This window comes from Typopeltis vanoorti, chromosome 12 (assembly GCF_054136105.1).
Source record: "Typopeltis vanoorti isolate ZY-2024b chromosome 12, IOZ_Tvanoo_1.0, whole genome shotgun sequence".
NCBI classification, from domain to species: domain Eukaryota; kingdom Metazoa; phylum Arthropoda; class Arachnida; order Uropygi; family Thelyphonidae; genus Typopeltis; species Typopeltis vanoorti.
Genome location: NC_143560.1, coordinates 98,934,886 through 99,184,718, shown reverse-complemented (window position 1 = coordinate 99,184,718; position 249,833 = coordinate 98,934,886). Strand labels below are relative to the sequence as shown.

The 249,833-nt window shown below is 35.2% G+C and overlaps 2 protein-coding genes across 2 annotated transcripts in view; one reads left to right on the top strand and one right to left on the bottom strand.

The window, feature by feature from the left end:
• Positions 1–38,960: 38,960 nt before the first annotated feature.
• On the bottom strand, positions 38,961–198,703 carry LOC150101050 (uncharacterized). Its single transcript, XM_090401536.1, has 4 exons — positions 198,053–198,703; positions 164,085–164,192; positions 75,974–76,150; positions 38,961–40,056 (listed from the first exon to the last, which is right to left on the bottom strand). The coding sequence occupies exons 1-4, from the start codon at positions 198,259–198,261 to the stop codon at positions 39,645–39,647; spliced, it is 906 nt and encodes a 301-aa protein (XP_090257662.1). The 5' UTR covers positions 198,262–198,703; the 3' UTR covers positions 38,961–39,644.
• Positions 198,704–243,760: 45,057 nt separating this feature from the next.
• Positions 243,761–249,833, top strand: part of LOC150101049 (phosphatase and actin regulator 2-like) — a 305,287-nt gene continuing 299,214 nt past the window's right edge. The window contains exon 1 of the mRNA XM_090401166.1: positions 243,761–243,776. The gene's annotated coding sequence lies outside the window, so the exon portion shown is untranslated. The remainder of the gene's footprint in view (positions 243,777–249,833) is intronic.

The following is a 249,833-nucleotide window of genomic DNA, read 5'->3' as shown; positions in this document are numbered from 1 at the left end:
AATTTAAATTTTCTAGTAATGAATGCAATTTAAATGTTCATTTTTTCAATAATTATACTGCATCTAACACTGCAGAAGGATCCATCAATTTTCTAAAAGAAACACTTAAAAAAATGCTCTTATTGAAGTGTAAAACTTCAATAAATAATATATAAAATACCTAAAAGAGACTTACAGAGAAAATTGAAAGTATCAAACTTATACTTTGACAAGTTTGATACTTTCAATTTTCTCTGTAAGTCTCTTTTAAGTATTTTATATATTATTTATTGAAGTTGTACAATTCAATAAAAGCATTTTTTTAAGTGTTTCTTTTACAAAGTTGGTGGATCCTTCTGCAGTGTTAGATGCAGTATTTTTTACATTGATGCAGTAGGAGATAAGAAAATGTTTTGTCTTTGAAATTAGAGTGACATTCTTTTTACAGTACTAAGCACCATGCAAACGTTTTGATACCATTCTTAAGTCAAGCAATTACTTCAATGACTTTTGACAGTATTTGCAAAACATTTTAAAGAATGGAATCAATATCATTTTTTACTCCACTCCACACATTCATCTGTGTGCATTACAGTGGACATAAATTGTATGATGCATATTATGGTTGGTTTTCCATACTAACCCATTTTCAATCCCAATTACCAGCAGCTCCATCAGTTTCAATACCAGTTAGTTTACTAGAATAAAGCTAGTGTAGCCCTTGGTAACAGCATTCTTAAACAAAATACTTCTTCTTCTTTAGTATTCAGCAATTGAGTGGGTTCTTCTTTTAGTAGCAGAAACTTTCCTTCCACTCTCTTCTGTTCTGAGCCTTCTCTTTCAAGGTTGTGTACCTGTAGCCATTGAGCATGTCATCTAGCATTGTTTTCCTTACTCTTCCTCTAGGTCTTTTTCCGTCTATTTTTCCTTCAGTGGCATCTCTGATAATTCCATTCCCTCTCAGAATATGTCCAATCCAGTTTCCCTTACTTCTTTTTATCCTCCTTAACAAACGTCTTTCTTCTTCTACTCTTTTTAAGACCTCTTCATTAGTTATTTTATCTGTCCATTTGATTTTTTCTATCCTTCTCCAAATCCACATCTCAAAGCTTTCCAAAATCTTAATTTCTTCTTTCTTCAATGTCCAAGTTTCAGATGCATAGAGGGCAACACTCCACACATAAATTTTATTAGTCTTTTCTTTAGGTTTCTATCCATTTTACTTCTGAATAAATTCCATTTTCTATTAAAGGCATCTCTTCCCATCGCTGTTCTTGCTTTTATGTCACTCTTACATCTTACATCACTGCTAATAACGCTTCCTAGATATTTAAATGTCTTTACTTGATTCAATTTTTCCCCATTTTTTCTGATATCCATATTTTCATCACCTTTGTTTTTCTGATGTTAATTTTCATTCCATAATTGATACAGGATTCCAGTAATCTGTTACTGGATTCCTGTAACAGATTACTATTACTATCCTGTAATAGTAATCCTGTAACAGATTACATTACTATTAAACACTGAAACAGGGCTACAACAGATGTTGTAGTCCTGTTTCAGTGTTTGATAGTAATGCCTTGTCATCTGCGTATCTTATTGCAAATATCTGTCTACTCCAATCTTTATTTTCCTTCTTCCGAATTCTCCAGTGCTTCTTTTAGCATTGCTTCGGAATACATGTTGAACAAAATTGGTGACAGAGAACAGCCTTGTCTTACTCCTCGTCCAATGATACAACATTATGGTACAACAGAACAGGACCTGGTTCTATCGTACCATATATGGTACAGTTTTTTTATAAAGTATATTTTGGCAATTTGCCCCATATATAGTGAGATAATTAGCCTTCTGTCTTTCCAATCTTTTCCATTACTTCCACCATCTTATCCCATTTTACATAGTCAAAAGCTTTCTCAAAATCTATATAACAGATGTTAACTTCTTTATTCACTTCTAGACTTCTTTCATTCTTAACAGTCCAATTGCATCTCTTGTTCCCCTACCCTTCCTGAAACCAAACTGATCTTCTCTAAAAAATTCTTCCACTTTAGACGCAATTCTTCTTGTTAAGATTCTCATAAGTATTTTTGATGTATGGGAAATGAGACTTATTGTTCTAAAATCCTTGCAGTTCACTGCATTACTTTTCTTTGGTATAGGTATAAATATTAAGGTCATAAAATCTTTTGGTAGTTCTCCTTTGTTATAAATTAAATTTATTATTTTGGTTATTTCTTCAGTTCCTTTCTTCTGAAGTTGTTTCAGGAATTCTGCAGGTATTTCCACGTTTTAGTTCTTTAATGGCCATTTCTACTTCTGTCTTCAAAATCTCTGGACCTAGATCATCTTCATTTACCTTCTTTATATCTTCTAATGGCAACTCATTTGGTCTGTTTTCCTTGTCATATAGATCTTCAATGTATTCCTTCCATCTCATTAGGATTTTATCTTCTTCAGTTATGATTTCTCCATTCTTATTTTCTATGCCTCTAGCTTGAATTCCATTTCTCTTGTGATTCATGCTTCTTGCTTTTTCATATATAAAAGATCATACCTTTCCACTCTCTCATAATTTTACTAAAATAAAGCCAGTGTAGCCCTTGGTAACAGCATTCTCAAAAAAAATTCTCTCTCTCTCTCTATATATATATATATACATACATACATACATACCCACACACACGTGGGTGGTTTGAAAAGGTCTCAACCATAGATGCCAACACTATCAGCAAGATTTTTTTTTTTTTTTTTTTTTTTTCAAAGTTGGTACATCTGTCATAAGCATCCATATGAAATTGCAAGTCATTCTATCGAGTAGTTTGTTTTATACAAATGTGTTGTACAAAAGTGTTGTCTGTATCCCTTGAAATGGATAAAATTGAGTATTGTGCAGTTATAAAATTCTTTGTAAAAGAAGTTTAACGTCAAAAGAAATTCATTCGAAGTTCATAAAAGTTTATGGGCACTCTTCTCCTTCATTTTCGACAATTAAGAAATGGGCTGCCAAGTTTAAACATGGCCATACCAGCCTACCAAGATGATCCATGTGAAGGAAGTCCAAAAAGCGTAACAACACCAGAAATCATTGATCAAGTGCATGATATGATATTGAATGACCGGCAAGTCAAAGTGCATGAAATTGCTGAGACTATAGGCATTTCAAAAGAACATGTAGGATATATTTTGCATGAAGAATTGCAAATGAAAAAGCTTTGCGCAAGATGTGTGCTGCACTTGCTCACAGAAAACTGATTTTGTGCGTCGATTTATTACTATGGATGAGACTTGGATTCACCATTACACGCCAGAATCCAAACAGCAGTCGAAACAGTGAACAGAAGCCGGTTGTTGAGTGCCAAAGAAGTCGAAGTCTGTTCCATCAGCAGGAAAGGTCATGACATCAGTTTTTTGGGATGCTAAAGGCATTTTGTTTAATATTATCTTGAAAATGGTAAAATGATAACCGAGGAATATTATTCCAATCTTTTAACTAGACTAGAGGGGAAAAAATTTGTGAGAAAAGACCTGGTTTGCAGAAGAAAAAAATAGTCTTTCATCAGGACAATGCACCAGCCCACAAAGGTGTCTTGGCAGTGGAACATCTACCTTGTTCCTTAGATTTGGCTCCCTTTGACTTCTATCTTTTCCCAAAACTACAACTGATTGCAGCTGTAGAGGGGTATTTTGCAGATCTTACTGAGGACCACTACAGGGACAGGATAATGGCACTGGAGCATCACTGGAAAAAATGTATTAGTCTTAAGGGAGATTATGTTGAAAAATAAAAATAATTTTGAAATTATAAATTCGTTTTTTCATTGTTAGGCTGAGAACTTTTCAGACCACCCTTGTATATATAAAAGACATCTTTCACCTCATTTCAGTTTGTATTATACAAGTTTGATTTTAAAGCAAATATCATTATAACAAACTACTAGAAAGTCCAAACTAAAACCTCACAGATACCATTATTATTATTATGTGACACCTCCAAGGAGTCCAAAGACTCATTGAGGGAGAGCACCTACTCTATAACTCTGTCTCCACCAACTACAGCAAACCATCACTACCATCATCACCTACACCTGTGCCATCTACTGCCCACCACCACTAGTTATTTTTTGTCTAAATTGCATGTATTCTCAAGGCTGATCTGTCTGTATGTGGGATGAAAAACCCTGATACCTCCATATGAGATCAGCTAACTCACCTTCAATTGAAAAAAACCCATATAAAGATTCCTCTTGTCATGATGAGAATCTAACTTAGGCCTTTTTCAATCGAAGGGGGTGCAATGTACCGTTGTTCTTCCAATTATGTTACAGAGGCAATTACCATACCATACTGTTCTAAAGGAAATTCATTATTTCAAACTATCAACTATAAGAAACTATTTCTGAGGTCCTTAAAAGTTTGATTAGTGAGAGTTGACTATAGTTCCTGACTAATCTATGTAATCTCTTGTAGCACATAACTGAGGTCTCTTTCTTCCAGTTACTTCTACCTCTCTCCCATCCAACCATCTTTCTCTTGTTTTGCCAAGTTTTGGTCTTCCTCTTTTCCTTCCAAAAGTCAAGTCAAAACAATTCTGGAATTTTTCCTGTGTCTATTATCAGCACATATCCAATCCATTTCCATCTGTTTTTTTTTCACTGGCTATACCTTTTTTGCTGTTTGTTTGTTTATATATAACTCATCATTTGTATACCAGTGGGTAAAACATTTTATATCAGAACATGTCCAATCCACTTCCATCTGTTTTTATTTCACTTTTAATTATTTTATATAAACACTTTTTGGAATCTTTAATTTCGTTTCCTGCAATTTTTTTTTTTAAATTTCCACATTATCCTTTATAATTCATATAATAATAATGTCTTCACACTAGTCCCCATCTCTAACCATTTTGATGTTGTATGCTGTGCAATAAGATGGTTTTTGCTTTTTTATGCCTTTCTTTTATTAATCTTTTATTATTCAAAATACTCATTGAGCATTTCTACTATATCTTTAGTTGTGACTTGTGTGCCATCACAAGCAACTAAAGTCAGTCTTTTATATTCACCCCTTCTTCTACTAGCCACACAACTATAGAATTAATTCTCTGGGATTATGCCTTGCTGCATTAGCCTTTCTTCTTCTTTTTTTCATATACCAAAACATTGGCTTGTAAATAATTTGTCGGTAAATTATTTATTTGCATTCCAGTGTCTACGTAGATTCCTGTTCCAGAAATTTTGACATGAATCATAGCTATAGAAATTTGAACAAAAATCTTCAGTCTATCCTCATTAGGAGTAATCCATAGACCCGTCACCATCTTAGTTATTTGCCACTGGATCTTCTCATGTTTTCCATATTCCTAAGAAATCTAGATGATTAAATATGTGCACAGTAGTCCAGATAAATTGGTATATAATATAAAAAGCTTAAAGTATAATGACCCCCCTCTTTCTCTCAGCTTGTCAATGCATTTTTAATAACCAAGTATCCTATGAGTTATTTCAACCTCTTTTGCAATATGACCTCTGAACCCACAGATATTCAATAGGGTTGAGATCGGAACTCTGTGGAGGCTAATCAAATGTGATGATGTTCATGTCCATAAACTTGAGTGGTCTCCACAGTTACAGCAGCAGCCTTATGACAGTGAATTGTCTTACTGAAAGAGATAGTCTGATGGTCAGTTCTGTAGAAATGCCACAAAATAGGAAGCATTGTATTGTCCAGACACTTCTTGGAATTCAAATGGTTGTGGCACCACAGAGGTCCAAGGAAAACAGGGCCATACCATCACACTGTCACCTTTGAATTTCATAGTTGGGGTTATGCACTCTGATAAGCGATGCTCAACCAGGTATCTGCCACCCCCCCCCACTCATCCATCATCTGCTCAAGTAGAGGGTGTAGCGTGATTCATTGCTCCATAAGACAGCTTTCCAAGCTTCCATGTCCCACTGTACATGATCCTTGCACCACTGAAGACGATGCTACTTGTTGGTTCGGGTAATGTGGGGCTTGCATCTTACAGTCCTACCATGCTGTTCTGAATGTTTTTGTGAAGATTTATATTAATGTTGATGTTCAGAATGCCACATTAAGTGTGTTGGCTGACGAATGACGATTTTTACATATTATCCTTTGTAGCATCTTATGGTCATGTTCAGTGGGTGTGGTGTGTTGCCCACTGTGGGTAGCACTTGCAGTTGACTCTCTGCACTCCCATCTCAGCATAGTATCGCTGATTGTCAATCTGGGATGGTCCAACTTAACAGTTTACGGTGACATAGCATCCTATCACAATGCCTCTTTCAAATGCTGTTAGTTCCCTTCTCACAGCCATTTCACTTGGGAGCATCATATTCTTCTAATTTATACTGGCTACAAACATGTGACTCGTTACATCGTGGGATGCCCATTGACTTATTTCCAGACAGTGTATAAGTCTCACGAAAAGCATCTTATCAAAAGGTGAGCCAGCATTTTCATTTTTTTTTTTTTTAAATATCAAATCCACCCTCCTGAACAAAGAAATTTTTATTATTTTTATTAAAGACTCATCGAGGGAGCGCACCTACTCTACAACTCTTCATCTTCACCAACTGTAACTACCTTCATCATCTACACCAACACCATCTACCTCTGACCACCACCACTAGTATCATAGGCAATCACAAACATTCATGCCCGTGGTGGGATTTGAACCCGCAGCCTTTTGGTTGGAGAGCTGATACGCTAACCAGGTTTATGAAACATATTTGTGATATGTTTCATAAACAGCTGAGAAAAACTAGTACTTTATCATTGTTTAAAATGATTATTTTAAATTTCCTTCTATAGCCTCTGTAGATTATTCAGTATCAACAATGCCCTTTGGCATTGTTGATACTGTTTAACCACCTAACCGGTTAGGTTGTTTAACCACCTAACCGGCCATTATGGATCAAATACGCATCCTCATACGCTTCGTATCCATCATATTTTTCAATGTAATATCAATGGTATTACAATTTTAATATGCACTTCACATCCATGATAACCTTGGCATCTATATATGTCTTGGCCGGTAGCGTGGTTAATCTTAACAAATTTGGTGCATCCGTATTTGCTAAGCTTATTAAAGAACAAAATGAAATTGTAAATCCTGCTACCAACATAAAAATCACAGGAGTAGAGATCCAAACTTCAAATGCAGGTCTCCTGAACATATGCTCCATATATATAACTCTCCAAACAGTTACTGGAAGCAGACTTGATTGAAATTCTAGATGCAAACAAATCAGTGCTAGTAGCAAGAGACCTGAATGCTAAGCACACAGCCTGGAACAGCAGAACTACAAATCAAAAATTAGTGTAGAACCTTCAATGACTTTCCTGTTGCCAGAAACAGTAATCATAGGACCTCCATGTACCACAATGTGGCAGGACTTCCTGATGTCCTTGACACAGTGATAATACAAGATATTGTGTATCAATACCAAATAAGTGCGATATACAACCTTAGCTCTGACCACAATCAAGTTTTATTTCAACCGGGCTTACAACAGGAAAATATCCCAGAAAACACACTACAAAATAATCTGTTGGCTCGGTTTCAGCCATCAACTCAATTTCAAGCTTAGAAAAGCAGATAACTGCCACCATTAATGTGGCATGCACAAACTGACCAATTTCCATATGCGATTAAAAGCATATCAATGAAAAGAAGCCAGGTACCAATACCACAGAATGCTGGCATTAGAATACAAGCACTCAATAGGACCACAAAGGAAGTTTGATATGTGCTTCGAAACTATTGAAATCAACAGTGGGAGATAAAACTTTAGTCCTTAATGCAGAGGACCAGACACTATGGAAAATGACCAAAGCTCTAGCACAAATTTGGCCCAGATTTGGTCACCTAGGTTTCTTCTTGATGGGGAGGAGGTTGAGAGGATCCAGAGGCGAGTGACCAAGATGATTGCAGGTCTGTGGAATGAACCTTATGAGAACAGGTTGAGGATTTGTGGGTTGCAATAATTGGTTGATAAGCAGAGGAGGGGAGATATGATTGAGACATTGAAATTACTGAAGGGTTTCTATAAAATTAATTCAGAAGACATTTTTGAGAACAGGGCTGGTTGTGGGAGGACTAGGGGACATCCATGGAAACTGGGCAAAAGTGTGGTTAGTAAGGGTGTTAGAGCTGGGTTCTTTACTTTTAGAGTGGTGAATGAGTGGAATGGGCTGCCAGAGTCTGTGGTGGATGCTGTGACAGTGAATGAGTTTAAGGCAAGGTATAATAGATACTGTATGAATGTCGAATAGTTGTGATGAACATGATTTGGGGCCTCCCTCGATGAGTCTAAGGACTCCCTGGAGTGCCTGTAATAATAATAACAAACCATAAACCTCTCCCAGCAATCCATGGTGAATGTGGTCTGGTTAACCCTGACGTAGACCAATTTGAAGTCTTTGTCAAAGCAGTAGAGTACAAACTACACCCAACTGATATCACCTGCTGAGGTACATAAAATCATCACCAAAGTTAAGAGGAAAGCACTTGACCCAGATGGGATTTCTAACAAAATCATTAAAGCCATAATGCACTATGCTGCTATACTAATGGCAGCATAGTGCAGCATAATGCACTATGCTGCCATTAGTATTAATGCAATATTAAGATATCACTGCTTCCCTGCACAATGGAAAATAGCAGATGTAATCTTAATTCCAAACCCATCATCCAATCAGCATACTTTCCTGCTTAGGAAAAATAACTGACAGGACAATAGTAATAAGACTGCAGATAGTCACTAAAGAATTAAATGTCATTCCCCAATAAGCAATTTGGAATCCGTGAGAACCACACCATAGTTTTTATTAAATTGTTTAATAAAAAAAATTTTAAACAGTAGTTCAAAAAATGGTGAATTGATGTTAATGCAGACAAGAGTACCTCAGTGCTATTTGCAAGAAGGTGAGTGTCCTGGGTGGATAAAGTCATGTTTGGCACCTCATTCCATGATGCCATGGAATGAGGTGTCAAATCATGTCTTCTGACATGATTTGAGTTGTAAAGCAAAGCACTTGATCATGTCTTCTCAAAAGCAAATAGGGCAGCTACACCCATAAGTCATCGTAGCCAGTAAGCACACAGCCTGGAACAGCAGAACTACAAATCACAACTGTAGAACCCTCAGTGACTTTCCTGTTGCCACAAAAAAGTAATCATATGACCTCCACGTACTATATTGTGGCAGGACTTTCTGATGTCCTTGAGATAGTGATAAAAAAAATATTGCTCAATACCAAATAAGTGCGATAGACAACCTTAACTCTGGCCACAACCAGGTTTTACTTCAACTGGGCTTACAACAGGAAAATATTCCAGAAAACACTCAACACAATAATCTGTTGACCCAGTTCCAGCCATCAACTAATTTTCAAGCTTAGAAAAGCAGTATGGTTCACCCACATGGAGTCACACAGTGGATGCAAATGTTAGCAAACTACAGACAATTGAAAACAAATGTTTACAAATAGTGTAATACACCATGGTCATAAGAAAGATATGTTTCACTGAGAAGCCAATATCCATGAAGATTAAAACTTTCCTATGCAAAACAAAAGCTGCAAAATTCTTTGCAAATGCTGCTAGCCCACTAATCCACAAGCAGTAGACTACAGTGAACATGATCCTGCAAAACACAAACATCCCAAAAACCGTACTGAACATTTTTTTTTTAACCCACTGCCACAAATGAACAAGCTAAAGACTCAATATTACAAGCTTGTCACAGTCTATTACCTAGCTATAGATTTAAACAAATATCTCATGATAAACATCCCAACCAAAAAACCATATCAAACTTTTTTTTTTTTATATACAGAACAGTTAATCTTGGTATCTCTTGTTGGTCTGGCTTTCCACAGATATAGGTTCTGTTAAAGTGGTCTCGATCACATTAGACGCTTGTGTATAGTGTAATTTCTACTGGCATGGCCTTTACTAGCCCTTGGCAGATGCCTTGCTCTGGGAGATAAGCAGTTCTTGCTGGCAGGAACTGCTTATCTCTTGCTTGTGGAAAGCAATGCTTGGCTTGGTGGTGGGATTTTGCCTAATACTGGGTGGAGCTGAGGCTTCTGCATATTGTCTGGCAGAACTACCACTGAGCTTAATGGAGTATAGAGAGTTATAAGATCCTTCAGGTTAGAATGATCTGAGGGATCGCCTAGTTTTGTCACCAGACAACATGTAAAATACATGACCTTTGTATAAGGGTCAAAACTAATCTGGGTAGTGGTCCTTCCCATAATGCGAAACATTATACATGTCCAAAAGGGGGTGCTTTGCATTATGGGATACTAAGGCAATTGATGTGAAGCAATTAGCCTCTACATTCAAGTGGCCCAGTCGTGAAAATACTTCGCACACAAATGTTTGCTTACACTTGGATAAAGGATATGAATTAAAGAGGCCAATTTCTTGGCCTCTTTCATTTGTAGCAGTGCTTTTCCTACCATGTTAAGCTGATTAGAATGTTTTGTAGACATTTTTGTTTGAAATCATAAATATCAAATAGAAATTGCAACTTTTGTAAGTGGAATTAATATAATATACATTATATCTGTTTTTTTTCATGTTAATTGAAGAAACCTCTCATGGCATAAGTATCTGTTAAACAACACATTATATGGAGAAAACTACAGTTGGTTACAAATTAAATTAAACTTGCCATTGTGGGATAAGGTGACTGATGTGAAGTCATTCATCCTCTCTATATATACAAGTAGCCTAGATGTGAGGATACTTCACATGCAGGAAGTATCTTGACTATATATTTTGTTTGCTTACGCTTGGATAAAGGATTCAACAAGAATATATAGTTTCTTGGCAAGTTTAGTTTAATTTAATTTGTAATCTAGTGAAAAAACTTTCCACAATTATCTTTAATTCAGATTATTTTAAAAATAAGGTGATATGCTACACTTTTTTTTACTACTCGTATATGTCAAATATATGATATGACTTCTGCATTAATTCAATCTAGGTATTGCTTCTGGGTCTGGCTCCCACTGATGTCATTTAATGTTTGTCTTTGGGCCTTGCTTCCTTCCTGGGGAGTAGAACAGTTCTGTTTGGTGGGTGTTTGCCTATTCTGGAGTGGCACCATTGCTGAATTTCCTGTTTTGTAATGATTCCGGTCAGTAGTGATGAGATTAGTAGCAATCCTTTAGACTACTCAGTGAGATTTAGAGTTATCTTGTAGATCACCCGTTTTTGGAGAGGTCCCCCCCCCCTGCACTTTAATACTTCAATAAATGTTGAAACTGGTCTGGTGCATCTTACCATAGTGTGTGTGTGTGTGTGTGTTAGTATTATATTATACATGTCTGAAAGAATGTGTGCTTTGAATTATGATGGGATACTGAAGCAACCAAATGAACTCTAACCAGCCTAAAGATACATGCCAACTCGACTATCACCTGGTCAAACAAGGGTCATGCCTACTATTAGGAACTAAGATAGTGAAGGCAAAAAATATGCTATTGGAACAAAACATCACCTAGTAGACAGGAAAAACATAACAAGCATAGGAACAAGGAATGTAAGAACTCTTCACCAGGAAGAAGCATTGGAAATACCACTGCATGAATTAGACAACTACCGATGGGAAGTGATTGGACTTTGCAAAACCAGATGGACTGGAAAAGGAGAATTTCACCAAGGACAGTACAAAATCTTACTTCAGGCAGGGAGGACAACAAACACCAAGAAGGAGTAGCACTTATATTAAAACCATAGGCTGAAAACTCTCTATTGTCTTACAATCCTATCTCACCTAGGATAATTAAAGCAAGATTTAAAACATCAATCGGATCACTGACTATTATTCAAGTATACTCACCAGTGGCAGCCGGTGAAAATTTTAAGTGGGGGTGCTGCATATTATATATGCAGCACCGTAATCTAAAGCATTAATCTAACAATTCCAATTATTAACTATTCAATCAATGTCAAAACATAAGCTGTAACCTTTAACATGTTGTATTGCATTTATATAATGTTGTAAGCATTGTTATTATTTATAAACACGAAATTTTTTTTAAAATTTTTTCCTTGGGGGTGCTGCAGTGTCGGAGTGCTTATGTACAGGCCGCCACTGATACTCACCAACTTCGACATCATCAAAAGAAGACGTTGAGGAGTTCTATATAGATTTGCAAAAAGCAGTACAGCAGACATCAAGTCAAGATCTCCTAATTGTAATGGGAGACTTAAACGCAAAAGTAAGCAAAGACTGGAATACCTGGCCAAGAGTAATCGGAAAGTTCGGGTATGGAGAAAGATGAACGTGGTGAAAAACTGCTCAACTTCTGCTCAAATAATAGACTAACAATAACCAACACTCTCTTTAAACATCCAAAACCCCAAAGAAAATGGACATGGATATCACCAGACAGACAAACCAAGAATATGATAGATTATATTATCATCATCATCAAATTCCTGCCATGTACCCTCAAGGGGTGTACAGGATATAATAGTACTACATGAAAAAAAATAACATCATTACCAACTTCCTATCTACAATTTTCCTCCAAATCAGTCTGTTACTTGTCAAGACTCCAACATTATCAGATCTTATATTTCTATCGTCTAAGGCACTTTGTACCGTATCAATCCACCTATATCTTGGTCTTCCTCTGGGTCGTTTTGCTGCCAACCTGGCAGAGAACACTTGTTTTGCTAATCTTTCTTCGTCCATTCTGTTTAAGTGACCATACTGAGATACTGAGATTAGCTCTGCTAACGCATTCCTGGATGCTGACAATGTCAAGTTCTTTTCTAATATCCTTGTTTTTAATATGATATTGCCATTGATACCATCTGTTCACACCTATAATCTTTCTCAGGACTCTCATATCTGTGGTCTCTAGTCTTTGGTCAAGTGTTTTACTTCTGACTATATATATGTGTATATATAGATTATATTATATTATTGTAAACCAAAGATGGAAATCAAGTATCCTAAATTGCAGATTTGTGGATCAGACCATAAGCTAGTATTAGCAAACCTAAGAATAAAGTTCAAATCTGAAAGCACTTTTAGAGTCAAAAGGAGACTGAATGTAAAAAAAACTACAAGACAACAATATTCTAAGAAAATATCAACTAGAACTAGATAAATAAAAACCTGAAGGAACTACCAAAACAGAATATAAACATCAAAGAACATTGGTGCAAATTAAAGGAAATAATATTAAAATCGGCAGAAAATTGCTGTCGCGATATAATATATTTTGGTTACCTTCGGAATCGAATGCATAACAGTGGAAGACAAAACGAAGCTAAGTTTTCATTACTGTATTTAGTTATATTTCATTTTATTTAGTGTACTTAAATGTTTTGTTTTGCTTGTAATTGTTTGTACTTTTTTTCTATTTATTTAATGGAATTTATTAATTGAATAATTAACGATTACGCTACTCGGCAATAAGGAATGATGACGGATTCGGCAGCAGTCGCAAGTGGCGTATCACCAAGTCCTCCGTCATTTAAGAAATGTATTAGCAACATCATAAGGGACTTTGTGGCATGTATGCGTCTCGGGAATTAGATATGTGGCTTGTGAAAGAGAGTGGAGAGCGTATATGCGCAAAATGCAGGCAGTTGGAGGAAATAAGTGCATTAGAAATATCGATATCCGACTTAGTTGCTCCAGGAATGGGGAACGAATGTAGGAAGACAAGTAGTGTGATAGGAGAGAATAAAAAAAAGATATAGTTGATAGTGTGGAAGGTGTGAGTGACTGTGAAAGTTTAGGAGATGGTTTTGTTTGGGAGAGTCAATTTAGATTAAGAGTGACTGACCTGCAGAGGGAGATAGATGAGTTGAAAGAGGAGGTGGAATGTCTTGTGAATGAGAGCAGAAGTATGAAAAATAAGATTAGGAGAATGGAAGAGATAAATGCAAGGAGAATTAGAGTAGGAGAGAGAGAATTTAGTGAGAGGTATGAGGGTGCTAGAAGAGGAGGGAATGAGAGAGAGAGAGGTATGGGAATCCTAGCAGACAAGAGGATGGAAACAGTAGGAGAGATGGAATGAGAGAGAGATATGGAAGTGCTAGAAGAGGAAAGAATGGAAACAGTAGGAGAGATGGAATGAGAGCGAGGTATGGGAATGCTAGAAGATGAGAGGATGGAAACAGTAGGAGAGACAGAATGAGAGAGAGAGAGAGAGAGATATGGAAGTGTTAGAAGAGGAGAGAATGGAAACAGTAGGAGAGAGAGGTATGGGAATGCTAAAAGAGAGAATAGCAGTAGAGGAGAGGGAATGAGAGAGACCTATGGGAATGAAAGAAGAGGAGAGAATGGAAACAATAGGAGAGAGGGAATGGTAAGAGGTATAATGTATGGCGACTCAATGATCCGTGGTGTTCAAGATAGGATGTGTGAGGAGTGTTTGCCAGGAGGAACAATAGAAAGGGTGGCTATGGCAATTAAAAGAGGTGAAAGGGTGGATGAGATGATTGTGATGGTAGAACGAATGACTTGAGTGGTAATGTAAATCGGGCAGCAAGAGATATGAGGTTTTTGCTTGAGACTGTACCGAAGAAGACAGAGAGAGGAAAAATAGTGTGTGTGTTGCCTAGGTATGATAATGATGAGCTGAGCAGAAGAGCGGTGATGTTGAATGGCATAATAGCAAGAATGTGTGACAAGAGAGGACTGGTATATGTGGATACTTGGAGTGCATTTGAAGAAAGAGAGGAATTGTATGTGAGAGACCGTTTACATTTGAATGAGGAAGGACGTAGGCATCTGGAGAGATTGTTGTTCTGAATGAGTCAGTGTGTCCCAGGGAGGATGATAGCAGGGGTGGCCTCTTGTGGGAATGGATACTTGGGAGAAGGGAGACGATGTCATGTAACACTGAGCCCAGTGGAGTCTAGAAGGGATAATGCTGGGTATAGAAACAATGGCATTTATGTGCTTTATACTAATGCCAGGAGTATCCGGAATAAGGGAGAGGAATTGGTGGCGCAGATAGCATCAGCCTGGCCAAAAATTATTGGGATCACTGAGACGTGGTCAACAGAAGGGGATATAATAACAGGAATAGAAGTCGCTGGGTATAGCATTTTTCATCAGGATAGGAGGGGAAAGCGTGGTGGTGGGGTACTGCTTATGATAAGTGATGACCTATGTCCTCTAAGAGTGGAGGCTTTGGAAGGAAGTGAGACAAATGATTTTGAGAGCATATGGTGTGAGGTAGAGGTAGACAAGACAGGATATTTAGTGGGGTGTTGCTACGGGACCAGGAGATGTTTAGACAGCTAAGTTTGGCAAGTGTAAGAAGAATGATTGTTATGTGAGATTTTAACTACAGGAGTATAGATTGGGGAAAGGAAGATGCATGTAGCAATAGTGGAATGGAATTTCTAGAATTCTTGAGGGACAAATGTCTTAGGCAACATGTAACAGAGGAAACAAGAGGTTCAAGAGTTTTAGATTTGGTTATAGCATCAGAATAGTTGATAATAACTGAGATGACATCTCTCCCACCAGTTGGAGAGAGTGACCATATGGTTTTGACTTGGAAAATGAATAGACATGCAGGAGTATCAAAGAGACGGGAACTTATGTGGAATTATAATGAAGTTTCATGGAGGGAGGAATTGGAAGGCCGGGATATCGTTAGTGCGTGGGAAATTGTGAAAGAATATATGTTAGCAGCAATGGTAAGTTGTATACCACGAGTGAAGAAGAGGACACAATTTGGAGTAAAACATGGATGACAAACAATATTAAACAGGAATTGCATGTGAAAAAGAGGCTATGGAAGAGATATAAGGAGACAGGTGAAGAGAGGATGCATGAAGAATATAAGACACAGGCCAGAAGAGTGACTAGTGTGGTAAGGTAAGGAAAGCGAAACTGGAATATGAGAGGAGATTGGCCCTAAGATCCAAAGAAAATCCTAGGGAATTTTTTAGCTATGTGGCCAGTAGGAGGAGAAATGACTGTGGAAGAATGATATTGTGGGATAAAAATGGGAATAGAGTGACTGATGCAGAGGACATAGTGGAATTGTTCAATGACCACTTTATTGGAGTATTTCATCCTGGAGAAGTCAGTTTTAATGCTAGAGAGACAGGGCAGGTTCAAGGTTTAGAGGTACAGGAGGAGAGTGTGTTTCAGATACTGAGAACTCTGGATGTCAATAAAGCTTTGGGACTGGATGGTATTTCACCACGAGTTTTGAGAGAATGTGCTAGGGAACTGACAGTGCCTTTAACCTTGCTTTTCAATGAAAGTCTTGCTTTGGCAAAGGTGCCCAGGGAATGGAAGGAAGGTAAGATAGTGCCATTGCATAAGGGTGGTAACAGACTGGAAGTGTCTAATTATAGACCAGTCTGTGTGTCATCAGTAGTTAAGATCTTGGAGAAAGTAGTGAGGGACCGTATACAGCACTGGGTAATGTTAAGTTCTGAGGGTAATGTTATCTGTGAGAGTCAACATGGATTTGTGAAAGGGTGCTCTTGTTTTAGCAATATGCTAGCCTTTTATAATAAAGTTACAAAAACATTAGATGAGGGAAAGGCATATACTGCAATTTTCTTAGACTTAGCAAAGGCATTTGACAGGGTGCCACATGATAAGCTTATATTTAAGTTGCAATACATGGGTTTGAATGTTAGATTGGTCAACTGGATTCAGGATTGACTGTCTGATAGGTATCAGAGAGTTGTGTATGGTGGAGCAGTTACAAGTGGGGTCCCACAGGTACTAGGACCTATATTGTTTAACCTTTATATCAATGACATTGCAAGGGGATATTCAGTTGTTTGCGGATGAAGCGAAGCTGGGAAGGATTATTAGTAATAGTGCAGATGTGATAGCCCTGCAAGAGGATTTGAATAAACTAGATAGATGGGCAAATGAATGGGGGTGTCAGTTTAATGATTTATACAGAGTTAAGCAGACAGATGAAAATGTCTCGAGTGAAAAAGGATGCCAGGTTTTTTGGATGATGCAATTAGGAGTAAGTGTCAAAATCTAAAAAAGCACACTATGTGGTCTTAACTATTAAGTTGAGCATTATGAAAGGTAAGGAAGCTGGAACTGCAAAAAAAAGAATTGTGGTGGGAATTGAAGAAAGGTGATCTGTAAGTACATGAACAGTACAAGGCACAGGCCAGAAGGGTAACTAGTGTGGTAAGAAAGGCAAAAGTAGATTATGAAAGGAAGTTAGAAATGCAGTCTAAAGAGAATCCCAAACAGTTCTTTCGATATGAGGTGGGAGCATGGTTTTGTGAAGGAGAGGTCGTGCTTCAGTAACTTGCTCATGTTTTATAATATAATACAGTGACCAAGAGTTGAATAAAGGTAATGGATTTACAGTGATACTGCTGGACTTTGGAAAGGCGTGTTTGACAGGATACCACATGGAATTCTAATCAATAAACTGGAGCACGTGAGGATGGATATAGGGTTGGTGAGATAGATAGGAGGATGGTTGATGGAGAGATATCAGATAGTAGTTTATGCAGGGGTAGAGTCCAAAGGAAGGCCTGTGACTAGTGGCATGCCACATGGTTCTGTTCTTGGACTGCTACTGCTTAATTTATTCATTAACAATATAGGAAGGGATCTGAGAGGAACTGTTATTTGCTGATGCGAAGTTGGGTAAAGCAATAGTTAATACAGATGATATCAAAATTTTGCAGGATAGATTGGCAGACTGGGCAAAGGAGAATGGATGTCAGTTTAATGTGGCAGAGTGTAAGGTTATGCATTTTGGAGTGAAAAGATTACCACATTGGCAGAACTGTACTCCAGGAAGTTGAGTGTTAGTGGATAAGGAGTTAAAGTTTAGGGGGCACATAGCAAAAGTGGCTAAAGCAGCTTATCAGATCACTTGTTTATTGAAGAATACTTTGACGAGCAGAGACAAGCAAGTTATTGTTCCTCTCTATTGCACCTTGATAAGACCCCATCTTGACTACGGTGTGCAGATCTGGGCACCAGCACTTCTTGATGATGAAGAGGATCCAGAAGCAAGTGACAAAGATGGTAGCAGGTCTATGGAATGAATCTTACAAGAACAGGCTGAAGATTTGTGGGTTACAGAAACTGGTTGATAGGCAGCAAAGGAGTGATATGACTGAAACATACAAATTACTGAGGGGTTTTTACGAGATTAATTCAGAGGAAATGTTTCTGAACAGGTGTGGTGGTGAGAGAACTAGGGGCCATTCATGGAAACTTAGAGTATAGCTAGCAAGGGTGTTGAACCAGGTTCTTTTGCTTGGAGAGTAGTGAATGAGTGGTATAGCTTTCCAGAGTCTGTTGTGGGTACTGTGAACGAGTTCAAAGCAAAGTATGATAGATACTGCATAAATGTTGGATAGTTCTTGACATGTTTAGGGCCTCCCTGGAGTTGCCCATAATAATAAGATAGCAATTTGCTGAGACGTCTTCAATGTCAACCCTATTAATTTTCTTGGAAATTGTGCAATAGTACAGGTTTCTCCAAAACTTTCCATGGCACCTGGCCAGAGGTAGGTGACGTAAGTGAGGAGATCTGCTGTTGTATTGGAAAAATCTATATTGGTAGGCAATGATTAGATGACAGTTTGCCAGCTATTGATAACTTTCTCCATTACTTTAGAGAATACTGAAGTGAAAGCAGAAGGTCTGATTGTTGATGTCATTTTTGTTTTTATTTTTTATATAGAATTAGCTGTATATGGGCTTGCTGAATATAAGATAGCATGTAGATGATAAAGAACAGGTATAGGAGTGCATCTCTTGAGTACACTTGATGGGATTCCATCAGGACCAGAAGCCTTTTTTTGCAATTCAGGTTGTTCAAGATTCTTATGTATTTCTGGCAAAAGACCACAGGAGGCAGCATGTGATCACCCTCCTTTAATGCAAAGACATTAAAGAAGTGACGATTTTGCCTTGGTCATTTATAGAAGTTGGAACAAGAAGAATGATGACAGGTCAGCTGTATCTTTAGATAATGTTGCAGTACTACCATTTGGATGAGAGAGAGACAAAAGTTGCATCCAACAGGTTTTGCAGAGGACCAGAAAGCACTACAATTTCAAAATCGGACTCAGCTCTGTCAATGATGGTTTTACAAGTGTTAAGGACTTCGGTGTAAGCTGTGAATGAAGTTTCACTTTTTGGAAGACCATGACTTGGATATAGGATGGGAATTTTGAACAGAGTGGGAAATGACCATTTTTATTCCATCATAGATCATTTCTCTACTACGATCAGAAGTATCTGGAGAACATAAACAGTAGTCTGAGTCTCAGATCTTCCTAGTCAGTACTGTTTTAGCCAAAGCAAATGAGGTTGGATGGAGGACATTCCACCTAGCGATAAAACTTGCATGGGATTGTGATGGAATTATGAAGAGGAGCAGTCATCTCAGGGTTTTCAATCTATCTATCTAGCTTAGTGGCCGCCAAAGTGGTCGATATAACATTGTTAGGGGGTCGATCGAAAAATATAAGACATCATTGTACGGGTAATATTTAATTCGGTTAACTTGGATTACCTCCATTCTGAATGACAATGCAATTAAGAGTGAATCATGGGAACAGTGACATGAATAGGACCTGTAAGATGGAGCAAGGTCATGAAAATAGTTACGGAGGCCAAAATGACGTATTTACCAATAAACGGATGTCTGTGGTTCCTGCCCGACTGGCGAGATTGCAACACGTGCGTGGTTGCTTATTTACTTATACTTACACGTATTTGATACCAGTCTTATTTTTTGCGCATCGACATACAAGTGAGCGTTAATGTTTGAAAATTCATCAACATACATATTATAATTCAATTGTTATTCATTCACGAACTAAACTTCTCTATCTTGAAGAGTTGAGCAGGGCTGGTAGTTTTGTACATCCTATAGAAATACGTGAGTAGGTATGTTATCTAGACTTATTACTTTTGCTTACTGACTTCAATTGTAATTATTTTGTTACAACTCCAGTAACCACAATGGCAGATTCTAAAACGAAATGCAGAGAATATTCGTTACAGTATTGTCTGCATGCAAGCCAATATAATAATATTATACAGTACTATATTATACATACAGTAAACACTGCAACTATAAAATAAACAATCTAAAAACTCACATAAGTGTCTTTTTTGCTTGTCCTATTATAATTACATAATAGTAAAATAGAGGGGGTCGATAAAAAGGTCAAGAAACTCTTGAAGGAGTCAGCGGTCAAAGAAGTTTGGCGACCCCCTGATCTAGCTGCTTCAGATTTTTTTTTTTTTTTTCACTCCCTCATATTCCTCTTTATTTCTACCCCATTCTGTCACTATTTCTTTTACTTTCATGTAAGTTCTTTCAGCTATCCAAAGAATATCCTTATTTTCAGTAATGGTCACTTTTATCATCTGATTTCTTTTATAGTACTGTTTCCTCTATTTCTAAACTTTTTTTTTTTTTGAGCCAAGATGCATAGAATTTACTGAGGTTCAGATTTTTCTATTCTTGCAAAGAGTATTCTTTCTTGGCTGAATCAATCTATTGTTTTGTTCTAATTGTGATAGTGAATCTCTGATTTGGTTCTTGTTTTCAAACTGTTTTTTTTTTTTGCTGATAATATTTGTACAATCACCACAGAGCTTTCACAAATAATCTTCATTTGTGCGCTGGCTCATGTATTCATCATGGACTGAATTTTTGCGCAATTTCTGTTTTTAAAAAGCTTAAATGAGATGGTGATTTTACATTGAGAATGGATGTTACTTTTATTTTATATATATATATATACAGTGCATGTGCCTTTGAAAAACATGATTAACATTTTTTCAATTTGTCACTATTTTTAGAAATAGCATTTGATTTACAAATTGGAGATGCAAGTATAAGTGTTACAATTGATTCTGTTTTGTATTCTAGGCAAATACCAAATTGTAAATTGTTTGCAAAATGTGGAGACTTTCACAGAGATGACTTTTGTGAAGCAGAAGTGACTGCTTCACAAAAGTAACCTCTGTGAATATTGTTAAACTGATAGAGAGATTAATATATTTCATTTCATCTCTAAAAGACATGAAATTAAAAGTTAGCAGACTTCACTAATTTAGATTCTCTAACCTTATGATTCAAGGGCTTTTATTTTTGGATGATGAGTAACAAAATACAAAAGCTAGACAATCCTCTGGCCAAAATTTCAAATATAATATTAGATGAACGCCAACCCACATGCAGTTTTCTGACATCAAAAATGCACATCAAGTTTCATTAGTTGAAAATAGATGTCATAGCATTGAAAATTAAAGCAGTATACTTTATAATTGATTTACCTCTTCTAAGCTTTAATGTTTTGAATTTAAAAGTTTAGTAAGTTATGTAAAAAAAGATAAACCAGCAGTAGAGTAATGTATTAAATAAAACTTTATTATTGGCTGTATAACTAGAATATTTCTCTTATAAGATAGCAAGTACAGATTTAATTTTTTTCAAAAGCTGTATCTGAACCATTTACTATGTACAAATATTTTTTCTTCCTTCCCATGCCTTTCAACCTTATTGAAAACATACACTGCATAACAATCAAGTTTATAGGACATTTCTGTAGTATATTTAATAGTAGAAACTTAAATTCAAAAATAAAGGTTCACAGGACAAACTACTTGATAAACTGAACTGTAACATAAAAGTTACTGTAAGCTATTCCTGTTAAAGGTTTATGTATTCCAGTGTAAACCGAAACAGAGATGCAAAGTAAATTTCAAATAAAAGTACTAAGCATGTAGCAGTCAGTATGCCTAGATGAATACACATTCACTGTCAACCACCACTTATATATGTTTTTGTGCAAGGAAAAACTCGAAGTTGTTACTACAGATCAATACTTTTGTTTCCATTAATACCACATAGCAGCTTTCATATTTTTGCAATGCAGTTTTCCTACTTTTGATTAAAAAACTTAAAAATTAATGGTTTGCATTATGTAATTGAAACTTGTTGTAAATAACACTGTTTGTTGAAACCTTTTGGCTGGAGAGCAGATACGCTGACCACTCAGCCAACCAGGCCGAGTATGTTAAATTAAATAGCAGGAAAAAGTAAGTAGATGCTCACTTCTGAGGAATGAAAAAAATTTGCTATATATACATTTGTCAGGTAATGCAACAATAGCTAATTAACTTGTTTTTCTCTTTACACAAAGCAATGAATCCATCAATCTTTTGCAGCAAAGCCATCTTGTTAGTTGATTCTAATAAAGGAAAGGAAGCGATTTTTCTGGGGGTGGCTCAGTGTGAACTATCATTCTTGATAGTATATTTGAACTATGCTATTACTGTTTAGTACATGCACATAAAAATGGGGAAGAAGCTGTCAAGCAAGTACGCTGATACCAGTGAGGCCGTTGAGTAAGAATATGCATAAAATGCCTAAGTTAGTACCACCAGTAACACATCAGAACAGGATAGTTGATATATAAAGCATAAGGACAGCAGTGGGCCTAAGGGACTGTTGCATTTTATGTACACTAATGCCAGGAGGAGTTTTGGGTACTGGTTAGTTCATCCTGGCCAAAGGTTAGTAAGACATGACTGACAAAAGATATAGTTAATGGGGTAGAATGTGAAAGAGATAACATGTTCAGGAAGGACAGAGAGAAAAGAATGGGAAGAGAAGTAGTGATGATGATAGCCAATGAACTACAACCAAAGAGAGTAGGAGTCTAACTGCAGGCCTGTGTAAACAACACATTTGAGGTCTGGTGTGAGAAAGTAGCCAGCAGAACAAAATATACAATACTTGCTTCTATAGACCAGGTGATGTAAAGAATGACATGGATAGTATGCATAGCCAGATAAGCTCAATGAACGGAGGGCTGGTAATTATTATGGGGGCCTTCAACTATGGGGAACATAGTTGAATTCCCCCCATACGGGGGAATTCAACTTCAATTATGGGGGAACATACTGAAGGAGGAAAAGAAACATGGGAGAAAGGAAGAAAATGGAATTTATGCTGTTATTAAGGGATAATTACCTGAGGCAGCATGATGAAGTGTACTATGGATTTGAGCGTGCTAGATCTAGTAATTGAATCAGAGAATTTGTCCATAACCAATATGACCTCATTAGTAAGAGTGATCACATGGTCTTGAAGTGGGAGGTGACTAAATGCTTCAGTAATTTGAGACAAATTACTGAAGGGTTTTTACATTAATACAGAGGAAATTTTTCAGAACAAGTGTGGTGGTGGTGGGAGAACTACATCCATCCTTGGAAACTGAGGAAGAGTGTAGTAAGCAAAGATGTGAGGACTAGATATTTTGCTTAGAGAGTAGTGAATGAGTGGAATAGGTTGCCATGATTGAATGAGTTCAAAGCAAAAGTATGATAGATACTGCACAAATGATGGATGTTGCCTGGCATAATGTTTAGGACCTCCCTTGATATGCCTAAGGGCTTCATGGAGTAGCCCATAATAACAACAATAGTCTTACCCTTCTTGATACATGCTGAAAAATACTCTTCCAGGAATGTCATTATCTGATGCGATGCCTAGGTGATTCATAATTCTGCTTAATTATGTCGGTAAATCTTGTATGATACCAAAATCATAAAACCCATCAAACATGAAATTCGAGAAATTTCGCATTCCTAATTCATCTAAAAATCATTGTCACATTTTAATAAATTAATGTGGTAATAATACCATTAAATAGGAGCTAGTAAAGTGTTTGAATAATGACTGTTCCATGTAAAAACATCTTATTGTACTAACAAATTCTGTATACTTTACTATTAATTACATGCCAATATATTTGGCATTCCATTTTGGTCACGGTCTAAAAAATTGCAGATTAGATCACGTGTATCCAAGAGATACATTTATTACTAGTATGTGCTAAAATGCGATAAAAAAAAAACCAACTGCAAATATAATACATGGTTTATTTATTTTCAGTTACAATCTAGAAATTATTGAACAAAGAAAAAATAACTAAACCAATACTATACTGACATTGGAGTTCGCAGTATCTCTCAGATACAATTTACTACCTAATATCACTTTCAACTATCATTCTCATCATCGGACTCGAGTAAAAAAAAATCGCTGAGTAATATAATCATTTGCCATCTAAAGCCATTCATCAACATGTGATGGGTTATCCAATCGATATATTTTTCCAGCCATTTTCAACAGTAAATGATTAAAAAAAACTCAACCAATACTATGCAGACATCAGAGGTCGCAGTATCTCTCAGATACAATTTGTATGAAATATCACGCACCTTTACATAACGTGTTAAACCAAAACTGACGCATAAACAGTGTGGAATATCACTCTTAATATATGTATGCATGCACAGCTACTCATGACCTCCAAGCTATACACTGGAATTTGTATCTGTCAGATCAGCCACAACCTCTGCAGGGTTAAATGAATGTTTACTGACATTAAAATGTATGTCCTGTCTTCCTTGTTCATATTAGACCCAGTGACTTAGCTTCTTATGAACCTGTTTGGGTAATAACAAGAGACTGTTTATTAGTTTCATTTGTCTGTCAGTGTCTGTGGCTGCCTGTTTATATATGCATATAGTTGCATGTAAATACAGATGTCCTGTAAATGCATTCATTTATACTGTTCATTTTCAAACTTATTTTCATATGACTGAAAATATTATTTCAAGACCAGAAGGAAAATTTGTTGTTTATTAATTCCACTCTCAGGTAGTACACCTATAAGTAGATTAGTACTATGGGTGAGCTAAGGGTTAGATCTGCAGGTTATCATACCAAAAATACATTTGATATTTCTGACAAGATGGAGAAACTAGCAGTTTTTTCTGGTTACTACTTTAACTTCCTGCATTTCTTCAGTAACCATATGGAGGCTGAATTATGAAAATGCATAAAAGCAAATCTTAGATTATATTTAAGAATGTTGCTAAAATATTTAAATATATTTTTAAATAAACATGTGGATGAGATTCAAACCTACAACCTGTTGACTGAAGAGTGACAACACTATTCACTTAGCCAATCAGGCTAGTAAATAGTACTTGAGTTTTATTTTTGAAAAAACAGTTTGAATGTAAATCTGTGTTATCATGCCAAAAATACATTTGATATTTCTGACAAGATGGAGAAACCAGCAGTTTTCTGGTTACTACTTTAACTTCCTACATTTCTTCAGTAACTATATATGGAGGCTGAATTATGAAAATTCATAAAAGCAAATCTTAGATCATATTTTGATAATGTTGCCTTAAAATATTTAAATATATTTTTAAATAAACATATTAAACAGGTCATCTTAAATTGTTCAAAAAAATTTATGCTCCCTTTAAAAAAAAAAAAAAAAAAAAAATACGAGCTACAAGACTAATAACTGCAGAAGGACACTACATTATATTGCCTAGGAAAAATTCATTCTGCTTTTTTTTAATTTTTTTTTCTCTAAATTAGCAACATTTAACTTGGCATCTGGAAACTTGCTAACTTTCGATAATTAACCTTTCTGAAAAAGGTTCATCTCGTCTATCTTGAGAAGGTCATGCTAGTGATAAAATTTAACAGTTGCCATATTTCTAAAGTCATATTGTTTAAAAAGTAGATGAAAACTTTTTAACAAAATAAATCCTGGAATGAAATTTAAAAAAATACTAAAATAAAACAAATTACTTTCAGAACTTGGGGGGAAAGAGAATAAAAAGTTATTTTTTAACATTTAAAAACTAATAAAAAGACTTTCCAGGTCTTTATCAAGCTCCTATTTGAAATAAACCTAAATTATTTTGCTGTTTTTTTTTTTTTTTTTTTTTATTTACTTATTTGAAAGTTCAAGAAAAAAACAGCACAAAATATTCATGGAATGTTAAATTGCTATATTTCATAATGCGCATCAGTATTTATGCTAAAATATACTAACGAATACCTTGTAATTCTATAATAAAGCCTTTATATAAAATAACTTGTCTATTGTAATTGCTTGATCTGTGGGACTCGAGGAAAAACAACAAAACTTTAGTTTTACTAAAAGGAGGAGGGTGCACATCTGTTCCAAACATAATACACCTAAAATGTCTTAATAATAAGCAAGATCATGAACAAAATATACAACACACATTCTATATTAATAAGCTCTCATTCATAAAGTTAATATTCACAATCAGAGAATTTATTACAAACATTTAGTGTGACAATACAAAGAAGTTTGTAAGTACAAAAATCAATCTGCAAAATATCCATATAAAAGGAGCCATCATACATATTTTTATCTTAACTATAACAGGCTAATAGGCCAGAGACTGAAGGCACAAAGTCCAAGTCAAGGGAAAGTCCCTTAAGCAGCGCCAGAATACTTAAAAACTCAGCTACAAATTACATAGGAAATGCTGAAGAAACAGTCTCAATGAAACTACTAAGTCTCTTACATTTACAGAATTCTTAAAGTTTTGCACATTTTAAATCTACAGTAAAAATTAATGTATATATTCTCATGTTTAATATCAGAATAAATCATTCCATTCAGTTGATTTTTGTAATTATGTATTTCACAACTGATTTTCTCATTCTAATCACAGATACTCATTGTAATGACATTGAGAAACAAATACAACATCACTCAAATACTGTATATTTGCATATTCTTACATAAGACAAGCTTACCATTTTGGGTCAGCAATAATTTTTCTATACATTAATTAAACAAAGGATGCATACCTAACAAAGTATAAAAAGGAGAAAAAATTACAAGCAACATTGACTAGCATATGCTCTCTGTGTTCCAACATTATATGCAATGGCAAAATATGGATTTTTTTTTTCATAGAAGCGTGAACTAAAGATACAGAAAATTTGGAATTTGATATATAGTTTTTGCATCAAGCAACTAGTGACAAAACAGATTGGTCTCAGTAAATGCCTATTATGAAGATACTTAACATTCAAACTTTTGTTTGCTTACACAAAAACAATGATTTCTTATCAGAAAAAAAAAAAACTCAATATAATATTTAGCTCTTAAATTAACTGCCAGTTCTTTAACAACAATGTGAATAACAGGATGCCAATTTGTATCCATGCAGGAATATTTTAATCAGATTACAAAACAGTCAATTCAAGCACTTATAAGAAATAACATTTTTCACTCTTAGCATGAAATTATTATAATTGCCTGTCAGAATATAAACAGTTTCCAATCAATAAATACTGATTACCTGTTTCTGAACAGATACTTTTCATTTCAGTAATCTCACACTGATTCTAATTCATATTTCCTAATAACTACATGCTAAAGATCCATATTAGAATAAGCACTTCCATATCAAAAGCAAAGAGCTTCTTTATACTAGTTCACATATCAGCAACAATGCTATGTAGTTGCAAATATCTTTGCAACTGACTAACGCTTACAGCAGTACCAACAATTTGGCCATATAAATACATTAACGAAACTTATCTGTGCTGAAGATAAAACTTGTCACATAATTATACATTATATATTCTTCTAATATTGAATCCAACACCAAATTTCTCTAAGATAATAATACTCCCAGTATGTAAAATGGCTGCTACGAAGCAATCCAAAAGTTTGTGAATTTTTCATAGTGGTCTCCAATATTGGTTGTCCTAATAAATAGTTATCTGTTCTGTATACCAAATTAAAAGGATCATTTTCTTGTGCAAAACAGGTGTATTATTTAGAATGCATGGCCAAAATCATCTAACTTTGAGAACTTTTACTTTACAAATTTCAAACTTGGACAAAGTGCAGCTAACTGCAAGGCTGGTGATATCACTCTGGAAGACCAATTATGTTCTGGATAACCACTTTCATTTAATTCCAAAAGTATTTTAAGCCATGAATCTGATCTGGCAATGAGTACTTGCATTGTTGACTAAATTCAGTACTTAAAATGGAAACTGTGATGTCATCTTCAACTACTTCGCAAGATCAAGAAACTGTCAAAATATTTGGCATTAACTGACACCATAACAACTATAACATTGTGCCAGTGTTTTTCCTTTCCTTGAAAATATTTTTGTCAAATAAAATTATAGCTTGTAATGCAAAGATTTATCATTCCAAAAACACAAGTGAAGCAGAATCTCTAGTCCTCTTAGTAAGATGTCAGTTTGAGAATAAGGTTACGTATTTGGTGGAATTTTAAGGATAGATGGTCCACTTTGAGCTGATTCCAAAAGGACAACACTAACCATCAACAACAAACCACAATTCTGAAAGGGAGAATGCATGCTGCTCTGCACTTTTGACTACCCTGCTTGCTCCCTCATTCAACATAGACCAACAGGAAACTTTTCTCATCAATGCTCCCATTGATGCTTTCTATCTGCATAACTATTTTGCTAATGTTGAAACAGACTGAGCAGTTTTTGCTTCTAAAGACCAGGTTAGTATCACAGAAGGATCAAACTGTTTGTGGAGAGATGCGTCCACACCATGCACAGATAGCTTATCTTGCTGAATGAAGTTTTTGTAACCAATTTTTATTAAGTGTTAAAATAAAAATGTCAAAATTAGTCTTGTATAAAAGATGCTCCAATTAAAAGATCGAGTACTTAAACAAATTTGAATTTCACAAATATTTTCTAAGAGAAACTTTGAAAATGCTGACATGAATCTCCTTCAGTAACACCACATGACATTGTAATCCAACTTTTTTTTTTCAAATGGTATTTTTTTTTTAGTCCTACTTATAGAAGGCTGTAAACATAGCCAACAGTTCTATTAATGTGCTAAGGTATAAACAGTCTGGAAACTCTTTGCTCTAGAGATCAAATGTGGAGCTTTTACAAAAACCACATCAGACTTCCATTAAACAGTTGGTGGTCTGTATCACACAGTGAAAATCTACCGCTTAAAGACATTCACAAACATCCATGGTACGGGATTTAAACCCACACTAGGTTAGAGAGCAGAGTTGCCATCCACTCAGCCAAAATTTAAATAATCTTGTAATATTTGAATTTTAAAGGGTTTGTAAATAAAAATATTAAAAAAAAATGTTACATTAAGTATACATGGGTATATTTTTAATTACACCTGTGCAGGACTTGACAAATATTACAAACCTTACTTGCCATGCAAAAAAAAAATTTACTAGCCCAAGACCATAACCCCATTTTTTTTTTTTTTTAATAAAATGTTCCAATAAGTCAGTTTTTTTTTTTATATGATTAATAATGTTATACTATGGTTGGAAAAGTGTTTTTTTTATTAAGTAAAAAAATATTCTGCTTTGTCCAATCTGCAGCTGCTCCTCAGTTAGCACAATCTTCTCACCATTGGTGAGTGGGCAAGCGTATCTGTTGAGCCCTGCACCTGTGTCTATTTAATAATACAGCAATCCCTCGATTAATGCACTCCCGATTAGTGAGTCATCTTTTTTCAATACCCAAATTCAATTAGTGCGCCTATATACATCTTAAAAATAAATGTTACAGATTTTAAAATTTTTCGATCTATACATTTTTATAGCTAACTACTTTAAAAAAATCACTCACCAGGATGAAATAATTTAGTTACCAATTTGAAATATTTTACAAAGTTATTTTTTAATGGCATACTCTATTCCAAATTTAATGCCAAAATTTATGTCATCTGCTTTACATAGCATTTTGCTGATCATATCTCATGCAATTGTTTTCCTTATTTATTTTAAATTATTTTCCTAACCTCTAGTCATGAGTAAAAGAATTAGTGAGCAAAAAACAGAAGTGTGAAAATGATTTGAAAAGTATTTTTAATATGGAAAGAAAGGGCTATCAATGATGGAAAAGAAGAATTCCACATTAGTGCTGGGTGATTTGAGCATTTCAAAAAGAGAAATAGCATAAGAAGGGAACTATTGTGATCAACAAATATTTAATGTCGATGAAAACTGCCTTTTTTTTTTTTGGAAGTGAATGCCTTCCAAGACTTTTCTAACCAAATCAGAGAAATCTCAGCCTGTTTATATAGTCGCAAAGTCTAATGAAGTTACTGCTAGCAATATGCGTGCCTTTTGGAGGCACATTCTTCCATATTGTGCAAATGATTTTAGAGGCTTTTCAAATGAATCTAAGTTAATTAAATCTCATTCTGAGAAGTTGAGTGATTTCGACCTGCTAAATTTAGATGCACAGTGGGAAGATCCTGAAGAATATGAAGAAAATTTAATCACTGACAAGCCCCAAGAGGTTTCACAGAAATAATTTCAAAATAGTTTTCGTACAATCGAAGTTTTTAAGCAGCAATGCTTAGAGACCGACCCTGGTGAAGAGAGAATCAGTAAAATTTTCAGAAGAGGCAATTGGGCCATACCGTCAGTTGTATGAAAAAAGAAACAGAATGCCCACCAAACCACGTTAGCTCAATTCTCTGTTAAGAAGCAGAATAATAAATTTATATTCTGCTTATGTTTTATTGTCTTTCAGCTTCGTGGTTTCCCTTTAACTAGGCCCTAAGATATATCCTAATTCTTTTATAAAAAAAATTAAGGGTCAAAAAAGAAATCTGAGGAATGAATTATACATTTTCCCATAGGTTACTATATTCGATAAGTGCGTTTTCGATTAATGCACCTCTTTTAAAGAACACATTAATCGAGGGATTGCTGTATAAGACACGATAAAAAAAAACATTTTCAGATATTTACAATAACATTACTGTCGAGTAGTAGTTGTTGTTTTTTTCCCTCTCCTTCAATTGCCTCAAATTAGTGAATTTTCAAAATGTGCCACATTGGCTTGCAAGCCACATTTTGTGCAGTCATGAATCATGACTGCACAGTCATGAATCATCATAGCTGATTGGACTGTTTATTGTCCCCTTTGTTTTACATAACCAAACACAAACAGGATGATCAAGAGAGAAATCTGCATGTTAGAACATGTTAAAAGGAAGAGAAGACAAATCCAGATTAGCCTATCGTACAATCAATGAAAGTCCATGCACATTAACTCCCTGCAGTAAAAACCAAGGTATCAACAATATGTCTAGTTACTGTTCAAACATCCCATGCCCACTGACTTTTGATATGATGCACATTATGTTTTGAAAAGCAGTATTTCCACTAAAGCATGTATGCCATCACACTCCTATTGTTAAACAGGTTTTAAACCATGAATTCAATTCCTGTTAACTGGGATAAAGATGGCATCATTTAACTGATATTTAAAAAACCTCCAAAAGAAATGTACAAAAACATACACAAAACTCGAAGCGAGGTAGTAATAGAAATACATGTACTAATAAACTTCATTCTCTGAGAATTATTTCAACTTTAATATAAATGTATTTTTGTTAAAATTAAAGTGACATTGTTACTTAAGGTTCAATCTTTGAAAAAGATCCTGTGAACATCAAGTGGGTTCCAATTCATTTCGGCAAATTAAATAAGGAGGCACGGGCAGTCCCAGTTTCTAGAAAAATCTGTTTTTCTCACTTTTTATCTTCAAAATGAAATATAGCAATTAGTCACTGAAATAAATTTTTACCAGTTTGGTTTTGAAAGATTTTAAAAATTGAAACACATTTGTACTTATTAGCCGCAGAAGAAACAATATAAATCATGCCACTGCCATTCTGACTTACTTCTTGAAGGTCTAAAAATCATATATACATCCCATATAAGTATGCTTTTTTACTTTGGTGTTAAGTATGCATTGATTTTCTTCTTAGAAATGAATACACAATTTTATTTCATATTTAATCATGCAAATTGAAATAATGCATTTATTTCCAACACTGATCTTATCCCAAAAATAGTTATATTCCTACCAAGGTGGAATTCAAGTCCAGAGCTTATCATTGGTATAGTGAGTCAGTTTGGCCATTGAAGTCTGTTCTGAAGAATAAACTTATATATAAATCTAGTTTTTAATCCTGACATCAGAAACATATTTCCAGATTAATGAATATCAGGTTAAAAACTGCACTTTATATTAAAATTAGAAATTAATCATTCTGAAATAAAACTAAACTATCCAGTTGACATGAAAACAGGATTAAAAGCTACTTCAAATTATCCACACTGAAGTAATTTGTATCCTTTATTATCATTTTTTTAACAGCAGCCAAAACTGCCAAACAAAAGACCTATAGCTAGTTTGTAGACTTGCCAAAATGTTTTATATAATACCTACAAGAGGCTAACTAACGTTTATCTGCAATTCAAAGAAAGTTCCAAAAAAGTTGGACCAAAATTTTAATTCATTTCTTTTGACATTATGGGAAGGAAATCTATAGCTCTCCTATAGCGAAGTGGAAATACATGCTGGAAATTTGTTGAATCCAGACAATCATGACAAAATTCCATAACCGTTGGATCAAATGATGCAATGGATAATTGTGTGGTAAAAATGTAAACAGACTAAGGGTGTAGAAATCCAAATTACTCCTGTGCCATAATGATTAAAAAAAAATAAAGATAAACATTTAAAAAATGACAGCCTCCCCCCCCCCCCCCCCATTTGTTCTAGATAAATAGAGAAGTAGTTTTGCTGAACCTTGGCTTTACATCAGTTGCAGAGGCAGAATTTTCTTGGAGAGGAAAGATTAATTTTAAAAGAATTTTTTTTATTATAAAAACAAAATGTTACATTCAGTAACAGATATATTCAGATAATTGATTAACAATTTTAAATTGCTATTAACTAAAATTGTTATTTTAAGTCAACAAATATTAGCAAAAAATTAAATGCAATATTGACAACTGACAATCTATCAATATGTATAAGGTAGTAACAAAAATTCAATACAAAAATGCTGCAGTGTAACATAATTTTGGTTATATAAATATCAGTTCAACATATCAGAAGAAGAGAGTGCAGATCCCATTGAACAACTTCCAAATATATGCTACTGGCAATAAACAATGTATGTATATAATACATACATAGATATGACTATGATGCTTTTAAGTATCAAAACATTCAGTGGTATAACTACTACACCACACATCCTGCAATGCAGGAGAACCTTGAGAGCTTTGCAAGCCTATTTAACTGTTGGAGGATGAGCTAAAAGTTTAAGGAGACTACCAAAAGCCTGTTGTGAAGAGAGAAAAATTCAGCTGTTCCACTGAAAGCATTCATAAAAATTCTCAAAATAATTAACAGTGTAATAAGAATGTAATATTTTCAGGTGTTTTGAAAATATACAAAGAAATATATATTAATGACTTTTCATGTGCATTTTAAATTATAATTGTTTGAATACAATAATTTCTTCATATATTAACGATTATAACATTTAATACAAGCAATGTTTTCTCATTTTTCCTTAAGGTTGGATTAATGCTGTTTCAGTATTGATCAGTTATTTGTATTAAGATCATCTGCAAATTAAAAAGTCACTGATGTTATTTCTGTAGATATATATGTAGCCCTTGGAAAAATAATTGCAGCTGAATGTGTCCTCATACACAAATACATGATAATGACTTGCATATTAAAATTTTTTTTTTTTTTTGGAATTGAAGAATTGAAATATAAATAACCTGTCTTATTTTCATCTATAATAATTAAGTGATTTAGTCAAATGCAACTACGATCAGTGAATCCACACATTCTTCAGCCAAACTGCCCCCCCCCCAAATTCAAGTTGTTTTGTAGAACCATGAAGATGAGATTTTTAACAAGTTATTTATTCATTGTATATATATATATATATATATATCTGTATTAATCAACAAAAGGAAGAAAAGCCAAGAGTTGTTTGTTGAGGGATATTAATGACAATATTGTTATTAGAACCATGACGTCTCAATATTTCTTGTTCTTCTTGTTCGTTGATTAAACAAAACAAATGTCCATGACAGCATATAATAATTCCTTCAGAAAACAAATGGTTAAAATAGGATACATCCATTCTCATGCGCAATTTAACCAATCATTTTGCAGATAAAGTGTAAACTTTGATAATAACTGTCTATCACTAGATTTTTTTTCTTTTATTTGCATCACTTTACATATACAATTACAATATAAGGTGAGTAGATAAAATTCAGTGTATGACTAGTATTAAAAATTAAAATATTAGTAAGTATTAATTAAGCAAAAGGAGTTCTTGAAGTTACTGAATGCCTGATGCTTCACTGATTATTAGAGTGAATGACAGGTATTTCCAACAGGTATAGGCAAGTGAAGCTTAATGTTTAAAATGTATTGTTGGAAATTAATCTTTACAGAGAGCAGCCCATCTCTTTGGTTTTTAAGTTTGGAGATTCCAGAATAGCAAAGCATAATAATGCTAATGTAAGATATGAATTATCTTGACTAGAACATTGTCTGATTTGATAATTGTAGCCCATATCCTGAATAAGACTGAATCAAAACTCATTAAAAAAAGATATCTCTTCCCTTTCTTACACCTCCACAAACCATATAAAGTTACTGCAACTATGAAATGGCTAAGAGTGGATAAACAAGTAGAATCATGCATCAAAGAGTATCTGTATACTGCATTCAAAATTCAACTGCTACATATTATAATATGTCAACTACATCACTTCATTCAATTTCTAGAGATTCATTCCACAGACCAATTCAGCTCTTCATTCCATTGTTGTAAATGAAACAGAAGCTAAACTATCTGAATAACGGGAATAATCTGCATGAACATTATCATATTTCAATATTCTGGAATCTACCCCAAAAGCCAATTTCCTCTAAAGACAGAGAGAAGTTCTAGCATGACCTAATGCTTCACATTCTTTTATAGTTGTATTGAATTATGTTGAGGTAACTAAGGCCAACAGAGAGACATCGGAGATGAGTGCTTTATAACAATCAACTGTGTTTTTGACTATTTTGTATGAAGGCCTACTCACCTTCTGTTAAAGAATTTCTTATAAAATGTTCGTCATAGCTCAGAATTTGAATAAGTCCTAAGCATTCAGTAATCCCAACCCTGTTTGCTGAATCATGAACATTTTGTTCTTTGTTTATATGGCAAAAAAAAAATAACCTATTAAAAATGTCATGATGTATCTTTAAGATACTTCTTTGTTCCTTTCTACTTCTAAATTTAATTTTGGTTTGCAAAACAAATTACAAGAAAAAATGTGTTTGTGATAGCAATACGAAAGTTTTCAAGTGCACTCATTTTTTTCATTAAACAACTGTACCATTATATGTCATGATAACAGAGGCAACTATCTTATGGAAAAATATTATATATGCAGAACTTAGGAGACAAAGTTAATTTGCAATCATTAAGACCATATAAAATATAATATTGCACAGGAATTTTTACTAACCTCGTCTTTTCTACCAGAAGGAATGAATCATACTGACAAAGTTTTGTACTCAAGAGTATAAAAATCACACCATAATGCCAATTTCTATATGGACTATGGGATGTCAGTGTGTACATTAAATATTCTAATAAGTTTCTCATTATTAGCATGTTAGAATTTAACCTTCCAATCCTTTCTCGGTTATTAATTTATTTCTTACACATCAGGAGTGACTATAGTTGCCAAATGAAAAATGGAATCATTCTATAGAGTGAGTGAGTGAGTGTGTGTGTGTGTGTGTAAGAGAGAGAGAGAGACGTGATCAGCAAATAAGAAAATGTTTCCAAACACTAGCTTAAGAAATGACAAAATGTTTTCTACAAAAAATGACCACAAAAATGACCTTTAAAAAAGTCTGTTGAAACAACAGATTAAACCATTCCATTCTTATTAGAATCAGTTACTTTTCTTGTTAATATCACCCATAAAAATGCTGTAAGCCTATAATTTATTTAGTATTAGCAGCATGGATGGGCTAAGGTTAGATAATTTGGCAACTCTGTTCTAGAGACCAAACATGGAACTTTAAGCCACTTCATGCCTTCAATAAGCAGAATGGTGGTCTCACACAAGACAATCTAAAGACATTTGCAAATATTCGTGCATGGTGAGATCTGACCCCTCAGTTGGAAAGTGGGTACACTATCCATTCAGCTGACAAACTTAATTTAATTTTCTTTAATATGCAAATGCAATCAAATATTTAGTTTTAAAACTTCATTTATCATCCTTTTCTGGTATCAAAAATTGCAGTTTTGGTTCTTGTTTTCTTAATGAGTAATTTTATCATATGACACATGTGCTGTAGATTTTACACCCTATTTTGTGGAGTTGATATTTAAAAATATATAAACAGATAAATTCAGAACACATTTACTGTGTTTTAATCTAGTTAACTGCAATTAAAAAAAAAATAACTGCCAAATGAACTGCTGATAACATAACAAAAAAACAGTAGTTAACAGAAGGCATATTAGTCTGAATAATAAATTATGACTGAAATTTTGTTTAAACAAATGTGCAGTACAGGTAATTTATTTTTTAATGGTCAATCGCACTTTACTTCCACTATTCTAATATTTTGTCATAATATTCTGCAATGCACAAATTAAACCATACTTGGGTCACTTTTCCTTGAGAAGCCATTTGCAAAACTGAATTTACATACTTAATAGGAAGTAAAATTTTTTTGTCTTTTTATTTTTTATTAATAAGGCTTTTGCCTTTATCACAAAATAGCCTTTCAGCACACTGAAAAATTTCTATTTACACATCAGTGGCAGTTCATGATGCTGTATGAAAGTGTCAATGAGAGAAGGTTCTTTGCTGTATATTAACAATATGAATATTTTGTACCTGACCAGGTTATTTAATCAAATCCATCAATTTATAAATTAACAGTCAAGGAATGCTGTATATTACATAAGTTTTAAAAGAGGTATACCGTGAGTAGACATAGATACAAAATTAATAACGGAAAACTCACATACAAAGATTATTTAATAGTATAATTTTCGCCTGTGTGTCACAGGCATCTTCAGTACATTTTAACTCAAAATTAAACAATAACTGACAATTCCAAAAAAGCGCCACCTAAGTAGCTGGTGTAAGATAACTAAAAAGGTCAATAAATTTCCTAACAACAAAAAAAAAAAAGTATACAATAAAAAAGTTAGGAAAGATTAGCTGATTTATAAAGTACTATCTCCCATAAAGGGGATAGATGTAAACCATTGGATCTGTTTAAGTTAGGAGAATGAAGTAAAGTTTCACATGTTTCTTTATAAAGGCTTTCCATGGGGAACCGACTTTTGTAAAGGACTCGTCTTTTTCCAATGAACTCTATAGACGTCTAGTGAAGAAAAAACTATGTTTAGAGTTCATTGGAGAAAGACAAGAGTCCTTCACAAAAGTCAGTTCTTCATGGAATGCCTTTATAAAGAAACATGTGAAACTTTATTGAAAGTTTATTTTTCACTTGGTTAGACTATAATAAATTTAGTTTAATCCTTTATCCAAGTGTGAGCAAACAAAGTTTGTGCCTGAAAGTATCTTCAGGACTGGGGTAAGGTGGTACAACACTGGGAAACTTGTTGCAAAGGTGGAGCAAGCTCGCAACACTCCTTACCCCAGTCCTGAAGATACTTTCAGGCACAAACTTTGTTTGCTCACACTTGGATAAAGGATTAAACTAAATTTATTATGAAACTTTACTTCATTCTCCTAACTTAAAACAGATCCGACCGGCTTACGTCTATCCCCTTTATGGGAGATAGTACTTTATAAATAAATCAGCTAATCTTTTCTAACTTTTTATTGTATACTTTTTTTCTTTTCTTTTTTTTTTGTTAGGAAATTTATTGACCTTTTTAGTTATCTTACACCAGCTACTTAGGTGGCGCTTTTTGGAATTCTCAGTTACTGTTTAATTTTGAGCTTAAAATGTACTGAAGATGCCTGTGACACACACACAGGCGAAAATTATATTTAATAACCTATTTAATAACCTTTGTACGTGAGTTTTCCGTTATTAATTTTGTATCTATATTACATATAAGCATATATCCGCAAAAGAAAAACTAAAGCCAGTCTTTAATACAAACTGATATTGTATATACAAAACAGATTTTCAATAACTGTTAGTCTGCTGAGCGCTTCAGAAATAATGTGGAATTTGCAATAAAATAATTAATGATTAAATTATAATTACAGCTTCACTAAACTTCAAGAAGCATGAAAATTCATTTCTTGCAACCTTGTAATGTATCAATTTGGCTGAAATTTCTATATTCCAGGTATCTCTGCCCTTAAGCAAACTTATCTGAAGCCCTCAACATAGAGCATCAGTTCCCAACCAGTGGTATGCGTACCCCCGGGGGGTACATGCTGGGCCATTCAGAGGTACACAAAAAATAATCAGTAATGGCGGGAAAACAAGTAAAGTAAACAAAATGCAAAACGTTAGTTATGGAACAATAAATGTCAGTATTTAAAAACAGCTATTTTAAAAACAAGAGGTACAATTTATAGAAATGGGTTTAAATGGGGTACACAAGTGGAAAAAAGTTAGGAACCACTGACATAGAGGAAGGATTTTTGCAATTTCACTGATCTAAAACAAAACCATATCACAAAAATGCAAATATTTCTTGAAATGCCATTCTTTGAGTAAAGGTAATGTTACAAGATATTTAATTTTTTTTTTTTTTTTTTTTTTAGACTGGTTACACAAGAAAAGTATCCATGTGAAAGTAGCATATTTTTAAGCACTACATTTAATTTGAATTAATTGTTTGCACTCTGCAAAACAGGATTCATTAAATGACTTGAAAACCAAAATTAATCATCCATCTTTTTAAGAAAAATTTTCAAAATGCTAAATTTTTTTCCTGGTTTTTACTTCCCATGATGAGGCTTGCGATTCCCGAGACTTAGAATTATCTCCTGAAAATTATGACTTAAAGACAAAAATATAATCTTAATTAGCAGACAAACAAGATCAAATATTATTTTATATTCTGTAGCTAATATTATTCGGGTTTTGATTTCCAATTTCTCCACGTGTTCAAAATATGTTTAACCAAATACTCGACCATAAAGACAAATGCTTGTTTCACTTTGTGATGAATGCTTAATTAGAAAAATAAACACTCATCAATATAATGAAAAGAAAAATACTTTCATTTTATATTTACATAAGAAAGTTCCACAAAAATACTAGTAATATACTGTACAAAATAAAATGAAATACAAAAGAATTAGAAATATATATCTAAAATGTGACTAAAGATGCTTGAAGTTATGCATGATTTTGTAAGGAATATTCCATTCTTTTCTAATTTACATACCTGTTATAGTTAAGTTGAAAAAACCTTATGTGAGGGAGAAGAAACTATCTTTAGAAAGAAGCATTTTAAGTTACCTAGGACACATTCATTGTAGAATTGAAATCACTAAAAATAACATCTAGCTTAAAACACAAACTTATTTGCAGTACCAAAAAGCAGGATGCAGTGTGTGTATGTGTGTGTGCAAAATCTGTATCAACATTTTAATATCCTATCCCCTGCACTTCAAAACTTGGCTGGCAGTAGATGGCTCTGTCCCAAAATTCATGAACTGGAAATTCTCTGATGTACAAACATCACTGATTACAGGTGGACACAAAATATTTGCATAAACACAAGCAATAAACAGGAAAATGTTACAAGTTTCACCTTGATCCTCAGTACTGGCTGCCATTATCAGGTCAAAGACACACAACACCTATGAGTCGTTAGCTTTATTGGCAGTCAAATTTTTTTCTGCTCTCAGGGCCAAGTTAGCAATTATTAATAATTTCGTCTACTGAATCACACAACATTTGCACTTAGGCTTTTTTTTAATCACCACTTGTTCTACCTGATCAGACTCTGCAGGTGGTACAACCACACCATGCTGCACTTCAACAACACCAGGTGCAGGAGAGTCAGCATCCTTAGGAGCATTGCCATTGGCACCCACTTTTGCACTCTGTACTGCATTGGTTTTAACTGGAGATATTGGTACTTCACTCACCTCTTGTGGTGCTTTATCTGGTTCATCAACAACTGTACCATTCCCAGCAATGCTAACATCTGTGTTTGGAATTGCATCATCTGGCTCCCCTTTTACAGGAGTAATCGGTTTTCCTTCTTTGATAAGACTAACTATTGTATCTGCTTCTCGACTCAGCTCACCATCTGGTCGAAAAGGATTGTCAACACCACTCTCTGTACTGTAACAAAAAAGAGTGCTTCAGTCATTTATTAAAGTGATAAAAAATATGCATACAGGATATTAAAGTAAAATAAATGGTTATAGTATTGAATTATCCTACTTTAACTGAAATAAGCAATTATTAACAACAGAATATCAAATAACATTTATTCAAAATGTTTTCATAGTTTAACAGGATCAGTTTATTATTCTTTTTAGTCAGCAATAGCCACTACCTATTAACAAATGAGCCTTTGTAATTCAAATTAATACTTAACTCATCAAAATTTATCTCATCCAAGTATCCTGACCATATATATACACTCAGATTGACAGACATATGATAACAGTGGAGATGAATAATCACTATCATGGTGCTCTTACTATTTGTATATTTTTTGCATTTCTTCATGATTTAATCTTTTCTTCATTTTATTTTAAAATGTTCTTTATCTTAATATTCCATATTAAGATAGTCTTATATCACATTTAAGAAATAAATGAATTGGATGATCTCAAGCAACAAGATTGTTGCTTTTCTGAAGGGCTCTATTAAAAGTACCCCCAAGCAGCATCAGGAAGGTTGCTACAGGTCAGTCTTCTGTCAGATGCAACTTCATCTGCTTATATTGTCCTGACAGAATTCATAAAGGTATTTTGTATTTTCTTTTTTCTACAAGAATATTTTAAAGGAGTTTCTGTAGTCTTCCTTCTGTAGTTTCTGTAGACTAAGGAACTACACTCAGTCAGTGTAGTTCCTTAGTCTACACTGACTGAGTGTAGACTAAGGCCTTTGGTCTGAAAGACCTAGGTTCGTTTCCCATCAGTAACATGAGGAATCTTTATCTGGTCTCTTTCAATGAAAGACGAGTTAGCCAATCTCATATGAAGGTAGAGGGTTTTCTCACCTGGAAACTCAGATTTTAAGACAGCTCCGTAATACGAAAAAAAAAAAGGAAGAAGAGGAAAAATACATGATTTAACTATAGTACTATATTCATTATAACAAAAATATCCATGGAAGTTCACTCAACCAACAACATATCACATTAAACCTTAAAATCCTTAAACACTTGCCACATTCACAGTGCAGTGCATTCTACAATGTGCTCCATTTATTCTGAATTCTGTACCTAAAGAAAGAAATCATGTTTATGTGTTGCTATAGTGCTGCTCAAATTATGGCCTGCAGACTAAATTTGGTCCATTAAATATTTTTTTTAAATATATAAATTAATATAAAAGATTCAAACATTCTCACCAAAACTGGTGCTCTAATTAGGAAAGCTTGGAGACATGATTGATTGTGGAACTATAGCATAAGACATCCTCATATTGATCACCTGAATTGACACCTCCAAAGAAAATTCAACAAAATCCTTCTTCCACTATGCAGCATGCAAAAGAAAACAATTGTGGAAGGATGACTTTGGTAATTGCCTCAGTAGTAAGGATGAATATAAAAAGAAATAATTCCATTATTTAACGAGCACATTGTCATTATATATCATATCGAAGTGAATAGTGCAGTGCAATATCTAGAAAAGAGGAATGCTCGAAAAACTAGAGGTGAAAGAATCAAAAATATATGAATGGTTGAATAAGCTACATAAGGGATGTAGCAACATATCATCATGTACTTCTTAAGGAATATGCAAAAGAGTTGTGTCTTTGATTTATTTATTTAACAAGTCATTCAATCAGAAAGGTCTAAGGAATAGATATAAGCAAAATAGTGCTACTACATAATGATGTTAAGGCAGATGTTTCCAAGAGACTATAACTGCAGTTCTAATATTTAAGTAATTTGTAAGTAAGTTGTAATGTTAAGATATACCAGATAGACTAGTTAGGAACAGAACATATGATTTAGTTGATAGATTCTCTATGATTGTCAGCATGAATGTGTGAAGGACAAGTTATGTTATTATAAAATGCAATCTAATTGCATTTAGTGATAAATATGATGAGATAGAGATTTGTATGCAGTGATGTTCTTAGATTTTACAAAAGGCATTTCACAGACTGCTATGTGACAAGTTGGTGTAAAAGATGGAGACAGATAGGAGATTGAATGACCAGCAAGTTGTACTGGAGGGAGGGAGACTCAGAAAACAACTGCAACATATCATTTGCCATGAGCTTCTTCTGTTCTTAAGAATTAGGCTTATTTGTCAATGATTGACAAATTAACAGAATATTTCCTATCATTCTACATTTTCATGTGGAATGACAGGAAATATTCAATTGTTTGTTGCAAAGTTGAAGAGAGAGAATGATGATGTAACTCAAGAAGATTTAGACTTTGAGCTGAGAAAAATGAGTAAGATTACAGTTTAAAATGTTAATAAGCACAAGGCATTGTTGCACTTGGAATGCAGAAATATAAGACAGCATAGTGTATTGGTGGAACTGTGCTTAAGAAGATAGACACAGTTTGATATCACAGTGAATGTCAATAGTGGCTTAAATCCTATCACCAGTTTAAATATCTCTATCATATAACCCTTTAGTGGATAGATGTAAAGGGTTATATGATATATGATAGAGATATTTAAACTGGTGATGGGATTTACCAAACTAACACAGAAGGGATTATAGAGCAGCAGAAAGTGAGAGAACAAAAAGTTCCTTAGAAGGTGCAGAAAGGTGTGGTGAAAAGAGGAAGTGATGGGTGAGTGAATGCCTTAATACATTTGGAATACTAAGTGTGAATGGGTTTAAGTTTCAGTATTATAGATATGATGCTCACTGAATGAAACCTTTTAGTGATGGATTCACTCCATCATGCAGCCGTGTTATAACACAGCATGCATTCTCAATTATCCAAGCTAATTGAAGGAAATAGGATGTACAAATAACTGAAAAACAGATAATCTGAATTTTATATTTTACTCTCTTACGAATATAACTGGTTATTCTCACTATATTGGTTCTTACTGTATAACTTTATGCATTATTTAATCAGATTTATATTTATTAATATGCAAGTTTTGCTTGCTTTCAAAAACATTTTTCTGAGAGTGTACACTGAACTATGTATAACATAAAATTATGCTGCTAAATTGCTGCGCTAAGAATCATACTGACCGCATTTTTAGCTAGACTGAGAAAAGACTGAGAAAACTCATAGATTTCCTATTTCTTATTTAATTTACTGAGTATTTAAATTATAAATTAAACAAACACACACAGACTATTTGATTTATAAGAATGAATACATCCCTACATGGTTCACTTTGTGGTAGGAAATTCCTACCACAAGGTGAACGTTTATTTACATCAAAACACAAGGCAAAGATAATATTTATTTCATTATAAGGTAATACATTTTCTCTGTGTGTGAGAGAAAGATTTACAATTGAAATACTCAGTAAATTAAATAAAGATATATGCATAACAAAGATCAGAGTAGGGAAATACGAGTGGTCAGAGCAGAGGAGATGTATTATATTATAGCAGCTCGAATAAGAGGGGAATGGAGTTGGCCTAAAGGAGAAGAGATTGTTATGTTTTTATACTAAATTTAAGAAAAATCAGGAATAAGAGAGCTGGGTTTGTGCCATTGATTGACCAAGGATAATTGGTATACAAGTGAGATGGGGGATAACAGTGTTGAAAAAATGAATATGGAGGGAATATAAAATTTTTTGGAAGGTGAAAAGGAGGGAGGTGCTGCTAATGATAAAGCAACTGGGAAATAGTACATGAAGTTTTTGAAAATGTTTGATATTAAGTGAAATTAATAGCATAGTTATTATAACATCCTATTATATCCAATAGGATGTTATAGGAGCAGGAAATGCAAAGATCACTAAATATGAAATGGTTAGAAAAATTGGTAGGACATGCAAAAGGAAGGTGATCCTAATGGAAGATTGTAATTATAGGAATGTGGAGTGAAAGGAGATAGTGTATGGAAACAAGGAAAGTCAATTTGTTGAGTTTCTGAGGGGATAGCTGTCTTCAGCAGCATGTGATGGAAGCAGCACTGAGGTAATCTAAAGATCAAACATGGGAGTTTTTTTGTAAGCCACTTCGTCCCTTCCAATAAGCGGGGGCAGTCATCTTATGCCAAATGATAAAACTTATCTCAAACCTAAAGGCAATCACAAACCTCCGTGCCCACAGCAGGATTTATACCTACAGCCTGTTGGTTGGAGGGGTGGTTAAACAGCAAAGATTGCTGGCAAGAAGGGATGTGAGGAATTATAAGGTGGGTGATTACAAAAACTCCAAAATCATCTAGTATCAAATGCAATAGATTGATGAACATTGGGCAAAAGAAGTTGACAGAACATGAGAACTGATTAGGAAGCATTTGACAAGCAATGCACAACTGTACACCAACTTATGGGAATAAACAGAAGAGTGAGGATGACAGATATTCGGCAAGCTATATAGAAGATGATGTTATGAAGAGGTGCAAGACAGTTGATAATCATTTTTTTTTTTTTAATGTCTTCCACCCACAGAAGGTTATAAACCTATAGTACATTAGGACCACGGGTGGGCTAAGGAAGTTTTTTTAAAATTATATCTTTCACATAGTCCAGAAACCCTGCTCTACAGACCAAAAGATCGAACTTTCAAGCCATTTCAGGTCCCCAATAAGCAGGACAGTGGTCTTAAACTGAATGATGAAACTCATCTCAAACCTACAGATGATCACAAAACATCCATGCCCCACAGTGGAATTCAAACCTGCAGCCTGTTGGTTGTAAAATGGGTATGTTATTAACCACTTACCAACCAGGCTGGCATGCTTTCTCATGCCAAGCTGGTTCACTGAATTTACAATTTGAGCAGCACCATTGGTTTTAATACCGAGTATGATATTTAATTTTAATAGAAAATATAAGGATGAATAAAGCATCACCAAAATTCATTTCAAATATTCTTACAAGAGATCAGAATTTTTAAAAAATGAAAACCTAAAAAACCTCCTGAGATTATAGAGTTGAATAAGATCTATGGCTCCATGCAACTTCCTCCTCTTCCCAAAGTTGAACCTCAAAAGACTCCAAAACATGTTTATGTTATTATCACTAGTCCTCACCAGCACTTCTTTCTTTTTGCAAATGGAAACCACCTTTATTGAGGCTATTTATCCTGAATGCTTTTTTTTTTTTTTTTTTTGTTATCAAATGGCATTTAAACTTGGTCCTCCTCCCCAAATACACACAAATGATCAAATTTTATTTTTAAAAAATGTTTAGAACTTTATTTCAGAACAAAATTAAAAGTGCTATTTTGCTTTAAAGAAGACTTCTGAGGACAGAACACATTGAAAGTATGTTCAGTGTATGCATGCACACACACACACACCACATGGACTACTTATTGAACAACATAAGTTCAACAAAGGATGGATAGTTGAAAAAAAAAAATACATCACTTGTTTGTTGATCTAATAAATCAAAAAATGTAAACCAAAAACTATATAAAAGGTCATATTAACAATGGTGCTATCACTGTGGAAGTGGAAGGTCAGAATTTTGGGTATAAACATACAAGATTTCCATAATCTTCATATACCAGATCCACTAAAATGGAGGATTTACTCATTGGCAAATTTTCCATGCTTGCTGCACAAGCTCATTAATTGAGAAAGAAGTAATATTTATTTGTAAATAAATGCATACATTTACAATTCAATTTAGGCTTTTATTTTTGTAGACAGAAGACGTCTTAAGCTTGCGTGGCAATAATTGAGCTTTGCATTGTGTATTGAAAGCCGATGCTTGCTCATCTAGTCAAAGCTACCTTGCTTGCATGGTTGCAAGAGCTTCCAGGTCCTAGCTGCTGCACTGTTATTTCATGTGTGCGCATAGCCATTTCCGCTCCCTTCTTAAACACAGGCCATATGCAGTCAAAGTAGCTCTAGCCAGTGAGCTTCAGCCAGCCTTTACAAGCGTGCCTGTTGCTTGGGAAAACTGAGTTACAACCAACTTTTTATGATGATGTTACTGACCAGTTCATAAAGAAGAACCGTAGGGTAGAATTTGTATTCAAGTAGCTAAATTGAAAAAGAAAATATCATTTGTAAAATAAATGTTGTGTTTGTATGATTAAATGTACATACATTTCTAAATATATAGTTTTAAATGGTCAGTAATTCGTTATTTCGCTAATCAGACTTCAATCACACCTCTCACTCCCTGAATGATAAAAAGAGCAAGCGTGAATTTCAAGACCAGCATTTGCTCCTGGATTTACTCCAAAGCATTAAGATTATTTAGCAAAGCAGTTGTGAAAGAGTTTGGTGAGTCAAGATTGAATAATTGCAAGTATGAGTCACCACACAATAAAATTTGGAATTCAAATGCAGCTTACAGGCTTTCCATAGACCAAATAGAGTGGAAGGCAAGCATTGATGGTAATAGGTATAACAACAATGCAAGCTACTGAGCAGAGAAAAAAAAATATTATTACAGCAACATCCATGGAGTCAGATTCACTGTGGGAAAACCCACTTAACTAGCAACACATCTATCTTATTAAACCTTTAATTTATTTATATACCTGACATTCCATTCACCCACCGCTTCCCATGTGTAAAAAATGTACTTTCCATACCCTTCTTCACCACACCTTCACAACTTCCAGGTATGCCCTCTCTTCCTCTCACCTACACTTTTACTATCCCACTCTATATTAATCCAGTAAAATCCCCTCACCAAACATCTCTACATATCATCTCTTTTCTTTCTATCCAAAACTCTGCAATCTATATTCCATCAACCTCTCTGCATAACCAACATTCCACATATTCAGACACAAATAATCTTAGTTATTTGTGTCTGGATCCTCTGAAATGAAAGATAACCAAATCTGAGTACAATAGCTCATGTGTGATCTGTCCACAGCAACCACAATATGATGCACAGTATGAAATTTATTCAAGGCTTGTACAATTATGTTGAGCTGTTCAAATAAAGATTTTTTTTTGTTGTTGTTCACCGCTTAATAGCAGGTTCTGAAACTGGCTATTATTACTCATGTGCTTTACATCCGCTATTTATCCTCCTAACTCTAAGAATACACAAGGTGATCTGACATTCCTGTATTTAATAATCTTTTCACAATCTCCAAACACTATTAATCTCCTTTCCAACAAGTTTGTGCTAGCAAAAGTTCTTAAGTTGTTGCTTCCTAGTCCTATGCTGTAATTCCAGATTTGCCATATTCTGTGCCTACCTCCCATGTCAGCAGTAGAGATGTTTGTTTCTTGGGTTTAATGATATCTACAATCATGTTATGCAAAGAACATATGTAATAAATAAGCAGTGTATATAGGTCTAAAAACTTATAAAAGTAGAAATCATAAATGAAACATTTCTTAAAAGTATATTAATCAATAAATAGGTTAAAACAGCATAAAATCAATGTAGAAAAACCAGTGTAAAAGATTTATACAAAACAGATGTATAAAGTATAAAAAGCATTAAAATTCATAAAATGTACATAAAACCCAAGCTTTTTTTTTTTTAACCCATATGTACAATAAGTGACTAATAAATATATAATTTATATGAGATGGTAAAGATTTATACTCCATAAAAACTTAAAAACTAGGATGACAGTTGATTGATAAAATCTGCCTAGACATATAGGCTACAACAGATTATAAATTATAAAAGTGGCTAAAATAATGATTATTACTCATTGGCAAAATGTGGGCAGTCAATTAACATGAGTGAAGGATGATAGTCTGGCATCACAAAACTCACACATGGGTATGGCATCACCCCCTCAATAGGAATGATGCGCAAGATGACTGACATATGCAGAGCTGAGCAAGAACAACTTCCTTCGTTTGTACTTCGTGCAGGCTAGATTGCCATAATTTAATTTCAAGCTTAATTTGGTAGAACTTATTAGTCTCTGTTCCAGGATAATGCCACTGGGACAGAAGTTTTTGTCTTCTGGTGATCTGTGTATGGTACAGGTGGATGTTTGTGAAATGAGCTGACCTAGCTGCAGTGTCATTTCCCTTAATCCCAACATGGCTTGGAATCCAACAGAAGCATACATCAAAATGTGGTGTTGGATTCAAGAGAGAGAGCAGTGAATGTTTCTGGACCTCTAGACTTGTTATCTGAAGAGAATTTGGCAAGTGAAAATATATTATGCACCTTTGGTAAGCACTGAAGTAGTTGTCAAGGGTACCATTGGCAGGATATTTAACCAATTATCATGCCATAAAAGGCTCTTAGCTATGAATTTAAGGGCACTAAAAATCTATCTCGGTCAGCTGCAGGCCAGTATCACATCATCACTCTCCTCAAGTGGAAGTAGCATGGAAACTCCATGTAATCACTAACATATCAGACCATCATGTTCCTTCAATCACATGCTCTGTTAAATAATCTCCGAGTAACCCGTGGAATGAAGTCGTTTTTTTTACTCTTTTGTGCCATGTTCTGTTCCTAATCAATCTTAGACTTAATCACCCATAACAATCACTCCTCTAACTTGAAAATTTTATTTGGTGAAACAATTTTTCATCCTCACCTTGTTCAATATACTTCCATGCCCAGGGATGAGACAATGGCAAGGTAAGTGAGGCACTAACCTCCAGTACATAAGATGAAATGGCAGTGAAAAAAGACACGTTTTAAAATTTTTGTTATTTAAAAAAACATGAAAATGGAAAATACAGTATGCGATACCATACAGCACTTATAATGCACATATTACATTATTTCCTACCAACCATTACCAGCTTTTTTACTCTGCAAAAAAACTGGAAATGTATTGGGGCAATGCAATTTTCTAATCTTGCTTCAGGTGAGAGGCAAAAGAGCTACTCACAATTCTGTCTTGGCCTTACAAAAAAATCTTAAATATTCTATTCCATTCCCATTGTCACTTCTTCCTTCCAGGCTCTCTGATTTCAGAGGATAAACTCCTTTATCATTAAGAAACCACCATCCTTTGTATCTCTTCTTTCCTGTTGAAGCATACCATTGCCAACACATTCTACACCTATAACAATTTACTTTTCCATCAATCACATCTCACTTACTGCCAAAAAGTGAAATCAATTAAAACTATAATTTGTCACTATGACTAACTGATTTATTAATAAATTAGTGATGTGATTTTGATCACATAAGTGGATACTAGCCTACGGTTTATTTAACAAAGTGTTTCGGTAATGCAGCTGGAAAAATGATAGGACATTGTGTTCTTTGATTGGAAAAAGAACTGAATTTGATTCTTGTCCTGACAAAATGGATCATTATATAGAATTTTCAACTGAAAGCCAGCAAGCTATAAGATCTCAAATGGAAATAGTGATTGGCCAGAAAACATGCACTTATCAGAAAGAAATATTACTAGTGGACAGCATAGTGTGTAGATGACTGATGTAATCTGAAGACGGAGGAGGCATGTAATAATAATAATAATAATATTCACATATTTCAGGCATTTGTATACGTACACATCAGCTTAATCTTGAATTTCAATTTTACATTGCGATTTATTCTTAAATCATCAGTAGCCAAACGTTAATTCCCAACAAACAAGAAAGAAATCAATTCTTATGCCTACTCTAGACCATGCTTCATATTCTTTGACAAAATTCTATTCCACATGAACAGGGATTACTGGTTTTTCTATTATTTACAGAGAATCTGATCAGTTGCCTCTTAACTCTCAATTTCTTGTTTCTGTCCATTCACTCTTTTCTTTATCAATAAATACTTTTAACCTCACCCCCAATTAAACTCATGCAAAACACTCAAATGAATATTCAATTCTTTTTGCATTTTCCTTACATTGTATCCTATATACCCTTGGCTTGTTTGTATAATTTGAATCCCAACTCAGAGAAAAGATCCCATAGAAAAATTAACTGCAGTAAATCTTAATTTGCTATGCTAATTTTCATGGTAATGGAATACCAGGAAAATTTATAGAGCAGTGGTATTCAGCAAGACTGAAGGACTCGTGGACACGATGCCCACATAGGGAGTGACCAGACTCCAAATCCAAGTGCGGCTTCAAAATCAAAACCATAGGTAAACTTGTACAAGACTACTAACATTTCCAACAAAAACCTGTTGGATATCTAAAAGCAAACAGAAAAATAATGAGAGGAGACTAAATTATATCATTTAACAGGTGCATTTATCAATAAGGCACTGACGTTTATGATTTTTGTCAAGTACCTGAAACTAATCAAGAACACACACACAGGTAAGTGGATTTATAAGCCCAGAGCAGTGTTTCCATCTTATTTATTAAGTTGTTTTTCTTAGCTTTTTTTTTTTTAATTTGGAGTTTTGATATCTTTCAGTGATTAATCCCATGCTTACCACAATTATCGTTAAATCTCTGCTTTCATCACTTGACTGATTGTTGCATGAAAATTGTGCCTTATACCACTGTCGAATTATTATTCAAACAATATAATTACCCAGGTTAAAACACCTTGTGAAATTAATACAGATAAGACTAAAAACTTTGATTTAGTACAGAGTAAAAGTCCTTTTCTCTGCTAAAGTAATATTTGTTGTCTTTGAGACCTCAAGGAGTCGATCCTGTTTATGTTGATTAAAACAGACATTCAGAGAAATCACGATTCATGAAATGAAGATAAATTGGAAATGGAGGCACTGAATCAATTATACAAAGCTGAAAGGAGTGAATTCTCCATGCTTATTTTATGCTTATCATTAATTTAGAAAGAAGTAATATTTATTTGTTAATAAATGCATGCATTTATAAACATTCTATTTAGGCTTTTATTTTTGTAGACAGAAGTCTTAAGCTTGCACGGCAATAATTTAACTCTGCATTGTGTATCCAAGGCCGATGCTTGCTCATCTAGTCAAAGCTACCTTGGCTTGCTCGGGTGTGAGCTTCCAGGTCCTCGCTGCAGCACTGCGATTTCATGCACACGCATAGCATTTCCACACCCTTCACATCGCCTTAAACACAAGGCCATACGCAGTCAAAGTAGCTCTAGTGTGAGTGTTGCTTGGGAAAATTAAGTTACAACCAACTTTTTATGACGATGTTATTGACCATTTCATAAAGAACTGTAGGGTAGAATTTGAAAACTGTAGGGTAGTAATTGAAAAAGATAGAATATCATTTGTAAAATAAATGTTGTATTTGTATGATTAAATGTACATAAATTCCTAAATATATAGTTTTAAATGGTCAGTAATTCATTATTCTGCTAATCAGACTTCAATCACACCTCTCACTCCCTGAATGATAACAAGAGCAAGCATGAATTTCAAGACCAGCATTCGCTCCTGATAGCTGATGCATTTAGTCACTTTACTCAGTTTATTCATTTTGTTTCCTTAAAAACTTACGCAGTGATTCTGCAACAGTATGGTATGGTTTACAGCCTCCTCTCAAACATAATTCTTCCGCTCTTTTTTATAGTATCCCAGTCAATCATTTCCTTACCTAAGTGGATAGCATAACCACACCAAAATCAACCAGCAATAAGTTCAAGTACAGGTGTGGGTACAAATATTTATGAATACCATTAGGTAAGAGAACTTAGTCACCTGGTATAAGACCCACCCTGTTTGGTGGAGGCTTGAAAAAGTTGTTTGATTGCAAGAGCAGGTTTCCAGATTATCTAACTTTCAATCCAACCAAGCTAACTATTACAGAACCAAGCTAAGTATTACAGAAGTGCAATCTCTTGTGGATGGATTCACATTAAAAAAAAAAAAAAGGAGAGTTTCATAATGGAATTCTTGTATAGTGAGAATATTCATTTATCATAATGGAATTTTTGGCATATGTACCGTAAAAATTGTTTTCCCTATAATTTGGATCCTTTTCATAGCAAACAATTCTACCATTAAAAGGATCCAATTAACAAAATGGAAGGAATGTCTTCATTCATGACAATTTCAAATAGTTCAGCTAATAAAAATGAAATTATAACAAAAACAGAATCTTGCATCCAGTGGTCTAGAACCTAAAACTAGTTGAAAAAATTATTGCACTGAGTGTATTCATCCGGCCCTACGGACATTAGTGATAGGCCCTTTGTCTTAACGAAATATATCATAAATGTCACATGTAAATTTGACAATCTGTTAAATTTGAATGCGTTATTGATTTTTATGATAGCAAAGACAAAAAAAAAAATAATAATAATCTTGTGCATTTTACAAAATGCACCTAATGATAATGTAACTATACCAGGGGGTGGACAAGTTCTAAGGTAATAAGAGCCAGATATAATACTCCAGTATAACTCCTCTATGGGAGGAGTTATACTGGAGGAAGTAGGGGAGACAAGAGATCTGGGGTTGATGATTGATAGAAACCTGAAGTTTAGGGGACATATTGCAAAGGTGGTGAAGGTAACACAGAGGATTGCTGCTATTATGACAAGGACACTGACCTGCAGAGATAAGAGGGTTATCATTCCGTTGTATAAGTCTCTGATCAGACCACACTTGGACTATTGTTCTCAGATTTGGTCCCCAGGATTTGAAGGGGATAAATTAACTGTGGAAAGGATACAAAGACGGATGACAAAGATGGTTTCAGGACTGTACAAGGATAGTTATGAGGATCGGCTGAGAGAATGTGGACTGCAGAGTTTGGTGGATAGAAGAAGGAGAGGTGATATGATTGAGACTTTTAAACTGTTGAGAGGTGGTTACAGGGTTGACACTGGGGAGTTCTTTCGCTTGGTTGAACAGCGGGAAGGAGTGATGACAAGAGGCCATCCCTGGAAGTTACGAAAGGAAACTGTGAGCAAGAGGGTAAGGAGTGGTTTCTTTGTGTGGAGGGTGGTTGAGCCGTGGAATGCATTGCCTGATGGATTGGTGGGAGCGAGAACGGCCAGTGAGTTTAAAGAGTGGTATGATAGACTGTGTTTCTCAGTGGGGGACCTCCCCTCGATGAGTCTTGACAGACTTTATGTCTTAGGAAGGACCTCCCTCGATGAGTCTTTTGACTCCTTGGAGGCCTGAATAATAATAATAATAATAATAATAATATAATACATTTTTGAACGTTCAAGAGCGGCAGAAAATATTTCAGAAATATGTCTCTCAGCAGTGCAGCAGGAGACAGGAATTTGTTCTATTGCCTAGTTAAGTTTTGAATTCTCTGGAGCGAGAATTGCAATCACATCACTAATATTCTTTTTTTTACAAATTCTCCATGACTGTAAAGTACTTTACTTCGAGCATATTCCAAGCTATAACAAAACTAGCTTCAGTAGCCAAATTACTTTGTTTACAGAGAGAAAATAGGTTATTTTGTTGAGTAACTAAATTAGATTTCAAACGTTTTATCTTGTTTTTTCGCAGTTCTGATTCAGGAGGTAATTCAGATGCAAACTTTATAATACCCTTTACATTACTGGCTTTAAAGTGACTGATGGTTGTATGACAGATAAGACACAGAGCTCTTTCACCCTAACAGTAAAAGCAAAATCATCCTCCCATTGTTGGTTCAACACTCTCATTTCTTAAGATGAAAAGCCAAACGGCTATTATTATTATTTTTTTTTTCTGGCGAGGTTGATAAGTTAAGGGGATAAAAATCCCTTATTGTTTTTCAGCCAGTAAGCGAAACTAAGATCGAAAACTACGATCTGTATTTCATGCCGACGAACTGTCGGCGTATCCAAGCATAAGTGACCACTTGGTAGTGCCACACCACGGCAACTCGTTGCAAAGGTGGAGCAAGATCCCTCACTGTTCTTGATATTTTCTCATAATGTAAAAACACACAGCTCTTAGGAGATGTAGTACTGTTTTATTTCCGTTTTATACTCTTCTGTTGCTCAGTCATTTTAAACAAGAACTTTATAACTTTCACTAAAATCAATCTTCATTATTTATTAATCAGAAAAGTACTTATCTACACTAAAATTCACTACTTATGTTCCGCTACCACCACAAACGCGTAACTTGTGTGCGTATTGCATGAAGAGTGATTTCGCAGAGTCCAGGCAACGGAGGCGGTGAGTAATGCAGCGATCATAGTAGTCACTTTTGGAACTAATTTTGGCGGGAGCGACACAGGCCATAAAATGTCGAAACACTTTTTACAACCAAAAACGATAATAAAAACCACGTTAACAACCCTTTTGGCCTTTACCATTTAAAAGCTAAATATGTAATGTTTCAAAATATATGTTTTTTACTTATCTTTTAAGCATTTACGAAATAAAATATTCTAATATTGGTACACACTATTCTACTATAGATTATTAATATATAAAAGTTTAGAAAAAATGGCAATGAAAACCAATAGTCTTGGGAGCAGCATGTGGTTCGCGAGCCGCAGTTTGTCCACCTCTACTCTATACTTTGAGAGCGTTCATTATATTTTAATTTCGAACGTGCATTCTTATTCAATTCAACAGGAATTAACAATCAACATTAATTGCACAGATACGTTTATTTCGCAAAAATATCCAATGGATAATTCGTTTCACTAGGATTTATTACGGCGGCATATTTTCTTTTTCCTTTGGCATGGAATAGCAATTTTTCTGTTTACATTCAAGAGTTTGTTCGTCTGTTTATAAATGTAATCACTCAATATTGAAAAAAAAAAAAGTTTATTCCACTTTATTCTTAATTGGATTTTACATTACTCTCATATTTTATCCTTTTTTTTTTTCAATCAATAATTTTCCTTGTGTGTGTGACTTTATTATTGTTCGATTTCCTGAAATTTTCAGTCTTACTCGTGCTTGAATTACTGTTAGTTTTTATTTTATGTCAAACGCACCCACGATAGGTTGATAACTTAGAGCGCATTTAGCAACGTGAGTGGTCTAAAAGTTGGATAATCTGGAAACCAAACATGGCGCTTTCAACCACTTCGGGCTAATACTTACACAGAGCGGTAGTCATACGAAGAAATAATCTACCACTTATTTACTAATATGTTCATTATATTACATAAGATAATTAAACTGATGTAAAGTTTCTAGAAGTCATCTTCTGATTAAGCTATAATAAGCATCATCTACATAAACTGCATTTTTTTTTTAAAGTAAATCCCATCCGAAAGGTGGTCAACCTGTTGTACATTAATCCAAGTATAGAACTTTTTCAGTCCATTTCACGCCTATCATAAGCAGGTGGTCGTCTTACATAGGGCGATGAAATTTATCTACCCCTTACAGTTGGATTTGAACCCATTATCTGTTGGATGAAGAAAGGATGCGCTATCCACTCTGTTAACCGGACGGGCCAATTAGTTAATGATTTAATTTTCTTAATGATTTTTCTCTAACTAGGGAGAAAGCGAAGAGAATCTGTCTTATTTCTGTATTACAGCTTTGCTTCTTTAAGTAAATGCTTCCTGTTCCAGAGTGTTTGGTTCAAACCTATAGGAGTCACGTTCTCTCCAATATTCACCTACTACTTCCACTAAGTTTGTCTTTATCTTCTTTTAGTTATTTTCGGCGCGAAAAGTCCTCAAATGCTTTTTTATTTCCTAAAGGAAGTACGATAAACTTTTAGCCCTCATCAACTTTTGGAAATCTGTAGATTTCCACCTTTAAGACGTCGAATTCATGGCTACTGGTGGATTTCGAATATGTAGCGAGGGCACGTCAAATAAGTTCCTAAACACTGATTTGTATAATCTGAAATAGTGTATGCTGCACGGTCGAATTTTTCAAGTTGCAGGATGAAAACCCAAAGGGTTTTAGTAAAAACATACTTGACTGCGCAAAAAAGTAACTCGGGATTAGGTTGAAAAAAAAAAAATGCTTATAAAAAGTCCCTCTATTCGGAGAACTTTTTTTTTTTGTTGTTGTTGAGAGGGGTATAGCATTATGGAACCAAAAGCTTTGCCAGAAGGCCAGAAGTGCATAAAGGATATTTCCAGAGTAAACATTAAAAGCTGGCTATAATAACACTTCCGATATATATTGTTTTGAAACTTTTTTTTTTCAGAAATATTTTATTTCCTCTGCTACCCAAAGAGAAACCAGTCCACCGTATTTTAACAATTTATTAAAAATAAAAATAAATAAAAAAAATAATTAAAAAAAAACCTTTCCTAGGCGATTTCTTCCCCTTTTATCTCCTAAGAATGCATCTTTTCAGGTTATTATCTATTTGAATAGCCTAAGGAGAAAAAAGTCGTTCATTTTCGTGTAAATATGCATTGCTAAAATATTTAATCAATTTTTCTGTTAATTTGTTCCTTTGGTTTTGTACCATTCTTCATATTTTTCTGCTATACGGAAATCACTGTTTCGATTAAGCTTCCCAAAAGTTATTTTCTAATATTTATTTCTTCCTCCTAATTATTTAGTATTTTTCAACCTCTTCATCCACTTTCTATGTATATTGGAACTGAAAGTTACATATTATTATTATGTGACACCTCCAGGGAGTCCAAAGACTCATCAAGGGAGAATGTGCCAACAGCATTGAACGCCTTCCAACTACTAACCGCGCTCAAACTTGCTTAACTTTTTGGGTGAGCCATTAGTAGCAGAGGCTCTACCAATCGACCAACCTTCGCTGGCAAATTCAAGGGCCTGTCTGAAATTCTTAAGCATAACGGAAGTTGGATGAGGAGTTTTATAATTTTTTATACGGAGAGAAGGGAACGAAAATCGATAAACTAGTTATCAAAATAAGAGACCAATCACAAATAATTAGTTTTATTCTGATAATTTTAGATATACTTAAAAAGTTCGTACTAATATAAAATAAAAGAGTAATGGTAAATTCATTACTGGAGTTGATAAATGACAACTCAAAGCCGGTATTAATTCTCATTTAACCATAAAGTAAAATTCTCATCGTAGTGGTTTATATAGCTTCTAGTATAACTAATCGACAAAATATTGTTAGTCACATGCAAAAAAAAAAGTGAACTGCAAAATTATTTTGATAGAAATTTTCAGAGAAAGATCTCACCATCCTTTATTCATGAAGAGGTAATTATTGATAAGACTATTAGTTACTTCTAATAAGGGGAAAGTGGAATACATTTGGTTTAAATGGCATTTCTACTATTTTGATCAATGTATATGTCATATGGCTAACGGCAAGTGTTGGTAACCAACAAACCTGCTATGCATCCAATACTAAATATCCCGAGAGGGATGTGTTAATGAGGATCTGTTATGAGATATGTTACATTCACAGTATACTGCATTTCACTATCTATACAAACATTGAATCAGCTTTATTCACCTAATCCTAAATCTTCACTCAACGTTTTATGAACCCACTGCCGGATAATTATCTATAATTCTATACATAGATCCTATTTTATTTTGTATTTAAAAGTTTATCTATACATAATTTAGACATACTATCCAATAAAATTTATTTTAGCGTACCAAATTAAGATTCATATTAGCTTTTTTTTTTCTTTTTAATTATACAATGGTTACAAGGAAAAACACTGATGCCATAGGTAGTTTACCTACTTAAAAAATGGCACTGGTGAACACGTGTGTGGTGACATTTGTTCAGCATGAGTTCTTGATTACAGGAGGCGTTTGTTAATAACTGCTTGGATTCTGTTCGGGGTGCATTGTCAATGTCTTTCTCTTTGTCCAGGATAATGAATGTTATCAGCAGTGCCAGTGAAAATATTCAGAAATCTCGAGGATACTGCGAATAAAAAAAGTTAAAAGATTTGAACGAATTATTAAGTGCGGCCGTTAATTTCTTTGATTTAATTCAGATATAGGGTGGTGTTATGGTCCATCCTCCTTGCCTACAAAAGTACAGAAGAACGTGTCATATTTATTTTCGAATGTAAAGGATGCTGTAGTTCTTGACTGCATGTTTCTGCTAATCATTTTGATGGGTGAAGCATATATGCTTTTCATATTCCCCTTTGTCTGAGAGGGAAGTTCTTTGAGTGGAGAGTTATTGAGCTTTAAGCTCGCCCTGGAAGGCCAGTGAGATTATTTGTGTTCAGCTGAGCATAGAATTGACTTGGGTCTTTTGTATTTGTAGAATTCTGCTTCACTGTAGTCTGAAGCTTGCCTGATCAGCGGGTTTGGATGATTACTTGTCTTGGTGAAGAACTTTTCTGCTAGATCATGAAGGAGGGATGTGATGTAGGGAATGTTGATTTCTCTGTGAATCTGGGAGTTTCTAATGAACCATTGGGCGCCCAGAATCATTCTCGTGCATTTATTCTGTATCCTCTGCAGTTTGTGAATGTTTGTATCCGAGGTATAGCTCCATGTAGGAGATGCGTAACTGATGACTGGATGTATTACCATCTTGTACATGAGTAGTTTGTTCTAAGTATCCAATTTGCTTCTTCTGTTGATCATGGGGTAGAGTTGCGCGGTTACTTTGGGTGTCTTCAAGCTTATGTGTTTCATATGACTGGTGAATTGGAGATTTTTGTAAAGCATCACGCCGAGGTATTTGACTTCAGTCTGTCATGGAATCTTGACTCCTAGCAAGTGTATGTCCTCCTTGGTCTGGACCTTTTTGGAGAACAGTATGGCTGAACTCTTCTGGGGATTTGCTTGGATCCTATAGTCCATCAGCCACTTCTGCAGTGTATGAGTACTGCTTTGGAGTCTTTTGATTGCCAGTTTGGGGCTGAGAGATCTTGCTAATAAAGCAGTATCATCTGCATAAATGCTGTGATTGTTGAACTTGGGGTTTTGAGGGATATCAGCTATGTAGATTGAAAATAGCAGGAGGGGGTTGACCTGCATGCATCTATCTTTGAGGTATGTGTCAATTATTTTTATTTAATTGATTGGTATATTGAATTTGACGAGTTTGTAGAGAAGACCTTGATACCACACCTTATCAAAAGCCTTTGCAGCATCTATAAAGACCGCAACTGAGTGGAGATTCCAGTTGAAATCGTTTTTGATATATGCGACCAGTCGATATATTTGTTGTATAGTGTTGCGGTTTTTTCTGAATCCGAACTGCTCATTTAGAATAATACCTAATTTATCCGTTGCTGATTAAAGCCTTGTAAGGACTTTTTCCGCAACCGTTCCAAGGCTGGATAGAAGACTGATAGGTCTATAACTTTCGAGAAGTTGAGTTCTTTACAATCTTTTTGATTGACGTGATATCTGCCGTCTTCCAAGTTATGGGAAAGTGCTTGAATCTGAGGATGGCATTGATTATGTTGACTATGCGCTATGACTTTTCTGGGGAATAGTTTGATTTGATAGATCCAGATGGAATCTATTTGTGATTCCATCTGGACCTGGAGCATTGTTGTTCAGATGGGTTATGATATTTGTAACTTTTGCTGGAGAAGTGGATGTGATAGGTTCGGAGTTATCCTTTTGTTGTCTAAAGACCTGCTTGACTCGGCGATGAATCTTGTAGATAAAATTGATGTTCAGATTTTCATAAGAGGGGTTACGTTGAGTTTCCAAGATGTGAATTACAGCTTCGGTTTTTTTCTTTATCTGTGTGAGCAATTCCTTTCTAGGTCTGTGTTGGGGGTATAGGTTGGCTTTTAGTGCGGAGGGTTCTCAATAATTTCCCGACGGAGTTGCCCTCTGGGTTTAGATTAGTCAGTTCGGTTTCCCAATCTTGGTTTCGATGTTTTTGCAGAACTTCACGGACTTATCTAATTAAATTATTCGGAGTCGATTTATCTTGTGGGGCTCTTGTATTATGGTACCACTTTCTGGCTTTGTTTTTTATTCTGATTAGGTCCATGAATTCCTGAGGGATCCGACCGTTAGGGTGAAAGACTGTGGTTTTCGTAACTGTTGCTATTGCTTTTTTTTTTTTTTTTTATTTGGCTGGTTAGGTTGTTTGTGGCTATGTCTATTTCCTCTTCATATTTGGCTGATGTGATCTGAGAGAGTTCTGGAGAGCTTGTCCCAAGATATGAAGGAGTACGGAGGAGAGAATTGCTCCTGTTACTGAGCTTAAGTAGAATGGGATTGTGATCAGAAGATAACTCGTTTAACGTTTCCAGTTGATATTGGTATCTGATGTTTCTGAGAATGGCGATGTCGAGTATATCTGAGCTTCCAGCTGGGCTGTGATGGGTAGGCTCCGTGGGTCCAGCTATAACAATAGTTTCGCGTTGAGTAATGGTTTAGAATAGGACCTTTGCCATTGATTGTGGAGCTGTACCAAGCTGTACGCTTGGCATTAAAGTCTCCAGCCATGATGATAGAGTCTGTCGAGCCGAGAATGGAGTCCAAGTCAGATACCAGTAATGGAATGCTGGGTGGACTGTATACAGCATAGATTTTGATAGTGCCAGCATTGTTTGTATGAACTTCAATACTTGTTATCTCTAGGTTCTTGGTTTGCGGATTGGTCAGGACGTAGTGGCTTAGGTTAGTTTTTAATGTACATATTGTACAAGAATGGTGGTGAGTCTGTCTTGTACAGTATGTAGCTCCGTAATTTAGGATTATTAGCTGGCCCGAGATGTGTTTCATTTACTAAGATTATACCTGGATTGTATCGGTGAGTGAATTCTAGCAGGTCCAGGATTTTGTTGCTCAGTTCATTTGCGTTCCACGTACTTATGATAAGGGAGTTAGGCTTATATTTCCTTTTATTCATGATTGAGGGCTGTCAGAATTGAATGGGTACCTTGCAGGAATTCCTTCGTGGAGGGTGGCGTAGGATTTGTTTTGCTGAATTCCTGAAGCATGGTAGCTAGTGAGGCAGTCAGTACTGATGTTAGGTTGGAGCTTGCGAGTTCGTTGGAGGAAGTATCCTTGATGGTGAAGCCTTGGCGTATGTTTTGGTCCTGGTTTCAGGTTCTTTTCTTTCCTATGTTGTCAAAGTGGAGGTTGTTTGGACTGGATGGCGACCTGCATGGTTGCCTGGAGTATCACTGCTGGGCGGTGGATGGGTGGCGTTTGCTGACCCGCAATTCTTTGAGTGTGCTACGCACCCTTTAGAGTTGACCTCTGCAGTTTGCGCACTTAGCCGGCATATATCTTGGTTTGGTGCACGTGATGGTCTGGTGGCCTTCGCATCATTTTAAGCCCCTGAAGTTGGTCCGGCATAGTTTTTGGACGTGCCCAAGCCGCTAACATCTTTGAACTGTTCTGCTGATGCTCTTTCTTAGAGGTTCTTTGGTAACTCTGAGGCCACAAATAGCAGTCAGTTCATATATCTTCTTTTGAGTGTTATCAGTCTCCACAAGTACTAAAGGCATTGGCCTTTTGTTAGACCTGAGCATCGAGCAACCTTGATCGCTTCATGCCTCAGCCGACTGCTCTTCAGAAGGATCCAGCACACCTAAATGTCAGACAGATAAAGCTACGATGAAACATCACTCTGTTAAACTAATTTTTTGTGGTCAGACAGGCCTAATTGCAAGGATTAAAACACAAATCAATTTTTGTTGAGGAATTCAATAAACAACAATAATATTTTGAACTTTAATAACTCTACTCCTCCTTTCACGTGAAACAACGATTTTAATGTTGTTTCTTGCTTGTATAGGTCTTTGTGTACTGTTTTGTTGCTGCTTGGAATTACACAGAAGTAACTAAGGCTATGAGGCCACTGTATTATCTCTCTTAAATGACTTTCTTCTGGCTGGTTTGCAATGTTCTGGATGAGTTTACGGGAAGAACGACGGCATTGCACGCACCCATCGACTGTAAAAGACTCGAGAGCGATTCTCACCATGACGAAAGGAATCTTTATATAGCTTTTGCAATTAAAGGTGTCAGCCGATCTCATAAGGAAACAGCAGAGGTTTTGATCCTGCATACAGACGAGTTGGCCAGAGAACATACGCATTAGTTGCGGTGGACGGAGTAGGGTGTAACCAGTAGTGAGCTATAAGGGGCTCGCGGGGGCCCTTTGTTAAATTTTTCTCAAATTTGGGAGTCCCTTGTTTTTTTTTTTTTTTTTTTTTGAAAAAATAAAGTAAACAACTTTTTTTTTTGAAACATTTTTTGAAGCGACGAACTCATACGGTAACCTAACAAAAATTAGTCTATTCGGCAGTGTATAGATTATTTGGAATTATTGTTTCAACTCCTCTATAACGAATGCGCCCAAGTTTGAACATAAAATAAGCGCATGCGCTATATTTACCCTTCTCGTAGCCAATCGTATAGTAAAACCAGTAGCCAAGCAAATGTTTTATAAAAGATTTCATTCTTATTATATTTTGATAGGTAAAAAATGTTTTTCTTATGTAAGATAAATTAATATAGTTGATTGTGTGCAAATACTGCATGTTTAGATCATGAAATATTTGTTTAAAAATGATAGCCTTTAGAGGTTGATTCTCCTCTCATACTTTTTGATTGGCATTTGTACACGAGCTGTATTAATAAAAGTTTGTGCGAAATACGGATTTTTTTTCGCTCGACGATGCAAGCCCTTTGTTAAAATTTTCATAGCCACCACTGGGTATAACTGGAGGATTTTTTTTTTTTTGTCGCAATTGGAAAAATTACTATTTCTTTGACCAATTTTCTAGGAGGAAGTAGTAGTTTATTTGATTTTGAATAGTTAAACATCCAGACATCGACCTAGTTAGAATATATACAATTAAATACTCTCATTGGCGTTGAACTGGAACCAGGATTCATCAGTTCGTTCCCCTTTTTCTGTACTCCCAAATACCTGGTGTCAGTGTTTCTGTACCTCCAAGTGTAGCTTGGTTTAAGCCAGGCTACAACCCATTCATGGGTTCTTCAACTCATCCCTGCCTTAGGACACGTAGAATCTCCTGATTAGAAGTCACGGCGAATTAATGTAGCCGGCACGCCACTCCTACTGCATTCCCATAAGAGCAAGTATTTATGCCTATAGATTTGTGTGTTCACGGGGACGTTTGTCTGTTTTCTAGGACGAAAAATCCTCTACTTGCGTATGAGACTGACTAACTCACCGTTTGACTTAAAAGACCTGATAAAGGTTCCACATACGGGATTCATACGTCGCATACGAGATTCGAATCCGGGTATTTCCTACCAAAGGACTCGTCTATTCCAACTGAGTTATGGAGGCTCGGTTTTAGCTGGGAGGGATTTAACTCGACGAGATAGATCGCCTGCTACTCTCCTCCATTCCTGACATGGTCCAATACAAATGTGTGCGTTTCGATACATTTCTTTGTAGATTAAAGTCATGTAGAAACTTTAACACGTGTTTGTTTGTTTTTTCCATTGCTAGGAAGTGACATTTTTACAATATTATTAAAACGAAGCGTCAGATTTATTTTCTTCCCCAAAATAACTTGCTATACTTATTACGGTTCCTGCACATTAATGAACTGAACGGGGCTGAAGACAACTTTATTTTTATCCCTGCACCGAGCCAAACGTGCTTTATTTTCGTGCGCTAAGTAGCCACTTCGCTACGGAATCTCATCTCCATCAACCACACAAGGAAGTCACACATATCGTGGAAGTTAGGATTGCGTAAATATATGAGGGAAAGCAATCCGAGACTGTTGCTGCCAGATTAGCTGGTGACACTAATTTGTTTCTAATCACTCAGTTAAGCTCTGACCGGTATTTACATTTAAAGATAGTCCAAAAAATTACAAACGCACACTTTTATATGATGGAAATATCATAATATATAACGACAATCCCATCAATAGACGCCTGTAAACCAATAGCACACCAATACGAGGCGGAATATGAATTAGCTAATCAGAGAATCTTGCTCAAGAAACCAAATCCAAGCCACTTCAAGGTCCCATACGCAGAGTGGTGATCTTACACCCAACAATCGATCACCTGAATATCACAAGATATCATCAACGGGATTCGACATTAACAGGCATCCATGCCACAGTGTGATTCGCATCCACGGGTTGGAGCCCAGATGCTATTCACGCCATTGATCAAATTGGCATATTTACTAAACATGATGGGTATAATTATAACTTCGAAGAGGTCATCTCAGCCGATCTCTCTTCATGTAGTTTCAACGTTAAATGTGAAATTTCTCTCTTTAACGCGTTCAACGCATTTTTATAACTGGGTAAAAAGACAAAAGTTTAACATGCTTGTGTGTGAAAGTTAATTTTCATAAGTTACCTAAATGAACAAAACAACAAAATCCATTGAACATGTCAAGGATGAAACGTTTATTCATAATCTTGAGAAGAGGTTATAGTTCTTCGACTATGAATTTGACTAATAACAGTAAAATTTAAAAGCATATGTATAACCATTTTGTGCATGAAAATTTAACATTTTAAATGTGCATATGTAAATATTTTAAAAGTATTTACGTTTTTTTTTTTTTTTTTTTTTTTTATTCGGCTTTACCTTATTTACCCTGTCGATACTGGTTTCAAAGGAAGAGTGTCTACTGCATATTCAGCTAACTTTCCATGCAGGAAAGTCTTCATGGAAAACTTTAAAAACAAAAATTCTGTTTTTAAAGAATCTTTCGTTTCTTCGAAGGACAAAAATACAAAAAAAAACTCTTGTTCATATTTGGGTTTCCAAAGCATGTTAGCACACAAGCCGAAACGTGGCGCATTCAGTTAAACAGTTCAACATTCGACATTGTAGTTCAATGTCAAATGTTGCTTTTTTTTCTGTTTGTTTGTTTTAATGATGCCGCACACGTAATTATAATGATGTAAAGAATTTTATGTTTCCCTATTATTGAAAATCATGCAGATTTCTAAGAATAAGGCGCCACGAACTATAAAAATGAGTAAATTTAATTATAAATAGCTAAACGTCATGTTTATTGCATTAAATCAGATTTAATTTAATAATACACACTGAAAAAAAGGGGGAAAAAATTTAAATACCTTCCTCAGGCAATTTTCTAAGACTTCAATCGCTTCAGACTTTAAATAAGTAAAAAATGTCAAAGTTCAAAATCGCACGCTTTAGCGATGTATTTTTAATAAAATAATATACTGGGAAATAGAGAAAAGGGGAACGTATAGTGTTAAGGGGAAAATGTAGATTGTTAAGATCAGTAATCGAGATGTTTAATCACAAATGGTGATTAACCTACTAAAACATGTCGTGGAATAAAGATTTAATCCCATACGTTCAAAATTTTTTTTAAGAAAATTCCAAATTAAAATTATAGTAAAAATAATAAAATCAACATCATTTTAACAAAAGGATACATCTAAAAAACGCAAAGCAACTCAGCTCGGAAATAATGCTTTGCTCCACCCACTACATTCACTGTGTTACAGACAACAAAATAACTTCAACTCCAAGCGTTAAATGTTCGTTATAATTTACCTGAAGGTTATGCTTTTGATTCAAGTTTTTAATGCACGATTATAAATCAGGCTTCTGATTTATAATCTACAATCAGCTAAATATGAGGTTTCGTGTTTTGTGGCGTTTCGTGGCAAATAAGTCGTTTCGTGAATTAATCAAGAATCAAATCATTTATGACAAAAAACAACATTATATAGAAAAATGATTTAATACGCAGAGTTAAGTAATTATAATAACTAGAAAACATAATAAATATATCTTTTCTGCACCTCTGCTTAGCCTTATCGGTACATTTAGTGGTCCGTAATACTCAGCTGCAGCTGCCAAATGCGTCAGAGAGGCGGCCATGATGAGGCAAAGAGGACATCAGTTTAGGCTGTTCATCAGAAAATGACAAGTATGTTTTGTCCGAATAGGAAGGAGAATGGAGACACTTACCATTTGGTTGGTACCACTACGTAATATACATGTAGACGGGTATCAATTGAAGCCATTTTCACAAATTACGGGGGAGGCCAACAGTCGCCGTTCATAGCGACGATTATCGTTCTCTAGCCTTTATTATGAGCATTTCCAAGAGTCTAAAGGCTTAGTGATAGCGTTTTCACTCAACTGTGCACAAAACTTCCCGTCGATCACGAGTATTATTTTTTTTTCCCACTACATCCTCGGCTTAAAAAGGTACAGACGTCGATGCTGTCTCACTAACCTAGACCGCAGGGAGTTCCCTTTCACTCCAGCAACCGAAATCCGTAGGAACACCAAGAGGGCTGGATCTGTTTCCGCATGCTCTTGCGCACGGTTGGCGTGGGCATGTGGCTGGATTTTTCTGTCTACTATTTATAGCTTGGCAGCAGCGTCACGAGATGTACTCTTCGACAACGACTCGAACAGGGGGAATGGACAAGTGTTATATTGCCAAGACAGAGTCTGTCGACTCCGTTGGCGGAATCGCCATCCCTGCATGACATCGTAGAAACCGATCACCGCTGCTACCTAATTTCTTTTTCCTAGTATCATGAACATGTCAAACAAGGTAAACTCTCCGCTAATATTTAAAAAAAAAAAAAAAAAAAAAAAAAAAAAAAAAAAAAAGCATGAAAAGTAGGAAGCAACCCCTACTGGCATGTGGGGAGGGAGGAGATCCTAGTCAAGTTTCTCTACGTGTTTGGTGGTTGCAGGTGTGCATATTTGAACGCTAGCACGAACACAGCTAAGAGTAGGGATGCAGGAAAGGGGGGGGGAATGGATACGTGTGCGAGTGAGAGCTTTTCAGACGACTTCATTTTGGTATGATTGTGCGCGATTGTATAAAATCAACGATTTGAAATTAAAGAAAAAACGCCATATGGTATGTACTAATGGACAGATTATCATTTAATGCATAAATATTTATTTTAATTGACCGATCTATGCACCATGCACAAACGTTTCTTAATAAAGGTGCCATTTTTTTAAAATCCAGTTTATTTGGAGGCTAATCATCACAAAGGGTAGGTGTAAATGAATAAGAAAAAAAAACGGTGATAAACACAATGTTACTTTTCCATCAATATTTCGGTTTTTTTTTTTTTTTTTTTTTTTTTTTTACATTCCTCAAATTTGCTGGTACTTTAAATAAGCGCAATACTGAGAAATACAATATAATACGACTGAACTTACTGGTGGTTTACTTCAATGCCGTGTTTACATGAGTTTTGTCCAGGAATAGGATAAGAAGAAAGTTTCAAGTTCAGGAGCTACTTCATGCAATTACATCAAGTATTATTATGGACAAATCAAACTAAAACCTACCCTTGCCCTATCACATCTCCAAAGTATTACTCCCCTGCACTAAAGGATGAATAAGGACTTAGTGACAAACCAAGATCTGTTTTAGTTTTCTCGTTCACTCATCTAGTATCGACAACAGAACAAAAGGTAAACAATATTTTGGTTTCTTATGCTCATGTCTTTTCTTTCTGTCTTTTTTTTTTCTTTCCATTTTTTTTCATGCTATTTGAGAAAAGGAATCTTCACATTCTAACGAAATATTTCGAATTTGACAAATGAAAAAGTGATGCCTTAAGTTATTCATCTTTTTGATTTAAGATTCAGCTTACTGGGTTTTCCAGGCACAGTCTGTCCATCGGTTTTTTTTTTTTTTTTTTTAATATCTATCAACTGGTCTTTTTGTATTTCGTTTCCAGTCTCTGGAAACCACAAATGGAGTTTAACTTTTTTGGGGGGGTGGGTTCAATCCCAATTAACGCGGCGATTTCATTTCGATCCCTTCTTTTTCATGCATGCGTTTACGGATTCTCTTCATGCAAATATAAATTAATAGATATTAGAAATTGCTACCTTAAGCGTGTGTATGAGAGAGAGAGAGAGATATGAATTATACGATGAAATTTTAATGGAGTTCGCATTACATTTTGTGGCTGAAAGGTTGGATACTCCTGAAATCCTACACCCGAAACCAAAACGAAACTTTGAATCTCCAATTAGCAAAGGCGATGAAATTTATCTATTATTCATCTATTATTTATCTAATATCCACTTGGAAAGTGGATACTCTATCCGCTACTCAGCGAAGGTGACCAGCAAAGGCTATGGTATAGAGGCATAACGTTAACTTCTATTTTCATTTATGAAACAGTTTCTACGATGTCCTCTGGTTGAAAAGATCTGGGTGGGCTGGAATTCCGTCTAGGGTGCAAAGAACCTTTAGCAGGGCTTTTCATCTGAAGGTAAAGTAGCTGGTTTCATACGAAGGCGTGTTTTTTTCATCCCGCAGAACGAGAAAACCAACCAGAAGCCATACGCAGTTGGCAAAATTAATACTATACAGATACGATTAATCGCCCTCTAAGACCATTAATTAGGTTTCAAAGAAGAAAAGTTACTTGACCATGATAGACCACTGAGACCTAACATGAAAGAGAAAAGGCACGAAACGGTTTAAGATTCTATTATTTTAAAACTTAAAAGAACTAAGTAATTATTTTTTGGGGGAAGGGGGGGGCAGACATAATTTTCCAATATTTAGGACTGGTCCATAGTGCACTGGACATTCTTATGGGATAAAAAGAACCAATATAGAATTCAAACTAAACTAAGCCTCAGTTCTGATTCAGTGCGCCCCTGTACAACTACTTTCCCAGCATGTACCTAAAGCATAAATAAAGTCAACTCGTCTTTTAACCAATGGCACTAGTTCCACGAAAATTCAATCAAAATACACTACTAACGAGTTCCTAGAACGCAGTTAAATAAGTATACTAACATGACTACCGACTACGACAGATGACTTTGCATTAGTATGCAAATACTTCCAGAGGAATAAATTTAAACATCTGCTGGACCACCTCCACTTTGTTTCGTAATCCGGTTTCATTCTCCGGTTTCGCTACTGGGAATCAGTCACGCAATACTTTGACTTTCTGCCATGGGCACAGATGTTATGATAAGAACTTACATAATCCGCTTTCGAGAAAGAATGGCGAGTTGCCCATAGCGTTGCATGTGTGTCTTGTGATATCTTTCTCTTCATGCCGCTGTTCTAACAGTTCCAAGAGCAGACCAGGTGGCTATTAATAGCTGTAGAAGAGACAAGTTCATAGAGACTAAGAGGAAGCACAGACACTCAGCTCCGCAAAGCACAGGTATTAGTGGGAAAAAACTGAAGTAGTTTTATAATCTCATTGCCAATTCAACGTTGATCGCGAACAAGTATCTTATACATCTAGGTTTTCCATTAATAGTATATTGTGTACTAGCGATTCATTAAGTTCATAAATACAAAATGACTTTTTTTTTTTTCTAAATTTATTTTCAATCTTATCACAAAATAGAATATTGAACATTTAAATTTCCTGCAAATTCAGCTGAATCTTTCTAGGCACTTGGCATATTTGAAAAAAAAAAATTTTTTTTTTCAATCAGAAGTCAGGAGAACTTTTATTTCGAGTTTCTCTCCCATTGAACAGTATGACATTTTCTTCTCTTCTCATAAATATAATTGAAATTTAATTGAAGTGTGGGATGATTTGCATAATTCATTTATATTCCTATCGATATATCTTGAATATTCTACTTTTTTTTTTTTTACTGCAACTATCCAGGAATAACTGTAAACCGATACACATTACCACTGTCTTGGATTGGATAATAAGGAACCCTGCTCTAGAAAACGAACGTATGTTTTAAAGGCACTTCAATACCTTAAAATAAGCGAGGCAATAGTGGTTACACATCAGGCAGTGAAAATAATTTACCACCTAAAGGATTCCATAGACTTCCTCATTCCTGAGGAAGATTCGAATGGGGTTGGCGGGCGTTTTTTTGGGGCGAAATTTTCTGTCTTTTCTACTATTTCAATACGAAATCTAGGAAGTCTTAAATGTCTCTGTTGTACCTCCTTTTCTTCATAATGTAGGCAAAGTTTTATTTTTTCCAGAATCTGTTTTTAACTCACTGCTCAGCGACCAATGCTCACATGCAACTATGGTTATAATACGCACGCATCAAAGGCTTAGTACTTTTGGCATACATAAACTAGGCAATCAACCATCCATGTAATCATTCAAATTCAATCCTATCTTTATTTCAGTTAAATAGATCAATGACCAGTTACGGATTAATAGTTCAAATAGCTTTTTGTGAACTATTTGGGTAAATAAGAATCATATCCACATACTCTGGTATGTCTCTCGATGAATGTGGCCTCTTGGTTTTCTTGAGAAAAATTACACTTAAATACGCCAACTTACCTTCGGATAAATAGCATTTATTTATTTAGATAGGATTTGAATAAAGTGGAATTTTCCAACCATCATTTGCATGCATCAAAACCTGATTATTTACTGAACTTTCAACTGGACTCCTGTATAACACAATTCAACTGTCCGGATCATTCTGCATGATTCTTACCATAAGGAAGACGGAACCTGTGCATTTGTCAGATATGACATTCCAAGTCAAAGATAATCAATAGGGAAGATTTTAAGGGTTAGTGCGCCCTCGCTCTATATTCGCTTTGATGCTTTTATTCTCTTAATACTATAAATCCCAAATCCACCCGATCTTAGAATACTGTGGTCACATTTGGTGAAGTACATCAAATGTGAATTTTTTTTTACATAAACTTTTTCATGCGACTCTAGACTCAATATCTTTTAAAAGGAGTTATGAAGAACTCTGGAGATTAGGCTAACCCAGAATAAGTACTTCGATCATATCCAACAGTGATGCGACAATTCAGATAATTAGAAACTTATGAGGAAAAATGCGGTAGAGCTGTATCACGACGGAAATATATTCTCTAAAAAAGGTCCATTGCAGCTCATTTTTATAAAAAATTAAGGTATTTCTCCGCTGGGATGATCGTTGAACATGATTCTTTTAATTGATTTCCAACAAGTCCCCACTGCACATTTTTCGAAAACTTGCGTTCAAATTCGTTTTAACTGTTGCATGCAGCAGTTAAAACGAATTTGAACAAGCCCATAAAATGCACATTATGAGTATTGAGTAAACACCGCTTTATCTGTGAATAAAGTATCTGCACACATCAGGATTTACGAGCATTCAACAAAAGTTCATTCGCGGCTCAATCTCTCTCTTTAAAGCGCTGTATATCTTGCAAATGGTAAGAATGTAAACGCTCTTCACTCAGGGTCCTCGAAAGTCTTTTTAGGAACTCCAAGATAAGTAAACATTCACTAAATACTTGTTATGGGACGGCATTGATCGGAAACGCACTTTAATGTCTAGAGATCTATCTGGATATAAGAAAAAAATAAATCTGAACAACTTGACAACAAATCATAGCGCTCTCTATGAATTTAGCCTCGCTATCTGGTTTAATAAAAAAAAAAAAATTACAAACCTAAAAAAAAAAAAATGCACAGTAGCTTATACAGGGTGTACTGCAACGAACCCCACCTCTCCAAGTGAGGGGGGAGTGGCTGAAGTAGACGTAAACAAATTGAAATCCATTCCTTCTCAGTTCCAAATTTTTGGATTATAAACGACTAGGCTAAAGCCAGGCCATCAAAATCGAGACTGCGATTTTTGTCTTTCGAGGTCACATTACTTTATATTACTTAATGCAGAAGTTCAAATGCTCCTACAAAATCAAGATCCCTGTTCTCTCTGTCGCCAGAAAATATGATAAAGCTATTAAAAGATCCTGCTATCAGCTAAGAGCATCATCACCTTCCAAAGAGAGAGAGAATTTTATAATCAAATCTTTGATAGGGATGTTCTTGTTGGTAGTATTTGCTTTTAAACAAGAATATCGACATATTTTTTCATTTATATCTAGAAATCATCTCGTTTCTATTAATCAGATCTATCTACCCTGATAATGCTGCCAGAGAAACGAAATGATAGCGAAATACGGTGTTTTTTGATCCTTGTGATAATTTCGTATTTTTGAAGGGAGTTCCACCCATGGAAGGAAGGAAGCTTATCGCTCATTAATAACGTGAGTGGGCAAAGAGTTATGTAATCACAAATCCTCTAAAACGTGGAATGTTTTTTCCAAAGCCATTTCAGTCCCTTAGTAAGCAGGGTGGTCAATGAATGCCATCAACACTGGGTGATGGCATTTATTTGCCACCCTGGGATTCGTTTATCAGTTTGATTCCGACCTAGTCTATTAGTCTGGTGGAAGGAAGCGCTCTCCCCTCGGCCCAGCTAGGCCAATGATTACTTCGGAAAGGCGAAGTTACTAAAAATAAATCTTTAGCTAGACTTATGTGCCTAAAAATGTCTTTGAAATTGTTCTAGTTCTATGTAACTTACCTCGAAGACTCGCTGCTTAACCCTATAATCGGAAATATCGCTTAGTATACAATTTCCTCATCATACGAAAAACAGATAAATTCCGTAGTCTTTACTTCATTCAACAGTTCTTGCACCACTACAGGATCATTTCCCTCAGACTTGAAAATAAAGCAGCCACCAACAAAGAGGAAATCTTGGCAACTACTCCAATTCCGATACATCAAATAGGTCAATACTTCCTAATAGGTCAATACAATCAATTCCTGAACACATTCAGTTACACTGCCACTTCCACAATCTTCAACAAGAGATCATGGTGTTGACCAACCGGCCTATGACTTTCAAGTATACCTAATGAATTCAAGATTACTGATGGCACAGGACACTTAATAATCTTAAGCTACTCGAAACCCGCTGGCAGACCTACAATTCACAACAAAATAATCAGCTCATTAAACTCCACGATAACACTGTTAATTGTAAAATTTAAAACAAACAGTCTCCTCAAGTGCACACTAAAACTCAACGGCTAAACAAATCACCACTACCGACCATCGCGCATCATTTGCTGAGGTGTCAAGGCGGTAAATTCGTATATACAGGTTAAACTCCGAGATGTTTTTCTTCATAGTCGCGACGAACACATCTGCAAGTGGATATGCAGACACTTATCTATTTGTTAAATTGGTATGACCACCTTTCCTACAGAAACACATACATTTATAAGCCCTCAATTTAATGTCTGAACGTATGCAAAACCTATGAATTGTGTGCGTGATCAGTAATCACTTTCTTTACTGATCTCAGTCTGAAGACGTTGCATAATAAAAACATGGTCCGTTTTCAAGGAGATTTCTTCGTTACTGGTACACTCCCTTCTTTAATTTCCTTTTTCTTTCTTCTTAACCTTTTCACCATTACCTTGTCCTTATGCTTCCTACTAATAATCTGTTGGTGAAGGGTGGTCCCAACAATGATACCTCTTGTACAGCACCAATACAACTTAAAGTTACAAGTGAATTATCTTTTAGTGTGGATTTTAAATTAATTATTATTATTATATTTTTTTTTTGGTAAAATAAGTGAAATTATATAGTCTAACTAATCTTTTAATCACTGCAATCAGAATCCAATGGCGTTACCGGAAACTACTTTTTTTTTTTATGTATAAATCACGTCTCACATCTGGAACTAATGCGTAATATACTATGTCGAAATAAAACATTAGTTGGCCACCTGTTTCAGAATGAAACACTGAAATGTACCTTTCTGTCATCATACATAGCCTACGCTGTTATATGACACAATATGTACTGCTACAGTAGACTGGATATCTTGCAGATCGTACGGCACATGGTGAACAACTTACAGACGAAACAGGCGTTATCATAGGATGCCATATCCAGTGACATTGGTTTTAAAAAATAATACATCACCGAACTGTACGTAAGCAACATTTTCAGCTAACAGAAATATGAGGATGCTATTTCAGCCAAGAAATCAATAGGAAAAGCTAAGAAGGTAGCACCAAGAATTTTATAGAAATCTCGCTAGTCCAAGACTTAGATCGTTTCTACATTGGAAATGATCGAAGATGGATTTAAAGGAGTCTACAGGAATTCAATAGCAGAACACTAAAGAGCTTCAATGAAAGCGAAGCTGCACAAGCAAAATATCAGTCAAGGAAAACATCTTAAGTAAAGAATAGTGTAGAGACCATCATAACTGGTTCCATAGTGCATTGGAAGTCCGTGATATGGAGCGATAAATTACACTGTGCCTTTCTCTGATCGAATGTGCGTGTGAGAGATATTCGAGGAATATCTTATGTCAAAGCGCATCGCAACTTGAAGTCGGGTGGAGGATCTGTAAAAAAATCTGGCTCCACTTTTTCCAACACGAACTCGGTGTAGTGCCTGGAAGGATGGATGTTGCATTCTGATTAATGCAATGCTTCCTACATTGTGGCAGTCTTAAGGATAACAGATCCATTTCTCTTTCAATATGACAACCATGTCGTACTCAATGTACTCTTTGTGGCATGACTTGAGAAAAGGAATGCAGAAATTGTTGGCAGCCAAGTTTTTTCAATCCAACAGAACATCTTTGGGAAGAAATGGCTTGTAGAATGCAGCGAACATTATCACAACTATTAGTGATAACATCTCTACTAAGAATAGTAGAAGAATACCGAACTCGTATTATCAAAAAAAGAGTAGGTGAAAGTGCGATCCGAGACCAAAGGAGGGCCTGCACGCCATTCAAGTGTGAACAGTGAACGTGCCGTGAAATATAGTGTTGTTCCAATACTTATTTAAGCAGCCTCTTTGTCTTCACCTAAGTGCTTTATTTTTGAACAGTGCTTTTCCTTATGAGAAGTGTTATTCAAATGTTCCTGGAATTACGAAATAGAGGAACATTATGAGAATAAAAAGAAAATTGATTACTTTGAAGAAAGCATTCCTTTGAAATGTGTACTCTTCGCCGAGCGTCACTGGAACTACAACAAATAATTATTTTTCAAATCTTCTCGTGAAATCTTTGAGTAATGCTGCCATATTCTGTTAGATATCTTCAGACTCGAAAGCACATTCTTTAAAGCATTGACGTTTGGAAAATATTTTTATACTTTCCAAACGTAATATATAAATTACGTTTGGAAAATACGTAATATATTTTCCAAACGTAAACGAAAATATTAAGGAGCTGATTGAGCAATCTGAATGATGACAAGTTTAATCATTGTTTTAGTTATTTATTAAAAATGTAAATACATTTTTTTCTAGGCTAGGAACAATTCTTCACTCAATATTATTTTCAGAATTTAAGGAACACTTTTTGTAGTCCTTGTCTGCGCTACTTGGATCTTCGTTTTTAAGTATCGTTTATTATTTTATTAATATAATTTGTTTCAACTTCTCACAATTTCAAAAACTGGAATAAAAATCTTCTAAAGATTTTGAATTATTATAATATAGATAATACACGGATGACCCCCGTTTTCAAAATGAGGTAATAATGACCTTTCAGAACTTTCGTAGCATGGTGGGGGAGGGGAGAAGGAAACAAATTAACGATATTCGCTAATACAGTATATGCCCATGAATTAAATGACAAAAGTATTGTGCACAGGAATGATGGTCATCACAGCTTCTATTTTAAAACAATAGCAATTGCATCTAATGCGTGGTTTATAGATTTTCAAACAAGAATCTGCTACCTAGTGGAAAGTTACTTAATTTCGAAAAATTGAAACAAAAAACCCTAACAGATTTACGATGGTTAGACTACAAAAAGAGAAAGAAACAAACAAAAAGAAATTAGATGCTCTTCTAGAAGAAGAGCATCTAATTTCGTGGTCTTAAGAACTGTCTATTGGGAGACTTCTTTGGATTTCGGCGTGTTATAATGGTGAGAGATCTCAGGAAGTGGAGAGTATATATAAAAGAATGGGATGAAGTGATTCTATTTCTACTAATGAACCCACAATTTTTTGATAAATGTTCAAAAGGAATACGACAAACTTCTTATTCAATGGGGTTTTTTCTTTAATGCTGTCACTTTTTCTGGGAATATTTTTTATTGCTTTTCTTCCCCACCCCCAGTGAACGTAACAGTATCAGTAGAACTTTACAACCCTCTCCTCCTGTTACGAGTGCATTTTAGTTTTAATGAAAATGTTTATGTTAATACATTTCTATTTCCGTAATTGCAGATATCCATACTTGAGATATATGATAAAAACCCTTCATCAAACTACCAATAACTAATACCCAAACTACCATATTTTGAAATTATATCAGATTTATGAGAAAAATTCTTTGTATTCAGCAATTTTTCCATTTAATAAAACCACCTTTTAAACAATGTTAAAAGTGCTAAGAAAATACTTTGTGGCATGATGCGGAGTTATCCATGTCACAAATATAAACTCCCCTCCCGGCCCAAGCAAAGTGTGACATCTTTAAGGAAGATTCCTTAATAATTTTGTCTATTCACTTATGATACTCACCTTACTTGTCTGTCATAGCCCGGTGGATCCTGATGATTTTCCACAGGAGAGTCCATTATGACCGGCAAAATTTCGAAAGGGATGTCAGGAGGGGTGTCTGGTGTGGCGACGCTGTGAGGCTTCTGGCACTCGAAGAAAGTCACGCGAACTTTGGACGGGAAGTTCGGCGAGTTGTCTCTGTACAGACAGAAAGAAAGAACAATTACAATGGTGGTGGAAATTCTGCAGCAGCTAACTTGCATCAAACTGATTCCATATTTGGGAAAATGAAGATAGGAACTGAAACAGCACATACGGCTTAAGCATTTTAATTGGCGAAGGTGATACAACCTCAGGTAAGTTCCTGTTTTTTTTTTCATCTTTCACACTATAAGAGAAGCCTATAAGAACACTAAAATCAAGACTGTTTCTAATCTTCCATTTTCCTTGAGCCAGATCATTCAGTGAGTTACCCAAAGAGGAGAAAACATATAGAACAAAAAATTGTTTTATATATACATATAATTTTTTTTTTACTAATCCTATTATGATTTTCAAATAGGATTTGCTGCTAATGTTCTATTATTATAAATCCACAGAGTGACCAAATTAAAGCATTCCTGTTTAAGGCCTTGTGGAGTGCCATCCAATGATCCAAATGCTGCGTAACTTCACGTACATCATGCGGAAGCGATATATAAGAAAAAAGTAGTTCCGAAATTTACCACCAAGTGAATGGAATTTGCACATCACGCAATTCAACAGGTGCCAGGAGGGTTTAAAAAGATGGACAAGGGGAATTTTCCCCCTTCTCTCTGGTTATTAATACCATCCACAGTGATGACACTAACCTTGTTCGTGAAGCTGTACTACCTGAACAATTGCAATGCTGTTGCTGCACTGCGCGAATTTCATCGCTTGAATAAATGTCGATGAGGTCCACTATCTCCATGTGCTCAGCGACGAATGATCAGTCGTTTTTAAGAAACGGGATCGTTGGGAGTTAGACCTGGCAGAAGTCGTAAACCAATTAGTTCACGACAAATGAATGAAGTTGATACTGCCGTTGTGGAGCAGGCCATGAATAACTGCGTTGGTTCCTGCAGCGCACGTGCTATATCAAGACATGGATGTACCTTACACGAAGGTCTGGAAATTTCTACGGAAGATACTGCATTTCTACATATTCAAGATAACCCTGACACAGGAGTTGCATCCGCAGGACTTTGAAAGTCGGCTGACATTCGCTTTAACATTGCTCGAGTGGAGTTAGACGCTTTGTAGCTGTGGATGATTTTGTGGAGGAGAAGGAACTCACTTTCGCCTGAACGGAGTTGTAGATACCCGCAATTGCAAGGGCGTGGGCTACACAAAACCAGCATGCAATCCAACAAATTCCTTTGCACTCACTGAAAGTTGATGTCGTGCTAGTTTACAGCTCCGTTCAGGAGAAAGTTCAGGCTTCGTTCATCATTGGACCATTCATCTGTGAGGACATTCGCCAGTTGGGGCCTGTGACCTGCTCAGTTACTGCCGAGAGACTTCGCGATATGATGAACAATTCCATGTACCACAGTGATAGAAGCGACTGTTTATGCAGGATGGGACCCTTCCACACATCGGCTGATCCGTAGAGGAGGTTCTTCTAGAACATTTCACGGAAGCCCGAGTGATCATCCGTGCGTTTCCAACTGCATGGCCGCCTCGTTCACCTGATCTGATCCCCTGTGACTTTCTGGCTCTGAGGATTTCTCAAAGACAGGGTTTATGGGGATAATCCTAATAACTTGCCAGAGCTGAAAGACAGCACATATGAGCAACATCAGTCCCAATCAGCTGAATTCTGCCGATGAACACACTGTGCAAAGGATGCAGTTTGTGGCATACTGAGAAGAGCAGCACATTTAACAGTGCAGCCCGTGGATGCAAAATAGAAGTGAATAAAAATGCGTGATGCTTTTCTCCTATATATATTTATATACAGTAAAACCCGTTTTTACGTTCCCGCAATTTACGTCATTTTCTGTTGGTCCCATCTTAAGGCCTATTCTCACGATGTATTGTTTTCCCGCCATTAACAACTTGATGTGGACGTTATTTCCCGTGATTTGCGTATTTTTTTTTTTTTTTTTCTCGGTGGCAATACCGATTTTCGAATCGATTTCAGCGGAAATCTGCGCATTTCTGTTCTCAGGTGGCGTTGCTTTAGGATGTAGTTTCGTTTCCGCCATCACGGTGACTTGTGCGCATGCGGCAGTACTGTAGTGATGAGCGATACCGTGATTTTTCAATCACAGTACGAATTGATATTGCAGAATTTCTGCAACGTAATTTAATGTGTGAAAGTTGCTTTGCGGTGATGGATTATCCATGTTAGAAACATGGAGAAAAAAGACAGAAAATGTATTTCGGTAGAAGAAAAGATGGCAATTCTGCGACGTGTAAATTGGCATGCCAGAACACGTGTGCATTTATCATAAGATCTTGGACTCTCCGTGTCCACTTTGAACACGATAGTAGAAAACAGGTTAAGCATTGAACTCAATGCAAAGCAATCTAGTGCCAAGTAAAAAAAAAAAAAACAATCAGCAATTAAAGATTTTTTAAAATAGATAAATGTAAGTGATTGTAAATTCATTTATTTTCATTTATTAAATTTTGTAATCTAGTATATAGACTCGCATACTAGCAGTAAGTCATCTTTTAGCCTTTTTTAAATGTTTTTTTTTTACATTTCCTGCTATTTGCACTTTTTTACATCAGTCCCCTGAAAAGTGTAAAAAAGGGGTTTTACTGTATGTGTGTATATATATATATATATATATATATATATGATCATTAGTAATATTCACTCGGTGATTCGATATGTTCATCTTTTTTGACTGATTGAAACCGAGAAAATAGATAAGTTAATTTAATGGAGCACACAACATTTTTCGTCTAAATGACTCCTTCAGGTGTGGTAACACTTAACGCAAATTAAAAAAACCATAAAAACACTGTGCCATTATAATAACAGACAAGTAAACTGAAGTTAAGTTTGAATTCTCGTTATAGTCCAACTGTTGTGCAAATGCCTATATTATATATATAAGATTTTATTTTTATATACTGTATATATATACACACACACATGACTACTACTATTAACTCGGAGGTTGGATATGTTCATTTTAATATAAACTGACTAAAAATCCCAGAATTATAACAAATTGAGATTTATTTGAAAACGCAACATGTTTCGTCGGGATCGACTTCATCGGGCGTTAAGAACATAGAAAGCTATTAAAAGACACTGAAAAAAAAACATTCTAAACCTATAATATTCGACTGTAAATTACAGTTATTATGAACTTGAGCTATAGTCCATGTTCCTCTTCTTTTTATATATATATATATATATATATATATATATATATATATGTGTGTGTGTGTGTGTGTGTGTGTGTGTGTGTGTGTGTGTGTGTGTGTTAAAAGATACCAAGCCATTTTAAACCTGGTTTTACTCCATTTCCCAAGTAAGCAAACAGAGAAACAAGTCAAGTTTGCGCCTGCACGTAGTGTGAGTCTAATTGACCCTCAAGGTAGTGCAAATCTAGGCAACTCGTGGTAAAAATGGAATAATCTCTGATCACTATTCTTAATATTTACCCTTAATGCAAAGCCCATCTCCTTGAGGAGATGTATGATGCCCCTTGCCTTTAATGCATAGCATCATACATCTCCTCAAGGAGATGGGCTTTGCATTAAGGGTAAATATTAAGAATAGTGATCAGAGATTATTCCATTTTTACCACGAGTTGCCTAGATTTGCACTACCTTGAGGGTCAATTAGACTCACACTACGTGCAGGGGCAAACTTGACTTATTTGTCTGTTTGCTTACTTGGAAAATGGAGTAAAACCAGGTTTAAAATGGCTTGGTATCTTTAACATATATTATACCCAAGGTAAAAAAAATTCTATATAATGTATATATATAAAATCACACACACACACACACACACAGAAAAATCACTATATCTACATTCGGTACGCCACACAACGCCTCTGGTGGTGAATTTTGGAACTACAGCAGACTCTCGAGTCCGGCCTAATGTGGCGAAAGGGCAGGCCGGAGCTCTAGGCCTACCCTTTTCACACAAATGTGAAAAGGTAGGCCTAAGATGAGAGATTCAAAACTTATAGTTTTTAGTTTTTGAAAAGTCCTTGATAGATGACTGCTTCACCCTTTTAGCCCTCTTCCGCGACGCAATGTCCCTCCACTTACGCAAGCAGATGATATCAGCTGGCGTCGCTTCCTCCTGCTCACTAATGTACTGCAGCGCTGCCTCAATCGTCTTGAACCCTTCCGAATGTGGAATGAGATTTTTCCTGTCATCCAAGGATGCCTCCTCCTCTTCTTTCCCCTGTGTCATTTCCACAATATCGTTGTCAGTTATTTCATCAACTTCGTCGTTTGAAATCCATTCTGTAACGTCCTTCTGCATTGACATCGTCACAGCTCGGTACATTTTTGAGCAACGAAACAAGTTTATCGTTTTCATCATCCACTTCGGTTTCACACACGGGTTCAAGGTTGAAATGTCCACCTTCATGGTCCAAAAGAATTTTCCAAGATTTCACAAGTGATATGTTTCGAATCTCTTTACTAACGTAACCAGGAACAGTGGCAAACTTATTCCGCACTTGTGGACATCCGATACACAATTGACGAAGCGGGGAAATCCGCACTTTGCATGTCTCAACTTGTGTTATGCACACGGCACGTAGGAGGATTGTAGCAGACGCCCGCTTGCAACGCCTTGGCAAAGTAAATTACAGTACGTATACCTCATTTTATCAAGGAGAATTACTGTATTATTATAATTCTCCGTGATAAAATCCGAGCTCCGGATAGTACGGCGGCCGGATTATCGCGAGTCTACTGTATCTCCTTAGCTATCGCTTCCGCATGACGCACATATATTCCTGCAAAGCTTCGCAGTGTTGAGATCAGTGATGCTCGACAAGGCCTTAAACAGGGATACTTTCATTTTAATCACACTGTATTTTGATAATCAAAATATGACGAGAGACTACACTTGCAAAATAAATAATTTGTAGTGTTATACTTTGCAGTGAGCTAAAAGTTGATGAGGTTGACATAAATAGATACCTCACTTCGCTGAAAACATTTACTGAACGTGTGCCTCTTAGAAGTGACGGACACACCCATGTCGCATATTATTGCTCATCATAACATAACTTAACCCATATGGCAAGCGAAAGTTGACAGTAGAAAAAGCGTAGCACACGATACACGGAGCTTGCGCCATCTTTGCCAGGATATACGCATTACTTGATCAGCTAACTGTGAAAGCTCAAAAAAAAGTTGGTTGACAAACGCATATTATGCATTTAACATTTTTTTTTTCACATTTATGTTCGTCCCTCGGCACACCTTTCGTTTATTAAACAAAACATGTACTCAGGGCCGAATTTAGACTTGCTGAGGCCCTAAGCTATACAAAACCAGCTGATGTAATTTAAAACCCCACTGTTTTAAATTACATCAGCTGGTCTCAGAAAAATTTAAAATATATACGCCTTTTTAATATATGAAAATATATTGTCTTTTAATTTTTATTAAAAAAATAATAAAGTATGCGTTTACAAAATCACAGAAATAATTATATAACTAAAGGGTTTTAAAAATGACAAATAAGGCTCAAAAAAAAAAAAAAAAAAAATCTCAATCACTTTTACAATGCGCCAAAATTATTTTAATGTTATATTTTGCATATTTAAAATTATTTAGAAATTATCGTGATGTCTGACTTCATTTGAGTGATTTTTCTACGAATATTTTTTTTATTTTTTATCAATTTTTATATTTTTTTGTTTTTTTTATTTGAGGCAGATTGCGAGGCCCTAAGCTGTAACTTTTTTAGCTTATACGTAAATCCGGCACTGCATGTACTTCTAATACTTGTTATGACTCAATTACGAATCCTCAATTATGAGGTTTCCCTGTAAGATGATTGAAGACGCATAATTTTTCTTATTCTAATGGTTACGTAATTCGAACAAATGAATTAAATGTTTCGTTTTTTCACAATCTTGTCATAGCCGATCATATACAATTTTTTCCCCTCAGGAATCTTAATTTAAAGAGCAATGTACTTTCAAAATCTTATGAGAATAGCATTGTTAATCAGTATAAAAAAAAAGCTATATTTTGCATTCTATATCGAATATATATTCGATATAGAATGCAATGAGAAAATGGGTGCCATTTTGTACCATTTAATCTTTCACTGCATCTTCGTTTACTAAAACAGTTGTGGTATTTTAAAATAGTACATTTAAAGCATGCACTGTACGTCCTCCTCTTAAGTAATCATTTAATATTTTTGGTAACTTTGGCTCATTTCTTAGCTGATTTCTGAGTACCTGATTATTTTCTTTTTCATTACCTCCCTGGAATGCTTACAGACACTGTTTCTTTCTGCGTGGGATTTATTTTTAGAATCGGAAACAAGGGTTGGTTGTGATGTCTTCGATTGAGCAACCATATGCCTTTCCTGTTTTCTTAAGAAAAAAGGATAAAAAAAATTAAAATTTTGACAACTCCGTCTTGCAGATATACGCTGGATATTTTAGGGTAGGTGGGGAAGTGTTGGAAACTCTCCAGCGTTCTTATTCGTCGCTATCTTAGCCTGGCCTTGTTATCTCAGTTAAATCTGGATTTCTTAAACAGATGTCAGTGACACATGACGCCACTAACTGGCAATAAACTACCCCCATCCATCAGCTGATGCAGGATCGCCGTATGAAAGAGCAAAAGGTACTTTTCACACTTTATAAACAGGGGATTGCAGCGCGATGCCCAAAAGTATTGTTCAGTGTTAAACAGATAAAATTTGAAGACTGAAAAATATTAAATTTTTTTTTCTGGACATCAGCTACAAACTCCAATTCATATCGATAAGATATGGTGTTTTGAGCTAATACAGGAGATTATGATCGTTACAATAAGATTTAGTGTGTAGTTTTGTGTATCTGCAACTTTAGCTGCAGTATAATTTCTTGCCTGACTGCCGCTTTACAGTTATCCTTTTTTTGGTCACACTATATTCCTCGTGTCCGTAGAAACGAAACAGTTTTAGGTAATGTCTGAGTGCTCACCTCTAAGTCCTCCATGCTACGACCCTGACTTAAGCACGCGGATATAGTTACATGCAACACTGATTAAATATCCTTTTTAAAAATCCGCTGCTTGTTAAGGTCGCTTGAAGGTTATCACCACGCCAAGGGATGTTCAGCTGGCAGCCTAACCTAACATGTAAACAACTACAAGGATCCCGAGAAGCATTTGTTTATAATTGTTTAGGTCCATTTGATTACATGAGGTGACAGACATCTGCGACTAGCTCTTGATTACCACGGATTGTACTACAGGGTTATTTGGGATGCCAAATCTCACTTGATTTAGTAACCTTGTGAGAAATTTGAGAGGTGTACCTGAATCAGCAGTTTATCTGTCTAGCATTTCACGACAGCGATACGCTGGACAGGACTGGCTGAATGCTAAACGTTAATGGATATTCTCATTCATTATTTAAAAATGAAACTCGTAAAACCACAGAACAATGTACAGTAATTCAGCGTATATCTTATCATATATATTAGAATTATTAGCAGAGGGTCAGGAAATGTCAGATCATATTTACAAATGATCGGAATTTGAAAAATATGTAGTGTTAGATAAAAAACACAAGAAACAGAATCTGAAAAAGCGGACAACACTGGCTTTTCTGAACGTAACTAAACCAGATTCGTAGTAAGTACTGTGATGGATTGATCAGAATGAATGACAAGGCAAGGGTTAGTCGGATGGTCTGTTTTTCTTGATTAAAAAAAATTATGGAAATCAGAAAAATTACTATCTCCGTATGAGGAGAACTGAAATGATGGTGCGCTAAGCAGTTAACTGTTAAGTACACGTTTCTAGAATATAATTAAAAACAAAACTTCATTCAAAAATAATTTATCTGCCATGCTTTGATTTTGAACTTTTAAACTGACCGTCGTAAATAAAATAATGAAAAAAGCAAGCCCTCAAAACAATAATAACCATTTCGAAATTGATATGAAATTAACATAATGACGAAACTCCAAAAATATTCTGTGCAGGTGGGAAGAAACAGAAGCAGGGTCAAATAAGTTAGAAATATTGGAGATTTGGTTTGTTAGTAGCAAACGAGAAAAATTTTTTTTTTTAATTCTTCACTGAAAGTGAAAAATATTATCAAAACGTTATTGCAGTGTTTTAGTTTGTAAAAAAATCTGCAAAAGTTATAAGAATCGTATAAGAGTTAGACCCGTCACCTAATACTTATTCTGTAGGTGTTAATAAATTCATCAAGTGATTGCTTTTTTGTTCAACTCTTAGCAGTATGATTTACTTCAGGATCCAATTACAACAACCCATCATATCAGTTTTTGCACCTCAGAACTACGTTGTCGAGCAGGATCACGTTCAGTTAAAGTGCTCCACCTAATTACTTCATCATTCTTGAAGTAATGATGAAACAACTGTGTTGCTTCATTATCAACCTACTTGCTTTACGTCAACCTTCACCTTCTTAAACCCAATATTTTTGACAAACTGGTCAACCAATGCCCGACATGTCCTAAATCATCTTGAGTGCATTTACGCCTCAATTTCTGCTATTCGACCCAAGCAATTAAGTGCTGGTAACATGTAATAGCTGGTCATTTTCAGGCTAGACCCAGTTTCATCCTCCTCCAATCAGGGCAGCTAGTAGGATGCTGGGAAATAAGTAGAACTCCTTCATGTATCATAGGACTAATAGTGTCACTCAGCCATTTCGCACGTTTTCGGCCGAACTAATTTGATCACACCGGTTAGAATTATGAAGTAAGCAACTAAGGCTTAAACTGCTCACCTCCCTTTCTCCGACCGGTTTGCCTGCAACGCAAGTAGCAGGTAACTCATCATCTTCCGTTGAAATGCCCTTATAAAACAAGGTACCTCTTGTTCCTCAGACTGAATATTATTATCGATGCAAAATATTATTGATGACCGACCCTCTTGTTAAAATGTTTATGTTTAACACTGGCCTATAGCACATTAGTGCCGTGTGTGGGCAAAGACCTGAAACAATTTACCCATTTGCAACGATTTACCCGTCGACCCATTTTCATCTTATGCACTCCAGACCAATCTATAACTTTATTATACTGTACCTCAATTTTTCTATTTCATTTGGTCCGCTCTTGAAGTCAAAGTTAAAACGATCGCGCTCATCAATACTAAATTTCATTAAGTTCCATCCAATTCATAATTATTAATGCCTGTTTGAATCGTTTTTGCGATGCAAATATCGGATCGAACCCAAAATTGGATTCGCATTATTATTATGTGACACCTTCCGGGAGTCCAAGGACTCATCACGGGAGGTCACTCTACTTCGCTAACATCTCGCCCTCTCCACTACTACTTAATTCTCTTACTACGACACTACCCTCAACGCCATCTACCGCTCAACATCAGTATTTTTTTGTCTGTAAACTGTGTTTTGAAGGCCAATTTGTCTGCACGAGGAATGAAAAACCCGAGTTTCTGGGAGGAAAACCCTGCTACCTCCGTATGAGATCGGCTAACTCACCTTCAACGAAAAAAGCCCATATAAGAATTCCTCTCGTCTTTGCGTATAGTCTAATTACATCATCAAGAGCAGAGTTGTTGCAATATATGGTTTCTACACCCCTTTTTACACCCTTTACATTCCTAAAATGGTTCGGGATAGCTCGACAATTTTTGCAAGGATTTTTCAAATACAAAATTTCAATTAAATCCATCCAACTAGAATCCTTTTGTATTCTAACTATGGTGGGATGTAAAAATGAATCGAACAGGTGCTTCACACAGAAACGTGAATTTAGAAAAATGTTGGCTAAACAACCTTCATTTATAAAACACTTTTCATAACAAAACAGCGAGAGAGAGATGCAACTACCCTAGAATAGTGTTCCCAGTAAGCTGAGCGGATGGGTGTGTAGCCAATCACCTGCTAAAATGAATTGTGAACAAAAATGTGCATAAAGTTTCAGAATTAGTGATACTGTTGAAAACAGTCAATTATCGTGCTATGACTAAGACAAACCCAGAAATCCACTCAGGCACAGAAAGGTTGGGGAGGGGGGGGGGAGTATCGCTTTGGGACTACATCAGTATACACATCCTCCTTCCACTAATCCTATTCATCTAATTTCACTTTTATGTATGAAAGAAATAAGTGCGTTTTATATATTATGGAAAAAACATTAAACAGAAAAGAATGAATGCGTTCTTATTTATTGTTATAACAGATTACTTTAACATAAAAATTTCCGCTACATAAAAAAAAAAAAAATCTGAGTAATTATGTACATTTCAGTTCGTTTTTTTATACTCAACTGAAACAGCATATTGAAGCAGAGCTACTTATATAGTACCCAAGATATTATCAACGTGGAACATATCTGTATCTCTATGCGATTTTCACAATGCTCATTAAAATCGCTAGATTGATGGTATCTGAATCAGTGATTTTTTCAAAATTATTTACCCAAAGAGAATTACTGTACAAAGCCAAAATTTATATATTTTATCATATAAATCATGCAAACATAGAAGATATATGTAACATTAATATAAAATAAAGACATGCTTACTACAGAACAGTTTCTCTCAGTATGTTCTCTATTTAATAAAAACAAAAGTAAGTCACTCAGAAGGTTGGACAGGCAATGGATCCGCTGTCATTTTCGTGGAAACTGAAGTAACACATGATTTAAAGAAAAAAAAGCTGCAGGCTTTTTGGAAACTAGATTTCGATCACTGAAGAATTAAGTATTATGCTAATACTTAATTCTTCAATCAACGCAAACAACAGCTTACAAGGAAACAACAGCATATTTAAAAGTATCATGAGACTTCCTTCACATACTTGCTGGAAGGAAGAAATACCAGTGAAGCTTCCTTCAGAACAGGTTTGACTTTCGTGAGTCATTCTACGAGCACGTACCTGTAAGTCCCTTCATGCAGGCCACAAATGGAGAGTAACCACGAGTAGTCTCATGCTCATCACATTTTTCAAAATCGGATATTAGAAAGTCTTCCGTGTTCAAGTTTTTTCCTCAGTTTACTTGTTTTTATCACCTTACAGCATTCCCCGTATCGATCTTGTAAACACACACAAAAAAGTAACTAAAAGAAAAAAAAAAAAAAAAAAAAAAAGAAGAGGCCAAAGTTTCCACCAACTGGCAGTTTCGGAAGTGAAGGATAATTCCAAGCTTACTTAGAAAAGTGTCGTAAAAGATTGCGCGTCGCATAAACAGCGCCTTGTGGCGCCACCGAGTCTGTCAGCTTTCCATTAGAATGGAAAAGTGTGCTCTCGCAGCTTGTTCTGACTTCTCGACCTCTGATATCAGAGATGATGTCGCTGTAGAGAAGTAGAACGCACATTTTAGCTCGAAGGCAAATAACCTTCAGAGTCTGCTGGACTGCAGTGCGTCTCTAAATCGGTTACCAAACCGCAGAGATCACAAGATAGACACCAACATCCGTAGTTTTATTTTTTTGCTCCACTAGTGCTTCATAATCTTGAAACATACTCATTTTGATAATTTAAAAAAAAAAAAAAAAAAAAAATTAAGTGGCCATAAAGTGTTAACATCAACCACTCCCCTTTTCACGGTTCTAATGCACTGCATATTTCGCAGTATCTTCTTTCTGAGAGAGATGTATAACAGGCCACAGTTTCATTGTTAACCAGCTCTCGTTATGGTTATGCTCTTACAGGTCTTTATTTGTTTGCCCCTCTCCATTTGTGTACTAAGTAACGAAAATGCATTTCGTACTGCTGAAAGTGTTTTAGTACTTGAAACTTCATTCTCTGCTGAACTAGTTTCGAAGATTCCCTAGTTACAAAATACCCTTTAAACTGTTTTTAAGCTAAGTAATTTTAAGAACGTTAAAAAATAACGAAGGAGAATATACATATAGAACAAAAAGCCGAATATTGATACACCCACTGAAAAACGGAAAAAATTATCCCTCCTAGGAGCTGAAGACCTACGGAAGTAAGAATCGGAAAACAAAGAACGGAGATAAATAGAAAGCAACATCATTTCAGCTTAATATACGATATTTTCAGATAATTAGCACCAACATCTAAGCGCTATATTTCGTGGATTATTATTGGCTATTTTAACTAACATTGTCTTAACTCGAAAATAGCATTTCGTGAATATATATGTATGTATTAGGCGAAAAATTCAGTTTTTTTTAACCACTTCGTGCTATAATTAAGTTATTTATATGCTGTGCATATATTCTAATAATGCTTCTTTATGGACTCAGTATTTCACAAAAAATCAAGTTATCTAGCAAATATTCGTCAACCACTAGTCTTTTTCTTTGAACGGAGGGATTGGGGATTACGCAAGCAGCTGCTTATCTAGCACTACCCCATGCTATTAGTCAATCCCAGTTGCCAACATGATTTTTTTTTTTTTTTTCACTTCCTGCAATCCCGTTCGTGGAGAACTTTCCCATACGCCGTATATTGTTACTCTTATCTACGATGAATACTGACAGTCGACGCCGGAAACGCGTTGTTGGAAAGAAAAGAAAGAGTAAGATTAACGGCTGGTGACCCATGTTTTGACTGGGATTTTGCTTCTTTTTAATATGCGAATATTAAAGCCGGAATTTCCAATTTTTTGAAATTAATAGTCATTGGTAGCATTCTCAATGCTTATATTTGTTATTAAACTCGAAAGATAGCAAAAAGGGAAAAAACTCCTTCAATAAAAAATGTAAGTGGAACGAATGGACAATTATATCCAACATTCGCACAATATAAAGAGCAGATTTTGAGTGTCGAAATTAAGTGAGATGAGTGAATAATACCCTGAATCAAAAATAAAAAGTGGAGATTAATATCTGTTGGAGTTTGTCTAATATCTGGATACTGATTTTGTCGGCTACTCTACCTGTCTACTTCAATCGCCAAGTTCGCCTCGTTATCTAACAGCTCTTTGCTGTCTCCCGGCCATTATTACAAAAATATACATTTTTTTGTGGGAGGGGTGGGGGGAAGAGTAATTTTATATTGGTAAATATACAATTGTCCATTCTCATAAAACCAAATACAGATTTTATAAAGAAATAGCATACATATTGCAAACAAATTGTACATACAACGACGCGGACATATGTACGACATATTTAATCCATGTACTGATTAAATGATGCTATTTGTTCTCCCCTAAATATTGTCAATTAGTAATTCTTTACTGGATAAATGTCAAGTTTGGGAGCAGAAAAATAAGATTTCATATTATCTGAAAAAGGTGAATGAAATAATGAAAATGATTTCAATATAATCAACTCAGTATATCAAAGTCGGTAGCTTGGATATTTAAAAATACCCTTCTACTCTGAAAAAAAATCAGCATAACTATCAATCAACTATAACTTTCTGGGTAGTGTTTGGCTTACAAACACTTCACTAAATTAGAATTATTCCAATTTTAATTGTTAATAATATTATAAAATTATTTTTTGAATGGAATGCCCCTGTACAGAAGCTCTCCCTTGCTTAATATGTCAAATAAGATGGAGGGAGCGCGTTCGTATCTGTTATCAATTGCTGACAAAGACTGACAGAGGAAGGATCTAAAAATTAGAAAAATAGAATTATGTTATTTATGGTTCTAACAATGTATACCGGACAGCCGCTTTGTAAAAATATGCTCTTGCTCGAATGATTCCCGTCGAATTATAATGTTAATGGACATAATGGGAGAAGCTTTACCCAGTAAACCATGACGATTTTATTTTATTCATTTTCCTCTTAACAAAAACAATATCACTACATACATTTTATCAGAAACCACGAAATCCTTTAATCCGCTTTAGAAGGGATTTAAAATATTTTATGTCAATATAACGGACTGGCAAAAGAACGCTTATTTCCATGAATGATGATAAAAGAAACTGCAATTCAATATGGCACGGTCTACCACTGCCATTTCAAAGTACATATTTCTGAGCTTCACATTTTTTTTTTTTTATTTTCAGAGCGGGAATGCACTAAAAAAAGGTATAAATAATTAAATAAAATTCTCTATACTTTAGGAAATTGAACGGCAGAAGTGATTAACTAGGCAATGAAATTACGTCAAAAATGGAAAGCGAGGCGTGCCTCACGCAAAATAAAACCTCCATCTTTAATGAGAACTGCATAACAACGTTACGAAGCCCACATGCGACTCGACGAGATTGAAGTCCCAGTCTAGACAAAGTCCTCTCCCTTCCCCCAACAGCATATAATTCGTATTTGCTATCCCGCAAACTTACGACTACGCCATCTTGTGGCCCTCTTGGTGATGAGTTTGCTTAAAAAAAAAAAAAAATCCCTTGATACCACTGGTTTATATTTTTAAGTTCCTTTTATCGTTTTAATATGTCTGGAAGTGGGTGTATTTTTTTTTTTTCGTAGTCCAAACAAAGGGAAAAAATTACTCCCGCCTTCTCATAATCTTGAAATGTAAAGTAGCAAAATATAAAATGCAAATGAGAACACCCGTTAACGCAACAGAGAGGGTAGTGAGTCATGATTACGTCACATCATTACTCGATGCAGAGGCCATTCCATACGTGTGGGGTATTATTCTTCTGCACTTTCTGTTCATAGTAGTGGCTCAAGATGGCATCACATTTCGCTTTTTCTAAATAACGAATAATATCTTCAGCAGTGCATTTGTTAGCTTATTTATATGCATAGTTATTTTAGCGTTATTGTTATTTTGCTAATATCAACCTGTGTGAAGATAAAACCCTGCAATGTATTTTTAATCGCGAAATAAGCATTCTCAATGGAATTATTAGAAAATTATTTCCAGGAAGATTTCTTCTTTAGATTTTAGAATTATTTAAATAGACAAAAAAAACTTGTAAAAATTGGTTTATTTTGTTCAAAACACGATCACTGATATGTAACAATGTTTAAATGTGTCAATCACTGCTGTCAAAAAATATTGGCAAACTCGCCATTTGGCATTAATAAGGTTTTTGCACATTCGCGTAAAATATTTTGCTGCCATTGCAAAATAAAGCACAAATATTATATTTAAATGTGTGACAACCCGTTACACAAGAAAATTATCGACTGACAAACAATGATAAGGAAAATCTCAGCACGCTCTCCGCAGCAATATTTCATGTTAAAAAATGAAATAACAGTTGTGGTAACCTTTATCACCGTTTCCTCTAAAATTTTCCTATACGGGGAATGAATTTTGTGTATTATAACGCAAATAAAATGATATATAAGTAGCTTTTAATACTAAACCGACTCAAAAATGGATATAGTGGTCATTGTGGATAGACGGTTTTACTGTTAAGTCCCAAAACATCTGGTCATAAATATTTTACTATAAATAAGAAAGTTATTAGTTTACGGTACATTAGAACCTTCCTGATTGGCCAAGTAGACAAACATGCTCGCTCTCCGACAGACAGATTCTGGGTTCGAATTACATCATGGATGTTTGAGATTGTTTTTAAACGGAAGATCTCTAAAACGAGATTTCCGGATTATGAAAAGTAAAAATCCTTAGCCCATTCATGGCGCTAATCTCTAAAGGTTTACAATATTTCGTGAATCACATTAAAAATTTCTTTATGTACCGTAATGCCCGAAATTTCACTGAATTAAACAGGCGCTGTAAAGAGCGGTTACTTCTAGCTAGTGAAGTAACCGCTCTTTACAGCGCCTGTCTGATTTGTGATGCGGTCATCTGACAGAAAAGGTTAAAACTTCCTCTTCGCATCATTCAAATAAACTTTAGATTTCACAGGTTATTCGGAGTAAGCCTTAGTGTAGTCCAAGTTCAAAGCTTCAACTTATTAATGTTTCGTCGAAATTAACTAAATATTTCGTCGAAGTATGAAATAAAGGAAGTGATGTGTTGGAATTTAGCTGATTTATCTTTTATGTCTCTTTATCACATCTCTCTGAATTCCGCCCAACCTACGCATGCCTTTCCCGATGTAAGCCGTATTTGGTCACTTGATGTCTTTTTCCCAGAGGGTGTAAATTTTTCAATCGCAGATGGGATTTTTGCGGTTGGGTGATGTAATCGTAGTAGAATAGCGTGATGGCCTTTGTCCGGTAATACTTCAGTGTTTTGTGAATACGACTATCAACGTAGATTTTATTTCCTTCCATGGTCATTACGGAATAACACAAATATGGAGTACTACTACTAAAAAATAAAATCAACCTTGTAAGTGTTTTGAGTAGTTGATCCATTATGATAGATTGTTTCAGCACTTTTAAGATTCGAATAATACTCAACTTCCATAACAGAGTGATAGCGACGTTTGCCTTATAAGAACTCTCACTTTAGCTAAAATATCTGGAAACATTATACTTAAAAGAGTTGACACGTTATACTAATCATGTGTATGGAAAACGTCCTACTAGAGAAAAAAAAAAAAAACTTTTGATGATTCCCCTCCGCTTGTAATTCTTCAGGCCAGTCTGGTATAGTTTGTATCAAATGGTTTTGATACAGCTCTTCCAAGTAACTTCCCTCAATGTGCAGTAGGCGTACTGCTACTGAAGATAACATCTCTTTAAAAATATATAATTCTGTGTCTGACCTAATTTAGCTTTGTCATGTTCGAAATAAAAACTGGTTATCAGAATGGCCACATCAGAACCATAAGAATAGAGAATGACCCGCAATGTATCGAATAACAAACTCGCGTTTCTTCACTACTGAAGTATCATACATGCAGTTGCGTTTGTTTACACAGGCATTCAATCATCTGAACCATTAGTGTAACTCAAATTTCCAGGCACTAATGGAGATCATTGTCATTTATCTCACCTCTTGTCATCTACTCTTAATGTAGGAAGCTTGCTTGACCTGCTAGAGCCTTTGCTTCTTATAAGCCCGATTTATGTCTCAATAAGGGAATTAATCTTAATCTCCATATTCAGAACTTTCCAACAAAAACTTTTCCACCGAATAACTCACCTTCAGTTGAAAGGTCCTCCTTATAAATGCTCTTTTGTGTTCAAGGGCATTCAAACACGAGTTTTTCCAATTAAAGGATGCTGTCGCTACCAACTGCGCTAGGTCGGCGATTATCTTTCATCCCTTGAACAATTACGCAATGTACGTCCCCCCCCCCCCCAACAAAAGGAATTTGTAGGAAACGGTAGATATTCGATTTACTCCCCCAGAGAACTGCTGGCAATCTCCGTGCAGACGCAGATCACGTCTGCACGAAGACGTGGGTCACGTGTGTGAGTGCATCAAAACAAATAAAAAGCTGACCTCCGTGATTACGAGCAGCAATTGCCCAACACCGAACAAGGTACGGATAACATCATTCGGTAGGATCGTGTTATATAGTTGTCGCTACACCTGGGAATGAATGGGCAGAGTAAGAATGCAATTTATTTGAGTAATCTAAAAATATTCTCCGTTTGCTCCATGACAAATGATACTTGATTAATGGATCCAAATCGCCATGCCACGAGAACTGAACATAAACAATATAAATATTATACGATAGTATTTAATTTTCATACTATTTTTTTTATTAATTCTAATATTATTTTATTAAGCAGATTTCACAATAAATTGTTAGCTTTATATATGTTTAGTTAGTTTGTAATGCGACACACACACACAGTGATGTTGAGTCAGTCCGTGAAAAATTTCTTGAAATTGACTGCTGGTTTTCGCCTCAACTTTCCTCATACTTTTATGCCTTGTTCTTCCTTTATTTCACCCTTAAGAGTAAACAGGTTGTTTCACATAAAGAGCACTGTTTCCAGTGGCGGCTCGTGGCTTGGAATCGTGGGGGGTGCTGCAACTTTCGAAATATACATACAAGCTGTAAGTACAGCGTATACGTGTTTGGATAAAATATCAAATTTATGGTAAAAATTAAAAAAAAATATTAAACATGAAAAAATATTGTTTATTATCGATAAAATTATACAGTTTAGTATAAAATTACTTAAAAATAAAATCCATTCCTTTAATTGTAATTAAAGGAATGGATTTACAATTTTTGGACAGTACAATTAAATCCTTTAATTGTAATGTCCAAATATTTAAAGAGACGGAGTAAACACGATAAACACTCTACTACTGGCGCAAACTGCATATAAACAGTGGAACTGCGCGACGGACAGTGCCGCATTACGCTAATAGCTCGCATCTCACTATGACGTGCATATGCTTGCGCGCGTATCAATATGACACTGTGGTAAACACAGTGCTGCTCGCGTCCTTCCCTCCTAAGTGCTACAAGATGGATTTTTTATTATTTTTTTATACAAAATAAGAGAACTGTATAGGATTGCTGATGATAAAATTAAATATTACAAGCAAATATAAATAAATATATTTATATATTGAGAGAAATTGGGGCTGCAGTTCTTCCGCAGTGCCTATGAACGAGCTGCCCCTGATTGTTTCTCACACTGAACAGTCCATCCCTTTTACTGCTTCATTTAATTGAAAGCAAGATTACTGTGCGTGGACGTGCTTCAGTAAATGTTTGTATTCTTTTTGTGTTACAGAATCTTTCTCATAAAAGAAAATGTTACTATTATTAGAAATTTTTTTTTTTCCAAGCGTTTATTTTATTACTTTTACTTAGTTGATAAAAGGAACTGAACTAAAAAAAAAAAAAAAAAAATTAACTAAAATAACGTACTTCATTCTAAAAATCAATTCTGTAAAGAATTGTGCTCCGTGGGTTTTCATTAAACACGAAAGAGCCTGGGAAGAAGTCAATAGTTTTGGCGGCTGCGAAAATGTTTTCGGATAATTTGTGAAGTCGCAGATCGCTAGCTCTGGAACCCTTGCTCTCGACAGACCCTAGAAAGAGCACGTCACTCACTTTGCTGAGGAAGTTATGATCACCATATTTGGGGATACGAAAGACGAGTTTGATAGACAAAGCACAAAATCTAAGACGTTCATCTCTATCGGTATACTCAGCTATCCAATAAATGCAACAGCTGTTCAGCTGTGACGGCCTATGTTATTAAGCCAACCAATACAATACAGGTACATCGCGGTGTTTTTTTTTTTTTTTTTTTTTTTTTTTTTTTGTCGTTGTCGGAGGAAAATTTAGGGATGATAAGGGTGTTGCTGAAGCGGGGGGGGGGAAGTGGTCGAAAGACCAAAGAGAATCCCAATTAAGAAGAAACATATCCACACACTGTAAAACTATTATATTATTGGCCATAAAAAGAACAATTATCCAGGGGGGAAAATATTGTCTATAAGCACGATATATAAAAACTAGACCCACCCAGACGTAAAAATTTAATAACAAATACAATAAAGATAAAATCTTGCTCTTCAGTACATCATTCTCGATTCTCTGTTGTAAGCTCTTCACTAATAGTGTTGACTAACTCCTGAACTTTGTTATTACTGATATCACTTAAAGAAAAAAAAAAGCTCATTTCAAATGTCTTTAACTGCAGCACTTCACGGCAACAGATATATTTTTTTATCAAATGTCAAGTGAACTCAAAGTGTCGAAGTAGATTTTGATACTGATGTTTAACTTATAAGTCTTACTTCACCCCTCAAAATATTTCTTCATTCTATATAACAGATATCAAAAGAAAATAAATAGATATAAAAATAGAACAATCAATAATGTAAACAAATAAAAGGAATAATGCTAACAGATCACAAACTTCGCAAATTGTTAAATGTTCACAGAAGAAAATTCAAACAACGAAATACTACGATTATCACATTTATCCCCATTTATCCGGAATGTAGACAAAAATAAATTTTGACTACATTCCGGAGTGATAATTTAAAAAAAAAAATTGAAGTTCGTTTTTTAACAGTTCTCTTGATATGTAACCAGTTAAGCAATGTAAACACAATAACAGATTTTCCACTCTCATCTTCCTTTATGCATTAGGCCTGTTACAACCAAATAACGTTTTATAAACCTAATTCTGGTACAAATAGGGAGGTTAAGCTTATATCCGTACTTGTCGGTTTCGGCAGGTGGCATAAGTTTCCCTGGGGGGAGGGGAGAACCCTACCACCCCATATAAGATCAGCTACATCATCTTCAGTGAAGAAAGCTCTTATGAATGTTCCTCGCATCACCGAAAAGATTGGAACTCATCTTTCCAATGCATCCTAAACACGGCACAACGTGCTATAGGTTTTTCCGTGTTAGATTGGTGCACAAAAAGGCGTTGTAGCTATCGGCTGTGCTAAGCAAGTTAATACCAATGATGTAATCTGTAATTAACAAGACTACAATAATATTTTTTATTTTTTATTTTATTTATTTATTTATTTATTTTTTTTTTTGTGATCCAGTTCAAGACGGGCAGCTGTATAGAGAAACATCATCCTAGCTAAATAAAAGATGATTTCATTTTTTTTTTTTTTTTTTTTGTCAGGTATCTTCAAGACAAAAGAGGATGATACAATTTTCTGTTAATCTTTCCACCTTCTACAACAAAGACAGTGACGTTCAAGGCAAATACAGCTATCACACGTCTAACATACTGCATTACTGAGAGGACCTTTGACATTAACCCAATCCAACAACAACACCGAAATGCCGACCAGCCACAATAATCCTTTAATTGCTTATCAGTCTCGACACCATGCGTTTCAACAACATTGGCAAGGGTATACGCCCGTAAAAAAAAAAAAAAAAAAAAAAAAAAAAAAAAAAAAAAAAGTGAATGCTACGTTGCTATAGTAACAATTCCCCTAAAACAACTGATGCTTTCTTCGCATGCGCACGACGCTGAAGGAGTAATCGCATGTTTTCAGATTGCGTGAACTTCACTATCCCGAATAAATTGCTTTCGCTAGTGATCACATTCCAAAGTTGTTCAAATGTTTGTTCTGCAAGTGACATTCCTACTTATGTCGAGTATTTTTGCAATAAAAGCAAACATTATAATGAAACGAGCGTTGTAGAGCTACCGCAGCGTTTCGATTGTGCAACAAGAGACACCAACCATATTTGGAACACAGTACTCGATTTATTACCCAAAGAGGAAAAGCTTCAAAATAGTCAAACAAGTTTCACAGCTTTCCATTCCTCCCATTTTCTGGAAATGGTGCTTGTTCATGATATAAAGAAGTGCTTGATAAACACGTTTCTACTGTCTGTCTGTCTGCCTTGCTAGAAAGAGAACCTGTCTGGAACATCGTGGTGTTGAAATTTTTGTTTCAAAGAAGTCACGAGGCCACGTCAACAATAATACTAAAAATGTTGCAAGATTAAACAATCGCAATGAAGTTTCGGATACGTGCACTTTTGTATTTTACTATTATTATGTTTAAGTAATACCATTAGATAGTCCTCTTAGATATCATATTTGTCTCAGAAATCACCAATAATAACTCGCGAAAACGAAGAAATATCGAAAATCTAAATCCGAATATTATCGCATTTATTATATTAAGTTACAAGAGTCGGGAGTGAATTTGTTTATAATTATACCTTGCAGTGCAATAATTTTGAGTTTTTTTTTTTCCCTAGACTGGTTCATAAACAATTTTTTTGCTCGCTGTAGATATTTGTTACCGGCAAAACACTTCTTCCAAAAGGATAATAATTCGACTGGAATGCAATTTATTTAATGAAATTTAGTAATTTCTTAAACTTTATCGATTCATTTTACTTTTGGCACCAAATTTTGCCAATTTTTATTTGCAAAATTTGGCAAAACAATGTTTATACGAGTAGTGCGACGAATGTTGTGAGAATGCTTCGTTCATAATCATTTCCTATCTTTTTTTGTTAATAAGTAATGTAGTGTTACTGTTGTAAGGATTTGGGATTGGACTCGTTGAAATAATGTCTAACAATTAAGGCCATGAGACTAATGGATTATGTCTGCTAATTTTGTCTGTTCTCCGACCAGGATTTTTATTTGTTTTGGTGGGAGATCCATATGGGACTCGCGTTTTTTTTTTTTTGAAACGCCCTTATAAAAGTGTTTAACAATGTCAACAGGATGTTCTTGTCGTTCGGAATATTCGCCGAGAATTAAGGCTATGCGGACAGGTATTATGCGTTGAAAGTTTTTTTTTTTTTTTCCCCACTTAGTTATAACTTAAAGATGCCAAGAAATTATATTATTGGATTCATCGTTTATCCAAGTATAAGCAAAGTAGGTTGCAAGTGAAATCACTTCACGACTGGGCAACTCGTATATAGAGGCTAATGACTTCAAATCACTTGCCTTATTATCCCATAATGCAAAGCACATATCCTTACGGACATGTACAATGCTATGCATTATGGGAAGAGCCACTACCCAGACCGGTTTCGACCTCTGAGGTTTGTAAGTGTAAGCAAACGTTGTTTACTTACACTTGGAGGAAGGATTAAATCAAGAATATACTTGGCATCTTTGCGAGATGGAAAACCCGAATTTCCCGGAGGAAAAAACCTTTCCACCATCGCACGTATAAAACCGGCTAGCACACCTACTAAAAAGTTATAAATTCTTCGCATTCCAACTCGGATTCGAACCCGGGTCTTTTCAACTAAAAGATTGTGGATACTGACTGGACTAAGGATATTCTCTTGAATGAGATAACCACGAAGAAAATTGTCGCAAAGCAACGTTCTTGCAAATGTGCCAAGCAGGGTGAAAAATTAATAAGCGATTTGTATTTGGAAGAATTGTAATTAGCATTCTTCATCGTTTTCCAATATCGTCATTTTTAATATGGTTGCCGTTTTTTCATTCCCCTAATTTTTCTCAGAAGTCCATATTTGGCCTCTAGAATTCTAACGCTGTCAGTTCCATAAGCTAAAACTGGTTTGAATGCGTCTGTAGTATACAATGCAATTATGTAATATATATGACTATTGTTAGTTTTGATGCTTCGGTGATTTTTCTCTAGTTTCATAAAAATTTATTCAACCGATGTTATACAATACCAGCTGTTATTCTATTAGCAATTTTTATATTTCATTTGCATAGTCATTAAGAATTGTCCTTAACTAACATTAATTGATCGGTAAATTCACTACTGAAAATGCACCTACTGCTTTCTCGTGCGTTCTCATTAGTGAGATATCAAGAGAACTGACCTATCTTCCAAACTATTAAACAATCACATCCTAACAAGATTTATAACTTAAGCGCGGGTTATATTATTATTATTAAGAGAGACTTCCAGGGAGTCACAGACTCATCGAAGGCCACATACTACATACACCAGATATCATACTTATTCTTGAATTAATTCACACTGCTTGCACTCACAATATCCACTGGCAATCCATTCCAATCACGCACCATCCTCTGAGAGAAAAATCTAGCTCATCCCCTTCTTAGCAGCCTTCATTCTCAGCTTCCTAGAATGACCTCTCGTTCTTTTCCCCCACCCTCCATAAATTGAAAAATTCCATTAATTGAAATCCTGTATGACCCTTTCAGAAGTCTGTAAGTCTCAATCATATCACCCCTCTCTTTCTCCTGTTTGCTAGTGTCTAGTCTACAAATTCTCAATGTCTTCATAATCAGTATTCCACAATCCTGATATCATTTTTTAACACCCTCCTTTGTACTCTCTCCAATATATCAGAATCGCAACTGAAACCAGGAGACCAGACCTGCGCACAATAGTCTTAGTGAGGTCTTATCAAGGCCTTGTAAAGAGGCAAAATAACATCCTTATCTTTACATGTGAACGTTCGTTTCAGCATTGCAATTATCTTTTGAGTTGTATTTGCAATCTTTGCCACATATATTGCTCGGAATTTCATTTTCACTGGACAGTTTTCTTTTTAAAAGTTTCTCATTGTATTCCTTTTGAAGATTAACAAAACAGACTTCATTGTATTCTCATGCTTTAATAGTTATGAAATTTAATGAATTTGATACTTTAATAATAAATGTAAGAAGTTCTTGAATTAGCTACTTTATATCACGCATACATACTCACACACGCATATATCAAGAATATCCTTCTCTTCTGTTTTTTGTCATCTTTAAAGAACTTAAATTCCAACCTTCGTAGTCTTTGCTATATTCGTTCCAAAATCTATGAGTTGTCTAGTTGCTATTACATATATCTTAGTTTACCTACATGTTTTTCCTCTATTTCCTAAGGGTACAAATCAAAGCTGGCCAAGTATTTTCTATATGATTTAAAAAAACTTGTGTCCACCATGAGGTTTTTATATTTTGGCAGACAACTCCACGTGCTTCTTTGCCCGAGTATATTAATTTATTTTTAAATTCTGAAGTTCTGTATCCAAACCATCCCTTTTCCTGAATGCAAGTTGATAAAAAGGTTTTTCAACTAAAGGTAAGCCAACCTGTTTCATTGGAGGTCTGGTTTGTATATTTTCGGAGGGAAGTTTGGAATTCTCTGACAACAGACAAACCGACTTGAGAATAGATACAATTTGTAGATATAACACCCTTAGTTCTTCAGCGAAATTTAAGCATCCACCCATTAGCTCTGCATTTTCGCTAAAATCTGTGTAGATCCTGGAATTCATTCTACCGCGCTTTTTAATTCTCAGACAAGAACCGCTCTTTTCCTTTATGTCTGTCACCATTTTTCTAATGACTTGAAAAATTCCTCTATTTCTTTCCTACTGGCAACACCTTCAGAAAGATCTGGCTCAAATGAGGCAAGTCGCAAGGTCCAATTTCTCATTTTGAAATTTTCTGATCATTTTCCTCAAAACTGTTCTAAAACTCAAGAATTTTTTCAGGATTTAGATATTAAATTAGCGTTAAAAGATATTATAGCTACACTCTTTTTCCAGGGTTAGTACAATACAGTCGGGAGAAAGGTGCCATTGTCCACGCAGGTCCTTTCCATTTGTCTGGAGGAAAGATCTGGGTTTTGAATCAAAATTAGAAACCAGATCTTTCACAACTTCAACTGATTTTTCAGCTGAAGACGAGTTAGAAGGTCTCAAGTGGGACGCAGAGTTTTCTCGCTTTAGGTTACTTTTCCCAATTCACTCTACTACCGTACTGAAAATAGCAGATCCTGTTTGTCAGGATATGCCATGGCATATTATGCTGTACCATCACAATATACTTGTCTGAATTATGGATTGCAATGGTACAGCATAATATGATAATCCTCGTCTCCCGGGCACCACACAGGGTGAGAATCGAATCCAACCTAGTCTAACCGAGTCCAACATATAAGCACATATATATGTTGGATTTACTGATATCTGCCGATTCCCTAGACCATTCACAAATTCCAAGAAAATACATTTATTTTCTAAAGTATGTTAAATATGTACGTCCAAAATTGATTTTTCTGTGTTATGCGTTAACTGCAATAATTGGTTGTTATATTTCAAGTACCACGCATGTTATATTAGCTTTACATAGAAAAGCATGATATTGCTCACTCATATCCACGCAAAAAGACCAAATTCCTATATTCTGCCTAATCAAATTCTGGTACGGAAATGTTCTGCCTATCAATTGTTTGTTTAAATATAATCCAATGGGAATTCGTTGATAAATAATCAAAGGTTTAATTGAGAGGAATAAGTGCGGGAGAGAAGATTCTATGCTGGAATGTATAATGGAGTAGATAATACTAATACCGGATACAGCATTATCATTGCCACATAACGATCAAAACTTGAGAAGAAAAAATGTCAAGAGTATGATAACGATCCTTACAGGCAGGCAAAGAAAAAATGCTATTAAGAGGACCCAAACTTATTATCGTACTGCAATTGTGTTGTTGGTACAAACAACTTCCTGCCCTTGTTAGTCGGGTGTCGTACGTGTTTCAGTAGACAGCATTCCTTCATGACGTAATGCACTGTCTAGCTGTGATAATAGACAGCCAATTGTTCAAACAAACAGGGGAGGCAGAGGGACAAAAAAGAGAGAGCGTGAAAAGTAGAGTGAAAAAGAAAACACAGAAATGATAAAATGAAGTTAAAGTATAAAACAAAAAAATTCGAACCCATTCGAAATATTGTAGAAAAGATAGTTTAGAAATAAAGCAACATCATTAACATTTCTTTCTGTCGGTCACGGTATACTGCTAACGTGACAGGTAGAAAGAAAAAAAATACATTAACGTTGAAACTAAATAGCAAAAAATACAGATTTTTTTTTCATTGAAAAAGCATACACAGGATGAATGAGGAGAAAAAAAAATACAGCCTATTCTGCATTCGTCAAATATTTGAATACACATGTTCACGTGATACATAAAGATGTTTAAAAAAATCACTTAAAGCCAAATTTGCATGAAAGCGCAAGAGAAAAGATATCATAGCCAACAGTCAGCAGTATATATACGGAGAGAAAGGCAGTATGCGAACTTAGTGCGAAGCCATTGCACTAGAGATCGTCAACCTGTGCGTGCAGGCAAATGACCCCTTTCTTAAAATGTTGTCCTTGAGCTGAGAACGATGGCTGAAGCCCAGGATGCCACTCAGCTCGTGTTTCAGAAAGCAAAATATAATTAGTAAGAGTAAATTCAAAACCTTAGAATAACGATGCTGACATGCTATTTATCTTCTTTTAACTTGGTCATGTTCACGACTACTTTTTAGAGAAACCATCGTAATTAATTATTAATACTCAAACCATTTTTATGCAAGTTTCATTGCCTCATATAAGTACGTACTTAAAATAGCTTCATAATTTTAAATAAGTGTGTACACGAGGGAGAATCACGCAGTATCAAATCATTTGTACGCCCCTCCAAATTTTTGTGTGTGACCCCAAAATACTAATTACGACTGCTCCAATTCGAAGAATGTTTCAGTTTAATCGCTTCTTCAAAAATATTGGCAGAGAATAATATAAAATTAAAATGACTATTTTTACTGCATTTTCTAGTGAATGGTTAACAAGTATTGTTTCTATCCTAATTTTCTATCTTTACGGACTATTTCCTGCTCTTTACTCCAGTTGCAGCACTGGCTGGCTACATGGGCAGCGTATCCGCTATCCAACCAAAAGACCGAGGTTTAAAATCCTACCCTGGGGCAATGGAAGTGGGGGATGAAGAAAAGCCTCGCATGATGAGAGACCACAACGCCACTTACTGTAAACCTGAAATGACTCGAAAAACGTTCAATATTTAGAAGGGTATCAGATTAGCTCAATCCTTCTCGAGACTAAAGTAAACTGAACGAAATACCCACGGTGCCAATTCCAATGCACTAAAAGTTTACCACCTTTCATCGGCTTTACCCCAAATGAGAATTAAATGATTATTTTAGATTCTACCATAATCTTATTGCGACTTTGTTGAAGAAACATATGCATTGCTATGCTAAGAAAACAGTAGCATTTTTCCTACTTTAAGCTCAAATGAGGTATCCGTTTTTTTCGTATTCATTCCTTACAGTCTTGTATTAAGGAATTATGTATTAAAACAAGTAGTGCACGTGCTTTCAGACCAACTTACAACCTCATAAACAAGCAGCAAATTAATGAAATCTGCAATTAATATCTCCCACTTGTCAAGTGCCAGATGCTACTGTGTCATTAGAACTGCTGGCGTCAAGCCAACAGCAAATGGTCATCAAAGAGCGAAATAAGCGCTCACCAAAGTGGTTAGGAAGAGATACAATCTAGGTTACTTAACAGGCGTAACTGCCACCTATATAGATCTCTCAAGATAGAATTGTAAAAAAAAAAAAAAAAAATTGCTTTTCCGTCACCTCCTACTCTGCTAAACATGTTCCCTCTTGTCCGTTTGTTATACAAAGCAATTCAGTGAACCTATATTTAGGTGACACAGTTCCACTTAGATGTATTCATTACAGCTGCAGATACATTCGCGAGACGAGAATAACAGCAAACTAAACATGTAAACGCCATTTTTCTCAATAATCTGCCAAAATTGAGCGAAGAAATGCAGTGCACTTGTGTGCTAATTGTATCCCACTTAATGCGAACATTCTATTACATCATTTAAATCTATATATATTCTAGTATCATTCAATATCACTTCGATTTTTAGCGTCGCTTATTTTGTAAGTTTTCCCATGGTCATTTCCTACTAATATTAGGCATAATATTTCATCTTTCTTTATATACGTTTTTTTTTTTTTTGATTATTATTATTCCACTTTACTTTTAAAGTAGTTTCCTTAGACGGAATTCATAATATTTTGAATGTGTGCCACAGAATATCAATTTCTTTTAACGTACGGTTTTCACTTCAGTCATTTATTTTTTGATAAAAGTAGGGTAGCATTTGGAGCCTTTCTCATTACAAAAGTATTTACTTATAAAAGATCTTTCGAAATAACGAAGCATCTTTACGGAGATAGAGACAGAGAATCAATAGATGAAAGAAGTTGGAAGGACGCCAGAAAAGATGATGCATTGTCTCCCTTTTGGGACAGGAAATTATTAATATGCCTCAAATTTTCATTGCCGTAGAAGTTCGGCATTCATCATTCGACAGAAGCAACTTTCACAGAGATATAAATAATAAGAACGACTTGCAATAATTAACTATTAGTTAACAGTTGGACATTTGTCCAAAATTAAATGAAAAAAAAATTAAAATGAGATGGTTTTCATTGTTCGTCCAGCAACCTTTGAAGAAATTAGACTTGATTAATCTCTATCAGCAAGGGAAAAGATGATCATCTCCAGCAATATAAGTTCCAATACTAAGAGAAACTAAATCTCAGCTAACTTCAGCATAATTTCGAGTATAAACTTCAACAAATCTTTGGCGAGAAATAAAAAACGAAATTGAAGTATTCGAGCGAAATAGTCAATTAACGGTGCTTACAAAATGACCTTAGATTCTTTGTTATTTAAAGAATTGGGTGTATTGTCACACACACCTATATCCAGCGCCCAAGTATACCCTGGTACTCGGAAAGCATTACCCAATATTAATTAGATAACACTCATTAACGTTAATTATCGAAAATTTTGTAGGCGCCGACCTGTTAGCGTATCCGCTCTCCAACATGTCGAAGGTTCCAATCCTGCTATGGACATGGATGTTTGCGATCATCTTTAGGTAGGATATTAATTTCACCACCCGGTTTGAGACCAACTTCCCGCGTATTGGAGGCCTGAAGTGGCTTGAAAAAAAGTTCCACGCTTGGTCTCTAGAGAGAGTTTCGGGACTATGTAAAAATAAAATATTACAAAAATATAAAATTGATAAAAATGGGAAGAATATCCTTAGCCTACCGACGGTATAAAATGTAATATATGTTTACTAATAACCTTTCGTGGGTGGAAACCAAAAAAAAGTGGGGGGAACGAAATATCCTTCTCGAATTTTTTTTTATCTTAGAATCTTCATTGATTAGTAGCCGAACTTTATTTCAAGAACCATTTATATCAGTGGAATTCACAACAAAGAACTGCGAAAGAAAAATTAGGAGCGCACTAAAAATAAATAAATAATAACCATATTCCAGCTGATGGCAGAAAAATCAGCTTGAGTTGAAAAGGAGAGGATAGTTCATCTGAGATGCTTTTTCTGCTATTTTATTAAAATTTCCTTAGGAGAGAAAGGCCACAGGGTATTTTGTGAGTGGATGCGACTGCCTTTATATCCTCACTCAACTGCTACAAATTTTCTACCAGAACTTGCGAGTTTAAGGCAAGTTCCAAAAAAAAAAATAGTACTATTTTATTATAATACTTTTATTACATTGCGATTATGCAAAGAGAGTTTCGACTCTGCATTTAATAGGCCCTTTTAGATAACTATGAGGTATATATATACACATACACACACACACACATATATACTATAAAGCTGCATAATTTTAATGTAAAACAGAAATGCCCATATTTGTAAACCTTCAGCTATTTCTGAAAATGAAGTTTGGGATTGCTCTGGTGATAATTTGTCACTTATGACTCCAAAAAATGACACGGCGAAGAGCTCTCTAAAGAAATTTTGCATTTTAATATATTTAAAGACTGTCCGTCTAATCGCGACAGACGTAATATGTCAAGTGATGAGCGGGCAACAACCCTTTGAAACGAGACGAGCTCTTATTGCAATCATGAACTTTTTAGAAGTACGTATTTAGATGCATAGTCTTGGAGAGGTGTTTGCATTCCATTTATAAACTTCTTGCAGTCATGCATAACAGCAAACTGTCATTAGCTTAAAAAAAAAAAAGGTTTCTGAACTTACAGCTGTATTCAATCTGAGCATGCGCTGAGGATTGGAAAGACTAGTAAAAATTAACATCCATACATATCCGCACTTTGTAATTTTTTTTTGGAGATTAATATTTAGAAATTCACTAAAGGTTTCTAAGTTATTTAAATTTGAGGAACCAAATTTAAATAACTGCTAAATTTAAATTTAGTACAAAGATGAAAAACAGGACAAGGAATAATATTACATTAAAATTAGAGAATACACAAGTTGTATTAACATAAATTTTTAAACACTGAGGCGAATACAACTCCTTTAATAATAATAATAAAAACAGGAAATAATTTCAGTGGTTTTGTGTCATTTCAATTCAAGTTTATTCCTAATAGCATTTTAACAGGTGCACGAGATAATTTAGAAATGTTAGTTTGATACATTAAAAAAAAGGTATAGGATACTGATGATCAACACCTGTGAAGTAAAACGGTCTTCCATCCATATATACACATTGCAAGATAACTGACAAACTTGAAAACGAGGCTTGGCCATTCCTGTTTTAAAGCTTCACATAGAATTCTTGTAAACAGACCCCCCCCCCCCCGAAGTAGATATACAAAAAGACTAGGGAGTTGATAATTAGAAAAACGAATCAGATATATGATTTCTGTTTACGAGACCAACTCGGATAGACGATTTCAATCATGATCGCTGCGTACTAGGAAGAATCTAGAATCTTTATTCTGACTGATTAAAATGAATTTTGATTACATATTAACTTATAACACCAGAAGGGATCGATGCTGGTTAGAATTAAAAATAAGTAGATGGAATGACGATATTTTCATAATTTATTTGGAAAATTCATAAATGTAAGAAAAAATATTTATATTTAACTTTTGAGTAAAGAATTATTTTTTAAAAAAATGATGATATAATCATTTTGATATAGTTTATAATTGTGTTAGTTATAAGTTCCACTTTATATATTAGGTTTATGTAGTGAATTTATTTCGTAGTGGATTGTTCCCCTCTCATCTGATTTTAACATCAATGCTCGAATACCCAAGGCTCTGCTTTCATGCGCGCGACCCGGAAGAAAGATCCTCACTTCAGATAACACCGCTCACAACCAAGATTGGTTTTCTCTTCAGGGATGAATATTCATATCTAGCCTCTCCTAGCCTAAACACGTCACGTTCTTAGCTGTCAAAAACCTCGAGATTGTTTTTCGTTCTAAACACCACTTATCTTCTACTCCACTGCTACACTTCATAAATCCCAAATCCATCCAACCTTAGAATATTGCTCTTACATCTAGGGTGGTGTATCAAAACTCCCTTACTGCTTGAGTGAAGAGAGCTATTCGCTTCCCCCCAAGTTTCCCCATCAACTGTTTTCCTACAGACGCTCTGTTTCTTCATTATGTCTTTTCGTGGATGCTGCTCTACTGAAGTGGCCTCCAACTCAGTCTTATGTACGAGCAGGGGAACATCCATATACTAGTCAGCTCCAGACTCAGCGAACCAACTCATCTCCTTTTTCATTCCATATTCGTCTGTCTTTTGGAAGAATCTTCCTTAATGTTTTCCCTTGAGCACACAAATCCAAATCGTCAAGAAACATTTTAAGAAATTTCTTTCTTCTCTCTAATCACTTGTGTCCACGCACGGCACTCAGATGTTATATTATACGTCTTAAGATCTGTCGTGTGTGGGGTTGATAAAAAAATTAAACCATTAAGATAATAATGATCCAATGTCCCTGTGCAGACTTCCAGAAAGTTCCGTCCATCGATAAGTAAAGAAACTCCACACTTAAAACAAGGAAAGGACAGTATACACCAAAAAGTGTATTCCTAAATTGCATTTTTGTCTTGGATTCATTTTTCTTTGCTTCAATACCTATTAAATTCGTATCATCTGTTCTTCCGTAAGTTATTTCGCTCTTATTTCAATCGATTTCTTCGTAGGGGCACAAAAGGGACAACAACTCCTGGCTGGATGAAATTCAATATTTAAAATTTAGTATTCTCTCTACAAATACGTAATGCCCAAATTCCGTTTCAACTGGATCATTTCTATTGACAAAACGATTCAAACCGATTAATAAATCTGCACTAGCTGGATAGCATTTAATAAGTTTTGGAATTTAGAATATCTATTCAAATTTATCGGGGAGTTTTTTTTTTTTTTTGATTAAATCGGACAACTTTTACTGCACAATCAGGCAAAATAAAATTATGCGTAGAGTACAATAAAGCAAAAAAGAATAAACAAGATACTTCGGACATGTTCATTGGATTTAACAAAAGTACACTGACTTGTTAGCTCTTAGAAACGCAAAATTTATCACGTTATTGCAAAAACAGAAATATCAACAAATTGAAACTTTAATTCTGATCATAATAAAACTGGAATTTAACCCTAATTTCTATACGGAAGAATGTATATGCTAAAATGTGGTAATTTTTTTTTATAATTTAGTTCTAGGTTCAAAATGAAAGATTTTTTTATAATTCCATTTCATCGAAAAAAGAAAAAAAAAATTTCTTGAAATGACTTTCTATTTTGTCACTCTACTTGGACCATTTTAAATAAAAATGTCAAACCCACATTTCAAAATTCTTCATGCATTTTGTAGCTGTATTAGCTATCGACTAAATCATCATGAAAATAAAATGGAAATAAATTCTCACGTTTGGAAAGCCTTTCCAGATATAGAAAACTAAATAAATATTCAGCAACGAGTTGGAGAGTTCCATTCTTGCTCGCTGATTCAACAAGATTGATTTTCTCCGGGAAGTTAATTTTTATTTCCATTCCCACGACAGGTGAAATGACCTTTAGAACACACAATAGGGGGTTATTTTGGGGATGTGAAAAATAGGTCACAAAACCAGTCACGCGTATTTTCCGCTAGATTCTACAATGCAGCTCTGGAAGCACCCAGTTGTATCCGTTATAAAGATGCCATTTCCTGGAAGATCCATTTGTACAGATTAATCTCATATCTTGGGAGATTATTTCCTCGCTTACAAGACTTGTCTTCATGATGACATGCTGTAGCAAATACATGATGCTACATATATTACAAGTGTAATATAAAAGTGTGGAAATTTCCTTATCCCCCACCAAGGTTTCCAACGAACACTTTACGGCTGCTTTCTCCAAGCTTAGAAACATCGTTGTACTGCCCTAACGCAAGTCTTAAAAATATTTTCTTATGTTCCCCTTTGTCTTCGTTAATTAATAATTTTTAATTATCGTCAATATTTATCTAAAATACATTTTAGTACCAAAACAAAAAGATTAATGCAGAAAAATTAATATCACACATTTCATATAATTGTGAAAAAATTAAGAATATCGTGATTACACGCGGTCTTGAAATTAATGCGCATGACTAGAGTTTATAAAAGCAGGTGTGCTGGTGGTTCAATTTTATTACATTATTCACTGTCTGAAATATCAATTTATGTCACATAAATGATGCACTGGTAGTCGGCAAATGAGTCCTACTTACATATTTTTAATTTCCGAAAATGTTAACCTATATATGTTTTATTTAAAATGGTGTTCCTGAACAAATAAAAAGATAAACAGCAACTAACGTACACCATACCGTATCGCAAAATATGTGATTGAAATTATTTGCAAGGTATTTCCCAACTCCTTAATACAATCTCGTAACCAATCGCGAGAAGCCACATACTTTTGAATTACACTAATATTGGATCAATTTATTTATTTATTCGTATGCAGTTTTCTCCCCCGTTCCTATTGGGGCGAGTTGAGCCCCCTCATGGGAGTAAGGTATTTATGGCTGTAGATACGTGTGTTCAAGGGGCCTGTTTGCCTGCTTGCGGAATGAAAAACGCCAGATAAACTGGCGGAAAAAACCCTACTGCCCGCCCAAGACCGGCTAACTTGGCTATGGCTGAGGAAGATCTTCAAATTCCTCACGTCTTCGACGGGAATCGAACCTGGGACACTCCTTCCTCAGTCATATGGTTGCGAAGCGCAAAGCCACTAGGCTAACCGCGCTGACATTGGATCAATAATAATATATCTTTACAGAAGCATAGTTCACAAAGCGCTGCTGACTATTCAAAATACGATGTTGATATCTCAGCACGTGGCCCGATGCGCATTTATACCCTTGAATAATGCAAGGTGTCCGCAGTAACGCGCAACTTTTCTCCCAGAGAGAAAAACTGCGTATTACTTTGTCACATTTTCCAAGCACCCGTTTCTTATCTAGCTAAAAATATTTTTTCCTTGCTTCACAACTTTCAACTTCCGTCGATAGAGTGATCGGAGGTTTGAGCGACGAGGACAATGACTTCTTCGTTGGGCAGGTAGCGTAACGTTCTTTCTTGCGTATAATTGTATGTTTGTTAAATGTTGTTTCTGGAGACTCCATAAAAACAACCGGTCTGTTTCCTATAGCATTTTTTTTTTGTCGTTCTCATACTTTCATGTAAGAAAGCCTGCCACTATAGAACTCTCCCCCCCCCCGTTCATAGACGTAATCCATCCAGTGGCATTAGCATAAATATCTTTATATGAAATCCTCAGTAAGTCAAAAAATCCTTTTTTGAAGAGAAGTTAAAATAATTAACGGATGATTCAGTGTCTTTTTTTTTTTTTTTTTCATACCGTCAAAAAAAAGTTCAACATGAATATCGATACCGTTCACGGTCTTATTATTTTGGCAAGATACACAAGGAAACTGCTTACCATGGAAACCTGGACTTGTGGCTATAATCCTTGTTAGCCATGTCTGTCTTCTTATATTGGCAGTGACTCGTTATAGAAATCAATCCATCGTCGAAACAGATACTAGAGGACCTCTTTATTAGTTCTTATGGAATAAGAACAATATTTCATCTCCAGTATGATTCAGTAACGGATCCTTCACTGAATCATACTGGAGAATAAATAGGGAGGGAGGATAAGGAAATTACCTCTTCCCCAAGAAATCAAAGTGAAAAATATTGTCATTTAGCTAAATACAACCAAAACGAACCCCATGTGCAATGTAATTAATGCAATTTCATCACGGTATCTGATTTATGTGCGATATTCTGTAAAGACGCGAGCCGTATAACTGTTGAATAACAAATAGTATACACTCTCTATTCTTAAAACTAACTTTGATAACTCATTGAGTTTCATGTACCGGTTTTATACAGTCATTAATAGATTAAATTGTGCAGGTAATATCTCGTATGAATAATTGCTATAAATTATGCGACTGCTGAATTTTATAGTTATTGTCATAATGATCAGCACAACTGAGCATGATTGAAATATAAACTGAAAGGCCCACACGAATATAAATTGTTTTCTTTGAGATTTTGTGCCTTATGTAACATCAATGAGTCTGATAACTCTTTCCTTTGTAAAAAAATAAATAAATTATGCAGTATATTAGTGTTAATGTGCTTTAAAAAGTATGAAAGTTGTTAATAAGATTATACTCTTGTATTTACATCTTATAGATTAAAAGAACCGAGATCTCTAATATATCGTTTAAATTAAAATATAAATTAAAATTCGAAATAAATGTTGTTGGTGAAAAATTGAAATAAATGATAAAAAGAATTAACACAAATGATTAATTAGATCAACTGGTCTGCTACTATGGGGATACTGAACTGTGGCAGAAAACCTCGCTACACTTAGCATGAACGCGACTATTCTTTCTCGACACGGCACCAAGTCCTGTTCGGGTGTGATAGCATTCGCAAAAGGTTCCATATCTGATAGGGGGGGGGGGGACTTTGCTAGGGTTCAGTAACCCCAGTATAAAAAAAAAAGGTGTCAATTCTATCTTCACTGTTGCTCTTAATAAAGAACGCCCTGGTGCTTTATGCGTCAGTGCTGACTTAAGACGACTTCCGCACCTTCGAGAGTTTGAGACAGTACCTGGACAGAAAAAAAAAAAAAAAAAAATTGTTAGATAACTCATCCAGATTGCTACGCACCAATCACGAAGCAGATTTCTGCTTGAAAAAGCGCTAACAATATGTAATCAGAAAGTGTTCGAAATAGAAATATTATCAGTTAACATCTTTAATAACAAAAAGAGGATGAGCAATTAGGACCAACCAAAAAAGAGATTCAACACGAGATGCTCGCACTGATGAAGCAAGTGTCGTTATGTATATACATTTCATTAAATTAAACTATATACCGTTTAATATTTAATTTCTGAGTACTTGCATCCTGATAGAATTATTCTCGTAGCTGCCAAACTATTGCAAGTGGAGAATTCGCGCGTGTACAAATGTTTCATTATATTCGAACATAAAACCGGACTGCAGTTTCTTACCAAAATAATTAGTCATGTTTTTTTTTTTTTGTATCACTTCGAATTGTTGTCTAATTCTATCACCAGAATGGTCCGCTTGCTCAAGCAGCTCTTTATTGTTAATATTTGAACTCCTCGAGCTTTCTAAAAATAAATCGCTCTACCAATGAACCAACCGCGTCTTAACAGTCTGCTTCCACGTGATGTAAGACGGTATATCAAAAAGGGATCTAGCAATCGAAACCTTATCAAATATAGACTACAAGCACTATAACAAAACACTCGTTCTTCCCATACACACAGCAGATTCAAAGCAACGTGTGGGGGCAATGACCACAAATCGTGTTCCCATTCAATCTTACAAAACCCTAATCAAACCAAACAATCTATTTCCGCAGAACTGATCCGTCACTGCTAGATAGATGATGCACCATTTACATCTATAGATTATCCATACTATCCAAAATTACCGATTTACCCATTTTATATAACTATTAGTTCACTCTACTGAAGAAACTCGTCTGGAGATGCTTACAGAAAAAAAAAAAAGCATAGAAATACTCTTTCCAAATCTCAATTTTTCAATTATATATATATATATATATATATATATATATATATATATATATAAAATTTTATATGCTTGGTTATTTTAGCTCCTAATCCCAAGTATGCAAACAATTAAGTTTGCGCCTGAAACAAAGTTCAAGTCTAAAGATGGTACAACACCAGGGCAACTCATTGTAAAGGTGGTTAAAGTTTTGATCACTATTCTTAGTATTTTCCCATAATGTAAAGCACATCTCACTAGAAGATGTATACTGCAATGCATTATGGGTGGGGTCACTACCCAGACCGGTTTCGACCTTTTTTGAGGTCTCCTCAGTGAGTAGCTAGACCCTAAATACCAAGGTTTTAGTAATACAAAGCCTTATCAACTTTACCTATATAAGTTGCAACAAGGTGTATTAAGTTTTAATAAAAATCTCTGGAGGAGATATTGATGGGAATAAATTTTTAACTTGGGTATATTGTATATTAGGATAACCAAGCAATTTTATATGCTTGGTTATTTTATTCCCATCAATATCTCCTCCAGAGATTTTTATTAAAACTTAATACACCTTGTTGCAACTTATATAGGTAAAGTTGATAAGGCTTTGTATTACTAAAACCTTGGTATTTAGGGTCTAGCTACTCACTGAGGAGACCTCAAAAAAGGTCGAAACCGGTCTGGGTAGTGACCCCACCCATAATGCATTGCAGTATACATCTTCTAGTGAGATGTGCTTTACATTATGGGAAAATACTAAGAATAGTGATCAAAGCTTTAACCACCTTTACAATGAGTTGCCCTGGTGTTGTACCATCTTTAGACTTGAACTTTGTTTCAGGCGCAAACTTAATTGTTTGCATACTTGGGATTAGGAGCTAAAATAACCAAGCATATAAAATTGCTTGGTTATCCTAATATACAATATACCCAAGTTAAAAATTTATTCCCATATATATATATATATATATATATATATATATATATTTTTTTTTTTTTTTTTTTTTTTTTTCTATCGCCAACGTTCAGATCCTACATGGACTAATGTAGCACCATGTGGCATATTCATATTTTAATGTATTGGACGATGAATATTAGCATGCAGCTCTATAGAACGACTTACACTTAACTCACATTAATTTTCATAATCTTTTACAGTAAAATATTCGAGTTTTTTTTTTCTCCTCACATTACCAACTGATGACTCCAATCAATCAGAAATACTTGTTTAATGGGAAATGTTTAAATAATAATGAAAATAACCACTTAAGGTTTACCTATCATCCATCAGTTATCTACAAAAATAGTGTTTTCTACTGTAGAAAATTTCAGAAACTCTACTTGAACTTCCTTCATAATTAGACATGACTGGTAAAATATGAGAATTCTCGGTTCCTTCTTGCCTCCCCCCTTCTTTCAAAGATGTATGAGTAATGAGGTCCTGGACTATTGTAGGGCAGACGTCTCTTGACCTCACCGAACGCTACAGTTCATCCCACAGATGTTCAAAATGGTTGAGATCAGGGCTCTGGTGGAGGCCAGTCAAGTGTGGTGATGTTCATGTCCACAAACCACGCAGTTGTCTTGCTGAAAGAGACGATGGTCAGTTCCGTAGAAATGCCACAAAGTAGGAAGCATTGCATTGTACAGAATGTTCAGATCTCTCTCGGAGTTCCATGTTTGTGGCACCACAAACAGAGGACCGAGGCCAAACCAGGAAAACAGGACTATACCATCACACTGACATCTCTGAATTTAATAGTTGGGGTTACGCACTCTGGTAAGAGACGTTCACAGGACATCCACCACACCCATCCAGCTGCTCGGTGGAGGGCTTAGCGTGATTCGTCGCCCATAACAATTTTCCGAGCTTCCACGTCCAATTGTACATGCTGTTTGCACCACTGATGACGACGCTGCATACTGGTTCGGTTATGTGTGGGGACTTGAATATTGCAGTTCTACCATGGACACTTATGTCGTGAGCCTCAGTTCTGAATGTTTTTGTGCTTCCATCTCAGTATGGTATCACTTATTGTTGATGACCCACTTTGTGAACAATTTGCCGAACAGATAGGCCTGCAACATGGAATCCCATCACAACACGTCTTTCGAACTTCATCAGTTCTCTTCTCGAAGTAAAAGATGACAGTTGCCTGCCTTTTCAATCAGAAGTCAGCTCCTATTGCAAAGATTAAACTTCACCTAAGGAACCTTTTGATAATATCTGCTGAATTTTAATGATTTTTTTTTTTAAATTCATAATGATAATGAGAATAATAATAAGATCCATAATGATATGGAATTTAAGAAATTACCTAAAAATACGGTAGTTTCCACTTTCATGTCAATTATAAGCCAGACTGAGTAAAAGGCATTCTACATTCATTTTCCGTTTCTAGTGTTTTTGGTCAGCAAAATAAACGTTCAAAATGGAGCAAGAATCTGTCTCCGATCGGACATTGTGCAACGACTAGCTTTAAGTGAAGTTTGTAGAGATGGTGCAATGCTCGCAGCACAATATCACGGTGGGCATCTCACTTCCGGAAAGGTCTGACAAGCATTAAATACCATCCAAGAAACAGCAGGCCGTCGACAGTTACGAATGGCATCTGTGGTCACCGTCGATAGACTATAGAAGAAGATAAGCGCAGAACATGCGATGAAATCGTACTTAGAGCAAACCTCTGAACCACATTTATTTTCAGAATTTTAACTGAAATCTGATACGGGAAAGTTACTTCGAGGGAGTTCAATAACAGGCTGACAGAAAATAGTTCGCAAGACGATTGCAGAAGAACTGTTGGACGGTTATGCGACAAGGAGTACAGTTTAGAACTGCAATGTTACCATAGGCAACGCACTGATACAAGATTGAACTAGGAGTGAAAATTTAACCATCAAAGGGGAAGCATTCAACCTCTCCTTGTCCCCAAAAAAGAGCTGGTGTCAACAACTGAACAGTCAATTAACGATTATTATGGCATTTGACAAAAATGAAGTCATATAGCTACAGACTGCAGGCTCAACTAAGAGCTTCTTACTTCAGGAAGGTTTTTTTTTTCTTTAAGACATCTGGCGTCCGAAAATTCTCAGCAAAACACTTGGAGACAAGTTCCCAGCTGAAACTAATTTTTTATTGACAATGAGAGGTCATGTTTCACGTGACGTGAGATAAATCTGATTTAATCTTGCGGTAAAGCGGCAATTTTTTCTTCACTCCTAGTACAGTAATAGATGAGCTCTCAGACTTCGATCTGTTCCCTAAGTTGAAAGAGCCACTCCATAGGAAAAACTACACTACTATTCGAGAGATTTCTGCTGAAGTGACACCGACTTATCAAACACAGCAAACTTATATCCCGTATATTCAAAAAATTCTCAAAAGTTAAAGCAAATTTTGATAAAGCCACTTCACTTTAATCGTTGAATATAATGATACAGGGATTATAGCCTTCTCACCGACCCGAATCGCTAACAACATTAAAATTAATTTTAATTAAAGTTAAAATTTATTTGAACTAAAGTTTAAAAAATTCTTGCATTTTACTAAATTCTTAGTAACTTATAAAAATTATTAAAAAATTTTTACAAGTGGAACTATCTTTTAGGAAAATAAAAGAAACTCAAGATAGATGAGAAAATAAGAAAAGAATTCAGAAATAATTAGAACATTTAATATAAGTATTCAAAAAATAACATCTTTACAGAATAAAAGAAAATAAATTACATAAATATACTTGAAAATTTTTTAAATTAAAATTTTAGGGGTTTTGATTTCATATTCACAAAATTAGAAATAATGGTCTTAACGTCTAATTCCGCAAATATATCATTTTCAATAGCCATTAACGCCAAACTAACAAGCCTTTTTTGTGACACACTTGTTCTTAAGTAGGTTTTAATCAATTTCAACTTGGAAAAGGAACGTTCACCGCTCGCTACACTAACAGGTAAGGTTAATTGTATTCTTAAAGCAATTGAAAAGTTAGGGAAAGATAAATTATTGGACACAATAAAATTAAGAATATCAAAAGGGTTTTGAATATTTAAATTATCCTTCCGAAAAATATCCCGGAAAGCACATAACTCGTCATATAGTTCTATTGCATTTACGTCTTTATTGTTGCCGTCCTTCAAGAGAATCTCTAAATCGTCACAATTTTTTTGTAAATATTCGTTATTAATTTGTAGTAATCTATACAAGAAATTGAAATTATCATACTATGTTTTTAGTTGTTTAAAACGTTCTATTAACGAACACATTGCAACGTCTAGAAGTGTATAAAATACATTCACTCTAAATTTATCTTCTGGCGATTGTGGTGTTTCGTCATGATGCACGTAGTCAAATTGTCGTGTCTGCTTTTGTCGTCGAACTTCCGTACCAGTTTTAAATTCTTGTTCTCCATCCACCTCTTCACTCAGTTGTTTTGCTGTTTTTAGAACTTTAAAATTTGTCTCTGATCGATACTCTTGTAAGAATATTCAATATTCAATATTGAATATTCAAGTTTTCGATAGATTCTAAAACAAGCGTAAATGTTCATATTTTTGTCTTGAAGCATTTTACTCACAGGCTTTATTCTGTTAAGTAAATTATGCCAAATTATAGGAGAGCAAATAAATTTGTAGTCCTTTATTTTAGCACAATGTTTGTGCTTCATGCTGAGTTTCTTTATTAAAATTTTCATTATTTAAAATTTCAAAAAAGTGCATCGTAAATTTTTCCTAACTGATATCGTAGAGGGCGGATTGCATTAATTTCACTTTCCCATCGCGTTTCTGATGGCTGTTTCAATGTTAAATTTTTTACGAACTCTAAAAGGATTGGCCAACGTTTGTAAGAGAATGAAAAGAAATTGTATATTTCTTGAATAATTGCAAAGAAACTAATTTTATCTGCATTCACTTTGGCTGCATCGTTAATGATTAAATTTAGAGTATGAGCAGCACATGGCACGTAAAAAGCTCGAGGATTTTTGTTCGAAAGCAAATTTTGGAGCCCATATTTTTTCTTTTTCATATTTTCCCCATTGTCATACCCTTGACCTCGCATGTCTTCAATGGGAATGTTCCATTTTCCCAGTTGTTTCATTATTGTTGTACATTAACCACGTCCTTTGGAATCTGATACATCTGCAAAACCTAAAACGCTTTCCCTGATCTTGACAATTCCATTGTCACAGGAAACAAAAGCGAATAATAATGGTCATTTGTTCTCTGTTTTACTTGCATCAGGTGTGCAGTCTAAAATTATGGAATAATATTTAGATTTTCGAATTGATAATAAAATTGTATCCCTGATTGCGTTACTTAAAGTTTCCAATATTTCATTTTGACCGTCTTTACTCAAATAGTGTACCCTATTGTATTCGTTGTAGGGCCCTTCAAACATGATTTTCCATAACGGGATCAAACATAGCAAACAGTTCGACTATTTTTAAGAAATTGCCGTTATTCCTTTCATATAATTTATCAGGTAATCCGCAAAAAGCTAAATTTTGGCTAACAAGGAAACACTCGTCCAATGTTTCTTTTCCATTTCATACATGCTTTGAGTCTGGCAATCAATACTAGTTTTGTTTTTTAAATTTTTATCAAGTTTCTTCCATTTTAAGAAATTTTTCATGTGAGTTAAACAAGTCTCATGTCTATGCAAAGTTGTACTTATATTTCTCCAATCGTTATAACCTTCTACAAGACTACTTGATTCAGTAAGTGCGAAAAGTTTGCAACAAAAGCAAAAAAACAGAATTTAAAGTTTCGGAATAAATGAGCCATGTTCTTGGCACGAGCTCCCCGTTTTCCATTTTTCTATTATAATATGTGTCGCCAAATTTACGACCATATGTATCTCTGGGATATATTATATTTTTCTTTTGAACAGGCTCCATTTCAATTAAAACAACTCGTAATTTTTCATCAATATTTCCCCATTCACCTGGATCTTCTAAATTTACAGAGACTAACAATGTGTTAGTTTCGTGGTCAACTACAACTAAATCTTGTCCTAACTGTTTTTCACTTAAATCATGCGTCTTGTTATCATGTTCAATAGTTGAAATAGTACTTTCATGAAAATTGGATGATGTGCACGGTTCTTCAACTCTGATTTATCGGGTTGGTTACAATCTGCATCAGAATTTTAACAAATTTATTAAGAGCCCCAGTTTGTTTCTTAATATCTGCTTCTTTTGCAGCATGACGCTTACGATTTTGTGCACCTGATAACTTTTTTTTTTAAATTTTTGATTCCATTTCTATTTTATACCCACAAGAAATTATTACACAACACAACACAACACTGAGACGAAACAATAGTCGGCACTGCGCTACTGTCAGTAGCCTACTGAGATGTGTACTGTTATAAATCTACTGTTGCTATCCTGTCATTACTGCGATTGTAAACTTTTATTATTATTTAACTTTGTATACTTGTAATTTCTATTAAATTACTTGTGATGTGTTTTTTCTTTACTTTGTACTTTATTCTCCGTTATTCTAATGTAGCTGTGCACGCTTTCTCTCTCTCTCTCTCTCTCTCTCTCAGAATCTCTCGTTTATATTATTATGTGCTATGTTTACAAGAAAGTCAGATAACATTTATTTACATTACTATGAAATGTACATGAATTTAAACATTAGGGAGATTGCTTTCTCTATTCTTCTATAAAAACTCTTAACAAAATTTAGAACCTTTTTTCTTCAACTTTAAATACTTTCAACACAAAAGGTTATCTGCTCTGTTTACAAATTTTACTTATTAAACTCCAATCTTACTCGCTAAGAGGTTACCTAAATCTCTCTGTTAAGTTATCTTTACAAATTTGATATCAACTTCTAACATGCCAATTGATTCTCTTAAGGACACTTCTTAACCTTAAACATATATCTTAAAAGTCTTTCTAATACAACTATAAGAGGAATTATATAAAAGTTTTGAACTTACAAAGGCTCTGTATCTCACAATCAGTCAAAAGTCTTTCACTAAAAGTTCTGTGGCAATTCTTTCATCTCAGATCTTCGTCTGGAATTTTGGCTCCGACTATATCTCATCGGGAGCATAAAGGGACTCGTACAGATGCGGAAAAATGTTATTCTCCCACGGCGAAAAGAAAAACTTCCGAGTGAAGGTACTTCGGGAAATTTGCCTCGCCTTTTCTCCTCTACTTGGGCTCGCCAAAAATGCCTGGACGACTGCCATCTCAAGTAGCTTGAATTGCTGCCTCTATGAAACTGCTATTAACAGTCAATCAGCATCCCTCCCTGGACTGGAAACTTTTCTCTTCTACAGCGTTTGGGACTTCTCCTTTCAGCAATTTGAAAGCCCTGTCTGTGGCCTAGAAGTCATTTCTCTCTAGCGACGTCTAGAACCGAGAAGCTCCTTTCTGGAAGCGGAAAACTACTCTCTCAACCAACGTCTGGATCTGGGATGCTCTCTGATGATATCTGGAACTGAGCAGCTCTGTCTCTCTCTCTTCGGCAACGTTTGGGACCGGGAAGCCTCCTCTTTGACAGCGTCTGGAACCGAGCAGCCTCTCCTGTCTCTCTCTGGAACTACCCCCCCTGTACTTCTGCAGCAATCTCTGGATCCATACAGCCCCTTCTGTTTGCTTCAGTTCCTTTTTATTATGCCTCCTCCGAGACCTTGCATGAAGTTTGGCAACCCCCAAAGAATCGGTATGATTCTTTCATCTTAAGTTTCAAGTTCGGCACACCTTTTGTTCTCCTCCGCTTTCTTTTAATTGAATTGCCGGCCATCGAAAGTTATTTAAACCTTTCTGACCGACTTAGCAGATATTTACACTTAGAGCCTGCAAGCCTTTCTCATACAAACAAATTTTAATAACAATCTTTAATGCCACAGCTTTGGAGATAAAAACATTTCCTTTGTTTTAACACTAACATATTCTTATTAAAGCAGTATATACTAACTCCCAGAGTGTTATTTATAATAACATCTAAAACCAACTATACAGAGACAAAGCTTATTTTTACAATATACACATGGGACTTAACCCAAGTAAACAATCGAATGTAATGTGCTTTGGAATATTTAAGCTACAATCGAGTTTTTACAGTACCATATGACTGGTTAAGTAGCAACAAATGATTTGTACGAAAATTCGTTTCTGCGCATAAAAACCATTCCACTTTAGATTCTGCAGGCAAGCATTAGCCTGCTCTTGCTGCAAAATTGTACACAGCTGGCAATATACACTTTTTTTTAATTTTTATTCGGTGTATTCGGCCTTATTTTAATATTGATCATTCTAAGAATTTTTTGATAAAACTTTTGTTTCTTAAAAACGGCCCTGCAGGTATTCATTTTGAAGAAGGATGCAGGAATACATGTGTCTTATCATTGCTGCCAATCATGGGCAGCAATGATAAAACCAAGTGAAGATTATATTGAACACCTATAAGTGTTTTGTTTAACAATAGGAGTGGTGTGCAGAAAATGACCGGTCTGTCAAAGACTAAGATTAAAGTACACAATATCAATCAAGATTTAACTGTTAATGTTCGCATGTTCCGTTGGGCTCCGTTACATATGAGTGTCTATGGCAGACAAAACTTATTTAAATTATAGATCTATGGTTTCCCCATGGAGCAGTCAATAACCACGACGTCCCGTGGTTAGAAAGATATGATTGGAATCTGGTTTAGAACACGGGAACCATTTGTATGAACACTTTTCAACTGACGGCCTAATAAGGAAGTGCGAAATTTTATTATTGCTAACAAAATAAAACACCGACCAGGGAATACGTGCATTCGCAAATAGCTTACTTCAGTGATAGGATTAACCACCCATTGATGATCAAAATTAACTCGGTAGGAAATCGAGTTACTTGGGCCCAAACACCCGTAAAGGAAATAGGATGAATAAGATATCTGTTGTGCTGATTTCAGATTTAACCTATAAAATGTCAAAACAAAAATATAATTTAATAAGCGATTAACCTTGCCACTCGGGTTATTAAAATATTACAATTTTTACTGGCTGACTGGGGTGCCATGATGGAAATCATTAAACTGTTTTTGAAAAGCAAACAGTTTATTGGTTAGTAGATTACATAAGGTATTAATAATCAATGTCTAAGAACATTAGTATTAGTACTAAAAAAACTATAATTAAGACAATTAATGCCAGAATGGTTAGCGTATCCACTCGCCACCAACAGTTACAGGTTCGAATCCCGCCGTGGCCATGGATTTTGTGAGAAATGGATATTATCGCTTGTTGCGAGACTTCCACCTATTGGAGGATTGAGGAGACTTGAAATAGTTTCATATTTGGTCTCCAGAGAAGGGTTTCGGGATTATTTAGTTCTTAATCCATCTACGGCACTAGTGTACTATAAGCTAACCATAAGGGGGAAGCAGGGTTCCAGAAACGCAGTTCGGTTTGTCTGTTTTACGAATTTTTCATTCTACAAAACAGTCAAGCCAGCTAGAAAAACACACGCAATTAACAGACAATACATTGGCTCCATAGCCTTACTTATTGCATCCATGATCTCAGATACTGACTACGGCGTGCTTGGCCGAGTGTTAGCATACCCGCTCTCCAACCTACGAATATCCCTGCGGGCTTGGATGTTTGCGATTATCTTACCTTTGTACTGCTATAACCTTTGACATGGCTGGGATGAGGTTCACATTAAAATATACTGTGTGTGTGTGTGTGTGTGTGTGTGTGTGTGTGTGTGTGTGTGTGTATATACACACATACATATATACACACACCAATAAAGATTTTAATTAAATAAAAAACAAAAAAAAATGATAGCTAGTATGATTTGCCTATGTATCCCTTAGACGCCAGTGTGTTTGTATTTCTGCTTCGAGGTTAATTTTAATAAAATACAGCGAGACTTTGACACACAAACTAGGGAATAAATACAAAAAAAGCGTTACATCTAACTTAACGAAGCCATGCCATGCAATGCAATATTCAGACGCCATACCATCTCCCTGTAGAGTCCCAAAATGGGGCCAAATAAAGAAATCTGCTTGGTTTGTTGCCAAGCAGGCTGAAGTTTCATTAGCTCCGATTTAAACATCCATCGGGGAAAGCTGTTTGGTTGTCGGAAGATCAAGTAGATCAAAGGGATCAGTGGAGTGCGCGAATTCGGCTCAACAGCAGAATAGACCCACGTACGGAAAAGAAAAAAAAAATCTAATTTTAGTCTGGTTAATTCTCCAAGGTGATATTTTGTAAAGACTGCCGTGAGAGAGAGAAAGAGAGGAAACATGAGAGTTAGTTGACGTCAGAAGTAATTTGTCTTTCGTTTAGGGATTTACTTTGCCACGAGAGAGTATTTTTAATGACCTGAGCGACGAATTACTTGAAGGCTTGTTGAGCAGATTGTAAATTCAGCATCATTATGACTTTGTTTACGAGTAGCATAATCAGGTTAAAATGACCGTTTTGAAATAATATAATGAATTATTAATTTTATTTCAAGTACAAAACAATAAGTTCTAACAAGAAATTAGAAAAAAAGTATTTTATAAATTACAAAACAAACCCTAGAACATCGTTTCTAAATAAGCAACAAACGCGAAGGATTACCAGAAGGATTACACAAAATTTCATTAAAATAAATACAGTAATTGGAGCATCCAAGATTCGCAATATGGTTAAATAAATAAAGGGCAACATTTGTGTTGAATGTCATCATATGAGCGATTGTGATGGTAGGTAGAGATGAAAGCATTACAGTTGGCTGTATTATGTAGCGGAAGCTTGGTTTCCGTGAAATAGTCAACCACTTGGAGAGTGACACGCCTCCATAATTGCTTCGCTAATCATTAAAATCTAGTAAAGTACAAACTAACCAGAAAGTAACACTTCTCTGGTACAACATCGGGGAGTTTCTGAGTTATCACCCGATGCGGAGTTTAAAAACACATTCCTGAAAGTGTGCTTTAAAAGATGGTTCATCAGTGAAACATTTGTGCAAAATAGTACTTAAATATTCCCGTTACAGTTCGCTAATTCGATTAATTATAGTTAGTAAATTAACCTGTAACATATCAATTGGCACTTTCATTGTTGATCCAGCGCAAATATTGTACTACGCATGCTTTTTTTTTTTTTTTTTAAATCAAGATTGTGCGCATGTTAAATAATATTTTAGCTATTGTCTCACATCGGGTGACGAAATTTATCTACCACCTCAGTGCCAGTATTTTAAACGCAAATAACTGATAATTACCTAAGCCAGTTGTTCACTCATTTCAGAAGTTGTGCGCGCCCATCCACTGATCAGTGTCAAGATGGTGACACTAAACCCAAAACTTCAGTAGGTTTTTATGGTAAGAGAGTTTAAGTGTGATTCCTATTTCATGAGTCACGGAACGATGCAGCACAAGACAAAATGCCGAGTGAGCTGCACAAAGCTTATTAAAAAGTTGTTCATCCCAATTTTTTTTTTTTTAAACTTTACACTTCAAGCCACCATTCACTGTTTATTACAGTTGAATGTGTTAAAAGTGGAATTATTCTGTGCACATCTCGAGAATCTTATATCCTGCTATACAACTAGATATGATTCTCTGACACTGCTGATGCATCGACCATCCAGACTTTGGCAAACCAGGTAATTTAATCTAGTACGCAGATGTCTTTTATTAATACTCTGTTTTGTGTGTGCAATAAGTGTCAGTCATAAGTATCGGACTGTAATTTGTTCCCGATGATGTTAAGTACTAAGTAAAGAAGACTTAAGTTTATAAAGTTGTTGTCCTGAATATTTACCGATCTATGTGGAATCCCATAGATCGGTAAATAGTGTTTTTTTTTTATTTCTTAAAATTCTGAAACAAGCAGCAACAGTAAACTCATGTTCCCTATTACAGCCGTTTACTAAGCACTGGGTGTGGGGAGAGGGGGGGGGTATTTCTTTTGCACAGCTATATCGCTACATTAAGAAAGGTAGACTGTATATTATGAAAAATTACTAGCGAGTACAATAAACGAAAGAAACCATCTTTACCCTGTTGAAATCATCTGTGAAAATCGCCGATACCCAAATATCCAGAATTTCGAACCCCACCCAAGAATGTTATCTGCAACTACAAGAGACAGTAAGTGTCTCCAAGTGTAGCTTTACTTAGTTATGCAGTGAAGATGTGGAAAGTAAACTTAGCCTATCACTAGTTATCGAGTGAGCCAGTGGAGCACCCAGAGGAGGGGGGAGGAAGAAGGGGGACCCTCAAAGAAAAAGGAAAAACACTAAAAAAATTTAATTTCCAAAAATCTTTTCCTAATTAAAATGCATTTTTTTTTATTTATGTTGTGTCGTGTCTTCTATTTCTATACTACTTATGAATTAGCGATCATTGCAGATGCTCAGTATTCTCAAATCGTCTACTCAACTCAATTGCCACCTCACCTAAAGTTCTTTGGCAGAAGAAATTTAATTCCTTTGTAAATAAAAACGTCTCAAAAAACAAAAATCACCTCATATGTCAAAAAAAGTGAACTCTCTCTGGCTGTAATTTTTTTTCCCCCTGCATCATTTTTAATAATTGGCGGTATTGTTGTTATTCATATTATGGTACTGCGGGAATAAGAATTTACAATTCTCAAAATTTAAAACAATCTTTTCTACATAGCCACTTCTAAATTATAACCAACTTTCTGGTTCCTCAGTACTCACTTTTTTTTTTTTAAATAAGTGAGATGCCACTTATTTTTTTGGATCAAAGAGTCCAGAGTTAACCCGTTTAAATCGGTCGAATGAAGGAACCTGTGGAGGTATTTGGAAAGGAAACACCCCTCCAATAACTCCCCTCCCTTCATTGCCAATATGCTAGTGAAGTAGAAATAAAGAATGTATGAAACAACTATATTCCAAATTCTTCAAAATCAGTTGAACAATGCGATCTGTAGAAGACAATACTGGTTGTTTTGGTTTTACGGCCGAAGCAACCAAGGCCGAGTCCAGTATGTGTGTAAATTGCGCGTGTTCTTATAGCCTATTTACCTTGTGCTGGGTAGAGGGCGAGGGAAAAAAAAAATATATGGTGCTTCTTAGGTGTTCTGCACTATTTTCAAAATGCTTCATTTATTAATATTTATTATGCAATATGTCGTCATCTTGCTTACGTATTAGGCCCAACAGCCTGTTGGGCCTAATACAAAATAAAAGTAACAAAATACAAAATAAAAGTAACTTAACTTCCAGAACCTAATTACTGTTTACTTATCGGCATTGTCTGTAAACTGCTGGTTCTTCTAGCTGTTTTGCGGGATATGAAAAACCCAAGTTTCTGAGAGAAAGAAACCTACCATTTCTTCACGAGACCGCTTGACTCACCTTCACTTAAAAAGCCTTAATAAAAATTCTTCGCATCCTCGTAGGAATACGAATACAGGTTTTTCCATCCAAAGAACATCATCGGTACCGACATAAGTAATGGAGGCTCCATTACTGAATATATACAATTATCAAGTCTAATGCAAAATATATATTTTTTTATTATTTAATAGGATTTATCGTTTCATATTTGATGGGATATGTGTCGCTGAACTTCGGTCCAAGAAAATTGGTGGACAGACAATATTCAATTCAGAACTGCAGTTAAAGTCAGTCGAATTTTCGTTCTTAATGATTTGTACTGAGAGTCACACTGACTCCTTATACAGCTGACTTAGCCAATTGCTGTAAGGTTATTAAACATTTGTAATCATGCACGAGGACTTAAGGATAAAAGATCATTTAAGTAATCAAAATGTGTGTGTGTGTGTGTGTGTGTGTGTGTATATATATATATATATATTGATTCGTGTGTGTGACCATTATGTATCATACAATAATCACGTAAAGGTATTTAATTTGTAAGTCAATGGCTTTACAGGTCACTGTTCGACAGCTTTGGAATATAGTTGTTTCTCATTCTATTGTTTTCTAATTCCCCTGACAATTTCGGCAGAATTCGATCGAAATGGAAGGGGGTGTTGTAAAGCAAAGAGAGAGAGAGAGAGAGAGAAATCCCTCAAACCTGGAATACATCGTTCAGCCCATAATTTCGAGCATTTATTGCCTATTTCAACTAGAAAAATAACTTCTCATAAAAATGCATCTCATTCTACTCAAGAAAAAAGTTGACTGCAAATTTAAAAGTTGGTACTCGACTGACATTTTGTAGTCGTTGAGAATGTCAATTCCCTCTAAAACTCGAACAGTACAAATAACGGCAGCAAGAAATATTACTTATATTATAAGAAATATAAAACTCGTGATTAAAAAATGTCAGTAGAGTCAGTTAAAAAATTATGTCACTTCTAAATGGAAAATCAACCTCCTGTCTTCTCAGTGCTTGGGTCACTTTCTTATTGACAAATAAGATAAGTTATGAAAATTTACTTATTTTTCTAGATGAAATAGGCAACAAATGCTTGAAATAATAATTACCCCCCCCCCCAATATTTATAATACACAATTACCTAAAGTAACCCAGATTTATGTAGCAGCCTGCTTTCCAAAAAGCAAGCAGGAAAATCAACGCTCAGGAGTAGTTATTCCAATTAGGCAGTCTGACGTGTGATATAATATATTGCCTGTACATGTGCTATGTAACAGTATCGCCAATCCCCCCTGTCTTTGCTGATGTATTTTTACCGACCCAGACACAGTTTCGGATGTCGCAGGAACGTTAACAGGTTTGCATTTTCCGTGGGATAGACATATACACTGCAGGCCAATGTCCGACCCACGTTTATATCTAACCGCACGGTCCAGTGCGATATTACAGAGACGGTAATGTTCTACGCATTAACTAATTAGACCTTGTCTACTCTATGAACCAGTAGAACTACCCTTGATTTTAACTGAAGCTCATGTGTAACACAGTTCGTTGTACATTTAACAATATCAAAACTGATCAGAGGGGAGCATGCGCGTCACCTTCCTTATCGTTACAATTGTTTAAAAGATGATATTGGTAATCAGCCTACTAAAGAATGTTACGAAACGTGTGCGCGCCCAAATAATAAGAAGTCTCTAGCCGACTGGAGAGCCCAGAGCAAGCGAGTTATTTTGCACTTTATTGCCTATGTAATAAATTAGAGCTGAGTCGCCACTTGACACGGCGCGGTCCGAACGTTATATGGAGTTTAGTGCTATGCTTTCGAAAAGCAGGTGTCGATTATTTTCTTTTATTATCTGAAAGCAAAGCAATTCTTATAAAACATTTATTATCCCACAAGCGTTCATTTGTAGCTCGTACAAGTGTACGGAGACACACGATAGAGATAAAACCAGCCATGTTGAACACGACCTTGCAGAACAGCGCCTTACCGAAATGCGATAACACTATCGTCATGCGAAGAGCTTCAAGGATATTAATAAAATTCCCACTGCCACCAGGGGAACAAACTAGCGAAGTTTACAGCGCTTTTCATCCAGATTCGCACACGATGGGAATGACGTTAAGTTTTGCTCTTCTGTAGAAAAGCAAAACTTACATTTTTCTTGCACACAGAGTGAGAGAGGCGTGAAAAGATAACGCGCATTTTATCCCAAAATAAACAGAAATATATAGGAAAAACAATGAACTAAACAGGGCTATAGCAAATAAGTTGCCATGGAAACATACTGTGGTATGTTTTCGCATTTTTGTATTAGGGATTCAATGTTGTTAACCGGTTCTTTAGAGCTCAAATACTTTGGGAATAAAAATAATGGCGTTACTAAATAAAATAAAAAGATTAATCTCTTTTTTTTTTGGTTCTTTGAGAATGCGTTAAAGTTCATCTACCACCTACTGATAAAAGTTAACAGAAGGTGTCGTTTAAAAGCCAAGTCTGAAACAAAACATCTCCAATTCATTTTCTTCAACTGCTATGCAAATAACTGAAGAGTTCCGTAAGTACGTTTGAAACACACAGCTCTTGAGAAATGCATTGCTATTTGATAGAAATGTATTTTTATTCCCTCCAAAATTAAAATTTCAGTAAAGAAAATATTAACCGATAAATATTCATAAAATCTTGTATAAAAATTTGTAAAAATTTAATTTTCTTAGCAAACTATTAATAATCAATATCGACACTACAAAGAATAATCATTGTACAAATAAACCATACCCGAAGCCTGTCTTTATTCAAAATAGGCAATATTCTTTATTTATAATGCATTATTCTGCTCCTAGAATCGAATATATTTACAAGAACTTTTCCTCGTTGCGATGTACTAGTGAGAGCTACACTGCTTGGAATGAAATCAACGGACACCATAGTGTGAGGAACAAACGCCATGGCGGCCACCTTAATATAATGCGGGATCTCCTTTTTCTGCGATGATTGCAGCAATCCTTCGGGGCGTACTTTCCACAACGTAGGATAGCGATCAATGGGATTTTGGACCATTCTTCTTGTAGGCATGTAATGAGGTCTTGTATTGTTGGGGGGCACACGTCCGTTGATCTCATCCGACAGGTGTTTCGTAGGGTCAAGATCAGGGCTCTGTGGAGGCTAGTCAAGTGTGGTGACGCTCGTGTCCACATACCATGCCGTTTCAGCAGCAGCAGCCTTATGACACAGTACACCACTTAAGACGAAACTGTCTTGCTGAAAGAGACAATGGTTAGTTTCGTAGAAACGTCACAAAATAGGAAACATTACATTGTGCGGATGTTCAGATACTTCTGAGTTCAATGTTCGTGGCACCACAAACCAGGAAAAACAGGATAATATCATCACACCACCACATTCGAATTTCATAGTCGGGGATTACGGTAAGAGATGTTCACCAGGCATCCACCACACCCATCCATCTGCTCGGTAAATGGTGTAGCGTGATTCGTTGCTCCATACCACAGTTTTTTCCAGCTTCCACGTACCACTGTACACGCTCTTTGTACTACTTAAGACGAAACTGCATGTTGGTTCGGATATTGGGGCTTGTATATTGGGGTCCAACCATGGAAACCCATTGTGTGAGCTTCGGTTCCGAATGCTTTTGTGCAGATGCATATTCTAGTCGATGGCCGGAATCCGCATTCGATGTGTAGCTCGACGGATGACAGATTGCACATATCCTTCATAGCACCCTACGGTCATGTTCAGTGAGTGTAGTGGGTCGTCCACTGCGGGTAGCACTTGCAGTGAATTCCCTGCGCTTCCATCTCAGTATGGTATAATACTGTTTGTTTAACTGGGACGACCCAATTTGTCGAACAGATAAGCTTGACGCATGACATCCTATCACAACGCCTCTTTCAAACTGTCAGTTCATTAATCGCAGTCATTTAAGCCTGACACAGCTGCACTGACTTGGAAGAATATGATCTTCCCAATTTCTGCCTGCTACAAACACGTGATCATTACATGGCATGATACACCTTGCCCGTGGGGGTGTCCGTTGACTTCTGTCAAAGCAGTGTATAATATGATTCGATGGCTGCTTCTCAGGAAGAAAAAAAAAACTATTATTGTAAAATAATTGTAGGCATATAAAGTAATATTTTATATGCATGTCTAATATATAAATATTAGACATACATATAATTTTTGTAATGTGAATATTCTATGGAATGCACTTTTTAAATTAAGAAAACACTGGAAATATTAAAAGTAGCGCTATTCCCCTCTTTATTATGTTTGTTTTATTTATTATGTTTTTGTAGGGGTGATGTTTCGCTTGCTCTACGAAAACGATTACAGAAGTTCTACTTGCATACACGAGGCGGATTTAGAATGAAATTAAGAGAAATAAATTAAAATGCGCATCCAACAAGAGATCATGAGATAAACGTGACTTGAATCGGTATAGTGAGTTGTACAATCCACAATTCAAGTGCGAAGGGCATTTAAAAGTTATTTTCAAGGACCTGCATGATTGCAAACAATTTTTCCGGCAGGCGGCCACTGAAGGTATCAAGAAAGCCACCGCCGCATGACGACACGTGTAGAAGAAAGAATATCGACCAATGGGCAAAATTTTGACAAAGCCAAATCGCATCTAAAACTACAGAGTTATTCTCGTTTGGTGGCTGCTGCTGAAACAGTTACCATAGAAACACTGTCAACAGACAGAAAACGGACGCCTTGCCAACTCTGTGACAAGCAAAACAGCAATAACTGTAAATTTGAAGAATTTATTGCCTTCATTCCTCAAGGACGTCCAAAACAACTTCACCATGAGGTGTGCACGGAGTAAGCCTTTACTATTCTCCGTGCAACACAATGGAATAATTGAAAAGCAACTCTTCCTGTTACATGACCGAAGTTCGCGCTTAATGGGTTCGAATATGGACTGCGCAGTTATGAGACCTCTCGTAAAATGAAGTGAGAAAAGACATTCTTCCTTGGAATCGTATTCCCGGCGAGCACTTCAAAGCGGTCGACATATTTAAGTCAGCTACATTTACTCGGGAATGCTGAATAAATGAAAATAGGTTGAATTTACTTCAAATCTTTTTAAACTGATGAAATAAAAAAATATGCTAAAAGATATTAGTATTATTACATTATATAAGGAACAAAAATCACATAAATGCCTAAAAAAATGGAAAAAACATAAGGGTGGGGGCTGACCTTCCTTTACAAGGAATCTAAACAAACAATCTTTACATTAATTGTAAAGGAAGGTCAACAGTTTCAGTTTTTTTTTTTTTTTTTTTTTAGCAGCAACTTTCTTGCCTCTCAATGTAATTATTATATACAGTATGCAAAAACGTGATCAAGCTAACTTTTTTAAAAAAAACATGTAAAAGAAATGGGAATAATAACAATCATTTGAAAATTAACAGACTAATATTAAACATCGATAACATCAATTGTTTCTCTTCGTTTAAATTATATTAATCTCGATCTGAAAATTTACAACAACCGTGAAGTATATAAAAGATTCAAATTCCGTATTTCCAGATGCCTCAATCCTACTGATTTGTAATCAGAAATATTTCAGGCCTCTTTTCACAGAGGGAAAACCACAAGAATTATATTTTATGCCCGCCTGAAATTGCTGGGAAGCTTTACAACTAAAACTGGAATCAACATTAGTTCACTGTACCTCTGTTTCTCCCCCCCCCCCCCACATACCCCAGTTCAAATAAAACTGTCTCGTGAGAAAGGAACACATGCTACTGGAACCACACAAAAATCTCTTACAAATCGCTTCTCATTTGAGGCGTTTTGGGATTTTTCAATAAATTATTGTATAGTTATCGCTAGAATTTATTAAAAAAAATAAAAAGTATATGTACTTTAAAACAACACAATGTAAACATATTTACGATAGTGCTCCGTCCGTATTAATCGTCATTTTCAATAATCCACTTCCTGTATACGCATAAGATCGATTCTCGTGTACTTCCAATTTTTGTTTTGTATGTCGTAATACAGCAAGAGAAAAAAGAAAAAAAAAACACGTGCAGATAGAAAGAGGACATCTCTTCACATTTAAAGCGAAACATTTCAATTCAGTTCATTCAAGCATCGATTGGAAAAAGACAAATCTACGAAACAGTTTTCTTAACCATTTTTTGCGGCTTGTTGCATTCAGTGTGAGGTTAAGATTTGGCAGAGAGTTAAAGAACGACAAACATTATAAAACAAGTTAAATACTTTTGCTCTTCTCTATCGAAATTGCACTGGAAGCCGCCATCATAACCCTGTGCAGCAGCACAGGGTTATGATGGCGGTTTCCTTACGAAAACCGAAGACAACCGAGAAGTGAAACCTTTATGTGAACTCAAGAAAGATCGTAACAGCATCGTACATTTGGTACGGGGGGGGGGGAGGAGCAAGGGACAGTAAATCCAGTACTACTGTGGAAACCAAACATTTTCAAACCACTTTAGACTTCCAACAATCGACTTGAATTTCATAGCCCGATATGCGACTCATCTTCCAAATGAAGACTTTTACATGCCACCGTGGAATCAGCAGCATTCGAAAGACTCGGAAAACAAGACTGGAATGTTAGGTTCGTTTTTGTTCCCCGAGTGTTTATGGAACTATTAGTCATTATTGGAAGTGCATTAACAGCCATCCATGCTTTCCAATAATAATCCATCCAAGACACAGCTAATACCCTCTTTGCATTTAGACTAGTTTATATGCATCTACTGGTGAACACCAGTAGATCCAATCTATTCATGTTGTTTGCCTCAATTGTCACCATGTGGCTGTGGGATTACTGCCCTTCCCTCTACAGAGAACTTTCATGGGCCCCATAAGCGTCTTCACTGGGACGTCAAGCTTCAGTTAGACCTCACCTAAGTTTTTATGTCCCTCTCTTGATTGCAGAATTTTGGAGTACGATAGTTTCTCCACTGCTTACAGGATCATTTTTATTTGCCTAAATTTCGGACTTGCGTAAAAGAGCAAGTCAGTTCAACCGCAGTAATAAGATCTAAGTTAAGGGATGTAATTAATTCACTTTCACCAGCACAGTCAACGAAAACCAAAACAGATAAATAAAAAAAGTATTAAAAAAAAACTAACGATGATTTAGTCAAAATGCACATTACGAATTCTATTGCTTATGAACGTTGTGAATCATTACGTGTTCTTAAAAGTATTTGTGGGATACATTTTCGTGTCTTCATATCACCCAACAGTCTCTCAGCAATTTTGTATGGATTCCTAACGTACCTTAAAGCTATTACGCAGAAAGTAGGTGAAATGTTAACTTTCAAATTAACAATGCATATTTTTACAAGCTTCCATCTTGCAACCCAACTTTAACCAGTAAATCAAGTGGATGGCAAAATATTACGTAGGACGAAATCCGGCATTTCAATGCTGTTTCAGTTCTTTATGCATTTCACAAACCTCGTTTTCTATAATTATTTCTAATAAAATTCTACTCACCTTAGAAGCTTTATTTACATGACACTGAAAAGTACCGCTCGACTGCGCTGTTTCAGTCTCATTCAACACCTTGACACTACTATTTCAGCTATGGCTGCAGGTTCAAGGTTGGTAATATTGCCAGCCCTGACGATCCTAATTTGCAAATATGTTTCCTTCAAACTGGGCGTAATACTTTCTTGCTCTTATTCTCCACGAATGTTTTCTATAATTTAAATTTTCTAAACAATATTTTAAAAGGCCCTACTTAATTGCCGATTTCTTACCACAGTTCATTACATTCTATAGTTATATGCCTTTCAACGAGCCAATTTTCATATATTCGGTCTATTTTTATAATAATCTCATTTCCTTCAGTGTAGAATAAGCTCAATATCTAGTGCTGGTTATCCTGGAAACCCACCAAACAGTTACAACATTCTAAAAACGGGTATGAGCAAGTCGTACGATTCTATGAAACACGACGCATGCATACGGAGGGCAGAAATATAATGAAACAGATAAACACAGCGAGAGCATTGGTGAAATATTGGGTATTTGCTTAACGTGTCACAAATATACATAAAATCGCCCAAAAACCAATTGCCAATTAAAAAAAAAAAAAATGCTGATCCAAGGAGAAAGACTCGATCAATAAAAAGGAACCTGTTGAAGTGATGGAAAGTAGGACAGGATCCTTTAGTTGTTGGTGCCATGTCCTGCATTCACCAGTGGGTCATTGGAGCAGGTAAAGAAAGTGAAGAAAATAGAAAGATACCAAGGTGAAACCAATACTGACTGACGAACACGTTCTGACCTCTGGGTGCCTGATGTCGTCATTTATTATTATTAAAAAAGACAGCTGCATCAGTAAAAGGAAACTTGCGTTAGAATACACGACATCGTGCAGCATGAGGTGTACTAATAGTTACGCGTGCGAGCAGTCAATTCGTGCAGCAGCGTCCTTACGTTAATGTTCTGCAGTAACGAACCATTGTTGAAACAGACACGCCAATTTGGCATTGTTCAGAACTACACGCCATCTAATAAAACGAAACACCGTTGGGAAATCACTTATTTTTGTTTTTTTTACAGAAATATAAATTTCATGGTTTTCGGTAACAACAAAAGTGCTTTTCACGGATGTGCATTAGCAGACCAATTTAAGTCGCAGACATGAAAAGCGTATCGAAGATAAGCGAAAGCCAGTTTCTTCTCTAAATCTGCTATACTGCGCCGACTGTTTACGTAACCACACCCAAGTCTGCAAACCTAAAGAAATCCCGTAGCAAGGAGGAGGGAGAGAGAGAGGATGTTAAGCCTAAAAGGTAAAAAGATAACAACTATACCTGAATAGCTTTGAAAGAGGCGAACGGCGAGCTTAGGTAGCCGATCTCGAAGACTTCCTGTAGCAAACGCACGAGCTAAGCCGTGCAGCCTTGAACAAGGCTCAAAATGCCGAAATGGTGGATACACACACTCGTGATGGTCTGTCGCCCACACAGTACAAGGTTTTTACACGTGGACTTGTGGGGTTCACGCATTAGACGGACTATCCGGTAAGGAGCAACTAGTGTGGGAAGATAACTCGAACAACCCTCCGTCGGACACTTCCCAATGCAACGAACGCGCTAGTCGCCTAGCACATGAATGAGTGCCGAAGAAAGACAGCGGAAGTGGATCAGACCCACTTGAAGCTTCGGAGGGGTGATCGACGAACACGTCACGAAGCTACGAAAATGATGCTGCGCGCACAGCAAAACGAGAGGGGGGGGGGGGGGGGGAAGCCGTGTGAGCGAACGAGTGTTTCCACACACACACACACCGCAGGGAAAGGAGAGGGCTGTGACAGTATTTCTAATAGCGGTAGAGCTGTGAACTGTCGCTTGTTAGTGCGTGATCGTCTCTGTTTGTGGCAGCAGATAAGCGTGGGAGTTAAGTGGGTCAGGGTGGTGGTTACAATACAGTCAGATATTATATACATATCCAATTAACTGACTTTATAGACGTTGCTCTTCCATAAAAAAACGGATACGCCCAAATAGCGAAACACAATCCAACAGTTCTCATTATGATTGGCTATTGAGAGTAATCAACAATGCGGATTTTTAGTGCTTGAATCTCAATTTGATTAATATTTAGCAATACACGTTCCGTCTGGACTTATGGGAAAAATTATTAAGGCTATTGATTAGCTAAGTCCCGGTGCCTGATTTCTAGGTTGATGTCAAGGCTCCGAGATATCTGTTAAAGAGTTGAATGTCCTACTGTCCTCTACACAGACAGTTATGTGTTGGTGGCGCCATCTTCTTGAGGAACGCGAGTTTGTCAACAAGAGAATAACAGACTCAGAAAAAGACCCTGATAGAGCTTACCCCCCCTTTAAATATTCATTATTCCTACTACATTGCGAGTCTGTAACAGAAACTAGCCGCCTTTGACCCTGCGTGTGTTCTAATAATATGACGATGATTACGATGATCCACTAACCTCGTCTGTGCCAAGTTGTCAATGTGAGATCCATCGAAGGAAACTACGTGCACGCACGTGCACAAATTCATTTCGAGAAAGCTGACAGCTGTTAAGTTATTCTGACATCCAGGACCGTACAAGAAGGGAGGAAATCGATGAAGCACTTAGTCACAAGACGACAGCTTCCGTACTCAAGTTTACGATGTGGTATCATAAGAATTCAGTCTCGACCGTGGAAAAAGTCGTCAAGATCCCATCATACGATAGCATAAAACATGCACATCAAGTGCAGAGAAAGAGAATTATGATATCGTAGTTTGTCAATCCTACAACTTCACTCTCTCAATATGAGGATATTTCAGAATGATGTATCCACAAATGCGCGTAACTTGAAAAAAAAGCAGTGTTTTTTTGTTCTTTCTCTTTGCCATTCTGTATAATGAATACTAAAAGAATTCACATTTTTCGCGTGGATCAAGGAACTGACTTCCCGATTCCTTCCTAGCGTTAGATGTAAATACCGTACAATGTTTATGCTGGCAACGCACATAAAATTTAACCATTTGTAAAGCATAAAAAACTTTCTATTCGCACATTTTCAACTTTGATATGCATCAAACTGGGTGGAAGGCCCAGAAGAAAGAAGTCAATTATTAACATTAGAGTTTGTGTGACTGTGGGGGGGAACACCACCATGGAGAAAACTATCTAGAGGGAAAATACTTTTTAATGAAGTCACGAGTTCAAAGATCTTCAAAAATCCTTCCAATTCTCAACACCTGACTTGCAGCTATTACACACCTACAACTCGAGAGATTTTTTTTTAATGAATGCCAGTCAAGGAAATGTTTAAACACAACTGCAGTAAAGTAAGAAAGAAAGAGAGAAAAAAAAAAACTGTGTGGGACATTTGTTTCCCTCTATAAATTGCGAAAACGGTAGAAGAGTAGCTGTGCTGCACGTTGAAGGCGCAGCAATTAAACTCAGAAGCACACACACACACACACAAATCTAAAATTATTCTGTCTTCAGAATGCGGTAATCTTAGACCTATTAAGTACAGTGCCTTGCACTCTCTTCCTTCTGCATATCACTGAACCTCAAATCCTGTCCATAATTTTCGTGGACGACAGTACATTCTCTTCCCTAGCCTTATTTTACAAATTTTGCAATACTCATACATTCAATCGGGAATAGCTATAAGTGGTCTTTAATTCTCACGTCATCCCCCAATAGAATAGAGGCAACCTAGTCAACGTCAATGAAACCAAAACTCAGCCCTGTGTCATTTCTCACAAAAAGGTCCCTACTCGACTATACCTTACCTCTGATACCCATAATCTAATGCAAGACCAGATTTCTGTTTTCACTGAAGAACGGTGCTTCCATATCCAGCTCAGCCGTAAGACGTCTACCAATAAGTTCCTTGTGTATTCCTAAGTCTCTCATTCACATCCTTTACTAATTTACCAGAGATTTTGCAAACCATTGTGCACAGAATCAACACAAACATTGATTAACTAAAATGTAAGAAGCAAGAATAAATCCCACATATAAATGCATGCGTTTGCATGTCGAACGTACCTCTGAAAGGAGCCAAAATATGCATTTCTCTTACAAGACAATTTCCAGAAATGGTATTGCAGCTAATATTAAACATTGTAGTTGATATTTCAATATTCTAACTAAGGATTATAAATAAATCCGCTAAAGCCTTTCATTCTCCAATGCGAGTGGGCGAGGTCGATTTAGCCCTAACTTTTTTTTAAGGCTTAAGTACATTAAATCTTCATCCTTAGCAGGCTTAAGACTATCAGTGATCCGACGGCATTCGGGAAGGAGAGTGGACTGCCACCTTTGACATCGACTTGGTGGAGTGTGGATCCTCTAGGGCTCTTCAATAAAGTGAAATGTCCTCGTTTCCGGGAAGTCAGGTCGGTTATTAACTATTCATAAAACGTGCAGTCTCGTGCGTGGAGACTTTGTCTAATTAATTGCTGGGTATTAACGATGCGCCTTTCGATGTCTTGCTGTGAGCTGGTAAACACTGAAAGGCGTTTATCTGCGTTAAGTCGGTCTAGCAAATAATTATCACCAAACCGTCTATGGCGTTTTATTATTGTTATTTTACGCGTGCGCGCGTGTGTGTGTGTTTGCCAGCGCGAGTAAAGAAAGAGAGAAAATAAGACGCCACGCAGTCTTCCAGCATTTAACACAGCCGGATATCAAAACGTGCAAAGAAGACACTCAAACAGAATTTTTTAGACGTGGGAATCTTAATTACAACCAAACTGTTAATTAGTTTGACACCCATCTCGACTCTGTGTCAACCAATTTTACTTGTGATGATAAGGATCGATCCAAGACGCTCCGCAAACGCATACTCCCAACAATTATCCGACAATTCACAGCGTTCGGCTGACATTTGTTTTGTGTGTGTGTGTGTGCCTTTGGTAGCTAGTTGTAAGAAAATTAAATAATAAAGGCTTTTCATTTAAAATTCATATTAAACTTGATATTCATATTTGCATTTTATATTCAATATTGAGATTTGTAAAATATTCGTTTGTAAATAAGTAGACAAATTATCTCTCTATCAAGGAGAAAAACTAACTGCACATTATTTGAAATGGTTAGGATGATTAATAATCTGTTAAAGTGATGACTATGCAGATTTCCAGAAGCGAAATTACCTCCCTGTCCTTCCCAAGAACATCCACAGTAATCGTGTTAGTCTAAAATGCAGAATTATAAATGTAAACTGAAGCAAACCACACACAAAAAGAAAACGAATAACAAGAGCACAGACTTTTTAACACTGCTGATCTTTTCAAGAATTTCTGAGCACGAGATGAATCAGAGAGTCTCCAAGAAAAGGTTTTCCGTGAATTAAAACGGACCCTTTTTGGAATGAGTACAAAAACAGATCTCCTCAACGACGAAAACGGAAAAATAAGGATATCTTTCTGCATCCTTTGCTGTTTTTAAATATCGCTAAATGTTTCTGATGTGCTTAAGCGTAAGAATAAAGAGGAACCACAGACATATCAGGAAAAGAAACTCAAAGTACCTAAGCTTATAACAACATACATTGCGATAAACAAAAAAAACGTAAGCTGCATAAAAAAAAAGTTTATTATTATTACTACTACTTAAGAATTTGGTTCTGGCATTCTTTTATCATGAAAGAATGCCAAAATGTATGTACGTTTCTGATTTAGGCGCTTGTTCATCGAAATGGAGGAAGCCAACTGGTGAATCGAGTGTTATTGAGAACCCTAAGCTTGAAACTAAACGCACGTTAAATTGATTGATGATCCATTTATGATACAGCAAAGAGATATGTCCTCTTGCATCACAAGGTTCGTGCTTACATGGCTGAAGGGTATTACCAAATATTACCTAGATATTTCTAGAAAGCTCCCAAGTATACCTACCGTTTGGCTACCAACTAGTCCGATAATATGCGCGGTGCTAAACTGTCGGCTTGACTAAATCTATTAAGTCTTCATAAATTATTGTGGGTATCTGTTTCATTTATTAGACTGTGACTACAAAAAAAAAAAAAAAAAAAAAAAAAAAACCAAGCGGTGTTACACTTAAAATGAAAACATTTTAATGTTTTCTTCTCAATGCTATCATGTCTCTGAGTGGTAAAAAGTTACGTAGCACCAAATTTGGGATTCAGTGTGCTAAATGAAAGAAGAAAAAAAAAACTTTCAGCAAAAAAATTAAGTGATGTGAAGAAAGAAGAAATCCCTTATGCGTAGTTTCTTTTTTTCTTTCTTTTATGAAAATGTAATCTACTCATCTTATATTAAAACATTTTAATCTTATGAATATCAAGATTGCTGTGAAATAGGTTGTAACTGTAGAACACTTAACGTCATAATGTGAGCTAAAGCACTTATTATTTCACGTGACAGAGTGATTGAAGTGGAGAGTGGCCTGCCAAAATAAAATAAAATTTCGTATTAATTTGTACTTTACCAATGCATGCATATAAGAGGTAACAAGAGTTAAAAAAAAAAAAATGCTAATAACTATTAAGAGAAACATTAGAGCAAGATTTGAAATATATAAAACACCCATTTTCACTAAAACTAAGAGTCTTATTTCCTTTTTGATATTTTCCGTGTCAATCTGTATAGCAAGTAGATTTTAACCCTAAATTAGCGAAACTGATGGCAGCTGAAAAACCAGTCCAAACCTGTTGCGTGGCATAATAAATGTAAAGAACAGCAGTTAAAGGAGAGAAGTCAACAAGCGGGGAAATAAAAATCTTCATAAAACTACAGTGGTGGTTCGTCTTTCTTGCCATTAAATGACTAGAAAGAAGGCCCACTCGACCAAAGTGATGTGGTAAACGAGACTCCCCACAAGCTATGCGCCGGAGGAAATGAAGCAGAAGTCATGATGAAATACGAGTTGGTTAAGCGAAGTGGCCCACTGGCACACATTCGAACAAGAAATAACTTTCACGTGTGTGTCAAGGGAGACTTCTGTTGGAGTGTCAAGAGGTGCGCTCTGACTACATTCCCCTCGTTTCAGTTTGTCTTCGGTACACATTTGAAGCAAAACTACTCCAGAAATTCTTCTAAATATGGAATTAAATTCTCGCTTTTAAGAGGTTGAACTCCTTATTTGAAAAATAAGGAGTTCAACCTCCTTACTGAATCGACATCAGATGATCAAACAAATGCTTCAGTATATGAAACAGGCTTTAAGAGCTTTTCAAACCGCATTAGTCGAGCTCATGAGGCGATCACGAGGTTTTACCTACCGAAAACACGACCCAGTGGGCAAATACCCATTGAAACATTAGCAGACTATGGAAATAGGTTTATAATTGAGGTTTTTAAAAAACCAAGTTACTTTTCCGTAACAGGCTATTAGGAGTGAAGTAACCAAAGATGTGGGATGGGCGGTTAATTCACGAAAGCTAAACCTTTAGGTTTCTTTTTTGCGATCCTTTGTATATGCATTCATAACTGCTCACAAGCAGAAGAGTGTGGCCAAGGACATTACTAGTTGCGGAAGTTGAAATAATGGTGAACTGTCATTAGCAATTCCACATAAGAGAGAAACTGTCGACCACTGTAAGGTAACATATACGATTTTACAAAAAAAAAAGTTTGTACTATAATATGAAATTTAGAAATAAATGATTGATTGAAAGAAGGGAAAAAAAGCAATGACCCAAATACATGAATTAGGTTTAGAACTTTTACTCGGTTAGTAAATTCATTCTGAACATTAGCTGTATGCGATTTGTGTTGTTGTGGCATTCGATATCTCCTTTTTATAGTCATGACGAACCCTGTGATTAGCTTGAAGCATGCACGGGGATGATCGCACCATAATGGGAGACAAAATTATTGAGGATAGGCAATGAAATTTGTTTTCAAGTTTTCACTCGAAAGAAGAAAGTAACCAGGGGACAAAGCATTTTGCTAGTATTTCTAATGTAAAACTCCATGGGAATCCACTACTAAAAAGTGAATTAGTGGTGGACAACAGAAATTATATATTTGATTAAGTTTGCCTTAATTCTCGTTGGAGTTAAGTCTGGATTCCAACATAATTTCTTAATGCTTTAGGTTTTTTTTTTTTTTCTGTTTGTTTGCTGTTACTTCCTGAAGAGAAGCACCTAAGCCATATATCAGTTAAAGCCACTTCTACCTTCACAGATGATCTGCAAGAATGAAGTCCACAATGATATCCCTACGGAAATTACTAATACCGACTAAAATAGTGCTCCTTCTATCTATTTTTTGTTAATTTACTATATTAGTAAAAAATAAGGTGATAAGGTGTCTGTGAAGCACTGTGGTAACACTCCAGATAGCCAGAAGAAAGATCGTTACAGGTTCAATTCTGTCACCACCAATTCGAGGAATTTTTTTTTCTAGGTCTTTTTTAAGCCTGTTCCCCAAGTTGGTACATCTTTGGAGTAGGCAAGTGAAATTCCTCTATCTGAAGCTCGGGCTTTTAACTCCACTACTCATAAAATCGACTATAATTCGCTATTTCAGACAGGACCAGACTTAACTCGATTAAGGTTTAGGAAGTGCATGAGGTTGCCTTACTCTCTTCCCCAATTGTCTTCGAATCATCTGGAGTTATGAACTCAAGTACTAAGGATGGAATCCGGCTGCTTCCCGCTTTTCAAAAGTTTAGTTAAAACTAACAAAGTTAAAATGAGTTTTTATTTATGGTGAGGCCTTATTTATCCTTATTTATCATATTAACAGACAAAAAGTTAATTAAAAATGCCTTCACTAAGAGAATCAAAAGTCATTGATATGTATACATTAGGTTGCAAAAAAAACTATGCAAACATCTGCAGAAATCTTTTATTTTCAAACATCATAATTCATCGTTGGCTCACCTGTGGTCTCGATTGAGACGTTACCGAATGTCGTGTATAATTATATGCACAGAGTGATTTCATATCATTATTTATAAAGTTCAAGGCGTATTCTTCATCTGAAAACTAGCAAAATGTTCCAATAAACATGGGTCGCGAAACCTTGCATTTCAGATACAGTCCTTTGTAGTTGCAGGGTGAACGATGCCGACAATACGCATAGTAGAAGGACGCAACTCGATAAATCATGTAATTACAAACAACTGCATTCACATGATAGATGCGCATTGAGTTGCGTTCAGTTTAACAGGCTCATCTGAGCCAGCGGCAGTTGCTATCTGCTTCGGTGTCCCTAAGTCATCAGTATTTTGCAATGGGGCAGAGTTCATGTTTACTAAATGGACTGATGATGCACCTTTATTATAAACGCGCTAATTAAAATGTATGTGAAACACGTCGGTTTTATCAAGAGGTTCTCCCTAGTTTGCGACTTCCATCCTCTCCAAAGTTTACTCATCTTCACTACCGCCTTTGTAAGCACGGCATTTCTGCACCACGAAATGAAAAACGGGGACGGAAAAAAACCATGAGAGTACCGGAAACTGAAGAAAAACATACTCATCAAGGGGCACGGAGGACTACAGTGGAGAAAGGTGTCTCCTAATATTTATATGGTGGGTTCTGCATGAAAATTGGCTTTATCTGATTCAATTTCCAGTAAGTTGAAGCACTTTTAACAGAATCACCACTAAAACAGCACACGCTGAACCAACAGTTTTTCTCTTCTCTCTCTTGCGTGCTTGTCACAGATGAGCAATGTTTGCTGGAGTTAGTATTTTCAATTATCACAACAATCAAAGGTGGGAGGATCATAAACGACAAGCTGGTATTCAGTGAAGATATACAGCAAATTTTCCATCAACAAATGCGCAGCTGTTATTGATGACCGATTTATAGGGCAGTATGATTAGGAAATATGCTTACTGAACCTTTATACTGTGACAGCTATCCAAGCCTATTCGAAAACATCTTCCACATGTTCGATGACGTGTGCTTAAAATGAAGGCAAAACATGCATGATGTACTGAACCCATATAAAGCAACTAAGACTATGAGGACGGTGTATTTATATTTGTTAATTGTGTATAATTCTTTTGGCCCGTTTGCTTACTTTGAGAAATGAAATTCCCAAGTGTTCAGGAGTGGAAAAAAAACTTCCACATTCGTATAAGAACTTACCTTTGCATTAAAAAAAATAAAAATATGCTTAAAACGTTTCTTCGCGTCCTGGATTCCAACCCAAGTCTTTCCAACCAAAGGGCATCGTCGATATTGACTGAATGGCAGATTCGCATATCTTAGTCTTTCCAACAGCAGTACGGCAAGTGATGAATTGTGCAGTCAGCGAACATTGCCTGAACTTGGTCTACTAATAACCCAAACCTATTCATTGACCATTTATCCTGCAACTATTACAGCAGATTAATGCACCATGTCTCAAAACATGTCATACAGGAATGGTTGTAGAAACATGATAGTGCGATTTTCCGGTAAAGGATTTGACTCTCAGTCACCGAAACTCAAACATACTGAGTATCTTTCAGATGCAGTGGAGGAACGAAATACTTGTAACACAGACACATCGCCAGCAAATCTGACGAAGTGCATGAATTCATTATGTCTGCATGAGGAAGAATACCTGTGGTGTTCTCAGAACCTTGGGAAACCAATATCATGGCGTTTTTGTGATTGTTCTGAAGGCTCACGACAGTCGGATGCTATTAGGTGGGTGTCTCTAATAAATTGGCCACTTTGATCTATAAATTAGTGGCATGTACACAATTCCTTGCACATATTAAAGAAGGCCTCCTTAACTCTACAGATATTCATCTACAAGGTTATACACACTACACCCAAACACGTTAATCTGATATGAAGTGGGCAGACTCAGAGATTAATCCTGACATTCCTCGGTTCCAAAACAGTCTGCTGTTCAATTACAGCGAGCTCGGCACTACGCGCGTGAAATTCAAGCACTGTTTGAATTTCATTCGCTAACCAAGGCTGTGCAATTCAGTTCGGGTGCAAACATCTACAGCTCTGGACGCAATCATCTTCGCAGTCTTCAATCACCTTAACTGATTGATGACTAATATGGCAGCCATAATAGCACCGCCACCAGTCATTGCAATTCAGTTAACTCTAAAGTACACCTGATTTCTAATACTGAACACGATTACGGTGTCAGTTAAGCATGCATCTCTTGCTTCGTCGTTGTTCGGTAGCGTCCTCTAGCAAGAGGGTTGCAGCAGATGAGCAGCTCTTCTCCATTTCTCTCTGTCTGTCGCCCTCAGTCATTCTTAAACCAGTCCATTCCACGTCTTCTCTTCCCCTCAACCTTCCTTTGTAATATAGTTCTTGTCAGGTGTCCCGAAGAACCTCTCAGAAGTTGTCCTGCAAATCTGGTCTTTCTTTGCATAATATTCTTTAGCAGTATTCTTTCCATCCCAACCCTTCTTAAAACTTCTTGATTTGATATTCTCTCTGTATAGCTAATCTTTTCCATCTTTTTATAACACCACATTTCCAATGCATTAATTCTTTCCATATCTCTCTTTCTGAGTGTCCATGACTCACTTCCATAACTTGCAATACTCCAAACTGTTGCTTTAACTATTCCAATTCTAACACCTATTTTAATATTCTTGTTTATTAAAATTCTCTTCATTTCCATAAATGCCAATTTAGCTTTGCCTATTCTGTTTCTAATGTCCAACTCTGACGTTCCTTTCTCTGAGATCCAGCTACCTAAATATTGAAATCTATCCACATCTTCTAAAATCTTTCCTCCACATCTTATCTTTACATTATCTCCTATTTTTCTGCCCATTACATTATCTTGGTCTTCTTTGTGTTAATCCTTAGTCCGTATTCTTTACAAGAGTTTTCAATTCTTTGAACAATTTGTTGTAATCCACTTTCACTTTCTGCCATCACCACTACATCATCCGCATATCTTAAGTTATTAATGATTCTTCCATTTATTTTTATTCCTTCTTAAACATCCTCAAGTGCCTCTCTAAGCATCTGTTCACTATAAAGGTTAAACAATAATGGTGATAACTTGCGTCCTTGTCTAACTCCTCTCTCCACCGGGAATTCTCCTGTTTCCTCTCCATTTACACATAGTGACGCTGTTTGTGACCAATATAATCTCTTTAAAATTTCCAAGTTATAAGAGTCAATATCAATATTTTCTAGAAAGTCAAAAACCCTTTTATGTTTCACTGTATCAAATGCCTTTTCAAAATCTAGAAATCCCCAAAACAACTTTCTACCATGGTTTAGTGTTTTCTTCCCAATATTTCTTAGACAAGTTATAGGCCTCTCTAGTTTCTCTGTTGGTTCGGAATCCAAACTGTTCCCCAATCATTTCTTTTTCTATTTTATTCTTAATTCTCTCTAAAATTATTTGTGCCAGAATTTTCGCTCTGTGAGTTATAAGACTTATCGTTCTAAAATTGTTACAGTCTAAAACTCCCGTCTTTTTTTGGAATGGGGATAAAAAATGATCTTCTAAACTCCTCTGGTAATTCTTGTCCCTCATAAATTTTGTTAATAATTTGCCATAACACCACTTACATATTTTTCACCTATATTCCTTATAAGTTCTGTCTGTATACCAGCTATTCTAGGGGATTTTCCTTCATTCATCTTTTGAATTGCTAGATTCAATTCCTCCTTCATGATGTACAGCCTCTGCCCCCTATGCTCTTTCATTTGATTTTGTAATTTTTGTAATCTCTGTAATTTGTAATTTTTGTAATCCCATCTCTGTAATTTGTAATTTTTGTAATCCCATCTCTGTAATTTTTCTCTTTTTCTATCAGAATTTGACCTCTTTCATTCTTGACTGCTCCAGTCCTCTGCATCTTTCTCCTTCCTGTCATCATATTAATGTTTTTATAAACACCTTTTATTTCATTTCTTTCTGCCTTTGCTGTTGTATCTTTACTTATTTCATCTAACCACTCTTCCTTTTTCCTTCTTATCTCTCTTTGTATCTCCCTACTCAAGTCTTTATACTGCTTTTTTTTCTCCTCTGTTTTACTATTAACTAACTTTCTTCTTTGTTTTATTCTCCTCAAGATATTGTCCGTCATCCATGGCTTCTTTCTTTTCCCTCTTTCCTCTTCTTTTTTGGCTAAATGTAATTCTGTAGCAGTAATTATGCTTTCCTTCAGAATCTTCCATTTTTCATTTACATCGTCACTTTCTTGTATATTTCTCTCATTCATTTCTTCCTCTACTTTCTTTGCGAATTCATTCGCCGTACTTGATATCTTCAGCCGTTCCATGATTTGTTCCGTTTTCCTGCAGTTACCTTTTTTAGATTAATCCTCATCTCAGTTGACAGCAACATATGATCTGTATCACAGTCTTCTCCTGGATATGTTGTCACATCTTTTATAATGTTTTTATATCTTTTGTTTATCAAAACATAATCTATCTGATTTCTTCTACTATTTATATCCCCCTCCCTGGGGCTTTCCACGTATACAATCTTCTCGGATGTTTCTTAAACCAAGTGTTCATAATTGCTAAATCATGTTTTCTACAGAAATCCAACAACATATCTCCTCTTTCATTTCTCACTCCCAATCCATATAGCCCAACAATATCTTCCTCCCTTCCTCTTCCGATTTTTGCATTAATATCGCCCTGTATTATAATTATGTCTTTTTTTTTCTTTAAATTTCAAACCCCATATCGCCCATATATCGCCTATCTCTATATCGCCATAAACTCTCTCTACCTTCTCATCCTCATAATCACAAGTAGGTAAGTATACCTGAATAAGTAGAATATTTCTTGGTTTTGCCTTCATCTTTACCACCAAAACTCTGTCTGAGATTTGCCAGTAGCCTTCCACACATCCTGCCACTCGTTTATTCAATATTATACCAACACCTGCTTGATGTTGCTCTTCCCCTACTGAATTAATTATTCCCATTCCATCCTCTGTTCTAAAATCTCTTTTTCCTTTCCATCTCACCTCAGCCATTCCCAGAACATCTGTTTTTTCCAATCTTAGCATCTCCATGTCAGTTAAGCAAGCATCTCTTGCTTACGTGTGCTATTTGGTTTATCATTTGTCCACATTCAAGAAACGTAAGCGCTCATTTAACTTTTGTAATATAGTATATATATATATATATATATATATATCATAGCTAAAACAAATATATACAGTACCGGTATATACACACACCCGCATTTGAAGTAAAATCTGCCACTAAGTACTATTTACAGCAGCAATCAGAAAATGACTGTCATTAGTGCAACAAAAGGGTGTAATTTTTTAAAGTGATTTTGAGTTGCTTTATGAGTACACAGCGTATACCTGCGAGGATATTATACAACGCATATTTTTAACAAAGCGTTTTAAAAGACACTTTACAGTCGGCTGTCAAGCAGCATGTTTAATTTTTCAAAATGGCAGAGAGCATCTACGTTATGAATAGTTAACAAAGCGACCAAAATAGACATACAGTACATGGCGAGGTATGATGAAATCTTAGATTGGGTATACATAACAAGCTGCTGACATTTTCGGCAATCTTCGATTCTGTAGGTTTTATTTTCTTTTCATTCTTGCTTGAAAATTGGGGAAAAATCACGTGAAAAGTCCAGCTATGAGGAAATAACCAGTAAAATGTTCCTGCTTGTTTACATTCTACATTCTGTAAAACGTTTACGTATTTACTGGAATGCATTTGCAGAATATGACGCTATTAATGCATAATTGCCTCATTTTCGAACAAACAGGCGTTGGTCGGAAACAGAGTGGATGTCTAGACCTCGCGAGTTGCAATATTAATTAATAGGACACGCATGAATAATTTACACAACGCACTTAACGAGATAATCTCTCTCTCTCTCTCTCTCTCTAATTCAATGTAGACGGCTTCGTTCAGCGATTTCACAATGGTGACAGAGAAATTGGAAAATTCTGGATATCCTTTTCTCCAAATGCCTTCGGAGTAAGAAATTAATATAACTGATAGTGATAAATGAATAATTTATCACTATTAACTATCTAGAAGTTTTCCACTCATCTTCGATCATTCTTGCGCAAAACATTGGAGTTTGTGGATAATTTGAACTGACAAGCCGAATACACACCTAAAATCCCAGCGGTAGAGGAAAAGTCATCTCCTTTTGTTAGAAAAGTTAAAGAGGAAATTCCGAATGGATTTCATTGTGAACGGCGCGATATGATGGAATTTCTTATTGTATATAATTTTATGCCATCATTTATGTTTTATTTTATCTGGATTTATTAATAAAGACCCTGGCAAACCCTAAAATATAATTATTTCACATATTTATATTTATTTTTATATACTGCGTTATATTTTGCAAATTATATTTTTGTGCGATGCAATATTTCGATCATATTTTATTCAAACAGATGATTTTCACTAAAGAATATATTGATTGACATCTACTCATGGGTACTATCTTAAGCCTTCTACTTTAGATATCTGATAATATAATATTCGAGGTGTTCGAGGGAAAATGAAACAATTAAGAAAACATTTAACTGATTTGATTCTTCCCTTGAAGAAAGTGTCGTAATTTGTGATTACTTTTGTTGTTGTTTTGTTAATATGACTGAAGAAATTAAAATAAGTATATGTAATATAATCACCTAAACTTAGTCCTTCCCTTAAATTCCATAATTGGCCGTTAGGTGGCGTGTATGTATTTGGGATTATCTAAACAGACTTGATTTTCCAATTCACGTTCATCCACTTTGTCATTGTCGAAGTTATTCCCTTCGGGGGGAGATAAATAAATTGTTTTCGAATAACCTCGCCTAGAGAACAGGGAATATTAGAGTGGTAGACGCGTTTTCCAACGCCCACGTGCACACACAACATGCTGTCATGTATCAAGATGACAGCATGCTTCAGGAACGTAACCTACAATCGACATGACGTCACTGTTCAAAATGACTCTGCTTGTTTTACGGATACCACGACAACCTATTAAACAGAGACATGGGATAAAGTAACGCTGTAGTGACATCATTGATTTCTAATAACAACGCAACAAAGAATGCTGTCCTCCCATCTCTGTTTCTGCTTAACATACGAATGAGGATGAACAAATTTATAGATCTGCAGGCCCAGTCAAAGCAAAGAAACATAATGCAGCGCACAATTAAATCGTAAAATAAGTACATAGACACAGTGAAATAACTTCAAAAAATCGGAGGACTGATGACTTAGCACTAAAAATTCGTGCTTAGTGTGACCTTCGCGTCCATCAAATTAAATTTAAATAACATGGAGACGCCTTTACAAAATGAAGAATAACAATAATTCCTTATTAATAGCTCAATATTTCTTATGTTTTCTTCAACACGTTGTCTAAATGGCCGAGAAGGTCACCATCAAGGAAGTGCAGAGGTCAGGGCAAATAGCTAGCAAATTATCTTTACTGAAGGAATAAATCAGTCGTAACCAATGCCATTTGATCCTTTAACACCTTGCAAAATCTTCTTTCACGTGAGATATAAGCGACCATGAAATCATCATAAGCATTCATTGTCTAAATGGAAAGAATGCGTAAGAAAAATACATTGTTCTTACACATCCACAAGAATACCTCCTCTATATTACACACGCAACTTCACAAACGTATACGTATTCTTGTCTGTAACTGCGCGCGCGCTCGTGTGTTCTCTGGCTGGTTTGTCTATTTCGCGAGATGTCAAACCCGAGTTTCCGGGATTGGGAAAATATTCTGCCACGTCCGTAGGAGATTAGTTAGGCTGATCTTCAACTGAAAAAAAAAAAAAAAAAAAAACGAAAGTTCACATAACGATTCCTTGTGTAATGATAAGAATCGACCGCATTTTTTTCTTCTTCTTCATATTTACATTTGGCCAAAATTGCTTTGAAATAACTACATCAGAATACGTATTTCGCATTGTAACCTCCATATGCCAAAGCTCAATTTTTTATAAATAAAATAAAAAAAAAATAATAATAAATATTTATTTATTTATTTATTTATTTATTTTGTCAAGTACGTGCTGGAAACATTCGAAAACTAGTACAAGGCTTGATTGACTAACTTTTATTGAGAAAATAATTTGTAATAGACATTCTTATAAAGGTTGAATGTCAGTTCTCTCTTCTAAAAACTAACTTTCATGTTTTGTCAAAGGAATGAAGCATTTACAAACATTGAAAGAAGAAACTGATTTTCAATGCAAATTTTAGATTTTTATGGTTGTAAAAACGTTCCAAAAATTTCCGGTATAATAACCACATGACGAGAATAATATAATGTAGGTTTAATAGGGTTTTTAATTATTATTTTTTTTTATTAGTTCTCATCATGTGATCATTCTATCACAATTATAAAGAACAAACGATTTTAATTATTATTCACACAGCCACACATAAATATGGCATAAAAATTAAAACATTCTAGTTATTTCATTTTCGTGCACGTAAATAAAATCAATCAAGAGAAAATAAACAAAATTAAGTCACTATATTTTCTACACTTCACTACGCCCGATAGATGGCACCACCAGCATTCAGTGATACCGTTTCAAACAGTACATCGAATTTCAGTTCATAATTTATGAAAGAATACTAACATGGCATACTAACCTTTTAGTAGCATAAAGTTGCCAGAGCTATCAGCTGCCAATGACTTTGGTTTTAAATCAAATCTTTCAACTAAATTTTAAGTAATAAACACAATATTGGTGATTTTGCTAATCTTGCTATTTCATTTTAAATTCCAATCTTTCGACTGTTATTCTAGATGATTTTTATATTTCGTGTTTAGAATTTTTTCAAAATTTTTATGAATTAAATTTTTTCATAATTTTTAGAAATTATGAAACATTACAAACAAGTACGACGGATTTAACCAAAGCAACTAATTAGTATTTCTAACGATCCGTTAGAAAGACTAATTAGATCGTTGAATTTTGAATAAACCTACTTTCCATTTTTAAGAGCATGGATTTCAGGTTTTCTAACTCCATATCCTTTTTTACCATACGCAAGTTTAAACAGATGCAACGAATTTTTGCAAAAGCAATAATGGTATAAGTTTTGCTTATTTCAACGAAGTTACAGATATATTCATTTCGTCAAGCTCAAAAACAGATGACTTATCATTAATATGCCTTTATTACTTAAAATGTAAACATAACACTTATTTTTTATTAAATATACGTAATTTTTTAAAAAAATCAATAAATAGTTGGCAAACATTGTGTTAAAAATCGTTTAATATTCTTAACCGAGCTACATGAATTTTGTTAAATACAGAAAAATTCCACACTAACTGATATATTGTTTTATGTATCATAAAATATCTTCATTGTTTTGTAAATTTGAAAGCAACAAATTATAACTCCGTGCTTTAACAATGGTTACCTTTTCTATATATGCAGCTGAATGTGTGCTAGGTTTAAAGACAAAATGCAACTGGAATCGACAAACAATTTCCAAAACTATGGGAATAGATAGCCCACGGTGCGATTAATATTTGGATTAACAGGACTTCAAAGCTTTATTTAAATAATAATTCATTTTTGAAGATACTTTGGTAAAGAAATATGGCATCATTCTAAAGGATCCAGTGGTTAGAGTCAGTTCTATTCTAGGCTAATCCACATTTATTCAAAGATTAATTTTTCAATTGAACCAGCTTGTTGGACCGATTTATTTCTCTGATCATTCACACAATTATGAAAATAGTAATTTCCTATTTTCTTAGATATGAATTAATATAAATGCCCTCCATTAACTGTAACGTAAATGCTCGATATCTGTAATACAACAAAATTAATAATTATTTAAATATAACTCTTCTTCGGTTTTTGTATTATTACTGTACATTTTATTAGTTAAAATTTATTAAAAAATATTTATTTAAAAATATTTCCAGAATAGTAGTCTCTCTCGTGGCGTACTGATTCTAATTACATGCACATTATTATCCCCAAATGAGCATGAAACTTAAAATAAAGAGATAATATTATATGACTTCCTACGATTTCATCAAGTTGGTTCCGCATGGTAGTTTTCATTCTTCATCAGTTTTCACAACACCAACATCCTGTTTTCAATTAAACTCTTCTTATTATAACCCTTTTTCGTCTCTGTGGTGTTATTACTGCATATTACAGCACGTTATTATGACGGAGTGCTAGCGTGACTGATCAGAGTAATTGCTAACCACATGGCCTCACTTGTCTCTTCTTATATGAAATAGTTGTTTTTATTCTTTCAGTCGTAAGTTATAATTAGACTAAATGAATTAATGAAATGTTGCATATGAACTAATATATCTCTACAACTTTCTTCAAAGAAAGCTAAATAATAGATGTTGCATAATGTACATAAACATAATTTAAATACACGATTAAATTAATTTTATGTAGGTATATTTATTTGTGTATTTGAATGCATGAGTTATGTTTTTATTACCTAAGTCATAATATGATGATGCTTTATCAGTAAATGTCTCGTGTTGATTGGTAAACGAAGCTCGTGTTTTGTGCTGCCATCTGGCGGCCAATAAGAACATTCGTTCGCTTTACATATTCGTTCGGTTACATAGGTAAGTAAATATCAAAATTTATTTCAAAAAGTATTTTGAGTACTTTGACTATTATTATTATTATTATTATTATTATTATTATTATTATTATTATTAGTTAATAATCGTTAAATGTCACGATTTTTTAATGAATATGAAACCAAATAAGTTAATAAATAATTGAGATAAATTGCGCCATGAGGAAATTAATCAAATAAAACTATATTTCGTTTGAAAGTGATATTTACAGAATTATATACTAAGGAATCGCACTTGGGAATAACTGGAAAATAAAATTTCAGTCTATAAGAAAGGAGGAGTATATCAGGTAATTACACACTACTTAGTTGGACATCTATAATCTCTGAGAACTACGAAATGGATTTATCAAAATCGTTATTAATGACATCTGATTAAAAGATCACGCTTCGTTAATCTGTTACATTTTAAAGTAATTATGGAGAGTTCAGAAGGGAAAACTGGTAGCAACAGCTGTTTAATGACAATGGAAAAAATCTTAGGCAGTACGAGTGGCACGTAAGATGGTGGGGATGATAACAGTCTTAGCAGTTTGCACAGCGACATTTGTGGTTTCAAGATTTTAGCTGCAGCATTTAGATTGCGACTCTATATGTACTCGATATTATCTAAAAAACTTTCACGGCTTACACATGTAACAAAAAATATACAGAATTTTATCCAAAAACTCCAATATAGCTTGAAAAAGAGTTTCATGATCTTCTTTGAAGAAGAGTTTCCGGAATACCTAATCTCTGTCCCGTCCATGCATTAAAATCTACTATTTTAGCGCATGGGTGGTTGGATTTACGTAAAATATGCTGATATTAAACTATGTCCTTTCCTATACAAGTTAAATTATCATAGGGAATATATTCACGTCCACTATTATTATTAATATCCCATAATTATAACATTTGAAAATACCGTTTCCTATTTTGCTAAAATTCGTGGACCAATTTCAAAACTTTGTTAATAAAGAGGTGGATAAACTCGCAACTAGCAGACATAATACTGTGATTGTTATGAAATGCTACTGAACTGTTGTCGAGTAAACTGATCAATCTACTCATCAGTTTATTCGCCCCCCCCCCTCCCCACGAGCATTCTTGCTCGTGACGTAGTTCATTACAGCAGCAACTGCGTCAATCCTGAATGAAGGGTATTGTGTGCACTGGGCTTACAATGAAGCAAGACTACACAAAGTGCGAACAAAAACTGACTTTTTCTTCACCACTCTGTCTTAGTTCTGGTTATTTGCAAGCGTTCGCACTCATAGGTTGGTCTAGCGACACATTTTAAGCCACAGAAGTGCAATTTTTTATACTAAGGTTTCTTCTATGAGGTTCTGTCCGATTATTGCTTCTTTAAGAACAGTAATCTTCATTATCAGTTTCGTGATCTATTTTCAATTAAAAGTGAACTACGACTTACTTTTCAAACAGGAGAATGAACATTTTGCAAAGCAAACTTGTAGGATATAACACCATTACTTTGCTTTCTGCCTCAATAAATACTTTGCGAAAGAAAGCCATCTTGACTTAATCTTTGGTCTATTTGCAGTCCTCTCACGTATAATATATTTTCAATTTTTTTTTAAAAGGATTTTTTGAACATGTTAGGTCTTTTTATGCGTACAGCTGAACGGACAAACAGATATTCATTGACTAAAGGAGCATTCATTAAATTTGATATTTCAATATCTTCGCTAAAATTTTCAATATCTAAACAGATACGTGTATATAATCTTCTGTAAAAGATGTTCGGAATCCGACACAACCAAAATCTGAAGAATCTGTAACAGAATACGTAATAAAATATAACGAATATAGAAATTCGACATTTGGGGAATGGGTAGGATAAATGACAGGTTCCAGTTAGCTGGTAATTTTTCTAATGCTATTCTAACAGATTTATTGGGATGTTTTCGAAATACGTTTATTTAAGGTAAAAGATTTCATTCTTCTTCTTCCATTGTAGAAAATATTGCTTGGGTTTATTTCTATCAAATTCCTTTTCGTTTTGTATCATATTTATTTGATATCGCTTTTAAATGTTTTGTTTTAATGCTCCTGCAGTAGTACTATCAATGCTGAGGATCTGAATTTCCTACGTTTATTACTCTTGTGAATATTCTTTGTTTGGAATAGTAAGTAGTAGTATTACTAACAAGTAGTAATAGTATTACTAACATTACTAACAAAGTAGTATACTTTGTTAGTAATGTCTTTATTAAAGATAAATTTTCTAATATGTAGCTTAGAAAAGCTACATATTAGAAAATTTACAAGAGTTATTTACGTAGGAAATTTAAACCTCTTCAGCAGAGGTTTAAATTACCGAAGGAGCTCTCATTAAAGCAGGTGTAAAAAGGCGATAGGATTTAAATGTATAAAATAAAAACGCAAAATATTGTAAAAAATGGATCTTGATGGGGTTTTTTTCTATTGGGCAGTTTATCCAATATTTGTAAATGTAAATATGTGTTTAACTTGGGTGAAGAGCAATCGGTCTGAATACGAAAAATGCAGTGCCTAAAATAATACAGCACAGAGTAATAAGAATATAAAATGCATTTGAGATTTATGAAATGTATAATCAGCGTGGTTCAAATAAGCCCTGTTTTCATGATGAAAACTTTTATCATGAAAACAATTTAACGTAGATGATGCTTGTACATTTATCAAGGTGATTACACTATTGGTGGAAAGGTGTGCTTTCATTTCTGCAGCACTAGAGATAGGAAGAAATTCTATACAAAGAGGTTTGGTTGGGTTTTCCGGCAGCTGCGTACATACACACATGCACTGTGACCTTGTAGTAGAAAGAAGGTGCATTATTTAATCCATACCTTCCTCATTGAACGGGATTATAAACCGTCCGGAAGAGGGAAGACCAGAGGGGTTTTCCCCCTAACATGTAGAATTACGTAAGCGTATTAATCCAGCTGATCGGGTAAGTAATATTAGTTTCAGGGAGATAATTTCTCTCTCATAGGATTATAAACATTCGTCAGTGGATGCGGTCAGTCCAATAGCAACGGAAGTAAAAGTCCGTGTAGAAACCTGAATTTCTTTCTTTCTTTATCTTTTACTGTTCACATAAATTACCATTTCACCTTCGATATTTATGCTACTAAATATTAAGCTGACGAAAGAAACACACACACACACACACACACACACACACACACACACACACACACACACACACACACACACACACACACACACACACCAAATATGTGTACTTTTTATTTTATTTATTTGTGTTTGCGAAATCTGAATCAGCATGAATATGTTAAAATCACGAGATTTTATGCAGTTGAAAAGAGACCCTTCCAGAAGCGAGTGATGTTCTCGCGAAAACAAAATATTTATCTGTTCGAGTAGGTCTAATGAGGAACATTTATTAGCGATGACCGATACCGTACACTACATTATGATTTCTTTTCAGAACACGCGACTATAAAGAAGCTTATTATCAGCAGTGCTCGATGCGACACGGTTTCTCGAGATATTCCTTGTAAGAGACAGATAATAGCGTTTTTAAAAGCCAGAATAGCTGCATGACCTCATTAAGACGGAGTTCTCGGTTCGTTAGATTAACAAGGACGCACATGAAATTCGTGCTCAACCATATGTAAATCACTGGAGGCATTAACCTTTCGATGTATGGGTGAAATAACCTGATTATTTCGAGTCCTTTTGCGTTATAACGTTCACTTCTCGGTTCCGTGTGCACAGGCCTGGCCATAATTTTGCTTTTCTTCCTCCTGCTCTGCGTTAGGTTTCCTGTCTTTAATTCATGCGTAAGGAAACCGAATTGATCTTAATTTGTGAGCGCTTTTCCTTGGCGACATTTACCAATAATTCTAGCTGATTAACGGGAATATGTCGGAGAGAACTGCTCACTAAGTAACTGTCTCTCCCATCCTCTGCTGTTGCATTTAAGCTAGCTTGGTTTATGCTTTTATCGGCAGAGGACGCCGCGAAACGTCTCATATATTTAATAATAATCAAATAGAAACCAAATACTTAAATTCTTAGTTCTATTTCTCCTCCCGTCACGCAAAAAAAAAAAAAAATCGCATATATAAATAAAAGGTATCGTCCAACGTCTTAGTTTACCAGTAAAAAGAAAGAGATGAAGGATAAGACATTCAGTTGGCATTCGGCCAAGGACACAGCCAGAGCAATCGGATTGGCAAGACACCAGCAAAAAACAAAACAAAAAAAAACATGACACATTCATTAAAATGAAATGGAGCGGTACTTATCATCATACACATATTACCGTAAAGTGGACACGGGAATGAAATGTCTCTCTTTGAAAGCCGCAGCAAACATTACACATGATGAGGTGCGATGAGCAGCTTTCATTGCTCTTTATAAGAGTTTGCTGATTAAGTCCGTCCCTGGACTAAAACACTTCGAGGAAGACTGAGTTGGCATCGCGGATTGACGTAATTAGGCTCAATCAAAAAAGTGGACACTTTGTGTTCCACGCAGTAAAGAGAAAAAAGACCTTGAAGTTCGGTTAAGTCAGTTTTATACCATTTGGCATACTGGCCATATAAACCCTCCTATTGGTGAAGGGCAAAGGAGAAAAACAGTTATTTACCAAGAGTCCAATTACGAAACTGACAGAAAAACGTAAATAAGATAAACATCCTCAATTACATCTACATTAGACTAAAGATGTTTACGCCGACATATAAATTTAAATAATACTCTAAATAAATTTAGTGCACGCTTTCATAGAACAGTGAAGGTATCTTCAATATTTACGGATTTACGATATTTATAACTTCAACAGAAAATATTGCTTCTAGTAAGAATGCGAAGGAAGTAAAAGGTGCTTCATCAAACTATGTCATGGCCTGAAAAAAATTCAAAACATCTCTTTCTGTTGGAAACAGATTAATGCGCCTTACCCCCCCCCCTCCCTTTGGCAATGAAAACTCTGCCTGTTATGTGGTTACTACAACGATCGCCAGGCGAAATACTCCGAATATTTTGCTGTCAGTGATGCAGAAAAGATTCTCACTCCTCCCGCTTTTTCTAGCATTTATTTAAATTACTAGCAGCTACAAAATTCAAAAAAAAAAAAAAAAAAAAAAAATCCAGCAGGTTTAAATTCAATAGCCAATTCTTCTCCGTACAGCTTATCCCGTAGTATCACACTTCACCCGGTGACAGCGTCCATAAATTATCTCCGTTCCTTTGTCCTTCGCCCGTGCTTCCAGTGTTGTGATACAAACAGGTTCTGTCTTTGGGGCTTTTCAATTGAACCCATAGGTTCAGTGGGGCGAAACCCAGTGGCCATATCGGTTTGCCTGCGTGATGTAATAATATACTGACTGGCGTTCCGAGGTATTTGGGGAAACAAAAAACAATGCGCCCCACGATTGGAATTAATCCACGACTTTTTGGGAAGAACGAATGCCATCTCACTAGAAATTATGAGAAACAAACATGGTATGACAGTGTCTATTACTGAGCTACATTAGTACCAATCTTGATTTACAGCTCGCAAAAGTAACTATATAACCTAAATATTACAGATGTCATTTTAAGTCCCAAAATAATCCGATCACATCGACCAATTTCTGTCTGTATGAAATTGACGGCAAAATTGTGCATGGAAGATTTAACGCCTGAAAACTGCAGAGAAAAGTTATTGAAATTTTTATGAATTTTTTAGACGACCATAGGAAAAAATATAACGTTTAGATAGCAGATTTAACGGAAAGTAAAATCAAATGAATTTTCCTGATAAGATTCCAAACATCGAGTATTGGATAACAGGTGTAGCGATGTAGAAACCGACAATTGCAAATTTTCAGGACTGCGTAGCGGTAATATAGAGATGCGTTAATCTTATACGGACATAGGAGGTCGCCAAGTATGAGTAGGATGAGTTGCTAAAAAATAAATAAATAAAAATCGGAGGCATTGTTAGTACTGACAATAATAATGGAGTTGTTGCTTTTCTCTGGGAGAAACTGGCCGGAAACAACAAAATAATTCCTCTTTACAAGCAGATTATTTTTCTGAAATAAAAACTTTTTTTCTTCTGTCTGTTTTGTGCAAACGGATGTAGAAATGCGGAATACATCAAATACATTGATTCCAATTAAGAGATAATTACAGTTTTTTTTAGTACACGTTACTATCACGTAAGAGAAAGGAAGAAAACCAAGACTGAAAAAGAAATTATGAATCAGAATCCGAGACACGTCGTAATTTATTTGTAGTGTATTATTGACACTTAAATCCCCTTCCATGCATCCCCCTAGTTCCCCTTACTCCCTAGGATTTGTGCGCGGGGAAAAACCAAATCTGTCTCTTCTCACAGGCATTCAGTCATAAATAAACTGCACAAATCTCCCGAGACACACTTTCAATGCAGTTTAGCTCACATTTGGTGACTCGACAACTGGGAAGTGAAACAAGCGGAAGCGTTCTGAGTCATTAACGTACACTCTCAGCTCACGAAATCTATTCGAAAAGACAGAGAGAAAGAGAAAGAGAGAGAAAAAAAAAATACAGAAGTTATCTCTCTGAGAAAATCACAAAAAGATGTGGTTCGTATTACATCTTTATACGTCATAAATTGACGTCATTAATTAGCACAACAATTGAAGTCCTTTTTAGCTTATGGACTATAAGTAGTGTATTTATTGTCTTTCGTAAAATTTATCGTTTTGCCGAATAATCCGAACATGTTAAAATCCCATCAACTGAAACTACTGCTTTATTATGCGTACAAAAGGAATCTTTTATGTGCTCGTGCATTGTTGCGACCTAAAATAGTATATACCAATAGTCTCTCTCTCTTTAACACACACACACACACACACACTGTTAAGTAGTGATCAGAGAAAATATTTCCAAAGACTTCAACTAGATTTCTAATACAAATAACTAACCATTGCGCAGAAATAACAATAATACAATTTGTGTTTGCGCCATGTCGAATAGCTGCTATACAGTTGGCGCGCTCTTCACCAATATTAATAAACGGGCAAAAAAAAAAGAAAAAGAGCAGACTTTGCATCCTCATTTACGCACATTAATGACCACAGCGTGTACACGTGACCAGTGTGCCAGCAATCAACCAAAATATTAATAAATGCAACGGTGCATGTTCCGTTTGTCAAGTGGAAGTAAGCCGTTCTTTCACCCAACGTCCCGCAAACAAATGTTTGCCAAATTAATTGCGGTTCTTTCGCTGCATTTTCATGTGAATGCTTCGCATAAATACGTAGTGGACACTCGTTTAGTCTTCTTCGCTCTATGACGTCTCGGAGGCCTCCAGATGTTGCTGACATTTGTCACTCTACGGACGGCAGAAGGACCCTCAATTACGTTTGACTCCATATTTTAATTTGACTCCTCCTCCTTCCCTCGAAAACCTTGCGAACTTGTCTTCCCGTTGAGATCAGAGATGTGCTTTGTCGACAACGTGCCTAAATTACCCATCGAGGGGCTGCCAGCTCATAAATCCCCACCTTCCCCACCTACTTTGGTAAAGGATTTTCAATGGAAAAGCTAAAAGCTCATAGAGAAGTCTTCCCCCCCCCCTCGGTCAGGGAACCGGTGCAGAGTCCCTCCGCACGCCAACAATGTAGCTTTATCAGGTCTTAGTTGGTTCCCTTGGCAACCATATCAGTAAACGCAGTCGAGCATAGTATGCGGTTTGCTACCACGTGGGTCGCACGTGTCTGGCCATTGTTAAGTCCGCGTACTCGAAGCAATCCATCAAAAAAAAAAAGGGGAGCTAACGAACGAACGAACGCCTGGCACACAAGGAATCTCTGAACTGGAGGTAGCACATGTGTCGCATTTACGTTAGCACATCGCCAACGTATTGTGTTTGGCAAATGCACCACATCAATCGCAATGTTTGATGAGCTTCCATTGCCACGTAGAAAGCATCTTTCAAGTTTTGTTTTTCGATATGCATGCAAAGTTAGCACAATCCGTACTGCTTAATTGGAACTATCGATTTGCATTTCCACTTGGATTCGGTCCAAAGGTTTGTCACGGTCTTTGTGAAAAGACTTTTTTTCTCGCAGAGAGACCTCCACGACACCTAGCACCCGAAAATAACAACCCTAATGAGGCAGAAATGAACTGAGTTATCGTCACAAGTTTTTTTTTCTTTCTCTCTGTCTGTCTCTCTTCAACCCATGTATCTCCATCTTTCTCAATTTCTTTTATTTCGTTTCATCAGCTTCTGCTTTGAGCCTCCGTAGCTCCGTCGGTATAGACGAAGCCCTTTGGTCGGGAAGACCTGGGTTCGATTCTCGTCTATGACGTAAGGAACCTTTATCTGGTCTCTTTCGACTAAAGGTGAGTTAGCCGGTCTCATAAGGAGGTGAAAGGTATTTTTCACCCAGAAACTCGGGTTTTTCGTCCCTCAGAACAGTCAAACCGGCCAGTGAACGCGCACACACACACGGATTTAGAGTCATAAATGCATATTTAATCCCTCATTAGGAAGGCTCAACCAGTCCTAAGAGACGGATGAGGAACATGAGAACCCCCATATCAATAAATAAATAAAACTTCTGCTTTTTATTCTCTCGCTCATCGGCTTCTTATGATTGCAGTTGAGATATGATTTGATTCTCAACAACAAAACCCCAATGCATGCATTTAAGTATAACTGATGTGAGTAGGAAAGGGATTAAGAATGCTTTAATTGTCCACCTCTAAATTTAGTCATTGGTGAACAGATTATCCTATCAAATTGTTATTTTTATCTCAACGTTCTATAGCGATTGTGATTTAGGAAAGTTCTCAGTCAAACGTCAATTCTTTGCTTTTGTTCAAACCTGGGTTTGTCACACATCTGAATAAGTTCGGAAAACTGCGTTCCGACAAACATTTTTGAGAATACGAATCGGTTGACAGAATTCCTCTGAACACATCAGGGACACCTGTCAAGTCGAACTGTGCGCGGACAGTTGAAACTAGGAGAAAGTAACTTAGCAACCGCAAAGTGTCGACTGCCCCTTTGTAAGTAAGTGCGAGGGACTCTCACGGAGAGATAATTGATCTGCGACCACCCATTCCCAGAGAAGAACTGGGACAAACGTCTTTCGTCTGGTAACCATAGAAACAGCCTTTCACCATCGGCACTAGCTGCTGTTTCTTACGCTGCGTTGTTTGGAAGGACAAGGTCATTTGTCTGGCGGTAGACTTCCATGCACCTCCAGTGTCAAGGACTATCGGGTTGCCTTGGCAACGGCACATGATAGCGCACCTACCAGAAAAAGATGGGACCGTCAGAACCAGAGCCGTCATTGATTCGCAAGAACAAAGAAACGAGCGACAACGCGACTTCCGCTTTAATACGTTGGTTGTAGCTTAAAGAGACACAAGAGCGGAATTGAAAGAAGAGATGGTTTCGATTTGAATTCCGGTTCAGTATTTCTCATTTTACAGCGCACATACAATGCACGTTCCTATGTGGCATGGAAATCGATGAAAACCAAGCTGTGAAGGTGTCTTCCCACTTTTAAGCAGGAGAAAAAGAAAAAAAAAGAGCAATAAAGGAACTCTGCGCCCACGTGCGTGAATCATCCAGATCCTCTTTTGCAATGGCACAGTTTCAGTAAATGATGTAATTGCGATTATACTAACTCGTTATGCTAAGCAACGAGAGGTCGCCGATGTAACACACCTTGACCAGCAAACGCAAAGTGGTCAAGGACAAACAAAAATACGAAACGCCCATTGCAAGCGGTGACATCATCTTATTGATATTGTGTTAGCATTCAATTACTTGTCGGGTAACGAGATTGGAATAAGTGAGTGACGAGACAAGGCAACAAATGAGTCACAAATCTGTGTTATCCCAGAAAGGCTTCGTGCAAATAACAGCGAAAGGAGAATAAATATCACGAGCCATATAAAGGAAATGAACAAAAAAAAATCCACTCTGCTATTAAAATGTCCTATTTAACTTAAAAAAATTTATGTAACGATTTCCAGGAAATCTTGCATACCGTATTGACGGAATTCTACTAAATAAAATTATCTTTATTATTAGTAGTATCATTGTTCTTATAATTTTGCTTAGAGAAGCCGGACGACTTATTATACAAGATTCTAATAGAGTTTTCTCTTCTATATTTGTAAACAGAAACTGACCATGCAGTTAATAATTTAAGTATAAAAAGTAAGGTTTTTTTGTGGCGCAACATTACGACTGTAAATTGAAATTCTCTTTTGCTGAAATTTTGATGTACCGACATCTTTTGATGTCGGTACAGCGCCCACATATTACGCAAAGAGAATTAGCTTTATTAAAAATAAAATAAAATAAATAAACTCGACTATTTTCTTAAGTCATTATTAAATTTACATCGTCAAGAGATAAGGTCTTGTATTCGTTAATTAAAAAAACTAGAAAGTATAAGTACACAAAAAAATTACGAACGTCACCACTAATCATATAACAGAGTGAAGACAGTTGAATTAAGCAATGTGCGTGTAACGTAACAATAAATAGCAAACGCACTCGCGTTCTGTGGAATAGTGCGTATATTATCCAAGGTCCACGGATAAATCAATAAGCAGTAAAATCATAACAAAATCTATAGCCATAGATGTGATTAAAACTCAAGTGCTTTCCATAACTTTTCAATGACTTTTCACCATGGTACTCAACGATTTATCGGGTGGCATATAAAAACTTACCCATTGATCAGTGGAGTGGTTGCATACAGTGAAGGATCACTTGATTCCTCTTGGTGGTCGTAGACCAAAGTTTCCACCATGGACCCCTTCGAGCTTCCGAAGGATACTCTGAAATAAAGTGAAACATTTATTAAAATAAATAGAACTTATACTATTAACGAGTTTTAGAGTTATTATCAAATGTGTTTTTGGAATTAAATATTTATGCCTCTTGGAATTGTAGATGTATCCATAAAAAGAATCGTTATATAAAATGATATTATATATGTCCGAAACTTTTGAAGTGAATGCTCTACACTTTTTAGTTATAAATTAATAATCAACACTCAAACGAATTTTTCATTTTATTTGTTTCTTAATTTCAAAATTAGAGTTTTAAACGAAAAGATTTTTCTAGAATTGAAGAGCTAACATACAGTAACTTTAGCCCCTGCAAAGCAGCTTTCCTGGAAATTCCGTTGTTATACAGAGAAGCTGCAGGCTCCGAATGGAATGTTTGGTCTCGGAGTGAAAATACTCGCGATCCATAAAACCAAATAAGCTGCAATTGACGAATATCAACGAAAACAAATTAATTTGGTGACAAAATAACGAAAATGAATATCAATATGTTTCCGAATTCTTGAAATGAAGCCATTCGAATAATTACACACTGCTGGTCAATGTTTACTACAAGCATGCTGTACAGAAAAGAATTATTCTCATTATTTCAGACAGAAAGTTATAACCCACGCAGGTACAAATTTGAAGATGGCAGTTAAAGATGGGCGATTATTATAAGGAAGGAAGATACGGTTATATAGAATCCACAGAATATGAACGGCGTTGTAAATGGCCATTGTATACCATTCTCGAAACCAGAATTAATTGCTTAAAATAACTGAAACAGGAAACGAACATGCTGGGATATTTTTAAATTAGTCATAATAAGCAACATAATAAAGTGGGCAATCCCTACATTCTCGATAATTAGGCACCCGCACAGAGAAACTGGGTATGTGTACAAAAGAAGGGAACTCGTGTCATTCAAGGTAAACGTGTAACTTCCAGTCGGACAACTCATGGAAGAGCCCTGAAGTGTAACCATTCATTCTTTTTGCCATTCCGGAAGTCACAATGAATACATTCGCAGGAAAAGTCGGTGAAGTTTTTTTCTTCGACTACGCTGTTCATTGCATTTGAAAACTGTTAATGAAATCCGCTCGCAACGATGTCTGTATGAGACCGACAAACTCGCCTTCGCTTGAAAAGTCCTGATGAAAGTTTTTCGCATCCTAGACGGGAATGGAACCGGCTCTTTTCAACTAAAGGGCATCGTCAATACCGACTGAACAGTGTAAAATTTAAAATTTATTTAAAACGAAATTTAAAATCTATAAAACATGAAATCGACTTAAATATCGATTAAATCGGGCCATTTTAGTCACAAAATTAGGCAGTCGAAATGACATAAAATATATGCTACAAACGACAAGAAATAAGTTGAGTGCGTAGTTCACTGACCAAAACTGCTCATTCCATTCCGAATTCAAATGCTGTGATGAAATAAGGCACTGTATAGTTGTGATGTTGTATTATTTATCGAGTGAACTGGTGCTCTAAGTGATTACAAAAAGGCAGCAACAACTACAGCGCATTATATATTTCGAAACACTTAACTATATCACGACTTCCGTACTAAACACCTATTTGCCCGAATCTGAGCTTTTGTGCAGGCAAACTAGAAAGAAATTGAAACATGAGTGTTTGTGTGTGGCAGAGATAAGGCGCGTTTATATCTAACAATATACAAGATTGAGTACAATTAGGCTCTTTACTCAGTGCCAAAAGGCTAATGAAGGCTGCAAGGTGTCACTTTTATGTCTGTTAATTGAGTGGGGTTTTTTTCGGGCTCAGACGGGAAAAGCATATTTTTCATGACTCTGTCTCTCTCTCTGATCGTTCCAAAGATTGTTTACTTAATCTGCAACCCATCTAAGAACAACTAAGAAAGAAAGAGAACGACGAAGTATTTGGACATGAAATGAAATCAAGCGCCAAAGATCATAGCCTACGTAAACAATTTATGACGTGATGTGTTAATATTCAACTAGATCGTTTTCAGAGAACCATCACAACTAAGCAGCACCGAATTGCAATGTTCGGTGTTTGTTATTTTTTCGATCACTGGAAAAACTTCTCGTGCCATCACACTCCAAAGGATGGAGGATGAACTCTGGTTCTTCCGGCAACGTTATACTCAAACGCATGTATTTGATTTTTGCATGTCTTTTAATTGAAGTGTGTGTGTGTGTGTGTGTATGTGTGAATCATGATTTGCTCCTCTGTGTGTGTATTTAACTTCCACCTGCCCAATCGCGACGAGCTCCACACAACAGGTCGAACCTCGAATTGTTAGAAGAGTTATCGCTATCTTTCGCAGCAGTCATTCCAATGGGAAGCGAGCAGTGGAGTTTGTTATCTAATTTACTGAATAAATATTTACGACCACGATGACTTTCTGGTTATGAAAATCCAATGACACATGACGGGGACCGAAGGAAACAAATCTTTTCGGGCACTCTCACATTCCTTTCTACCAGTTAATGTGGTTGGCTAACAGTTTAGTAGGCTACAGTCATGTAGCAACTTTTAACGTCCTGGCTACAGTTGATCCTAGAGGCTGTAATTGTGATGAAGTCGCACTAACTGGTCAATGACCAATATACTTGTTTATAATAATAACTTTCTGAAAGTCAATTAAGCCTAAGTGACTCATGTCCCAGTATTTCACAGCTGCAGTCATCCATTGTTGTAACCTATATATATATATAATATAGTAAATCCCATCCATGAGATGTTGGAACCCCATCATGCATTTAGTACAAGGGCTACTAAAGTTTAGATAGTCCGGTTCTCCAAGAAATCTAATGTAGTGTGCGGGTCAAATCATTTTCTCATTTCAAGTCTCCAATAAAAAGAGTGGTGATCTCTCATCGGGGGACGATTTTCGTCCCCCAATGTGAAAATTCGAATATCCATGTTAATTACTGCGGGTATATTCTAACTTACACCTGTTAGCGAGTTCCAACGCAACCTACTCAGCCAACCAAGACAGCACATGCGCGCACACACATATTCGAGAAACGATATATTTTCCAGAAAGTGAAAAGTAATATTTCACTTTCAGTGTGCAAAGTATTCCTTATTTCATTGAGTTCCATATAAGATTAGCTGCTACATCGAGGCAGACTAGAGATGTTAAATAACGCATCAAATATCGTGTGATGCGCATAAGCCTGCAAAAGGTTTGTTTTGCCAAAACAAAGATACGGAATAATATTCGGAAATTCAAATTTAATTTCGAAAGTATAACTAGATTGTCATTCAGGATTTAATGAGCTATCTTGGGCAAAATTTTTATTTTCTTCTGTGCTTGCATTTTCGTTGCATAAGAGGATTCAGTTATTTAATATCAAGTTCATATTAAAAAAATAAACAATCACACGGAATTTTTTTCGCTTAATCACTGGTTATAATTTCTAGAGAAGTGTAGCATATTTCTCAGAGAGAGAGTTAAAATCTTGGATGACCCCACGACACTTCCTTCTGCTGCTACACATTCCTGCCATCGGTCACATCACTGCTTGACACGACGCTGTTTGAAATTTAATTGACCTCCTAAAGTGCATCAGTCCCATCGGGCTTCACTTGCTGCTCTCGCTTGGATATGAACTCCCCTCAGGGAAAGATTTCAGCTTAAAAAAACAAATTTGACACGAACGACTAATCGTCAAGCACTTTATTGATTTGCAGTCAATTATGAAAGAATAAAAGGTCACTTACTAGCAGAGGAGATCTGGCAGACGTCAGTTCTGCAGAAGCCTGTGACCTTGGTATAGCGGAATATGTACGGATATCAGAATATGTTCCCAACTTTATTACTATGGAATCTAAATACAAGTGTAGTGTTTCCGTATGAGAAAAAAAAAGGTCGCTATATTACAAATAAACCTTGAGTAATCCACAGAGAAGACGGTAGTATTTTGTGGTTGACGGAGCGGTCGGATAATGCATTCCATATACATCTCAGGAGAAGTACAACGCGAAAAATGGTATATGGTAAGTTTAGCAAACAAAATTACAGATTAATATAAGTCTATTAATATTCAATGAGCACAGTTATTAATAAGAAAACGGCATAGAAATTTGTTAAGTCTAAAATTCCTGTAGTAACTGAAAACTATGAGCATATTTTTACCACTACATTTTTGCTTTGTGGATTTAATCTAAAATTTGAATGGAAATATTTTGTCATGTGTGGATGACAGGACTCATTGAGAACCGAATGAATTTGTGTGAATGTCTGGTTAAAATTCGCATATTCATTGTGTGGCTGCAAGTCTTATGACTTTTTCCCCTTCATATCTTTTGTGATTTAAAGAAAAAAAATGTTGAGAATACTAGCACAAAGTGAAGGTTTTAAAAAGTTTACGATGGATGACTTATAAAGAAAGCAGTTTTATTATTGCAACCTAGCTCCATTCAACAACGCATGCGTACATTCAACAATAAAGAGATTCCATCGATGCTGGCCATCTGCCAACTAATGAGAATGCACACGTGTTTAACAACATGCGCTTGGCAGCAATCGAGTGACTGCAGTTGTGCAATCGCAAACAAAAGTCTAAAGAGAAAAAAAAAAAGAAATTCTTGCGCTTCGGTGGGTTATAAACACGATAACAATAGTTTAATGAAATCCTTTTTAGCTGAAACAGAAGTAGGGAAAAAATGCATGCGTTTTCCTGATAAATTGGAATCGATCACATAAAGCATCGAAGTAGAGTAAAACAAAAAATTAAAAAAAAATTAACAAAAGAGACCAGATAAGTGTTGATGGCGCTACAGAGATACTACTTCTGTGAAAAAAAAAAAAAAAAAAAAAATTCTAGCGAGAGAGAGAGAGATGACGTAAAATGCCTCCCATTGTGACGTCGCACTATGGCGTTATCTCTAACTGGGCATTGGATGTGATGCAAGATCTTGCAGAGTTCGTGCAATGTTAATTTATGATACTTTCAGTCCATTCCGAGTAGATTATGAGAACTAGGCTGGCAAAGGATTCATCATGAACGCAAGAAACGTCTTATCGTTGTCCCACACGCGCGCAACTTGCTCATCGCTCTTACTACAGGCTGTCGCATGGCAAGTGTTCTGCAGTAACCGAAGTTGTGAAGCGTCATGCGTAGAGCGGCATTTGATTGCTGCGTGCTCCGGTCCCTACGCAGCACGAACATCCCTTGTGTAATACCCAGCATACATTATTAAAAACAACTGATTTGTAGCGGAGTATCTGCAACATGACCTTTACAGATGTCTGCCGGCTGTTTATTATTTTCCTTTCGTCTTTCATTTGTAGAAGATATTTCGCAATGTTCTTAGTTTAGTGACTCACTGCACATGCTGTTCTTAGGGCCACCTTAGAGCAGTGGATGGAACAAAGCCACACCTAGTGACTAATCCCTTTCAACAAATTACGTAATGTCAAAAGGTTCAAACACTTCCTGGAAGAGTCCATTTATTTGAAGCATAAACTCTGTTTATCTCCTTCCTCATAATCTATGCCACTTATAAAGCTAATAACTACGATTTATCCATCAATTATTTCTTGCATACTTTCCTTTAAAATAACTTTGTCAATTGCCATTTCACGCACTAAATATTGTACCCAAATACTTTGTGTGCCACTGCAGCATGGAGCCGTACATAATGACACGTTATCTGTTGACAACAAACTGCGTCGGCTGTTAACAACAATTAATAAGAGTTTTATTTTGTTTTTAAAATAAACTTAGTCACAGTAAGCCTTATGACAGCATAGGATAGCTTCCCTACTCTATATTCATGACGTAGAATTTTTTTTGAACAAATGCAACAGAAAGGGAATACCAAGAAATCATTAATAAAGGGATCAGAAGAAATGCGCAGAACACACACACACACACACACATACACATACACAAAATACATATGACGCCGCAATGCAACAAAACTTTTTATGTAGAAGTACTTTTGCTGATCTGGGTAATCAAATAGATTCATTCCGACCAATTAACCCGATAAAAGCGTGCAAGACAAGTTTTTGTCATCGTCATGATGAAGCAATTTACGCGACATCTCTATGATTATTAGGTTGAAGATACTACTAAGAAAAACTGGTATTTACGGAGAAGAAATCAAATAAATTGGATAAAATTACAGCGAAGTTTTTACTGTAAGAGAGTCGTTAGAAATCGAGTAATACTATAATTCACCCAAAAGGTTAATAGTAAAAAAAAAGACACTAGTTTAAAAAAATGATACTAGTAAGTCAACATATACAAAAAATAAATAAGTAAATATGCGACATCGCAGAATAAACCGCAAACAAACAAACATATGCAATCATTGTGGAAATGGCTGATGAGTGGGGCTTCAAAGAGAACTACAACTTGAATCCATTCCAGTTTTGCTTCCTCTAATCCAGTGGTTTCCAAAGAAGGGGTTTTTATTTATTTATTTTTTTTTTATTTCGTCACACTAAGTTATTTATGAAAATTATCTCCCATATAAAGACAATCACAAACATTCATGCCCGAAACTGGATTCGAAGTCTCAGCCACGGATAATCAATCCTGTTGTTTTACTTGTTAGTAAAACTAGGTTTAAAATCTGCATACGAACTAATCAGCACATGACACTCGCTTCCAACTGATATCGAACGGAAAATTTTGTTTGGTGTTTAGCTTTAGTCTGCTGGCTCGCTTAAAATTGATTTCGTTATCGTAATTTAAAGCAGCTATTGAAAACAGTTTTAGTTTTGAAACGTTTCAGTATTTGTCGCGCACAAAACGGCTTCTTCAAAGAAATATCATCAAGGGGAATAACCAAAACCGTTTCCATCGTACGTTTAGTTTCCAAAGTTCAACGTAAACATGAACGTATACTTTCGGTTGTGTATTTAGAGATTATTTTTAATGTGAAAGCACCAGCACTTACAGTTTTAGACAAAGTGAGTAATACCGCCAAACTTTGAAGTGGTATTGATGCTAAAAAAATTGACTGTTGGTGAATAATTATTTACAAAGAGCAAAAATACTGATGCCGACAGAAAACTCGGCTTCAAAAAAAAAGTGTAAACTGTGCCAATAATTATTCACCAACAGTCTATATATATATATTTTTTTAACGTCATACCACTTCAAATGCCACTGATGACTGTGATTCATGGGATAAGAATGGGTAAAGCGTACGCATGTCAAATTTTGTGCTACAAACTTTGGGTAAGGTAAACCTGACTGGATAGCACAAAACTTCGAATATCTAGTGCACTGAGCATGTTTTAGTTGGTATTTGCTAATCATCCATGTAATTATGTCCTCTAACAAGTTAGTCATGACAAACCAAATATTCGTTAAGCTGATTTTAAAATTGGAATGTCAAGGTTCATTTATGGAAAATGTAGTCTGTTCTTATTTAAGATAAAAATTAAATAAAATTTTTACTTCAGCCAATTTTCATAAGTAAATATATGCTTGAATATGAAATACAGAGTGAGACAGGGCTGTTGTCTCATTCGTTTTATTTTAATGATAAATCAGCAGAATGGAAGAATTGCCATAAATAAAAGAGATCGAACAGCACTGCGTGCATATGAAAAGATCTGTTTTTATTTCTGTAATGAAATATCTGAAAAACAATTAACGAAACCACAATTTGTCGAAAACGAGAACTAACAAAACAAAAACTTATAAAAACATTTAATTCGTATGCTAAGAATACGAAACGAAACCAAGAATTTTTTTACATTGTTTAGATGTTAATTGAAAAAATAAAAAAAATAAGGAATGTATTAATAGGCACTCATAAGTCAATGGAGACGGCAGTGTAAACCAACAGGAAAGTGTTAGATGAAATGTGGCAGGATAAGTGCAGCTTGATTCATATAAGGAAGAAAAATGTTCCTTATTAAGGAAGAGAATTATGTAACCAGCAACGTAACATAACCTGCTTCATCGTAACCACCTGCAAACTTTGTTATTCTTATTTGCAGCTTTTAAAGCAGTGCAGCATTATCATTAACCCAAAGGAAAGATGGGTCTTTCTTTCGCTCTGTATATATAAATTTAAAATTAGCTATTTTCTTCCCTCTCTCCATTCATTATTTCTATTTTCTCTCTTTTTTTTTTTTTTTTTTTAACAACTCTTGCTGTTTGCTCTGCTGTTTTGGTTCTGGTTTCCGTAGACACGGATGAAATCACGTTGCAAAACAATTATCCCCCTGAAAAATAAATTAGAAAGAACGGAATTTCTTTATTTCTCACAGAAAATTTTTAAAAGCACACTTCCGTTCTCTTGAACAGCATAACAGGACACGAGGGAGGGTCGTGCATGTTTTCCCCCTGTTCAATTTATAAAAAAACAAAACATCGGATTTCTTGTTACAGAATTTCAGTCCACTGACCCGTTTTTCCATTCACGCTCAAGCGAGCTGGGTTTTTTTTTGTCAACACGCTGCGACCATTGCCAAACCAGCAACCGTTCCGAAAGCGTGCACGCGCATTAACTTCTCCACTCGATTGCCTGGGAAACGCACGTGCGGTTCTTTCTCACTTGACGCACACGCACGCACACACACACACACACCGCGTACGAAATAGTAGGTTGAAGCAATAAGTAAAGCTGTGTCATCACGCACGTCACTATGTGTGAGTGTGTGTGTATCGCTTTAAAATACACGGAAAACAACCTTTTGTGAAACACCCACTCTGTAGATAGTGAATGGATAATTGCAATTAAGAAGCCGCTGGAACCAGAACGCCTCTTTTCTATAGGGCCCTTTTTATTGTTAGCCATCTTAATGTCGCTTTTACTTTATTTTTTGATAGTAAATGTAAGTAGTAGAGTGTTTAATTTCTCTATAAATGTTTGAGCAATTAGTTTAAATATATAGACAAATGTCTGTTTGCCTGTCCAATACGCCGTTCAATCTATGTTTAGCATATCCGTAGCACCGATGTTCTTTTGCTTAAAAAAAATTTGCAGTTCATATTGCGTGTAGGCCTTGAGAAATATTTATGAGTGCTTATAAAAGAAGGAGAGATAATTAGTGTCACAGACACCGAGGGAGACAACCCAAAAATTCGATCCCCCCACCTAGAAACAGATAATTCACTCAGAGAACACGCACACTAACATACAGAATAGACTACGGAAATAAGAGTAAACGCTCATTAACAACATTGAATCTGTAAAAAGCAAAGTTACTTGACCGTAACGGGTCACTGAACCTGAATAATAAATAAAGGAAGATTTGTCGGGATGGACTTACTCCACATAATTTTGCATGGCTTCTCCATCTGATTATGGAAAGCTGGTATGTTGGGTTGGATTCGAAATTTTTGATTCCCTGCTTTACCTAATAATAGCATTAAGTCTGCTTTATTACAGTTTTGATATCAAGAAAAACTGTTTGCTGTAAGGGTGTACGTATGTTTTCCTTTTTCTTTCTTTCTTCCTTCTTCAATCCACAAAGGACAGAAAGCCGAACTATAGCTTCAAGTGACCAACAATATCTTATGTCATCTTCTTTAATCATGAAGCTTTGAATGCTGTTAAAGGAGAAGTCCTTTTGCGCATGAATATTTTAAGAAAAATGGTGTAAAGACGAAACATTTTTCTACTAATATAAATAATCAATCCTTTATTAGACAGGCACCGTGTTTATTATACAACGTCCAGTTTTAAAAGAAGGAGAATTCTATAGTAAATTAATTGTAATTATTATTATTATTATTATACCTGTATGTTATAACATATAACTTCTATTGCATTAAAAATGAACAATTGTGGGGAGTAGAATTTGGAGCTTTTAGGGACATTGTTGGTAGGAAACTAATAAAAAATTATCAGGATAACATAATCTCATTGTTTGTAAACATTTCATTCTTCAACCAACGCAAATTATTACTTACCAAAACTTTCCTCAATGTGCTTATTCTCGGGTGCTGTTAAAATGTTAAGAACGAAGAAACATGACTGAGTTTAAATTTTGTATTGGGTAAAGCCGACTCTCTCAGACCGCCGACATATAACTCCATGTGAGATTAACTACATAACTTATCCATTATTTCCTCTAATCAGAATAATTTGTGTTTGTTTGTTCTGTTTCTGTGGTATGTGGATATTATTTATCTGAATAACTGTTTTTCTTAAAGCTGCCTTCCTTCTCACCTCCCTTCCAAGGATTGTCTAAGTTTGTCTGTCCGATGAGGCATTTTACGTCGTGACTTACTTTGTGAATTTCGCAGACGATTCGATCGCTCCTCGACAATAAAGATTCCTGACATGCCAATGCTCACGTTGTCCGTATGCCTCCGGTAATGATTTGCGTCAAGCGCAAGAAATAATGCAGCTGATGACATTACATGTGCGTGCGAGTGTCACGAGAGCGCATTACGAAGCTAACAGACAAGTCTAAAACAGATAGTCGGTTTCTATGGTTACAGTGCATGACGTGAAATTGACTTCTTTTTTTTTTATTTCGTTCAACTTCCGTTGTAAAATTTGATTTGCCTGCACAGCATGGGGGTGTTCGGAGAAAGTGGAGCAGGTTTTGAGTACAAGAAAGGTGAAGGTTGAGCGTAACACGGCTAGGTTAGCGAGGAGAGAGGGAGACATGGCGTAGCGCCCCTATAAGATCCTTCTGGAGCATTCCCCTAAACAAATTGGATAAACTGCGCTGTTTGCTTGACTTTGACAAATGAGTTTACCGCTGTTCGATGCGATGACCAAGCAGGTCAATGCTAATTCCGAGTGAAATGGGATTAATAGGCCAAAGTGTTCTGTTACAACTCTGCGAAATAATCTGCAAGTAATTCGATTACATGAATGTCAGAAATGAAGAATTACAAATTTGAATTAGAAAGAAAAAAAAAAAAAGAGTCAAAATTGTAATTACGAACACTGGTTAATATTAAGGACAAACAAATAAAGTGATTGGAATGAAAAAGTAGGGGGGAAATCACAACACTTGGAAGAAACGGAAATCAGAATAACTGTCACTGACCGGAATCAACCCGTGATATTCCAGAAATACTTGACAGCTGTCAGGTTGTTAACCATCTTCACTAGCTATCGTGACAACGAGCCGAGAGTTACAAACCTTATACTTGCAGTAAAATATCTTAATTTCAATAGAAGAGCACTGGAATATATTTTGAATATATTCCAATGGAGATATTGACTGAAGAAATGTTTTTACGTAAGTCCAGCATATAAATCCCTGATGTGTGTGAAATTTAATGTTTTTTTTCAACAGAAACCGCTGTTATAATGCTTGGATAACCATGCCAGTTATATTCTGTAGAGGCGTTGCTGCACTAAACTGAAAACTTTCAGAACTACCGAGCCAGTTATCGAAGAGGGACTCGTTGACATTAAGGCTAGCTTTCTTCACTCTCATTACAGTAGCATGTGTCAAAAACCCTGCCAACCTTACTACTGCGACTGTCAGGTGAAACAGGTAGCTACGGGGGCATTAAATCATTGTCCGACTATAACTCTTCAGTGAGGGGACGCTGATCTCTTCGATAGGTCAAGTTCATAATGGAGAAAGGGGTGAAGCTAAGTCTGATGTAAGGGTTAAAGACATGGGCGAGACACCAGTGAGATGTAATTTAACTTGAATTTTTGGATGTTTGTGCTTAGCAGCTGCGCGACGTGGCCATGATTTCATTTTAGGAGGGGTGATTTAACTTCGTTCTCAAGATTAATAAATTATTTATAAGTGAAATTAGCAGTCAATTCAATGACTAATCTATCTTTCACACACTTTTCATAGCTGTATATTATATTAATTATGAAGAGTAACGAGCATATTGTTTATAATTCATGCACTGTCATCTGATTTAAAAATATGACTTTGAATTGTTTTAAAAGGTTTATTAATAGTGTTATTTAAAATTATAAGAAATCATTGAAATCTTATTTGCAACTACGATTTATTTTTATTTTCTCTCTCTGGTTCATGTGTCAATGCGTGCTGTCGTGCATCTAACTGTTATAAGAAAGTATTGCGGGAAATTAGCTAAAAAAGCTATTGAAATATATAAAACCCATTCACAAAAATTATCTGAAAGGGAAAGTTAAGTTATATTGACATCTATTTGCATCATTCAGGTGATTTCTTACATTTGAAGAAATGATATAAAAGTAGATCGTCATCACTTTGCATACTTTCCAGTATTAGAAAAAAGCTTTTCAAAGAGGTGATATTTTAAGGCAATAATCAATGAAAAAATTAAGATATAGCAGTAACAAATATTGCGAACGATACTTTTGAGTTTGTAAGCTTTTTGTTATGATTATTGTCATTTGGGGTTGCAAGTTTTCCGGGTATTTTTCGGGTTGCAAGTTTTCCGTGCGTTCCAATGTTCGTGTTGTCGTAGCTGTAGAACAGCGTCACAAATTGGTCTGTTAATTTTTGAAGTCGCTTTTTGACACGCGCACTTGATCCTTTACGTAATCCCATAGTAAAAAACAAATGGACATCCAAAGTCTGTTGTACAATATTTCCAAAATGCGGAAAGCCCTGAAAGACTCTTCTAACTAGAAAATAATAATAAAACGTCCTTCAAAGTTATTGTAATAATAATAACTGGCTTTAACAACCATACTTTTAGGATACGGTGGTTATTATTATTACTAAATAATATTTTTGTGTGCTCTCCTGGTTTGCCTACTTGCTGGGTGAAAAAAAAACCCAAGTTTCGGTGAAGAAAACCGTATGAGGCCTGCTAACTTGTAATTGCTAACTTGAAATGAAAAAGCTCTCCCCTCATGAAGTGCTTTCTAGACACTTTATTGTACAAAAGTATCGTTTATTGTTTGATCTGCATAAAATGAGCCGAACACTTTATTTGTAAGTGCATTCGATGCATTTTTTGTGGGGGGGGGGGATGTCTCTCGGGAGCTGGATATTCAGTCAGTAAGTTTACCGACTGAATCCAAATTCGAGCTCCCGAGAGACATCCCCCCCCCCCAAAAAAAAAAGAGAATGGAATGCACTTACATATAAAGTGTTCGGCTCATTTTATGCAGATCAAACAATAAACAATACTTTTGTACAATAAAGTGTCTAGAAAGCCCTCCCCTCCCCTCATGAAGTCTAGAAAGCACTTCACGAGGGGAGGGCTTTTTCATTTGAAGGCAAGTTAGCAGGTCTCATACGGTTTTCTTCACCGAAACTTGTGGTTTTTTTTCCCCTGAAGTTGCTTCACCCGAAACTACAACTCAGTACAGTTCTTCTCCCACCTTTTTTGAATTCACTGCGCGAATTCAAAATGCCTTGAGCTTATTATAAAATCCTTTTGAAACACTATGTGAACAGCTGATCGAGGAATGCTTCACTCCAAAACTGCACGGATAGCTGACTTCTTCAGAACTTCATAGAAGTGACTAACGAACGCGTCCACCGGTCTAAGTTCTGCAGGCTTTAATTTATTCGCATTGATTTCACTGGTCAACTTTATTTTCCTCATTTTTTCATGATTCTAGTATATTTTCGAAGTGTTAAATCCAAATCTGTAATATAAAAAAAAATCGATCATTTAAGGATTTCTAAGGTATGCAAAATTTTGTAGGTGTTTGAAAGATTTTATCATGAGTTAATAAGTATAGGAACGTTTAAAAATTTTTCCCGTGCAGCCTAAACTCATTCTGTTCTAGTTCTTACTTGAGTTTGAGGGTCTTGAATCTCGCGTTTCTTTAATTCAATTTTATGGTACATTTAAAAATCAGACTATAAAAACAAGCGCGTACTGCTTTGGGAGAGGATCAAAAGCTCGCGCAACAAACTGTTACCTCTGTTAACGACTGTATCTGGATGTTTTGGATTTTCTATTTTTCGATGAAAAATGAACATCTGACTCACCCAAAAATTAGAAGGTGCCATAAGAAGTGCCTCACACTTCAGACTTGTTTTGCCACCGTCGCAAATTACCACGGTGATGACAGATGAATCACTCTTTGTTTCGGGTATGGATAGGAAGTCGTTATCAGATGAAATAATTTATGAAGATGCGATGCCAGCAAACGTCATCTGATTAAACAGAAGTAAAAACGATCTTGTTTGTGATCAGAATTTATCTGAATAATAGTTTCATACCATAAGTTGAGACAAAGAATGGAATTTGTTGCTTCACGAAGCATATAGCTTTTTTTTTTTTAAGATAAACGAATAAGTGTTTAAAGGGCTTGTGTGAACCAAAATGTCACTGAGATTTACTTCTTTAACTGGACAAGTACGAGATTTACGGCAAACAATAAGTAGGGTGAACTGATCCATTATGGCAACATGGTAATCAAGCAACAGTACCACGGAAAATAAAATGCATGTTTAATGGAGAAACAACTTGGTTTCTTCAAAGAAAAATAGGTGAGGGAGGGAAGCTGTTATATGCACTTTTAAATCTGTGTGAATTTTAAACGCATTATTGTAAATTATTCCATTTTTATCACTGAACAGTACTGACCAAGAGTGCGTTTTCACAAAAGTTTCTATTGTTAAATTCTATCAAAATCGAATGTATTCCTAAAATACATCCGATTTTGATCCTAATTACATTTTTTTTTCTTTACCGGTGTTATATCTGATACATTGTCTGATACAATTATCATCAGATGGATTCGAATGATATAATCGCTAAAATTCTGCGTACTATAAAACATACACGCTGCTCTTTTTCTTTTTTTTTTTCTTAAACTGTCACCATCCTGACCTCCACTGATTTCAATGCTACACACGCACGCACAGTTGCTTCCATAATGTGAACAATTTATATCTTCGGTTAGATAACTCGCCGATTTGGTTTGAAAATTAGTTGCATTTAAACTATCGACATTTTTTTTGGAAATCCTATTATAAAAAATCTCGAAAGATATCAAAAAAACAAAACAAAAACACAACGGTCTGTTTTATTTTTAATGGAGAAGCATCCAGTGACGAACCGATTTTTTAATGTATCATTTCTGTGCTTAAAAAAAAAGAGTCTACACTAAAAAAAAAAAAAAAGAAGTTTCTTTCGGAAAGATTTTTGTTTTACTGAATAGTAAACACTCAATAAAATGAAATATTGTATTATAGTTTAAACGTAAAGATACTGTTAATTAAGTATAAAAATTGGAAAATACGAGAATTCTTTGTAAGAAGACGTAACAAACATTTATAAAAGCTTTTCAAATGAAGATGAGTTCGTCGGTGTCATACGGAGATGGCAGATTTTTTTTTCTTGTGGAAGGCCTAAGAAATACATTCGATTTCCTGTATGAAAATCGACTGTGTTCTCGTCTAAAATAAAAAGAACTACAATTTTCTGCGCTTTTATCATATGTTTCGCACAAATCATGTTCATTTTCTTCATGGTTGCATTCGATGTTGAAAGCATTATAAGAATTCTTAAGCGGAAGAAATGCCTTCATCCAACGCATTATTCATCAAACTGTTTTTACTTTTATACCAATCGCAAAGGAGGTTCGATTCAATTCACAGTATCTTAGAAGTGATTAAAATAGGTTCCTATTTATAAGCATTACAGTTTGTTTAAATCTCGAGGACAGATTTGGTAAAAACTTTTTTTCGAGAACTCTCAGCCTTACGCTTATATCCTTCCGATTTTAAAACCTTTCCAAACGATTTATAAATACTGACACTTTCATTAGAATTAAGAATATCTGTTTGATTTTTACATTTCACCATGACAGCGTCTTTGCCTGGATTGAGAATGTGCTATTTTAGGTACGATTTCATTTGTTCAATGGAATACGAGTTTGTTATACCCTAATCTAATGGGGGAGGAGGGGGGGGGTTACGGATCTTCTATTTGTTAACAGAAACTATACTTCCTTCGAATCTTTTTCTTGCTCTAATTTCCGAAGTGCAGCATTTTGTACTGCATGTGTTTACGCATCCCTTCGTGGTTTAATAACTTGCGGATTGTAGCCTGCCAGAGGCGATGTCACGGCCAGTTCCACAGCGCATAAAACATGAGAATGAAGTGCGCGCGCACACACACACACACGCGGACTTCTGAGAGAGAGAGAATGTTTTTCTCTGTAATATGTGTGTATAAAGCAGATTCTCAAAATGCACACGTTAGACGATATACCGAATAATGCTGAGCCATAAATCTTGAAATCAAGAATAGCTTCCTGGGGGGGTGAGGAGGCTGAGAGCGACGAAAAACAGACTGGCATGGTTCCAAGTTTCATCGCTACGCCATCTGGTAATCGATACTGGTAGGGAAGACAATGAGAGAAAGCGAGAAGGGCGCAGTTAGGCGCTATAAGTTTATCATCAGCAGATAAAATTCAATTGCGCTTTTACGTCGGTGTTGGCCATGTCCTGACCGCAATTGGTCAGATCCGAATTCACGTAAAATTGCCGCATGTAGTAGTAGTGGCTATCTTGTTTTGAACTCTCGGGTATTGACAGATTTGCTACTTCAATTCTAAATGGCAACCGAAAGTATCAAATATCAGTAACAGGGAGGAAGTAACACTGAGCACCAAGTTCATTTCATTTCAACATAGACGATCAAACGCGGGAAGAGAGAAAAGAAAATCAAGTGACACGACACTGCTTAGGAAGCTTCTTCCCACACTATTACTACAATCAAGATATACAAACAAAAATATCAAGAGAAAAAGGAGATATTAAATTTATTTGAATTAATATAAGAGAAAAAGATGAATTCTAAATTTTCGTTTAAAAATCGGCCTAAGTGGATAGCATCACTCTTCTACTTGGGGGGGGGGGGTGATTGAATCTTGTTGTGTACGTGGAGATTTTGAATGTTTTAGATGCTAGGCGATTTTCATAGATTCCAATACACATGGTCTCAGATTTCATGAGAGTAGCACCGTAGTTTTTGGAGGCTTGAAATGGTTTGAAAAGTATCGTGTTTGGTTTCTCGAGTAGGATTCGCTGTTATCTGCTCAGCTCTCCCACTAATGCACTATCGGTTTTTCTACCTTTAGTGAATGAAATTATCACATTAACCTCGGTAATGATTTTGAACCAAAAATGGAGGGGGAAAGCTCATGATAAATAATCTGCAATTAATTGTAATAGTATACTTGGTGAAACGACGCACTGAAACACTGAACATGAGTGTTTCTTACAAGTTAGACATCATGGTGAGATAATAATTAGCACAAACTATAGGCGTAACTTTGATGCTGTAAAAATAAAGGATGAACCGGTTATTCTGATACTACTGAATAAGACAATGTGAAAAATGCAAGTTTGGATCTGAAAGAAAGCATAAGAGAATATGACCCTACAGCATTGAATTCTAGAACCATAAAATATTTTAGCAGTAAATCCCCCCCCCCCCCCCACCTTTTAGTCAGATATTCCCAGACGTCATTTTGACGCCGTACGGTCACTCCCGTAACGCATTGGGATTTAGGAGTGAAGCCCTGCTAGAAGAGGTGGTAGGGTCGCAGATGCCCTTTCCACAAAAGTCTGTAGGACAATCACAAACATCCACTCCCTGGAGGGATTCGAACCCGCAGGTTCTTGGCTGGAGAGTGGATACGCTCACCACTCGGCCAACCAGGCAACCCCCCCCCCCCCCACACACACACACCTCTTCTACTACCAGAATTTCGTATCAAAGGACTCCAACCTTGCAAAGGACAATGGCTGATCTGCTGCTTGGGCGACACGGCTCGTTAATGAACATAATAACCATTTAATAGAGTTCTTGGGGAGTACGTAATTACAATTAAATTCTAGGTGTGGTGCGCCCATAAGGGAGGAGATAAGGTCGTTGCGAGACTGTCGCTGAGGGCCCACTGGGAGAAAACATTGCTAGATTGTTGGATTAGACAACGCATGGTACAGAATGCAGGGTAGGTCTGCTGCTAAATCTCGCGCAGCCCTTATTTACCCGTACATCACTTGACCTAGTAAACCCGGAAGCATTACACAATGGATACATGATTCCCTTCGCGCCCAAACTTCCCGCATTTCACCCAATAAATAAACATCAATGTGCCACTTTGCGTGAGTGCCAAATAGCAGATGTGCACGTGTCACGACGAGCAGGTGGCAACCTGCATGGAAGTGATGCAACTACCTTACCTTCTTCCGTGAAAAACTTTCGCTGGCGGGATTCTTCACGTTCCGTAACAGCAGACAGGTGTTGCGGTCATCACTTTCAGTTCCTACATCCGACCCGTGTGTGTGTGTGCGCGCGTTTACTATATTATGAAAGTTTAATTACATAATCGCTTTCTTCTTATGTCTGACCCCTCACGTGCAGGAGACATTGCCAAATCAGTGTTGTGATTGTGTCCAACCTAATAGTTAATTATTGACAAAGATTTAAAATAAAATTAATAAATGTTTCGTCTTCCTTTTTCTTTAACTCAGAGAATAATGTCTTCGCTCTCCGACCAACAGATTGTGCATTCGTTGCTCGAATCCAACTGCAGATGTTGTCATCACTGATGTTTATGAATGTCTTTACATGAATTTTATCTAAACCTGAGACCAGCTACTCAGAAGGGATATGAGGGGGAAAAAGTGCTATATTTAGTCACTAGGGTAGGATTTCTGATCATTCAGACCCTTAGTTCATCCCCGATACTTAAAAGTTTACAACATTTGTAGAGTATATATCAAAATAAATAAATTGTATATAAAGACCAAGAGAAAAGAAGTATTTAATTAAAAAAAAAGGCAAGAAAGGGATAAGAGAAAACGTGAAGAAGTGAGATAGCCCTAACGACTAGACATACTGAAAGAAAAGTATCAGAAAAAAGTCTTCTCTCTGTCAGTCTATCTTCTTCATTCTTTCTCTTTTTCCTTTCCTTTTCCAAATTATTTTTGAAGCAGTAAAATTCTGATTTTATTACGTAGGAGGCAACGATTATTTATTTGGTTTTTCAAAAGTTTTTTGAAAAACCAAAGGATCAATAAACGGGAAATATTTAGACGCTAACCATATAACAGATGTGAAAACAGCAAGAGACTAGAAAAGTCAGTGATCAACTCTAGGCCAGCATGGAAGATATCAAATTAACTTCGATATTTCACTGTTCCACCACCAGTCTAAGATGTATTATAAAGCTAGATGGCAATAATGCCAAAAGCAGTATCTTTTACAGCTTGCGAATAGTTTGATTTTAATAATATTCTGTGATAATATTTTAATCACAGCAATGGAAATTACAGGGCGATTCATGAGATGAAGAAGGCATCCAAAGTACAGATCGTTGAAGAAAGACCATTATTACTTTGATCGCATAACTTATGAGAATAGTAAAACGTTATAAATAAAATAAAATGCAAAATATTTTCAAGGTGTATTGTTCTAAAGCACGGCGGCATAACTATGGAGACAGCTTCACTCTTGTTAAAATGTTGTTAAAACTTACTAGTCGAAATCATCTTAAAATCGAAAACACATTTAATCATAGTAAAGATGTTTTAATAAAATTAAACGGTTAACATACAATATTTTTGTTTGTGCCATTGAAAATTCACATAATATATTGAAACTGCGTGCAATAAACAATGGTTATCTTTCACGTGCAGTCGCGTGAGTGCTAGGCTGTAAACCATTGCACTATCATGATCCTATAATAAAATTGTAATAGTTTACAACGTGGTACTTCCTAGAAATAACTTAATCGATTAAGTAACAATCAAAAGTTTAAAATTAATTCTTTTCAAATCAACCGATAAATAACTATAAAAATCACGTGATAGCAGAAATATATTTTGCAATAGTCATCATTCACCTATCATCACGAAAGAGCTGAAATAGATACAAAAGAGTTTATTTTTTAGGCAAGCTGAAGTTAATTCTTCCATGGTCTCATCATGTGAATGAAAATCTATAAAGTTATATTTTTTCTGTTTAATAGATAAATTATCTGGTTTCACCCAACAAATTCAATCGTTAAATTCAATCAAGTAACATTTAATCTTGTATAATGTAGAGAAGTGCTGAATAATAAAGCAATGGTTGAAAATCTACTGGATTATAATCTATTAAAATGGGCTATAAACCATTCAATATACATTCACTTCTCATTTCTTCATCTTTAATGTATGCACGATGTAATGATTATAATTATCATTTACCACCTATAATTAACTTCTTGTTATCCTCAAAATGTGATTGTTTTTATAGCGTATTTTTTCTTCTTTCATGAATAGTTCATGAAATAAAAATAGTTTTCAGGTACCGCTGCTCTTTTAGGTCCCGGGTACACACCCCTACAATCTTTCGTTAATACCGACAACCAATTATTTTGAAAGTATGTCGTAGGTTTACCAGTCTTGATCATGGATAACATAGTTGTGTTGAGGTTCAGGAATTCCTCATGTTTAATTAATTAACACTGGAGTGGCTTAATTTACACTACAAATATTGAGCAGCCAAGAGGATTCGGCAATGTTTGTAGTGTAGATTTCATTTCTTTCATTATTTATGAGGATCACATTGTAAAGTGAAATGACTATAGATTACAGTACTAAAGAGCTATCATTCCTGAATTTCAACATATAACAATTCTGGTGTTTTTTAATTATATCTATGCCTTACTATTTGGCTTAATTAAATACAAATAGGCTGAGGGCCTTGCTAAATAAGAGAGCAAGAAATAATTTAAAGGTGGAACCAATTTAAAAGATAAAATTTAAATTAGATTCATCATTTTAAAATTTTGTTATTTTTCTTTAAATGTGAATCCCGTCTACTAAAGGTTGTAAACCTATCGTTTATATTTTAGTATCGTGGATGAGATAAGAGCTAAATGGTCTCGTTTACTGCTATCGAGCTCAAGCCTCTTACACTTCAGACCTCTAACAAGTAGGGCAGTGGTCATCGGGTGATGAAAATTGTTTACTGAATGTTCCACTATGACCCACCTTCAAACAAACCTTGATGAACTAAGGGATAAAATTACACGATATGTCCAGCAGATGTCCCAACCCTTGTTTTCAAAGTTGACAGAGAACCTTCGCATGAGTTACAAAACCTGTCTTGAAAGACAAGGTGCCCTTTTCGAGCACGTAATATACCATCGTTAATGCTTTATTTGACCAAGCTTCCACCAACAGTTGTGGATGTACATATATCATCATGTGTAAACATATTTTTTTGTTAATAAACTCGTTTACTCCATAACATATATCGTTGTAGTTATTTAATACTGTTTTTTTTTTTTGCACCATACTGTAGATGAAAAAAAAAGGAGCTATGTTACATCTGTATCATGTAATTCTCTGTGGGTCAGAGAATGCGAACAGAAATCGAACTAGCTATTAGCTGTAAGCGAACACACCTTTGAGCAGAAAATCTTCCTAATGAATGAAGGCCGCTCCAGAAACAGAAGCATAGGAGATGCAATGCAATATGAGGAAAGTTTCATGGATATATGAAACTGCAGAATATATACATGGCAGTTCTGGTGAATAGCGGCGATGGGAGTACCTAGTGAAAAAGTGAATGGCCGGTTTTCCCTCCAGGAAACTCGAGTTTTTCATCCTGAAGAAGAGCACACGTCAGAACAGCACACGCGATTTACAGACAATGCAAATAGCATATTAACTGCTCTATCATAAATAGTACTTGGGTTATATATATATATATATATATATATATATATAGAGAGAGAGAGAGAGAGTTTAAGGCCCCTTTATGTTAATTATATTGGGAAAAGTCTAAAGGGTATATACAGGTCCCGCAACACTGGAAAGAACTATGTGGCATGAATCAGATGCGACTTTCCAGGAGGAGTGAATATACTGATTGTGTGGACATGTGAATGGAGCTGCCAATTCATTATTGCAAAGTGTAAGGTGTTCTTTTTCTGGTTTTTTTTTTCCCATATAGAAAAATAATCAAATGAAACCCAGGATGACTATTATCAGCGTAGCTACAAGCAATATACTTAGCATTTTTGTTTGTTTCTTTGTAATCATATCCAACAGATGAGTAGATTAATCTTAACTTTATTAACATTGGTCTCTTTGGAGACGTATTGTTACCCCACCCCCTCTTCTGAATACTGCAAAATAAATCATCTTCAAACAGGCTTGAGGTTTAAGAGTCCGCTTTTACTTCCTGTTTGCAGGTAGACAGACAGACAAGTTTGTTTTCGCTCGCAAAGTATTACAATGATATTTTCTCAACACTTTGTAAACAAACTTCAGAAGATACCTGACAAGTTTTTCACTGCTTATTTCTCAAAAAGTGAGATGTGTGGTACACAGTTTAATTTCCGTAAACAGGCATCGTTACCAAGTTTCAGGAGTAGACTATCAAGAATTTGCTTTTTTTTCTTCTCCCGAATAAGGGTAAATGCTCTTCTTAATAATGACAGTTTGTGTTTAAAATTTTGAGACTGTTATTTTAATTCCAGAATAACTGATATTTGTTTCTTGCATAAGTTATCAAGACAAAATCGTTTTGACTGCCTTATTTTGTTTTCATTTTGTTTCTTATAACCCACTTTTCACATTCTTCCTCTCTGCAGCCCTCTTACTACTTATTTCCTCCTTTGGGTTTTCACTTTTCAGTTTTAGTATCTTACGATTCCACTCTTGGCATTCTTATTTCTGGGCTTATTTACTTGAACTCGAAATTATGAAACTTTTAAAGTGCTTCTTCTTTTATAGCTCTGCTTTTACCATATATTCAAGTAAGTCTAATCCCTATTCCAATTTTAGTTTTTTTTTTTATTTCTTCAATTTTCATTTTTATATTACTGCAATTTTAATTTTTATCGCTTTCGTATTACTACTGGTCTAGATTATCGATTATGGCTATTGCGACGCTAAATTAGAATAGATACGTCAATGAGCGCTGCTAATTTTCAACCAGCATCTATGATTCCACTTTTTTTCAGAATGGTGTATAAAAACAACCAGCCACAATTTTCTGATGTCCATTCACAGCCCATTTTCCAGAATCTTTGGTCCTCCTCATTCAGTGATTCTATCATACCAGCAATCTTCCTACTATCAGTATTTCCATCAGAAGTTGCGACCTGGTTATTAAATTACTAACATTAAAAGATCGTCAATCCTATATTGCTATAAAATAATTAAAGACGAAATTAACATTGTAATTAAATTCAAAAAGAAAATGTTAATTTTAAGTCTACGACTATAATCACAAGTTTTATACGCAATACTCAAAATACTTAAAAAAGAAAACTTTCTCTCGTGTTCACTCAAATTCACATCTACACCCATGCCCAGCTATAATTTATCATTCACTTCCGCTAGAATTTTAGCTTGTTCATTTCAATCAGATTTGATTATGCTTTAACAGCTGCCTAACTCCACTTTCAATCGAATCCATTAACATCCCAAAGCACGCCTGAAGAATTTTTTCTCCCAAAATGAACTAATCCACTTTAAATTTTCCATTAATTTCTGGTTAAATGCTATATAAGAATTAGATGGGAGTCAACTACGGAAATGCGGTACGTATATATTGTGATTTGCTCTTTTCCTTTTCTAATTTTTAAAATAACTTCTTGGAGGATTTTTTAGCTATTATATAATACATGTGTGATCGCTTTGGATAATTTTTCTGTCCGTCTTCTAGAAAGCAACCACTAAAACGGTCATATGGATGAAATATATCAATTAATTTATGTTTCATATCTATATTATTTCAATCAATGGCTTCCAAATGTTTTAACAGTTTCGGTGGTCAGTTTGCATCTCCATATAATTATTGAAGTGTAAATCAGTCAAGGCGGAACTAATAAAGCATAACTATGTTCATAATTTATCTTATAGCCTAATATTAAAAAAAATATCATTGCAAACTACAGCAAGCATGTTAATGTTACATCTCATTCAAGTGTAGCTTACTGAATATTCATTTGATTCTAGGTTACAATGAATATTAACACACACACACACATACACACACATAGTATATACTGTTTTTGTTCCTCCTGCTGGTTTCCATGATTATGAAGGAAATTTCCACGGTAGTATGAATGTGGAACGTGGAACTACTAAATTCTCAACTGTCTTATTTCTATAGGAAAAAGTTTCTTCTTGCTATCTGATAGAAATTATATTGAAGCTCTCTTATATGTCTCCCTCCAATCCACCTTGATTCTAATACCAGAGTTGGAACCACGTCTTAAGTTAATTCAGAGATAACTACCAAACAACAACAACAACAACAACAAAAAAAAAAAAGAATATTTTTGTTGTGATTCAAAGGAGGAAAACATTGTAGGTAGTACACTAAAGGGAAATGTATCGATTAGCGATTAGAGAGATCGATGACTGTTCCAAGATTTCTGTGTCTGTGTGTGTGTGTGAGAGAGAGAGAGCACGCCTTGCCTGCCATTTCTAAGTCAATTACAGCTGCCGTACCTTATTTCCTTTTTCGATTTTCAATTATCAGCAGTCCAAGTACTGAATGATGCGATACTGGAGCTGTTTCTGCTACAATATGAGAGTCGATAATCTAGTAGTGTGTCCGATTACAGATTTGCATCTTGTTATTTGTTGGGACAAACGAGAAAAGAAAAAAAAAAAATCAGCGGACCGGGTAATTCTGTACTGGAGATTGCTAAAGATAATGGAAATGGCATCTATGTAGCTAAATGCTCACGCATATAAACGAGCTCAATTTAATATCAAGTTCCTCTGTTGAATTCTAATAATTCTGTAAAAATGAAGAATGGCCCGGTAAAAAAAAAAAAAAAAAAAAAAAAAAAAAACAGTATAGGTTTATATAAAAAAATGACCTATGGCCTCTTTGTTTTATTTTATTAATTGATTTTTATAACGGACTCTGATTCTGTTATCTCTTTGTTTTGGAATTCGAAAGAATATCAGTAACCATAAGCATGAAGGATGATTGCAAATCATTAAAAAAACAAAGTATGCTTTCGAATGCCATTCTAGCTTGCCTTAAGTACTCTAGAACAGCGCTTCCCAAAACCGCGGCCCCCTTGGGAGCCGTTAGTTTTGTTGAGGGGGTCGAGAAATAATGAAAACAAATTTAAAATGTTTTAAGACTAAGTAGATTTTTTTATCTTAAAAGAAACGTATTTGATTTGTATTATTTATTATTTCTTTTTTGTTATTTTTTATATTTGAATGGAAAAAATTACGCATTGGTGTTGGTTTACAATTTTCATGTGCTTGTACTGCAAATGTACAATAACAATATATCTATGTATATAAAAATATAAGATAATGTGTATGTAAGATGCTAAAAGTGTAATATTTGAAGTTGATTTTTGTAATATTCGCTGTAAATACAATAAAATTTATAATAATATATGTCTGTATTACGATTTTTTTTTTCGATGGGGGCCGTGAAATATTTTAATTTTTCCAAAGGGGCCTTTACATCCATAAGTTTGGAAAGCACTGCGTCTAGAACATAATATTGTTTTTAGTTAATTTCGCCCTTAAAATGGTCTAAACTTTAATAAGCGGGTTGGTGATGTGAGACCACCAACCCGCTTACTGGAAGCCTGAAGTGGCCAGATTTACGGACTATATAAAAATAAATAAATTACAAATATATATATATATATATAATTGATAAAAATTGAAAAAATATTCATAGCCCATCCACGGTACAAATGTACTATAGGTTTACTAAGAACCTTTCGTGGGTGGGAACCAAAAAAAAAAAAAAAATGAAATGAATCCACAAATTTTAATACTAATGATCTTAAAAATCAAATTATTTAAATTCCATCAAATCAGAAAGGAATTGTTGATTATAATTCCGAATCGTTTTCTGCCAATAAAGATGTTTCAGTTATAGAGAAAATTTATTATTATTATTAAAAACTATTCTGCCAAGAAAAATGGATTTAAAATAAAAAAATTCTTCAAACAGATTTGATACGACTTGTTCACCAACAAAAATTATTGCACTGCAGACTGTCCATGTGACAAACACACATCAGCAGCTTCTTTTAATTGTTTACTTGCAATACAGTTTGAAACTGTAACTGTACAGAGTTGAATTTTTATTGTCGATATTTCAGTTCTGTTAGCGAGAATTATCAAAACATCTACAATACATTTGAAAACTACTCGAAATTTTGTAAAAAAAAAAAAATAAAATAAAATAAATAACTTGAGGAGTGTGTTTGACAGCACAAATGATCAGATTGAACTCAAACTGAAACTCCACAAATTTTAATAGAAATCCTAAATGCCTGCTGGATGGCTGAGTGTCCCCGTTCTCCAACCAGCAGGTTGCGGGACTTGAGTCCCACCTTGACATGGGTATTTGTGACTGCCTTTAGATGAAAAATAAATTTCATCTGCCAGAATAAGTCCACCGTCCTGCTTACTGGAAGCCTGAAGTAGCTTGAAAAGTTTGGTTCTCTAAAGCCTGGTTTCGGATTTGTTGGACAATTTTTGTAAGAATTCCATAAACAATTTCTATAAAATCTGCCCAGCCAGAATATCGAAATAACTTGTACACTGGTGTCCAAAACCTAAGAACGAACACTATTTCTGAAGATTACAACTGCAAATTCAGACGAATCAGCTTGTGGCAATTTGTATAACTGACGATATCGAGAAGGAAGCGGGCACACATTGAAATTTTCGAATCGCGCGCAAAAGGATCAAGTGGTAGACAAGATAAAAGGTAAAAGGCTGCGCTAAGTGAAGTGTTAGAAGGAAGCTCTTTTCGTGAAGGAACAAAGTTGCAAACTTGAATGTCTTGTAATGTCTCAAAGACATCATCTAGATGATTTCAAGCGGGGAATTATTGGAAAGCTTGAAGAAGGCCGCAGAATTACTGATATCAGCAGAAAGTCTGGAATATCACATAGCTTTGTATCCAGGCTTTGGATAAAGTTTCAAATCAATGGAATGGATTCCAGACGTTTGCTAAGAGATCGACCTTGCTCTACGATGGAGCATGAAGACAGAGTTTTGGTTATAACAGCAAAACGTAATCGATACACACCACGGCAGGTCAGCTTGCGAGTCGGCTCCATTCAAGCACAGTTAAGCGGATATCTCGACAAACTGTGGCAAGACGTCTGCGAAGAGCAGGCCTATAGGCCAGAAGGCTTGTAGTCCCTTTATCCACAGCTCATTGTAGAGCACGTTTTCAGCGGTGTTGTATCCATAAAAACTGAACAAGACACCAATGGGCTAATGTACTCTTTACAGATGAGAGTCGTTTTAGTCTTTCCTTCGATTATAGACAATTGATCGGGCATGAAAGCGGTACTGCTTACCATCGCGAGAATGTTCTTGAAAGCGATAGATACGGCGGTGCTGGGATCATGATGTGAGAAAGCATTATGCTTTATGGACGCACCGCGGTACAAGTGCTGGAAAAAGAGACCATAACTTGCGAACGATATTGCAACGAAGTTCTTCAATGTCATTTGATTGTTCTGTGGTGCTGTAGGCGAAAAATTCATTTTTATGGATAACAATGCCACACTACATCGTACACGACCAGTGGAAATACTTCTGGAGATTGAGATTATTATTCGAATCGAGTGGTCAGCACGCTCCCCAGATCTCAATCCCATAGAACATATTTTGGACACAATAGGGAGACGCATCGCTGCTCGAAATCCAGAAAACAAACAAAGCCTTATCTACGCTCTGAAGGAAGAGTAGGCCAGTTTTCTTGAAGAACTCCTTAATCACTTGGTGCTAAGCATGGTACGACGTTGCGAGAGCCATCGCAGTTTGGGGTGGACATGTTCCATACGGAAATGTCTCTCTGCATAGTTTCTGTAAGCATTAATTAATTAATTATATTATTTATTACATTAATTCCTTAACTACGTCCTCAGGAAATTTGTAACTTTTGCCAAAAATGTATTGTAATTCAATTTGCACAATTTCGTACAAATTGAATTACAATTTGTATGCCGGCAATAAATTATTAGTATGCTGGCAATAAATTTATGTCCACATTTGACTGTAGTAGTCATGAAAATGTTTTCATATACGAAATAATTCGTCCTTAGCTTTTGGACACCGGTGTATAAGGGCTGACGAAACAAATCTAATGAAAGCTTGTGAAGTTTGCGAAACGTACCTTAAATAAAGAAAGAAAGAAAGAAAGAAAGAAAATTTCCAAGTTATGAGTCATTTAAATTTTCATATTACCTAGTTCCTCTTATAATGGACTGACAGACTGATCACACATTTCGTTGCATAAGCACCAAGAACAGAAATGGATGGAAAATAATTTGCTGCAGGATTACAGAAAGGAGTATATCATAAAAATACTAACGCCGGATGTTTTATGGGAAAAGGCAAAATAATCAGTTTGCAACAAAATTAAATAACGTAAATCGAAGGACTGGCTAATTTACTTAAATCCAATGCCATTTGCTATTTTTATAGCAATCCATACACGACAGATTGCGAACTGATATTGTGAATTGGGAGACTGCAAACACTACGGTACATCTGCAAAGTGAGAATCAGTTTGGAAAGAGAGAGAGAAGAAATTTATTCCTGGAATGCCGAATTTCCTGCATTAGTAATGGAGAAGGTAGAAAATAGAAAACTATCGGACAGGATATGAAATGAGTGCCCCCAATAAGAAATTACCTCCGATTCCCTGAGGCAGAAGAAAGACCATACCATGGAAGCTGCCTCAAAGTTATCGATGGCAGACACGGACAAATGTAAAAAAAAAAAAAATCTACTTTCTCCAAATAAACATCGAATCAAATGAAAACTTGGCCATCGTACATCAGGAGCTCAATGACACGAAGATCTCTTGTAGATCAAGAGCGATGGAAATCAATACCGGTGATCACTGACTGGAAACTGGATACTGAAGTTTTTTGTCATTATTATATTTACAATTCATATTATAGATTTTTTTTTTTTTTTTCAGGAAGTTTCATGCATTCTCTGATATTTGAGTTAAATAGTGTTGGTTGCTTTTTTTCCAACTTCACACTCAGATATGAATTGGTAGAATGACGGTATATTGTGCTCTTCGATTGGAAAAGGTCCACGTTCGATTCTCGTCATGACGAGAGGAATCTTTATATGGACTTTTTCAATTGAAGATGAGTTAGCCGATCTCATACAGGGTAGCAGAGTTTTTTCTTCCGGAAGGTCAGGTTTTTAATCCCGCGTGTAGGCAAATCAACCTTTAGAACACACGCAATTTACTGACAAAAAATATGGTGGTGATGGGCGGTAGATGGCGTTGATGTGGTTGTGTGTAGTAGGAAAATTAATTAGTAGGGGGAGATGGTTAGATGTGTGTAGCTGAGTGGAGTAGAGTGTCCTCCTGGGATGGGTCCTTGGACTCCCTGGAGGTGTCACGTAATAATAATAATAATAATACGAATAGCTTATTAATTATTCGATGCCTTTTATTTTAATGTATTAATCTAAGAATTTTCTTTTCTTTTTAATTCTTCAAAAATTTAAACGTTTTAAATTACTATCAGAATATAGTGAAATGAAGTCAAATAAAAAGAAATTAAGTGAAATGAAAAGAATAGTAAAGTACGTTGGTGGTCAAGTACATGGCTGTCCATGCGACTTCAGCCCTCCAATAAGTAAGGCATTAATTTCGCATCGAGCGATGAAAATCTCCTGCCATGTAAAGGCATTCGCAAAAATCCAGTGGGATTCGAAACCACAACCGAACAAAATGGTGTCGCTATTCTACTCAACCACACAAGGGACGACCGATTTACTTTATAAATGGGGAAAAAAATATAAGTAGTACACTTTTCTAGTCGCTAAAACTTTGATGTAATAACAGAGGTACTACAATTTACTGCTAACTGTAAACTAAATTTTTGCTAACTATGACAGACGTGATGAACTATCTGTGCGTCCGTCATGCTTCACGAGGACATTCATGCAGGTTTTTTTTTTTTTTTTAAAGTGATAGAGAACGTGTATACAGTGCATTCATACAGAACTTGCGGCATCTCTGCACAACTTGGGCAGATAATCATGAAAGATAAAGATAAAAATAAATAAAATGAAATGTATGAATGAAATGCTCTCGGTGTTATTTTAGTTTTGCGCATATCTTTTCTCTATCCGTAATGCAGATATAAAAACCAATTTATAAATAAAACGTGCATTTCCAAAACACGTATTGATACATAATGTTTTACATAAGCGTAAGCAATTAAATTCTAAAGATATTAAATCCTGAAATCATAATATTTAATATCAACTTGTTTGCATTCTGAGTGAATTACATATTTCTGTTAAATGTTTTTTTTTTTTTCAATTGCTTTGCAAACGAAAATTGAAACTTGATGTAGTTTACATACTGTATTGATATTTTAATATATAATAAAAAGAAATTGAATATTATTTGCGCTGTCAGTTAATATTAAAAATGTCATACACTTTTTTCTTTCTGTGTAAATGGTGATCCCCCCTCCCCGCCCACACACACACTGGAGGTTGTTCAACCTGCAGGAAAACTGGAAAACTGAGGAGAAAGAAAAAACTTGCTAATATTAGATATAAATATTCTTAAAGCGTATATAATATACAGGGTTGGAGGAAATGCATAAAAAAGAAAGGCTGTTCTAAAGAATAGTAATTGAGGTTTCCATAAGCTTCGCCAGAAAAAGCATTGTAAACAATATTACTAAACAACATTACGTTACTTGGAATTTTGGATATATGAAATCTTTTGAAAAACATATTCAATAAAGTTCTTCCTTTCATATTCAATATGTAATACATAAGTGGTGCATTAAATATTATTTTGCTTTTTTTTCTTACAATTCTGTCAAAATTGATCGTAGCATCACATTATGAGCGTATTCATCCTTTTTCAGTTGCACACTGCGAAGGCGATATTAATAAAGAAACAGGTATGCTATTTTGAAGCTCTCTTATATGATTTATAGCTTTGTTATTCAACATAACATTTTAGAGAAGTCATTTTATATCCGATATATAACTTCCTTTCGTATTCCATACATAAGATAAGATGCATCCCCCCACACACACCAGAAAAAAAAAGTTTCCAGTTTGGCTGATAAAGAAAATGAGGATTTAAGTACATATCGTTATTGTTCCTTTCACAGTTTCGAGGAAATTTATACACCGAGTCCGATATTTCTTTCATCGCTGAAAACGTCTTCCTTTAAGAGTACTAAGATAGGACTAGTTAGTCCACGTACTCCGTGCCGGTTAGTCCCGATCACTGAAACTACGACTCCTTTGAGTTGCAGTTTTATCTTGAGGAACAAAAAGAAGTCACATGCCTAGAAAGTATGGAGATTGAGGATCAGAACTATGTTCCCCTCTTGATCAAAAGCTGTTGCACAGACATCTGCTCAGGACCATTGTCGTGGTGAAGCAACTAGCTGTGCATATACTACTATCCATCTGTTTACGACGTACATTTTCCTTCAAAGCCTAAGAACAACTAAATAATAGTATCACGAAGGTGTCCTTAGGCACGAATAAATGAATTAAGAAATGAATTCCTCATGCACAATATGAGAAATATTCGCTGGTGATGCTATTTGCAATTTCAAAGGTCTTCGAAGTAGCTTTAGCTTATACTGTTTTCATGTAAACTTAATTTAATTCCATCGATTGTTCGTGTCGATGGAATTATTTCCAGACTGTATATATTTCCAGAGCACTGAATGGTATGCATATTTCCAAACCATTCTGTATAAATTTCAATATTATGAAATTACCCTTTGATGAGTTATGCCCAAATTCGAAAGCCAGGGCGCACTTAAGTCTGTATTTACGCATACTTGACAATAAAAAACATTTAAAAGTGTCACTGTTTCTAATATTTAATAAATACTTGTGATAATTATACACAAACCTAATCTTCATTGATATGATATTCCATTTTATCTCAGATTACAAATGATTACAAAAACTATCAGCACCGCCATACGGGCGAATATATATAAGAAAGATTACTCCAAGACTGAAGTTTCTAATCGAGTGAGCTATTTAAGTAATCAAAGAAAACTGCCACGCTATAATGAGATGCGTTTATCTTGTAACTCTGTAGGTTGCTGTTGATCAGCAGCAATTGAGAACGGATCAATGAAACTGTAATAAGTTTTTATCTCAGTTTTATTTCGTACTTGAACGCGGTCCGACGTTTCTTTTAGCGGAGAAAATTAAATCAATCAATGTTTATCAGCGCTAATTTTTTCATGTTTTAAATAAGTTTTCCGTTATAAACATCAAAGTGAGCTTTATATGAATTTTTTGAAATAATTTCTTTATCTCCTAATGAGACATCATTGAAGCGTCATATTTGCCAGAAAGCGTTCTCACTTTTCCCTGCTGAAGTCAAACAGTATTACGTGATTTATACAACTATTTAAATATGATTGATCTGCTTTCATTGAAAAACGGTTTCTTTTATAGCCTATTTTAAGGCCAAGTCATTGTCCTTCGAACCTTTTGAAATGCAGAAATGTAGGGAGGATTTATAAAATGTCCAGTTTCAGAAATAAATATCTACAAATTCATTTTTAATACCATTACATAGAAAACGATAGGTGTTAGTAAATATCAGTTTTAAAAGTTACGCTGAGAAGTATTAAGCAGGCTGTAGCATCGCATTCGAAGTAATGGTTTGATTTAAAGATAGCCATCTATCTTGGTTTTCGATTTCTTAATTATTTTTAAGTTTTTAATTTTGATCGTGACTTAATCTTTTCGTTGGATTGACATTAAAAAAATAATTTTCTAATTATTTCAACAGCACTAAACTGCTTTCTTTATGTCAGAATAATACAAACAGTAATCTTAATAGTAGTTAGAACTCCAGACAGCAACAATATTTTAATAAATAAATTCATCCTTAGAATGCGGTGGAAGTCGCAGAGAATACGGTACAGAATTGATACATTTAAATGCATATCAACCTTCATCACAGTAATGTTTTTCTCTCTTCTTAAGAACAAAAGATCACCACTAATGTCTTGAAAAACTTTCCACATTTCTAGATTCGACTTAGAACAAAAAAAAAATTAGAAAAATTGTGCTGAAACGTTAGAATATAAAACTTACCCACAAGTAAGTGATCTGTTTTCCTAAGTAATTAATTATAATATTTTATCTTCACATATTTTTCACTATAAATTATTTTTTCAGTCGTATAGTTTTGAAATACTATGTACATCAAACAGCAAATTACTATGAATTCAGTGAGCAATAACTCGATTTTCAATTGCAACAATCTTAGTAGTAATATTACGAATATACATCTTATATAATATACGTATAATATATAACTACAAATGGTATAAATCTCTCTCCCTGGATGAGTCTTTGATCCCAGGAAAGTTAATATAATAATATTAATAATAATGATAACTTTATGATATTGTTAACTTCAAGCTTAACGCTTAATTCTGTACTTCTCAGATTGATGTGATGGACAGATAAACAAATCTATAAATACGCTGGTCATTATCGTTACTCTCTCCCTCTAACGGAGATATCAATAAAAACTGATATAGTGCATTTTAAAACGTTATTATGAAATTAAATGAAAATGCATTTTATGCGCATAGTTATTTTATATGCACAACAATCGGCAGTAGCTTTATATTTCAGGCTAGGAATTTTTTTATTATTTTTAATGACTTTTTTTGAAATGATTTGGAAGCCCTTGTAAGTATTCTAAGGCTTAACCAACTTACTCTACTATTAAACATTCATAACAAGCACGTTTCTTTTCATTTATAAAATGACAGTGCACTTTTTTCAAGTCAAGCCCTCAGGAAATTGGCATGGATCCATATCTTCCGTGTATTAGACAAATAGTGTACCTGAAGACTTTCTATTGCTTCACATTTTAGTTATCATAACGAAAGTATAGTCTAATTACAGAACGAATAAAATGTAAAAGAAAAAAAAAGTGTTAAATAATAACAATTCCACTTACCTTTTCAATATTCCAGTTTTTCCGTTTTTCCCATTTATAATACTCTTATTACCGTTAACAAGAGTGACTTTCTCTGATTGACTGTCTGGTGTACCTATCACATTTCCGTTAGGCTTATGAGGATCCATATTTTCTTGATTACCGTTTACACCTATTGATCTTGGCCCCGAGGGCGGCGGGCTGCCTTCGTTTGCGACGTAGGGAGTCATGGGTTAGGTACAGTTTAAAAAAACACTTGATGGGGGGAAAAATATACAAACACAATCACGTTCTGGAACAAGCAAACACAACATGCACTTCCACATGCATTCACGCATACACACACACGCATTTATATACAAACACGCACACACACACACACGCACACATACACACACCCTGTAACTGTAACTTCACCACCTAGTTAAGAAATTTCCTTTGGGCTCCACTTTCTCTTCAAAATTATGAAGTTAAATTTTCTTCAAAGCCGTACGCATCTCGACCGGCATGAGCAGACGACAACAGTGGCGTCAGAACAACGACACCACTTGTGTTGACCACTGTAATTAATTGATAATATAAATTAAAAACATGGCAGGCTCATTTAAATATGTAATTTTTGAGTTCAGAGTTTTCCCAAATGCCCTTTGCCTTATTAAACTTGTACCTCATACGAGACACCTTCCTTGTATTTAGCAGGTGAATGTAACGTTAAACTTTCGGCTTTACACCAGGCAAAACACGCACGTTCTGCATGCTTCCATAAGACTAGCACTGCGAAAAAGATCGCTTGTCCACTGTGCGCAGCTCAAGGAGCAGTTCACTTCCCAAATCGAGGTAAGTAGTTATGCATAGAGGGTGAATGAATAGTGTCGTCTGCTTTTCTCTTACGATATTGCATGGTTACTTTTTATTTATTTATTTTTATTATGCCTCGTATAACAGGTTCGATCATTTATTTATTCTATTCACGTTTTCTTTTTGCTCGCGATCAGTAATGCATCGAAAGAGGGCGTATCTGCGGGAAATAAATTTTATTTTTGGGGAAAAAAATACTGAATATTTTTGTGTACTATTGATTATCAAAAGTGAATATCAAAATTAATTCCAACTTATTTATAGTTCGAAACGAGTCGTTTATTGCCATTACGCATAATCAGCTCTTCCTTATGAAAACAAAAACTTTTTTTTTAATTGTAAGTTAGAAATTGATTAAATCAAGAAAGGTTTTACAATCTGCCTCTCTTAAAACATGTCTGTATCTTTTAGCATGGACCACGTAAAATATTTGTGTTCTTAAACTCGAAATTGTGATGTGTATAACGCTTGGCTAATGTTATTATCCTGAAGTAAGAGAAATACAAGACCAGAATCTTGAGGTGCTCGATCAGTAATCAACAGGTAAAGATTGAGTGAGTGGTAAGGGAAAAAAAAGAAAAAAAGAAAAGAAGAAAAAACTCTTACGTCCATTGCAATTAGGAAATAAACCTGTATCTATGTATTTAATCCATCGATATTCTATGCAGCAGAAATGGAATGATATAAGGAAGATTAAACCTTGCTTGAAGGGTTTAATTAGTTAGAAAGGTTTAAGAATAATATTGTGAAAGAGAGACGAAACAGAAGACAGCTCTTGAGTACAAATTTCAAACCAGTTTAATAACCTTCATTGGGACAATGTGACTGATATTCTTAGTCCAGCCACGGTACTAAATGTACGATAGCTGAAAATGTTTCTTGGTTGATATATATTTAATAAAAAATATAAATAAATAAGGTTTAATAAAGTAAAATTGACTAAATTGTAAAATTATCACTCCAAAAGGTTTATAAGAATAGAATTTAGGAGTAAAAAATCTGAAAAAAAAAACTAATAAAACCATATACAGTACTTACAAGTCCTAACCAGTGTACAGCATTTAAGACAGTATACTCTTCATTGACATCTTTCGTATTGGGAATAAATTCAGGGCTATTAACGCGCCCACAAGTGTGCAGCTGTAAACTAAGGCTTCTGGTACTACAAAAAAGTGAAAAAGTTTGGTGTAATCTAAATGTAGGCTCACCATTTTCAGCGATCCAAGTCCGAGGACAAGTTGCACGTGATTATTATAACAGTTGTCTCTCAAAGGCTACCTACAGATCAAAATTGTATTATCAGCCTCTTCAATTTTATTCATTTATGGATGATTTTTTTTAAGGAATTCTAGTTTCCCAACTAATACTTATTCGAATCCAGTGGAATAAAATTTTTCCGATGAAATGGTATCTGAAGAGTTGGATGGTAAATTTCAAAAGGAGAAAAAGAAGAAAATCTTTAGCAGCGGTGCTTTTTACCAGACTTTTCCTGAATGAACCAAATAACAGAAATAATGTTTGAAATTTTCAAGTGATTTTAGAAGATACGTGATTATCGCTCGTATATTGAGAATGATAAGAAATGCAACATATCAGAGCGCGCGTCTACTTACAGATTTGTCTCTTCTATTATTCCAATTTCGAGAGGTCAAGGAATGTAGTAGCAACGACGTTCTCTTCTTTTATTGTTTTATTTAGTTATCGTTTCCATTTTCATTCACGGTATATTTGAATATATGTAAGAGACTGGTGCTTCTGATGCGTTTACGCCGACAAAGGCTAATCCAGAGAGATTCTTTTATTTTCCGAAGGATGCTAAGGAGAGTAAGATGGATGTGCCACAGCCTTGAAGTTCCACTAGTTCAGAATTCACTTGTGGTTTCTTTTGTATGAATTCGGGCACTATAATGCAATACAGTGAGCAAAGTGTCGAACAAAATATCTCAATTTGCAACTCATTTGAGTAAAATTTTCAAACACTTTAAGATTTAAAATTTGAAATTTTAAGTCTTAGATGTGTGCTAGCATTCATTCATTGTCATGGCACCTCCTTGCTTATTATAAGCTTGGAGTAGCATAAAATCATGCTGATGTTTACAGTGGGATTTGCAGCTCTCCATTTACTGTATTGATGTAGCATGGATGCTCAATTCTGCTTTCGAAGTGAAGTTCTAAACCTTTTGTAGCAATAAGTCGCAGACGCTAATGGAGGATAAAGGGATTTTTACATCCTGCCGATAATCTCTCTCTCTCTCTCTCTCTCTCTCTCTCTCTCTCTCTCTCTCTCTCTCTCTCTCTCTCTCTCTCTCTTTCTCTCAATTTGTCTTCAAAATAATAATAATATCTGCTTTAAATATCCCAGTCCACTTTGCCACATTATCTTTCATGACTGTATGAAAAGTTGGTTTTTCAGTCTGTACGAAATTTAATAATTTTATAATTAAAACTATCGATACAGTGTTGTATCAATATTTTTGTTATCTATAATTCTAAAATTGTTGTCTATTCATTAATTTTGAATCCTCGTTGTAAGTGATTTTGAAACGCTTACTTCAAACTATCAGATTACGAGAAGTTGGTTCAGATATCACTTAAAGCCACAACTACTGAAATTATGCGCCTGCCTGTGAGGGTCGTTACAGAAATCTCCGGGCAGGGAGAACAGGTAAAACTAGAATGCGGATATAACTACAGTGAATTATTAATGACTGCATACACCCAAAAGAACTGTGCCAAGTCTGCTCATTACTTTAGATTTGTGGTCCGTGTTTCTTTTATATCTGAGACAAGTTGCCATGATTTCTGGTATCGCCCTGTTTCTTCCATGTGGACAATAAATAAAAGGATGTCTTTCTAAAACACACTTATGTGAGTGTTATTTTTCAGACGGGCAGGCGTTTCTAACGTAATCAGCCAATGACCAGAAAAAAATTCTTTTAGTTCTTAAAACGGATGTGCCATTTCTCCAAGTAATTAATATGCTTCTTAGAATATTCTATACCATCATCTTACGTATACATACGTATACATAAGGAAAGATTTATCGCCCAGTTTATTCGAGTGATTAATTCTTATCATAGTTTTAATACATAAGTGTGATTGATTATCTGTAATCAAATACGTTGTGTATTAGGAGATCGAATCCACGCACGACTAAATCTCCTAATTCACAACTTTCCAATGGTCTTTGGCTATCAGTGAAGCACTGGTTCATGCAATTAGCTATGAATTTTATTGTATCTATACTGTCTGGCAACCGCTAACAGTATAAGAAATAAAATATAATAGGTCCTTTAAATTTCAAATTATTTATGTTTGATGTTACTACAATTCTCAGTAAAAACACTTCCTTATCAATTACTTTATACTTGTAAAAACTGCGCAATAACCATTTCCTTAGAGAGCAGTTCAATTTTTACATCAAGGAATGTTTACGTATGTCAGACATGAATTATGAGTCCACGGAGCAGGTTCCAGTAGGGATGCGACCAGCTTTTGAAGTGGAGATTGATGAGGAGAACAAAGAGAAAGGAGGCGTGAAACATGGTTACATCACTTTCATTAGCACTTCTGTGAAGAGCTCGTGTTCTCTAGACTCCATTTTAGCGTAAATAGGTGACCTACTTCGCGGTTTACTTTTCTTCTGAACTGTAGTCCTTGTAATCTAAGTTGACTCTAACTAGTCATTTATTAAATATTACAAAGGAAGACAGTCAGTAGTAGTTTATATAACTTTAAATCAAGAAGAGTTCAAATGATGAAGTGTACACTGAAATTTTAATAACTCACTGGAAAGGTTCTGAGCATTGAGAAAAATCTTTTCTTCTACTCTCTGAGTGAATCTTTTGGTTATGAAACACAGGTTTAGCTCGTGTCTGAGAAATTCTTGGTTCGGCAGATATTCAGAATGAGCAGTTTGGTCATTCTTTTGGATTTGGAGAATAAGTTTTTATTCTCGAAACCCAAAAGGAGTCATCGAACAGTTTTTTTTTTAATTGAAACTGATAAAAATAAAATCGATTTTAATTGAAATGTCGAGGAAAAACATATTCTGTGAGCCTGATTAGCTTATCCTATCACACAAGGAATCATTATCTTGTCTTACTCCCTGTACCACATGACGCCATAGGCGCTCGAGCGGCTTGCTGTTGTAAGCCGAAGTTAGGCAGTACTCGAAGTTTTACTTCAAGTATTATTTTCACTTGCATTTGAACTACTTATAAAAACTAGTATACTTCGAACTTAGGGAACTTTTGAAAATAAATAGCTGTACTTTGCACTTATTTAAGTATTTCGAGTACTTTGAAAATATTGAAGTAAACAGAAATTTACTTGGTAATGTTGTTTAAAACTCATGGGGTTCCTTCAAAGGCTTCTTGTGATCTAGAGTAAGTGCAGTACCAAAAGGTAGAACGTTATCGAAATTAATTATTGAACAAGGAGCTAAAAGCATTGATGAAAGTCGAATATACGTGCTCTTTAAAGATCATAGCTTGTAAATAGTGCAATACCAACACAACTCGTGCCGAAGGCACGTGAGCGCCCTAAGTTTCGATCACTTGAACTTGTTTATAAGTTCACAGCCCTGTTTGCCTGCGTCCTTATAATATATCGATATTATATAATTTTTGAATTAAATCTATAAATTAAACAATTTATGGCAAAGTGTCATTGCTTAAACATTTACTTACCTATCAGTAATACTAAATTCTAAATTCAAAAATGATTCAAAAGTTTTTAAGTAACATTCTGTAAACCATCATAATTATTTGAATAAGTACTTTTTCACTGATTACTTCTTTAAAGACTTCAAACTCATACTAAATGGAGTTGTTGAAAAATCACGTTAATTTTAAGTACTTTAAGTATTTGAAATATTTCAGTTAGCTGAATTTCCACGAGTTGAGTAGTTTATGATAATATCCATAACTCAAGACCAGCAAAAGAAAGACCTTATAGATTCGATTCTAGTCGTCGACTAGACGAGTTTTTCTTCGCTGTTTTACAACCGGGTCTAAGTTAGTCAATCTAAGGCCCAGTCAAATAGTTGTTTTTTTTTCTCCCAGAAATCTTTTTTTAACACCACAATTCTGAAAATTCGGCACTAGAATTTACTAAACACTAGATGGCAGCAGTTGTCTGCCATTCTCGTCAGGAGTAAGGTTACAACTCATAACAGACATGGACTCAGCTAGTGGTGGTAACTAGGTTGAGACCAGTTTCACGAGTTCTCAAAAGACATTGATAAAAGAGCATTACCTACTTCCTTTGGGGTATAAAAAGGCATTAGATGATTTATTACTATTATTATTTTATTGTTGAATTTCCGTATGATTCAGGGACTTAAAAGTAATGATTATTTCAAGTACAATTGTACTTGAAATAATCATTACTTTTTTTCCCTTTGAAATACTTTATACGTGATACTTAAAGTACATTCAAGAGTACACATTTTGCTTATTGTAACAATACTCCTCGTATCAAAATTTTCTTCATCTCTGTCAACCTATTCTGGCCTAATTTTCACCCTTGTTCTTTGATTTTAATTTCAGTGTTAAGATAATATTCAAATATGAAGAAGGAATCAAACTTCAGGAATACATCATTCCTTTACCTATGGCGATAAGGAAAAAAAAATCCAAAATAAGTAAGTTTTTAATCTTGATTGCAGTAGAGTATATTTATATTTGTTTATCACGTAGCATACGTTTAGTACGATATTTAGGCGGATTATTTTATGCACAAGAAAAAAAAAAAAAAGCAACGTTACCTGACATATAGGCTTTTGAACACCGCTTAATCGACCTTGTAATAAAGTACCACTTTGTAATATTGACGTATTTGTTATATACGTTAGTTATGTTAGAAGTTTAAATTTTTACCCCCTAGAACAGTCGTGTGGGCGTGATTTTTTTTTTTTTTATATTAGATTTTTGATCTCTGAGATCTTTGATAGCTTAATTAAATATAAGATAAGAGGTTGTTCTCTTTACTGCTTCCCTAAAAAAACTGAGCATTTTAAATGACTTAAAGAAAAAATATCACTAAGCTGACAGAATGAATTAAAATGAAAAGAAAACAGTGAGAAACTTCAATTATCTACAGAAAATGAAAAGGACGAGTCAACCCTAAATGCCCATCCCATGACTTTAAATCATCAGCAAAATTTAGTGAGAAAAAGGCACTGTTTGCGATAATGTCAATAGGAGCACCGAGAATAGCACGCGAACAAATTACATTTTCTATCCTGCCTCAAAATTAACCAGTTTCAGTTATTGTTCAAGTGAGTATACCGCAAGAATTTAGATTCATTCAGGTCAAATTCATTCGTACTGATCTCGTCGGTCGAGTTCATAATGTATCGGGTATCCAAACGTATAGGTTCGAATCACATCGTGAACATGAATATTTTTAAATGTTGTCCGCGCGGTTAGCCTAGTGGCTATGGGCTTCGCAACCATATGGGGAAGGAGTGTCCTAGGTTCAATTCCCGTCGCCGACATGAGGAGCTTAAGGATCTTCCTCAGCCATAGCCAAGTTAGCCGGTCTTGGGCGTGGACAGCAGGGTTTTTTCCACCAGTTTATCCTGGGGTTTTTCATCCCGCAAGCAGGCAAACCGGCCCAGTGAACACACACGGATTACAGTCAGGAATACTGACCCAGCCATAGGTCTGATTCGTCAGCTATGCCAGTTCCGGAGCCCGGATAAAATTTGTGGGGACTGAGATGGTGCCGTACCTCGCCGTAAAGGAGACTCACGGCCATTGTATCATCATACGATTATTATTATTATTATTATTAAATGTTTTTAGGTGGGAGATGAATTTCATGGGTCGATATAAGACCACTACTTGTTATAGACAAAGAGGTCAGGTTTGTCTAGTAGACTGAGTACTGCAGAAAACAGAGAAGCACTAGACGTTATTATGTGTGTGAGCTGGAATGCTTAGACGTAACGAAAATTGTACCATGGTTTTTAAATGGAGTCATCCCTTTGCAGTTTTAATTAAATTAAATGGCAGGAATTAAATTTGCGTGCGATTCAACAAATCTGCAATAAATAAATAAACTAAAAATAAAGAACTAGTCTACAAAGTTTCGGGACTTATCGAAACAAATTAACCAAGATTCGAGTCAAAAAAGCGAACTTGTATTCTTCCTAAATATTCTCGAAGAAGACTTTGAATTTTGGTTCGCATGCATAAGCGCCTTCGTAGGGCAATTGGAAGAACGACGGTACGCTGCGCCATTCGATTGGAAAAGGCCTAAGTTCAATTCTCGTCATGACGGGAGGAATCTTTATATGGACTTTTTCAATTGAAAGTGAGTTAGCCGAGGTAGCAGGGCTTTTTCTCCCGGAAACTCGGGTTTTTCATCCCGCATACAGACAAATCGGCCCTTCAGAACACACGCAATTTACAGACAAAAAATACTAGCTGTATAAGTGTTGACGTTGAGACAGTTGTAGGTGTCCTCCCGCGATGAGTCTTCGTACTCCTTGGAAGTGTCACGAATAATAATAATAATAATAAATATTACAACTTCCGTTCTTATTAAATAAATTAAGATTTACGTGGCAAATGTGTAGCATTCAGAATATATAGAATGTATGCTGGACTATTAATTTCATCCCCAACTTGAGATCAGTGTTTTACATTTCAATTCTTAAGATTTTCCAAGAGAATTTCTTTAGAATGGGGTCCGTTTTACCCAGGGCTGGTCTTCTCTATAAAGGGACCAGGGTCCAAGAAACCTTTTGGGGTCCTAAAATATTTTTCAAAGGTAAAAATTAAAGGATTCGAAATAAACGTATTGTAAAACCTCTTACCTGCAAATGATTTTGGCACAGGAAAACAAAAAAAAACAAAAAAAAACACATTCGAAATATAACAGGTTAATATAACGTTTACTGAACACAAAACAAAAGTATTAAATAATTAAAATAAATAAATATTTAACACAAACAAAAGTAACCTAGCTCACCAACTAGCGCAGAAAAACTATTTACAATTATTATTGTTTAAAGTAATTAAAAAAAATAGGTTTATTATTTAGGGGCCTAGTTCTACTAACACGTATATTGCTTAATATGTATTTATTTAAATATGCGATTTTTTTTTTTTTTTTTTTGCTATGTCATTAATCATTTCCGAAAAATTGCAATTTTTGGCAATTTCCTTTTCGATGCTTAGTATAGCAAGTGCATTGAAGCGTTCTTCGCACATACTTGACCGAAGATAATTCTTTATCAATTTTAATTTGCTAAAAGAACGCTCTGCACTTGCTATAGTAACTGGTAACGTAAAGAAAATTTTCAATACAGTTAGTACATTTGGAAATAGTTCATTATAACTATTATTTAATATATATTGCAATATGTCTTGCGCGTTATTTACATTTTTTTTTTGGTCCAAGATCAATTCTCGTAACAAATCAATTTCCTGGATTAAGTCTTCATTTACATCTTTACTATAATATTTTACAAAATCCCTTGAGCGGTTTTCTAGTTCATTTTTTTTCTAATGTTTTTATGTCAGTGATTAATTTAAAATAAGAAATAACATTGGGTATATTTTTAAATCTCTCATCTATTTGTACAATAACAGTATCAATCACAACGTTGAAAAAGTGACATTTAAATTCCTCTACCGGGTTTAGTAAAACTTCATCTTCTGCTAGTTCAGAAAATAATCTTTTTCTTTTTCGAATTCCTTTTTTCAGGGAAGTCTTCGGAAATATTCAAGTTTCGTGTTATCATTTTTGGGTCGTCTAAAAATGTATTAAATTTTGATCTTAAATTTTGGATTTCATTTTTAATTTTATTCACTAAATTAAAAGCAGAGCCAAGAACAATTGTTTTTGCTTGAAATAGTTTGTTGATACTATTAATTTTTGACAATATTGTAAACCATACCGATAAGCTTAAAATAAATGGCATTTCTTGTAATGAATCTAGTAGACTTTTAGCTTCGGATACTGTGTTATCGTTAATTGCACCAATAAATTCTTCTAAGGCATTATAAGTTTGTTCAAACTGTGTATACACTGCTTTGACTGCGTCTATTTTGGCTTCCCATCGAGTATCACATAATGGTTTAAGCATAATATTTAAATGCTTTTGTATAATTTCCCACCTTTTTGTAGATGCAGAAAATGCACAGTATAAACGTTGCAATATTCCGAAACATTTTTTACAATATATACTACTGGAAGCAGCATCACAAATTATCAAATTAAAAGAATGTGATAAGCAAGGTACATAAATTGCATGAGGTTATTCTAGATTGTACGCCTTTATATGTTCCCTTCATATTTCTACCGTTGTCGTATGCTTGCCCTCTACAATTCATAATATCTAAATCACGCTCACCTATTCTTTTTAAAAGTCCTTCACCAGTCACATCAGTTACTTCAATAAATCCTATAAATGACTCATTTATAATTAATTTTTTGTCTACAAAACTTACATATCTAATAATTATTGAAGTTTGTTCCTTGTGAGAAATATCAGGAGTACAATCCATTTGGATACTGTAATATATGGATGCTTTTATATCGTCTTTAATTTTATTAAGGACTTCATTACCTAATGCAGCAATAATTTCCTCTTGAAATCTATGCGCCAAATGATGCACAATTCTTTTTTTCGTATTTGTAATTCTGTTTACATGATCCATTAGCACAGGATCATATTTACTTAATAATTCTATTAAACTTAAAAAATTTCCATTATTCGGCGTTCCTATTGTTTCATGGAATCCTCGAAATGACAGATTATTACTTGCTAAAAGTAGAATTACATCTACAATCCTTTGGAAAAGTAATTTTAGACGTTACGTTTCTTTATTTATATTAACTTGATTTGTTCTGTCAACAGTCGAACATAAATTAAGCCATTTTAGTAATTCTTGCCAAGCAATAAAAGAATTAAAGTGACCCACAGAAAGCTCATGATCTCGAATTACAGATGACAGTTTTCTCCATTTATTAAAACCACATATAAATCGTGTTGATTGATCTTTTCCTCTTCTTTTGGAAAATAATACACAACAAAGCAAAATACTGAGTCTTGAGCTTTTGAGTAAACTAACCAACCAGCTGCGAAGCTGAGTTTCACCATTTGGCATTTTTTTTAAATAGTACGATGTAGAAAATGATCTCCCTTCAACATTCTTAACGAATGCGTCTTGATGATGTTGTTTAGGTCCGGTTTTAATACAAAATAATCTAAATTTATCAGTTATAATATTTGGCCACAAACCTGGATCATTTATATTCACTTGATCACCATCGTTATTATTGTTTTCTTCGTTATTTGCTGTCTCCAAAACGTTTGTATAATCAGACGCGTCTTTTTCGACGAATCCCACAGTTTCTACATTTTCGTTGAAAGTTGTGTAGCTTGTTTGGAGTTTTCTTCTTCAGTTGAAGGTTGAATCGCAACTACTGAAGTCGTAGCAATTTCGTTGTCAGATTTATTTTGTAGCCATGAAAACAAATCTACGTGTGACATTTTGAGATTTTGATTTTCTTCTTTTTTCTTTTCTGCCGATTTCCTTTTTTGACATCCAGAGGGATATTTTCTTGGCATGGATATTACGGGTTAGGCTTTGCCTGTCGAATAAGTAAATAATATTAAATATTTTTATCCCATGAATTAACAAAAAGTTAAATATGTACATACTTTTTACAATATTACAAAATTTTAGAAACACTCAAGAAATGTGTTTATTTTTTTCGTTTGTTTACTTCAGTACATCAGTTTCACCCTTATCTATCACTATTAACTAAGTTGAAATTAACGTAGTTGAGATCTAATCACGTGCAGACAACACTTCATAATTCTGAATATTGATAATACATTTCACATAGCTTTAAAAATAACTTACCGTATTTACTGGAATATAACTGGTCCTCGCGTATAACTCGCACCCCTGATTTTACTTGACGAAAAAAAGAAATTGAAAAGTTTCGCGTAACCTCGCACAGAAAAAAAAAAAGTTTAATCACGTTCACCTCATGGCAATGGTGACTCGCTTCCCGTGGCAAACCACGCGCCTTCCATACTTGCCAATACGTCTGCAGACGCCAGTAAAAGCAGGTTGTTTTATTGTATCACTGAATAAGGTACAAACGTTTGCAGTCTGTGTAATATATTTCTCAACAAATGGTGCAATTAGAGACAGCTGGGATAAAGGCACTGACTAATAAATCGCATGTCCCTTCCCCCAAAAACTATGCTATTTAGCCACAAGCAAAACCATATGCTGCACTGGCAAACACTAAAAACTAGATGTGTGGGAGTCTGTCCCTCCAGCTGAAATGCAGAGCAACAATAAAAATCAACAGAAAGTGTTAAAATTCGTAAACGTGTTAAAGCTAGGAAATATATAGTGAATATTGTTATGGCACTTTCAGATATTGAATTTGGTTGAAGAGAATTAGCATTTCAATTCAAAAATTGTCTACTGACTTATCTTTGACTCGCGCGATCTTTTGTTAATACCGCACCAATCATATATGCACATATCTTTACTGGCCTAGTATCATAGCTGTCTGTTCATCATTCGTGAAGGATTGTTCATTAAGTATCTCAAGTCTTGTAAATTACTGCTAATTTTTGCTTGAAATAATGGGAAAGCAGATGGTGCTATTTGGATAGGATGCACACAAGGAAACTGCTCTCTAGGCAGGAAATAGCAATTGCAATATATGCGGGGATTTTACGAAAAAAACTGAAAACTTTAGTTTTTTCCGAAAATCAATGTAAAGGAAATTTGCTTTCATATCTAATAAGTTAAACATATTAATTGACAATAAATACTTCCAATCCATATTTTAATGACTTACGATTTAATAAAATCCAAATACACTTTAGAAAACGGATACGTTCTTTACGAAACATGAAAAGATATATCAAATGATGGTAAAGGAGTCACGCCAGGTCTGGTGCCTGACGAATAATGCAACAACTGAACTGGACAAAACTTGTACATCAGTATATCGCGGAGATATATTGATGGCTTGGAAATAGGATGTTTGTTTCTAATTTTCTTATTACTTATTATTACGAAACAGTTGGTGGAGTTGAATTAATTATTGCATTTTTATTTGGTATAGCTGTACTTAATAAAATTGTATTATATTAAGTTAAAATATGTGTCAGCGAAGATGTTTGAAACGTATTTTTTTATTTAATTATTTTTTTAAGATGAGCCCTGGGTTGCGTGCTGGGAAAAAAAAAAAAAAGTCATTGGCGTGCCACGTTTGGCAGGCATGTTAAGGGTTGTCCACCCCTGCTCTAGACTAACCATATATAAAGAATATAATAAATATTTTTTTCAACGGTTTCGATAACGAGCCAAATGATATAAATGTGTAACAGATTAGAAAAAAACTAATGATGAATCAGGCATTTTAGGGTAAAAATGAAATCGTGTTTGCTAATTTTTATACACTGCATAAACGCATCAAAAGGGTTAAGCAAAAACTCTAATATAATAGAGAAACACAGAGATATTGCCCTAAAATCCAGTCGATGAAATCCCTTTAGTTATAAGCAAAATTAGAAGAAGAAAATAAAAATAAAAAATACGTTTCCGCAAATGTACCGATTGTGCCCACTCGATCGTGGGCCCGGCTGCATTGCACCCAAAGCACCCCCCAGATGGCCGACCCTGGTTTTACCAATAAGAAGTGTTATTGTAATATTTGCATTATGCGATTTTTTGTTAGTTTTCAGCAAAATAGTTAGGGAACTCTTCTACTGGAGAATAGCTAGAGCTTGGTAACTCCATCTGGTGGAGAAGTTTATAATTCTTACCCACTTGTTTATATTCTTCTGTTAGCGGCTCCATTTCGCCTTACTACAGAATGCCGTTCTGATAACCAATCTTCTTTCAAATGGGAAACCTTGACCCTCCCCTTATGCCTACTTTACGCACCCTGAGCACTATCGCTTGGTTCCCTGGATGTAGCTGCCACTCTTTGCCTCCCTTCAGGTAGCATCTCAGGCATGACCTTGACATCGTTATTGCAATCGTTTTAGAACTCGTCAACCACTTTAACTTCCCACGTGTTCTTGCCGCTAGTGTTTACTTTCTTTTCGATCTTGATTTCCGTGTTAGAACTATTTTAAATTGAGTAACGCATCTGAAGGAATCTTCTTCTCGGGACTTATCAAGGGTTTTTTATTTTATTTTATTTTTTTTTGTTGTTGTTTTTTGTTGTTATTGCTGCTGTTGATGTTTATTGTAGTTTAGTACTTTGAGTTTGAAAAGCACCTAGAAAAGTTATATTTTTATATTCCACAAGTTCAGTAAACCTATTTTCATCAAGAATGTGCTTCGATGTATTGCAACAGGAATGCGAACATTGCTAAAAAAAAAAAAAAATTCGAATTCGTACTGTCTAGAAACTTTTAAGATATCGAATAATCCATTCAGCTATTTGAAGTGATTCCCTAGTGATCTGATCGATTTTGAAAATATTTTTAAACTACGTAAAAAATATAATGTGGATATTTGAAAAGAAAACTGAAATTATATAGATAGTGACGTAACTCTAGTGAAGGACACTAGGTGGCGCATCTCTCATGACTGCAAAATATCTACTCAACCAGAAGAAAGTGGTTTGCGTACTTCAGTTCCTTTCGACGAAATCTCTAAATGTTCTTCCACCGGTTTACGGAGCATGTTCCGTTATACTCTTCATGTGCTACTTCAGTTCCACAGTAGACATAAATAATTTGAAACACCGACTGTGTCTTCAAAAAACAAGAAGCGTTGAGGCCAACCGACCGGGAAGCAACGCAGACACAATCGATAGAGTTCAATTGTCTCTTCTGCAGTCGGCAGAAATCACCGCCTTGAACTGCATCTGCTGCATTCAGAAGTATGGAAGATGCTGAGAACAGTCCCCCCCCCCCTCCGTCTCTATAAACTTAAATTGTCAAAACATTTTCTTGTCACTTGAAAGATTGTAAAGACATTTGTCCTTGGTGCAGAAGAAATCTGTCTGCCCAAAATTTGTTTACCAACGTGGAAAAATTTAACCAAAGTGATATTAAACAAACATAATTAAAGGTGGTATGCACCATGCTTTTTGATAAGGTACAAAGTCCTTTGAAAAAACATTTGACAAAGTTAAAAGAAGCATTTTATTTACAAATACCAAATAATTTTCTAAAAGCTATCATAAATACATATGAAAATAATCAAATACAAATAAGATTAAATCATGAGCTATCATATACGAGAGAGATAAACCAAAGAGTCCGACAGGAATGTCTCCTCTGAGCAACTCTTTTTAATATCTATCTAAATGAAATAATAATAAAATTGAATAAAAATTTCCATCAAGGTATTAACTTTCTCCTACTGTGAACTACTCTCCTTTTTGCTAATGACCAAATAATAATTACAAATTCTGAAAGATATTCTAAATTTAAATGAGATAGCCAAAGATTATGGAATGATAATATCAACAGAAAAATAAAAAATGATGGCCTTTAAAGGACAAGATCCAGTAAGAACTAAAATAGTAATAGATAACAAGATCTTAGAACAGCTGAATTCATTTAACTGCCTAGTTTGTATGATCACATACGAAAATGAAAAAGATATAAATCTAAAAATTGCAAAATATTTAAAAATAACAGGAGTAATTAACTCTATATTTAAACCAACCCTTGTTCACAAACAAACCAGGCTAAAAGTATACAATACATTAGCCTTACCAGTCCTATTGTACGGAAGCGAAATCTGGACAATAAAACAAAAAGACAAACGAGATTAATAACAGCTGAAATGAAGTTTATGAGGAAAACTGCAAAGTATACCCTATTTGATCACAGAAGAAATGAAGAAATTATGAAAGAATTAAACCAGGAATCACTCATAGAAAAAAATTAAAAAATATAAACATAAATGGATGGAACACGTTCAAAGAATGAAAACAGAAAGATTGCCTTAAGTTACAAACCATTAGGAAAAAGAAAACCAGGACGTCCTCTTAAGAGATTCAACGATGACTTCCAAGGCCGGAACAGGCCACTCTAGGCCTAAATCCTTGATAGGCATAATGATGATGACAAGGTCCTTTGTTCATTAATAAATAAATAAAAACAGGAGACAATCCATCTCGGCATATTGGAGATTTCGCTAATGCTCTCCAGTTACTAGAATAGAAAGGCTGAGCCATCACATATCCAGAAGGATGTAATAACATCCCTAAACAAGCAGTTATCTGCCATCATTAGGTGATAGATGTGTTTCATCGCCCGGTGTGAGCCCACCATCCTGCTTGTTAGAGTCATGAAGTGACATGAAAAACTTCAATGTTTGGCCTCTAGAGCAGGATTTCTGGATATCTAACTTTTAGCACACCAATTACTTAATTACGATAGGTTGACAAACACCTTTCCTGGGTGGATTTAAATAACAAAAATTATTGAAATGAGTTTCAATATGAATGAAAGTTTCAGCAGAAACTGTAATCATCCTGCACAATTACAACTCCCTCATTCAAATATGGCAATGTTAGTCGGGAGATAATAATAGTAACAAGTAACATGAGAATCCTCATTTCATGTTTGCAGTTAGGTATAAAGGGTAGCGAACACATACGAAGATGCAATAGATACTATATGCTAACCAAAAGAGATCATCTAGTTCGACTATTGCTCGAACTACAACATTAGTTTATTTATGCCTTAAGAAATAAATGATTTCATCGAAATAGAGAAGCATTCCATGGAGGTTATTTATTTTATTATTTCTTTCTGTATGCGTTGACTTGTGATTTAAATTAATACCCAAATATGTAAGGCTATGAAGTAACAGATTCAGCATACATCGATATAATATAGTGTATTGTAAGAACATGAACCACTGCTAAAACGACATCCATGCACAGTTCAGTTCCAAAACTGCTTACAACTTTTCATCCTCTTTTTTTTTTTTTTCATTCTGTCTTCTTCTTCTGTTCTTTGAAGCTATCTTCCCGAGACTGTTTTTCCCTCAATCAATACAACTTCCAGCTGTTCCTTCTTCCAGTACCATGTGTATGTGCCCTTGCCCGCACACGATACAACCGTATGATGAGTTTCGTGACCTCTCATCTGAGATGTTGATAATAAATAAAGCGTAAACTTTGTCCACATTACAACGTATACACTCCCTGCAATCTGCGAACACTTACTGAATCATCAGAGTCAATCTTCAGTTTCTTTGGATCAATGTTAAATATGGCTTAAAAGTACTTTGATTATCATCCAGTCTTCTTTTTCCGTTATAAACTATTCATGACCACATTGTATATCATTTTCATAGTAGTTGAGAACTCTAAATCTGGAAATACAGTTCTTGTAATATGGTGTTATGGAGATTGAAAGAATCAACAGTTTCATAAAGCTACTCGCAATTCCAATAAGTTTATAAAAATATATTTAAATACTGCATATATGCATATAACTATAATGAAGTAAAGGTATTTTATTATTATTATCATGTAGTACAAAGTTCAACCCAATTTCGATGACATAATCACCAAACGAATCTTGTTCCTACCTGTAATGTATTCTGTTTGTTTAGAAACTGTACCAGGAAGTCTTCTACGCCTTGCGTCTGGACATTCCATAAATATCGCAAAGGCGGCGCCGTGTTTTTTGTCCGCCCACCTGACTCCCACTCCACACACTGTACAAAACAGCTCGTTACCCTTGACCTGATGACGAACCCTGGATCGGTAAGTAGATTTGCGCTGACTGGCACAAATCCATTTCGTCAGCTACAGTGTATTTATCAAATCTAGAATCTTGTCATTTTATTGATACGACCGAATGAATATTTAACAGCACTGGAGTACAATGACAGAAAGAATAAACGAATCAGCCGCATTCACCCACAGCAGCTGTCCTTATTCTTCTGTACCGAAAAAAAGTGAATGTTTATATTTAAGGCTAAGAAGGACAAAATCGTAACGAGTTTTTTTATTTAAAAATAAGATTTATGCGATGTTACTAAATTAAATAATAAAAAATAGTAAATAAGTAACATAAAAATGTTGTTAACAGTAAATAAAATTAGGTGCTAATTAAATATTAATATTTGCGTATTTGATCTTTAATGGCCGGTAAGGTAGTTAATTATCAGCCATTAAAGATCAAATACGCACTCTCGAAAGCTTCGTATCCATCATAAATTTCAATGTAATATCAATGGTATTACAATTTTAATATGCACTTCGCATCCAGGGAAATGTGGACGTATATATACGTCCTGGCCGGTAGCGTGGTAATAGAGGCAGAGAGAAAGAGAAAACTAGTTTTAAAAAAGGGAAGGAAGGTCTTAGCACCATAATCCTTCAGAACCAGGTTTTTCCTGTATAATTTATTAATAAATAAATAAATAAAAATAACGAAACAATCGTTAGCAAATGAACACGAGCGACTTCCATATTCTGTTACCTCCCCCCTCATTATTTTGCTATAATAACGAACATCATTCGGCAACATTCACCAAAGGTGCTAAACAAGAAAAAAATTCAGAAAAGTTTTGTTTTTGGATTTTCTCAAGTTTTAAACTCATAATTGCGAAAGACTTATGAATCTGTAAATAAGCAGCCTCATCTGGTAATCTAAATCACTGTCGTTTGGGAATCATGGCTGAAGCGATAAACAATTTAATAATTAAAATTTATATTCAAATTTTTATAACTGAACTGCATAATAAAATAAAAGTTTAAGAATAAAATGAATTTTTATTATTTTTTTAAATATATTTTTTAATATTTTGTTTATTTCTGTTCCATCATAAGTTAGAATTACAATGCGACTATGGTAATTTTTAAAGTGGGCAGTAATTTTTTCGATGTTTCTTTCAAAAAAAAAATCATAAAGTTCAAGTTAATGTGACGCTTTAATTCATTACGCTCTTCACTATGATAAATTAGATGAAAATTGAGGTTGTTTGATTCCTTAAAATACTGAACATTGCTGAAATCATTCAAATATCTTCATTTTCCTCGAATGCTGCGTGCTGGTGACATAGCAAGAAATGTACGTATAAATGCAACGGGTGGGTTAGATCACTGAAATTACGCTCACCATGACATTAACCGAAGTCTATCAAGATAGTATCATAGGCTGCCATATTAGTCTCAAATCAGTTCGTGCTATTGCATTACAATGGGAGATCAGGTGCTGGTGAACCCCCTCCTTCCCCAAAAAAGTCAGAAATACCAAATAAAGAAGAGAGTTGGAAATTGACACGCGCGCAGAGAGAGAGAGAGAGAGAGAGAGAGAGAGAGAGTTATTTCTATCATGCATCAGTGGTTTCCCCAACAAATGCTTCATGGAAAGTTTATTGCTTACACCTAAACGACATCCCAAACAATGGCTGGGTTGGATTTGAATTGTGTAGATCTTCCCTTACCAGATAGTCGACAGGTGGAAAGTATGGAATAACGCAATGCAATACGAAGACTTCAGATCAGATGGACGCGTTTCAATATACCAAAAAGGATTCATCGTCACATCGGTTAAGTTCAGTGTTATAGTTTTGGCGATGTTTCTCCTTGCTTAAATTAAAAACCCTCTCCTATTGTAATTATCTAGAAAAATGATAATACCGAATTATATTGACATTGTGTGGTGGCTCTATGGAAACGTTATCTTAATATTCAACTATCTAGTTGAGTATTAAGATGATAATTCGCCATTTCATCTTGCAAGGTGTTTGGTGTTGTGGTTTGAGGAATGGTTTGAAGAGAGGTTTATTATAGCAATTTAGTTACAGGATAACAGTTATGCTTCCATGTTATGTGCAAGAGTAATCTATAATTTCTCAAAAAACGCGCATGATTTTATTGTACTTTAGTAGATTTAAACATCAAACCAGACAACGGAAAAGATAGTTTAGCAAAATAAATAACATCAAAATAATGTAACATCGGGGATGCTTCAATGTCAGTTTTACTTCGCACAATATCAAAAGTTACACGCCTGTGGAGTTTGTTTACAACGAAAAGAGACCAGAGTACCTAAGTTTAGACCATCTACAAGAAATTTGTTTTTTCCTTTTCTTGGTTGTTTGCTTAGTAAAACTTATATGCTTTTACCAAAGATCGAAACGACTTAAAGATTATATTTTATCCATTTTTCACACATTCAGGAAGTCTTTCTTATGTACTCTACTTTCTTACGTATGTAAACAATAGCTGACAACCAGCCACACATGATTGATAAGAGAATTTCAACTTTACTAACTTAAAAGCACTGGAGTCCTAGGCGTACACGGATAATTCATGAAATACAAAGGAATTCTTACAGATCATGTAAGAATAATATATACAAGAAATTAAAACACTGCTGGCAATAAAATCCTAATACTTGATGTCAGTGTAAATTTTATGCAGTGTGTCATTGGCAAATATTGTTATGTGCAAAGAAAATGTTCAAAGTGGGTCTCCAAAACAGGAAAGTTCTAGTAAAAGATTAGATAAGGCTAATATAAACGTTATTTATACTCCACAGAAGTTCTGGACCCGGTGATTACTAGTAACACTATGAATACGCCTGTCCCAATGGTAAAACTTGGTACAAGTGGTTTAATGCTGTTCACTATTTTTCATACTATGTCCTGAATTTGGATAAATAAGTAAAAATAAATCATCTAACGCCTTTTATTCCCAAAGGAGTAGGCAGAGCTCCTTTAGCCTTAACTGACTTTTGTGATAGGGTTGAGCAGCCAGCCTCCACCGTTCAGCCATCACTGATAGTGAGCTTGAGGCTATCAACGAATTAAGACTTTTCAAGGAGGTAGAATGCGGCTGAGAGTGTCACCATCTCGTAGTCCTATATCCTAATCCTAATATATGCATTGTGAAATCCCTACTCGCAAATAAAAAATCATGGAGTTCCTAAAGGAAAAATTCTACTTCTCTGTGAAAGAGGCTCCTGTACCTCAGTGGAAGTGGCGCGTGCATCTTCTGCGCTAGGTTGCCCGAAGATAGACTTCAATTCAAGTCTAGTCGCCAACTGGTGGAACTTTTTCGAAACCTGTCTTCGACTGGTTCCCAGCTGTTATAGATTTCGTAATAATATACATGACAAAAAGCACCTGGATTATATTTCCATTAGTCTTCATTTTATGTATTATTTTAAAAACTGTGTAAAACAAATTTAAACTGATTTTATTTGATATTAAAAGACCAAAGTCGGTTTCATCATCCCTAACACTAAAGCAATTATTTGTAATAAAAAAAAATAAATTTCATGTAAAGATTAGTACCCGTTTTAATTTAAAAATGTTTATTTTTAAGGTTTACTTTGTTTATGTCTCTGTTTTCTTTTTCTTGTTTTTGTAAGCGAACTAAATTCATTTGAAATCACTATTAGGCTATTGCTGAGTCGTAACCTTGAGAGAATTTCCATAACTTTTAAGCCAATCAAAATTTTAAAATATTAGAGGGGTCATCTTTGTGTGTGAAGATTAGTGACTCTTCCAAGTCCTATCGAAATCTAATTTAGAGTTAGGAAATTTTTGATTGAAATACTGTTAAAAATTAAGTGGCTTCACAGCACGGTTGGAAGAACGATGGGACAAAGTGCCCTTCGACTGGAAAACACCTGAGTTCGATTATCGTCGTGACGAGAGGAATCTTTATATGGACTGTTTCAGTTGAAGGTGAATTAGCCAATCTCATGCGAAGAAAGCAGGGTTTTCCCTTCAGAAAACTCGGGTTCTTCATCCCGTATACAGGAAAATCGATTAGTGAATACACGCAATTCAGTGGGAGATAGCAATCAACGAGGGTTAGATAGCATAGGCGACAACTTGTGTGATGTTTAGTGCACGCCCGTGATGAGTCCTTGAATTTTATTGAAGTGTCACGTAATAATAGTAATAGTAATAATTTCTATTTTCACTTGTCAACCTGAACTTTGCAGAAAGTTTGTAATTTGCGCTACTAAATAATATTTAGTATAATTTCCTAGATTAAATTTTCTTTGCTGTAACTCAGCGCTATCTTAACATATTTCAACAGAATGTTCAACTTATTATGACTCTCACTGCACTTCCCACCATATAGTCATTCATAAATGAGCTTGTTCAATGAGAAATACATTGCCCCGGAGTACTTTTTATTATTATTATTATTTTAGTTTTATTTTATTTATTTTATATCGTTATTATTATTTTTTGCCTATTTTCAAAAGTTTTCTTGCTTGAAAATCCTTGAAAATCGAAAAGAACCCCCTCATTCATTAATGGTTTCCAAAAACCATTCCAATTGTTACAAGGAATTTGCAAGCGAACTGCGACTGACGGGCATTGTTATCGTGAGCCCTAGGGCCCTTTTTTATGCTTATATGAGCTGTCGTGTATTGATTCTGTTCCTTGTACAAAATTCTATGGAATAAAAGTTTCAAAATTTCAAACTAGTGTGACCCAGAACGCACATATTTCTGTGAACTCTGAACAAGTCATCTTATACATCCCCCCCTCTCTCTCTCTTCAAATATTGAAGTACAAAAAGTACGCCTGCATTTCAATAAGTGTTAAAATATAAGCTGAAAAGCAGAAAGCAAATGCTTAATATATATTAATGTATCATTTTCTTCACAAAATATGACAAAACACAAGATAAACTTGTTTTCTTTTGTCAATTAGAATAACAAAGTAATGCAGAAACATCTTGATAGTAAGAGGAAGAAAGACACAGATTTCGACTCTAGTCACTGATTAGAGAAACTTTCTGTAGGACTTTTTCAGCAGATTGTTGGACTGGTCGATCTTTTATGTCTACAGATAAGAATTTTTCTCTCAAAGAAACTGGAGTTTTTCCTCGCCAGCAACTCATTAAATTGGAACACACACACACGGTGTTAGCAAAAATAATACTTGGTTTTATGTTTTACTAAACAGAAAGCAACAGTTGCTACCGTGTTCATGTTGTCTTTCGCCTGTAACGACAGCAAGTAGTACCTCACGCCATAACAGTGAAAAGTCGAGACCATGCAGCTTACTCTCTTTGAATAATGAAAAGACATCCGGAAAAGGGGGGAGGGGAAGACGCTACTGTTGATAGCTGACAAATAAAATAAAAACGGAGAATGAAAAGTGCCATAAAATTAAATTAAATGAAAAAAAAAAAAACATAAAGCAACCGTTTTCGAAAAGGTGGAAACTATTTTGTTTGGAGTCACTTGTAATATAATAGATGAAGCGTGTAGTAGATGAACGAAAAGGACGAGGTAATTTCTTTCCGTTATTTCTCTCTCTCTCTCTTTCAAAGATGCACACGTTTTGCTCTCAAACATTTTTTGGGGGGGGAGTGCATTTTCTAAAGATTTTCGAACTTTCCTCTGTGGATTTTTATAAATACGCTTACACACACCGGTAGGTGTCAAGTGATATTTTTGAAAGAAGAATTCCAAGTCCGATTTAATAGATTTTGTACACAAATGAAGAAACAACCCCAAATGAACGAACAGATACACAATAAACTATTTCTATCAGCTAAAATGCGAAAATCAGTAAAGTGCCGAAAACTGGGACAAGATTTCCTATTGTAAGAAGGACTAGTTGGCTTATTACATGAACTGTTTGGAACTAGATGCATCCATATTTGCCATTAAATTATATTCCAATCCACTCTTCAATCCGTTCTTCAAGAAACTGAGTTGTAAATTGTTGCCAAGAGTGCAAAATAAGCTTGTTCCAGCATATACCACTTTTTTTGCATCTATCATTCCGACTAATGTTGTGTATGTAACTTAATAATAGGATGCCATCCAAGGATGGTTTAAAATTTCATGATTTGTTCGCTTACTAAATATAAATATTGTTGATTTACTTATCGGTATTCCTAGATTAAACAATCTGTGAAATGATAATGGACTTTCGGAACAAATCTCATTCCCATATCTTTAAAGGAAATAATAATTATGCTAATATTATCTCACGTGCATGCAGAGCAAAAGTACTAAATATATTCAGCTTAATCCATATGTAATGCATGGTAAAATAAGTGAGTGGCGCTTGCAATCGTTTCGGATCTACTTTGGGAAAACAATAGCACAAAGTCACGTAAAAACCCGCAAGAGATAACGACTGACACAGAAGGTCAAGAAAGAAATGAACCGCCATAATAACATAAAAAGATAAAGTCGGATGTTGTCTTGATACACGACTGAAACAACTTTAGGGTGGAGTAGGATAATTACTGGGTGTTTCGTGTTTATTAGACAAAAAAAAAAAAAGTTTACAAGTGGGAGTCAGTAGTAAATTGCATTTTTTATTTATTTATTTATTTTTATTTAATGCGTACTTATCAGACTGGATATTTATCATGCACGGAAGAATTTTCAAAATTTCAAAATAACGAACTCCTGCTTAATTCGTTTTTTTTTTCTTCTTCTTCGAGTGTTCAGTTTCTACTCATGTTAACTTCGTGAATCTATATATCCCATCGTGAGGCACGCATGCAACTGCATCTTGTTAAAGGAATCTTTGAATATGCATGACTTCATTACTGCCGGTTATTTATGATGCACAGATTCACCTCTTACACATCCTTCAGGAAGCTTATTCGGCTTCTAGAAGTTAGTGATAGCTTGACGTCTTCTTAATGAGAATTGAAGTATGCAGACATTTTATATACAGGGTGTTCGGGATAAATTTGACAGTTTCGTAAGGAAAAAGAAAATCTTCTTTGTATCTATTAAATTTAATGAATTGACAAACAAACATTACAGGCAGAGTTAATTACAATACTATCAACAAGATTTACTCAAAATAACCACCATTAGCATCGATCACAGCTTCAATTCTGCTTCGGAACCTCGAACAAGCTGATGCTACAGTCTCCCTGGGAAGGGCCGCAAAAACTGTTTTAATTTTATCCATTAACTGGGCTTTTGTATTACTGGAAGTGCGATTGGTGTCTTTTTCAACTGCGCCCCATACAAAATAATCCATGGGGTTAAGGTCTGGGGAGTTTGGAGGCCAAACATTTGGACTGGTGAAGTCGTAGAAATTTTCAGACAACCATTTTTGACTTTTCCCAGAGGTGTGGCAAGGGGCCGAATCCTGCTGCCATACATACGGCCTACCATTGGCTACCCTTGTTATCCAGGGCTTGACTACAGTTAGCAACTCCACGAACAAAGCCCGAATTCCAATGCCAGGGTTCTTCAACACCTGTTCCTGCAGATTTGCGAGGAATTCTGCTGTACGAACGCAATCAGATCGTCTGCTAGGGATCTTTCTTCTTGCTACATCCTCGTAGTCACCATTGCAAGTCTCTAGTTCATGCCTGATTGTTTTTACTGTATTCAGGGAGCATTGGGCAGCAGTCGTAATATCCTTATTTTGATGGCGGGCACGAATCATCATGATACAAGTTATTCTCTTCCATGATTCAGGTGGGTTCCAGCTATCCATCCTTTCTGACATCTTGTATATGAATGAAGAAGGGTCCAAACTTTTAAATGAAGAGAAGTGTGTGTTAATACATGTAACTTACGGAAAAATATAATTAATTATAAATATGTCAAATTTATCCCGAACACCCTGTATATACCAGAGTCATGTATACATTCAGTGTATATACGCTTCTTGACTACGAAGAGTTTAAAAGACCCGAATAATTTATAAGCTAATAAGCAGTCGTCATGTATTTATTCTTTTCCATTAATGTTTGTTTGTGTTAACTTACAAAACAAAAAACAAACGAACTATAATAAAATTATAGTTTTTTTTTTTTTTTTCTAAATTTGGTTTCGACAACATCAAAATTTTCCCATCACAAATTTCACTAAATTTTCACTCAAATTTTCGACCTTTAATAAAGGTCGGTTTCGACCTTTATTGAAGTCTCTTCAGTGGGAGTCAGACCCAGAGGTGAGGTGATACCAAACCGGTCTAGGTAGTGACCCTTCCCTCCTTATTATGTATAATGCATAGTATTATACATATCTGCAAGGAGATGTGCTTTGCATTATGGGATACTAAGGCAAGTGATGTGAAGTCAATACCACCTTTGCCACGAGTTGCCCCAGTCTGAAGATACTTCGGGTGCAAACGTTGTTTGCTTATACTTGGATAAAGGATTAAACCAATTATTATTTGAGACTGCAGCTTAAATATATTTACTATCAGTATTTTTAAACTAATATTATACAATGAAAGAAAATGCATTATATTAAAATTAATCGGCATAGGGCCACAGTATATAAAAATATTAATTAAATACATTTTATAAAACAAGTGAAAGTTGACGAATTACACTCAAACTGAGGCCATGAAAAATATTTGCTGCCTTTGCAATGTATGCAATAGCTCGATACAAAGTTGACTCCAGCTGCACGCCATGATCCCAGGCTGGGATTCCCAGCTAAACATGCTTCATTGGGCAGTCGCAATATTAAAGATCCGAGCCTATATAACGTATGCACCGACCTCACATAATCCAAATCAGAATTATTTATTATATTCTTAAATATAAAGTGTTATCCTCGAAAATGATTTTATTTTTAAATTAAAATAGTAATACACGTAAATTTTAGTTGCATACAGTAATAATATTGGAACTTCTATTATATTTTCAATCTACTAAAAGGTCATTAACATTTTTCACATATTGTCTGTTTAAGGGGAGTCCACTTGTCATCGGGCTAACTGACACCTTTTCCAGTCTGCCACTGCTACACGCTACCATCAACTACATAACTATCATCACCATCACTTTACGACAACTACCGCCCTATTATATAATCCATCATTCTCACTGTGTCATCTACCGCTTACTTCCATGATTTTCCTATCCGTATTAAAAAAAAAACCGAGTTTCCGGGTGAACAAATTCTTCTATCCCTCCCCTTATGAGACTGGCTAACTTACCTTTAGTCGAAACGTCCATGTAAAGATTCCTCTCGTCCATATGAAAGCGCTTTCAATATGAATAGACCTCGGGTCGATTCATATTGAAAGCGCATTGTCCTTCGATACGGAAGTGCTGTTGTGAATAAATATGTGAATAAATAGCAAACGTTCATTTCTTTTACTTTATTACTTATTTTATTGATAGTTTATTACATTTTTAAAATTTTATTTGTATTTCATTTTTCTTATGTTTAATTATTTTCATTTTTAATTTAAAAATATTTTTTTTAATGAAGTTATTTAATTAATAATTTTTGAAACTGGTTTTTTGAGTCATCATTTATTTATTATTATTTTTTAACTTTTCCAGATCATTGTCAAAACCAAATTGTAACACACACACACACACACACACACATGCTCTTTATTGAAATTTTCATTTAAATAATTCATTCCTTTTAGCTCATAAAATTTCAGGGCTTCGTGTTCCTTTGACATTAACCGTCCAATATTCACTGAAAAATGATAGGATCACTGGCGCCTCTAGGAGTCAGCTTAGAGAAAGTAAACTCGAGTTAATACTTAATGTGTTGACAAGAGATTTAGATAAGTAATTATTAGGATTCCATATTCTGGAAAATATGGCAAATATTTAGAAAGAAGTCGTTGACGCCAAAGAATCGAACATTTTCGACCGAATTTAAGAGTATAATAATCGAATATCAGCATAATTACAGTATATTATTAAACTTTTCGTATTCCTTAGTTGTAGATATTATGCTAATATTAAGAATCAAAAAAACTACAATGTAAGGATTTTTATCCGATTTCAATTCGAGAATAATTTACTTTAAGAATTAAATTACAATCCTTGTGAATTAAAATTATTCAACAGTGAAGACTACTTCACCGTTTAAATTTCAAAATAGTTCTTAAATAATAGTTAATAATAGATAATTTTAGACAATAATAGTTAATAGTGACTCATAAATAATAGTTCTAAGATAATCGATAATAATTAATAGTCAATACTAGTTCTAAAATATATATAATAATTAATAATAAATAATATTTCTAAAAATAAAATCCCATTGAGTTTTATTTATTCATTTATATATTTTATTTATTTACTTCTATTTTTTGTTTCTATAGAATTTATAGACATTACAGTAGTTTTCAAAATGGAGTACATAATTGAAATAGAATGTTCTATTCCTCTCAGTTATGATTGAAATTTGCATTTAAAAGGCATTTTTTAAATATGTGTGTGTGTGTGTGTGTGTGTGTGTGTGTGTGTGTGTGTGTGTGTGTGTGTGTGTGTGTGTGTGTGTGTGTGTGTGTGTGTGTGTGTGTGTGTGTGTGTAATTATCGACTTCTACTCGGTTGTTGTGATACATTTTAAAAATAGATTTAATGACTTAAACCGAGATAACTTATAAAGTTTTAATGAGAATAATACAACTAGTTTCGGCTTATAACAGCCTTCATCAGGTATTTATTAAAGGAAGAGTATAGTAATAAACATTGAAGTATCTAGAAGACTGGGAATTACAGGTAAAAATTGCCACACATAATTGAAACAAAAACGTTGTATTTTAAGTTGTTCTAACTGGCGCGCTATTGTTTATTGCGTGTAAGCGTGCAGGCTCTCGTGAACGCCAATATTGAATAACTGCAGTATGGCTATCTGGGATATTATAACTCAAATTGCTGTTTAAGTGTTCAGGATTCAGGATGATTTCCCTTGATTCTACAATTTTTCTCTCTCGAACTCGCCACCACAGCGAAAAATATTTTCTGATTTATCCCAGCAAACGGAGTGACTTTGGAGATCATCATTAGGATTGTTTGAAAAAAGAACATGACTGGACAACGCAGTTGCACGTGATCTTTTATAGGAGATGACTCTCTTATGCTCCTCTATTCGTTGTTCAATAGATTTGTTGGTTTGTCCAAGGATATTGCAATCGCACCATAATTTATATATACCTGGATATTTTAGGTTGTGATGAGTAGGTTTTGGATGGCTGATAAGAGAACGGATTTTTGGAAGTGTGGTGAAGAACGTCCTGACGTTGTATTTTTTAAGGACCTTAACCAATTTGTTAGAGACTATGCTAATGTAAGGGATGGAGATGCTACCTTTAAAATTAATATTTTCTGTGGTACACTGCCTAGGAGGAACCAGAAGAAATTCTTAATCGTTTTTTCGGAGTATCCATTTTGTTTAAAGATAAGAAAGAGGTGATTTATTTCTTTTTGGAGTTCATCTGGTTCATTCAAAAGAGAGCGTGCTCCGTGTCCTAAGGTGGATATGGTTCCAAGCTTCTGTGGTGGGAAATGATGAGAATGACTATGTAGATATCTATTGGTATGAGTGGGTTTTCTATATGTATATATATATATATATATTTCAATGTTTTAGGGATTAGTGACAATTAATTAGTGACATTTTAATATATATATATATATATCCAATATTGATGAACTGTATATAAATAACCGTATCTTTGGGCCCGGTGCTACACTACATGTAAATTATAGGAAAGCTCAGCACGTGAGCGCCATCTATATCGGAACTTTCATGTGCAAGAAGCGCTACCAACTGGTTCCAATAAATCAAAACAAATGTACATTTCATGCTTATAAAAAAAAAAAACACCAACTAATAATTGTAAATAACTATAGCGGAGACGCCACTGTGGCGGCAGCGCATTTGTCCTTGTCTGTAGCAATTGGCGAAAGATCATTTACCACGTGAAAATTAATTAAAATTATATGATATCAAGCATGACAAAAGAAAGGCTTCAACTCCCATTACTGTGAAGAATGATGCCTGCGAAGAATACAGATTTTGCAAAACTAATAACTGGACTGGCTCGTTTATAGGTACAGAAATGGCATTAAAATGCATTCATTTTTGTAATTATTATTGTTAAATAAGGTAAATATAAATTAAATATAATACATTATAAACAAACTATAATTTATTTATTATTTGTTAAAATTATATAAAAAAAGAATAATAATTTATAAAAAATTAAAATAAAATTATTTCTCAAATGATTCTTCTGCCAATACTAACGTAATAAAAGATCTTACTCATCAAACTTTTACTCATTACTAATTCCTCTCCTTTCTTTTTCATTAGCTTTTCAACTTCACTTCCTTTACATATTTCCTTTCCCTTTTCTGAATTCTTCATCTTAATAATCGCCTTATACCGACCTTAGCTATTCTGCTGCAGTAAAAAAGATCAGGTGAGCATTTTTTTATTCATGAACTTTTGAACTAAATTAAAAAATTAAATGTGTTCTAGCTGACTACTCCGCAAAGTTTATTATGATAATCATTGTAAACATTTAGCCATTATAAAGGCAATATGCCTTTATAACGCTAATACTACTACTACTAATAATAATACTAATACTAATAATAAATAAATAAATAAATAAATAAATAAATAAATCTGGTTTCTTCGTTTGGTGCTGCTATCTAGCGGTAACATTTTTTGTATATAAAGTGATAAAAAATGAATTTAATCATTTTTATGAAAAAAAAAATTAAAACTGCGTAATATGCCTCTTTATTTAATTTAAAAAAATTGACCCCCTTAGTAAATGAATTCATTTCTTGAACAGAAGAACAAAATGTCATCATATGTAATGTTACTACATAATTTTAAAGTGACATGTTACAAATTTTTCGATTGGTGGCACTGTTGGCTTGAGCTGCCATCTAGCGATTTAATTAGAAACACATTTTTAAATTGCGATTGTGAACAACGATTTCTGAGACAGCCATTGAAATATGTATGAAATGTTTTGAATCTCAGAAAAGCATGAGAAATAAAAGAAAAGAAAAATGCATATATATATATATATATATATATATATATATATATATATAAATCGATTAATTTATCAATGGTTATTATCAAGCTCATCTTTTGAAATCTTTCATCTTCATTATGTTCTATTTGTGTCGTTTATCACCACTGAAAAAAAAAAAAGAAACTTAATGGATTTATAAATTTTTATAAATCGATTCGTTAATGATAATTAGTAAATTTCCCTTGAAAGAACGCCAGAAAACTATTTCTTAAATAAAAAGTATTCAAATATGTCTGTTTGGTCCTTTATTTTGTTCGTTTATTTTTAATGTTTTATTATTGCAGGGAGGGAAAAAGAGTAAAAACAATGTAAAGTGTCCTGTGTTACTCTAAGATCGCCTGAGCATAGTATTAATGTTATCAATTCTAACCGCCGATCTTGATTCTTTTGTATATAATATAAGATCACTACGCGATATCGCAAAGGCGGGCGCATAGAAGTTCTGTGCAATGGAACTATTACTTCTTTATGTCAACTTAAACTACGAGTATCGTTGGCATTAATATTTTTATTTCATTGGTAGGTTTTGCAGATTTCCTATGCACATTCGATTACTTCACGTCTGTCTTCATCGAGCAATAATCCGTGGTACTTACAGTTCCTTAAGCTCCACAACCTGCAAGTATCATTTGCTTTCGTAACCATTCTTTTAGAAGAGAATTAATGTTGATAGTCTTGTGCCAGCTATCTCTGATGGCTACCGGTGGAGAATGAACTGCCCACTCAGTTTCCAAAAGTTAGATAGGACTAAAACGGCCTCGCTTACTCCCTATACGAGAACATTCTGCTGGCCAGTTTGGCGAATGAAAAACACATACGAAGGGCTTCATGTGTTCATTCTTCGTATTTTGAAAGGGATTCGAACTCAGATCCGAACCAAAAGACATCGTTGAAATTGATTGAGCTACGGAAGCCCTCCTAAATAATTAGCTATGAAATGTAATTCTTCCCAGTTCATTTCTTGGTATATTCTGGCTGTGCATTCTATACTATATTTCGAAGTATTAAATTTTGGTGCTTCAGAAAATTAACAATAAATAGAATGAAAACGAAACAAACAAAGAAAGAAGATAGATTGAATAATGAAAAGGGGGTTAGTAACGAGTTCGATTACATGTAATCTTTAATAATCTTTTTACACAGCGGGTCAGACCACTCTACCAGCAGTAAATCTCTTCAAGCAAGAGAAGTAAATAAGCAATTGCATTTTCCATCGTATACGCCATTTCAGAAAGTTCTGCATGAGTTGGATAGTAGAATTTAAATCAGAGGAGATGTGGCAGCTAAAGATATACATTGGAACTTACTGTGTCATGCTGAAAATTTGATTTGTCATACCGTTTGTCTCTCACATGTCGCATCCACATATGACACCCACAAAGACAAGCGAAAAAAAATATATATATGTACATATAATGCAGCACGCACGCACGCACACGCACACACACACACACACACACACACACACACACACACACACACACACACACACACACACACACACACACACACACACACACACACACACACACACACACACACACACACACACACACACACACACAGAGAGAGAGAGAAGAGTAGAGTAGAGTACAGAAATATCTCCTACGTCCTTTTTTTTCAACCAATTCCAGCCGAGTCTTTTTTTATTATAAATATAAAAAAATAAAGCAAATAAATAAATAAATGCCTTAACCCATTTTCATAGGGAGTTGGCGAATTTCCTTTCTTCTTTTATTGGAAACTTGCAAGCAACCTGTCATCACCAAAATGTAATAAGAATAATAAATACTCGTCTGTTCTTCTTGTGACGTCTTTTCCATTACTATTTATGATTTTCCGTTATGCTAGCATGACTTGCAATGGGATTACATGATGAAAATATTTCAGTCGCTTTAAATATTATTTCTCTTTAAGATGAAACACAGCTTTTTCGATTACCAATGATGCGTGCGTAATTAAATTCTTCATTGCTGAGTCTTACGTAACTTAGAACATTAGAAATGTTAAAACATTGACGTTATATAAACATCTGTCAGAGACTGCAGTGCTGCAGTATCATAGTTATTATAATAACTATCTAACAATTATATAAATAAATAAATACAAGGCGCCAATAGAGGAGAAAGAAATAAAATATTGCAAAAATGAAGAATTAAACGAAGCAAAAGAATACAGAAGATTACATCAAATATACAGGTCAGGAGCAGCTAAAGCTAGAAGCGCAGCGTGTTATGTCTGTTAATTGTGTGTGTTCCTCAGGTCGACTTGTCTGTTCGGTGGAATGAAAACTCTCCGGGAGAATTAATCCCACCATGTCCATATAAGACCAACTATCTCATCTTCTATTGAAAAGTCCTTATAAATGTGCTTCCTCCTTATAAAGGTCACTGACCGGATTTGACCTCAGTTCATTTTAATCGAAGAGCATCGTCGATACCAACTACACGTATTTGTGTGTGTGTCAGTCCAGCAAATATTCTCTGAAACTAAATTACGTTAGGCTAGAAATCTCTCTCTCCTTCCCGATCATTTCCTATTCAGTCTATCAAAGAAGCGATTCATTTTTCCACACCCTACTTAGGGAATACGTAAGTAAAGGCATGCTTCTTAACATGACTGCTATGAATCGGTGCTTTATACGAGATACTTTTGTTGGTCCTTTTTCCCTATGAAGCTTATCCACAGATTTCTCTGCTCAACAAAATCATTTTAGCGAGGAGCTTCCTTCCTCTTGAAGTCTTTGCATATATGAGCAGAGCATTCATAACTTCCTTATTTCAGTCAAAATTATATTCGCAACAACAAACACAAAGTAAGGATATTTCCCCTGTTGTGTTATGTTGCTTGAATAACTCTCTCTCTCTTTAGGGATGATCGAAATACTGATGTTGTTTACCATGTGCAAATGACCAGAAATAGCAGAGAAAACATTTACGATTCCATGGATTCCCAGGGAGTTCTTTTTTTTTCTTCTTTCTTTCCCGTCGTATATCCAGCCATTTTTGACATGGAAAAGTTGAACAGTAAACTTTTTTGTTACTTAACGTAGCTTTCAGCCAAAACACTTTTTATAGTTTAATGCTGAGCATAAAAAAAATAATCCTATTTTTTAGAACTATGTTTAGGAGAATTATTATTGCTTTACTAGAGTAAAACATTGCGTAACCGCTGTAAAAGCATACATTTTAATTAAACGGGAAGAAAATAGACTAGACCAGCGGTTACTAAATCCCTGATCGCGTTCCGCATGCGGCACGAGAGCTTGTTGATTGCAGCTCTCGAGGCAATTTTGGTTTTATTGGGCTTATCATAAAAGACGAAAATTCATGACACATGTACAGTATAATATTCTTCGCACATAAATACATGTATTATATGTCTATTTAATCGTATATTATTTTATACATTATATTCTTATATTCTATATTTATATTTAATTATTTTTTATAATTATTTTTTTTTAGAAAATATCATACGGCTCGCGAATGCCTGAAAATCATTCTATGGTACTATACACATCATATATCGTGACAGCCTTATTATTATTATTATTATTATTATTATTATTATTATTATTATTATTATTATTATTATTATTATTAAATATTTGTTGTATGTGTAAATATTTTAGCAATCAATAAAAGATATCATTAAAAAATAAATTATTATTATTATTATTATTATTAATATTCCAGTTTGAGTAATTTAGTAATTTAGTTAGTAAAGATGAAATACTCTCGTTGGAAAGACTTGGTTCTAATCCCGTCTTGGACGTAAAGAACCTTTATAATGGATTTTCAGCTGAAGATGAGTTATCTAATCTCATATCTGTTTACGAAAAAGCCTGAAGTCGCTTGTGAAAATTTCATAGTTGGTCTCTAGAGCAGAGGTTTCAAAGTATATCTAACCCTTAGCCCACGATACTAGTTGTAATGTACCATAGACAAATAGCCTTTTGTGGGTAGAATTCACATCAAACAACAACAAGAAGAAGAAAAAAGAAGTTGGCAGGGATTTTTCATCCAATAAAACAGACAAATCAACTAGCAGAACACAATTAACAAACCTGTTTTAGTCGCTTCGAAATTAATTCAAAATAACTTAATCTCGTAACTTCTATTTATGTTTTCACGTTCTCGTATGTCACTGACTTAAGCAAACTTAATGCACTGTCTTTAAGACTGTTTAAAGAATTGTATTAAAATTACTTATTAAAATAATTTAAAATAAGTTCCAGTTTTTAAGTTATTTAATAGGTGACATTTGAAGACATTTCTAGAATAAAAATTCGATTTTATTAGTTGAATTTAAATTTAAAATGTTTTTATATGAAAAATATATACGTATAATAATATCAACTACTGCCGTTTTTCTTATGTTGACCATCTATGTTTTATTATCTAATTTCTGTACGTTGATATAAGTACAGAAATTAGAAGTGGGTTGTAAAAAACGAATGTCTTTATAAAAATGCGTACGTCACAGGTAGATGGGTCCCTTATTTCGTAAGCTGTTTTACATAATGTTTTCCACGTAAATTGCTAATTACTAGACTTAAATAACAACTGACACTGGTCTGCACAGTCGACTCCTAATACTGACATAAATATCGCAGGGGGGGGGGGTAAAAAAAATAATAGTGCTCACTGTACCTTACTCAGCATTGTCGTCCAGAAAGCTCACCCTCATATTTGTGGATGACCTCATCAGAATCCGGTAACAGTATCAAAGATCCTTGAACTGTGACGGAAATTATTATAGTCTAAGAAATTAAAATGAGCTTCTCCAAGGACATAAGGTATAACCTGATGCGTACGCAGAGAGATTACTTGCAAAAATCCACAACAGTTACCGAACATGAAAACATGAACTGATAATCTTTTATATTCATGTGTATATCATTTCAATGCTTTTATGTAAAAGAAGCACTTGTTAATACGGCATTTGGATTAAAATAAATGTTCGTTTGAGCTTAAATAAAATAATTTAGCATTCTTTCTTTCTTTCTTTTTTTCTTCTTATTTTAATATTAATTAAGTGATGATATCCTGAATACAGCTGTATATTCCCACTAAACACAGAGCTCTTTATCGTTTCCTGGTTGTTTTGCAAGTCACTTCAATATTTGCCAATCATTGCTTTATTTTTTAACCCAAAAGAACTTTTCTACGTACTTTGTACCAAATTCAATTTCCGTAACACTTTTTGCCCGTCTAGATTCACGGAAGGCCGTTTCAGATTTTTTTTTTCTAATATAAATTTTATTTTATTTATTTTTATTTTTTAAAATTTTCTGTCTTATAAAGTTATTTAAGTTATTAAAATTCATCGATTAAGTTAAAAATCAGCGTTAGAATAATTCATCGCAAGAAAATATAATTAAATTATAAATAATATATAATTAATTACTGTGCAAACTATAATATAATTAATTATAAAATTGCAAAATATAATTAATTACTATGTAATATAAGGTATAATTCGTTCGCATATTTTGAAGGAAAAAAAAAACATGCAGTCACTATTCCATAAATTATTCCATAGAAAGAGATGTTATACTCATTAGTAACTATTTTATTTTGAATGAATAAATGGTTTGTTTTGTTTGTACAGCATTCCCATCCAGGAAATTTGAGAATCTTTGATACACTAGCATAAAAACGTGAGTGCAATCGTTTCTGACTATATTTCAAAAAATATTCTGAAAAAACTAAAGCTAATTATTATTATTATTACGGGTATCTCCATGGAGTCAGAAGACTCGTCGAGGGAGATCCACACAAATCAGTTATTCACAAACCTATCCTTGAACTCATTCACTGTCAGGGCACTCACTGCTTCTGGCAATCCATTCCAATCATTCACCGCTCTCCAAGCAAAAAAAAATCTAGCCCGCGCACCCTTACTTCCTTACTAACTACACGCCTACACAACTTCCAGGGGTGACCTTTAAATCACTCTCTACTAGTCAAGTATTTTTTTTTTTGTCAGTCTTATAGGACCCTTTAGAAACGTATGTCTATCATGTCTCCCCTTTATACACACGCAAATTCTGTCCTCACAGGGAACTTTCCATGGATCTACCACCAGCTTGGTCACTCTTCTCTGAATCCATATCCTTATCAGGATATGGATTCAGAGAATATAATAACCTTCCTGTCTACTTGTCAGTGTATAATTTCAGAAAGTATAATAACCTTCCTGTCTACTTGTCAGTGTGTTCTTCAACATTCAAGTGATCCTATGGGCTATACTGCCAACTGTTGCAATATGCTCTCTGAACTTGAACTCTCTGTCCGCCATAACACCCAGATCTCTAGCTTCATCAATTTCCTGCAATCCACTGCTATCAGTGTAATTCAGAGCATGTAATCTCTTTATCCCCGAAATTCATAACCTTACATTTTGTAACATTAAATTGATAACTATTATCCTTTGTCCACGCTGCCAATCTATTTAAATCATATTGCAAAATGTAAACATCACCTTTATCAACTATTGCTCTCTCCAGCTTAGTATCATTAACAAATAACGGAATATTCCCCTTAACCATTCCCTATATCATTAATATACAAATTAAACAGAGGTGGCTCCAGTGGAGAGAAACTCCACTAGTTATTCCAGTTCTTCTAGATTCCATTTCACCATATACTACCTTCTGACCTAACAGTCAGCTATCCATGTCACCAGCCTCATACAATTCCTATTTGTTTCAACTTATACAACAGTTTTTCATGGCATATTCTGTCAGATACCTTTGCAGAATATATTAGTGCCTTGGTGTAGTCATGTTTTTTATTCAATTCCGTTGTCACTCTATTATAAAATGTGAGCAAATTACAAAGGCAGAACCTATCTTTTACAAAGCCCTGCTGCCCACAGAAGAGTATTTTATTGCTATCCACTCATTCCTGAATTCTACCCATAACCGACTTTTCCAATACTTTAACCACCACTCCTGAAATACTAATCTCTGTCTGTAATTGGCTACTTCTGTCTTGGAATCACCTTTATGTAACGGAACTATTTCATCCGCTTTCCACTCCTTGGAACATTTCCAGAACTAAGACTTTGATATTGATTGATATGTAATCGCTGAGTGCATCCTTACCCTTAACAACGAGCTTTTGCATTAAAACGTACAAATATACTGGAAGCGATCGTACTGGCAATGTAATGCGAGTCTGCTCTTTCAGAAAAAGCGAACAGTATACATAATCACCAAATACATTTCAAAGTCGATATATATGCTACCGTACATAAAATTTTATTCCTTAGATTCATGTCGCAGTCTTTTCACTTACGGTATATACAACCGAGTAACGAAGATCATCATGGACTTTTTGCTAAATCACGGAATTTCATGTTCATTAAAATGCCAAGAAAAAGAAAAAGAATGCGTATTAATATCATGCATATTAATACTTTGCAATCGGTCTTCGATTTACGACGAACATTCCTTAACACTTTCACTGAATACCTCCTCACTTTCGCAACCCATAGAACAGGATGTCATAGGTGTCCTCAATTATTTAAGAAATCCATTTGCACAGGTGAGATAACCATTAGACTTTTGGAATAATATGATATTCTGCTATATGATATCGTGGGGTGAAGTGACGGCAGTGTATGAATAGTGTTTAGAAGAAGCTCCTGAAAATTTATGCTCAGAGGCTTTGAGGGAACCTTACAAGAAACTGGTGATAAGGCAGTATATAAACAAACTGAATGTTAGTTTCAAGTACTGAAACTAGAACGCAATGACTCATTCTATTCATTAACTGTATAATCGTTGTTAAACTCTCCTTGCCTGTATATCGTTCGTCGCATTAATTTGATAATGTCATAATTATCCCAACTTGGATTTGACCTTGAAATGGTCTTCACTGTCACTCACACTGAAGTAACTAAAGAGGAATCTGGCTCTTCAGTTTTAACGTTGTTGAAGAAACCCTTTCGATGCAGAATGGGTTTTAGTATTTCTCGAGAAACCTTTAGGTTTTTCTAGAAATACTAAATTCATGGAATATAACGACAACATTAAGCAAACATGGACTACATTAAGCAAACATTAAGCTCAACGAATTAGTAACCCGAAAAAAGAAAACTTCAGCACAAGATTTTATTGCAAAAAGCTTCGGTCAGGACACAAACCAAGAGGAACTAGCAGACTTATTCAACCATGCTTTCACAAACAACATCACACAACTCAAAAAAGACAAACTGCCAACGATCAACAAAAAACTACCAACACAAAGTCAACAACAAACGATGTGTTTTCCACCCATAACAAAACAGGAACTGAAAGAAGCACTCCTAAAACTAAAACCAAAGACCACTCCAGGAATAGACAAAATAAGACTCACAGACCTTAAACACACTTTGAACAAATAAATTCAGTACTTTTGAAACTCGTGAACATAATATTCGACACAGCCATTATTCCACAACAACTAAAAACTGCAGTAATTACACCAATATACAAACACGGCAAAAGAAACGATACTCAGAACTACAGACCAATAGCTACCCTACCAGTCATCTCAAAAATTCTAGAAAAAATAACACACGCCAGACTACAGAACTATTTACAGAAGTACAACATCATCTCACAAAACCAATACGGCTTTCAGAAAACAAAAAGCACCATTTTTCGCCCTTGCTGGTGTCTTGACCGTTTGGTGTTGGGTCTGCTCTTCTCGGACGAGCGGTTCTATCTCGCCTCGTGATGGATCCAAGATGTTCAATAAAGGCAGCCGTAGTTCCCGTATACGTGACCGCTGAGACAGCGATGTGGAATAGGATAACCGGCAACAGACCCAGACCAGCATGGAAAGATCACCAACCGTGCTGAAGGGGCAGACAAGACGAACACAATGTATGACCACGTGCGTAAAGGTAATTCTACGATGTTCCAGACCCAGTTTCAAGGAAGGAGAACCTAGCACTGTATGCAGAATGTGGACTATCTTGGTAACGTAAAGTTTTATTCACCTTTGTGTAAAAAGAGAAGCATGCTGTGAAATAATTGTAAATTGCAGTTAAGTATTAAGAGTGAACAGACATTCTAGTAAGGAACTTTAGGTGATTAGCGTTAACTGCAAAGCTCTATTGGTAACTTTGTCTCAGATTGTGAATTAGGTAGAGTGTGATAATCGTGATTTTTAACTTTTAACATAGCTTGATAGGATAAATTGGGAAGATTAGAATTTTGATAAATGTATTGTGTACAGTCAAATGAGTGGAGTCTTAAAGGGAGCTTATGTTAGATTTCCAATTAAGTTCTAAATATCAATAATAGCGCCGCACATGAGTATGACTTTAATCTAATAGTGAGAATGAATGTAACTATGTACAATTCTGTGATTTTAATAAAATGTGCTTTATGTTTTAACCTAAAAAAAAAGTATGCAAAGCATCCGGAACAGTAAAAAGTTCCAAAGAAGTTTATTCTTCTTAGATGGTTGACAACAGTCCAGAAAGAATGCCTTTTGAGTGCGAGCACGTTTTTCATATTTTTTTTTTTTTCATATTCAAATTCTGACTTTTGAACTGCCAGGTATTTAGTATTCGCAATGTTTTTATATCAGTACTTCAATAACTTATCCTGACGCCATTCCTTCAGAAATGCGGTATGAAATAATTTCATATGAACGGTTATAGTTGTATAACTAAACGAAAACGAATTTTCAAGAAGGACATCTCAGCCATGTCTCCTTACGTGAATGTGAAACAATTAACTCTCCCCCTTCAGCTGAACATTTGTTAGTTTCCAAATCTGAAACAGGACTCTTTCTCAACATAAATGACAACATTCTTGTATTTTTGCAATTTTTTTCTCTTCTTATACCGAATCATATAAAGCAGAGGACTGTTCTGAGATACTTGTGGTATGTTTTTTTGTGACTTTGGACGCTTTTTTGGAATTAAAGTTTTGGTATGTAGCAAGAATTTAAATCGAAACGAAGGGAAATATTTCAGAGCAAATGTTTTGAATTACAAAACAGAAGCAATAATTCAACCAGTAAAAGAAGAGCAAAAATTACGAAGATCATCTCATTTCGTTCTGCTAGTTTCAAACAACAAGAGGCTGAGAACAGTTGCGAAAATGTGTTGCACAGAATGAAAATCTGCATCGGTTTGTGATCAGATTTAACTGAGGAAGAAAGGTAGAATTACAGAGGAAAAGATCCAGGGTGATGGAAGAGTTAAAAGTCTTATTAGAAATTTTGATCAGCACATAGTCTACTATATTATTTGTATAAGGTTATTGCTGACAGCAGTTACTTCAGCATTTCTTCCAGCTGAACAAGTCCATGTGGAGAAATAGAACTGATGAAAGATTTCTTACTTTAAATACCCCCAAAGAGGACGATTTCGCATTCGGATAGCTGGGTAGAGTCGTTTAGACTTCGAGGAAAGAAATTCAAAGAGATCATCTGGGTAATTTGTAGTCAGGAGCAATACAGGCAGGAAATGAACTCTACGAGATTTTGAAATCTTATTAGAGCAAAAATTCTATTTTAAGGATTCGTGGAAAATGGGATTTGAAAAGCCAGGACATCGGAAGTTGGATTTCAGTTGGGAAGAATAAATATGGTTTGTAGATGAAGTGAATTCAATTGAGTTGAAATTCAGACTATGTATAAATTAAGTGGACTGGAATTTTATGTACTGACGCGCTTTCGTTCTTTTATTTTTTTATCATTCATTTATTTTATTTATTTGTTAATTGATTTTTGCGTTGCCAACGCTCCACTTCTCTTTATTTCGATAGCCCTATGTTAACTCATGAGCATATGAGGACAGTTTCATCAAAAACTGCTTTTAGTCCTCTATTTGGGCTCATAACAGGCTGTCATCAAAATCATTTCCGAAACAAAACAGGAGTTTCTAAATGAATCACTGTTAAGTTTGGCCCGGTAAACATTCTGGTGACGACCTGTTAGATTTCTATGCTGCCGCAGAGATTTAAAAAAATGTGTAATGATATATATATATACTAGGGGGTACTCCCCCCCCCCGGTGCCCAACTCCCCTCGAGTTCCGGGCTGGTAAGCCGGTAAGCTGATAAGACAAAAAACGTGGCATAAAAACGTTTCAAATTTCGGCTTATCTTTTTATATATAGAGAGTAGATATATAAATGAATTATTTTCAATTCGTTTTTTACAAGGTCCGGAAATCCCGCTCTAGAGACCAAACATAAAACTTTTTCAAGTTACTTCAGACCTCCAGTAAGCAGGGCGATTAAATTCATCTCCCACCTAAATATCACCTCTAAAAATCTATCTTTCGGCCTCCCCTTTTTCTTTTTCCTGGTATCTTCCCTTCTAATACGTTTATAATCCATTCGTTGTCTCCATATGTGTCCCAGAAATTTCATCCTTCTTTCAATGATTGTCTTCAACAATACTTACATAGCTTCTTCATTTGTTTTTCTTTCTCTCCCATTTATTCCTCTTAATACTCTCCAACCCTACATTTCAAATGCTTCAATTCTATTCCAGTCTTCTGCTGTTATAATAAATAAATTTCACAACCATATAAAAATATGCACCAAACAAATGATTTTATAAATCTTTCCCTTATGTTTTTACTTATCTTATTTGTAATAAATTATTTCTTTTCTTCTTTAATATTTCTTCTTCGGATTTTTAATTTAAATCTTCCCTCTTTTTGAATAGTTCCTCCCAGATATAGGAACGATTTTATTTGTTCAATATTCTCACCTCTAATCACTATGTTATCTATCTTATTTTGTTTCTTTGAACCTGTCATCATTATTTTATGTTTACTGCATTTATTTTAAGTCCATAATCAGATAAAACATCATCCATCCTAGATAATATCTGTTTTAAATGTTGTTCATTCCCAGTTAATACAGCTCTATCATCGGCAAAGCAGTAGGGCCGTACTTATGTACGAGACTCTAGCTGAGAGCCCCGAAAAATTAGGGACAATTTAAAGGTCCTAAACAATGAGGGAGGGGACCTGGAGCTCTTCAGCATCTTGGGCCCCGCCCGCCTCCGAAAAAAGTGCATGTACGGGTCTGCATATAAGATGTATTTGCACTTCACTTACAGTTATTCCATTCATTTCTTCTTTTATTAATTTCACTGCATTTCCTACATACAGGTTGAAAAGTAATGGTTACAATGCAAAACCTTTGTCTTATATTTTACTTTATTTCTGCAGTTACTTCATTTTCCTGTATTCGTATCTTTATTTTCAGGCTGGTATACAATTTCTTAATTCGTCTTCATGTCTCCAATCTGTTCCAGTTTCTTTCATCATTTGAAAAAAGCTTGCTTGTTACATTGTACATTATCGAATACCTTTTCGAATTCTATATGTAGCAATTCTAATGTAGCATTATTTACTTCAGTTCTTCGGTCTATCATTGTTCTTAAGGCTAGTATTCCTTCTCTAGTTCCTTCACCATTCTGGAATTTTAACTGATCTTCATCTAAATAACATACGCTATATTTAGTATGGTCTTTGAGGCATGATTGAGTAAACTTACGTCAGCACAAGGCTCGGGTGTGCAGAAAAGATGTGATAATTTCGAATTTCTTCAAAACCACTGATATTCTCTTCTTATATATCATAAAAGAAAAAGAACCAATTATTACAATATGATAAGACATGGGGTTAAAGAGTTTTAAGATATGCTCTTTCTTGTGGCTATATCAGTTGCTTGAATCATTTTTGTTATAGGTGTTTATCAGAACGCTTGAGTTCCCCTCACTCGTAACATTCAATAATTTTTAGTTTTTTGCATTCCTTTTTTTGAGTATTGTTTTCATCAAACGTTCATCGAAATCAAATACTTCCTGTCTCTTGATAATTTCGCCTAATCACTTTAACCTAGGCTTCTTTTGTTGCATCTTCCATATTTTTTAGAACTTCTTCAGCGGGTATTTCATCTGTTTCTACAGTTTAAATTTCTTCATCCCGTATCTCAACTATATATGCTGATTTGATAATTTCATTATTCATATTTTTTCTGCTATATAAGTCTTCAAAATACTCCTTATATCTCTCTCTCTGCTATCTCTTTGTTACCAGTAAATAATTTTCATTTTTTGTGTCGTATAATTTAACTTTTTATTTTGGGATTTTAGCTGTAGATTCCGCAGTTGTAGTTTTTTAAATCATAACACTTAGTCTGCTGATCTTTTGGTTATTTCCTTAATGTCCATCCAGTCTTTCTTACTGTTCTCAAGCATGCAATCTGTTACTTTTCTAAATTTAGTTTTTATGAGATGTTCAGTAGTTCAATATTCTATTTTCTCTTCCTTATTCTATGTATCTTTTTTTTATGTTTTATTCTACATTTTACAATAAGGAGTGAGCGGTGACTCTATTTCAGCTCATGGGTAGCTAAGGGACTTGAGTTGGTTTTTATATCTCATCTTGACTAGTAGGTAATCAATCTGGCATAGTGCAGCATGTCCTGGTGATGTAAAGCGTCTTCGTTTTGGTACTTCAGAAAGCGTATTTCCAACGGTAAGGCCATGCTGTTTGCAAAAATCTAACAATCGTTCTCCTCTTACATTCTTCCTGCCTAGTCTAAATAGTCTAGTTCCTTTGTATTCACTGTCCTCTCCAACCACTGTATTATAATTAAAGTCGCCCATTATAATTAAATTATCTTAATCTTTAACCGATGTTATTAGTTTCTCCAGTTGCTCATAGGCCTCTTCTATCTCAAGATCTTTCTAATTATTTTGTTGTCATGTATATTTGAAAAAAAACTTTCCTTTGTAGCTCCACACCTTTTTCTCCTCTACTATAGATGATTCTGTAGTTTCCAGTCCAATAATCGCCACTACCTATCTATTTGGTTTCACTAAATCTAGAATTCCTACATTTTTTTCCTTGCTTGTTCTTTCAGCTATTTTAATTTTCGTACTTTCAACACTGATCTCACATTTCAAGTTCCATTCTGCATTAGTATTTCTTTACATCTTTTCATTCCTCATCTACTTTTCCTCCCTAAATATATATACAGAGAGAGCCCAGAAATTGTTTTTCAAGCCATTTCACCTCTCCTGTAAAAGGGTAGTGGCAGCAGTAGTCTCACATTGGCGAAGAATTCCTCTACGATTTGAAGAGACTTTCGTCAACATTCACGCCGCAGTAGTATTCACCACAGCCTATAAATTGAAATGCTATTCACTTGGCCAAGCTGCCATGAAATTTCCTTTACTGTTTTTAAGTAGAAAGCCCATTGATTTTTATAAACATTTTCTTGTTTGGGTTATATGAAAACATCATTCGTTCGGTATTTAATACTTAGTTGGAATACTAACACCGTCCTACGCGAACTGTTCTTAAAGTACTGCTGGTGCCTTTTTTTTTTTTTTTTTTTTTATTATTAACTTACTTTTATTAATAAGAAATTTTCACACACTTCTGAAATGGACTTCTTGGTAGCAGTTTTTAAATAATGGCTTCAAGCTATCTATTATCTTTTTTTTCATAACAGTGCAGTCATCATGCTCAAGTGAATGTAAACGGAAACAGCGTTCGGTGACATCGAGCCACGCGATGCGATGTCACGGAAAGGATGAATCATATTGTCGCCTTTAAACCGAAGCAAGTATACTCACATATTTCCTACCACTGTTGTCATTATTATTATTTTATTTATTTATTTGCGGTGTATAAAATTGATTTATTGTGTTAATATCAATTCTATATTGGTGGATTAGTAAGCTCACCATTCAACTCTCTTTGGCTATCTCAAATTAATAAATAATCTTTACGCTGTTTACGTATATCTTGCTACGTGATTTGGTCGGTAGAGGGATCTGCTAACCTACAGTAGTTGTAGCTAATTAGTCAGAAAAAAAAAGTTGCGTACGAATTGCATTTAGTTGATGTGTTCCTCGTCATGTCTCGAAGGTGAGCATTCTACGTGTAATCTTTCTTATGCACTAGTAAACTTCGAGGACACAAGACTTAAACTTTTATTTCTTTTTCTAAACCTCTTTTATTATGTTACTTTATTAAATCTGTTTACTGATCGAAAAGTTTAGGACATAAAAAAAATTTCAACTTCCTCTCCTAACTTGAGAAAATACATACAAAGAAGGTAAGTTACTCTCATACTAAGGTGGGTGGTTTTTCTTCCCCCCCCCACGAAGCCAACTTATTGACACGCATCTAAAACACTTAATGAAATCGTTTGATATTAGTTACGTGGGTAATAATAACTTGACGATCCCATGTAATTGTAAAAAAAAAACCAAACAAACATGAGGTCTCCTTGTTACTGCTGGTTATTATCATTCGTTAATGATGCTTGTCAGATTCAGAATGACATTATCTGAAGATACTTTGGACAGTATACGAAAGAAGGGACAGGGAAGGAAGATTACTTTGCTATTTTACATATATAGAATTATCTTGAAAGGTTTCGGCTTATAATAGGCTGCATGTATGCGGCTTCTGCATAATCGCTGCATCACCCTCCAGTATTTGTATTTTTCTTGTTCAAATAACAAGTAACTTTTTTTTCATTAGTCATTCTGAAATTGCGATACAGTACAATAGCGCAGACATTTCTGTTTGTCATCAAAAAAAAAAAAAAAAAAAAAAATTCGCATAAAATTAATTATTTTACATGAATTTTTAAAACCCAAATAAGCATTTATTTAGAGTATATTATGCATTCTTTAATTGATATTTAATAACAACAAACCTCACAAAGCCGGTCATTTAGTACTTCACTTCACAGGAGACAAAAAAAAAAATATATATATATAATAAATAAAATAAAATAAAAAATAAAATAAAAAAGCAAAATGTGGGGAATATTATTAATATCTTAAAAATTGTCATAGTTGCTAGTAGCGCAACTGTATATCAAACAACCAGCAGGTCAGAAACAAGTATTGTACAGAAAAACTAAGTCTCAGTATGAAAAGAAACTGACTCTGTAAGCTAAAGACAACCAACAAGAATTCTATCGATATTCTGCAAGTAAAAGAATAAATGAATATGAAAGAATAATTCTACTGAATGCAGATGGTGTGAGGATGACAGATGCCGAAGAGGTTGTTCACCCAATGAGCTCTGTTTTTGCTAAAAGCTATCAACCTTGCGTATGCAACACTGAGCTCACTTCTTCAGTGGATGAAGAAACTCAGGTGTATGAGGAGGAGCTATCAGAGTTGTTGCATAAACTGAATAAGAATTTAGCAATAGGGGCTGATGGGATATCACCACGAGTTTTGAAGATTTTGGAAAATATGGTCGGGGCTCGCATTCAGAAATGGGTTGACAGACAATCCTTACTTTGCAATGATACAGCACGGGTTCACTAAGGAAAAGTCATGTTTTAGCAACTTGCTCACATTCTATACTAATGTTAACATTGAGCTAGACAAGGGGAATAGATACACCACGATACTTTTCGATTTTACTAAGGCTTTTGGCGGATTACAGCATGGAAGATTGTTACATAATTTGGTAATATGGGTTTGGATTATAAAATATTAGCGTGGATAAGAGGATGGCTGACTGACAGATATAAAAAAAGTGATATACTGGGATGTAACCAGTGATGTACCACAAGGATCAGTCCTTGGTCGACTGTTATTCAATCTGTACATTAATGACACTGGGAAAGATTTGAGAGGCGACATACAGTTATTTGCTGGTGATGCAAAGATAGGGGGTAATCAGGAATGCTGCTGATATTCAGTACTTGCAGAATGATTTGAATAGGCTAGAATTGTAGCATAGGAAAATGGGTGTCAGTTCAATGTAAATGTAAAGTCATGCAATTTGGCGTGCTTAAATATCCAATGTCGTATTATATTGGTGGAATTATGCTGGAAGAAACTGATCAGGTTAGGGATCTTTTATTGCTAGTAGACAGGAAGTTAAAGTTCAAGGGGTCATGTAGCAAAGATTGCAAATACAACTCATAAGATAATTGCAATGCTGAGACGATCTTTGACATATAAAGATAAGAATGTCATTTTATCTCTTTACAAGGCCTTGATAAGACCTCACTTGAACTATTGTGCGCAGGTCTGGTCTCCTGGTTTCTGTTGTGATTTTAATACAGTGGAGAGCATGCAAAGGGGAGTGGAATACTGATTAGTAAACAGGAGAAAGAGGGATGATATGGCTTACAAACTTCTGAAAGGGTCATACAGGATTTCAGTTGATGGAATTTTTTAATTTTTTTAAATTTTTTTTTTTATGGAGGGTGAGGAAAGGTATCCTTGGAAGCTGAGAATGAATATTGCTAAGAATGGGGTACGGTTTTGATCTTTCTCTTATAGAGCGGTGGGTAGATTGCCATTGGATGTTGTGTGCAAGCAGTGTGAATGAATTCAAGTACAAGTATGATTATTGGTTCGTGTAGTATGTGGCTTCCCTCGATGAGTCCCTGACTCCCCAGAGGTCTCTCTTAATAATAACAATAATAATAAGAAATTATTATTATTATTATTATTATTATTATTATTATTATTATTATTATTATTATTATTATTATTATTATTATACAAAGAGGGCGCTGTGTAGGCATACGAACGGTCGCACGATGATATCGCTGCCCCAGTTTTTTTATAGTTTTTAAAGTGGTTCCAACTCCTGTTTTAAGTTGAAAGTGCTACCAAGTAACCCTACTTATCACTCTGAAGACAGTGATATAAAATTCAACGAGATCGGCTAAGAAGAAACCAAATTTTGAAGTGTTGAAAAGGGAACAGAGAGGACCGTGGTCAACAACGAGCGAAGAACAAAGGACGTCGCCATCTTTATAATCACGCCTCACTGCCTAAGGGAAGAAAGGTGAGTCATGAAGTGTATCAAATGCCTGGAGGAGTTATCGTCCAACGGAAATAATATAACTTGTACGAAATGCAGTAGGATTCTACACTTAAAATGTGCCGGCTTTTCAGAAACAACCGGGCAACATAAATATGAACCCGATGTAACACGTGAGGAATGGAGGTGTGTAATCTGCATGAGGAACAAAGAAACGCACGCAAACCTACGATGCAGCCGATTATACCGGAGGCAAAATCAGATGACGAACTGAACAGACAAAAAAACGCAGGTGAGCCCTATAACTTAAACTCTTTAAGTATACTAATAGAAAACGGTCTAGTGACTATAAAAGCCAGCTTAGTAGATCTTGTGCAAGAACTCTTTAAGAAACAGAACGAACAAATAACAAAAAAATCTAGCGAATATGAAAATTTGGTAAAACATAATAATTTAGCAGTTATAGAAGTGTTGCAAACGGTAAAAGACATTAAAATGAGCATTAACGCACTAAAAGACAGGCAACACAATTTGATGAAAGAGACATCCGAACTCCGTCAAGAACTTCATTCTCTAAAACTACAATACGAACGTTTAAGTCAGCAACAACATAAAAAAGATCTTGTCATAAACGGTCTTCCTGAAACTGCACCTACAGAAAACCTCAGAGACGTGGTTTTAAAATTAGGCCATGTAATTGATATATCCTTACAGCTTAACGACATTCAGACCGTCAATCGGATTCCTAGGAAGAGCAAAAACCAAGGCTTCCCACGACCTGCACCAGTCATAATTCGTCTTAAGAGCAAGTCCACAAGAGACAATCTCATAAAAGCCAGCAGGCAGAAAAAACCAGTTGCCAAGGACTTGAACGCACAGCAAGACAATACACCAATCTTCCTATCCGAATATTTAACACCATTCAACCAGAATCTGTTGTACCAAACAAGAAAAGCAAAAATGGAAAAAAATTACCAATATTTGTGGACCAGAGATGCCAAGATATTCATAAGGAAGTCACAAACTTCAAAGCCGATACAAATTAAAAGCACAGAAGACATAGAAAGGCTGCCACTGTGAAGAAAAAAGCCTCCTAAATAGTTCAAAAAGAAGCCCACAATAAAAAAAGAACGTGAACCATCAAGACAGATGCAATAACACAGGATATATCTGCAATTTCACTTTGATCCGACCTTTCAGATCATTCATTTGACCTCCCAAAGATCTGCCTACTTCCAACACAGCAACTAAATCAATAACAAATATATGTATATATATATATAACCAGTATCACCCTCAGATAAGCTAATTACAAAGCTTCGAGGGTGCAGTTGAGTTGCATCCCAGTAATAGTATTTATCTAACATTACTCACTCAACATTCTGTAATGAATTCTAGTAGTAAACAGAAAATGTGATAGTAATACTTCAGTTATATATTTAAGTTCAAAATTATATATTTAACTTACAATTTAAATTTAAAAAAAATATTATTATGTAAACTGCAACATAAGTAATATTGTTTAACTTGTGAGTCATTAATAATAAACACGATTACTATGATTATTATTGATGGTAATAATACACACTTTTTACTCTTGTGTCAATGAAAAATTCTGCAAATGATAATGATATTAAGAGTAATTATAATTCTTACTGAACCATTTTGCAAGAAAAAGATGCATTGTTGCCTAAATATTAGTATATTCATGTAATTATTTAAGAGATAATAAACTATAAATAAATAAAAAAATAAAAAAAAATTAAAAAAAATAAACCTTATAAGCAAATGCAGAAATTTGTATGAATAATCACTCTTTCTCAAAATCCATTACTCAAAAATTCCATGTAATCTACATTGTTAATATTAGAAGAACGTGTTGTAAATATAGATGCAAGAAATTATTATTATGAAAATTTTAATTGAAATGCAATGTAGAAATTGTATCACATATGTAGCACTTAGTGCTGAATTTTGTAAAAATTACAAGTTGGAATGTCACTAAAGATGATTATTGTAATTGTGTAAATATTTTAGAAATCAATAAAAAAAATATATTATTATTATTATTATTATTATTATGTACATTATTAATAACATAATAATATTATGTACGTATATATATGCCCATATAGCAAATTGACCAGGATGACTAGAATACTCTTCTCCTATCTTGCAAATACTGATATCGTCAGTAAAACATCTCTAGTAGAGCAGTAAAGTATGTAATAGACGGCATTGTCCATGAAGCAACAGCCTCAATTCCAAGAAAACATCATCTCGATTTCCATTCTATCGAAAGTATCTCTGGAACCGAGATTGCCAAGTAGCCAAAAAAGATAAACACAGAGTGCGGAGTATATTTCGTAGATATCCCCACCATATCAAACCTAATAGCTTTTAAGCGTCCTCGGGCTAAAATATGTAATGTGAAACGTCAGAATTACAAACAGTCTTGGATCCAATTTACTCAGCTCAAACAAGCAGTGCAAAATTGTATGGGATAAAATCAGGAAAATTCAAGGTAGATACTGAATACACCGATTGTCTACCTTACACCATAATGGGCGTGTTGTTTCTGATCCCGAAGCTATTGCAGATATTTTTGGTGAGAAGTTTGCCAGAATCTCAGCAACTGATTCATATCTTCCTGAATTTTTAATATTGAAAGAGTAATAAGAAAAACAGCTGCTAAACTTTTCTATTAATGGTCTTCAGCCGTACAATCGTCCATTGGTTAAGGAGGAACTAGTAAAAGATATTTTTTTTACTAGTGCAGTAACGTCTGTGTAGCTCAGTGGAAGTGGTGTTTGCACTCATCAGTACTAAACTGCCCGAAGAAAGAGCGTCACGAGTTTGGTTTTAGTCACCGACTAGAGGAACTTTTTCTAATCCTTTTTTCGACCGGTTCCCGAGTAAGTTGATCTCTAGCACGGCAAACGAGTTGTTTCTCCTGTAAACTACAGAAAACCGACCGTAGAACCCACACTATTTTTAGACATTAAAAATATTGTGTTGAGGTAAGGTACACGAGAGGGCCGCAAGTTAGCCGTCTCTTCACTGCGTGCCGCTTAATTAGTGATAGCCTTGGGCCAGCTATCTCTGATTGGCTACCAGTGGAGATTGAACTGCCCACTCAGTCTCCAAAAATTAGATACGCATAAAACGGCCTCGTCTACTCTGGCTGATTTTTTAGTAATGAAGTAGGTGTTGATGACATCCCTTATGAAATAATTAAACATCTTCCATCATTTTATGTAAATTTCCTCTTAATATACAACAAAATAATTGCAGAAGACTTTCCAGATTCTTGACATAATTCAGTTGTCATTGCCGTCCCTCAAAACAGGAAAGGATACAACAC

What these genes read in the sequence shown, in the direction of transcription:
- LOC150101050 (XM_090401536.1), bottom strand. Translation starts at nt 198,261, where the DNA reads ATGACTCCCTACGTCGCAAACGAAGGCAGCCCGCCGCCCTCGGGGCCA. An exon ending in AAAACTGGAATATTGAAAAG is followed by an intron (nt 164,193 to 198,052) that starts GTAAGTGGAATT and finishes ACTTTATTTCAG; the next exon opens with AGTATCCTTCGGAAGCTCGA. An exon ending in ACCACTCCACTGATCAATGG is followed by an intron (nt 76,151 to 164,084) that starts GTAAGTTTTTAT and finishes CTGTCTGTACAG; the next exon opens with AGACAACTCGCCGAACTTCC.